Genomic DNA, 288,358 nt, shown 5'->3' with positions numbered 1-288,358 from the left:
GAGAGAAAGAACTCAATCTAGAGAAAAAATATAGCAAGCAAAGGAAGGGTTTATTGGCAGTGCAGGAATACACTCAGGAAGGTTTGAGTGGGCAACTCACTGGCAAGAATGAATGCCCTGATTAGTTACAGAATTTAGGTATTTATGGGATTTACTTCTTGGACTTTCCCATTCCTGTCCCCCCCCCCCCAACTCCTTTTATTCTAACTTCTTCCTCTTGGATATCTATCTTCATTATATTGCTATGTGGCTGATACCATATCCTGGAACTGGAGACCACCAGTCTGGGTGTGGTGCCTCCCCATCAGCTCCTTGCTGCCTCAAAAGCTGCCTGGCTCCAGGTGAGGACCCTAACAGCCTCTCCTTCTGAACTCCTCCATTTCCCATTCTTAGGTCCCTTCCACCCATCACACTCACACTGGGTACCCACAGGACTCAGCAGGCGTGAGTGGAAAGGACAAGAACCTGCAGTGCCACCCCTTCCCACCCCCATGCCTCTAGGATCCACCTGACGGAACCTGGGGTTTGCTCCTGATGCAGCCTGTCCCCCAGAGAAGGGCCTGGCACCTCCTAGCTATTTAATAAATGCTCAGTGAAGAATGCGTTCTGCTGCAGGGGCCTGGAAGAACCAAGAGCTCAGAGTGGACTTTAAGCTTTTTGTTCGTGGAGGAACCCCAAAATACGAAGACGGGAAAAGTTTCTCTAAGGCAGATGCACTTTTATGCCCAGATCTGACTGAGAACACTTCAAAGGTCCAGACTTTGAATACGTGCGCACTGGCACGGAACTGAGCTCCCCACCCTTGACCATCACAGGGCTTCAGTCTAGGGTAGTTGGTCTGGGGTTAGGGATGGGTTTGAACAGGAAAAGCTGCATAGGAGAAGAGAGCAGCGGGGGTGGAGGGGTAGTAGGGTGGACGAGGAAGTCATCCTGGTGAGAGGTGGGGAGAGAGAGCGAGGGCTCTAGCCACTAAAAAAAGGCCAACAGAAACCCTAAAATGACTGTTTTTGTTAAATAACTTGATCACCTACCCTGTGTCTTCTCTTTGTTGATTATCCCGGCGACTGTGATCATGTATAGTTGAGGGTTGCTGCTCTGGAGTCCAAAAAATTATATTCCTCTTTTAAATGTTTGGCAATGCCTTTGAGATGTTACCTACTGGGCTACTTCCAGAGTCCAGACCTCCAGAGCAGGTGGAATAGGGCGCTCTGGCCAGCTGGTAGTTAAACTAAAACACTGCAAACAGTCCCCTGAGGGTCCCTGACTCCACTCCAGCTCTCCCGGATGTCACCCTCTCCCCTTGGCCCTGCTCCCTGTGCTTGCAGGGGAATGTTGAAGAAAGTGACAAACCATTTGTACCATAAATGCACTGCCAGAGACAACTGCTAGGGATACTAATAAAGGAATCTGTGTAACAGAATGTCAGGGTAAGCTTAATATCATTACTGGAGCAAAATGAATAACTGAATAGAACGATGACAACTGTGGCTTTAACACCACAAATATAGAGCAGAAAGTCCACTATAGCTCTGTAGCATGTGTGGGCTACCTGCACGTGTGCTCTCTGATATTTTCTTCTTTTCCCTTCCCTTCCCTTCCCTTCCCTTCCCTTCCCTTCCCTTCCCTTCCCTTCTTTCCTTTCCTTTCCCTTTCTTTCTTTCTTTCTTTCTTTCTTTCTTTCTTTCTTTCTTTCTTTCTTTCTTTCTTTCTTTCTTTCTTTCTTTCTTTTACTTTCCTTCCTTCCTTCCTTCCTTCCTTCCTTCCTTCCTTCCTTCCTTCCTTCCTTACTTCCTTCCTTCCTTCCTTCCTCCCTCCCTCCCTCCCTTCCTTTCCTTCCTTCCTCCCTCCCTCCCTCCCTCCTTCCTTTCTCTCTCTCTCTCTCTCTTTCTCTCTTTCTTTCTTTCTTTCTTTCTTTCTTTCTTTCTTTCTTTCTTTCTTTCTTTCTTTCTTTCTTTTGAAAGAGAGAGGGACAGACAGACAGGAAGGGAGAGAGATGAGAAGCATCAACTCACAGTTGTGAAGCCTTAGTTCAGTGGTTCTCAAAGTGTGTGCCAGGGCACACTGGCATGCCCTAGAAGATTTCCAGGTGCGCCCTATGGTATTCCAGAGAAATATGTGCCTGTTGGGGACCAAAATACCAACAGGGTTTTTGGAGTTTAGATTTTTGGGAGACAGGTGTGGGGAATTGGCTGTAAGCTGACAGTCTGCCCAACCCCCCCGACCTCACTTGCCTGATTAGGTTGCAAAAGGCTGTTAAGCTGTGGCGCTGGATTGTTTATACTACCCCCCATGTTCCCTGGAAAGACTGGAGGCAAGTTTCTTCTATCCTTTGTTTGGTGTAAAATTAAGATGATATGTATGGTGGGGGTTTTCTGCACTCAACACAATTAAAAGTAAAAAGAGAGGAATTCTTCAATGTATTGATGAGGAAATGAAAGTTTGCCTTTTAAATATATGCCCAAACATTGAAGAAATCACTAGAATAATTAGACTTGTGTTTCTAATAAACACAAGAATGAAAAAACACATTCGCACTAAACCTGTTGAATTTACTAAATCTTACTAAGAATGTATCTATATATCATATATATAAAGATAACTTTTGTTGTTTTGGTTATTTTTTAACCCCTTTTTTATAAATTCTAAAAAGCTAACAAAAAATGTAACATAAAAATGCTTTTTAATGCCAGAATAAATTTAATTTTGTCATATTTATTTCATTTAATTACCATAAAAGCATGCTTCGACTTTGTATTTTTTCTTTAATATTTGACTTATTATAACATATTTCTTAGAAATTTGTATATAGTGCACCTACAATTATTTGTAGAATTTTAAATGCGCCCCGACATCAAAAAGTTTGAGAACCACTGCCTTAGTTTTTCATTGATTGCTTTCTCATATGTGCCTTGACCAGGGGGCTACAGCAGAGTGAGTGAACCCTTGCTCAAGCCAGTGACCTTTGGGCTCAAGCCAGTGATCCCACGCTCAAGTTGGTGAGCTTGCACTCAAGCCAGTGACTTTGGGGTTTTGAACCTGAATCCTTTGCATCCCAGTCTGATGCTCTATCTACTGCACCACTGCCATGTCAGGCTCTTCTCTTTTCTTTCTTAATTTTATTCATTAATTTATAGAGACGATGGGGGGGGCTAGTGAGAAGTATCAATGCGTGGTTGCTTCACTTTATTTTCATTTTTTTTATTTAGAAATTAAATTTAATGGGGTGACATTGATCAATAAGTATACATAAGTTTCAGGTGAACATCTCTACAGCATATGAACAGTTAATTGCGTATGTGCCCATCACCCAAAGTCAAATCATTTTTCATTACTGTGTATTGGTCCCTCTTAACTCCCCTCCCTTTGATCCCTTCCTCCTGATAACCACTTCACTTTTATCTACATATTTGTCCCTCTTTACTCCATTTTTTCCCCTCCTGCATGGCCCCTCCCCCTAGTAAACATTTCACTTTTATCTATGTCCATGAGTCTCAGGTTTATATCCCACCTATTTGTGAAATCATACCATTCTTAGCTTTTCTTGATTTACTTACTTCACTTAGTATAATCTTCTCAATGTCCATCCATATTGTTGTAAATGGCAATATGTAATCATTTCTTACGACTGAGTAGTATTACATTGTATATATGTACTACATCTTATTTATCCAATCCTTTATTAAGTGGCACTTTGGTTATTTTCATGTCTTGGCCACTGTAAATAATGCTGCAATGAACATGGGAGTGCATGTGTCTTTTTGTACCAATATTATTGAGTTTTTGGGATAGATACCCAGGAGATGGATTGCTGGGTCATATGGTAGTTTTATTCTTAGTTTTTTAGAAACCACTGTACTTTCTTCCATAATGGTTGTACTGATTTGCAATCTTACCAGCAGTGAATGAGAGTTCCTTTTTATCCACAGCCTTTTCAACATTTGTTATTAGCTCTCTTGTTGATACTAGCCAATCTAATAGGTGTGAGGTGGTATCTCACTGTAGTTTTGATTTGCATTTCTCAAATAGCTAGTGAAGATGAGCATCTTTTCATGTATCTGTTGGCCATTTTTATGTTCTCTTGGGAGAAAGGTCTGTTCAGGTCCTCTTCCCATTTTTTTTTTCTTTTTTGTGTGTGACAGAGACAGAGACAGAGAAAGGGACACATAGGGACAGACAGACAGGAAGGGAAAGAGATGAGAAGCATAATTTTTTTTTGTGGCACCTTAGTTGTTCATTGATTGCTTTCTTATATGTGCCTTGTCCAGGAAGCTAAAGCAGAGTGAGTGACCTCTTGCTCGTCAGTGACCTTTAGGCTCAAGCCAGCGACCATGAGGTCATGTCTATGATCCCATGCTCAAGTCAGTGACCCCATGCTCAACCTGGTGAGCTCAATCTCAAGCCAGATGATCCCGAGCTCAAGTCAGTGACCTTGGGGTTTTAAAACCTGTGTCTTTTACTTCCCAGTTTGATGCTCTATCCACTATGCTACCACCTGGTCAGGCTCCTCTCCCCATTTTTAAAATTGGATTGTTTGCTTATATGTTGCTCAGCTTTGTGAGTTCTTTATATATTTTGGATATTAACTCATTACCAGAGCTGTTGTTTGAAAATATTATCTCCCATTCAGTAGACTGCCTATTTGTTTTGCTGTCTGTTTCTTTCACTGTGCAGAAGCTTTTTATTTTACTATAATCCCATTCATTTATTTTCACCTTTACTTCCCTTGCCTTTGGGGTCCAATTCATAAATTGTTCTGTACAACGAAGGTCCATGGATTTAGTACTTATATTTTCTTCTATATAATCAGTTCAGGTTTTATATTTAGGTCTTTGATCTATTTTGAACTTATTTTTGTGCAGGGGGACAAACTATAGTCAGGTTTTATTGTTTTGCATGTGGCTTTCCAATTTTTCCAGCACCATTTATTGACAAGGCTTTTGTTTCTCCATCATGTTTTTTATTTTTATTTTTTATTTTTTATTTTTTAAAACTGTTTATTGATTGCCTGACCGGTGGTGTTATAGTAGATAGAGCATTGACCTGGAACACTAAGGTCACAGGTTTGAAACCCCTAGGTCTCTGGCTTGGAGTGTAGACTCATCAGTGCAGAGTTGCTGACTTCAGTGGGGGATATTCCACACCATCCGAAAGTTTGCGAGCTTCAGCCCAAAGGTCGCTATCTTTTTCTTTTTTTAAAAAAAGATTTTATTTATTCATTATAGAGAGGGGAGGGTGGGGGAGGAGCAGGAAGCATCAACTCCCATATGTGCCTTGACCAGGCAAGCCCAGGGTTTTGAACTGGCAACCTCAGCGTTTCCAGGTTGACGCTTTATCCACTGTGCCACCACAGGTCAGGCCCTTTTTTTATTTTTTTGTCTAAGATGATTTGTCCATATGTATGTGGTTTTATTTCTGGGTTCTCAATTATGTTCCATTGGTCTGTATGTCTGTTTTTCTGCCAGTATCATGCTATTTTGATTATCATGGCTCTATAGTATAAATATAATTTGAAGTCAGGTACTGTGATATCTCTGGCTTTATTCTTTTTACTCATGATTGCTTTGGCTATTCAGGGATTTTTTATGGTTCTATACAACCTGGTGATTTTTTGTTCTATTTTTTTTTAAATGACATTATAATTTTGATGGGTATTGCATTAAATTTGTTATACTGCTTTGAGTAATATGGCCATTTTAGCTATGTTGAGTTTTCCAATCCATGGACATGTAATATTTTTCTATTTTATTGTGCCTTTAAAAAATTTTTTTCCCTCCATCACCTTTTATTTGTTTCTCTTTATGCCCCCTTTCATCCCCCTACTTCCTCCCTCTCTTCCCTTCATCTCCCCCTGGTAACCACTGCACTCTTATCTATGTTCATGAGTCTCAATTTTGTGTCCCACCTATGTATGGATGGAATCACACAGTTCTTTTTTCTGATTTACTTATTTCACTCAGTATAATGTTATCAAGGTCCGTCCATGTTGTCGTAAATGATACGATGTCATCATTTCTTATGGCTAAGTAGTATTCCACAGTATATATGTACCATATCTTCTTTATCCAATCCTCTATTGAAGGGCATTTTGGTGGTTTCTGTTTCTTGGCCACCGTGAGCAATGCTGTGATGAACATGGGGCTGCACGTGTCCTTTATGTACCAATGTTTTTGAGTTTGGGGATATATATACCCAGTTTCAATAATGTTTTATAGTGTTATAGGTCCTTCACAACCTTTGTTAAGTTTATTCCTAGGTATTTCTTTTTATTCTTTTCTTGCATAAGGAATTATTTTTATTCATTTTCTGAAGTTTCATCACTGGCATATAAGGAAGCAATAGACTTTAGTATACTCAGTGGTGGGATTTAAATAATTTAACAATGAACTCTCTGCCCTAATGATCATTTTAAGTATAAAAAACAAAATATACTAAAAGATAGTTTATTATTTCATGCATTTAATACTTAAATAAGAACAATAAAAGAGGTACACAAAACTAGATTGTTATGAGAAACAGTTTTAAAGCAGTAATTAAAAAATATTAAATAATACCTGACAAAAACAATACAAGTTGTAACCCCCTGGTTGGCACTTTTTCTCTTTACATTATATGTTTGTTTACTGAAGTAACAAATGTGAGAGAATTAAAATATAGCATTTCATCAAAGGTATAGTGAGTTTTATGAAATGAATAAATATATAAATATTATCAGCATAGTACCGTCAATTTTTTTTCACCTATGGACAAAATGACCATTACTATGGGTGCTTAGAAAACACTGTTGTGCAGATGAACATTAAAAAAGAGCAAAGAATGTAGATTTGTGATTGCCACATTGGGTGGCTGCCCAGGCACCCACCTTAGAGAGAACTCTGATTACAAGTGCTAGTTTAAAAACCAGTTTGCCAAACTCAACAAAAAAATTAGGTATTGGTTCTGAGGAACCAGTGTGAACTGACTGAATCTCATCACTGAGTATACTAATTTTGTATCCTGTGACTTTACTGTATTGGTTTATTATTTTTTAAAATTAATTTTAATGGGATGACATTGATAAATCAGGGTACATATGTTCAGAGAAAACATCTCCAGGTTATTTTGACATTTGATTATGTTGCATAACCATCACCCGAAGTCAAATTGTCTACCATCACCTTTTATCTGGGTTTCTTTGTGCCCCTCCCTTCCCCCATCCCCTCCTTCTCTCCCCCCCTCCCCCCAGTTTATTGTTTCTAATAGTTTTTCCATGGAGTCTTTGGGGTTTTTTATATACAGGATCATGCCTTCTGCAAAAAGCAGTACCTTTACTTCTTCTTTCCTACTATGGATGCCTTTTACTTCTTTCTCTTGCCTGATTCTTCTGGCTGAAACTTCCAAAACTATGTTTAATAAGAATGGAAATAGTGGGCAACCTTGTTTTGTCCTGGTTTTAGAAAAAAAAACACCTTCATTTTTTCACTATTTAGTATGATATTAGCTGATAGTTTGCATATATGACCTTTATAATGTTGAGGAACTTTCCTTTTATTCCAATTCTATTGAGTGTTTTAAAGATAAAGGGATGTTGTACCATATCGAGTGCCTTTACTGCATCTGTTAAGATTATATGATTTTTATTCTTTGTTTTGTTGATGTGGTATATTATGTTGATTAATTTACACATGTTGAACTATCCCTGTGCTCCTGGAATGAATCTCATTTGATCATGATGTATTATTCTTTTAATGTGTTGTTGTATTTGATTTTCTAGTATTTTGTTTAAAAGTTTTACATCTGGCCTGACCTGTGGTGGCGTGGTGGGATAAAGCGTTGACCTGGAATGCTGAGGTCGCCTGTTCGATACCTTGGGCTTGCCTGGTCAAGGCACATATGGGAGTTGATGCTTCCTGCTCCTCCCCTTTCTCTCTCTCTCTCTCTCTCTCTCTCTCTCTCTCCTCTCTGAAAATTGAATAAATAAAATCTTTAAAAAAAGAAGTTTTACATCTGTATTCATTAGAGATATTGGTCTGTAGTTATCTTTTTTTGTGTTGTCTTTTCCAGCTTTTGGTATCAGGGTTATGTTGGCCTCATAAAATGTGTTAGGGAGTATTGTTTCTTCTTCTACTTTTTGGAGGACTTTGAAAAGGTACCAAATCTTTAAATGTTTGGTAGAATTCACTAGTGTGGCCATTTGGTACTGAACTTTTATTTTTAGGGAAGTTTTTGATAGCTTTTTTTTTTCTATTTCCTTTTTGCTCATGGATCTATTTAGGTTTTCCACTTCTTGTGACTCAGTCTAAGGAAGATTGTATAGTTCTAGGAATTTATCCATTTCCTCTAGGTTGTTGAAATTGGTAGCATAAAATCTTTTATAGTATTCTAAGATCTTTTGTATGTCTATGATATCTGTCATAATTTCTTCTCCTTCATTTTGGATTTTGTTTATATGAGTCCTTTCTCTTATTACCTAAGTGAATCTAGCCAGGAGGAGTTTTGTCAATTGAACCAAACTTTGTTGTATTAGTTTTTTCTATAGTACTTTTGTTCTCTATTTTATTTAGTTCTGTTCTAATTTTTACTCTTTCTTTTCTTCTGTTGACTTTGGTTGCCTTTCTTCTTTTTCTAATTCCTTAAGATATAATGTTAGGTTGTTTACTTGGGATCTCTCTTGTATCTTGATAAAAGCATGTAATGATATAAACTTTCCTCTTATTACTGTTTTTGTTTCACCCTAGAAATTTTGATATGTCATGTTGTTGTTGTTTGTCTGTATATATCTTTTGATCTCTGCTTTTATTTCTTCTTTGACCTAGTCATTATTTAGAAGTGTGTTTAATTTTTACATTTTTATGTGTTCCTTTACTTCCTTTTTGCAGTTGAATTCTAATTTCAAAGACTTTGGGTCAGAATATATACTTAGTATATTTTCAATCTTCCTGAATTGTTGATGTTAGTTTTTTTGCCCAACATATGGTCTATCTTTGAGAATGTTTTATGCACATTGGAGAAGAATGTATAATCTCGTGTGTTGGGTTGAAATGTCCAATAAATGTCTATTATGTCCATTTGGTCTAGTGTGTTGTTTAAGGCCAATATTTCTTTATTGATTTTCTGTTTGAATAATTTATCTAGAGCTGTCAATGGTGTGTTCAGTTCTCGAAGTTTGATTGTATTTTTGTGTTCTTCCTTTTTTTAGATCAGTTAGTAGATGTGTTATATATTTTGGTAGTCCCTGGTTCAGTGTGTTTATATTAAGAAGTGTTGTGTCTTCTTGATACAATGTCCTCTTTTTCATTATGAAATGTCCATCTTTGTCTCTGGTTATTGTTGTTGTCTGGAAGTCAGCATTATCAGATATGAGTATGGCTACACTTGCTTATTTTTTGGATATTATTTGCTTGGAGATTTGATTTACAACCTTTCAGTTTGAACCTACTTTTGTCCTTGCAGCTTAGATGAGTCTCTTGAAAGCAGTATATAGTTGGGTTTTGCTTTTTGATATACTCACCTCTTTATTGGTGAGTACAGTCCATTTACATTTAGAGTGATTATTGCTACTTGAGGATTTCCTATAGTTATTTTATGTTTTGCTTTCTGGTAGCTCTGTCTTGTTTGGTTCTCTTTTGTGTTTCTGTCAGTTATTTTTGTTTGGTGGTATTCCATATTTCTTTCTCCACCTCTCTACCCCCATTTTTCTTTTTTAAAGCTCTGTGTTTCAGTAATAACTATTTTGTGGGTGATTACCATTTGGTTATTAAGAAAAAAATGTTCAATGTACAAGAGTCCTTTGTCTTTTGAGTGTTTTTCCATCCTCCTTTGCTACTGCAGGTCTTTATCCTCTTCCCTTTTATGTTATTGTTGTCACAGATTATCCTTGTTTTTATTATGACCTTGTTGGAGCATTTACTTGTAGTTTTGATTTGTTTTGTTCTTTGTGTCTGATCGAATAACCCCCCTTGAGTATTTCCTGCAGTGGGTGTTTTCTGTTAATAAATTTTCTCAGCTACTGTGTGTCTGCAAAATTTTTTATTTCTTCTTTATATTTGAAGGATAACTTTAATAGATATAGTATTCCTGGCTTTTAATTCTTCTTTTAGTTTTTTGAATTTTTGTGTCTACTCTCTTCTGACTTGTAGAGTTTCTGCTGAGAAGTTTGATAATAACCTGATGGGCTTTCCTTCATATATTAAGTTCTTCTCTTTTTAAGCTGCCTTGGGGATTCTTTCTTATAATTGATTTTTGACAATTTTATTACAATGTGCCTTGGAGTAGGTTTTTTTGGGTTGAGGTGACTTGGCGTTCTGTTTGCTTCTTAAATTCAAGGTTTTAACTCTTTCTATAGGGTTGGGAAATTCTCATCCATTATTTGTTTAATAAGCTCATCATTCTCTTCTCCTTCTCTTATTCTGATATACCCATTATTCTTATAGTGCTCTTTCGGATGGAGTCAGACAATTTTTGTAGAGATCACTCAGTTTTTTTTAAAATTCATGAGTCTTTTTACTCTTCTCTCTGTAGCATCTTTATGTGCCTGTCTTTGATGTCACTGATTTTTTCCTCTATCTGGCTTGTCCTATTAGCTTAACTTGCTACCTCAGTTTTCAATTCATGTATTGAGTAATTCATCTCTATTTTTAAAGTTTCAATCTTCTTGGTGAGGTGTTTGTTTTGTTTTCTGAGCTCATTAAGTTGTCTATTGGTGTCTTCTTGCATGTTACTGAGTATTTTCAGAACTTCAATTTTGAATTCTTTATCATTTAACTGCAAGGTTTCCATGTCATTGAGATTTTTTTCTGGAGATTTTTCATTTTCCTTCTGAACTCGATCTCTGTCTTAGGTAGCCACTGTATTCAATTTCTTCTTCCTTGATGGCACTTGAAAATAGTGTTGTTAGGAACTCTAACCAAAAGACTATTAAAAATAAAAAATTAAAGTAAAAAGTACAATAAAAGATATAAAGATTTAATAAATTATGACAAGAAGAAAATCCACAGGAAAAAAAGATTGAAAGCAAAAAATAGAAAACAAAGCATCCACAAAAAGAATAAAATATATAAAAATGAAAGAAAATTAAATTCAAAGGAGAAAAAGAAAAAAGCATAAGATGGAAAAAAGAAAAGAAGGAAAAAAAAAGAAAATTTGGTTTGGAGAGGTTTCTTCCAGTAGGTGTCACTGTATAACAAGTTTTAGGTCTGTGAAGTTCCTGGGCTGTCCTCTGCTGAGTTGATGCTGTCACAATGATTAGGCAGGGTTGCAGTCACTTAAAGAGTGGGATGTTTTGTGAAGGCTTTACGGCTTTAGCTTTATGGTTTCAGGTTTCCAGCTTTATGGCTCTAGCAATGGTGATCTCAGGCCTCCAAGAGTTCCTCCCCACATCTCAACAGACCAGGAGACCATACATGGAGCATCTCTGTTCTTCAGGGGAGAGAGTGGCTCTGGAGAACTAGCTGTGGGATTTGTCTCTGCCACTACCCATAACATGAGGTGAGGGAGGGGGTGATCTGGGAGGCTGGGTGGAAGTCACACTTTAGTTTTCTCTGCCTCTCCTGAGTGTGAGCTGCAGGCAGACCTTGGCAACACTGGCCTTTACCCTTTGCTCTGGCAGCTTTGGTTTATCTTTCCCTCTGCCCCTTTATCTCACCACTCCTCCTGGAAGAAGGAAACCCAGTCACTTCAGGTATCCCTCTCTGTACCCCTCAGACAAAATCCAGACAGCCTGAGCTTCCCTCCTCCCCATAGTCCAGCAGAGAAAAAAAAACAAAAACAAAAACCAGTCATTCTGGGTTTGTCTTCTCTCCAGAGACCACCATGAATGCATTTATCTTCTGCACCCCTCTTTTGACCCACCCCACCTTTAATCCAGTTGGTGTGTGGATCTTTCAGGTGCCTCTGTGAGCCCAGCTGGGGTTTCTTCACTGCATTATAGTTGTTCAAGTTGTTGAAATTTCAAGGGGAGAGAGATAAGGCGTATCTCTCACGCCAACATTACTCTCATCTTTTGATAACTTTTAAAGCTTTCTGCCAGTTTTACAACCTGGGACTGTCTTTCTCAAGGATCTTGGGGCATCTCTTTGAAATGTGATCATTAAAGAAGAGAAATCCCCTATCTCTCAGTCTCTATGAGAGAGTACAAACCTAATTTCATTGGGCAACTTACTTCAAATTGTAAAACTATCTCCCATCATGAAAAAAAAAAAGAGAAAGTTTACTGTTCCTTTGAGTGAATCCTATTAACAAGCACAGATGACCTGTGATTTTTTTACTTTACCTCTTAAAAACTCTCTTTATCCTTTGCGTCATAGAAGTGGGTATCCAGAAGTGGTCTGTGCTTTCTCCCTATTGTTGGCAATAATATTAGAAAAAAAATCAATTTTTGTTTGCTCATTTTAAACAAATTTTTCTTTTAAGAGTCCCTGAATATTCTAATTATCTGCTACTAGATAAGTTGATGAAGTTTTCTTTTTCTCAATTCTCTGATTTGTAAAATGAAAGGAACCTATCTGACAGATTTGTTAAAAGAAATAAATAAAATAATGCATGTCAAACACATATTACACATTAAATCAATACTTTCTTATCACAAAAATACACTTTAAGAGCCCACTCATTGATTTTTTAAATACAGATCTTGGGTTTCAACACATGTAAACTTATCAAATGTATGGAAGAATGTGCATGCCCCTTATCTGTATCTCTGCTTCCCTAGTCATTAGTTTGTGAATATTCAGTTGTTACCCCTCTCTACCATGATGATAATATAAATGTTGCAATAGAAGCTCTAGTCTACTAAAGCAAAAGTGCTTGAGTGAAACACAACATCAGTCTTCAAAAGTTTTACATATAATGATGGTTGATGCCAAGCATGGAAACAAAAACAATATAATACAGAATTACATGAGAACTAAAATAGAAGTATAAATACAAAACAATAAAATATAAATTATCCCCTCACTACCTTTGAAATGAAAAAAAAAATAAAGGGAAGATTTCTGATTTATTATTTAGCTTAAAAATAATGAGCTTAGTCAAAACAATTCTCTGGCTCTGATGTCTGAATTTTCCATAGTAGAAAATCAAGGAAAACTGGTTTCTGATTATTTCTTCTCAGATGTTGCCTGATTCTCTTCTGCTCTCTAGTGGTAATCTGTGGAATTACTGCTGTTTTCCTGAACCTGCATTTGAGGATGAAGAATATAAAGTCATTCTGTAGGCAAAAGAATTACAGAGAAATAATTTCATGTTTTCTTAAAATATCATAAAAGTGAATATTATTATATGTTGATTCATCTAAATTTACCTTGGGTTCTAGGTTTATTTGACCAGCTACTTGCCTTGTTAAATTGGAGGGATAAAATGAAATGTAAAAAGGGATAAAAAACCCAAACATTATTGAGAATTTGTTATGTATCAGGGACTGTGTTAAAATGTTCTACAGGCATTTTTTCATTTAATCCTCACAAGAAACTGTGAGGTATGTATATGTGTGTGTGCGTGTGCATGTGCGTGTGTGTGTGTGTGTGTGTGTGTGTATGAAAGATTAAAACCTCCTGAGTTTTAGGGTGGTTAAATGCCTTGTTCAAAATCACACAGCTAGTCAGTAAAATATTTAAAATCTTGCTCAGCTGTCTAACTCAAAAGCCATTACACTTAGAAACTATACATACTTCTCTATATATGAATGTACTGTGAATAAATTTTTTCAAGTAGCAATGGATTATAGCAAAGAGCCAAAATCTTATTATTTCTTTGCCCTGTGTTATTTCCTAATTGCCAATGCATTTATGCTATATACTACCAACCTTCTTCTAGAAGTATTTAAAGGCCCTGGTTGGATGACTCAGTGGGTAGACTGTCAGCACTGCCTATGGATGTCCTGAGTTTGATTCTCAGTCAGGACACACAAGAGAAGCAAACACCTACTTCTCTCCCCCTTCCTCTCCTCCTTCTCTCCCTCTTCCTCTTTTGCAGCCAGTGGTTCGAGCATTGGCCCTGGGAACTGAGGATAGCTTGGCTGGTTTGATTGTGTCAGCCTCAGGTTTTAAAAATAGCTCAATTGATTTGAGCATTGGCTCAAGCAGGGATTGTCCAGTGGCAGTTGTACGCAGGAGTCGGTTTCACTATCTCCCCTCCTCTCACTTAAAAATAAATTAATAAAAAACAAAGTATCTAAAGAGGTACTGTCACTTCTTCACATTCCATTCATGGTTTAATCTCTGGCTTCGAATATTCCACTGAGGATGTGTCACTGAAACAGCAACACTCTATGTGGATTTCTAATGATCCTTCCACTCCCAAGAGCATTAAACCCAAAAGACCACTAACTTCTTTTTCAAAACTGTTCTTTTAACTTCCATTGCATTATTTCACACTTTTTCTTCTTCCTCCTTTTCCTATTTTCCTCCTTTTTCTCTTGCTCTTTATTTTAGCAAAAGCTTTTTGGTTTATTTTGTAAACTCAAATACTCTACTTAAATTCAGGATGAAGAAATTTTTTGGCTTCATTTTTGGTTCTGTTTATTCTCATAGATTAAAAAGTAAAAATGTTTTTTTACCCATATTACAGCCAATTATGTAATTGCCTATAAGTCATTGCATCTTTATTTTAAAGCCTTAAATTAATCTAAAACTAAATATATCATAAATATTTCTCTTGGTTTTCTACACCAAATCACAATGTCTTTATCCCTACCTGTTACCCCACATTCTGTCCAACTCTTTAAACTTGAAACCTTGGAACTAGGCTTTACTTCCACTTCCCTTCACCTCTTCTGTAACATCCCATCCATCATATATAGGTTTTTCTTTTCTCTTTCCACCAACTTTCCCTCCAACAGCGTACAGAACACTGACCTCAGTCTCCCTCACTATTGCAACAGCCCCTTAATCCTCTCACTGTTTTTTTTTTTTTACAGAGACAGAGAGTCAGAGAGAGGGACAGATAGGGACAGACAGACAGGAACAAAGAGATGAGAAGCATCAATCATCAGTTTTTCGTTGCGACACCTTAGTTGTTCATTGATTGCTTTCTCATATGTGCTTTGACTGCGGGCCTACAGCAGACCAAGTAACCCCTTGCTGAAGCCAACAACCTTGGGCTCAAGCTGGTGAGCTTTGCTCAAACCAAATGAGCCCGTGCGCAAGCTGGCGACCTCGGGGTCTCGAACCTGGGTCCTCCACATCCCAGTCCAATGCTCTATCCACTGCACCACTGCCTGGTCAGGCCCTCTCACTGATTTTATGCTAGCTTAATTCTATACCAGCCATTTTAAAAGGCTTTCTAAATAGTCAAATACTATGATTTCACTTACCTTCTCACAGTCATTATACAGCTTTTGATTTTACACAGAATAAAAACAAACTCTGCTTGGCCAATACAATTTGGTTTCTACCCATGCCTCCCTCTATTCTTCATCTTGTACAACACTTCAATCATTCTTGACTCCTTTCACTTCTTCGCACATATCACACTCCAATTTCCAACTTTGGTTAGAACCTTGGTTTCTGAATCCTTATGTCCTGACTATGGGGGAAAATATTACCATATATTTGTAGCTGTTTTAGGAATCATTCAACACCCAGCATAATTTTCCTGTTCCAAAAAGGAGTTGTCATCCAGCTACCCATATACAGCCTCAACTCTCCTGATTTGCTATATATATATATTCATATATATATTCATATGTATATAATATTCATATTAATAATTCATATATATATTCATATGTATATAATATTCATATTAATAATTCATATATATTCATATATATATAATATTCATATTAATAATTACCTTCCAGTCCTGGCTGGAAAGGTTAGTTGGTTAGAGCATCATCCTGAAGCATAGAGATTGCCAGTTCAATCCCTAGTCAGGGTACATATGGGAACAAATCTACATTCCCATCTCTCTCTCCCTTATTCTCTCTCTAAAATCAATAAAAAATAAACATTAAAAAATAATTACCTTCAAATATAATATATGATTTTCTTGGTAATTATGCTACTTTTCTCAGTCAATTTTTCTCCACTAGAATATAACCTTTTTTTTCATTTTTCTGAAGCTGGAAACAGGGAGAGACAGTCAGACAGACTCCCGCATGCGCCCGACCAGGATCCACCCAGCACGCCCACCAGGGGCGATGCTCTGCCCACCAGGGGGCGATGCTCTGCCCATCCTGGGCGTCGCCATGTTGCGACCAGAGCCACTCTAGCGCCTGAGGCAGAAGCCACAGAGCCATCCCCAGCGCCCGGGCCATCTTTGCTCCAATGGAGCCTTGGCTGCGGGAGGGGAAGAGAGAGACAGAGAGGAAAGCGCAGCGGAGGGGTGGAGAAGCAAATGGGCGCTTCTCCTGTGTGCCCTGGCCGGGAATCGAACCCGGGTCCTCTGCACGCTAGGCTGACGCTCTACCGCTGAGCCAACCGGTCAGGGCTAGAATATAAACTTTTAAAAAGCAAGGATCCTTGTCTGTTTTGTTTATGTGACTACCCATAGCAGGGGAAGCACAATAATTATTTTATGAAAAAAATGACAAAATAAATGTGCCATTTTATGAAATCGTATCAAGCCAATGAAACTGGAGTATAGACTTGTGGCATACTCATTCATAATATGTCTACGTTTACTCAAATTATTTTGTCTTCTCTGAAAATGAATTTAAATGGTCTGGCATGAGAAATAAGATTATTTGTTTTATTTGGCAAGACCTGTGAAATATAACCTGCAACAGTTATATTTATTGTTCAAGTTTCCATGCCTTCTAGGCATATGATAAAAATAGAACTTATAAAGAACATTCAGATTCATCTCAAGTTTAATCTGGACTGTTGACACAAAATTTTTGCTCATTTTTTTTTAATTTTATTTATTTATTTTTTACAGAGACAGAGAGTGAGTCAGAGAGAGGGATAGACAGGAACGGAGAGAGATGAGAAGCATCAATCATTAGTTTTTCATTGCACGTTGTAACACCTTAGTTGTTCATTGATTGCTTTCTCATATGTACCTTGACCGTGGGCCTTCAGCAGACCGAGTAACCCCTTGCTGGAGCCAGCAACCTTGGGTGCAAGCTGGTGAGCTTTTTGCTCAAACCAGATGAGCCTGCGCTCAAGCTGGCAACCTCTGGGCCTTGAACCTGAGTCCTCTGCATCCCAGTCCGATGCAATATCCACTGCGCCACCGCCTGGTCAGGCAAATTTTTGCTCATTTTCATATTACATGAGACCATTCTAAAGAGCATGGTGGGAAAAATTTTATTATATAAGATTTTCTAGAGTACACATTTCTATTCACTATTATAACCTGATTCTCAAATATACAAGCATTAAATTCATTCAATTTTCTCTTGAAAATATTAAAATACAAAGGTTTAATTTTATTACAATGTTCCTTAAAACCCAGCCCAAAATTACTGATGTCTTAGAATCTCTACTTTACTTTATAGCTGATTTTCATCAAGTTGAAAACCTACTTTTTTTAAAAAAAATTTATTCATTTTTAGAGAAGAGAGAGAGAGGGAGAGAGAGAGACAGAGAGAGAGAAGGGGAGGAGCTGGAAGCATCAACTCCCATTTGTGCCTTGACCAGGCAAGCCCAGGGTTTCGAACCGGCGACCTCAGCATTTCCAGGTAGATGCTTTATCCACTGTGCCACCACAGGTCAGGCCTGAAAACCTACTTTTAATGAACTGGTTTTCCTTCTTTTTTTTATATTTTATTTAGAAAATTAAATTTAACAAGGTGATATTAATCAATAAGAGTACATAGGTTTCAGGTAAACATTTTATAGCATTTGAACTGTTGATTATACTGTATATCCATTACCTGAAGTCAAATCATTTTCTGTCACCATATATTTGTCCCTTCTTACTCCATTACCCCACCCCCTTTCAAACATCCCTTCCCCCCCATAATAACCACTTCATTTTTATCTATGTCCATGAGTTTCAGTTTTATATATCACTTATATGTGAAATTATACAGCTCTTGACTTTTTCTGATTTACTTAGGTATTTCACTCAGTATAATGTTCTCAAGGTCCATCTAAATTGTCATAAGTGGAAATATGTCATCATTTCTTATGGTTGAGTAGTTTGCCATGGTATATATGTACCACATCTTCTTTATCCAGTTCTCTATCAAAGGATAGCTTGGTTGTTTTCATGTCTTGGCCACTGTGAATAATGCTACGATGAACATGGGGGTGTATGTGTCTTTACTTTTTTTATAAATTTTTTAAAATTTTATTTATTTATTTATTTGTTTTTTACAGAGACAGAGAGTGAGTCAGAGAGAGGGATAGACAGGAACAGACAGACAGGAACGGAAAGAGATGAGAAGCATCAATTATTAGTTTATCATTGCGCGTTGCAACACCTTAGTTGTTCGTTGATTGCTTTCTCATATGTGCCTTGACCACAGGCCTTCAGCAGACTGAGTAACTCCTTGTTGGACCCAGCGACCTTGGGTTCAAGCTGGTAGGCTTTTACTCAAGCCAGATGAGCCCGTGCTCAAGCTGGCAACCTCAGGGTCTCGAACCTGGGTCCTCTGCATCCCAGTCTGATGCTCTATCCACTGCACCACCGCCTGGTCAGGCTGTGTCTTTACTTTTTGAGTTTTTGGGGTAGATACCCAATAGAGGGATTGCTAGGTCATATGGTAGTTATATTCTTAATTATTATTATTTTTTTACAGAGACAGAGAGAGAGTCAGAGAGAGGGATAGACAGGGACAGACAGACAGGAACAGAGAGATGAGAAGCATCAATCATTAGTTTTTTGTTGTGCATTGCAACACCTTAATTGTTTATTGATTGCCTTCTAATATGTGCCTTGACCATGGGCCTTCAGCAGATTGAGTAATCCCTTGCTCGAGCCAGCGACCTTGGGCTCAAGCTGGTGAGCTTTTGCTCAAACCAGATGAGCCCTCACTCAAGCTGGCGACCTCGGGGTCTTGAACCTGGGTCTTCCGCATCCTAGTCCGACACTCTATCCACTGTGCCACTGGTCAGGCTATATTCTTAATTTTTTGAGGAACTGCCATACTTTCTTCTATAATGATTGTCCTAGTTTATGTATCCATCAGCAGTGAATGAGGGTTTATTTTTCTCCAGAGGCTTTCCAACACTTATTACTTGTCTTGTTGATACTAGCCAATCTAACAGGTGTGAGGTGGTATGTTATTGTAGTTTTGAATTACATTTCTCCAGTAGCTAGTGAAGATGAGCATTTTTTCATATATCTGTGGGCCATCTGTATGTCTTTTTGAGAAAAGCTTCGGTTAAGGTCCTCTCCTTATTTTTTCATTGGATTGTTTGCTTGTCTGTAGCTGAGCTTTGTGAGTTCTTTATATATTTTAGATGTTAACCCCTTATTAGAGCTGTTGTATGCAAATATCATCTCCCATTTGGTTGGCTGTTTTGTTGTCAGTTTCTTTGGCGGTGCAGAAGCTTTTTTAGTTTGACAGAGTCCCATTCATTTATTTCTGCCTTTACTTCCCTTGCCTGTGGGGTCAAATTCATAAAACGTTCTCTATGGACCAACGTTTAGTACCTATGCTTTCTTCCATGTAATTTATTGTTTCAGATCTTATATTTAGGTCTTTGATTCATCTTGAAATAATTTTTGTGCAGGGGGACAAATTAGTCATTTCATCTTTTACATATGGCTTTCCAATTTTCCCAGCATCATTTATTGAAGAGGCTTTCTTTTCTCCATTGTGTGTTTTTGGCTCCTTTGTCAAAGATTGTTTGTTCATACATATATGGTTTTATTTCTGAGCTCTTGATTCTGTTCCATAGGTCTGTATGTCTGTTTTTCTTTCAATACCATACTGTTTTGATTATTGTGGTTCTGTAGTATAATTTGAAGTCAGGTAGTGTGATACCTCCAGCTTCATTCTATTTTCTCAAGAGTGTTGTAGCTATTCAGGGTGTTTTTTTTTTTATGGTTGCATATAAACCTAGTGATTTTTTTGTTCTATTTCTTCAAAAATTACATTGAAACTTTGATGGGGATTGCATTAAAATTGTATATTGCTTTGGGTAATATGGCCATTTAACTATGCTGATTCTTCCAATCCATGAACATGAAACATTTTTTATTTCATTCTTTTTTTCAATTTCTTTCAATAATGCTTTGTACTTTTCAGTACATAGGTCCTTCACATTCTTTGTTAAGTTTATTCCTAGGTATTTAACTTTTTTTGTTGCAATTGTAAAAGGAATTTTTGTTTTAGTTCATTTTCCGAAGTTTCATCATTGACATGTAGAAAAGCAATAGACTTTTGTATGCTGATTTTGCACCCTGTGACTTTACTATATTGGTTTATTGTTTCTAATAGTTTTTTGGTGGAGTCTTTGGGGTTTTCTACATATAAGATCATGTCATCTGCAAAAAGTGATACTTTTACTTTTTCCCCGCCAATACAAATGCCTTTTACTTCTTTGTCTTGCCTGATTGCTCAGGCTAAAACTTCCAGAACTATGTTGAATAGGAGTGGAGAGAGTGGACAGCCTTGTCTTGTTCCTGATTTTAGAGGAAAAGCTTTTATTTATTTATTTTTTTACCATTTAGTATATTATTAGTTGATGGTTTGTCAACTAATAAAATATAGCCTTTATTATGTTGAGGTAATTTTCTCCCATACCCATTTTTTGAGTATTTTAAACATAAATGAATGTTGTATCTTTTTTTTTTTTTAATGAGAAGAGGGGACATACAGAGACAGACTCCCTCATGTGCCCCAACCAGAATCCACCTGGCAAACTTTGTCTGGGGCCAATGCTCACAACCAAGCTATTTTTAGCACCTGAGGCACAGGCTGGTTGGAGCCATTGTCAATGCCTGGAGCCAACATACTCAAATCTATTGAGCCATGTCTGTGGAGGGGAAGAGAGAGAGAAAGAAAAGGGGAAGTAGAGGAGAGAAAGCAGATGGTCTCTTTTTCTGTGTGCCTTGACTGGGAATCAAAGACAGGACTTCCACACTTTATGTAAATGTTCTACCACTGAGCCAAATGGTCCAGGCCTGTATGCTGTATTTTATCAAATGCTTTTTCTGCATCTATTGATAAGATCATATAATTTTTTACTTTTGTTCTTTGTTTTGTTGATGTGGTGTATTACATTGATTGATTCCTTTATATGTTATATTCTTTTCCTTAGCTGCCTTGAGGATTCTTTCCTTGTTATTGATTTGTGACAATTTTATTATGATGTGCCTTGGAGTAGGTATGTTTGGGTTGAGGTAACTCAGTGTTCTGTTTGCTTCTTGGATTTGAGGCTCTCTCCACAGGCTTGGGAAATTCTCGTCAATTATTTGTTTGAATAGGCTCTCCATTCCCTTTTCCCTCTATCTTCTGATATGCCCATTATTATAATATTGATCTTTCTGGTGGAGTAAGACAATTCTTGTAGGCTCTCTCATTTTTATTTATTTTTTATAATTTGTGAGTCTCTCCCCCTTCTTCCCTCTATAATATCTTCCCTCTATAATAGTTGCCTGTCTTTGATGTCAGTGATTCTCTCCTCTCCCTGTTCTGTTCTATTAGCTAACTTTGCTACCTCATAGTTTTAGTTCATGTATTGAGTTCTTCATCTCTCTTTGGTTCTTTTTTTTTAAAATTTTTATTTATTTATTCATTTTAGAGAGGAGAGGGAGAGACAGAGAAAGAGAGAGAGAGGACAGAGAGAGAGAGAAGGGGAGGAGGAGCTGGAAGCATCATCAACTCCCATATGTGCCTTGACCAGGCAAGCCCAGGGTTTCGAACCAGCGACCTCAGCATTTCCAGGTCGACGCTTTATCCACTGTGCCACCACAGGTCAGGCTCTCTTTGGTTCTTTTTTATAGTTTCAGTCTCCTTGGTGAAATATTCTTAACGTTCATTAATTTGTTTTCTGAGTTCATTAAATTGCCTATAAGTTTTCTTGTATCTCATTGAGTATTTATATGGTTCCTGTCACTTTACCTCTACCTCTATTCTAAATAACTCAACATGAAACTGGACCTACATGCAGTCATAGCTCTTGCTCTAACTGTATACATTGGCAATGGATTCTAAATCTAATTATAGCCTGGCTCTAGTACTTCCTCCTAAACCTTGCCCTGTTTTTAAACCTATACTTAGGACTATCTTTGGCACGAAAATGAACAGTAACTGTAAACATAGCCCTAAAATTGCACTTCACCCTCAACCTGATGAGAAGTGTAGCTTTCTGTTTTCATAACTCCTAAGTACATTAGAAGTCCCCTGGAAACCTCGTGTACTCTAGGTCATCCAGTAAGACCCTGTAAGAACCCAACACTTTTAAAAAGATTCATTAACAAAAGACATTTGTTTTTTCTTTCTCTCCATTGGCTTCACAGATATTGATATTTTCTAGAACCCAAGAGCATTCACTTAACTCATGCTTTGCACAGCATCTTTTCAAAAAAGGAAAGCATTTTAACAGGGAAAGCTTGTTTACAGAACCTAAAATCAATACTGTTCTAAAAAAATTACAGCATTCTTGGTTGAGGCTGATTTCCTTTAAGAATTCCTTTGGTTTCCTGCAGCGGGATACCTCCGGGAGAAAACGAGGTTGATTTGAACGCTATTCAAATTAATTCCTTGGAAGTAAGACTTTGCTGTTTTCAATACACTCATCACCGAGTGAACACTTACTGGTTAAGGAATAAGCATTAATGCCTCCAACATAACAAAAACTCATTGGTTTTAATGAGATGTTTTACGCTGGTAGTAATGTCAATGGAATAGGAATAGGTTTCTGTTGAGATTAGCCTTAGGACCAGACTTACGGGTGAGGTTCATATTATTTTAACTGATTGTTAGAAGTTGAGTAAGTTGTGGGTTTCAATCTATACCAAGGATAGAGTTCACATCATGTGTGAGGATGTGTGCAGAGTTATGATTCAGGTGAAGGTTAGAAGGCAGGTTAGAGTTACATAGTTGGTTCTGTAAGGGTGAGATTCAATTTGTGGTTCATATATCATTTCATTTAAAATTAGTTGTTCAACTGACCCTGTTTCGGTTTCTTTCTTCATTTTGTTTCAGTTTAGAACTATACTTGCAAGTTAAATGAGTTGGGAGACTAAAAAATTGATGTTTGATAGAACTTTCAGAGTAGGATTTTTTTCTTAGCGCAATATTAGTGCTCCTCTGGGGTTGAATAGTAGGGTCTACCTTTAATTATAGATGCCTAAGATGAGAGATCATTAATTCTTTATAGTCTTAATGGGTTCTGACTTTTTCGGATTCTAAGAGTTTTACTGAACCTAAAGTCCTAGGAAACTAGTGGGCTTTTAGCACCTGAAAGTGAAGGAGAATTCTAAGAGCATTTGAAACAGAGTCACATTGTATACTTAGGCCCGTGTATATGTTTAGAGGATATATTATATGACTAATAAGGGTTTGTGGTGCACAGCACTCTTAGAATCTAGAGATAAAGATGCCTCTTAAAAATTTCAGATTATGGGGATACCAAGCCTTTGTGTGTTTTATAAAGCCATAGAGTTTTTGAGATTTCAAGCACTACTGTATACACCTTAGTTTTTTTTTAAAGATTTTATTTATTCATTTTAGAGAGGAGAGAGAGAGAGAGAGAGAAGAGGGAGGAGCAGGAAGCATCAACTCCCATATGTGCCTTAACCAGGCAAGCCCAGGGTTTCGAACTGGCAACCTCAGCATTTCCAGGTCGACGCTTTATCCACTGCGCCACCACAGGTCAGGCTACACCTTAGTTTTTAACCTAGCTATACAGCTAACAGAAATATAAACACTTAATGTGGCACAAATATTGATGTTCAACTCATACAGGCCTCATTTTTTTTTTTTTGCCTATTAGTCTAGTTTAACTTTAACCCTAAATTGAACAAACTTGTATTTTCAAAATATAAGTTACCTTGCTTAATTATCATATAATTCCATCAGTGCTTGTGAGTTCTTATTTTTAAAAAAATCTACTTATCAATATGAATCAAAAAAATAAGAACAACCTGGGTGAGAAAATTCCAAATTCTTTTATCTTCCTTAATGCTTATGAAATGGGAGTAGAGGTTTAGAGGCATGTTAGAGAGACTGTATATCAATCAAGATGACAAGGCCACAAACTGTAGAAACAGAGTGCCCTGAGCTTGGAGTTAAAACACATCCCACTGAATATCTGAAAACCTTTAAATAGCTTGTGACTTGCTGGAAGTCAGTGACACCGCTTCCTTAGCCCTGACCCCAACCTCTGCTGGAATACACCATCCATGGGCCAGGAGTACAAAAAAATGCCTTTGAGAGGTCAGTGATGAGACGTGTCTTTTGAACTACTGTGTCAATCTCCATTTTTAAGATCATGTGAAGACCTGAGGCTTATTCAGGGTAACAAAATCAGCACTGGGCACTGGAAAAAATCTAGAATTTGGAGTTAACTGTGCAGATCTTGAGGCTTGCTTCCTCCAGTTATCAGCCATATAAACATCAAACTTCCATGAAGCTCATTATCTTTGTCAGAAAAAATATTATCAGGAATAACACTTGGCCCAACTTTCTCATAGAGTTGAAAAAAGATATATACTCATAATTTATAAAAATATTTTGTAAAGAACAAAATCTTGGAATAACTATTTATAAGAGCCTAATGCAGCTTGCAGGTTTGGGATGGTCTCTATGAGACAAGTGGGTCTGGGACATAGTGTTGGCCTTCTACCTTACATAGGACCTTACTTTTCTGAAAGAGACCTTAAAAATTTGTCTGAAAACTTTTTCCCCCAGGTTGTCTCCTTCTTATCATCTTTTTGCTTTCTTCTACAGCATTATTGCTTAGTTCTTTTCAAATATTTGGAAACTTTAAACCAGTAGACCTCAGATTTTCTTCTTTTTGGCCTTTCAGGCCTGGTTGGTTCAACCAGACCAGGTGGAAATGAGTGCTTTTCCTGTGGAACTTATTCCATTCAACAGGAACAATTTTTTTTTTTTGCACCAAAGCTTGGACTGTGCCTGCATTTGGGGCAAAACCCAATTGGCAAAAAAGCCAGTTGGTAAAATATTTTCTCCCAAATTTTTGGTCCCAGCCAAAACTCCAGCCTGTTTTTCAAGTTTTTTTCAGAACTCCTTTGGTGTCCCAGGGATGTTTCTTTGAGTAGATGTAGCAGCTCTTGAGATGGAACAATCAATAAATAAATAATATAGGCACCCAAAATGGAAGAAATAGACATGTATAAAACAAACAAAATAAAAGAAATGTTAATATTTAATTTTACTTGTAAGTAACTTGGGAGGAAATTAGCTTTTAAAAATTTATTTAAAAAATATTTTCTTGCCTGACCAGGTGGTGGCACACTGATAAAACATCAACCTGGGATGCTGAGGAACCAGGTAAAAACCTAAAGGTCACCAGCTTGAGCACAGACTCAACAGCTTAAGCATGGGGTTGCCAGCCTGAGTGTGGGGTCATAGACATGACCCTATGGTCTCTGGCTTGAGCCCAAAAGTTGCTGGCTTGATGCCCAATGTCACTGGTTTAAGCAAGGGGTCAATGGCTCAGCTAGAGCTCCCCAGTCAAGGCCCATATGAGAAAGCAATTAATAAATAAATAAAGTGCCACAACTATGAGTTGATGCTTCTTATTTCTTTCATCTGTTTCTGTCTCTCAAAAACATTTTTATTTAAAAAAATTTTAAGACATTATTTATTCATTTAAGTGAGATGAGAGGAAGAAAGGAAGGAGGAGAGAAGAGGGAAAGAAGCAAGAAGCATCAACTCCCAACAGATTCCAAGATGGCAGCGGAGTAGGCAGACGCACAGACTGCCACCTCCCGGGACCAAACTAGATTACAAATTAACTTAAGAACAATCATCATAAAAAATCAACTTTGTAATAAAAGAACAGGACTTAAAAACCAAGAAGCACAGAAGAAACCATACCGAGCCTGGTAGGAAGTGCGGGGATGCAGTGGGGGCTTCCCCACTCCCAGGAGTGAGGGGAGGCTGAGGGTCCAGAGGGTTTCTTATTGCAAGAAAAGAAACCCTGAGAGGCAGGGGTCCTCAGTCCCAGGACCAGAGCCCTAGCTTAGAAACCCAGAGGCTGGAGATAGCCTGACAGCATTGAATGGGGAGAAGAGTGGGATTTCTGTCTGTGAAAAATGGCTGGTGAAGAAGTTGCAGCCTTAAGAGGTGAGTGCAGAAAATATTTCTCACAGCCACTTGCCTGGGGCTCCAGGGGTAAGAAGAGCTGAGGGGCCTGACCAGGCTGTGGCGCAGTGGATAGAGCATTGGACTGGGATGCGGAAGGACCCAGGTTTGAGACCTCGAGTTCGCCAGCTTGAGTGCAAGCTCATCTGGCTTGAGCAAAATGCTCACCAGCTTGGATCCAAGGTTGTTGGCTCGAGCAAGGGGTTACTCGGTCTGCTGAAGGCCCACGGTCAAGGCACATATGAGAAAGCAATCAATGAACAACTAAGGTGTCGCAACGAAAAACTCATCTCTCCGTTCCTGTCTGTCTGTCCCTATCTATCCCTCTCTCTGACTTTCTCTTTGTCCTTGTTAAAAAAAAAAAAGAAGAGCTGAGGGAACTGGTTTTGCATGAGAAGAGTGGGGAGATCAAGGCACGGGACACAAACAGTGATGGGGAGAAGAATACCTAAGCTGAGTCATTCTCTAGTGCCGAGGCAGCCATAGCTGGGGGTAGTTGCTATCTCCATCCAGCACAAGCCTAGTATGGAGCCAGTTGAACCACCTTCAAAAATCCTTCCAGTTTCAATCAGTGCGAAAGGCCATTCAGAAAGGAGGTAGTAAAGGGGAGGGGCAGTGACTCAGGTTTCCAGGGAGACCTGAGCTACACCTCCCCCTTCTGATATGGAGAATGTGTATCACCCCTGGAAAGTAACTGGGCAGACCACATGTTTTGGTTCTCAGAGTTCACACCCATTGCATTCCTGGATAGTTTCAACTGGGACCAAAGAACAAAATATGCCCACTACCCTTGTTCTAAACACAGAAGCTTCCTGCTGGGTTCAGCAAACAAACAGCAGGAAAATTAAGACTTTTAAATGGCTCTACTAGTTAAGGAAAATTAAAATTCGAGCAACCAGCAGAGGTTGAGGGATAAAGACCTGGAGGAGAAGCCACATTCCATATACCATCCTCAGACCCACAACCATAACAAGCTTGCCAACTGCACACAGAGAAATTGGGAAAACAGAGGAATGTAATCCATATGAATCAACAAGAGAAATTTCCAGAAAAATAAATGAATGAGATGAAGTAACCAAATTACCAAAAGCAGAGTTTAAAATAATGATTGTTAGGATGCTTAAGGATCTCAGCGCTACAATGGATGGACTTAATGAGCACCTAAATAAATTGCAAGCATCAAAAAGGACACTGAAATCATATAAAAGAATCAATCAGAAATGACAATTACAATATCAGAAATGAAGACTACATTTGGACTGAATCAACAGCAGGCTGGATGAAGCAGAGGACTGAATCAGTGAATTAGAGGATAAGATAAATAAAAACAAAGAAACAGAGCAGCAAAAAGAAAAGAGGCTCAAAAAGTCTGAAGAAACTATAAGAGAACTCTGTGACAATATGAAGAGAAATAATATCCACATCATAGGGGTTCCTGAAGGAGAAGAGAAAGAACAAGGAGAAGAGGGAGAACTTGTTTGAAGAAATCATAGCTGAAAACTTTCCTAAATGATGAAGGAAAAAGTCACTCAAGTTCAAGAAGCATAGAGTCTCGGTAAAGAGAAACCCAATGAGGCTTACGTCAAGACATATAATAATTAAAATATCAAAGTTAAGAGATAAAGAAAAAATACTAAGAGAAGAAAGAGAAAAGAAGTCAATTACCTATAGAGGAGCCCCCATAAGGATGACATCTGACTTTTCAACAGAAACACTTGAGGCCAGAAGGGAATGGCAAGAAATATTCAAAGTAATGTAAAATAAGAGTCTACAACCAAGACTTCTTTATCCAGCAAGATTATAATTTAAAGTTGAAGGAGAAATAAAAAGCTTCCCCCCCCACACACACAAAAACCCTCAAGTAATTTATTACAACCAAACCAGTACTGCTGGAAATGTTAAGTGGCTTGCTGTAAAAAGAGCAAAGGAAAAAAGAAATCAAGAAAAAGAAGATTACAGATTTAAAGAATAAAATGGCAATAAACAACTACATATCAATAATAACCTTAAGTGTAAATGGTTAAATGATCCAATCAAAAGACATAGGGTAGCTGCATAAATATGAAAACAGGACTGAAGATATGCTGTACATATACTGTGTAGAAGAGATCCTCCTCAGGATAGACTGAGAGTAAAGGGATGTAAAAAAATATTTCATGCAAACAGAAAGGAAAAAAATGCTGGGGTAGCAATACTAATATCTGACAAATAAACTTTAAAACAAAGGTTATAGTAAAAGATAAAGAAGGTCACTACATAATGATAAAAGGAGCATTACAACAGGAAGATATAACTATTATAAATATATATGCACCTAATATAGGAGCATCTAAATATCTAAAACAGATTTTGAGGAACAAAAAGGGCGAGATCAACAGCAATACTATAATAGTTGGGGATTTTAATACCCAATAACATCAATGGATAAAACCTCCAGACAGAAAATTAACAAAGAAACAGAGGTCTTAAGTGACATGCTAGATCAACCGGATTTAATAGATATTTTCAGAATCTTTCACCCCAAAGCAGCAAGCAGAATATTCATTCTTTTCAAGTGCTAAAAGTACATTCTCTAGGATAGACCACGTGTTAGGACACAAAACAAGTCTTAATAAATTTAAGAAGATTGAAATCATATCAAGCACCTTTTCTGATCACACGCCATAAAACTAGAAATCACTACAATAGAAAAACTGAAAAACATCCAAACACTTGGAGACTAAATAACATGCTATTAAATAATGAATGGGTTAACAATGAAATCAAGGAAGAAATAAAAAACTTCCTTGAAACAAATGAAAATAAACATACAACTCAAAATTTATGGGACACAGCAAAAGCAGTCCTGAGAAGGAAGTTCATAGCATTATAGTCATACCTTAAGAAGCAAGAAAAAGCTCAAATTAAAAACCCTGCACCTAATAAAACTAGAGTAAAGCCCAGAGGCAATAGAAGGAAGGAAATAATAAAAATCAGAGCAGAAATAAATGACATAGAGGCAAGGAAAAAACAATACAGAAGATCATGAAACCAAGAGCTGGTTCTTTGAAAAGGTAAACAAAATTGATGAACCTTTAACAAGACTCACCAAGAAAAAAGAAAGAGGGCTCAAATAAATAAAATTAGAAATGAGAGTGGGGAAGTAACCACTGAAACAGCAGAAATTAAAAGAACTGTAAGAAAATACTATGAAGAACTGTATGCTCAAAAAATGGGACAACCTAGATGAAATAGATAAATTCCTTGAAAAATATAATCATTCAAAAATTAATCTGGAAGAATCAGAAAACCTAAACAGACCTATTACACCAAAAGAGATTGAAACAGTTATCAAAAAACTCCCAACAAACAAGAGTCCTGAGCCTGATGGCTTCATGGGTGAATTTTACCAAATATTCAAAGAAGAACTAACTCCTATCCTTCTCAAGCTATTTCAAAAAATTCAAGAGAAGGGAAAACTTCTAAACTCCTTTCATGAGGCAAACATAATCCTCATTCCAAAACCAGGCAAAGACACTACAAAGAAAGAAAAGAAAACTATAGGTCAACATCCCTGATGAACTTAGATGCTAAAATTCTCAACAAAATATTAGCAAATCGGTTCCACAATACATGAAAAAAATCATACATCATGATTAAGTGAGATTTATTCTGTGGAGGCAAGGCTGGTACAATATTCACAAATCAATCAATGTGATTCATCACATAATCAAAAGGAAGGATAAAAACCACATGATAATATCAATGGATGCAGAAAAAGCATTTGACAAAATCCAGCACCCATTTATGACCAAAATTCTTAGCAAAATGGGAATACAGGAAACATACCTCAACATGATAAAGGCCATCTATGACAAACCTACAGCCAACATCATACTCAATGGGCAAAAATTATAAACAATCCCCTTAAGATCAGGAGCAAAGCAAAGGTGCCCCCTTCCACCACTCTTATTCAACATAGTTCTGGAAGTCCTAGCTACAGCACTCAGACAAGAAGAAGAAATAAAAGGCATCCAAATTGGAAAAGAAGAAGTAAAACTTTCATTATTAGCTGATGACTTGATACTGTACATAGAAAACCCTAAAGTCTCAGTCAAAAAACTACTGGAGCCTGACCTGTGGTGGCGCAGTGGGTAAAGCGTCGACCTGGATGCTGAGGTCTCTGGTTCGAAACCCCGGGCTTGCCCAGTCAAGGCACGTATGGGAGTTGATGCTTCCTGCTCCTCCCCACCTTGTCTCTCTCTCTCTCTCCTCTCTCTAAAATAAATAAATAAATAAAATCTAAAAAAAAAAAAAAGAGTTAAAAAATTACTGGAACTGATAAATGAATTCAGCAAGGTGGCAGGATATAAAATCAATATTCAGAAATCGTGGCATGAACAATGAACTGTCAGAATGAAAAATTAAGGAAATAATCCCCTTCACTGTTGCAACAAAAAAAATAAGGTACCTAGAAGTAAATTTAACCAAGGAGGTTATATACCTGTACTTGGAAAATTATAAAACATTGATAAAAGAAATCAAGGAAGATACAAACAAGTGGAAGCATATATTGTGTTCATGGATAGGAAGAATAAATACAGTGTGTTCATAAAGTCATGGTGCATTTTTGACCGGTCACAGGAAAGCAACAAAAGAAAACAGAAATGTGAAATCTGCACCAAATAAAAGAAAAACCTTTCCAGTTTCTGTAGGATGATGTGGCAGCATGTGTGCATGTGCAGATGGTGATGTAATACCGTGTATACAGCGGAGTAGCCCATGGCCATGCCAGTCAAGATGTGGACGGTATAGAGGAAAATTCAGTGTGTTCTGTGGCTCGCTAAATTCGAATCCATGACCAACGTGCAACGAAAATATCGGTGTGTTTATAACAAAGCGCCACCACATAGGAATAACATTACTCGGTGGGATAAGCAGTTGAAGGAAACCAGCAGTTTGGTGGAGAAACCCCGTTCTGGTAGGTCATCAGTCAGTGATGAGTCTGTAGACACTATATGGGATAGCTACCTAAGGAGCCCTAAAAAATCTGTGTGTGAGCCCACTTCGAACTGCACTGAATAGGTATGAAACTAGGAGAGTTTTCCTTTTATTTGGTGCAGATTTCACATTTCTATTGTCTTTTGTTGCTTTCCTGTGACCAAAGTGCACCATGACTTTACGGACACACTCTATTATTAAAATGCTCATACTACCCAAAGCAATATATAAATTCAATGCAATTCCTATGAAAATACCTATGTCATACTTTAAAGATATAGAACAAATATTCCAAAAATTTATATGGAACCAAAAAAGAACATGAATAGCCTCAGCAATCTTGAAAAAAAAAATAAAGTGGGTGGTATCAGGTTATACTGCAAGACCATTGTACTCAAAACAGCTTGGTACTGGCATAAGAACAGGCATACAGATCAATGGAACAGAACAGAGAACTCAGAAATAAATCCACACTTTTATGGTCAATTGATATTTGACAAAGGAGGTAAGAGCATATAATGGAGTAAAGACAGTCTCTTTAACAAATGGTGCTGGGAAAATTGGACAAATACACGCCCCCCCCCCCAAAAAAAAAAAAAACTAGATCACCAACTTACACCATTCACAAAAATAAAGTCAAAATGGATAAAAGACTTGAATGTAAGTCATGAAACCATGATCATCTTAGAAGAAAACAGGCAGTAAGCTCTCCATTATCTCTCGCAGCAATATATAAATATTTGCTGATTTAACTCCACAGGCAAGTGAGATAGAAGACAGGATGAACAAATGGGACTGTATCAAACTAAAAAGCTTTTGCATAGCAAAAGACAACAAAAACAAAATAAAAAGAAAACCCACACAATGGGAGAATATATTTTCCAACACGTCCAATAAGGGGTTAATAATCAAAATCTTGTAAACCTCAACACCAGGAAAGTAAATAATCCAATCAAAAATTGGGCAAAAGAACTTAATAGACACTTCTCCAAAGAGGACATACAGATAGCCAATGGGCATATGAAAAAATGTTCAACATCACTAATCATTAGAAAAATACAAATTAAAACCACAATGAGATACCACCTCACACCTGTCAGAATGGTGCTCATTAACAAAACAATGGAGGGTGTGGAGAAAAGGGAACCCTCCTGCATTTCTGGTGGGAATGCAGACTGGTGCAGCCACTGTAGAAAACTATATGGAGACTCCTCAAAAAATTAAAAATTGAACTGCCTTTTGACCCAGCTATCCCACTTCTAGGAATATATCCTAAGAATAACAAATCACTGATTCAAAAGAAGATATGTCCCCCCATGTTTATTGCAGCATAGTTTACAATAGCCAAGAATTGGAAATAGCCCAAATGTCCATCAGTAGATGAGTGGATTAAAAAGCTGTGGTACATATGCGCAATGGAATACTACATGGCTGTGAAAGAGAAGGAAATCTTACCCTTTGTGACAACATGGATAGACCTGGAGTCGATTATGCTAAGCGAAATAAGCCAGGCAGAGAAAGAAAAATAACATATGACCTCACTCATATGAGGAATCCAGTGAATATTGTGAACCGAGTGTTGGGCGGATAAAATGTATTATGCTCACTTTGTTAAAGTTAACGCTGCCCACGTGGAGGCCGTCACCCAGGTGATATTAATGTGTGTTGAGAATCCTTGCAGCCTGGGGCTTGGTTTTGGGATTAAGCCTTTCCCACCCTTTTTGATGTGGGCTGGTACAATCCAATCATGCCTCAGAGAAATGACTTTGTATTAGAGACTTCCCTATTTTGTATATTGGATTAAGGGTTTGGATTTCTACACTATAAAATGGGGATGGAGCGGGAGCTTGCGCTCTTGGTTCCTGAGATTATCATTAGAAGAGAGAGCAAAGGAGAGCAGAGAAAGGCCACGTGGAGGAGGCCAGGAGAAGCAGCCAAGATGGTGGAGTGCTGAGTGAGATGCCAGTTTATGTAGAGTTTGTATCTGGGATAAGGAAGGAGATGGGGAACAGAGGTGAATAAGTCTGGTGAGCTAGAAACCTTTGATTCTAGGAAACTCAGATAAGTCAGTAGCTTTGTGAGCACTGAATGTGACTGGGTTTTGGAGCCCAGTGTGTATTTTTACTTGCCTGCCGGGTGCAAGCTAGGATTAAAGACTATGGCCCACCAGTTTGTGGCTCTGTTGTTTCTTTTCTTTTTTTTTTTTTTTCTGTTGTTTCTTTACCGACTGTCTGAATCCAATGCGAACCTGCAAGGGCCGGGCTGCTGTGAAGTGGCCCTGGCCGTGGCTGCTGGCTACACATTTGGCGTAGTCTGTGGCAGGATTCGATATAGATCGGCAAGGAGCCTTTGAGTGGGGGAGTAGAGGACTGGCTAGTGTTAGGGTTCCCCATGGCTGTCCTTTTGGGGATTGTAGGCTGGCTGACTTTTACAGCCATGCGTGAGGAAACGGAGAGCTCTGTGGAAGAGGCTGCCAGGAGACTGCTGTGATAGTGGCGATGGCCCTGGCTTCTGGCTTTACACCGAGGAAAGGAAAAGAGGCAGAGAAGGGGTCAAAGAGGCCAGAGGGCCTGACCAGGCAGTGGCACAGTGGATAGAGAATCGGACAGGGATGAGGAAGACCCAGGTTCGAGACCCCAAGTTCGCCAGCTTGAGTGCAGGCTCATCTGGTTCTAGCAAAAATTCACCAGCTTGGACCCAAGGTCACTGACTCAAGCAAGGGGTTACTCGGTCTGCTGAAGGCCCATGGTCAAGGCACATATGAGAAAGTAATCAATGAACAATTAAGGTGTTGCAATGTGCAACGAAAAACTAATGATTGATGCTTCTCATCTCTCCGTTCCTGTCTGTCTGTCCCTGTCTATCCCTCTCTCTGACTCTCTCTCTGTCTCTGTAAAAAAAAAAAAAGAGGCCAGAGGGAAAGCAGGAAAAGGAGATGAGAGGATGGAATCAAAGAAAGAAAAGAGATTAGTGGAAGTATATACACATAACACAGAGAGATAGAGGGCAGGATAGTAAATCATGAAGGGAAACAGGGAAAGTGGTGGGGGAAGGGGCAAAGGGGGTATCAAGGAGAACACAGTGGGGAGGGAAGGAGATATATTTGGGGGTAAACTTGTAACTATGTAAACACAACAAATTAAAATCAATAATAATAAAAAAAGAATCAGGTCAACATAACCCTAATACCAAAACCTGGCAAGGATAACACAAAAAAAGAAAACTACAGACCAATATTCCTAAATACAGATGCAAAAATCCTAAAGAAAATACTAGGAAATGGAATGCAACAACACATTAAAAAAAAATAATACATCATGATTAAGTGGGATTCATTTCTGGAGCACAAAGATGGTTCAACATACAGAAATCGATCAACATAATACACCACACCAATAGAACAAACAAAAATTATATCACCCTATCAATAGATGCAGAAAAGGCATTCGATAAGATACAACATCCTTTTATATTTAAAACACTCCAGAAAAATCTAAATAGAAAGAAAGTACTGCCTGACTTGTGGTGGCGTAGTGGATAAAGCATCGACCTGGATACGCTGAGGTCTCCAGTTTGAAACCCTGGGCTTGCCTGTCAAGGCACATATGGGAGTTGATACTTCCTGCTCCTCCCCCCTTCTCTCTCTCTCTCTCCTCTCTAAAATGAATAAATAAATATTTAAAAAAGAAAGTACTTCAATATAATAAAGGCAATATATGACAAACTATCAGCTAATACCATACTATATGATGAAAAAATGAAGGCTTTTCCCTAAAATCAAGAACAAGACAAGGCTTCCCACTCTCTCCACTCTTATTCAACATAGTTCAGGAAGTTTTAGCCAGAGCAATCAGGCAAGAGAAAGAAATAAAAGGTGTTCGTATTGGGAAAGAAGTAAAGGTATCACTTTTTGCAGATGACATGATCCTGTATATAGGAAACTTCAAAGACTCCACCAAAAACTATTAGAAACAATAAACAATACAATAAACTCACAGAATACAAAATCACTATACAAAAGTCTACTGCTTTTCTATATGCCAATAATGAAACTTTGGAAAATTAACTAAAAAGACCAATTACTTTTAAAATTGCAACAACAGAAAAGTAGAGTACCTAGGAATAAACTTAAATGAGGTGAAGGACCAAATACTGAAAACTATAAAACATTATTGAAAGAAACTAAAAAAGTCAGAATGAAATGAAAAAATATTCCATGTTTATAGATTGGAAGAATCAACATAGTTGAAATGGCCATATTACCCAAAGCAATATACAAATTTAATGCAATCCCCATCAAAATTCCAGTTATTTAAAAAAAACAATAGAACAAAAAATCACCAGGTTTGTATGGAACCATAAAAAACCCTGAATAGCCAAAGCAATCTTGAAGAAAAAATAATGAAGCCGGAGGTATCACACTACCTGACTTCAAATTATACTAGAGAGCCACAATAATCAAAACAGCATGGTATTTGAAGAAAAACAGACATAGAGAACAATGGAACAGATTTGAGAGTCCAGAAATAAAACCATACATATATGGACAAATCATCTTCAACAAAAGAGCCAAAAACACACAATGGAGAAAGAAAGCCTCTTCAATAAATGGTGCTGGGAAAATTGGAAAGCCACATGCAAAAGAATGAAACTTGACTACAGTTTGTCTCCCTGCACAAAAATTAATTCAAAATGGATCAAAGACCTAAATATAAGTCCTGAAATAATAAATTACATAGAAGAAAATATAGGTAATAAACTCATGGACCTTGGCCATAGAGAACAATTTATGAATTTGACCCAAAGGCAAGGGAAGTAAAGGCAAAAATAAATACATGGGACTATACCAAACTAAAAAGCTTCTGCACAGAGAAAGAAACTGACAATAAAGCAAGTAGGCAGCCAACTAAAGGGAGATGATATTTGCAAAACAACAGCTCTGATAAGGACTTAATATCCAAAATATATAAATAACTCACAAAGGTCAGCAACAAACAAGCAAATAATCTAATTAAAAAATGGGGAGGGGGCCTGAAGACACATTTCCCAAGAGGAAAAATAGCCAACAGACATATGGAAAAGTGTTCATCTTCACTAGCTATTCAAGAAATGCAAATCAAAACTATAATGAGATATCACCTCACACCTATCAAATTGGCTATTATCAACAAGACAGGTAATAAGTGTTGAAGAGGCTGTGGAGAAAAAGGAACAATCATTCACTACTGGTGGGAATACAAACTAGTACAACCATTATGGAAGAAAGTATTGTGGTTTCTCAAAAAACTAAGAATAGAATTACCATATGACCCAGCAATCTTTTTACTGGGTATTTATTCCCAAATCTTGAAAACATTGTTACATAAAGACACATACACCCCCATGTTTGTCACAGCATTATTCACAGTGGTCAAGACGTGAAAAGAACCAAAGTGTCTTTCAATAGAAGATTGGTTAAAGAAGATATTGTATATATATAGAACAGCATACTATTTGGTCATAAAAAATGTTGTCATATTGCCATTTACAACAACATGGATGGACCTTGAGAACAATATACTGATTGAAATAAGTAAATCAGAAAAAGTTAAAAAGTATATAATTTCACACATAGGTGGGATACAAAACTGAGACTTACGGACATAGATTAAAGTAAGTGGTTACCAGGGGGAGGGAGATGTGATAGAGAAGATTAGAGGGAAGTGAGTAAAGAGGGACAAATATATAGTGACAAAAAATAATCTGCCTTTCAGTGATGGGTGCACAACCTAATCAACAGTTCAAATGCTATAGAAATGTTTACCTGAATCCTATGTACTTTTATTAATCAATGTCATCCCTTTAAATTTTTTTTTAATTTATTTATTCATTTTAGAGAGGAGAGGAAGAGAAAGAGAGAGAGAGAGAGAGGAGAGGGGGAGGAGCTGGAAGCATCAACTCCCATATGTGCCTTGACCAGGCAAGCCCAGGGTTTGGAACTGGCAACCTCAGCATTTCCAGGTCGACGCTTTATCCACTGCGCCACCACAGACCAGGCTTTTTTTTTTAATTTTTTTTTTAAATTTATTTGTTCATTTTAGAGAGGAGAGGAAGAGAAAAAGAGAGAGAAAGAGAGAGAGAGAGAGAGAGGAGAGGGGGAGGAGCTGGAAGTATCAACTCCCACATGTGCCTTGACCAGGCAAATTGTCATCCCTTTAAATGTACTTTTCTAAAAAAATTTTTTAAAGAATTACAACTAAACTACAGAAAACCATCATTAAGAACTGCCTGGGCTTTAGCCACTTGGCTCAGTTGGTTAAGTGCGTTTGTCTGGAACAAGGTTGCGTTTTTTATCCTTGGTCAGGGCACACACGGGAAGCAACCAGTGAATGCATGACTGAGTGGAATAACAAATGATGCTTCCTTCCTCCTTTCCTTTCTCTCTTCCTCTCTCTGTCTCTCTGGAAATCAATAAAAATTAAGCCCTGGCTGGATAGCTCCAGTCATCCCAGAGCACAAAGGTTGCCAGTTTGATTTCCAGGTCAAGGCACACACAGAGCAGCTCAATGTTTCTATCTCTCTCTCTCAAAAAATATAAATAAATACAATAAAATAATAACAACAACAACAACAAAAGAACAATAAAACAAGAAAGGAGCTGGCTTTATTTTAGCTGAACAGTTTTATCGTTAAGGATATTCAGAAGAAGCCACATGAAGACTGGTAAAAAGGTCAGAGGTGCAAAATTGGCTGGTCCAACACTTATGTGTGGCAATTAAAAACTTGGAGGTATATACTGACTGTGGAATTACCCTGAGGAATGAAGGATCCCATTGCAACACAAAACACCCCAGCAAATGATTTCAGTGCCAAAAAGGGAAGTTCCCATACATTGTGGCTTTGAAAACCAGAAAATATTGTGGCTAAGTGAGCTGGAGGGCTACTGGAGTTCAGGCATTCATCTTAAAAGAACCCACAGAGCGTTACTTGGACTCCCTCACTTTGAACTCCAGCACTGCGCAGCAGCTCAAAAGGCACCAGGGATAAAAGGAAGATGTCTGGCTACAGGCGAGGACTGGAGGGGCATCTTTGTCTCAGACAGAGTGCTGACAGAAGTCATTTTACCCTTGCTAAAACATCTCCCTAAAGCCACAAGTTGGTGATATATTTGAGTTTCCACCAACCTGGTAAACACTGTGCACCCCACCATGGTGATTCCTTGAGACTCCAGCTATACCCAAATTGTAGGTCCATCCAAGCTAACTGCAAGGGCTTTCTTATATAAAGTACCTGTCTTGGCTTATGCTGTTTTCCTAAAATCTTACAAAGCAGCATCTGGCTTTCATTTGCCTTATTCTTCTTGCAATGCAGCCCCAATTTCAGCACTAGTGGCAGCAAGCCTCAGTTCTTAGCTTAGCCTGTCCCAGGTATCTCCAAGCCCAGGGTAAAAGGAAACCATCTGCAGATCACTTTGTAGCTTCTACCAGGTAGCCCAAGGCTGAGTATAGCCACCAGCTGACCTTAGCTTTTACCTCCCGAGAGGGTCCAGAACCAACACATCCAGTGGCCAGGTTCAGACCACACCAAAGCACAATCCAATAAACTCCACGAATTATACACTTAAACAGCAGACTCAGCAGGTAACAGAATGTGACTAATGCAAATCTTGCTATATAAGGTCAGTCACCCCACAACAGTTTCTTCATAGTTGTCATGGCCTTATAACCAGTGAGCTCTCAAAACACCAATAAAGGCTCAACGACAACAGGAAACCACACACAATTCACACACACACAAAATACAAATACATGGAGCACCCAGTCCAGATGACCAAGGAGACTGCAACACTGGGTCTCATAGGCTATCTACTACATAAGATCACTCTACCAAGACTGGAAGGTGTAGCAGTCTCACCAATACATAGAAACAAACACAGGGAGGTGGCCAAACATAGGAGCAAAAATCCTGCCCCAAGTGAAAGAACAGGAAAATCTCTTTAAAAGAACTAAAGTAAATAGAGGCAAACAAACTACCTGACACAGAGTTTAAAACAATGGTTTTAAACTCAAGGAACTTAGTGAGAACTTTAACAGCATGAAAAAGTATATTAAAAAAACAATCAGAAATAAAAAAATACAATAAATAAAATAAAGAATATATTCTAGGGAACTAACAGTAGATTAAATAAGCAGAGAATCAAACCAGCAATTTGAAAGGTAAGGTAGCAGAAAACAACCTATCAGAACAGCAAAAAAATAAAAAAGAATCAATGAAATGAGAATTAAGAGCCCCTGGAAAAACATCAAACATGCTAGTTAGAATTATAGAGGTAGCAGAAGGAGACAGAAAATTTCCCTAACCTGAATAAAAAAATAAACATACAAGCCCTGGAAGTGCAGGGAATTCCAAACAAAATGAACTCAGAGGCCAACACAAAGACACATCATAATTAAAATGCCAGAGGTTAAAGACAAAGATAAATTCTTAAAAGCTGAGAGAATAGCACTTAGTTACCTACAAGGAGGTCCCCATAAGATAGTTGGCTAATTTATCAACAGAATATTTTCAGGCCATAATTGATTGGCAGGTAATATTCAAAGTGATGAAAAGCAATGACTTCCCACCCAAAATTATTCTAGAGAGCAAGACTATAATTTAGAATTAGAAGATAGATAAAGAGTGTTGCAGACAAGGAAAAGCTAAAGGAGTTCATCAACACCAAACCAATATTACAAGAAATATTAAAGGGACTTCTTAAGATGAAGTAGAAGAAAAAAATGAATAAAAAATATCAATAACTACATATATGTCAACAATAACTTTAAGGTAAATGGATTAAAAATGCCAAACAAAACAATATGGTGGCTGAATGAATAATAAAACAAGATCCTTACATATGCTGTCTGTAAGAGACTCATTTCAGATCAAAAGACACAAACAGCATAAAGTAAAGGAATGAAAGAAATATTTCATGCCTGACCTGTGGTGGCTCAGTGGATGGAGTATCTACCTGGAATGCTGAGATCTCCGGTTCACAACCCTGGTCTTGCCTGGTCAAGGCACATATGGGAGTTGATGCTTTCTGCTCCTCTCCCCTTCTCTCTCTTTCTCCGCTCTCTAAAATGAATAAGTAAAATCTTAAAAAAACCAAAATCAAAACCCTGGGTTTACCCGGTAAAGGCACATATGGGAGTTGATGCTTCTTGCTCCTCTCTCTTTTCTCTCTCTCTCCTCTCTCTCTAAAAATGAATAAATAAAATCTAAAAAAAATTATTAAAAAAAATGTTTTATAGCCTGACCAAGGGGTGGCGCAGTGGATAGAGCATTGGACTGGGATGCGAAGGACCCAGATTCAAAACCCCGAGGTCACCAGCTTGAGCACAGGCTCATCTGGTTTGAGCAAGGCTCACCAGCTTGAGCCTAAGGTCACTGGCTTAAGCAAGGGGTCACTCGTTCATTGATTGATTTCTTATATGTGCCTTGGCCGGGGGGTTACAGCAGACCAAGTGACCCCTTGCTCGAGCCAGCGACCTTAGGCTCAAGCTGGTGAGCTTTGCTCAAACCAAATGAGCCTGTGCTCAAGCTGGCGACCTCAGGGTCTTGAACCTGGGTCCTCCACATCCCAGTCCGATGCTCTATCCACTGCACCACCACCTGGACAGGCTCTCTACAACTATTAAAAATACTGTTTGTATATATGGTAATAATACAAAATTTCAAAAAAAAAATTTAGGTGAGAGGAGGGGAGATAGTGAAGCAGATTCCTACATGCACCCCTACCAGGATCCACCTGGCAACCCCATCTGGGTATGATGCTTGAGTACTGAGCTAATTTTAGTGCCTGAGGCTGATGCACTTGGTAAATGAGCTATCCTCAGTGCCCAGGGCCATACTCAAACCAGTCAAGGCACTGACTGCGGGATGGGAAGAGGGCGAGAAGGGAAAGAGGGGGAGGAGAAGCAGATGGTTGCTTTTCCTGTGTGCCTTGACCAGGAATCAAACCTGAGATGTCCATACACCAGGCCATTGCTCTACTCACTGAGCCATAGGCCAGGGCCCCAAATGTTTTCTTGATCAGATGGTCTGGGAAAGCATTTAATATTACTACCAGTTTAATTTTAATTACTATCTTTTAAAGCTATTAACAGAAAAGGTGTTTTGTTTAGGCCTAGGTTTACAAAAGGTTTCTGTTATGTCTTTTAAAAATATGTGTGTTTGGCCTTGGCCGGTTGGCTCAGTAGTAGAGCATTGGCCTGGCGTGCAGGAGTCCCGGGTTCGATTCCTGGCCAGGGCACACAGGAGAAGTGCCCATCTGCTTCTCCACCCCTCCCCCTCTCCTTCCTCTGTCTCTCTTCCCCTCCTGCAGCCAAGGCTCCATTGGAGCAAAATTGGCCCGGGCACTGAGGATGGCTCTATGGCCTCTGCCTCAGGCACTGGAGTGGCTCTGGTTGCAACAGAGCGACGCCCCAGGTGGGCAGAGCATCGCCCCCTGGTGGGCATGCCAGGTGGATCCTGGTTGGGCGCATGCAGGAGACTATCTGACTGCCTCCCCGTTTCCAGCTTCAGAAAAATACAAAAAAAAAAAAATGTGTGTTTGCCAATGAAGAAAACTATTCCTAAAACTTATAAAATATGTTCATTAAAGTATCCTTCTAAAGAATGCTAATTACTCACATTTGGTTGCCACTGAAGGTTAAGGTTTCTGAAAATTAAAAATTCTAATTAGTTGCCTGACCAGGCAGTGATGCAGTGGATAGAGTGTTGGTCTGGGATGATGAGGACCCAGGTTCAAAACCCTGAGGTCACTGGCATGAGGGCTTGAGTACAGGCTCATCCAGCCTTGAGCACAGGTTCACCAACTTGAGCACAGAATTGCTGGCTTGAGACCAAAGATCACTGGGTTGAAGCCCAAGGTTGATGGCTTGAGCAAGGGGTCATTGCTTTGCTGAAGTGCCCCCCCACCCCTAGTCAAGGCACATCTGAAAAAAGCAATCAATGAACAACTAAGGCGCTACAATGAAGAATTGATGCTTCTTATCTCTTTTTTATCTTTTTTTATTTTATTTTATTTTTTTGTGGCAGAGACAGATTCAGAGAGATGGACAGATAGGGACACACAGATAGGAAGGGAGAGAGATGAGAAACATCAATTCTTCGTTGCGGTTCCCTAGTTGTTCATTGATTGATTTCTCATATGTGCCTCGACTTGGGGGGGGCTACAGCAGACCAAGTGACCCCTTGCTTGAGCCAGCAACCTTGGGTCCAAGCTGGTGAGCCTTGCTCAAACCAGATGAACCTGTGCTCAAGCTGGCAACCTTGGGGTCTCGAACCTGGGTCCTCCACATCCCAGTCCGACGCTCTATCCACTGCACCACTGCCTGGTCAGTCATCTCTCCTTTCTTGTCTGTTTGTCCCTGTCTGTCCTTTTCTTTCACTCTCTCTCTTTCTAAAAAAAAAAAAAAAAAAAAAAATTCTAATCAGTCAAAAAGAGGCAACCATCTCAATGGCAGGGTTACTGAACAGATGCAACAAAAGATCTTTTTCCAACCTTTCCAGTGTTTAAATTTGAGAGATAAAAGTGACTTTGGCTTATTCCAGTAGTCCCCTGGAATACCTCAAAGATTTGTTTTCTCTCCTAATAAAAGAGAAGTTTTGGACTTATTAGACTTATTTTATATTCTTGAAATTATATAAGAAGTTTTGCAAAAATTAACAATAAATAACTATATTCTATTTGTATACATATATTTTTATTAAAATATATATCCTAGAAATTCTATGAAAATCTCTAAGAGTCTACCAGGTTTTGAAATATTTTCATTTGTAATTCTGATTGTTATCTTTATGATGTTAAAAGAAATAAATTTTGCCTGACCAAGTGGTGGTGCAGTGGATGGAACATCAGACTGGGATGCCGAGGACCCAGGTTCAAGACCCCAAGGTTGCCAGCTTGAGTGCAGGCTCATCTGGTTTGAGCAAAAGCTCACTAGCTTGGACCCAAGGTCGCTGGCTCGAGCAAGGGGTTACTTGGTCTGCTGTAGCCCCACAGTCAAGGCACATATGAGAAAGCAATCAATGAACAACTAAGGTGTTGCAATGTGCAACGAAAAACTAATGATTGATGCTTCTCATCTCTCCATTCCTGTCTGTCTGTCCCTGTCTATTCCTCTCTCTGACTCTCTCTCTCTCTGTCTCTGTAATAAAAAAGAAAAAGAAAGAAATTTGTCAGTTGCATTATAATTATACTTTGTCAGGTATATAACTGTGTCATATTGAATTTTCTTTTTGCATTTAGAGACAGCCATTGTTTTTATTCTGATATATTTGCTAGTACATTTTCAGAAAAATCCATAGAAAGAACTTGGACTTATTTAAAATATGGGAATACATTTTCAGATCATGCCTTTAAGCCTGGTGAAGAATTAAAGAACTCTAGGGAATAAGTGACTTCATAGAACTACTAATAAATAATCAAGATAAAAATAAATTGATTGCGACTAGATGAGCTGTGAATAATTATTTTTATGATTTTGTTCAAAACATTGTTGATTTTTAATTTTTTTTGTGTGTGTGTGTTCTCTAGATATAAGGAAACTTGTTTCTTAGAGCAATTTAGTGAAGTATATCTTTATAAGCAATATTGGGGCATATCTTTTTTCTCTACTTGTTTCCTCCAGAATCTGGAAACTTCTTTTAATGAGTAAATATTATTGTAATAATATATTTATTTGCATAAATCCAATAAGAATCTATTCTCTTTATAAGACACAGAACTAGTTTCCAATTGTGGTTTTATTCACCAAGACTGACTGGAATGTCATGTCTGTAAAGGACATACCTGGACTCTGGCTGTCATCAGAAAGCTTTAAGGAATTAAAAGTAACTTTGAAGCCAATAATGAATAAATGGCCTGATATCTTGCTTATTTATGGTTCATGGCATTTTGGGGTAAGTAATGAAGATTGCTTTCCTAGGAAATGGCAAGAAAAGAAACTTGGAACATTTTGGGAGACCTCAAGAGCTTGAGGTATTCACCTAAACCTACAGGTACTGCAGGCAAAACCCTGATAGCAACTGTATGGTGTGGCTCTTTGCCTGGAAGGGCTAATTAAGGTTCAATCTACAATAGTATTCCTTATGAAATTCCAGCAATTCAGATATTGTGTGTGTGTGTGTGTGTGTGTGTGTATTTTTCCAAAGTTAGAAGCGGGGAGGCAGTCAGACAGACTCCTATATGCTCCCAACCAGGATCCATCCAGCATGCCCAGTAGGGGGCGATGCTCTGCCCATCTGGGGCATTGCTCCATTGCGATCTGAGCCATTCTAATGCCTGAGGCAGAGGCCATGGAGCCATCCTCAGTGCCCGGGCTGACTTTGTTCAAATGAAGCCTTGGCTGCGGGAAGGGAAGAGAGAGACAGAGAGGAAGGAGAGGAGAAAGGGTGAAGAAACAGATGGGCACTTCTCCTTTGTGCCTTGACCAGGAATGGAACCCGGGACTTCCACATGCCAGGCCAACGCTCTACCGCTAAGCCAACTGGCCAGGGCAAAGCAGATTTTATTTTATTATTTCATCTTTTAAAGATCTTATTCATTTTTTTAAAAGAAGAGATTGAGAGAGAGAGAGAGAGACAGAGACAGAGAGAGAGAACAGGGGGAGGAGCAAGGAGCATCAATTCCTATATGTGCCTTGACCAGGCAAGCCCAAGTTTTTGAAGCAGTGACCTCTGCATTCCAGGGGGATGCTTTATCCACTGCACTACCACAGGTCAGGCTATTTTATTTTTTTTTAGTGAAAGAGAGAGGGAGGGACAGACAGATGGGAAGGCAGAGAGATGAGAAATATCAACTCATTGTGGTACTTTAGTTGTTCATTGATTGCTTTCTTCTGTGTGCCTTGACTGGGGGGATCCAGCTGAGCCAGATACCCCTTGCTTAAGCCAGCAACTTTGGGCTTAAGCCAGTGACTTTTGGGTTTAAATCAGTGACCATGGGGTCATGTCTACGAAACCATGCTCAAGCCAGCAACTCTGTGCTTAAACTGGTGAGCCCATGTTCAAGCCAGATGAACCTGCATTCAAACCAGTGAATGTGGGGTTTCAAACCTGGGTCTTCAGCATCATTGCTCCATCCACTGTGCCATCACCAACTGGTCAGGCCAGCAAAGCAGATTTTAAAAAGCCTACATGGCCTGACCAGGCGGTGGCGCAGTGGATAGAGCGTCGGACAGGGATGCAGAGGACCCAGGTTCGAGACTCTGAGGTCACCAGCTTGAGCACAGGCTTATCTGGTTTGAGCAAAAGCTCACCAGCTTGGACCCAAGGTCGCTGGCTTGAGCAAGGGGTTACTCGGTCTGCTGAAGGCCCAGAGTCAAGGCACATATGAGAAAGCAATCAATGAGCAACTAAGGTGTTGCAACACGCAACGAAAAACTAATGATTGATGCTTCTCATCTCTCCATTTCTGTCTGTCTGTCCCTGTCTATCCCTCTCCTTGGCTCTCTCTCTCTCTGTAAAAAAACAAACAAACCTACATGATCCATTGTTATTCTTGTGTTTATGCAAATAATCAGGCCAAATTAAAACTAGGCTTAATACAGTAAATAAATTCATCTTAATTTGGCTCTTTAATAAAAATGAGAGTAATTTTAGGGGGAAATTATGTTTTGGTAGGATCTATAACAAACAGTTATAAATATAAAAAACTAGACTGGATCCTGAATTTTTCTACTTTTCCTGCATTGTACCATTCATCATAATTCTTGTCATTCTGGCTTTTGCCCCAGTAATACTAAGATTTGTAACACAGTTTGTCTCTACCAGGTTACAAGCCCTACTTGTACTAGGGAACATCAGCACTAGATACCATCACCACCTCCTCTGTGCCCTGATATCATCATCCATTTGACAAAAAGCAAGGATCTCATGGCTTTGAAAGGAAATATCACCCCTCTTCAGCAGGAAGCAACTACAGAAGAGACCCTACACCCCTTTCTCTGAAATAATTGAGCAACAAGGTCTCTAAGGGAGAATATAATAGCAATTACATGGACATGAGCAGAGCAAGGGTCAAAGGCCAGGCACCAAAGATCACCAGGGTGAAAAGCCCTGAGTGCCTAGTATTGGGAAAGGTTAAAAAGTGCAGGGGCCTTGCTCCCAAGATAACCCTTCCTCCACTAGTATATTGCTGGTTATGCAGGTTAGACTCCACTTAGCAGTGGAATTAACTAGAGGGCCATAGAATAGTGTATAAGCATTAACCCCTAAGGATAACATCTAGGCCTCAGTTGCACTCCAGGCCCAGAAAAACAGCAAAATAATTACTTCTATATAAAACCTAATCTCATAGAAATAAGATAATTAAAACTAACAGTAAGGAATGTAAGCAGATAGACAATAAGCATATTTCTAATACGTTAATTTGTACTATAGAATTGCCTGAGTGGTGTTATTTTTCAGACATGGCGGTGCCAGCTGGACTGCTTCCATAGCCCCAATATCAGGCTTTGAAAAACCATACCAAACACAGGTATCCACATCTCTAACCATGGAATACTCAGGCCCAATCCAAGTCTGTGAGGAAAATAACAAAGCCAAAATCTATTCTCCGAAGACAGCAAGCATGCCGAGGCCTAATAAAAAGTAGAATCTAGACCTGAGAAAAGACACATAGTCACATTCCTTCCCCATCCCTAACTAGTCTTGATCACCCCATAAAAGAGGCTTGTAAACTGAGGAAGTAAAGGCAGGTTTTAGAAGCACTTGTACCATGCTCCACATGGAGTGTTATGCATATATTCCTGACAATGCACACAACATCACTGGCCTTTCTGAACTCTGCTTGCTCCTTGGATGCAGCTAGTATTATATCTGTGACATCTGGATGCAATGTGCAAATGCCCTAACCACACAGATGGTGCCCTAGAAGACTTAATATGTAGGTTGTGAGGTGGAAGAGCAATGTCAGGATGGAGTGTGGGGCTGATACTGGACATGGCCTTCCCAAGACTACAGATGGCTTTATGACCAGCAGCCATAATGAGGAAGAAACACAACATTGTCCTCAGAAGTTCCCACAAGCTGTACTGAAGGGAAGGTCAGACTTCCTTATATACAAGCCAGAGTGTTCTCTGCTGTTCTTAGTAATACTCTCCCCTATTTTCTATGGTATATAATTATGAGGGAAGGAGCTGCTTAGGTGTGGTTCTTACTTGCCTGATCAACCTTCATTGGGCTTTCCCTGCAATGTGAGTAATAAATAATTATGTCTTCTGCATCTGGTCCTTCTGGTGGTCTTTTGGAATATTCAGGTACCAGATTGACATTCCTGGCTTAGATATCCTGCATTGAAAGTTTAAGAGATAAAAGTAAGAAGATCATGTGTAATTACAACAATATATTAAGGTATATACAGAAATATATGCATAAAAGAGGTAAAATATAATAACAAAAATGTGGGGGTGAGTAAAATATGCAATGATTTTATTTTATTTATTCATTTTTAGAGAGGACAGAGAGAGGGAGAGAGAGAGACAGAGAGAGAGAGAAAGGGGGAGGAGCTGGAAGTATCAACTCCCATATGTGCCTTGACTAGGCAAGCCCAGGGTTTCAAACCAGTGACCTCACCATTTCCAGGTTGACGCTTTATCCACTGCGCCACCACAGGTCAGGCAAATATGCAGTGATTTTAGAATGTGTTTGTACTTCAAGAACCATCAACTTAAATTGCTACACACATAGCTTGGTATATATGAAGCACACAGTAACCACAAACCAACAAAATCTATAAAGTATCAAAGAAACAAAAAGAAAAAAATTAAAAGGTAACTTAATTTACCTATTCTCTATAGAGAATCATCAACATACAAAAGACAGCAAGGAAATAAGAAAGGAACAGAAATAAAGTACAAAAAAATTAGAAAATAATAATAAAATGGCAATAATTACCTATCAGTAACTATTTTAAATGTAAATGGACTAAATACTTTAATTAAAGGATATGGGTGGCTGAATAAATTTTTTAAAATATAAGATCTATATATATGTTGCCTTTAAGAGGTATATTTCAGATAAAAAGACACACACAAGAGGGACAAATATATGGTAACAAAAAATGACTTGACTTTGAGTGATGGGCACACAACACATTCAACAGTTCATATGCTATAGAAATTTTGACCTAAAAACTATGTTACCTGAAATGTCTTATTGATCAATGTCACCTCATTAAATTGATTTTCTAAAAAATAAAAAAGATACATACAGACTGTAAATAAAGAAATAAAAAAATATATTATGCAAATTGAAATAAAAAACAGCTAAAATAGCAATATTTGTATTAAACAAAATACACTTTAAAACAAAGTCAGGAATTACATCAGAGTAATCACAGCATGAAAGTTATTTCTGATCCCTCTCCTTGAAATTTCAACAAATTGAACAACTATAATGCAGTGAAAGAATTCCAGCTAAGCTCGCAGATATGCCTGAATGATCCATGCATCGAATGGACTAAAGGTGGGACAGGTTGAAAAGGGGAGCAGAAATAAAACACATTTAATATGGGCTCTGGAGAGGAGACAAACCTGGAGTAAGTGGGTTTTTTCCCCCTCTATCCAACTATAGCTCAGGGTATCTGGATTTTGTCTGAGGGGGCATTAAGAGAGAAACCCAGAGTGACTGGGTCTCCTTTGGCTGGGAGGAGTAGTGAGATAGAGGGGCAGAGGGGAAAAAAACTAAACCAAAGTGGCTAGAGCAGAGGATCATGGCCAGTGTTTCCAAAGTCAGCCTAGAGCCTGCACTCAGCAGACAGAGAAAACGAAAGTTCAGCCCTGCAGGCTCCCAGATCTCACTTTCCTCACCTATCGGCAAGGAGAGTGGGAGAGTCAAAACCCACAGCTAGCTCTTCAGAGCCACTGTCTCCCCTGAAGAACAGAGGTACTCTGTGTGTGGTCCCTGGGTTTGTTGAGATGTGAAAGGAGTGCCTAAAAGCCTGAGATTGTCATTGATAGAGCCATAAAGCTGAAAGCCAAAGCCATAAAGCTGAAGCCATAAAACCCTTACAACACCCCCCACCCACAAAGGCAACTGTGGTGCCACCTACATCATTGTGACATGAACACCTCAGTGGAGAACAGCCCAGGAATTTCACAGAGCTAAAACTTGTAATACACCGACACCTACTGGAAAAACCTCTCAAAAATGAAATTTATTTTTCTTTATTTTTTTCATTTTTTTCTTTATTTTCTTCTTATTTTTCTTTTCACTTTAAATTTCACTTTCTTTAATTATTATACTTTTTATTCTTATTTTTTCTGGCTGTTTGGTATTTAATTTTTTTGGTTTATGATCTTTGTTTTCTGGGGTCTTTCTTTTTTACTTGTCATAATTTTTTAAATTTTTATATTTTTATTGTATTTTTTAACTTTAATTTTTCATTTTTTAAGTTTTTTTTTGTTAGGGTTCTTTCTTTATTTTTTTGAAGTGAGAAGCAGGGAGGCAGAGAGACAGACTCTCGCATGTACCCAACTGGGATCCACCCGGCAAGCCCGCTGAGGGCAATGCTCTGCCCATCTGGGGCATTGCTCTGTTGCAACTGGAGCCATTCTAGTGCCTGAGGCGGAGGCCACGGAGCCATCCTCAGTACCCAGGCCAACTCTGCTCCATTGGAGCCTTGGCTGGGGGAGGGGAAGAGAGATAGAGAGAAAGGAGAGTGGGAAGGGTGGAGAGGCAGATGGGCACTTCTCCTGTGTGCTCTGGCCAGGAATTAAACCCAGGACTTCACATGCCAGGCCAACTCTAATCCACTGAGCCAACTGGCAATGGTCCTGTTAGGGTTCTTAAAAATGGCACTCTCGGAAGACAAGATGGTGCTGGAGTAGGCAGACGTACCAACATCTACTTCCCAGAACCAAAGTGGATTACAAACTAATTTTAAGAACTATCATCTGGAAAAACCAACTTCGGACTAAGCTAAGAGGACTTTTCAACCAAGGAACACTGAAGAAGCCACACCGAGGCTGCTTAGTGTATCCCAAGGTTCTCTTTACCAAGCCACAGTCACAGAGCTCCAGGGAAAAGCAACCTGGTCTCATCTCTCCAGGCAGAGGAGAACAGAAACTCCATACATATCCACACATACTGCAGATGGCTTTTCCAGTCTACCTGAATCATTACCAGCTAGAAGCAGCAGTCATTGGGACTTCGACGTGAGATGCAAAGTATAGAATTGTGACAATTCCAGTGCCACACGGACTTTTCCTGGATGTGGACTTTTCCTGGACTCCTGCTCCTTGTGACAGCTCCTAAAAGACTGAATTGCGATTGGGTTGCATTTTTCAGGGATTTGGCATGGTGTTGGGGTCAACTTGGACTTGGTGAACATGTTAAGGACACTACTCTTTTATGGATTCTTGTTGTATTGGCCAAGAGTTTGCTTAAAGGCTTTAATCACCGTAAAAAAAAAAAAAAGACTAGATAAAGAAGATATGGCACATATACACCATGGTATACTATTCAGCCATAAGAAATGATGACATCGGATCACATACAACAAAATGGTGGGATCTTGATAACATTATACGGAGTGAAATAAGTAAATCAGAAAAAAACAAGAACTGCAAGATTCCATACATTGGTGGGACATAAAAACGAGACTAAGAGACATGGACAAGAGTGTGGTGGTTACAGGGGGTGGGGGGAGGGAAGGAAGGAGAGGGGAAGGGGGATGGGGAAGGGTACAAAGAAAACTAGATAGAAGGTGACAGAGGACAATCTCTCTTTGGGTGATGGGTATGCAACAGAATTGAATGACAAGATAACCTGGACATGTTTTCTTTGAATATATGTACCCTGATTTATTGATGTCACCCCATTAAAATAAAAATTTATTTATTAAAAAAAAAACAAAACAGTTTAAACATAAAAAAATGGCACTCTCAAATACCATCAAGGAAGAAGAAATCAAATACAATGACTACACAAGAGAATGTGGTTCAGAAAAAAAATTAAAAATCACCAGAAAAAAATCTCAATCACACAGAAACCTTAGAGATAAATGATAGAGAATTCAAAATTAAAGTTCTGAAAATACTCAACAAGATGCAAGAGAACACCAATAGACAACTTAATGAGCTTAAAAAACAAATTAATAAACAAAACAAATACCTCATCAAGGAGACTGAAACTTTTAAAACAGATATGAAGAACTCAATACATGAATTGAAAACTGAGGTAGCAAATTTGGTTAACATAACAAGCCAGATAAAGAAAAAAATCAGTAACATTAAAGGCTGGCAACTAGAGATGCTACAGAGAGAAGAGGAAAGAGACTCACAAATTAGAAAAACTGAGTGAGTGCTACAAGAATTGTCTAAGTCCATCAGAAAGAGCAATATAAGAATAATGGGTATATCAGCAGAAGAAGAAGAAGGAGAAGGAGAAGGAGAAGAAGGAGAAGAAGAAGAGAGAAAAAGAAATGGAGAGAATATTCAAACAAATAATTAATGAGAATTTCCCAAGCCTATGGAAAGAGTTAGGGCTTCAAATCTAAGAAGCAAACAGAACCCCAAGTTACCTAAACGCAAACAAACCTAGTCCAAGGTACACTGTAATAAAATGGTCAATAATCAATGACAAAGAAAGAATCCTCAAGGCAGCTAGAGAAACAATAACATATAAAGGAAGGCCCCTTAGGTTATAATCAGACTTCTCAGCAGAAACTCTACAAGCTAGAAGAGAGTAGATCCAAACATTCACATTACTAAAAGAGAGGAATTAAAAATCAAAAATACTATATCCATCAAAGTTATCCTTCAAATATGAAGGAGAAATTAAAAACTTTTGAAGACATACAAAAGCTGAGGAAATTTATCACCAGAAAACTCCCACTGCAGGAAATACTCAAGGGGGTTATTTGATCAGACACAAAGAACAAAACAAATCAAAACTACAAGTAAAAGCTCCAACAAGGTTACAATAAGAACAAGAATAATCTCTGAGAACAATAACGTAGAGGGAAGAAGATAAAAACCTACAGTAGCAAAGGAGGATGGAGTGCAGAATCACTCATAAGACAAAGGACTCTTGTACATACGACAAATTTTCTTTTAATAACTTAATGGTAACCACTGACAAAAAAGCCACTACTGAAATACACAGCTTAAAAAATGAAGAAACAGGTGAAAGAAGTATGGAATACCAACATGCACAAACAACTGACAGAAACAAACAAACAAACAAACAAAAAACCAAACAAGACATAGAGCTACCAGAAAACAAAACATAAAATGGCTATAGGAAATCCTCAACTGTCAATAATTACCTAAATATAAATGGATTGAACTCATCAATAAGGAGGCACAGAGTAGAAGATTGGATCAAAAATCAAAACCCAACAATAGGCTGCCTTCAAGTGAAACATCTAAGCTGCAAGGACAAAAGTGACTCAAAGTAAAGAGTTGGAAAACAATTCTCCAAGCAAATAATACCCCTAAAAGGCAGGTGTAACTATACTCATATCCGACAATGTTGACTGCAACACAACAAACGTAATCAGACACAAAGATGGACATTTCATAATGATAAAGAGGCATTGTATCAAGAAGATATAACAATTCTTAATATATATGCAGTGAACCAGGTAGCACCAAAATATATAAGACATCCACTAACTTATTTAAAACTAGGAGACAAAAACACAATCATATGAGGGGATCTTAAGACACCATACACAATTTAGATAAATCATCCAAACAGAAAGTAAAAAAAAAATTAGCCTTAAATGACAGACTGGACCAAATGAACATAATAGACATTTACAGGACATTTCATCTCAAAACATAAGATTACACATTCTTCTCAAGTGTGCATGGAACATTCTCAAGGATAGACCAAATGTTTGGCCACAAAACTAACATCAACAAATTCAAAAAGATTGAAATTAAGCCAAACATATTTTCTGATCATAAGGCTTTGAAATTAGAATTCAACTGCAACAAGGAAGTAAAGAAACCCACAAAACTGTGGATATTAAACAACGTACTTCTAAAAAAAAATGACTAAGTCAAAGAAGAAATAAAAGTGCATATACACACACACACACACACACAGACAAATAAAAATCACAACACAACACAACAAAATTTCTGGGATGCAGCAGAAGCAGTAATAAGAGGGAAGTTTATATCATTTCAGGCTTATATAAAAAATGAGAGATCCCAAGTAAACAAACCTAACATCACATTTTTAAGGAACTAGAAATGGAAGAACAAAGGCAGCCCAAAGCCAGCAGAAGAAAAAAATAGTAAAAATTAGAGCAGAACTAAACAAAATAGAGAACAAAAACATTATAGAGAAAACTAATACAAGAAAGAGCTGGTTCTTTGAAAACAATAATAAAATTGACAATTCCCTGGCTAGACTCGCTAAGGAAAAAAGAGAAAGGACTCATAAAAACAAAATCTGAAATGAAAGAGGAGAAATTACCACAGACATCATAGATATACAAAAGATCATAGTAGAATATTATGAAAAATAATATGCCATCAAATTCAACAACCTAGAGGAAATGGATAAATTCCTAGAACTATACAATCTTTCCAGACTGAGTCATAAAGAAGTGAAAAACCTAAATAAACCTATAAGCAGGGAGTAAATAGAAACAACTATCAAAAACCTCCCCCAAAACAAAAATCCAGAACCAGATGGCTACATTAGTGAATTCTACCAAACATTCAAAGAAGATTTGGTAACTATCCTTCTCAAAGTCTTCCAAAAAATAGAAGAAGCAATAATCCCCAACATATTCTATGAGGTCAACATAACCCTGATACCAAAACCTGGCAAGGATAACACAAAAAAAGGAAACTACAGACCAATATCTCTAATTAATACAGATGCAAAAATCCTAAACAAAGTACTAACAAATCAAATACAGCAACACATTAAAAAATAATACTTCACAATCAAGTAGGATTCATTCTAGGAGCGCAAGAATGGTTCAACATATGTAAATCAATCAATGTAATACACCACATTAACAAAACAAAGAACAAATATCATATGATCCTATCAATAGATGCAGAAAAGTCATTCAATAGCATACACCGTACCTTTACGTTTAAAACACTCAATAAAATCAGAATAGAAGGAACATACCTCAACATAATAAAGGCCATATATGACAAACCATCAGCTAATATCATACTAAATGGTGAAAATATGAAGGCCTTTCCTCTAAAATCAGGAACAAGATAGGGCTGTCCACTCCCTCCACTCTTACTCAACAATGTTCTGGAAGTTTCAGCCAGAGCGGTGAGGCAAGAGAAAGAAATAAAAGGCATCCAGCCTGACCTGTGGTGGCGCAGTGGATAAAGTGTCGACCTGGAAATGCTGAGGCCGCCGGTTTGAAACCCTGGGCTTGCCTCCTGGTCAAGGCACATATGGGAGTTGATGCTTCCAGCTCCTCCTCCCCTTCTCTCTCTCTCTTTCTCTCTCTCTCTCTCTCCCCCACTCTCCTCTCTAAAATGAATAAATAAAAATAATAATAATAAAAAATAAATATTAAAAAAAAAAGGCATCCATATCAGGAAAGAAGAAAAGGTATCCCTTTTTGCTGATGACATGATCTTGTATATAGAAAACTCCAAAGACTTTATCAAAATACTATTAGAAATAATAAACCAATACAGTAAAGTCACAGGATACAAAATCAATATACAAAAATCTATTGCTTTCAGCCTGACCAGGCAGTGGCACAGTGGATAGAGCATTGGACTGAAACACAGATGACCCAGGTCTAAAACCCTGAGGTCACTGGCTTGAATCCGGGCTCATCTGGCTTGAGTGCAGGCTCACCAGCTTGAGTGTGGGGTACTGGCTTGAGCATGGAATCAGAGACATGACTCTATGGTCGCTGGCATGAGCTCGAAGGTCACTGGTTTGAAGCCCAAGGTCGCTGGCTTGCGCAAGGGATTACTCGCTCTGCTGCAGTCCACTGGTCAAGGCACAAATAAGGAAGCAATCAATGAACAATAAGGAGACTAAGGAGTTGCAACAAAGAATTGTTGATTCTCATCTCTCTCATTCCTGTCTGTCCCTATATGTCCCTCTCTCTGTCTTTCTCTTTCACAGCAAAAAAAATCTATTGCTTTTATATACGGCAATAATAAAACTTTAAAAAAATTATTTTACAATTGCAACAACAAAAAAATAAAACACTTAGTAATCAATTTAACAAAAGATTTGAAGGACCTATACACCAAAAACTACAAAAAATTATTGTAAGAAATTAAAAAAGACACAATGAAATGGAAAATATTCCATGTTTATAAATTGGAAGAATCAATATAGTTAAAATGACCATATTACCCAAAGCAATATACAAATTTAATGCAATACCTATCAAAATCTCAATGTTATTTTTTTAAAGGAACAGAACAAAAAAATCACTAGGTTTGTATGCAATCATAGAAAACCCACAAAGCCGGCCCTGGCCGGTTGGCTCAGTGGTAGAGCGTCAGCCTGGCGTGCAGGAGTCCTGGGTTTGATTCCTGGCCAGGGCACACAGGAGAAGTGCCTATCTTCTTCTCCACCCCACCCCCTCTCTTTCCTCTCTGTCTCTCCCCTTCCCGCAGCCAAGGCTTCATTGGAGCAAAGTTGGCCCAGGCGCTGAGGATGGCTCTATGGCCTCTGCCTCAGGTGCTAGAATGGCTGTGGTCGCAACAGAGCAATGCCCCAGATGGGCAGAGCATTGCCCCCTGGTGGGCGTGCCAAGTGGATCCCGGTCGGGCACATGCGGGAGTCTGTCTGACTGTCTCCCCATTTCCAACTTCAGAAAAATACAAAAAAAAAAAAAAAAGAAAAAAGAAAAAAAGAAAACCCACAAAGCAAAGCAATTGTGAGGACAAAGAGTGAAGCCAGAGGTATCATACTACCTGACTTCAAATTTTACCTTAGAGCCACCATAATCAAAACAGCATGGTATTGGCAGAAAAACAGACATATAGACCAATCGAACAGAATTGAGAGCCTAGAAATAAAACCACATATATATGGACAAAATCATCTTCAACAAAGTAACCAAAAACAAACAATGAATAAAGAAAGCCTCACCTGACCAGGTGGTGGTGCAGTGGATAAAGCATCAGACTAGGATGCAGAGGACCCGGGTTCGAGACTCTGAGGTCGCCAGCTTGAGTGTGGGCTCATCTGGTTTGAGGAAAAGCCCACCAGATTGAACCCAAGGTTGCTGGCTCCAGCAAGGGGCTACTCGGTCTGCTGAAGGCCCGCGGTCAAGGCACATATGAGAAAGCAATCAATGAACAACTAAGGTGTTGCAACACGCAATGAAAAACTAATGATTGATGCTTCTCATCTCTCTCCATTCCTGTCTGTCTGTCCCTGTCTATCCCTCTCTCTGACTCACTCTCTGTCTCTGTAAAAAAAAAAAAAAAAAATAAATAAATAAATAAAATTTAAAAAAAAAGCTCCTCATTAAATGGTGCTGGGAAAATTGGAAAACTAAGTGCAAAAGAATGAAACTTGATTACAGTTTGTTCCCCTGCACAAAAATTAATTCAAAATGGATTAAAGACCTAAATATAAGATCTGAAACAATAAATCACATATTAAAAAACATCAGTACTAAAATCATGGACCTTGGCCATAGAGAACAATTTATAAATTTGACACCAAAGGCAAGGGAAGTAAAGGCAAAAATAACTGAATGAGACTATATCAAACTAAAAAGCTTCTGCACAGCAAAGGAAACTGACAACAAAACAAATAGCCAACAAAATGGAAGGAGGGGTATGATATTTGCAAACAACAGCTCTGATAAGAGGTTAATATCCAAATATATATATATATATATATATAAAGGACTCACAAAGCTCAGTAACAAACAAGGAAGCGAGCTAATTAAAAAGTGGGGAGAGGGCCCTGGCCGGCTGGCTCAGTGGTAGAGCGTCGGCCTGGTGTGTAGGAGTCCCGGGTTTGATTCCCAGACAGGGCACACAGGAGAAGCGCCCATCTGCTTCTCCACCCCTCCCCCTCTCCTTCCTCTCTGTCTCTCTCTTCCCCTCCTGCAGCCAAGGCTCCATTGGAGCAGGGTTGGCCTGGGCGCTGAGGATGGCTCTGTGGCCTCTGCCTCAGGCGCTAGAATGGCTCTGGTTGCAGCAGAGTGACACCCCGGATGGGCAGAGCATCGCCCCCTGGTGGGCATGCCAGGTAGATGCCAGTCAGGCGCATGCGGGAGTCTGTCTGACTGTCTCCTTGTTTGGAGCTTCAAGGAAAAAAAAAAAGTGGGGAGAGGACTTGAACAAACACTTCTCCCAAGAAGACCTACAAATGGCCAACAGATATATGAAAAGACGCTCATTTTCACTAGCTTTAGGAGAAATGCAAATCAGAAGTACAATGAGATTACACCTCACCCCTGTTAGAGACCTCAGAAGAAACTAATCTAGCTGACACATTGAACTTGGACTTCCAGCCTGCCGAACTGTGGGAAAATAAATTTCTGTTGTTCAAGTCACTCAGTCAGTCAGTCTGTAGTATTTGTTATGACAGCCCTAAGCAAACTAACAGAGAAGGGGCCTGGAAGACAAGGCCAACTTTGCTAAGAAAGGGGTGAGCCTGGGAAAGAAATGGAGCAAGGGGTTAGGGGTGGAGCTGGGCACTAAGAAAGGCCTAGATTTGAGGGATCCTGGGAGAAATGGTAGAGCATTGAAGAGTGGAAGTGGGTACTGTGGAGGGAGGATTAGTTTGCTGGAGGAGGAATGCAGCAAACCCCCTTTCTCCTAAAATTCCATTTTCCCCAGGGCCACACTCTCAATGTCTGTTCTATGGAAGCAGGTCTGACTCCTGTGAAGGGCTGTCCCAGCCCCTTCCCAACAACTGAAGCCTATTGTGCCCACAGATCTTGACGGGATAATTTTGGGAAGAAAAAATTCCCACCTCCAGGAAGTTCTCTGGCTACCAGGGTTCCCTGGTGCAACAGGGAGTACAAGGGTGGGTGGGCAGGTAGGGAGGCGGGGTGCGGCATCCCGCCTGGGGAGGTGATAGTATTCTGGGAGCCCGTTAGACAGGGATTTACCACGGCCTCAGCAAGCCAGTTTGCTCCCTCCTCCTCCGACCCCAGCCCAGCAGAAGCTGGGCTTGCATCCACCCCTTACCCCAGGCATTTGTGCCTTCAGTTTATTTTCCAGTTAATGAAAGGGGGCAGGGAGGGGGTGGCTGGGGAGAGGCTGAGTCACTGCTGGTTTCTGATAGGTACGTGAATTCCAAACTGCCCTCTTGATGTTCCGCTTATCTGTCAGACCTCACCCTTACTGGACTATTGCCCCTGAGACAGAGGAATTCCAAAAAGCTGAGAAGCCGCCCCAAGGAGGGGCTCCGGACATACCAGGACTTTTGGTTCAACACCCACATGCTCGAAGCCCCCCAAGGAGGAGCATTCTGGACATACTAAGACTTTTGCCTCAGTATCCCCTCAGGCTCTCCCAAACACTATATAACTCGCCCCTAGTCTGTAACTGGTGCTCTTCTCCCCCCAGGAGAAGTGCCCGGCAGGGTTCCTTTCTTCCTTTCAATAAAGCCTGTTACTCTGGTCTTTCGGACTCCCGTGGATTCTAACAGTTTCCCTGGAGACACTGAAGCTCTGAACGCATCTCCTCCAGAGGCTTGAGACTGCATACCTGTTCCTTTTCCTCGGCTACAGTCCCGGCTGTCTTTGGGTCACATCTGCCAAGCGATCCCTCTGCCAAATGTCCCCAGCACCTCTGAACCGCCTTCCCAGGAGTAACTGCTAAGGGGACTGAGCTTATGATGGTGTTTGGTGGTGTGGAAAGGAAAGGAAAACACGGCACCTCTGGAGGCCTGGCTAATCCTGCTTCTGCCATTTGCCCGCCCTGTGTCTTCAGCAAGTCACTCAACAGCTCCCTTGAATTGTAAGACGAGGTGTTGCCTGGGTTCTTTGCTCTTTATTCTGGAGTCAGGAAAAGGTGAGGGAAACAGGACTTAGATCACAGGAAACACAGAGGAAACAAGCTTCTGTGTATTTAGGCTTTGGGCTTCCCAGCTGAACAACCTTGGGCATTCGTTACCTAACATCTCCAGGAGTTTAGTTCTTGTAAGAATGAGACAGCACTCGAACATCAGATGTGCAGGCTTTATTAGAGTAGAAAGACCTGCCGGGGCACTTCCCCGGGGCACTTCTCTGAAAGAAGGGCCCCAAAAACAGACTGAGGTAAAACTTTATAGCAGGGGTCCCCAAACTTTTTACACAGGGGGCCAGTTCACTGTCACTCAGACCATTGGAGGGCCGGACTATAAAAAAAACTATGAACAAATCCCTATGCACACTGCACATATCTTATTTTAAAGTAAAAAAACAAAACGAGAACAAATACAATATTTAAAATAAAGAACAAGTAAATTTAAATCAACAAACTGACCAGTATTTCAATGGGGACTATGCTCCTCTCACTGACCACCAATGAAAGAAGTGCCCCTTCTGGAAGTGCGGTGGGGGCCGGATAAATGGCCTCAGGGGGCCGCATGCGGCCCGCGGGCCGTAGTTTGGGGACCCCTGCTTTATAGGGTTGGGGATAGCCTCGAGTAAGGGTGTGCTGGTATGTTCGGCTTTCTGGAATACTCCTCTTTGGGGTGATTGACCAGCTTCCTGGAATTCCTTTGTCCCAGGGGCGATTGTCCGGTAATTAAGGGTGGGGTCAGGCAGCCAAGCGGAACAGTAAAAGGGCAGTTGTAATTCATGTATCCATCAGTTCTGAAGAAGGAAACCCCCCTTAAAATAAGAGGCTTCAAGGATATTTTATAATTTAGGCCAAGCAGTCAGAGAGATTTTGTAAAAATGACTTTTACACTTCTGTGTGAGTTACACCAGCTCAAGATGGCCAATCACATTCTTGCTTAGGAAGGGCTGTTGTATTGTAAATAAAGAGATTTTTGTACTAGAAGGTTTTGAATGGAAGGAGGAAGGAGACTTAGACCCCCTCTCTTCCCCACACCTGTGAGGAAGAAGGTAAACAGCCAGGAATGTGGGAGGGGGAAGGGAGATGTGAGCAGCCTATTCCTCTACCCTTTCTTTCTCCTTAATGGACAATTTACAAATGTTTATGCAAGGTCGGTGGATAGAGGGATAGTCATGTGGAGAACTCAGACCCGCCCACTTTGGCTAGGACCGCCCACAGTCAAGCCCGCCAAAGGAAGCTTCCCAGGAACCATTTGGAAAGAAGAGATCGTCTGCCAGCCAGTGAAATTTTACCATGTCATAGTAGCTCCACTTCCCTAGAGGGACCCTTTAAATATCTCCCACGCGGTTTAATCCGTGCAACTTCCCTAGCCTCCATCTTTCTTTCCTTGGGGCCAGGGAACCTTGCCGGGTGAGATGTGCACTCTGTACTCAATAAAGCCGTTTATTATTCCACACTTTGCAGCTCTGGCCCATTCCTTCCTTCTCGGCGGGGAAAAATACCTTACATTTTGGTGCCGAAACCCGGGAAGGAGTTAGAAGTCCGCAAGGACCACTCCTTTCTCCTCCCCTCCAAGAAAGAATCAGGAGAAAGAACCAGGATCTCCGATCTCCAACCCACTTCGGCGCACGGTGCGGTAAGTCCCCTGCTTCCAGCATTCCTCTCAGTTCTTTCCTCCGAGACTCCCTGTCCGAAACCGTAGCTACGTCAGGGAACTCTTTTCCGTCCGAGTGAGCGTGTGCTTGTGGAGACCTCCCCAAGGACATCCACTTTCATCCGTGGCTGGACATTGAGTTTTAGGACGCTAATGCTCAGGTCTGACCACTCCGAGAACTGAGTGCAGCTGTTGGGGCACAGGAATTTCCCTCCCGAAGGAAGAAGAAACTGTTCTTCTCTGCTGTGGCCAGGCCACAGAACCCACTCAATTAGCCTCCTGAAGGGACTTTCGGTGTTAACACCCTCACCAATTTAACTATTGCCAAAAAAGCTGGGAACTGATTGGAAATCTCTTACATTCACGGCCCCTAATTAGTCGTGCACCTGTCCTTAATCTCTGTGCTGCCTGTTCCACCACGCAGGCCTTTTTTTGGCCAGAGAAACCTCATCTAAAACCTCCACTCCTAATCTTTCCTTCTCCGCAGACTCCAAACTCTCTCTCCCCTCCCTTCGCAAAAACCTGTTTCTTATTCGCCATCTACTACCTTCTCTTTCTCCTCCCCTGCTGGCCAGGGGCCCCTCCCTTCACTGTGTTCTTAAGTCCTTCCTCTGTCAGGCCTTTCTCAGCCTGGCATTGGCTCTTACGCCGGTTTTTAGGACGTCCAACCCCACCCCAATTTTCTTACAGGAAGTTCCTGCCCTGTCCTGCCTTTGGCTCCAGCATTTTTCCTGCGGGATCTGGGTGCCGGGCTCTGCACGAGCCCCCCTCCTCTTATTCCCAATCCCTCAAACCCCTATCCGGAACCTGTGAACATGGCATTTAAAGTTTTTAATGGTCCCAACTAGTAGAAACAGGCCCCCGTGCAGCAGAAGGTAACGCTCCAAACCCCGACTCTTGTGGCAACCCTGAGACCAGCAGAGCCACCAGCAGCTTGCTTTAAGTGTGGCAAGCAGGACCACTGGTCCCGGCAGGGCCCCTGCCGGTGGCTGCCCACTGAGCCCTGCCCTGACTGCAAGCAGCCCAGTCACTGGCAGAGAGATTGCCTCTTTGGGCAACAGGTTTTTTCCTCAGCGCCTCTACGTGGAGGACAAGCCGCCCAAATGGAAGGCCAGTCCAGCCAGGTGGGTGCATCACTCAAACTCCTAGGACACAGCCTGGACTCAGAGAACCCAGGGTATGCTGCAAGTGGGTAAGTCCATCTCATTTCTTGTGGACATGGGGGCTTCCTTCTCTGTTTTTGCCTTTATACTCTGGACCTCTAGTTCCCTCACAGGTTTCGGTTATGGGAATGGATGGGACCCCCTTTCTTTCCCCTTTGCCACTCCTGACATGCAGTTCTGCCTCAAGCTTGCCTCCTTATAGGACCACTGGCAGTCGGAACCACTAGACTCCATCCATCTCCAGCTCACCAAAAGGCTGGACCCTGCAAATTCCCCTATTACTCCTCTCTTTTTTTAAATCCTTACAGGACCGCATCTGCGAAGTTTCTCCAGTCACAGCCACACAGATATTCTTCTTGACACCCCTCAAAGCCACCACCTTCCGATCTCCCCCTCCCCACGACGCCCTTATTCAGCAGGAAGTAGCCAGATGAATAAACGGCGCCCCTTTTTCTATTTAACACAAAGGTCAGAACGTAAGGTCGGTGGATAGAGGGATAGTCATGTGGAGAACTCAGACCCACCCACTTTGGCTAGGACCGCCCACAATCAAGCCCGCCAAAGGAAGCTTCCCAGGAACCATTTGGAAAGAAGCAATCGTCTGCCAGCCAGTGAAATTTTACCACGTCATAGTAGCTCCACTTCCCTAGAGGGACCCTTTAAATATCTCCCACGCGGTTTAATCCGTGCAACTTCCCTAGCCTCCATCTTTCTTTCCTTGGGGCCAGGGAACCTTGCTGGGTGGGATGTGCGCTCTGTACTCAATAAAGCCGTTTATTATTCCACACTTTGCGGCTCTGGCCCGTTCCTTCCTTCTCGGCGGGGAAAAATACCTTACAGTTTATCCTCTGACATCCTGTAAGCCCCTTCCCATCCTGAAATTGTGTGATTGATGTACCTCAAGACAAAGTGTAAAACTAGTTGCCACAACCACTATCACAGTCGCCTGGCCCATGCACGTTTGCATTTGATTTGGACAGAGGGTAATGAAACAGCAGAGCCAAGAACTGGTGGACCATTACCTTTAATCCTAGCTTGCACCCAGCAGGCGAGAAATACACAGAGAGAAAACACTTCCCTTTCCATTCAGGGCTCCCAAAGCCACTGACTCATCTGAGTTTTCCTAGAATCAAAGGTTTCTACCTCACCAGCCTTATTCGCCTCTGTTTCCCATCTCCTTCTCTCTGCACACACTCTGCACAAACTGGTTTCTTCTGCACTCCTCCATCTTGGCTGCTTCTCCTTTGCAATGCTAATTTCAGGAACCCAGAGAGAGAGAGTGAGAGAGAGCCCCTGGTGTCCCTTATTTTATAGTGTAGAAATTAAAGCCTTTAAGCCAGTATACAAATAAGGAAGTCTCTAATACAAAGCCACTTATCTGAGGCATAAATGGGATTCCTCATAAGAGTGCACCACCCCACATCATGCAACAGTCAAAGGTGTGGGGAAAAGCTTAGTGTTGAGAAGATCTTAGTATTAAAAGGGTGGAAAAGGCTTAGTCTTAAAACTAAGCCTTATGCTATAAGGACCCTACCTGCTTATAGCCTGTCCCCCACACCCAATGCAAACTATAAGCAAGCAAACATATACATCATATTTGCAAACTTATTTGATCCACACAAAGAAATCATGAGACCCGTGTATGTTAACTTGTGTTCTGTAAAGGGTATATAAGATATAAGAAATCTAATCTCAGGAAGCACATGTCTTTGGAGCTATAGCCCCATGTGCTTCACTGGCTTTTATGAATAAATTCTCTCTTCCTCTTATAGTTATCTGAGTGTCAATCCTCCAAGGTTTCGCTCTCCTGCAACAGTTTCTTCATCTGTGAAATGGAGGGAAAGAGTACTGGTAGTTTCCAATTGAGGAAACAAGTAGTTATTGAGAGGTAATTCACAGTAAGAACTTGGAATAATGTGGGCACATAATAAATTAAGGATAAGTGCTGCAACTATTATTATTATTATTAAGCATTTTCTTAATAAAATCCAATGCTGTAAACAGAGATGAATCCAATTTTATGAGGCCTAAAAGCTTATACAGTACAATCGGGGTGAGATCCCTTAAAGAAATACAAAATTAAAATGAAAAACTAGGTACAAAAGCAACAATTTATTTTTAAAATGGAAAGAGGAATCATAGCAAGTTATAAATTTTAAAAAGTTAACAAATAAAATTATTAATAATCCATAAAAATAGCATAAATTATTTTTATTAATTGACATTGATAGGGTTGCAGTGGGGGCCATGACCCCCTCCTCCCTTAAGTGGACAAAGAGACATTGACAAACTAGATGCACCAGATCACCTTCGCCCCAGGCATCCGGGTGACTAAACTGGGTGTGGAAGGTCCCCTAGCTTATTTACAGTTAATCTTACATAAATCGCTGAAAGCCACATTTTTCTTTAATGACTACCAGCCCCCACCCTCATATCCCCTATTTAACCCTACCTATTAGATAACCGGGGCTGCTCTCCCTTACAAGACAGCCGGGCAGGTTTCCTTTCATTAAAGCCTGTTACACTGGTCTTTCAGACTCCGATTGATTCTATCATTTGGTGCTGAAACTCGGGACGGGGCTTCGGTTGGTTGGACAATCCCCCAGCTCTCACCCAAGCTTACTGCCAGGGAAGCGGTGGACAGTGGCAGCTTGTTCTGGGCTTACTCCCTGCTTCTGCTTGGTTCTGGGAGTGGGGGTAGATTGGCTGGCTCCGTGACCCTGCTCTGAACCCCTACCAGACCAGGATAAGGGATCTTTCTTCACCTTCACTTCTTCCTGTAGGTGTTCTTCCAAATTTTTCAACCTAAAAATCTAGGGAGGTAGACCTCGGGGTTTCTTGTCTACTTGGACTACATTTTTGGAAGCCCAGGCGCCTGGCCAAGAAACCTCCTACTCCTAGCCACCTGGACTGAATTCTTGCGGGTGACAACCTTGACAATTCTTCCCCTTTCTTTCTATGTTTGGAAGAGGAAGAAGGGGGGGACGCTCCTCCTTCCTCCCCAACTTCCATCTACCTCCCTTATCTATCATGAGGACCTACTGCGTGGCCCCAATATAAACTACTTTCGATTACAATACACTAAAAACATCTCAATAATTTTTGCCACTGGCAGGGAAGGCCTCAGAAATTCCCTATTGTAAAGCCAGGAGGCACGGCCACTACCACAGCAGCCTGGCCCATGAAGGTTCGCATGGGATTCGGATAGTCGGTAAAGAAACAGTGGAGCCAAAAACTGATGGGCCATAGTCTTTAATTCTAGCTTGCACCCGGCGGGCAAGTAAAAATACACACTGGGCTCCAAAACCCAGTCACATTCAGTGCTCACAAAGCCACTGACTTATCCGAGTTTCCTAGAATCAAAGGTTTCTAGCTCACCAGACTTATTCACCTCTGTTCCCCATCTCCTTCCTTCTCCCTGCACAAACTCTGCACTAACTGGCTTCTCACTCAACACTCCACCATCTTGGCTGACTCTCCTGGCCTCTTCCACGTGGCCTTTCTCTGCTCTCCTCTGCTCTCTCTTCTAATAATAATCTCAGGAACCAAGAGCGCAAGCTCCCGCTCTGTCCCCATTTTATAGTGTAGAAATCCAAACCCTCAATCCAATATACAAAATAGGGAAGTCTCTAATACAAAGTCACTTCTCTGAGGCATGATTGGATTGTACCGCCCCATATCAAAAAGGGTGGGAAAGGCTTAATCCCAAAACCAAGCCCCAGGCTACAACGATCCTGCCTGCCCACAGAGACAAACATTAATATCACCTGGACAATGGCCTCCACGTGGGCAGCACCACTTTAACAAAGTGAGCATAATACATTTTATCTGCCCAACACCTATGTACAGGCTTTCTTCTTTCTTTGATCTTGACCCTCCCTCTCTTCCTTTTGCTTGACCTATGTAAAGCCAGCAGGCAGGGCCAGGGCTACTATCACAGCCGCCTGGCCCATGCAGGTTCGCATTGGACTCGGACAGTCGGTAAAGAAACAGCGGAGCCAAAAGCTGGTGGGCCATAGTCTTTAATCCTAGTTTGCACTCGGCGGGCAAGTAAAAATACACACTGGGCTCCAAAACCCAATCACATTCAGTGCTCACAAAGCTACTGATTTATCCGAGTTTCCTAGAATCAAAGGTTTCTAGCTCACCAGACTTATTCTCCTCAGTTCCCCATCTCCTTCCTTATCCCAGATACAAACTCTACACAAACTGGCATCTCACTCAGCACTCCGCCATCTTGGCTGCTTTTCCTGGCCTCCTCCACGTGGCCTCCTTCCGCTGCTGGCTCTACTCTCTCTGCTCTCTCATGCTAACCTCAGGAACCAAGAGGGCAAACTCTCGTTCCATCCCCATTTTATAGTGTAGAAATCCAAACCCTTAATCCAATATACATAATAGGGAGGTCTCTAATACAAAGTCACTTCTCTGAGGCATGATAGGATTGTACCACTTTACACCAAAAAGGGTAGGAAAGGCTTAATCCCAAAACCAAGCCCCAGGCTACAAGGATTCTGCCTGCCTTTAGCCCACCCCAACACACATTAATACCACCTGGGCAACGGCCTCTTTAACAAAGTGAGCATAATACATTTTATCTGCCCAACAACCTACCAAATACTTTTAGCAAGAACCCTGTTGGTCAAATAAGTTTGTAAATATGATATATATGTTTGCTTGCTTATAGTTTTTTTTTTTTTGTTTTTTTTTTTATTTTTTACAGTGACAGAGTGAGTCAGAGAGAGGGATAGACAGGGACAGACAGACAGGAATGGAGAGAGATGAGAAGCATCAATCATTAGTTTTTCATTGCGCGTTGCAACACCTTAGTTGTTCATCGACTGCCCTCTCAAACGTGCCTTGACTGCAGGCCTTCAGCAGACCGAGTAACCCCTTGCTGGAGCCAGCGATCTTGGGCTCAAGCTGGTGGGCTTTTGCTCAAACCAGATGAGCCTGCGCTCAAGCTGGCAACCTCAGGGTCTCGAACCTGGGTCCTCTGCATCCGAGTCCGACGCTCTATCCACTGCGCCACCGCCTGGTCAGGCTCACTTATAGTTTGCATTGGGTATGGAGACAGGCTGTAAGCAGACAAGGTCATTATAGCCTAAGGCTTAGTTTTTGTTTTTTTTTGTTTGTTTGCTTTTTTGTATTTTTCTGAAGTTGGAAAAAGGGAGGCAGTCAGACAGACTCCTGCATGCGCCCGACCAGGATCCACTGGCATGCCCACCACGGGGCGATGCTCTGCCCATCTGGGGCACTGCTCTATTGCAACCAGAGCCATTCTAGCACCTGAGGCAGAGGCCATAGAGCCACCCCCAGCAACCAGGCCACCTTTGCTCCAATGGAGCCCTGGTTGTGGGAGGGGAAGAGAGAGACAGAGAGGAAGGAGAGGAGGAGGGGTGGAGAAGCAAATGGGCACTTCTCCTGTGTGCCCTGGCCGGGAATCCAACCCAGGACTCCTGCACACCAGGCCGATGCTCTACCACTGAGCCAACCGGCCAGGGCCACCTAAGGCTTAGTTTTAAGACTAAGCTTTTCCCCACACCCTTGACTGTTGCATGATAGGGGGTAGATTGTTGTCAAATTTAAAAGAAATACACTTTTTAAGTAATTGAGAAATAAGATTTCTAAACAATTAAAATTTTCTCATGTTGTAACTAATCTTAAATACTTGTTGTTGCAGAGGAAAAAGGAGCCACCTGCTGAACCTGACAAACTCAGGGAAGGCCTGCATAGCAGGCCTTACAAACTCAGAGACCTAAAGTGACCACATAGGATGGTCTGAAATGAAAACTTTCTGGCTACACGCAGGTCATGGCTGGTAGTCATGTTCTAGGCCGGTATCTACCCTGACAAGGGTCAACCTTTACCTTAACTGAGTCTGTCTCTTATCTTTTTTGCATCTATAGTAACATACCTTTGGAATGTCAGGATAATTTTCTTTTTTCTGGACCCCTCACTGCAGCAGAGCAGACACTCCAAATCCTCTCATAGTAATTGTTATAGTGTTAATTGTTTGCAGTTAACTATCCTATACCTGCTGAGATCAGCTTGGCAATGGGTGTGCACAAGGAACGCACGCACTGCAGAACTTAAGAGAAAACACATAAGGTACAGAATAGAGAAAAGATGGGTACAGGGCACTCCCAGCCTCTAGGACTGAGAGCCCAGATCTCTGCAGCCTCATCGTATTTATTTGTTTCTTTACTCATCAAGCAGATTAGCAGAGCGTGGGTTAAATTAGCAGAGCATGGGTTCAGGTGCAGAGAAGGATGATTAACTAATATTGTTCAGGTATGCAGGAAATGGCTGTAGGGATCAGCTGCTTCCTTTAAACAATCTTATCAGTGCTTGTGGGGCAATGTTCTGCCCCCGCAGGTCTTGGTGTTCCAAAGTTTGCACCAAAGATTTGTCTCAGGGCAGCATTCTAATCTCCAGCCATTTTTCTACATATACCCACCTATGTAAAAGAAGTGTCTATTAGTTTTATTTTTTTTATCTAATCCCAGAGATCTCCCTTTTCTTTCTTCTGCCTCCCTAATCTATCACTTATGCCTTGTTATGTTATGAATAAAGTAATGTGCAAAAATGTCATTCTCTGGAGTATTTTCTCAATTCAGTGAGATTCTGTTTCTCAGCAATTGTCAATGTAGCTCAGATACACTCATAAAATTTCTTGCAGGTTTGGACATTTCTTACATTATAAAGAATACCAATCACTATTAACCAGTGTGTCCTTTTTGTTGTGGCCTGTAAGGCCAGTAGCCGTGGCCATCATCACAGCTGCCTGGCCCGTGTAGGTTCACATTTAATTCAGACAGATCGTAAAGAAACAGTGGAGCCAAAAACTGGTGAGCAATTTTCCTTTATTCTAGACTCATACCAGCCAACAAGTAAAAACACACAGCAGGAAAACACTTCCCTTCCTATTCAGGGCTCCCAAAGCCACAGACTCATCCAAGTTTTCCTAGAATCAAAGGCTTCCACCTCACCATTATTATTCACCTCTGTTCCCCATCTCCTTCTCCTACACAAACTGGCTTCTCCTTCACCATTGTGCCATTTTGGCTGCCTCCTCCACATGGCTTCCCTGCCCTGCTACAACATGGGCTCCTCCTCTCTCTACCCTGGAACAATGTGGTCTCTCTCCCCTCAAAATGGCCTCCCAGCTCCTCCTTTTAAAACTTTTCGGTGGGACAACCCCCTCCTCCAGCACACATTAGCATAACCAAGCCCCTTTCCAGGCAAGAAGGACAATTAGCTGAATCACATGAGGGCAGTGGCCATCTTTAACAATAAGAGTGAGAAAAAATAAGTTATCTGCCCAACATGGCCTATTAGAGATTTTGTTATCTTTATCAAATTACCAAGAAATTGAAAACTTTTCCAGTGGAGTTATTCCTCTTCATTAAGTGGATTATTAAACAATACAAAGGCCTATTAGAATCTATCTCTTCCTCTTAATGTGATATCTCTTTGGGAATAATCTAAGTTTTATGTTACAATTCATTTTTTTTTAATGCCAGAATAATTTCTATCTAATAATTTCATATAAAAATACATGAGAGGCCCTGGCCGGTTGGCTCAGTGGTAGAGCGTCGGCCTGGCGTGCAGAAGTCCTGGGTTCGATTCCCGGCCAGGGCACACAGGAGAAGCGCCCATCTGCTTCTCCACCCCTCCCCCTCTCCTTCCTCTCTGTCTTTCTCTTCCCCTCCCGCAGCGAAGCTCCATTGGAGCGAAGATAGCCCGGGCGCTGGGGATGGCTCCTTGGCCTCTGCCCCAGGTGCTAGAGTGGCTTTGGTCGCAACAGAGCGACGCCCCGGAGGGGCAGAGCATCGCCCCCTGGTGGGCAGAGCATCGCCCCCTGGTGGGCGTGCCAGGTGGATCCCGGTTGGGCGCATGCGGGAGTCTGTCTGACTGTCTCTCCCCGTTTCCAGCTTCAGAAAAATACACACACACACACACACACACACACACACACACACACACACACACACACAAAATACACGAGAAACATTTTTTATGGTATGTTTATAATTAACTATACATTACATCATCAGACATATCTGGATAGGAGAGAATTTTCATTTTAACACAGCATCAATGAGAACCAAACTACTTGTAGTGTTACAGATTCAGTGATTAGAAGAATTTTCTATGAAATAGCTCCTTGCTCCATATATTTCAAGCACTGCTTCCAGGTCTGGGCACTAGAGGACATGTTCTGACCACCATGACCCTCTGGTTCTGGTTTCACTGTTGTGATGCTACATGAGTCAGTTTGGTGGCCACAGGAGCATTCTTGAAAGGTATTTTTATTCCAGGAAAGGTAGCATAACCATACATACAAGAGATTTTTGACCCACATTACATAACCTTTTAATCCAACTAAATATACTCTCAACTCAATTTCCACTTATTCAGATCCCTGAAATGCCTGTGGCTTCTCTACTACTTGGCATAGTAGGAGATGGGATAGAGAGAAAATCATAATGAAAGAAATGTCTTTCTTTTTCTTTTTCTTAAGTGAGAAATGGGGAAGTAGAGAGACAGACTCCTATATATGCCCTCACAAAGGATCCACCCAGCAAGCCCCCTATAGGACGATGCTCTGTCCATCTGGGGTGGTTGCTTCATTGCTTGGCAACCAAACTATTTTAGTGCCTGAGGCAAGGCCATGGAGCCATCCTCAGTACCTGAGGCCAACTTGCTCCAACCAAGCCTTGGCTGCAAGAGGGGAAGAGAAAGAAAGAGAGAAGGGAGAGGGAGAGGAAGAGGGGTGGAGAAGCAGATGGTTGCTTCTCCTTTGTACCCTGACTGGGAATCAAACCTGGGACATCCACATGCCAGGCTGGCACTCTACCACTGAGCCAACCGGCCAAGGCCACAGCATTCCTAATATATTTTTCTTACAATATGTTACTTGTTGGGAAAACAGCTGCATTAAGCTTGTTCACTTGTACTTTGCCTGATTAGTGCATGAACATGTGGCAGCCCCACATGTATATAGTTTCTGTAAGGCTATGGGTGCTTACCCTCAGTGTGGATGGCAGAGGGTGGATTGTGGATTGCCTGTCTGCCACTGTGAGGGGCCATTTTGCTGTTCGTTTGCTTGAGAAGCAGTTTTCTCCTGCCAGTTTGTTCACCTGCCGTTGCAAGACTCTATTAAATGGAAATGGCTCAGTGCTTTCTGGCCCCACAGTTCCTTTATTGTCTGCCTGAATCCAGTGTGGACTGCCTGGCCGTGGCCACCAGCATTACATCTGGCAGTGTGGGCAGGATTTGGATCAGAAAGGTATGGAGCCGCCAATACCCTTGAAGAGTAGGGTAGAGTAGAGGAGTGGCTGTTTCCTGTGGCTGTTCTGTTGAGCTGGGTGTTTTTACAGCTCTGCAAGCAGAAACCAAAAGCTCTGTGTGAGGAGCTGCCACCTGAGGTCAAAAGCTCTAGAACAGTGGTTCTCAAAGTGTGTGCCAGGGCACTCTGGTGCGCCCTAGAAGATTTCCAGGTGTGCCCTATGGTATTCCAGAGAAATATGTGCCTGTTGGGGACCAAAAACCAACAGGGTTTTTGGAGTTTAGATTTTTGGGGGACAGAGGTGAGGGAAATTGGTTGTAAGCTGACAGTGTGCGTAAGCCCCCACCTCACTTGCCTGACTAGGTTGCAAAAGGCTGTTATTAAGCTGTGGTGCTGGATTGTTTACACTATCCCCCATGTTCCCCAGAAAGACTGAAGGGTAGTTTCTTCTATCCTTTGTTAGGTGTAAAGTTAAGATAATATATATAGTGGGAGATTTTTGCACTCAACACAGTTAAGAGTAAAAAGAGAGGAATTCTTCAATGTATTGATGAGGAAATGAGAATTTGCCTTTCAAATATATGCCCAAACATTGAAGAAATCACTAGGATACATCAGGCTCATATTTCTCATAAACACAAGAATGAAAAAACACATTCGTGCTGGTACCTGTTGAATTTACTAAATCTTACTTAGAATGTATCTATCTATCTATCTATCTATCTATCTATCTATCTATCTATCTATCTAAAGATAACTTTTTTGTCGTTTTTTTATTTTTTAACACTGTCATTTATTCATTTTTTATGAATTCTAAAAAGCATAACAAAAAATGTAACATAAAAATGTTTTTTAATGTCAAAATAAATTTAATTTTGTCATATTTATTTTGTTTAATTACCATAAAAGCATGCTTGGACTTTATTTTTTTTCTTTAATATTTGACAATTGCCTGACCAGGCGGTGGCGCAGCAGATAGAGCATCGGACTGGGATGCGGAGGACCCAGGTTCGAGACCCTGATGTCGCCAGCTTGAGCATGGGCTCATCTTGTTTGAGCAAAGCTCACCACTTGGACCCAAGGTCGCTGGCTTGAGCAAGGGGTTACTCGGTCTGCTGAAGACCCACAGTCAAGGCACATATGAGAAAGCAATCAATGAACAACTAAGATGTCTCAACAAAAAACTGATGATTAATGCTTCTCATCTCTCTGTTCCTATCTGTTGGTCCCTATCTATCCCTCTCTCTGACTCTCTCTCTGTCTCAAAAAAAATTTTTCTTTTGACTTAATTATTATAACATATTTCTCAGAAATTTGTATATAGTGTGCCTACAATTATTTGTAGGATCTTAAATGCACCCTGACTTCAAAAAGTTTGAGAACCACTGCTCTAGGATGAGCTGCAGACTGAGCGCCTACAGTGGTGGGAACTGCAACAACTGCCAGAGAAGAAGGCTGACTGGGTTCATGAGCTGCAATTTGCCCTAGAAGCTAAATGTTGGTGGTGACAGTTGTTAGAAAAACAACTTTGGGTTCAAGAGTTTGAATTCCAGCTTCAGGCCAAAAGCCAGTAGCCACAAGAGTCCAAGTGGGCACTGAAGGAGCAGCATCCATGCTGGCACAGTGAATCTGAGTTGGCAGTTGTAGTCATTTCTAATTCCTCTGAGGAAGAGAACATTTGGGCTGAAACTGCCGTCCGCAGACTCAGAGCCCAGCTGGTGGTCACCCAGAAGGTAAAAACCCAGCAGCCAAGAGCACCTCAGGGGCAGGCACAACCCCCTCCATGTGTAATTGAGTACTCTCTGGTCTGGCCCTATACCCAGACAGAGTTGATGAAGTTGGGGATGAAATTCAGGCAGAAACCCACCAAGCCCCTTGCAGCTTGGTTGCTGCAGTTGTAGGACATCAGGGTGGATGGCATCATGCTATCCAGAAAAAAGATGGAGAAATTGGCTGCTGGAACAGAGATGGAGAAATTGGCTGCCATTACCATGCACTTCTCCTGAGATAGCATCTTCAGAACTGCCATGACAACCCAGGAAACCATACCCTATTAGAATGAGTGATGGCTGCCATTTGTACAGTCTGGCAGAATGCTGGAGACTTTCTGGGGGCAGTGAGTAAGTGGCAGACATATATGGAGCTTCCCCAGGTCCTCTGGGACCTAGGTATAAAGAATGTTGCTTTCAACCTGAGGTCTCATAGGCCAGATAAGGAAGAGTTTATGGCAGGGGTGTAGTGCCCCGTCAGCCCTCTTTTGGTCATTAGTGGTTATCTTGAGCCCATATGTGGGGCAGCCCATCAATGTGGTTACACAGACAGTGGCAGATTTGGGGAAGCTGGAGACAGCATGGAATCATAGGGTTGTGTGAGCTGCTACCCATGCTGCCCCACCACCCCCGACTAACAGGAGAAACAGGCCTGTAAAGGTTACCTGAACACAGATGTGGGCAGATTTTATTGCAGCTGGGGCAAATAAAGAGAAATTAGATGGCAGGTCTAATAGAGTCCTGTTAGAGCTTTGGCAACAGAGTTTCCAGCTGCTGAAAAAGTGGGGGAAGCAGGTGGGCCTGGCAGCTGCCAAGAAAATGGCTCTTGTTCAGGTTGCACAGTTGCGAGAATATTTGTTGGAGAGAGCTGAGGGAGAGGAGAATACCCAAGACCTGTTGTCCCAGTTTGAATAGGGGGAAGGCCATGGGACCTGTCTAACAGGGATGAGTGGGGGGCCAGAGGCCCCATGTGAAATTGGCAATCCACTGGTCCCCTTCTAACATGCAGCAGGTGTTGGTGTTAGACGATAATAAGTGCTTTTTTGCAGCAGCAGCTGCAGCTACGGGAACTGTTAGGGTAGGACAGAGCTTGAATATGTTTGACCCGCCAGGCCCTGTAAGCTTGCTGAGGGGTTTGGATGGGGCTTGTGGCAATGGACAGAGCCCTTGTGGAAAGGTGCTGTGGTGTGTTAATAAAGAGCTGTATAGCTACTTGCCTGTAATAGATCTTTACCTTGGTGATTTGCAGAGATGTGGACTGATTATTGAGCAATATAGTGGGCTATTGAACTGCAACCAGAGGGGTCACTGGCTCCCTTGCTGGATGGACGCACCACTTGTGGACAGTACTTATAAGAGACCCTGATGGAGGGGCTGTGGCACCTGTGAAGGGCCTCCTGCACCAGGCAGCTGCTCCCATCCAGTTGCAGAGATGGACCAAGGACACTTTACGGTTTCAATGGACATAGCCCTGGACTATACAGGCCTCCCACCTACCATGGGGTGGGAGGCTAGAGGTGGGCCTCCAGTTAACTCCCTGGGCAGAGTGCTCGGGGAGACATTGTGAAGGGCACCATTGTAATTATTGTATAACTTGTGCTGTTCCTGTAGGCTCTGTTTGTTTATGTAACATACCTCATTTCTCACACAGGGATCATCGCGGAAGATACCTGTTGTGTAGATTGTGAGGCAAGCAACCCTAAAGGGTGGAATGTTGGGAAAACAGCAGTGTTAGGCTTGCTTACTTGTACTTTGCCTGATTAGTGTGTGAGCACGTTGCAGCACCACATGTGTATATTCTATGTAAGTCTATGGGTACTTGCCCTCAGTGCGGATTGTGAAGAGCAGATTGAGGATTACCTGCCCGCCACTGTGAGGGGCCATTTTGTTGTTTATTTGCCTGAGAAGCAGTTTTCCCCTGCTGGTTTGCTCATCCACTGTTGTGAGATTCTATGAAATGGGAATGGCCCAATGCCTTCCAGCTCGGCAGTTTCTCTACCATCTGCCTAAATCCAAAGTGGACCTGCCTGACCTTGGCCACCAGCATTACACTTACTCTTGCATTTTTTATGCAGAATCACATGAACATGCTGGCTGGGTGCCACCCAGGATCTTAGAAGAACCCTGAACAAGGAGATTGAAACAGCTATCAAAAAACTCCCAACAAAGAAAAGTCCAGGGCCCGATGGCTTCACAACAGAATTCTACCAAATATTCAAAGAAGAACTAACTCCTATCCTTCTCAAACTATTTCAAAAAATTCAAGAGGAAGGAAGACTTCCAAGCTCCTTTTATGAGGCAAGCATAATTCTGATTCCAAAACCAGGCAAAGACAACACAAAGAAAGAAAATTATAGGCCAATATCTCTGATGAATATAGATGCTAAAATCTTCAACAAAATATTAGCAAACTGTATCCAACAATATATGGAAAAAATCATACACCATGATCAAGTGGGATTTATTCTGGGGAGGCAAGGCTGGTACAATATTCGTAAATCAATCAATGTGATTCATCACATAAACAAAAAGAAGGAGAAAAACCATATGATAATTTCAATAGATGCAGAAAAAGCATTTGATAAAATCCAGCACCCATTCATGATCAAAACTCTCAGCAAAGTGGGAATACAGGGAACATACCTCAACATGATAAAAGCCATCTATGAGAAACCCACAGCCAACATCATACTCAATGGGCAAAAATTAAAAGCAATCCCCTTAAGATCAGGAACAAGGCAGGGGTGCCCCCTTTCACCACTCTTATTTAACATGGTCCTGGAAGTCCTAGCCACAGCTATCAGACAAGAAGAAGAAATAAAAGGAATTCAAGTGGGAAAAGAAGAAGTAAAACTATCATTATTTGCAGATGATATGATATTGTATATAGAAAACCCTAAAGTCTCAGTCAAAAAGCTACTGGACCTGATAAATGAATTCAGCAAAGTGGCAGGATATAAAATCAATACTCAGAAATCAGAGGCATTTTTATACACCAACAATGAACAGTCAGAAAGAGAAATTAAGGAAACAATCCCCTTCACAATTACAACCAAAAAAATAAAGTACCTAGGAATAAACTTAACCAAGGAGACTAAAGACTTGTACTCAGAAAATTACAAAGCATTGATAAAAGAAATCAAGGAAGATACAAACAAGTGGAAGCATATACCGTGCTCATGGTTAGGAAGAATAAACATCATTAAAATGTCTATATTACCCAAAGCAATCTATAAATTCAATGCAATACCAAATACCAATGACATACTTCAAAGATATAGAACACATATTCCAAAAATTTATATGGAACCAAAAGAGAACACGAATAGCCTCAGCAATCTTAAAAAAGAAGAATAAAGTGGGAGGTATCACACTTCCTGATATCAAGTTATACTACAAGGCCATTGTACTCAAAACAGCCTGGTACTGGCATAAGAACAGGCATATAGATCAATGGAACAGAACAGAGAACCCAGAAATAAACCCACAGTTCTATGGACAACTGATATTTGACAAAGGAGGCAAGGAAATACAATGGAGTAAAGACAGCCTCTTTAACAAATGGTGTTGGGAAAATTGGACAGCTACCTGCAAAAAAAATGAAACTAGATCACCAGCTTACACCACTCACAAAAATAAACTCAAAATGGATAAAAGACTTAAATGTAGGCCGTGAAACCATAAGCATCTTAGAAGAAAACATAGGCAGTAAGCTCTCTGACATCTCTCGGAGCAATATATTTGATGATTTATCTCCATGGGGAAGTGAAATAAAAGACAGGATAAACAAATGGAACTATATCAAACTAAAAAGCTTTTGCACAGCTAAAGACAACAAGAACAGAATAAAAAGACAAACTACACAATGGGAGAACATATTTGACAATACGTCTGATAAGGGGTTAATAACCAAAATTTATAAAGAACTCGTAAATCTCAACACCAGGAAGACAAACAATCCAATCCAAAAATGGGCAAAAGAGATGAATAGACACTTCTCCAAAGAGGACATACAGATGGCCAACAGGCATATGTAAAAATGTTCAACATCACTAATCATTAGAGAAATGCAAATTAAAACCAAAATGAGATATCACCTCACACCAGTCAGAATGGCGCTCATCAACAAAACAACACAGAATAAGTGCTGGCGAGGATGTGGAGAAAAGGGAACCCTCCTGTACTGCTGGTGGGAATGCAGACTGGTGCAGCCTCTGTGGAAAACAGTATGGAGATTCCTCAAAAAACTGAAAATCGAACTGCCTTTTGACCCAGCTATCCCACTTTTAGGAATATACCCCAAGGACACCATAGAACGGCTCGAAAAGGAGAAATGCACCCCCATGTTTGTGGCAGCATTGTTCACAATAGTGAAGATCTGGAAACAACCCAAGTGTCCGTCAGAGGATGAGTGGATTAAAAAGCTTTGGTACATATATACTATGGAGTACTACTCAGCCATAAGAAATGATGACATCGGATCATTTACAATAACATGGATGGATCTTGATAACATTATACTGAGCGAAATAAGTAAATCAGAAAAAAAACTAAGAACTATATGAATCCATACATAGAAGGGACATAAAAATGAGACTCAGAGACATGAACAAGAATGTGATGGCAACAAGGGTGGGGAGTGGGGGGAGGGGGGATGGGGTGAAGAAGGAGAGAGGGGTTGGGGGAGGGGAGAGGCACAAAGAAAACCAGATAGAAGGTGACAGAAGACAATTTAACTTTGGGGGAGGGGTATACAGCACAATCAAATGTCAAAATAATCTAGAGATGTTTTCTTTCAACATATGTACCCTGATTTATCAATGTCACTGCATTAAATTTAATAAATAAAAAAAATTAAAAAAAAAGAAAAAAAAGAATGCTTTCTTTTTTTTTTATCTTAACAGTTTTATTGTTTTTGTCAGGTATTATTTAATATTTTTTCATTAATATTTTAAAGCTCTTTCCTTTTTTTTTTTTATAAATTTTTATTTTAATGGGGTGACATCAATAAATCAGGGTACATACATTCAAAGAAAACATTTCCAGGTTATCTTGTCATTTAGTTCTGTTGCATACCCATCACCCGAAGAGAGATCGTCCTCCGCCACCCTCCATCCAGTTCTCTCTGTACCCCTCCCCCTCCCCCTCTTCCTCCTTCCCTCCCCCCACCCCCTGTAACCACCACACTCCGTCCATGCCTCTTAGTCTCGCTTCTATGTCCCACCAATGTATGGAACCCTGCAGTTCCTGTTTTTTTCTGATTCGCCAATTTCACCCCACACAATGCTACCAAGACTCCACCATTTCATTGCAAGTGATCCGATGTCATCATTTCTCCTAGCTGAATAGTATACCCTGGTGTATATGTGCCCCATCTTCTTCATCCAGTCCTCTATTTTTTTTTACAGTGATTAAAAGCCTTTAAGCAAACTCTTGGCCAATACAGCAAGAATCCCTAAAAGAGTAGTGTCCTTAACATGTTCACCAAGTCCAAGTTGGCCCCATCACCATGCCAAATCCCTGAAAAATGCAACCCAACCACAGTTCAGTCTGTTAGGAGCTGTCACAGGGAGCAGGAGTCCAGGAAAGTTCCCCACAGGAAAAGTCCGCATGGCACTGGAATTGTTGTCACCATTCTATACTTTGCAGCTCATGTCCAAGTCCCAATGACCGCTGCTTCTAGCTGGTAATGATTCAGGTAGACTGGAAAAAGCCATTTGCAGCATGCGTGGATATGGAGCTAATGCTTTCTTAACTTTAGGGTAAGTGTCGCTGGTTCTGGACTCTAGGCTGGATATAATTTCAGAGGCTTTAGAATTTCTTTCTAAGTGTAAAGGTCTCTATAACTACATTGTTAAAAATTTGTTCCTTTTGTTAAAGCATTGCCCAGTGCTAGCTCTCTTTTAAAATACACTTGCGGCCTGATCAGGGGGTGGCACAGTAGATAGAGCATCAGCCTAGGACGCTGAGGACCCAGGTTTGAAACCTAGAGGTCTCTGGCTTAAGCATGGGATCAGAGACATGACCCCATGGTTGCTGGCTTGAGGCCAAAGGTCACTGGCTTGAAGCCCAAGGTCACTGGCTTGAGCCCAAGGTCTGTGGATTGAGCAAGAGGTCACTCGCTCTGTTGTAGCCCCCCCCCTCCCGTCAAGGCACATATGAGAAAGCAATCAATGAACAACTAAGGTGCTGCAACAAAGAATTGATGCTTCTCATCTCTCTCCCTTCCTGTCTGTCTGTCCCTCTCTCTGTCTCTCTCACTAAAACATAAACAGAAAATGAATAATAAAATATTCAATAAAATAAAATATTGGCCTGACCTGTGGTGACGCAGTGGGTAAAAGCGTCGACCTGAAACACTGAGGTTGCCAGTTCGAAACCCCAGGCTTGCCTGGTCAAGGCACATATGGGAGTTGATGCTTCCTGCTCCTCCCTCTGTTCTTTCTCTTTCCTCTCTCTGTCTCTTTCTCTCTCTGTGTCTCCTCTCTCTCTAAAAAAATGAATAAATAAACATGTAAAAAAATGTTATATGGTTTTCTAAATAAAACATTTCTAAAAAAATAAAAATAAATAAATAAAATAAAATATACTAGCATAAGACAGAGGGTGTGGAGGGAGAGGAAGAGATAATATATGGAGTCCAAATTTTAGTATAAACTCATTCATCTGTGTCAGGGTCCAGGGGCCCCTTGGGAGGGGTGATGCTGAGGGAAAAGAATGCACATGGAGCCAACACGGAGGAAAAGGCAACCAAGCTGCAGCACACTTTATTGTTCCAGGCCAGTTTTCATACAGTGCAGGAGGGTTCGTGCAGTGCCTCCTGGCACCTGCTGAGTCGGCTATAGACAAGGTAGCAGGTTATATAACAGTGAGGGCAACAGTACATGTGCTCCCACTTCCAGGTCATGTTCTCTGGCATCGCTGCTGCACAGGTGCCATGGGCTCAAGCTTGTACTGGGATCTCACATTCCACCTCCTAGAGGTTGAGGCTCCTGGCCTTTTGCCATAGGGCACTCCCTTGGCAATAGAGGAAACAACAGACTACCACTAGTCCCGCTGCTAAACCTGCTAAAATAAGCAAGGCCCATCTCCAGGACGTTCCCAGACTCACCCACCAGTGGGAGAGAGGGTCCTCTGACGGGGCTGGAGAGCTGACACTTCAGCATCCATATCCTGCAAAGCCTCTTGGATCTGCTGCTGATTTTCAGGGATATACATGCAGCAGTCCATATGCACAAGGGCACAAGTACCGCCCTGCACTGCAGTAAGCAGATATAAGGCCATGTGGTTCTGCAAGACCACCTTCTCCATCTGGGTAGTCTCATCAAGGAGGAGACTCGGGGAGTGGCAAGTGACATTCAAGGCTTAAGCTACATGTTGGGCCAACGCCTCAACCTACAATTCTACATCAATAGTGCCACCCCCCAGTACAAAGAGAGCCAGAGGGTAAACCACCAGGCAACTCTCTTCTCCCTGTGCCACCAGCAATACATGGGGTCCCAAACCTGGGGCTTCTGTGGTAATGTTGGTATCACCTTGCCATAGATAAATGGGCGACCCCAAGTACAACAGCCAGTCCAATGAGCTGGCAGGTAGGGCCAGCCATAACTGCCACAGACCCACAACCTGTCCCCTTACAGAATATCTGTAGGCTTTGTACCTCCAAGCTTTCTCTGATCCCACCAATGGTTTGCGGTGGGAGACACTGTTAAGTTGGCACACAAGTCTGTGGGCAGCCAGCCCTCGGTACAGTCAGGCACAATGTCATTACACTGCTCTATGCAAAAAGGGGCTACCTGCAAAAGCTCCACATGAATGCCTGCCACCCACCCCCAACGTTATACACAGCTTTCCCCAGCAAGGGAGATTCACTGTGGCAAGAGTTCCAGAGAAGCGTCTCAATAGTCTGCTGATGTGCATTTCACTCCAGACTCATGCAGAGGGCATTCCAGGCATGCAACTCAGTCCAGTTCTGGAGGGAGGAAGGGGCAATATGCCAGAGAAATCCTTCTGCCATCTCTGCAGGCAGCTCAGTGCAAATCCAGCAATGGGCACCTGATGCACCCACACAAAAATGTGGGCCCATGACATGAGACTGTTGCCAGCAGTCGACCTGTACGGTATGACAGAGCAGAAAGTGCAACTATCATAGGCAAGTCCTGTTCTCATAGGGAGAATGGTGGCAGGTATTGGAGGGCTTCCCAGTTGGTGATACCAGACTTATACACCTACAGTTGGGAGCAAGGGGCCCCCACTAAGAGCCACTATGTACAAGGGCACTGGTTTTATGGAATGGCGCCTCTCAGAAGGGAGAAGGAGCTGTAGCAGGCAAAGTCGCTCACACCTCCACTGGCCACTTGGTGAGCCAGGGTGTGAGGGTCAAGCCTTTCTCTAGGCCTGCTCCCTGGGGTTCCAGTAACACTACTCATGGAGACCCCTCTGCCTGTAGCTTCCATGGCCAGCTCCATTTTTCCTCCTGTCCCAGGGCCACTGTGGACGGAGCCGGTGACACTAGAGCTCTGTCCTGTACCTGTATATGCAGGTCCGTGGATCCAGAAGGGGTCACCCTAAGGTGATAAGTTGTCCCCTCCAGCGAGGCTGCTCATTCAGCAGCTGCGCTGGGATGGGAAGCTGCTGCTTCTACTGCGTTCCTGCGGGCACCAGTGCTCTCAGCTTCTCCTTCAACAGTCCATTGAAGTGTTCGATCACGCTGGCAGCTGGAGGGTGACATGGTACATGCAACTGCCAGTGCAAGTCATTGTCCTTCACCTACCTCTGGGTAGTCTTCCTAGTAAAAAGGGTCCCCTCGGTCACTAGCAACTGCTAGCAGATGGCCGTAGGCCCTGTAAAGCCTGTATGGTGTACTCCTGATCAGCCCTGGCTTCAGGTAGGCATATCCCAAACCGGTGGAATTATTTACTGCTGTGAAGACATACCGGACTCCGTGGTCTTCTGGCATGGGGCCTATGTAGTCTACCTGCCACAATTTCAGTGGCTTCTCCCCCCTAGGTATCTGTCCTGGGGTTGTAGCCAGATGCCTCCTCCATGAGTATTGCTGCGCACACCACGGGAACTACCTTATGGCCTCTTAGGCTTTGCCTGGGACACAGCTAGTCCCTAGCACTGTGCAACAAGGCCCATGTACAAGCCCCCCAGCTTCTTGTACAAGTCCACCACAATTGTGGCTGGCTCTGGGGTCTGCATGGTTACCTGTGCCAAGTCACCTGCAGTGTCATTACCAGGGCCTTGCAAGGGTCTATGCCCAGAAACATGGTAAATTATGGTTCCTTCCTGCAAGCCATGCTTCCACAGGTCCTATTATATCTTTCCTGACCACAGGGGGTGGTGGCCAATAAGCCAATCCTGAGCAGCCCAACAGGGCAACCATAGCGTCAGGCCACGGTACATAGCCCAGCTGTCTGTGCAGATGTGCTGATGTCCAGTTTCTCTCATCAGGACCAGCCATACTGCTTGTAGCTCAGCCCATTGACTGGATTGTCCTGTGCCTGTGTCAACCCAAAAGTTCTTTGTTTGAGGCAGCAAAGCAACAGCCATCCACATCAGTGGCTCAGGAGCTATCCATGTACCATGCTTCTGCTGGGGGGAGGTGGTTTTCCCTCTTGGAATGGATTCTCCTGCACTTCATCTAGGGCCAATTCTATCCCTCATTGCTCTGTTACAAACTGTATTGGTCCCAGCAAGGAGTGCAGCTCCTGCATCAGGGGGCTAGGTGAGAACTGGACCCATTGCTCAAGACATGCACCTCACTTGGTGAAGGTGGGAGTCTGTGCTGCTCCACTTGGAGGGTGTGTAGCTTAAGAATAAAGCCAGACTTTGACCAGATAGGTGATCTGCAAGGTGACTGGCTGTGGCCCAGTGATACTTTCACAAACCAGCAAGGCAGCATACGTTGCTGCCAACTGCTTCTCAATGAGGGGATACCATACAGTGGCTCCCTTCCACATCTGGGACCAAAATCCAATGGGTAACTTCTGATTACCCCGCTTTTGCCAACGACTCCAGTCAAATCCTGTCTCCTCTACTTGGACCTTCAGCAGGAATGGCATGGCTGGGTCAGTAGACCCATATGTCTGGGCTTGTGCCACTGCCTCCTTGTGGCACGGAAGACATGCTCTGCCTTGGTGGTCCAGTCCTGGGTCTCACCTTTTCAGGTCAATTGGTACAATGGCTTGGCCAACAGGGCCAAGTAGGATATGACCAGAACCCTATCAGACCTACATAAGTCTACAACTGTTTCACAGTTTCTGGTCAGGGGTATGCTTAAATTTTGTCAATCACTGCCTCAGGCATAACTTTGGTCTTACCCAACCAGACAACACCCAAAAACTTGACAGAGCGACCAGGTCCCTGGACTTTGTCCTCATTGATGGCCCACCCCCAGCCCGTCAGGGCTTCCCGAAGATCATGGGCTGCTGCTTCTTCAAGATCTGCAAGAGAATCAGATATTAGCATAATGTCATCAATGTAATGGAACAATGGTACCATTTCAGGGTGGTTCCATGTGGTCAAATCTCGGGCCACCAGGCCATGACACAGAGTAGGGCTATGCAAATATCCCTGTGGCAATTCTTGAAACCTCCATTGCCGACCTTTCCACGTGAAGGCAAACTGACTAGCAGCATTGATGTCAATAGGAAGGAAAGCATTAGTCAAGTGTACTACATAGTAGTATCGGCCCAGTTCCATTGACAACTGATCCATGAGCTCAGTAATGTTCAGGACAGCAGCATGCAGGGGCAGGGTGACTTAGTTCAGCTCTCAGTAGTCCACCGTCATACGCTAGGAACTGTCAGGCTTCCAGACAGGCCACATGGGGGAGTTGTATGGGCTCTGTGTTGACCCAATGACCCCAATTTCCTCCAGCTTCAGAATGGTCCAGCCGATTTTCTCATGTCCACATGGCAGGCAGTGCTGTTTCACTGACACAACTCGTGTCAACTGAGGGAGGTGTAGGGGGTATGGTGCGAATGCCCCCTCACCATCATCTTCACCACTCGCAACCTCAACTGGAATTCTTCCTGGGTGGTACTCACAGCCAGCCCGGCCCACACATCCACCTCCGGGAAGTATTCTGCAATAGGGGATATATAAACCTGGTATGCCCTAGGAGGTAGTCTGCTAGTCCCCATAGTTACATAGCCTTGCAAGCTTGTATCTGGCATCCCCCATAGCCCTCTATGTACACCAAGGCTCCCTTAATCAGGTCTGGGTTGCCAAAAATTAAAGTAGAGTCTTCACCTGTGTCCACCAAGGCTAGGACGTGTTGAACATTGCAGGGGGACCAATATTATAAGTGGTCAGCTCAACACGAGGCCTCTTGTCTCCTGGATTCCCTCCTTTCCTGTTTTCTTGGCCTCCTCCCTAGTCCTACAAAAAGTCAGCTAGAGCCAAAGGATGGAACTGCTGCTTTGGATGCAGCTGCTTCCATAAAAGAAGTGAAATGTCCAGAGGCTTGATTGGGTTTCTCTTTAGCTAGTCCTGCTGCCAGAAAATCATGCCACAGCTGGCACCAGTTAATTTTCAGGGGCCCACCCTCAGTCCCCTGCTTCAGGGTGGAACTCCCCTTCCCCACCCTACCCCTTGCATCACTGGCCCTCCCCTTCCGGGCTCCTGAGGGTGCATCTCACTTGCACCTGGGAGGGCTGGTCCTGGCGGCACACTTCCATGTTGTGTGAGAGCTCCAACAGCCACATGGATGGGCCGGTCTGTCTATGGGGCTAATAAAGCAGCAATTGTCCTGAAAGTCCCCTTAGGGTCACTGGCCAGAATTAAATCGTTCATGTGGGCCATTAGCAATTCTTTGTCCGGGCTGTGATAGTGGTTGGCAAACATTATCTGCCGCATGCCTATTTCTCGTAATGCCTGGACTAGGTCTAAATATGTAGTCCACTTTGTTACTTGCTCTGGCATATCACCAGTATTGTCCCAAACGGCCTTGGCTGCCACCATCAGCCAGTTTGTGAGAGTCACATTACCTGCCTGACCAGGTGGTGGCGCAGTGGATAGAGCATCGGACTGGGATGCGGAAGACCCAGGTTCGAGACCCCGAGGTCTCCAGCTTGAGTGCAGGCTCATCTGGTTTGAACAAAAGCTCACCAGCTTGAGCCCAAGGTCGCTGGCTCCAGCAAGGGGTTATTCGGTCTGCTGAAGGCCCGCGGTCAAGGCACATGTGAGAAAGCAATCAATCAATGAACAACGAAGTTTTTCATTGTTGCAATGAAAAACTGATGATTGATGCTTCTCATCTCTCTCCGTTCCTGCCTGTCTGTCCCTGTCTATCTCTCTCTCTGACTCTCTCTCTGTCCCTGTAAATAAATAAATAAATAAAATAATAATTAAAAAAAAGAGTCACATTACCTGCATTTGGGTGAGTTTGGGTGATATTTCGCAGCTTCTGCTGTGTAAAGAGGGCATGTTTGTGGTATTTGCCAGCTGTGCCATCTCTGCAGGCATCAGCTCTGTGTTCTCAGCCCTATCATTCCACAAACGCAACAGCCAAGCCGGCACTGATTCTAGGAGGTGTTCCTTACACTTCTTGGCCAAGTTGTGCAGTTCCATGGCCGTGTAAGTTGTGTAGGTGGTGTGGAGCGTGGACTACAGCAATCCCCTGGGGCCCTCACCCTGGGCCAAGGGCTCCTCTGGTTTCACATTCTAGCGGATAAGGGGGTGAACATACAAAATCATAGCCACCTTCCCCTCTGGCTCAGGGATACTTGCCCAGGACGAGGGAACCGAATTTTCTGACCTGTGCAGTATTTGCTCAGCCACTGCCAGGTGCTGTTCTAAGTTCTCCTGCCTGTGCTGTGACTGCTGCAATTGTATTGTCAGCTCAGGTGTTTTATAGTTCACCTGCTGCAGAACTGTAAGAAATAGCCACTCTACCTGCCTGCCACTTCTCGGTGGGCAGCTGGGATATTCAGCTCCAATTGCTCCAAAGCTTTCTGGACCTCCTCCGGCCAGGGAAGGACTGTGTCCCAGTCCACTGGCAGCATCTAGTGCATCAGGTATGCTGCTACCAGGTATACAAGAAGGTTAGGGGCCACATCTCCGCCCGCTTCACCCGGCGCTGCTCCTCCATAGGGGTGGGGGTCCCCCAGCACCTCTTACCTCATCCTGCCTAACCTGCTGGCTGCAACACTTGTCAGGGTCCAGGGGCCCCTTGGGAGGGGTGATGCTGAGGAAAAAGAATGCACATGGAGCCAACATGGAGGAAAGGGCAACAAAGCTGCAGCACACTTTATTGTTCCAGGCCAGTTTTCATACAGTGCAGGAGGGTTCGTGCAGTGCCTCCTGGCACCTGCTGAGTCGGCTATAGACAAGGTAGCAGGTTATATAACAGTGAGGGCAACAGTACATGTGCTCCCACTTCCGACTCATGTCCTCTGGCATAGCTGCTGCGCAAGCGCCCTGGGCTCTAGCTTGTACTCGGGTCTCATGACCTGGGGAAGTTTAGAGTAGATGGTTTATGGAATAAAAATTCCAAAAAGGGAGACCTATCACCAAAGGCAAACTTCCTTCAATTCACATTTTGCCTGGGGTATAGATATGTTGGATTCTATAGCCAAATCTGGGGTTGCAAGTGGCCTATGTGGGAAGGCAGAGTGGGAGAGAATTCCTATAGCATTGCAGCATCATTTTTAGTCATTTTTCAATTTTGAGAAATATTAAAGAGATAATATCAATAGCAATTTTTCAACAAAATCACTTGGGAAATATTTTGGATTTTATTCAGTGCTTTAAATCACATGCTGGTGACTTAGCTGAGGTTGAATTGGAAAGACAAATAATTTTTCTGATTTACCGTGGTTTGCTTCCCCAGCCATCATCTGCCCCACTTCCCAACCTGTGCTTGCAGGAATAATGACTCAGGTCCCAGTCTAGCTCAACTACACCAATATTCTACCCCTGCCTACCTTAGGTAATTTCTAGTTCCTGCTTTCCCTGAAGTAAGCATTTGATGATTTATTTGTGAGAGACTCTCAATCCACTTTGGCTTCTCTTTCCATTTAGACTAAATAGAAGTGGCAGTAAAATCGCCCAAGGAGATCCAGAAACATAGAAATGGAAAATAGAATGGAGAGCCAGTATTGTGAGGAGTGGGTAGTTGCCAGGTGACTATATCTCACAGCCTCCCTTGGTGGCTCTGAGCTTTCTTCTCCCATGTAAATGAGGCAGAAGAGGGCAAGGCCCCAGAAGATAGAACAGGGCCTGGTGCTTCTTCTTTCATTGCAGTAATTCTCTGATAAACCTCAGAAAACTCTACTTTGATAACCACAGCACCTGAGTGAGCCACACAGGAACCAGCTGTGAAGAGGCAGACTATGTATTATTGGCTGGCTGTGTGCAGTGCCTTTGACAAGAGAATGCAAATCCTGGAATATTGGATAGAAACCAGGCTATAGAACACACAGTCCAAGGTCTCCAGAAATAGGAGAAACATGGTAGAGTTTGACATATAAGGTGAGAATCCTATAGTCACATTTACTTGCAGTATGACTTTTGGCAAACTATTAAACCTCTCTCTGCTTCAATTCCCCTACATAGAATTGGGGATGGTGATGCCCACCTTATCATTGTGAGGATGGAAAATAGGCCAGTACAATTTCTAGCACAGTGTTGGACATGTGTAGGTGTTCAAGGGGGACAAGTTCACAAAAGGGACAGATATTTGATTGAAAAAGCATTCTCTAATTTTCTCCCATGTGGCAGGTCCTGAGTAGACCCAAAAGGAGGAACTAATGTATGGGAAAGGTACTCACAGTTTGAGAAGCAAACAAGACACATCTGTACACATGCCTTTAATAGTAAGCAGATGGTCTCCGGAGTAGAGAGAAGAGAGTTGGTGGCAAAAGTGTATCATCCCATCAGACAGTTCAGTGAAAATGCTGCATCTGACTCAGTCCACTAAAGGAGGAGTTTTGACTGGAGATTTACCTTAAAAACAAAACAAAAAAACACTATATGGAGGAGAAAGCATTGCTCACAAAGGTACTAGGGACTAAAAGTTTAAGAACTATTTGGGGAAACATTAATAGGTTGAAGATAAGGGACTGTATGGTTTATGTGACTAAAACTGAAAGGCAGTAAATTGTCCCTGAAGCCCACAGGTAAGTTAGGGCCAGATAGTGGATGACTTTGCATGTCTACAATGCCTGGCTTAAGTGTTCATAATGCATTAAAGATGGGGAACCCTAGCAAGTTTTTTTTTTTGAAATGAAAATAGATTTATTAATACCTGTGTAAAACAGAATATATTATAACATAGCAAGTTTTTAATGAACATTTTGGAGAGTCAGCTCCATTCTTCAAAGCGTACTCTACTCCTACCTACCTTGGGTAATTTCTAGTTCCTGCTTTCCCTGAAGTAAGCATTTGGTGGTTTATTTTGTATCATCAGAGAAACAAGGAATATGGCCATCATCGAACAGGAAAATGAAGGAGGCTGGCAGGCAGGGATAAGCACTAGTGAGTTACACCATTATAAAAACAGTTTAGGGCCAAGTGACTTGGCTGTAAATCATCACACTGTGCTCAGGTGATGTCACCTGATGCTTAGCTATATTTATAGCTTTGTTCACTATTCTCTAGGATTTTTTTCATATTTGAGGTAATATATGTCTCTTGCACAGCCAATCTTTCAATCATCTGCTCTTCTTCCAGTACCTTGGAAAGGTGATTTTCTGGAACTTACCAAATGCCTAGTTAGAGGGGAATTTCTTCCTGCTCCTCCTGTAGTTTAATTGCCCTCTGGCTCTGTACTCTATAAAATGGAGCCCAACCCCCTCTCAAAGGAAATTCTTTGTAGAATTCAGAATAGGGAACATCTCTCTCTTTTTTTTAGTTCTTTTTTTTTTTAAGATTTTTGTTTATTTTATTTTATTTTATTTTATTTTATTTTATTTTATTTTATTTTATTTTATTTTATTTTATTTTATTTTATTACAGAGACAGAGAGAGTCAGAGTGAGGGAGAGAAAGGGACAGACAGACAGGAACGGAGAGATGAGAAGCATCAATCATTAGTTTTTCGTTGCGCGTTGCGACACCTTACTTGTTCATTAATTGCTTTCTCATATGTGCCTTGACCATGGGCCTTCAGCAGACCGAGTAACCCCTTGCTTGAGCCAGCAACCTTGGGTCCAAGCTGGTGAATTTTTGCTCAAACCAGATGAGCCCATGCTCAAGCTGGCGACCTCAGGGTCTCGAACCTGGGTCTTCTGCATCCCAGTCCGATGCTCTATCCACTACGCCACTGCCTGGTCAGGCACTTTTTTTTAGTTCTAAGATGCTACTATGTGCCAGGCACTATGGTGATAGCAGTGAACAATACTGACAGTCTCTCTCCACTTGTAGAGGGCTTACCATCCAACAGGGGAAACAGACACTGAATACCAAATTACAAGGGTGATCAATGTTGCCAGTGGAAGTAGAGAGTGCTTGATGGCACTAACAGGGTGATACAACATGTTTGGAGAAATTAGAGAGGCTTCCATAAAGAAATGATACTCAGTGTGACGTCTGAGGGATGAGTATGACTTTGCCTAGGGGATGAGGTGGGGTCGGGCCCTGGGTGCAAAACAACATTGAAGGCAAGGTAATAGTGCATGTGGAGGCCCAATGCTGGGAGATATGTGGCCAGTTCCAAAAACTCACAGAGTTGGAGTATAAGGGGCAAGAGGGATAGTGGGTAACAGTGAGGCCGGGAGGCAAGATACCCCCATAACATTGCATTTTAAGCCATGGAGTAATGTGGTCAAATTTGAGAAAGACCACTTGGGGCTGTAAACAACAGAACTGAGGAATGGGCACGAGCAGATACCCAGTGGCTATTGTTGGTGGTCAAAGCAGGAGGGAATACAAAGTGGACAGTAGAGACGGAAGAATGTGGACCACTACCTTAGAAATAACAGCAACAGGAATTGGAGAGACTGATTAGGTGCAAATGGGGAGGAAAAAAGAGCAGTCAAGTACAGACTGGCAGGTCTCTGGTTTGAATAACAAGAGGGAACCTAGTGCCATTCTTTTTTTTAACCATATTTTTGAGGTATGATCAATAAACAAAAAGCTGTACATATTTAATGTACTATATATAAATTGATGAGTTTGGAGATGTATACTTCCATGAAATAAAATATCACCAGAATCTATACCATAAACATATCTATACCTCCAAGTTTTCTACTGTTCCTTTTATTATTATTTTATTTTGTGGTAAGAACACTTAACATAAGATATGCCCTTTTTGCAAATTTTTAGGTACTGTAAACAATACAGCATTGTTAACTATAGGTACTATGCTGTACAGTAGATCTCTAGGACTTATTCATTTTATATAACTGAAACTTTGTCCTTTTTTTAAATTTTAATTTTATTTATTTATTTTTTATTTTTTTGTATTTTTCTTAAGTTGGAAACGGGGAGGCAGTCAGACAGACTCCCACATGCGCCAGACTGAGATCCACCCAGCATGCCCTCCAGGGGGCGATGCTCTGTCCATCTGGGGCGTTGCCCTGTTGCAACCAGAGCCATTCTAGCGCCTGAGGCAGAGGCCATAGAGACATCCTCAGCACCTGGGCCAACTTTGCTCCAATGGAGCCTTGGCTGTGGGAGCAGAAGAGAGAGACAGAGAGGAAGGAGAGGGGGAGGGGTGCAGAAGCAGATGGGCGCTTCTCCTGTGTGCCCTGGCCGGGAATCGAACCTGGGACTCCTGCACGCCAGGCCGACGCTCTACCACTGAGCCAACCAGCCAGGGCTGAAACTTTGTCCTTTTTGACTAATACCACTGTTTTCTCTCTTTTCCCATCCTCTGGCAACCAGCATCCTACCCTCTTAAAGGAGGATCACTGAAGGAGTAGCTAGGTTTCTATCATTTTTTCCCCTTGGGGGCAACGTTGTCCTCTGGTTTTTCTCTCCTCTGGATCTGTTTGCAAAGCCACAGTTTGGGCTCTATCTGGGGAGAACTAGGGTGAGGGTGGAGGAAGATAGAGGCTCCCAGCTGGGGGCTGATAGAGGAGAGGAAACTGTCATGGCCTGATGGAAGCGAACTTGGTGCCAGGCCTTATTGCTGGCTAAGCGTTGAAGGCTGGAATACAGGCACTAGAGGGACATTAAATCAACATTCTCTACCTGTCCATTTAGGAAATGCTACCGAAAGTAATCAGGCCCTGCCTGGCAGCCACAGCTAGGCCTATTTCCTGACACAGAAACTGGAAAGCCAGGGAAGAATACTGCTGGCCTACAGAATAACTGTCACATGCAGGATGGCCTACCATATCATGTTTAGGGAGTTGGGAAATGGGTCCCTGACTCTGGACCTTGAAAGAAATCCTGACTAGAAACAGGCCTCAAGAGTTTCAAGAAGCAGTTATTAAACAGACAACATACAGAGGACACCCCTATGTGCCATGATGGAATCCCTCAGCAGACATCTTAAGGGAATTACCCTTGACTTCTTATAAGAGGCAAAAATATCACAGGGTTATGGGTGTGTCACAGATGACAGGAAACTGAGAGCCAGAGAGGGAAACTATCTTACTTAATACCAATCTTCAGATTTTGAATGAAGATCCTAATCTGAGCTCAGTCCTAGGTAACTTTTCTTGATGCCTTCAAGCTTTCAGTAACTCTTGCTATGCGCTCTTTATAAAAATATGGGGCCCTGGCCAGTGGCTCAGTGGACAGCGCATGGACACCCCAGGTTTGATTTCTGATATGGGGCCCTGGCCAGTGGCTCAGTGGACAGCGCATGGACACCCCAGGTTTGATTTCTGATCAGGGCACACAGGAGAAGTGACCATCTACTTCTCTCCTCTTCCCTCTCCCCCTTCTCTCTTTCCCTCCCATAGCCAGTGACTTGATTGGTTCAAATGTTAGCCCCAGCGCTACTGTACAGGGTTGATTGGCACATTGGACCCAAATGGGGGTTGCCGGGAAGATCCCGCTCAGGGCGCCTGCGGGAGTCTGTCTCACTATCTCCCCTCATCTCATTTTTAAAAAAATATATTTATTAAATTTAATGCAGTGACATTGATAAATCAAGGTCATTTTTTTTTTTTAAGATTTCTTATTTATTGATTTTAGAGAGAGGGAGAAAGAAACAGAGAGAGGGAGAAAGAAACAGAGAGAGGGAGTGAGATTGTAGTTGCTTCACTTTACTTGTTCATTAATTGCTCCCTGTATGTGCCTTGACTGGGCAAACCTGGGGCTTCGAACCTGCAACCTCAGCAGTTTAGGTCGATACTCTATCCACTGTGCCACCACAGGTCAGGCTCCCTTTCTTTCACTTAAAACAAAAAGCATAAAACAAAAAACAAGAAAAAAATCCACGGGCATTGCCTGATCAGTGGTGGTACAGTGGTGAAGGCATCCACCCTGAACACTGAGGTCATTGGTTCAAAACACTGAGGTCACCAGCTAAAGCACGTGTTCATTGGCTTGAATGTGGGATCACTGGCTTGAGCAAGGGATTGTCCACAGGATCCCAAAGGTCACCAGCTTAAGCCCTGAGGTTGCTAGCATGAAAAGCTCAAGGTTGCTAGCTTGAGCCCAATGATCACTGGCTTGGATGCTGACTTGGCATGAGCCTGAGGTCTGATCTCTGGTCAAGGTACATATGAGAAGCAATCAATGCACAACTAAAGTGAAAGCACCTATTGATGATTTTCTCTCCCTCTCCCCTCCCCTGCCTGTTTCCCCCTACCCCAAATGGGCATTAAAAAAAATATTTTTACCTCCCAACTCATTTGTAATGATTTGTTGGTCTTTCCCATTAGACTGTGGGCTCCTGGAAAATAAGGGTATATTCTTTATTCATCTCTGTGTCCCAAGTGCTTAGCCTAGTGCCTGGCACAGAGTAAGCTTTTAATACATGTTTGTAAGATGAATAGGTGGATGAATGGGTGAATGAACTAATTAATTAATTAACCATAACCCAAGTCCTTAGCAAGCCTCTGTTAGGGTTATAAGGGTTGGAATGACACTGTTAAGGGTTATATTTAAGTTAATGGCTCCTCTTGTGATAAGGGTCAAGTAAGCCTAATCCTTACATTCCCATTCATATAAACTTTATTCAATATCACCCTTAAACCTATCATGATGTCCAGGAACCATAATACAATTTCAGGCCATAACCTTAGCTGTCAACTTAATCTCAACTCTAACTTGAATGCAAACATTAACCATAAACTGTAACATAGTCCTGATATTAATGATGGGGCATAGTGATGAGTGGTTCTAGGTCTTTAAGAAAACACTATGGAATGCTAAAGATCAGGAGACTGTGGGCTTCAGAGTAAGATACAAAGAAACTAAAACCAAGGGCCAAAGGAAAATGAGAGATGCCCCTATTCTCTTTGGCACCTTCACCTCTGCTCACTTGATTCTCTGATTTTCTGATACCTGCAGGAAACCAGAGCTATATAATAGTCAAAGATGTTTGGACATAAGGGAGCTTTTGCTGAAAAAAGTGTTTGGAACAAGCCTGGGGTGCAGGGGTAGAGAAGTTGGAGTTTGTGACATACATGGGCAAATCCTAAGAGGCAAGAAGACGGTTCTGTTCCCACCCCTTCTCTAACTATAACTAGCTTTGTGACCTTTGACAGGTCATTTCACCACTTCGAAGGTGAATGAACTTTGTGTTGTCTGAAAGCTCAACTAGTTCTGAAGCTTGATGTTTGAGTCATTAATTCATATTACATTCTCCATTTTTTCTTAATTAAGTCCTGTCTCCTCTCTTCTACAATATATGCCACTGCCACCCCAGTGGCCCTGCCCAGGGCCCCTGAACTTTAACCGTCTTCTCTCTTTCTCTGAGCAGGTCTCTTCAACTGAGCTGCCGTTTGACGCAGAACTCTTCCAATTCCTATGAGTTCACTCAATGAAATCCTCATTAAACCTAATAAAAGATAACTTGTCCATTTAACACAAATTGTCTATCCAAGTTGGAGCTAAGAGGCAGAAATTGCTTTTGTCTGGAAGGGTTGAAAATGGACATAAAAAGTGGATTACAATTGCTTACAGGTAAGGCTGGTACACGATAACACACCCTGAGAGCCTGTCTTGGGCAAGGTCATTTTTTATAAGCCTGTGCCTTGGAGCAGTTTCAACCTATCCAAATCTTTACCTAAATATTTTGGACACTCCTCCTCAGTAGACAGTCCCATCCAGGGTCTAGCTAGCCTATAGTCATTCTGTTACAGTTGAAGCAATTCTTCCTTGGATATTGTCTGATACCCAAGCCTCATCAAGGAGCCTGATCTCCTTGGTCTACTTTTCTCTGAAGGATTGCTAAGGAGTAGTTGAAGTGCTTCAACTATAGCCGCTTTTTTGCTGCCTCTATTCCCTCCAATCAGAGTGCAGATCTGAGTGCCTCCCCATTGCCACTAAGGCTGTCTTCTGTCTCTGGTCTTATTCTTATACAGCTCAAAAACTGAACATCTTAAGGAAGACGAGAACAAGAGGAAATGGACTGGTATACAGCAGAAGAGAGCCTAATCTCTGGAAGAACTTTATGCTGCCACCTGGGCTATAAGACATAAAATTTGAGAAGGAATGAGGGAGTCCTGGCCAGGTGGTTCAGTTGGTTGGAGTGTTGTCCCCATATGCCAGGGTTGCAGAGTTGATTCTGGGTCAGGGCACACGCAGCTATCAACCATGGATGGGTGGGGCAACAGATCGACATTTCTCTCTTTCTAAAAATCAATCAATAAATATCTTTTTAAAAAAGAGAAGAAGGTCGCCGGCTCAAAACCCTGGGCTTGCCTGGTCAAGGCACATATGGGAGTTGATGCTTCCAGCTCCTCCCCCCTTCTCTCTCTCTGTCTCTCCTCTCTCTCTCTCTGTCTCTTCCTCTCCTCTCTAAAAAATAAAAAAAATAAAAAAAATAAATAAAAAATTAAAAAAAAAAGAAAAATAGAAAAAAAAGAGAAGAAAGGAGTGAGGGAAAGCCCCTTTGTTGGGAGAACTTTCAAAGTAGGGGTGCATCTCTCACTGCTCTGTACAGTTGTTGTAGCCGAGGGAGGGATATGGCAGTCTCTTGGACCTTGGGGAATCAGGGCTGCCTTTATGGTCAGAATTATTTTCCAGGCTGAAAATCAGTATCTTGGCCTTTCCTTGGTAAGCAGCAGAAACACAATTTTCTGCCCCCTCTAGGGGGAAAGAGGACAATTTATAGAATTGTTCTGCTGTTCTTAACCCTCATTTAGACAAATAATTCATTTCCATCTGTCAGGGTGGCTTCTCGGGCTGATGGTCATAAATCGCCTAACGGCTCACTCTCTGACCTCTTGACCTTTTTGTGTTTGTGTCCAAAAACTATTATTAATATTTATCTTAACTCCATAAGCAACCTTTGGCTGCTTCTCTACTTTTTTTCTGGGTGAAGTAGCATCCTTAGGGATTACTCCCTCTGCTTCTAGGTCTGCATGCTTCTGACTGGGCAGAGCCCTATATGGGGATGAAGATGAATTCTGCAAGAGAAAGATTTGAAAGTTCCCTGCTTTGGGGAGCTCCCGAACAAAGAATAATCACAGCTAGCACCTACTACTCACTGTGTATCTAGCACTGTGCTAGGAGCTGAATGGACACTGACTCACTTTATCCTCATGACCACGCTTTAAAGTAAGTACTATTATCATCACTGTTTTTAGATGAAATAACCAAGCATTAGAGTGGTTAGGTAAATAAACTGTTCAACATCACACAGAAAGCAAGGGACAAAAGTAGATTTGAATCCTTTCGGCCTGGTTTCAGAACCCATGTATTTTATTTGCAACTATGTACTCGGCTGCCTCTCTGGTGGGGAGGGAGTACCCAGGTTCTTCCCTACCCTCAGGGAATTCCAAATTGAAGGAGTATAGATCTTGTCCCCAAGGAGCTCTGTGTTTGATAAAGGAAGCAGACGTCCTCTTTTGGGGAAATATGTATTTGATGACAGGCTTTGCCTTTGGGAGCATCTGTCTGATATTTGGCACGCAGCCTCAGGATGCTCCCAGTTTGATAAGAGTTATGTGATTAGACTGTAGAGGAGTCTGTTAATCCAATTAGACAGAATTGTGAACATTTATGTGAAAGAGATGAGAATGAAGCAAATTTTGAAGGAGCTTCATTGGAGTTCTCCCCCGAAGGAGGGGAAAGTGATGCAAGATTGGCAGTAAGAACTGCCGGGGGAAGGAAGAGGGCACGGCCTGCTATGGTATGCAGACTGGCTGAGAACAATGCCTAGAAAGCAGGGGCTTGCTTAGCTCAGGGATTCTCAACCCTGGCCACTCATTAAAATTACCTGGAAAGGTCTTTAAAAATACTCATGTTTGTCCTGACCTGTGGTGGAGCAGTGGATAGAGCATCGACCTGGAATGCTGAGGTTACTGGTTTGAAACCCTGGGCTTGCCTGGTCAAGGCACATATGGGAATTAATGCTTCCTGCTCTTCCCCCTGGCCACCTTCTCTCTCTTTCTCTCTCTCTCTCTCTCTCTAATGAGTAAATAAAATCTTTAAAAAATAATAAAAAAATAAAAAATAAAAACACCAATGTTTGGGGCTTCACCCCAGAACAATTAATATTTGGGAGTGAGCCCACACCACTGGTGTTTTAAAAAGCCCCTCAGAAGATGCTAATACTCAGTATTGAGGACCACTAGTTGGAGTTGGGGGTCTTAAGCTCTAGGAACTGGGATTTTGAGCAGCTTATGTGGAGGGGATTCTGGTGAAGTGTGTTTGCTATTCTCAACTGACAGTCATTGGCAATTGAATTGAATGCCAACAGGAATCTTCAGGATCTGTGGATGTAGAAGGAAATTGTATTCAGTACAAAATAGCTCAATTGTGATCCAACACAGCTGTAAAAACAGCATGGCCGTGTGGTAGCTCCAGAGCAAGAGACCTGGGACCAGGACCCTCTTCAGTTAGACAATTCTGCCCTGTGCTAATCTGCTTTGTGCTGTGCTGGTCTGCTCCACTCTGCTCCAGCAAGACATCTTCAGTATTTCAGCTTAGCCAGGGAAACACAGTCCTCTATCTGCAATGGAAAGGGAAAACACATTTCCAAAGCCAGAAGAAAGCTGGTTTATATAGACAGAAGGTCCCACCCCGGGTCCCTGATTGGTCTGTCCTTATGCAAATGAAGACTGCAAATTCTCTCAGTTGGATTGGTCCAAAAGTCACTAATAGAGCCGCTCTAGTTGGTCAGAGCTGCACAGCTTTGACTGGATGGGGAAAGTTCTCAGTTCTATTGGTTGAAATAGGACTTCAGGAACTCTTTGTAAAGGCTGGCTCAGATGACAGAAATACAGTGCAGGCAGGTAGTTCAGTGCAGGCTTCTCCCTGAAGTGCAGTTTGTGTGAGAGGTTTCTGTGTGGAAATGGCTGCTAAGCTCTGTTTTTTAAAATTTGAGCCTAGTTGGCCAACAGAAGCCATTCTTAGTAGATGTCTTCTTTCTCAGGGTTCACATTATGAACTGAACTGTTAAGGATTTGAGACTAAAGTGAGGGAGGACAGAAAATTAAGGGACCAGAAGAGAGAGGTGAGAGATTACTGCTTTGGTTGCTAAGGATCTGAAGAAATTTGGTCCAAGTTGCCAGGGTTTGGAAGTGAGATAAGGGGCCTAGGGAAGAGTAAAAGCTTTGATAACCCAGTCCTTCCTCTTGCTGAGAGTAACCTTCAAACCTGAATACCAGGAGCTGGAAGGTAGGCAAGTAGCACTAGGCTAAAAATATTCTCTTTCCTTCTGAACTTTTCTTTAACATTTTCCTTCATCATTATCACCATGGACCTCCCTTTCGTGCACCTTCATGCAGAGTGAAGGAAAGAGAAGGCTGTCTCACTGATACTCCAAGAGCACCGCTACCTCAGAAACTTTGCACTTGCTGTTACCACCTACCTGCTACATTCTCCCTTCAGAAGCCTGAATCTCTATCCTCAATTCCTTCAGGTATCTGCCAAATGTTACTTTAGCCGAACAACCTTCCATGACTACCTATAAGAAGAGTTATTTCTTCTTCTCTCCCACTCCCTATTCATTTATTATGCTTTATTTGTCTCATAACATTTACTACAACCTGGTGTATTTTATCTTTTTCTACTGCCTCTTCATTCCCTACAGAATGAAACACTACGAGGGAAGAACTTTATTAATATATATTTTTTCCATTGTAACCGAAACATAATCAGGCATGAATCTGTTCAGTGTATGATTAATGAATATGTAAATGAAAATCATTTGTGTGTATACACATTGGTATGTGGCTCCATGTATTTGTGAGTATATTTCTATTTTTCTGGGCTAGATATGGCTCTTTATTTTTAAACTCTGTTTGCCTGTGCATATGTGTTTTTGAACATGTGAAAGACTCTCTCAGTCTGTGCATAATGGGCTTCTGAATATGAGCTTGTGCTTCTCTGCCTGTGTTTCTGTAGCCTCAAATTATGTGTGGATGTGTCTGGACCATTCATCCTTAGAAGAAATAGGAGTGGCGGCCTCACACCAGAAGAGGGCACCACCTAGCTATGCGCGACCTCACAGATGCCAAAATGGAGAAATCTTGGTGGGTAGTGTTAGAGACACGGGAGACCCAGAATCTGCGGGAAAATAAGTGGAGACCTCTCTAGACCAACGCAGTATTGCAAAGTTGTGCAATTCCTGTTATTTCTCCTCAACTCATACCCTAGGACCCAGACTTCCTGGCACCTCAGGAACCCTGCTAGCAGAAGCATCTGATTAGGGGTTGAGGGAAGAGCTGGTTGCCAAGCTGGGCCCCTACGGTGGAGACCCCTACTGAATGCTCTCCCTTCCCAGTACCTAGATCTTTCAACCCGAGAGGATCTCAAACTCCTTCCTTAGAGATCCTCCTGTGACTGCCCCCTACTTGGTCCTTCAAAGCGTGGAGTTGACTACTTTTTCTTTCTGGATGCAGAAATACGGTACCCTGGATGAAAGAAGGAGTTAATTGCACTTTTCCCCTAGCAAGGGCCAGGGGAGAACTCCAACACTTAGCCTGGCTTCGCTGTGTGCTGGGGGGGCGGGGGGGGGGGCGGGGAGTGCGTCTTGGCAGGGGTCGGATCCAGGAAGCGGATTCTACATCTGTGGGGAGAGGAATGGATCCTCCCCAAACACTCATTAGTCAATTGAAAAATCCCAGTTTAGGAAATCTAGGGGTTAGATTCTTAGTGTGGGATTAACAAAAACAAAACACAAGAAAAGGATTTTATGCTTTTTGATTCCATGAACCACCGCCTGCCCACCCACCCCCTCCTCTCCAACACACACTTACACACGCCCAAACACACAGATACACTCACACTCTTCCTTTCCTATCACGGTCCTCCACTGGGCTAGAGGCTTGTCCTTAGCCCATGCCCCGCCTCCCTAAGCCACTGCCTAGTTCAGTAGCCCGGGACCAAGACTGTGGATGTAAATGGGAGGGAGGCACGGATGGGCAAGTGTCCAGCCGTCCCTGTTTCAGCGCCCACGATTGTCACGCTCGTTACCCCCTTTGCATTTGCCCTCAATCCCTTTTTCTCTTTGCTCTCCTTCCATCTACGTTCCAGCGAAGGGTGTTAGTGTGTGCGCGCGCGTGGGGCGGGGGAGGAGGTGGAGGAAGAGGAGACGTCAGGAGGAGGGAGGGAGAGAGGGAAAGGGAAGGGTACAGAAAGGGAGAGCAGAGATGAAAGAGGCCCAGAGAGATAAAGCTTGAGACGAGAATAATAAAAGGGAGAGGGGGAGGAGAGAGAGGGAACGAGAGACAGCGAACAACCAGACTAGAAGGAAAGAAAGAAAAAGAGAGCAGAGGGAAGGGAAGTGAGTTTGTGCGCACGAGTGTGTGCGTGTGCGCGCGTGTGCAGGGGCGGGCGCGGGCGGGGGCAGCCCGGGCTCCTCCTCCCTAGCCCGCTCCTCTAGCTCCCTCGCCAACTCCCGGCCCAGCCGCGGGCGGGCGCACGGCGGGCAGACAGCATGCTGAGCCTCTTCATCTGGCTCCTCACTCTCTTCGATACTTTCTCCCAAGGTAAGGGCTCCAGCCCGCCCCGGACTCGGCTCCCACCCCAGAGCCGGGGGACCGTGTCCCCACTGAGGAAGTAATGGGGGGCTAGCGGCCTGACGCGGGTCTCCGGGGTCCCGACGCCATGAGGCGGGGACTGTGTCCCTGCGCGAAACCCTGGGGGCGCGGGCGCCGAGTAACTGGGGCTGGAGAGAATGAGTTTTCCGTTGATTTGACCAAGTTGCTTCCTCTGTCTGCGCGGGAGAACAGAGGAAAAAAAGAGACCCGAACGTTCAAAGTGTTTTCCCAAGCCTCTGCCTACCTCTCCACACTCAGAGGCCGGGAGTCCGGACGCCCGGGTCCCGCCTGAGGGGAAGGCTTGGCGGAGGGTGGGATTTCAGACTTGGGAGGGCGGTGCGCGGAAGGGTGGGAACCCAGGCTCGGGAAGGTGTTGCTAAGGGAATCCCCCTATTCCAGCCTACTCCCTCGGGGGACCAGTCGGAGCCGCGGCTCCAGATGCCTGGGGCTGCCCCTTTGGAGGAACGGACTGGAGGCTCCGGTGGGGAGTAGAGTTCCAGAGGCAGTTTTCAGGCCGGCTTGATTTGTAGGGGGACACTTTAGGAGGGGCAGTTAACACCCTACTTTGGGTCAATAAAGTGTTGATGTCGCGAGCTTATTTGGAACAGGCAGGGGAGAGGCTAGGAGATGTGGGAGAGGTTAAAGAAATGAGGTTAGTGTATCCTCATCCCGGGGGTGGGGGAGGGAAGGGGAAATAAAGAGCCCAGACTCCCGGTCAGGACCAGGCTGTCTGGGAGTGGATTCTTGCCTTGTGGGTCTGATTGTAAGGAAGATTTAATGCTGCTGAGCTAGCCCCTCCCTCTCCAAGAAAATGGAGCTGACAGAAATTGACATACAAACACCAAAAAATAGTCATAGACACTGAAACAGACTCCTCACTTACTGAAGCAGACATACCCCCAAGCATCCCCCACACTGAGACAGACATATATACACAAAGACACTGACACATCTAAGGAAGACAGATTTCTTTCCATATCGGCACATGCTTGCATATCCACGCACCCAGACACATCAGAACTCATAGACACAGTACATATATACAGGCAGGCATTTATAAGGACCCCCCCCCCCCCACACACACACACACTGAAAACCTGTAGATACCAACCATCCAGCAAACAAAGAAACTTGAACAGATATTCATATAGTCAGACACCTATGGAGATGTACAGATGTACAGACTACAACAAAATGGAGGAGGGGGTCTCTTTGGGGTGAGGAAATCTAGGAATTGGGAAGTCAGCTTAAATAGAACACCCTCAGTCGTTGTCATTGCCCTGTTCAGTTCCCTTCCTAGGTTTGTGAGTGTGTGTTTAAGGGTGGGGTGTTATGGTGGACCCCTCCTCTCCCTATGGGGCCCCTCCCAAGCTCCAAAGGCAAAGCCTGGCTGAGATGATGGGGGTGGATCTTGATTCACATTTCCCCATCATATTTCCCCCCATGATACCCATTTTCCCCCTTCCCCTCCCCCCCCCCCCCATACACTTGAGACGCGGGAAGGGCACACATTCATGGTGTGAGTTGAGTAGGAATTGGTGCTGGGGGAGAAAGGAGGCCTGGTCCTGGGGTTGGCTAGCCAAGCCAGCCACTTGGCAGAAAGTTGGGAAGATGATTTTAAGTTCTGAGTTTGTTCAGCCAGGCTGCTAAAGGGGGAGGGGGGGCGGGGGGTGCAGCTGGATCAATATTGGAGTGTGTTGGGTGGGGGCAAGCTTATTTCTCCCCCTTTCCTGCAGCCCTTACATATCAGTAAACATGGATACAAATGAGCTCAAGGAACAAAAGCTGCAGTTAGGAAACAGGAGAGACATGTGGATTTGAATCGGGTAGAAAAATGGTCAGGAAGAGAGAAGTATGTTGTGTGCCGTTCTCCCTTTGGAAAGAGGTGAGGGGTTAGCTGAGCTCCCATGTCCCTGCCTCTAACAGGGTGAAAGCAAGAACTGATGAAAGTATTTGGGGGGGGGGGGAGGATGAGTGAATACCAAAGAAAAGAAAGGAAGATAGTAGACCAGAAGGGAGAAGAAATCACTACTGAGTATTCTGGGAAGCTGAGCAAGGACTGGGGTGGAGGTAGGAATGAAAAGAGTGGAGGTCTGGGAAGATGGGGTCGCAGAAAGGCTGTAGGACCTCCTCTCTTTAGCCTCCATCTTTAGAGAGAAGGTGTTCTAGGTCAGGGACTGGGGCAGTGAGAGACAGAAAGGGGTTTGCTAAGGGACTGAGGGATGGTGGTGGGTGGGAAGTGGGGAGAAGGTGGCAGGAGACAGCAGTCGGATAAGCAGAGAGGATAAGGAAGGGGAGATTCAGCCTAGGCAGAAAAAGAACAATCACATTTTAAAGAATATCAGTGGGCTTCATCAATCTTCATTTTTCACTAAATTATTTTCTGTATCTTATCTAAATGAAAACCATTATCCTTACCCCCATTTCCATCATATGCCAGCTCCTCAGACTGATTGTGCTGAAAATTGAAATATTTAATCATATTCTGGGAGATTTTCTCGCTCCCAGTCTTAGAGAGGAGAAACTGAAAAAGAAAGATTATAGCTAATCAGAGCAATGTGGGATGACAGTCTGGCTCGAGGTGGGAGCTGCCTCCAAACTGGGGGGTGGGAGAAAAATCTGACCCTTCAGCTTCTGAGGTCCCCTGGGCATCCCTGCCACTAACCGGGAGGGGGGTGAGGAGTCAAGGCAAGAAGCCTGAGGCCCTCCTAAATTCCCAGTATTCAAATCCCTGAACACAGCTACATCCTGGCAGAGAGCATGAGTCTGGAAAGCAGAGTAGTTGGGAATTGAGTCTTCCCTCCCCACGCTACACACAGACACACACTTCAGATGTCCCTACTTCTGCCTGCTTAGCCCAGAATGGGTGTTCAGGGTGAGGAAGAGGAGGAGAGACAAGGCAGAAATCAGGATACCAAGCTCTCCTCCTTGACTTTGATTAATTCCACCTTCTACTCACTTAGACCTAAAGATAAGGCATAAACCCAGTACTCAGTGCCTGGCATTACCTCCAGCCACAATACCAGGTCAGAAGGCCCTGGAGGCCTCTAGGCCTTCCTACCCTCTGTTGGTCACTGTAGTTGCCTGGTTGGTTGTCTTGCTTTGCCTTGGTTCTTGGGTGTATAGCGGTAAGGAAGACCATCCTCTGGGTCCTAGCATTCACCCGCTTGACTTGAGAACTGTATCTAGGCTCTCTTTATATATTCAGAGACCAAGTCTTATTTCTTCATTGTCCTTTCAGTTTTTGATACAGTGCTTTGCACACAGTAATTGCCCTCAAGTATGTGATCAATTGATTTGATGAGAGTACTACAATGTTAGGAGACAGTATTAAATGGTGGTTATTAAATCACAGCTCCCTGGCTAAACCCCATGTTGGCCACTTGGTAGTTCTGTCAGCTTAAACAAGGTATATTTCTTCTCTGTGCCTCAGTCTGCTCATCTGTAAAGCGAGGATAGAAATAACATCTCCTAGGGTTTCAATGGTAATTAAATATGTTTATCCATGTAAAATGCATGTAACAGTGTCTGGCACAGAAGGAAGTGCTCAGTAAGTAATGCTTCTGCTTTGACTGATTGACCTAGATGGGTAGGCAGTTGATATGTCTGTGCCTCCTTTTCAGCCCCCCCCCCCCACCTTTTTGTGACAAGAGACAGAGAGAGGGACAGATAGGGACAGACAGACAGGAAGGGAGAGAGATGAGAAGCATTAACTCTTCGTTGTAGCACCTTAGTTGTTCATTGATTAATTTCTCATATGTGCCTTGACTGGGGGGCTGCAGCAGACCAAGTGACCCCTTGCTCAAGCTAGCAACCTTGGGTTCAAGCTGGTGAGCCTTGCTCAAACCAGATGAGCCCACACTTAAGCCGGTGACCTTGGGGTTTCGAACCTGGGTCCTCTGCGTCCCAGTACTATGCTCTGTCTACTGCGCCACCGCCTGGTCAGGTCTTTTTCATGCTTTTTTTTTTTTCTTGCTCCGGCTGCCTGGATTCATGACCCTGGGCTCAGTGCCTCTTCTTGTGTCTCTTTTGGAGAGAAATAGGTTGTGGCAGGCAGTCCCAGAAGGGGAAACCGATCAGCCTCCCTTGGTTGGAGAACTCAGAATAGGTCTAGGGAAGAGAATAGGGAGAGAGCAAAGTGGAAGAGGTTGGCGTTCTAGTGAGAGAAATCAAGGCTCTCGTGAGAAATGAGGGACACTAGCCCCAGGTGGAAGCATTTCAGAGTCTGGAAATAATACAGATCATTTGTTGAGCCCTTATATGCATTATCTAATTTATACAATGATCCTCTGAAATCAGATTTATAATTATCTCCATTTCATGGATGAGAAATTGAGGTTTAGACAGGTTAAGTATCTTGCTGTCAGTTGTGGGAACCAGCTGACCTCAAAATGTGAACCGTTCCCCCAGCCAAGCGTCTCACATGCCCGCAGGAAAGGGTGCTGGAGTAGGACCGGGTTTCTCCTGGTCCGCAGTATAATAAAAAGGAGGAGGAAAAAGGAGTGTTTCATAAAGATAAACTCATTCAAGTTTTTTTAACCAATCCTTGTAAAATTTTGTCCTTCTACATTACTTTTGGTGTTGAATGGTTTTTCTTTGATGATATGATGGTACTCATAAGTGACATTTTTTTTTACTTTAAGACTTTATGGACAAATGAAATAGTTCACAACCTGTGTTTGTTACTAATATTAAACACAGCCTTAGGTCTATGAACTACTAATTTGGGAACTGCCATGTAAGGCCAACTCCTGGAGAGGTCCAGAATCCTACCGAGGTGGAGTGCTGAGTGGGGGCCTGGGGACAATCCCAGGACAGACAGCTTCCAAGGCAGCCCAGCCCCTGGCAGACATGGAGGTTGGGTACTGGGTGGCCTGTTCCAATCTGCTGTGAGAGGCCCTGCTTTGGCCTGGGGTGGTGAGAAGTGATTCTAGGAGGTGGGCTCCACACCTAAGCATCAAAATGACTTTTTATTGAATTCCTACTGTGTGCTTTTCATATTTATTATTCCTTATTCTTTTTTAGGACCTCTTGGAGTTAATGTTGCTTCCATTTTATAGACGAGGAAACCAAAACTGAGTTTAATTAACCTGCTCAAGGCCATACGTGGGGTGTTAGATCCCAGATTGAAACTCTTTGTCTCACTACAAAGCCCATACTCTGCCAGGCAACTGCCACAGCAGAGCCGTAGCGCCTGCAGCGCCTCCCATGGAGCAGAGGTCGCTTTGCAAGGGGGAGGACTTCTTCCTTTTCCTCTTCCCCTCCAACGGCAGACGGGCGCCTCCTGGTGCCTTTCTCAGCCTTCTTTCCCAAGACTCAGCCCAGGACACCTAGCCCTCATCCCATCTCTGTGCTTTGCTTTTTAAAAATATTTTTAAAATTTTTTATTTATTAATTTTAGAGAGGAGAGGGAGAGACAGAGAGAGAGAGGAAAGACAGAGAGAGAGAGAAGGGGGGAGGAGCTTGAAGCATCAACTCCCATATGTGCTTTGACCAGGCAAGCCCAGGGTTTCGAACCGGCGACCTCAGCAATTCCAGGTCGACGCTTTATCTACTGCGCCACCACAGGTCAGGCCTCTGTGCTTTACTTTGATGATTATGTGTTTTATTCAGTAGGGGTAGAGCAGGAGAGGGAGAGGGAGGTTTATAAAATTCAGTCCCCTTTCAAGTCTTTTAACTTTGTAAAGTGCTTCCCAATTTTAGCAACTTTTTCAGATATACTGTCTTATTTAATATGCCATCCTGCGATGTGGGCAGGATAGTTATTATCTCTCCGTTTAATAGATGAGAAAACAGACCTGAAGAGGTTAAATGACTTGCTAAGGAGGTGGAAGGTTGGACTGAAGGAGAGGCTAGGAGGCAAAATCCTTAATTGCTCCAATATCAATATCTGAGGACTCTTTCCAGCTGAGGATCCAGAACAAAGAAAGCCATACCCTTCCCAGCACCCGCTTCTGCCTGGGCCTTTACCAGGACCTTCAAGCCCTTTTACTAGGTAGTCTCCTGGGGAGGCTGTGACCTGGAAGGGGATAGAGGTGTGTGGAGAAAGAGGCAGCCGTGTCCTTCATCCTGAAATGTGAAACCAAGGGGTGGTAGTCTGAGGAATCAGGAAATCAGCTCATTCCAAGTGAGGGAGAGAGTCATTCCTGTCTGTGGAAGGCCTATTTTACGTTTAGCATGTGTTAGTAGCTAATTCGATACTGACAATATCTATTAAAGGTAGGAATTATCTCTACAGTGTGTCCGTAAAGTCATGGTGCACTTTTGACCGGTCACAGGAAAGCAACAAAAGACAATAGAAATGTGAAATCTGCACCAAATAAAAGGAAAACTCTCCCAGTTTCATACCTATTCAGTGCAATTCGATGTGGGCTCACGCACAGATGTTTTAGGGCTCCTTAGGTAGCTATCCTGTATAGCCTCTACAGACTCGTCACTGACTGATGGCCTACCAGAACGGGGTTTCTCCACCAAACTGCCGGTTTCCTTCAACTGCTTATCCCACCGAGTAATGTTATTCCTATGTGGTGGCGCTTCATTATAAACGCGCCGATATTCACGTTGCATTTTGGTCACGGATTTGAATTTAGCTAGCCACAGAACACACTGAACTTTCCTCTGTATCGTCCACATCTCGACTGGCATGGCCGTGGGCTGCTCCGCTGTATACACGGTGTTACGTCATCATCTGTGCATGCGCACATGCTGTCACATCATCCTACAGAAACTGGAAGGGTTTTTATTTTATTTGGTGCAGATTTCACATTTCTGTCGTCTTTTGTTGCTTTCCTGTGACCGGTCAAAAGTGCACCATGACCTTACGGACACACTGTATTTTATAGGTGGACAAAGAGACACCCAAAGAAGTTAAGTCCAGGGTGATACAGCTAGTAAGTGACAGAGCCACGACTAGAACCCAAGCAGGGAAGTTGGAGTGGAGCAAAGGGAATGATTTCCGGAAGGAAACCCCTGAAGACTGGCATGCTCATGTCTTCTACATCACCGCTGCGTGCGAATCTGCAGATGTAGTCTCTGTGTGCAGCGTGAGTGCTCACGTGGAGGTGCATAGATTCACATAAGCCCTCACATGCATTTGCACATGTAGCTATTTCCCACCCTATAACATGTATGGACAAATACCTCAGTCTTTACCCCAGTCCTTCCAGTAATCAGAGCGCTGGTGTGCAGCCCTGCCACGTTTCTGTGGGCCATTTTATTTCCAGCTATGGCAGCCATCACTACTCCTTGTCTGGTCTTGCATGTTCTGTATCCTGTCTGACAGATTCACGCATGACAAGTTTAAGAAAGTCAGACCTGGCCCTGGCCGGTTGGTTTGGTGGTGGAGCGTCGGCCTGGCGTGCGGAAGTCCCGGGTTTGATTCCCGGCCAGGGCACGCGGGAGAGGCGCCCATCCGCTTCTGCGCCCATCCGCTTCTGCGCCCATCTGCTTCTCCGCCCCTCCCCCTCTCCTTCCTCTCTGTCTCTCTCTTCCCCTCTGGCAGAGGCTCCCTTGGAGCAAGGATGGCCCGGGCGCTGGGGATAGCTCCATGGCCTTTGCCCCAGGCGCTAGAGTGGCTCTGATTGAGGCAGAGCGATGCCCCAGATGGGCAGAGCATTGCCCTCTGGTGGGCGTGCTGGGTGGATCCTGGTCAGGCGCTTGCGGGAGTCTGTCTGACTGCCTCCCCGTTTCCAGCTTCGGAAAAATAAAGAAAAAACAAACAAACAAAAAAAACAAAAACAAAAAGAAGTCAGACCCCTTAGGTTCCCCGTTCTCTGACTCTGGTCCTTCTCCCTCCTGCAGCCCAGTTCTTCCACCTTCCTGCCCCTCATTCATGAGACTATGAACCCGATACTGAGTTCGTCAACTACCTAGGATTAAAGCTGCTCTAGCTCCCAGACATTGCTGATCACATTTTTCTTTCTTTTCCCATCCCACTTTCTCTCCCTTCGTCAGCTCTCTCCAAGCACCCAATTTCTCCCTCCTTCCACAGGCTCCCTCTTTTCCAGCAGCTTTTATTAACCTCTGTCATCTGCAGGGGCTGAAGCTTCATTCCTCTCGGCCCTTCTAGAGCCCATTTAACAAAATTGAAATAAATGGGCCTTGCAACCAGCCAACGGCCTCAGGATTAAGGGTCTTAAATCCAGGGGTGGAAATCTCTAGCACTCCCTAGCAAATTTTGTTAGTTTCCCAGGAGATAATGCTGCAACTTTCTACCTCTGATGGCCTGGCTCTGGGAAGGTGATGGGAAAATCTCCCAGAAGGCAGCGGGCCGGGTTTTGAGGCAGGGCAGGGAGAGCAGGAGCTGAGTCTCGGGTGCTCTGTGCCCACAGGACTGGCTATTTGGTGCTTTTCTTCTCTGCCCCTTATTTCCTTCTGAAGCAACAATGAAAATGTGTAGGGAGAGTAAGGACTCAGTTACTGCATTTCTGGTATTGCTAAACGAATGAAATACTGTCCCTGTCCTTAAGGGTCTCACTTCCTGATTTCGGTGCAGATTACGGAACTTTAGTAGACCTTAGTTTCCTCTTCCATAAAGAAGGCGGAGAGAATTATTTATTTTCAAATCAGCAACTGTATATTACAATATGTGAAACAAATTGGTAGGCTTTATGGGGAATTACAAAAAAAAAATGACATCGTTATGGTCCTTTCCGTCCAAGAAGCTAATTAATCTGTGTGTATGCCAAGATGGTTGGTGCCTAGAAAGCAGTGTGCAAAGTCAGAGCTGGAGAGTTCAGGAGAGGGGAGTTTGCTGAAGAGACCAGGAACGGCTCCACGGAGGAAGAAGACCCGAGAATGGACAGGATGTGGATGTGGCAGGAGGGTGGAGAGCGTTACCAGACTGGCAGAACTTCTCTTGACAAAATGTGGCTGCCTGAATGCGGAGTTCAGGGGGGCTGGTGCAGCTGAGGATTTTGTTTGAGGAGAACTAAATGAGGTGATAAAGAACACTAGATTGGGGCCAGACCTGCGAAGGCCTGAAAAACCAGTCCAGAGACTGTCCGGTAAGAAAAGAGCCAGGGATTTATGGTTTTTTAAGCCAAGAATGTGTTAAAAACCAGTCAGATCCCTAGCTTATTCTTTGCCAGTCCTCTCCCTCTTCCACTCATCTGCTGGAGCTGCCGCAGAGATTTGCAACCCCTTCAATTACAAAAAAGAGGGAAAAAAGTGATGTAGACAGACAATCAGGTGTGAGCAGAAAACCTCAGAGAAATTTCAGTTCCCCCTTGGGAAGTCTCAGATCTGTGACCCGAGGTAGGGAGGCTTTAGAATGATGAAAAAAATCTTTTTTTTTTTTTTTTCCTTTGAGAATCCTCAAGTATAGATAAAGATGCCTAGAGGCAGAGTTCAGTGGAGATTACTAAGAGGAGAGCCCTGCAGTCTGGTGTATACCTGAGGTCTTTGTCATTTGTTCCCTGGAGACTAGGCTGGGTCTGTACTGCCTAGGGTCTGCTGGGAGCCATAGGGTTTCATCAGAGGGCCCATCCCTGCGGGGTCAGGCCTGGGCTGTTTCCTCTGGTCAGTGACCGTAGATTTATGTTCACTTGGGGGCTGAGACTAGAGACTTTTAAACCTCTGCAAGGAAGCGAACTCTGGTTTTTTCAAATGGAAACCTTTGAAGAGGATTCCCTCCAGGGAGGTAAAAAACCTGTGTTCAACTAAGAAAGCGTTTTTTTAATGGCTGGGCCTGGCATTCGCTAGGTACCAGGATAAAAAGGTAAGTGAAAATTTAGTCCCTTTCCTTGAGGGCACTCTCAGTGGGGTGTGGAAGATGGATGTATAAACACATATCGGCAATGATGTAAGATAAAGGTTGTGAGAGAGGTATGTGAAAAATGCTAAAGTCTAACTGTCTGAGATAGAGGAAAAGAGAAGGAGAGGAGCGGAGGAGGGAGCCTCGCAGGGGGAGGGTCACCACAGATGTGAAGCTCAGGGCCTGCGGCTGGAGCCTCTGGACAATCCCTGATTGTGCCCCTTGCTCCGGATGGAAGGAGCTGAGGAATCTGAAGAAGTGGTTCTTCCCAAGGGTTACGATTTCCAGGAACAAAGGCAGTTTATATAAAATGTACATTCCCTAAATCTCCCAACCTCCTGTGTCCAACTGTTCCCTTCTTCCCAACCCCTCCCGTACAACGGAGCTAATTTCTAAATTAACTTTGTCCTTGTAATCATTTCAGCTGAGATGCTTTCTTTCCCTCTTTCCTGAAGTTTCCCAGGATCAGCCTTGGGGCCCTGCTTGCTCCGTTACCTGACATTGTGAAGCCTCAAAGTGTTTTTAACTGCTTCTTCCCATTATTTCCTAACTGGGAGATTATTAAAAGGCAAGAAACTGAGATGGGTAGTTGGGGGGGGGGGGAGAGAGAGAGAGAGAGAGAGAGAGAGAGAGAGAGAGAGAGAGGGAAGGAGAGCCCGAGGGAGATGAGAAGGCATATCGTCAAAGGAACAAAAAGCCAGAGTTAGGCAGGCTGCTGGGGTAAAGCCCTGAGAGAGGTGGGGTTTGTTCATCTTAATTCCCTAGTCATCTAGAAGGACTTTCCTCTGGACAACAAGACTCCTGGTTTTTAATCCCAAACCATGAGCATCTGATTCCTATTCTATGCCTTACTCCCAGCCTCCCTGGAAATCTACCAGCTTGACCTCACTATGAGTGGGGTTGAGAGGACACCCCTCTTTGCCCACACACATAATTGGGGTAGCTGCCACAGCCAGTGTTGTCAGCTCTTCAGCATCCACCCCCAAGATAGCTACTGTGTGGATGATGTTTGATCCCAGACTGATGTACCTGTCACTGATGTCACCTGGGAAATCTCCCCTTACCAGGCAGTGGGTGAAGTGAGAATTCAAACTCATTTTAATGTCAGTGTGAACCAAATATAATTAGAAAGGAAAATCTGGCTTTTTTAAAAAAACAAACAAAAACAATAACAAAACAAAACAAAATAAAAAACAAGAGAAGAATAAAAAAGGAAGAAACAAAGAAATGCATTGCAAAATCAAGGTGAAGTGGCTTCTGGATAATCTGCACCACTGCTGCTCTCCGTTTATGCAGAACATTGAGAGGGGAATCCGTAAGGCCTGTACCTGAAGAATTTAGTTTGTGCACATTGCCTTTGGGTGTTATAGCACAGTCACGTCATAAGACTGGCCTCTGTCAATATAACCCCAGAATTGGGTAACCCCTCAAGTGCAGTGGGACCTCCCTGCCAGAGGACCTGTAGGTAAACTAGCCTCTTTCCTAGTGGGAGTGTTACCTCTGCAATCATGATCAAGTCACTTAACCGGAACCTCAGTTTACTCATCTATAAAATGGAAGCTGTAATACCTACCTCAGAGAGTTTCTGTGAAGATTGAATGAAGGAATCTATATTAAGAAACAGTATCTGGAACACAGTAGATAGTCTGTAAATCATAGTTATTGTTCATATTGCACAGTGCCTGCTTTTTACAGTTCACAGTCTAAGGCAGATCTGAGGTATCTGAGGTAGGCAAACAGTAGGATGAGTGAATGAATAATAGTCCAAATACAGATAGCTGTCTGTTTCCTGTGTGAAGGGAGGTAGCCAGTGATGTGTTATCCCTGAATTTATGGTCTCTGGCATGCACTGCTGTGGCAGCTTGGAGATGGCCAGCACAGTGTAATGGAAAGCACCTTAGTGTAGAATTAGGTCTGAGTCCTGACTCTGAAGATTGAGTGGCCTCTTTGCTTTTGTGAGCCTTAGTTTCCTCATGTGTGAAATGGAGTGACAGCAGCCACTTACCTCTACGTTCTGGAAAAGCAGCCCCAGGATGTGCACAGTAAGCACCAGGATGACCATCGTTTTAGCCCTGTTACTCCAGAAGGTTTCAACCCCGTATGTTAGAACAATGATTCTCAAACTTTAGCCTACTTAAGACACCTAAGGATCTTGTTAAAGTGCCTGTTCTGAATCAGAGGTCAGATGGAGTTTCTGCATTGGTACCCAGCTCCCAGATGATGCTGATGTTGCTGGTCCTAGGACCACACTTTCAAATGTTAGAGGATGCTTTCCTCTAGGGAAATAGATCTTCAACATTTTAATGGGAGGCAAGAGAGGATAGGGTTCATTTAACTGAATTCACTTTTTCAGTCCTGGCTGGTTGGCTCAGTGGTAGAGCGTCAGCCTGGCGTGCAGGAGTCCCAGGTTCGATTCCCGGCCAGGGCACACAGGAGAAGCGCCCATCTGCTTCTCCACCCCTCCCCCTCTCTTTTCTCTCTGTTTCTCTCTTCCCCTCCCACAGCCGAGGCTCCATTGGAGCAAAGATGGCCCGGGCGCTGAGGATGGCTCTATGGCCTCTGCCTCAGGCACTAGAATGGCTCTGGATGCAACAGAGCGACGCCCCAGATGGGCAGAGCATCGCTCCCTGGTGGGCATGCCGGGTGGATCCCTGTCGGCGCATGCGGGAGTCTATCTGACTGCCTCCCTGTTTCCAGCTTCAGAAAAATGAAAAAAAAAAAAAATTAAAAAAAAATTCCTTAATTCATAACTGAATTCACTTTTCAGCAGCTTAGTTGTCTAACAGAGTCCAGGTGAGTCATTACCTCAGGAGCATCTATATGTTTATGGGACAAGAGAGGGTACAGTGTTAGCCAGTGTGCCCATCTCTGACTCCAAGATTGACCTTCCTTGCCTCCTCTCTGCTACTTCACAAGCTCTCAGCCTCCCCTAGCCCACCCCAGTAAGTGTGCACTCATGCCAATAGCTGGCAACTGCAAAGTTGAACAGCAACCAGCCGGTATGTTAGTGGAAACTCCTCCAGCCTGAACCAGTTAGTCATTTGCATTTGATTTTTTTCTTTTATGAAAAACATTTTCATAATCCAGCTTTCACTTGGGTGTACACTTGGGGGAAGACATTTTGGAGGGAGCTGGTAGCCAGATCTTTGACTTAAAAATTGGGTCATGAGCAAATTGTGTGATTTGGGAAGGAAGGTGGTTCATTGGCTTAACTAGAAGCATGATTTGGGGCGAACAGATCTGGACAGGACCACCTCTGGACAGATAAGTTTCTCACACTCAAATAGAGCTAACGGTTGTTCAGCCAATGTGGTGAGCTAACTCATTTTCTCCCTCCCTTCTCGGTCTGTGTGCAGAGCTCCAGCCTGTAGAGCAGTGGTCCCCAACCTTTTTTGGGCCACGGACTGGTTTAATGTCAGAAAATATTTTCACGGACCGGCCTTTAGGGTGGGACGGATAAATGTATCATGTGACCGAGACAAGCATCAAGAGTGAGTCTTAGATGGATGTAACAGGGAATCTGGTCATTTTTTAAAAATAAAACATCGTTCAGATTTAAATATAAATAAAATGGAAATAATGTAAGTTATTTATTCTTTCTCTGCAGACCGGTACCAAATGGCCCACGGACCGGTACCGGTCCGCGGCCCGGGGGTTGGGGACCACTGCTGTAGAAGATCCAATAGAGGAAAAAAGGCAGAGCCTCACTCAGCCTTCGGATTTCTCCTGATTTAATAGGGGAAGCTTGGTCCTTATATCTAGGGAGGCCTCTCTAGTCGGAAAAACAGGAACTCCCATTAATTATCCCGACCCTTCCCCCATTTCCTAATAAGAAAAAAAACTGTCTTGTTAGGGACTGTAACTGAGTAAGTCTCTGGTATTCTCTATGTCTGGATAAATAACGTTATCCCCAATGGGTTCATTTTCTGCTATTTTAAGGCAAAGTTCCTTATAATAGAAGCAAACCCAGAAAGGTTATAGGTACGACTGCCTCTGAGGCTCCAGGTGAGCCAGAGCAGGTTGTCTCTTTAGGGGTCAGCTTTGCTTTCCAGCAAACCACCAAGGCTGCCTTTCCAGGCCCTCGTCAGGGCCGGAAGGATAGTGTTCATAGGAACCTGGCTGAGTCACCATGCCCTTACTTGTCTAGTTTCACCTTCTTAGCCAGGAGAGCAGCTGGGGCCTGGAGGACTCTAGTGCCTTCACATCTCTAGCTAATGACGTGAGGGACCCTCCTCCCTCCGTGGGGACTAAGCAGAGGACTTGGCATCTGCTGCTTAACCAGGTACCTATAGAAAAGCGAGACACAGAGGGGAGATGACAGAAGTAGGCCTGACCACAGTCAGGACCTGTTTTGGCTTCAGAGCAGGAGTATTTTTCTTTTGGAATCACACAAGAATGCCCTCAGCCCAGCCTAGCCTAAGTAGACTCGGTGGACCCCAGGTGACATCTGTGTGGGCAGAGAAGCAGGGGAAGGGATATCTGAAATGGATGTCTGCCTTTGCAGAACTCCTGAGCTGTTGAAGGGGTGGAGCATCCCTCTGAGATGCTGGGACAGTGCAGACTCTTTAGCTCTGAACTTGAACTTGACGGAGGAGACTTGATTTCTTCTATCAGATAGCTAATTATAATAGGGAAGTTAGGTTTCCTCATCTTCCTATGGGTCTAAGCACATACCAAGAGCATCTAAATAAAGTGGGGGAGGGGCGCTGAACTCTGTTATGCTTTTTGCACAGGAGAAAATGGAAATACTGGAGCTGGTGGATCAGTTAAGGATCTTGGGAAAGGCAAGAGGGAACAGTGGAACGGGGTGGGAAGGACTGATAGGGCAGGACCCACTGAAATAGAAGGTAGAAGAGGCCACCCTCTGGGAGGACTTGGTGGAAGGAGAGTAGGCGCCAGGAAGAAGTCTGATGGGTAGGGCTCTGGGGGCTGGCGGCTCTGGTTGCTGAGAGCTTCAGTGCTGCCTTGACAAGTTGTGGCCCCAATAGCGTTCACACCCAGCCAGCTGTGGAACATACTCCCCCCCCCCCCCGCATGCATGACGGCCATGCACCTCAGGAAAGGAGTGGGGTTAAAGCAGCTTCTGCTTCCTTGGGGAGGACAGAGCAGAATGCAAGTCCTGCAAAAAGGAGGAGCTGATGTGCTGGGGGTGGAGAAGAACTTGGGCCCCCTGTCCTCCTAGAGGATACAGTGAGGTTTTTACAACTTGGCTTCAACATGGAGTCTGCCTCTGGGGCAGCTTGCGTTTGTTGAGGAGTAGCCACCCTAAGGGTAGCTGTGGCCCGGAGTCGTGGAAGCACTGCATGGTGACCTGGCCAGGGACAATCTGCAGCACACTCAGGCTGTCATCCACCAGCAGAGCCACATGTTCCAGGGCTTCAGGCTTCTCTCTGTCCCCCAGCTGGATGCTCCCTGGGCCCTCTTCCTCCTGCTGCTCATCTGTCACTTGCAGGAGTAAAATGTGCTCTGCTCCTGAAGCATTTGGTGCTTGATAATTTGTGGATTATAGCTAACTCTCGATAAAGATTCCCCTAATTGCTTGGCTCACCTCAGGTTCTATCATCAAAGCAAAGCCGTGAGCACCCCCTTCCTTTTCTTTTTATTATCTCTTAATTAATCACTCTGGCTTTCACACTTAGCAGATAATTACAGTCTCCTGGGCACAAAGCTCATTTTCATAACCTTCTGTTCCAAGCTGGCAGGGGGTGGGGGATGGGGAGGAAGTGGAGTGGCGGTCAGAATGGGAAGAGAAATGAGAAATGCTGGAGGAAGGTGGGAGTAGCCGGCCGTGGGCGCATGAGGCCAAAGGAGGAGGAGAAAGGACATCTGGGCAGCAGCAGCAAGGGAGCCACAGGGACTGTGAGCAGAGCCCCTAGTCTGCCCCGCAGGCCCGAGGAGGCTCTGCAAAGGGGCAGAGAGGCCAGCAGTGCTCCCTCTGGACGGCCACACCTGTTCCCCCAGCACTGGCGCAGCCTCAGCTGCATCTCTGGATCCCTTGGTCTATCCAGGGTGGGGTAGGGTTCAGCAGGAAATCATCCAAAGTGAAATTCATTCAACCATGTGCTGGGATATGAGGCAAGCTGGGGTGGGAAAGGCTGTGTCAGGGAAAGGGAGGGTCACCGTCCAATTAGGACCTACGGCTTGGCCTGGGCATTTTTCTGTTTTGAGCAGAACAGGACACGCACTCACTCTGGGGCTTATACCCCTGGAAATGACTAGAAAATGATCTCTTAGTAATATGATCAGATGAAGAGGAAAAGACCTAAAAGTCACACATCTGTAGGTGCTATGCCAGGTTTTTCACGAGATGCTCCTCGTCTCATCTCTGAGAGATGAGAAAAGGTATGGCTTAAGGAGGTGAGGTAAAAACGAGGAGAAAGACAGTTCCTACTGGGCCCTCTCTTTCCCACCTGCCAGACTTCTGGCTCGGCCATCACTATAGGGCTTGGGGCTTTCCTTGGGCTTCCCACCCAGAGAAGGAAAGAGAGTACACATGTTCAGGTGATGGATGTGAGAGGCTCAAGAGACAGAGAGTTTACCCAAAGAGTTAGATATAAGCTAGATTAGAATCTGAAGCTCTGGCATGGACTTCTGTGGCTGTCCCTCATTACTGTTTATCACTGTGTCTCTGTGGCCCAGGCTCATGTCAGTGCTGCAGGAGGTGATGGAGAATGGGGAACATTTATTTTTTTTCTCTTTCTATATTGAATTTCCTTTTTGTTTTTCTTTTTTTCCCCTTCTTTTCCAAGTGAGAGGAGGGGAGGTAGAGAGACAGACTCCCGCATGCGCTCTGACAGGGATCTACTTGGTAACCCCTGTCTGGGAATGCTCTGCCCATCTGGGGCCATGCTAGCAAGGATCTATTTTTAGCACCTGAGGTGGAGGCTCCTCAGAGCCATCCTTGGTGCCGTGCTGAGATTACCTTGAACCAGTCCAGCCACTGTTGCAGGAGGGAAAAGAAAAAGAGAAAGAGAAGGGGGAGGGGTGGAGAAGCAGGTGGTCACTTCTCCTGTGTGCCCTGACTGGGAATTGAACCTGGGACATCTACCTGCCAGATCGATGCTCTACCACTGAGCAAACCTGCCAGGGCCTGAATTTTCTTTCAAGGCTCGGTCTTTAGAATGAAGTAAGTTTGATTCTACTACTTATTTTTTGCCATTAAGTAGCTGTAAAACCTTGAAATTGTCATATAATCTGAGTATTAGTTTCTTTGTTGGTAAATGGGACTCTTGAAAAGACTACAAACAATATATGTAAAACAGAGTCCCTGGCATTTGACAGGTTCTAAACAAATGGTAGCTGTTATTACTACTACCACTGTTGTTCGTATCACTATATATGAAAGCACCTGACCTAACCCAGTAGAAACCACATAAAACAAGTTAAGTTTTTTAAAAAGTTGGTGAGGGAAGAAAGTACTTTAGTTTAACTTCCTTAGGAAAGGCAGGCACAGGATGTCTATCTGTCCTGCATTTTTTCTGGGGTGTGCTATTGAGCAAAGTCTTTTGCTCAGGGCACTCTGTCCCAGTGCAGTTTTTCTTTTTACAAATAAGTTGTCTGTCTTAGCCATGGCTGCTTCCAGTGCAGACCTTATTGGCTACCAGCTCCAGGCAAGGTTAATCTTCCCATTACTGACCTCCAGGCCTCTGACTGCCCACTGCACATGCTGCCTACAGCAGAGCCCGTGTGCCAAAGGGTTAAATGTATCACCTCACATGGCTTGCAACTAACTTCTGCCTCAGCTTTGGGGTTCCTGGGCATTACAATAGGAACATCTATATTCAGGAGGCAATACACAAAGAGCACTGTGATGTGAGTCTAGCTATGGATTTGAGCCCCATTTGTGCCTCAAAGGGAGTGACCTGCCTTATGTGGTGACCTGGGCCTGTTTTCTTAACATAAAGTGAGATTAGTTTTGCAACTCTTTGCCATCCTGTGGAAGTTCACAAAAGGGGCTGGTTCTTACCGAATAAGGCCTTGGATTTCTCTTGCTTCACTTGCATGCCAAGGCCAGATATACTGATTTTAGAAGGCTAGAATTGGGGATACCCCATGAGAAGCACCATTTACCCGGGAACCACATTGGAACTAAATGTTTTAGACATTTGCAGATCTTGTCTAGACTTGGAATGACAGATAGTCCACTGTGTAGGGGATGGTCCAGCCTCTCTAGGAAGGTGGGGTACCTGGACAGTGTGGGTGCATGTTTGTAAGAGTGTCTCCTGAAGAAACATGTACTAGCTTTACCCTGAACTTTAGCTTTGGCCTATGAAAAGGTTTTGCAGAGTCTTGTGGGAACATAAACATTCAGCAGATTTCTTTCCCTGAAAGCTATTTCTTCTTTCTTTTTCTGGGAAATTTCACCAGCAAAATCAAACCTCCTCCACTCTTCTCCCCTCCCTCCCATTTTCCTGAGACACCCAAGCCTGTCTCCTCTCCCAAATGAAAGAGTGAACTGCTGGGTAATGGGACTCATCTCAGAGCAAACTGGGCTGAAAGAAAGGACTGAAGCAAATGGCTCTCTCAAGAGGAAAAATTATCAGGAGGGAGGAGAGAGAAAGAAAATAGGCAAATGGCATCAGTGGTGAAAAGTGAATTCCAGACATTTAAAATTCTTTTGGTTTTAATCATCTCAGAGGCCTACCAGAGCAGAGCTGTGGGGGAGGGGTAAAAATGAAAACCAGGGGCCTGCGCTAGGAGCCAGTGCTCGGAAATCTCAGTTTGTCTGTAAAGACCTAAAGCCTTCCCTAGGTGGGCTTCTCACTCTTCTCCATCTAATGCCCAGAAGGGTTACCACCCCTGGGAGCCCTTCCTGACTTCCCTCCCCTTTATCTCATTTCACAGGCTCAGTTTACACTCAGTTTTAAAGCACTGACCTTTCAGTTTTCTACCCAAAGCCTGTAAGCAAGGATTATGTTTTTGTTAAAACAAACAAACAAACAAACAAAAAACCCCACAAAGATTATAAACAACAAACCCCTATATCTTTTATAAGTCATGCCTGGACCTTCTTGGTCAGGGTCAGGGTCAGGGTCTCAGAAGAGCTTCAAGGCCTGTTTTCTCTTTTTTTTATTTTATTTTATTTTATTTTATTTTATTTTATTTTATTTTATTTTATTTTATTTTATTTTATTTTATTTTTTTCTTAAGTGAGAAGTGGGGAGGCAGCGAGACAGACTCCTACATGAGCCCCAACCAGGAAGGTCCCTAAAGGGGGCAGTGCTCTGCTGATCTGGGGCAGTTGTCTGTTGCTCAGCAACTGAGCCATTCTAGTGCCTGAAGTGAGGCCGTAGAGCCATCCTCAGTGCCCAGGGCCAACTGGCTCCAACCTAGCCTTGGCTGCAGGAAGGGAAGAGAAAGAGAGAAGGGAGAAGGGAAGGTTGGAGAAGCAGACGGTCGCTTCTCCTGACCGGGAATCGAACCTGGGACATCCCCACACTGGGCCAATGCTCTGCCACTGAGCCAACCATCCAGGGCTCTGTTTTTCTCCTTTTTAAGTGGATTTGAAGACATGAGCTGAGCCTACAAGAGACTCTAGAGGAACTCTGGAAGGGAGCTTGGAAGGTCCTAGGTGCCTACTCTGTGCTGTATTCTATGTTGGGAACTTTAGAATGAACTCAAGGACTGGCTTGTGAAAATCCTGGGGGACATGCGCAGTCTTCATGACCCCTTATTCAGTGGGTGAACTGTCAGGAAAGGTAGCAGGAGAAGCCACTGGGCTCTGGTGTGGAGGTGGGTGGATCCTAGGCTCTTCACTTACCCTAGCCTGGGCAACAGGGTGGGTTTCATAGTGACAGAGTGAATCAGAAGATCTTAGCCTAAGGTGACATGATCAGTGGCAAGATCAGGAGGGAAGCAGAGCCCAGGGTTAGCTTGGAGAAGCAGGAGGAGGCCAGGGACAAGACATGATGATATGGCTAGGAGCCATGCTCGAAAGCTGCTTTCTTTTTCCAATCCTGGGCCCCTCCTCCTAGGCATCTTCCTTCTTTCTGAGCTCCCTCCCAAGAACTCCATCCCATCCAACTTTGAATTCTCTACTTCTCTTTCTCCATTGGAAGGCACGTCTTTTAATTCTGACAACCTGTTTTCCCACTCCCTAACCTGTTTCCTCAAACTTTGATTTTTGGGCATTGGACCTTTTTCTCACAGTGCGCCTCCCACTCTCTGTCCCCAATATTACAAACATTGAGGGTATATTAGTGCTGATCTTAGACTGCGAGTCAGGTGTCTGGGATTTTCATCTTGACTCTTCGGTTGTTTCTTCTGGGGCAAGTCATGTGTCCTTTTAAGGGCCTCATTTTATTCAACTATAAAATAAGGAAGGAAGGAGCTTACTAGATCATGCCTGCAGCCCTGGATGTGCTCTTAGCTTCTGGATAAAGCAGCAGCTGAAATACAGACTTCACTGGGTTTGAATCCAGGACCTGCTTCCTCCTACCAGCACAACCCTGTGCAAGTCCTTTCACCTTTTTATAGAAAAATAGCACCTGCTTCATAGGGTGGTGATAAAGAGCACATTAAATAATCTGTGTAGATCACTTAATCTTACCTGTGGCAAGGATCTGAGATACTTGAAGCATGCAGTATGTGTTAGCTCTTATTGTTAATGAATCCCAACATTCTATGGTAAAGGGTAACAGTAACAAAAGCCCTGGGTTTGTAGTCAGGACACCTGGGTTCAGATTCCAGCTTCCTTCCTGGCTTTCTGTGTGACCCTGTACAAGTTCATTTTGAATTGTGAATATAAGTTAATGTAAAGTCCTTGGGGGCAAGGACCTTCTCTGTCTTGGTTCTGCAATTACCCATCCACCCCTATGTACTCTGCCTAGAACAGTACCTGGTACAGACACTCAGAAAATGTGTGTTAAATGAATGACTGAGTATAAGGTATTTAATCTGTGAGCAAGGAAATTGAATGGGACAAGGACTTGCTCAAGATGGAAAAGCTTATCCTTTGTTGTGGGGGTTGTTCTATAGGATGTTCAGCAGCATCCCTGGCCTTCCTTACTCACTAGAAGCCAGTAGCACCCGCCCCCCCCCCCCTCGTAGGTGTGACAATAAAAATGTCTCTAGACAATTCCAAATATCCCCTGGAATGAAACGGCCCCAATTGAGGACCACTGAGCTAACCAGAGGAAGAGCTAGACCTAGAAATCAAGTCTTTCGACTCCTAATCAATATCATTTCTAAAATGCCACATTGTTGTCCATTTGTCCCTTTACCCAAATATTTAACCTCAGCTATATCACATAAAATTAAGAGTTTATGTTGTTGAGCAGAAAGTAAAATAGATTGTCGTCTAGCCCATTAAAAAAAAATTATTAGGTTTCCACCTAAGCCATAGCTTACCTCTTTATCCAAGTTGGGGCTAGGGAAGACACCTGAATCATCTGCTGGGGGGTGGGGGTAGGGGCAGATGGAGGCCCTTACTTCCTCTAGAAGCATCTAAAGTCTATGATAAGGATTGCTGGAAGATCTACCACAGATACAAGCAGACCCTATGGTGCCAACAACAGGATTGTTTTGGATCTTAGGTGCCTTCTGCACCCCCTCTTCTCACGTCATACCTTCACTCCCCACCCTTACCAGCAATAGCTTCTGAGACTTCTAAGATGGCCTAGGGCACCTTAGAGCAGTGGTCCCTAACCTCCGGGCCGCGGACTGGTACCGGTCTGTGGGCCATTTGGTACCGGTCCGCAAAGAAAGAATAAATAACTTACATTATTTCCGTTTTATTTATATTTAAGTCTGAACGATGTTTTATTTTTTTAAAATGACCAGATTCCCTCTGTTACATCCGTCTAAGACTCACTCTTGCCACTTGTCTCGGTCACGTGATACATTTATCCGTCCCACCCTAAAGGCCGGTCTGTGAAAATATTTTCTAACATTAAACCGGTCCGTGGCCCAAAACAGGTTGAGGATCACTGCCTTAGAGTACTATTTGAAAATCACAGATTTAATTCAATTCCTGAAACTTACCAAAATGAAAATCAAGACTCGGGAAAGTGACTCATTACCCCAAAACAGACACTATAACCGGAAGTTCCACCTTCTCCCTTAACCCTGTCCAGTCCCCCACCAACACACACACACTTCTTTTCATCTGTTTGGAAAGCTGCTGTTCACCTTTAGGACTTCCCTACCTCCCCCCACCATTCTCAACCGTGCAGATCAAACAGGGCTTCCCGGGTGTGGGATGGTGATGAGATAAGGGTCTACTAAGGAATCGAGGCCCACAGAGGAAAGTGGTGGTCCCCAAAGAATATGGGGACAGCGCTCCCGGCACTGCCAGCAAATCCCCCACCTTCCCCAAACGTGCCCTTATCCTTTGGCCTCTGCCCCCAACCCCTCCTAAGGGGCCCACTCTTGCTGTCATGGCAACCAGGGGATTAGGGCCAGTTTAGAAGCCCAAAGATGTGGGAGAGGGTGTAGAGAGGAGGCAGGTGGAAGGAGGAAATGAGAGAATAAGGCAATGATAAGGAAACAGAGCTGGGTAGGGGGAGGTGCCGGGCAGAGGAAGGTGAAGGAAAAGAAGGGATGAGAGAGAAACCTCATTTATCCTCAGAGAGAAAAGGAGGGAGGAGGGAGGAAGGAAGAAAGAGAGAGAGAAACCTCAACTTTTATTTAAAAATCAGAGCAGTTGGAGTCGTTGCCATGGCAACGGCAAAGAAAAGGAGATAGCTTGTGAAGCCATGAAAACCCAGTAGGGGTAAATGTTTAAAGCCAGAAACAAAAACCATTGAGAGATGATTAAGTAACAGGCTGCAGGTTCCAGACTCCTGCTCATTGTCAGGGGACTTGGCCTGAGATTCCAGCCTGCTCTACCTCTTCTCCACCCTTTACTCGCCCTCACTCACCACGAGGATTTCAAAGAAGTAGCTGAGGAGCACCAGCCCCTCCCTGCAATCTTTCCTTTATCAGGGACTGCCCTTCTCACTCCAGTCCCAGAATCCCCACACCAAGGCTGGAAAAGCTTTCTCTCCTGAACCCTTAGGAAAAATACAGTCTTTGTAAGGAAAACAACAAAGCTTTGGTAAGATAAACAGAAGAACTTCTGGACACTGAATTAATTTCTAGATGGGTAATTAAGTTGTGGATTTTCTTCCCTTGGATGATTTCCAGGATTAAAGATTCAGATGTTATTGACAGGCTGACCTCTGTGTTGATGGTTGCCCTCCGGATCTCTGAAATGTTAGGGTACCTGGATTCTTCCTTCAGAAGGGGAGGCACATTCTAGTCTGGGAGCTTTGCTGGGGCTGCTTAGTTGTATTTAATGCTAACTCTAATTCCTCTTTTAATGCTCCTTAGGATTTTTCCAGAAGGCTTAATCTTCCCAAGCCTCAAAATGGCCAGAAGCTAAACTGATATTTTGGAGTTAGGTATACTCTGCAGAAATTAGTTTTAAAAATGCCAAAGTATTTTTTTTATTTTTTTTTTTTTATTTTTTTTTTTAAGGGTAATTATTTATTTATTTATTTATTTTTATTTTTTACAGAGACAGAGAGAGAGTCAGAATGAGGGATAGACAGGGATAGACAGACAGGAACGGAGAGATGAGGAGCATCAATCATTAGTTTTTCGTTGCGCATTGCGACACCTTAGTTGTTCATTGATTGCTTTCTCATATGTGCCTTGACCGCAGGCCTTCAGCAGACTGAGTGACCCCTTGCTTGAACAAGCGACCTTGGGTCCAAGCTGGTGAATTTTTGTTCAAACCAGATGAGCCCACGCTCAAGCTGGTGACCTCCGGGTCTCGAACCTGGGTCTTCCGCATCCCAGTCCGACGCTCTATCCACTGCGCCACCGCCTGGTCAGGCTATTTTTTTTATTTTTAAAATGAGTTTCACTCAGTCACCTCTCTCTGACCCCAGACATCACAATAGCTGGCTGACCTCCCTTTGCCACATCTCCTTAGAGATATAATTTTTTTTTAAATTTCTTATTGAATTTATTGTGATGATACTGGTCAACAAAATTATACAGGTTTCAAGTGCACAATTCCACAACACATCATCTGCACGCTGCATTGCGTGTTCGCCACCCCACGTCCAGTCTCCGTCCGTAGCCGTCTGTCCCCCCTGTACCCTTCTCCACCTCCGGGAAATGATCTTGGAGTTCTGCCTCCCCTATCTTCAGATGGCTCCCAAGAAATTGTGAATACCAGAGAAGGCTGTGATGTTCTTTTCTTCCTCTCATCTTGGGTTGCAACTCTGAACTAAAGGCCAAAATAGTTTAAGTTGCAGGAGTCCTGTTTTATATCTGCGGTTTTCCCTTCCACTGTTATTAGCTACCTGCATTGCACCAACACTCTAAACTTGATCCTTAGACTAAGGCAGACCATCAGAGAGTAGCAAACTGAGACTGACTGGTCCCTCAAAGAATTTTACTGAGCAGGGCACTTGGCATTGTGCCAGCAGCTCGAACTGAGAAATTTTCTAAGGAGCAGCTTTATGAAATTCCTAATTCTATTTATGATAGGAATGTTGCCCAGGACATGGTTCAGCGCATCACCGTGTCCTTTTGTAATGATCCACTGGAGAAAGTTCTGACGTGGTACTTTATTTAAGATACTGGTTAGTTTTTATTTTATGGACACTAAATTGTGTTACTGATTTTCTTTTCTCTTTGCGCTGGCTGCTTGGAAGCTCAAAGCTACCTTTGTGGTTCATCTCTGATGAGATATTCAGGATCTTATAGAGTATATTTAGAATATTATCTTTACCTATCTTTACCCCAACCTCAATTTATTACTGGTGTCCTTATTCTTTTTCCCTGCTTGTCTAATCACCACCACCCCCTACCAGTGTCTAGTGCAGGGGTCCCCAAACTACGGCCCGTGGGCCGCATGGCGGCCCCCTGAGGCCATTTATCCGGCCCCCACCGCACTTCCAGCACCTCTTTCATTGGTGGTCAGTGAGAGGAGCATAGTTCCCATTGAAATACTGGTCAGTTTGTTGATTTAAATTTACTTGTTCTTTATTTTAAATATTGTATTTGTTCCCGTTTTGTTTTTTTACTTTAAAATAAGATATGTGCAGTGTGCATAGGGATTTGTTCATAGTTTTTTTTATAGTCTGGCCCTCCAAAGGTCTGAGGGACAGTGAACTGGCCCCCTGTGTAAAAAGTTTGGGGACCCCTGGTCTAGTGTCTTCTCTTAATTTACTTTTTATATCATTGACCAAACATGTCTATGTATCCTGCCTCAAGTCTTTTGTAGAACAAATACATTAATTTAGTTAGCATATATAAAACATATAACATAGTGCCTGGTGAACAGTAATAAGCAACTACTACAGGTCAACTTTAAGGAACAAGTAATATAAATTGTCTCTAATATTCTTTTCAGAGGTGCTGTAAAGATGGACTGGGGGCTGTGGGAAGCTATTTAAGTCCCCACATTAAAGCAATCTGTAACTAGTTAACTCTCAATGAACCCAGGAGAGCCCCCCACTCCAAGGATAATGTGCTGTCACTGATTGTTTTCATCTTTTTTTTGTAACTTCAGAATGTATTGTGGTAATAATGATGATAGTAATCAGATTTGCTTTGCTTATTACAGTTGACTTGGATGGTTATTTGAATAAATTTCTAATTCCCTGCTCTCACTAAGAATGACAACCGAAAAGTTCTGGCAAAGGGAATCAGCCTGCCTGAGATGAAGATTTTTCCATGGGTAATCCCCAAAGTGAGAAATCTATGTGCTAGCAATGGAGAGCTGATGGTGTTGTTCCTAGCCGGAGGAGGGAGGGAATTAAGCCCGGGAAAAATAACCGAAATAACCCGGTAAGACAAGAGGAGGGTTACAAAACGTGACCTTTGTTTGTGAGCCCTGCACAACCTGACCTTGATCAGGTTAGGTTGGCCCTGAGTTCTTGGTTCTTTTCTTGTCTATTCATTTCCAACCAACCTTTCATTTGGTCCTGAGGGAACACGAAAATGACAGTCCCTGGCAGCCTTGCTTTTGTTTAGCCCTGCACTTATTGAGCGCTTACTGTTTGCTACACAATGTTAAGAGCTGTGGATGTGGAAAGAGACGAGAGTTCTCTTTACTTCCTAAGGGCAGGATTCCAGTTCTTCCTCTTTTTTCTAAGTGAGATAAAGTGTGGAGTGGATAAACAGCCCAGGTAATGGTCCTTTTCCCTGGCATTCTGTCCCTTTTCTTCTTTACCCCCTTTCTCCTGCTGAAGCATTTCTTTTTTTATTAATTTTTATTTATTTATTTATTTTTTACAGAGACAGAGAGTGAGTCAGAGAGAGGGATAGACAGGGACAGACAGACAGGAACGGAGAGAGATGAGAAGCATCAATCATTAGTTTTTTGTTGTGCGTTGCAACACCTTAGTTGTTCATTGATTGCTCTCTCATATGTGCCTTGACCGAGGGCCTTCAGCAGACCGAGTAACCCCTTGCTGGAGCCAGCGACCTTGGTTCAAACTGGTGGGCTTTTCCTCAAACCAGATGAGCCCGCACTCAAGCTGGCGACCTCGGGGTCTCGAACCCGGGTCCTCTGCATCCCAGTCTGATGCTCTATCCACTGCGCCACCGCCTGGTCTGGCCTGCTGAAGCATTTCTCAAGGCCCTTCTTCTAACTCTTCTTCTCTCATGTCCTCAAGGTCTTTCTCTCCAGTCCTCCCTCATTTTCTCTCTTACCTCTCCCTCTCTCTCAAGGTCCTTTTCCTTTCACATTTTCAATGTTTTTCTCTTTTTTGTATTAAAATAAATTTTGAGAAAGAAAATACTTCCACATTGGACTTTATTTCTGTCTTCTATTCTTTGTTTAAAAACAAAACAAAACAAAACAAAAATCTTGCCCAATTACTTACAGGAGGAAAAAAAAGAACAGCCCTCTCAATCTCTTAGTTATTTTGTTCAGAAGACAAAAGATCCTTCAGAATTGGAGAGGAAGGGGGAAAACCAGAAGAAAAAAAAAAGAAAAAGATTCCAGTTAAAAATCTTGATCAGGGTCAAAAAACCTGACAGAAAAGCTTTGTTTGAAGGGAATGTGAAAGGGGAGGAGGAGGGAACTGGCAACTAACAATTCTCAACCTCAGAAGGCAAATATCTTGAGAACTGAAGTAAAGTTGGAGATAGCAAGCTTTCTCACTGAAGTATTAGAATAGCTTTGATTCCCTTTTTAACCCAAGAGTCTTCTTTTAAGGCCTGTAAACTATGCTGAGAAGAATTGGGGGATGGTAAGGAAAAGAAAGCAGTAAACTATCATTTTAGTTTTACCCTGGGTCAGAATTGTCAAGAGTCAGAGCCAGGATAATTACAAAGAAAGCCTAGGTCTTGAAACCTCAGGCCCCAGGATGTTGCACCAGTGGTCCTGGCCTTCATACCTTCTGAGAGAAAAAAACAAGAAGAGAGGAGGAAGCAGAGTTGAGATGCAGTGGGAGAGAAGGGAACTGTTCTAATGTGGCTGGTGATGGTGAAGCTAGTGAAATCCTGGGAGAGACCTGTGGGCAGGTGGGAGGCCACATAATGGTGCTGCCATGGAACTGGGGTGGGGAGAGAAGGGTGCTGACGTAGGAATGGAGTATGAGAAGGGACGTGTAATGTGAACGGAGATGGGAGGTGGGAGAGCAAGGTTCCAACTGGTCATAACTTTGGGAAGAAAAAGATTCAGAAATGTACCTTGATTTGAGGAATAGTGAAGCAAAGAGTAACTTGGGGCATTATTGAAGGGGTATCAAAAAGAACAACTCGAGTGAAGAAGAAAACATAAAGCTGGACACCTGGATAAGAGAATGCTGGAATGGAGAGGCAAGGACAGAGAGGGGCCAGGGACCCGTCACTCATGAGGCCTCTCTAAATGCCTACCCTCCTGAGAGGCTATCCTGCTGGGAGTGGATGAGCCAGCTTGAGAATTATTTGTGGGAAGTATTTACATCCATGGCTACTTTTGCCCAGCCCCTGGTATCCAACCATTGATTGATGTGTGAGAAGCAAATATGAACCAATTTTAATATTAACCTGGACAAAAATATAATTAGGCAGATAATTTATTTCTTCTGTTCTGGCTGCTGCAGGAAAGAATTTACATATGGTTCATTTTGATGACTTAGGAGCATCTTTTCTTTTCCTGTCCCGATGTCTCTGGCTTGAACCAAAGAAGTAGAAGCCCAGAACTTTCACCCCTGCCCCTCTAGAAGTCCCAGAGACAGACATGCCACCAGGGAGTAGATATAGGACCCTAAGCCTGTGAACAGACACAGGGCAAGGGCACAAGTTGATCAAGTAATGAACAGGTAAGCAAAGTGGGAAAGAGGGAGAAGTCAGCAAGAAAAAGGAACAGATCGAAGGGGGAAGGAGTAAAGAGCCAATGCACAGTGTGCATTGCAGGGTAGGGAGAGAAGGAAAAGAAATTACTCAGTTATCCTGAGATAATTGCAGAACAACAAGATGGATTCTGAAAGGAGTTAGTTCTTTGTATGTCCTGTATTATTATTATTTCCACAACCTAAATGAGCAAAGGAAAGGATGTGGACTATTTTGGCAGGGGCACTTTGGGAGATTGGAAAGGGAGTAAGGACAGGGGTGACAGTGGGGGTGACTGCTAGGGGTGATGTTCCTATGTAATGTTAAGGCCACATGCATGTCCCAGGCCGAGAGCTCCACATGGCTCCCTTAGAGCAAGCTGTTCACTCAGGGCACTTCACTTGGAGGCAGGAGTGGAAACTCCAGGCCTAATTGCTAGGTCTCTCTCAGCTCTTCCAGGGAGCACGGGGCAGGAAATTCCTCAAATTCCAGGCTTGTAGGATCATTGCTGAGCTTAACCACAGAGCAAGGGAGAGAGGCAGAGAGGGCTGCCTCCTCTCCATTTTTTTTCCCTTGCAGTTTTAAAGCAGCAGCAAACTAAAAGGATTTAGAGGGGCTTATGGCTAAGAGAAAGGCCCCCCCAAATAATAGTCCACTGTAAAGAAATTCCTAGGTCTGGGTATTCCAAAAAATTTGGCCGTTAATTGAGTAAAGTTGAGGTTGAAAACAGACTGTTGTGGACTGGGACAGGGGCATTTCCTAGGTTTTTTGTTTGTTTGTTTGTTTGTTTTAAGTTCTGAGGAATAATCAGGGGAAAGGAACTTGCTTTAAGAGAACCTGAGGAAGCACTGTCTTGTTGAAATAAACGTGACCAAGCAGGGAGCGCATCAGAAGGGGTCTAGGGGCTCACAGTGTTTCCTTTTGCTGTAGGGGGAAGTCGGTCAGGTCTCCCAGAGCACTGGGTGGGGAAGTGAAAGCAGATGCTATTCCCTGTGTCACCTTGCCGTTTTCTGAATAGCCCGTTTTCTCACCTTCCTGCTCCTTCAACCCAAATGACTTCTTTTACCCTTTCTTTGGCCTTAGAAATCTGGATTTGCCTTCAAGATGCTCTTTAAAAGCCTCTTCTGTTAAGGTAGTCTTTACCATTCCCCACAAAGGATAAACAATTTTTCCCTCTGGCTTTCAAAGAAAATTGTTTGAATTTCAACATACTTACCTGTTGTCTTAATCAGTGTGAGCCATTTTTTTTACCTTTGCCTCTCTCACAGGACTAACACTCTTGGAGAAGAGGGACTATGTCTTGTTCCTGTTTGTAACTTCCTGCTCTTACCTCTTCTCCCCAGTAAATAGCAGAGTTCCTGTCATGCAATAAGTCCACACACACAAAAAGATTGTTGAATGACTATTCCAGTTATTTCATATGGTTTGTCCACTTGGTGGGTCCTTGTAATGGATGTTTAATTTAAAATTTGATTCCTCTTCCAGCTAACCACACTACTCTTTATATTACCACTTAATATGTGTTCAGAAAATACAAACACTTTTTTTTTTTTTAACAGAGACAGAGAGAGAGTCAGAGAGAGAAATAGATAGGGACAAACAGACAGGAACGGAGAGAGTTGAGAAGCATCAATCATTAGTTTTTCGTTGCGACATCTTTATTGGTTGCTTTCTCATATGTGCCTTGACCGTGGGCCTTCAGCAGACTGAGTAACCCCTTGCTCAAGCCAGCGACCTTGGGTCCAAGCTGATGAGCTTTTGCTCCAACCAGATGAGCCCACGCTCAAGCTGGCAACCTCGGAGTCTTGAATCTGGGTCCTCCGTATCCCAGTCCAATGCTCTATCCACTGCGCCACCACCTGGTCAGGCTGCAAACACTTTTTAAATAGATCTTCAGTAGAACATAATTAGGTGCTGCTAAAAATTCACAATTAGCCTGACCTGTGGTGGCGCAGTGGATAAAGCATTGACCTGGAAATGCTGAGGTCGCCGGTTTGAAACCCTGGGCTTGCCTGGTCAAGGCACATATGGGAGTTAATGCTTCCAGCTCCTTCCCCCCTTCTCTCTCTCTGTTTCTCTCTCTCCCTCTCTCTCTCCTCTCTAAAAATGAATAAATAAAATTTTTTAAAAAGTTTAAAAATTCACAATCATGCTTTCCAAAGCTAAAAGGAAATGGCTTTTGCATTATCTATAGTACTGCCCTTCCTCAGTGGTGTCGATAACTGAGATGCGAATATTTTCATCATAACTGACGATGGGACTGGCTTAAGCGCAGTTGGATTTATTGGGTTGGAAGAGGAAGAAACAGTGGCTATGGTAATTCTCAGTTACCCAGAGTACATATTGTTGGTGGTCCCGCCCTCAGCAGTAACCTAAAAATGTCCAGTGTATGTTGCAGTCAAGAAAGTATCTCTACCAAAACCTCAAGAATTCACAGAAAAAAAAAATGCTGTATCCCAGACTTCATCCTAGGGCTGTGAAATTCTTTCTTGGTAGTATAAAATCTTTTCAGTTCTTTAGACTTGTGTCCCCCCTTTTGTTCTTAGAACTTTTTTTTCTGGGTGACCAGGACATGTCTTTTATTGCACTTTAATGTAGATTCTCCACCAAAAAAGAATTCAGCTAGCTGTTTGATGTCAAAATGACTCCTTGTTCCATAATTCAGTCGCCTGGTGAAAGGACCACAGTCTGTGAGGTATTATCCTCATCCTCGTTTCCTTCCTGACTACTACATGAGCTGTGTGACTTTGAACCAAGATACTTGATCTCTCTGGGCCTCAGTCATTCATCCCTAACATGAGGAAATTTGGCTCAGTAAAAGCAGAAGCTTATTGGCCCTGGCCGGTTGGCTCAGTGGTAGAGCGTCGGCCTGGGTGCAGAAGTCCCGGGTTCGATTCCCGGCCAGGGCACACAGGAGAAGCGCCCATCTACTTCTCCACCCCTCCCCCTCTCCTTCCTCTCTGTGTCTCTCTTCTCCCGCAGCCAGCCGAGGCTCCACTGGAGCAAAGATGGCCCGGGTGCTGGGGATGGCTCCTTGGCCTCTGCCCCAGGCGCTAGAGTGGCTCTGGTCGCAACAGAGCGACGCCCGGGAGGGGCAGAGCATTGCCCCCTGGTGGGCAGAGCGTAGCCCCCTGGTGGGCGTGCCGGGTGGATCCCGGTCGGGCGCATGCGGGAGTCTGTCTGACTGTCTCTCCCCGTTTCTAGCTTCAGAAAAAATACAAAAAAAAAAAAAAAAAAGCAGAAGCTTATTTTAGCTGTAGTTGGGGTTTTTGTGGGGTTTTTTGTATTTATATATAAAATTACTATGTTTTTAACCTTACTGCCTGACCTGAGGAAGGCTGAGAAGGCCCCAGAGTTTGTGTGGCTGTGGAAGCTCCGGTGGGCTTTACGAAAGGGGTTTGACTTAATCCCTTAGGTTCACTTATAAGGTCTGGTTATACTTACCATGATATATATACATGCGACTTCATATAAATATAATGCTACCTGAGTCATTGAATGCTTGAAGAGACAAGAAATAATACTGAGTAGTATGGTTATAGATGGGGCTAGTTTGGCTAGACTTCTTAGAGGGATCAATCTGGAGCAGGACTGAGATGGAGGAGAACTGGCATAGATTGCAAGGAGAGAAAGAACTCCAGTCCAAGTGTGTGGTTGGGTGTGGGTTCTTAGTAGACAACTATTGTGGGTTCTTACAAAGTGGGCCAACAGAATGAAGTTTGAGAGACTACATTCAGATTTCTGGGCTTATGAAATTAGGGAAAGACAAAATGCAGGCAAGATGCTGAAGGGGCCATTATCTAAATGAGACCAGTGGGATATGAGTGGTGTGGAAAACATTATAAATATCTGGAGAAAGGGAGTCTTAGAATTAGAACTGTTCACTCACTTAACATGTGCTAAACACTTGCTATGTTTTGGGCAGCAGTTCTGGAAGGGACCTTTGAGGTGATTTCCATGAATTAGGAAACTAAGACCAGACAGGGATGGAGCCTGACCAGTGCCACACAGCTGATTCTGACCAGCTGATTCCTGATTCCTGTTCCAGTGCTCTTTCCACTATAGCGAAGTACCACCCATATTCATTGACCTCAATTTCTCTATTAAATTTACATTTAGTGCCTGAGGGGCTCCCCTGGGTATAAAGTGACCTAACACAACACAGGATCTCTATGGTAGATGTTTCCCCCCACAGTCAAAAGTTAGGATTTGCCCAGATCTTTTGCTAGATACCCAAATCCCAGGCCTGAAATTTAAATTCCCCACAGCCTCTGGCACAGACTGCACAATAACTTAATCAGAAGGGAGTGAGAGGGTCAAAGTGTTCAGACAGGTGCTGTGCCACCAGGCTCCTCTCTTGCCCATCCACATCTGTATTCCTTTGAATAGTGTAAGGGCATGTGCAGACCTTCTGCTAAAGTGCCTAAGTCTTGTTCCCACCCTGCTTCTTAGTCTCGTTCGTGGTCTCTTATCTGCATATACCCATGCAAGTGAGAAAAAATTCTAGGATCTGGTCCGGGAGGGGCAAAGGGGAGCCAAGAACAGCCATCCTAGATGATGATAGGGTCCACAGACCTTATGAAGTTCTTTTGGAGCCATATGTAGCCCCTACTCTCGTCTCTTCAAAGGTTTGACCTGCAGCCATGAAGTGGGCCAAGCAATTGCAAAGTTCTGATCTGGAAGGCTATGCCTTTCTCTTTTGACCTTGGCAAGGGAAAATAGTGTAAATTGTACCCCTTGGCAATCATTTCATCACCCTGTGTACTTTGTGAGAGGTAGGGGGTGGCAGGAGAGAGCTGGCTCCAAATGGATGGGGCTCTGCTTTATCATCCTGTCTACGGAAACATTCATGGTCTTCTTTTTTTTTTTTTTTTTTTTTTAATTTTTAATTTATTTATTTATTCATTTTTAGAGAGGAGAGAGAGAGGGCGAGAGAGAGACAGAGAGAGAAGGGGGAGGAGCTGGAAGCATCAACTCCCATATGTGCCTTGACCAGGCAAACCCAGGGTTTCGAACCGGCGACCTCAGCATTTCCAAGTCGACGCTTTATCCACTGTGCCACCACAGGTCAGGCCTCATGGTCTTCTTATTGATGATAAGGCCTCCATAGTTTTAGATAGCTAATAGTATGCTTTCATTTCAGTTAGTTTCAATCAGCAAGCATTTATTGAGTGCCAGGCATTACATGCCCAGGAAATAGAGGTAAATACAATATGACTACCTGCCTTCCAGGAGCACATAGTTAAGAAAATTTTTATTTAAGACCAACATAGCACCCATCTCAGACATAGCAAAGAGGCTGGCTATGAGGAAAGGTTTTTTTTTTTTTGTTGTTTTTTGGTTTTTTTACAGAGACAGAGAGAGTGATAGATAGGGACAGACAGACAGGAACGGAGAGAGACAAGAAGCATCAATCATCAGTCTTTAGTTAGGACACCTTAGTTGTTCAATGATTGCCCTCTCGTATGTGCCTTGACTGCGGGCCTTCAGCAGACCGAGTAACCCCTTGCTCCAGCCAGCGACCTTGGGTCAAGCTGGTGAGCTTTTTGCTCAAACCAGATGAGCCCGCGCTCAAGCTGGTGACCTTGGGGTCTTGAACCTGGGTCTTCCGCATCCCAGTCCGACGCTGTATCCACTGAGCAACTACCTGGTCAGGTGAGGAAAGGTATTTGAAGACAGAGAACAAGGAACATAGTTGTGGAAATCCCCCAACCTGCCAGCAGTTCTCCCTTCTTTGAATAGAAGGCAGCTTGAGATATGATGGAGAGAGCACAAGAGTAAGAGGAGAGTTGGGTGTCTAATGCCAGCAGCATCAGGCAAATCACTGAATTACTCTGGTACTTGGTGTCCTAACTCTAAATTGAGGTGCCATTAAACAACTTCTTAGATTTCTTCCATCTTTAAGATGTAACCAATCTAGGAAGGCTTTCTAGAAGAGGTGCAATTTTAGTGTTTAAAAGTGGGAAGGAAGGCCCTGGCCAGTGGATCGGTGGATAGAGCATCAGCCCCGCATATGGACGTCCCATGTTTGGGTTTAAATTCCTGGTCAGGGCACACAGGAGAAGGGACCCTCTGCTTCTCTCCCCCTTTTGCTCTTCTCTCTGTCTTCCCCTCCCACAGCCAGTGGCTCAGTTGGTTTGAGCATCTGCCCGGGTGCTGATGATAGTTTGGTTGGTCCTAGTGCAGCAGTCTCAGGTGCTAAAGGTAGCTTGGTTGATTTAAGCGTCTTCCCCAGACAGGGGTTGCCAGGTGGATCCGGGTTGTGACACGTGCAGGAATCTGTCTCACTATCTTACCCCTTCTCACTTAAAAAGAAAAAAGAAAAAAATGGGAAGGAAACATTAAGTTATTGTTCTGGGGAAGGCATCTCTGTTATGTAGTGTCATCTTGAAAAAATAGAGGTGGGAAGGAGTGGAGGGAGGAAGAGAATGGAGACAAAGGGTTTAGAACAGATATTGTGAACAAGTAGTATAGGAATTGGTCAACCTGGAGCATGAATGCGGGAAGGCCTTTTGGAGCCAGTTGTGGAAGATCATATCTGAAAGCATAATGGTTTACAGTGGGGGACTTGAAACAGACCTGGCAGAGGGAATCCAGATGTTTGGATGGTTTCCCTAAGGCAGGTGTCCGCCAAGCCCCCACCCACGGCTTGGCAAGATTGCCCTGACCTCAGAATTAAAGGCAGCTTACCACCAGCTGCATTTTTAGAAGGAGGAAGGGTGGTGTGGCAAAACCAAATCAGTAATTTTTCTAAGGTTGGAACTGTTAGCTCTAAATTGAAGAAACCAAATTTAAAAAGAGGTTCCGCCCTAGCGGGATGGCTCAGTTGGTAGTTGGTTAAAGCATCATTGTGATATGTAGGGGTTGCTGGTTTGATCTCTGGTCAGGACACATACAGAAGCGGATTGATGTTTCTGTGTCTCCCTCTCCATTTCTCTCTCTGAAAACAATCAATTAAAAGAACTTAAAAAAAATAGAGGTCTTTCCTTCAGATTCCCGCAGCAACAGCTGTGGGCAGCTTAAGTGTGACTGGCAGATACCCTGTCACCAATGTGACCCTTGGTAACTCCTACATAGGGCTCATCCTTCAATCTGTGGAAAAGGCATCATCAGATTGTTTTTCTCCTTGGCCTGGATTTCACAAGCTGTTCACTGTCACTGGGTCTAATGTTTGGAACTAACTAGTGGATTTTGAACACCAGCTGGGCACTTAGATTTTTAGAAAAGTCAGAGTGCCCTCCTCTAAGTTTCCCCCATTCTCTTAAGGGATGGAATGTATACTAATTACTCAAAATATACATTGCTTTCAGTGCAGTGGAGGCACTGAGTGTGCGAGGGAAAGAGGAGAGAAGGATAAGGAACATTAGTGAGAAAAGGAGAAAGACAGAAATCGGGGAAATGGACCAAGAAACAGGAGCTGGAAAATAAAAAAGCAGAAGAGAGGGGTGGAGCAAAAGATAAAAGGAAGCCAGAAATTAAGGATTCTGAGGCAAGGAACAAACTGAGGATGCCACAGGGAGAAGGAAGGACAGGTGACCTAGAGCAGGCAGCTGAGACAGGAAGCAAAGGAGAGAGGGGGAGTGGATCACACATAGCAAAGGGCATCTTGGGAGACTGGAGGGAAAGGCCAGGGGGAAAATAGCCAGAGAAAGAAATGGGGAAGAGAAAGAATAAACATCGAGATGAGGAGGGAGAGATATAGCCAGGAAAAAGAAGAGAACAAGGTAGCAGGAGGAGAGGCCAGAATAGAGGACCAGGAGAGGGAAATAGGAGCAGAAGAGATAAGAGAGGAAGGGCGGGCAAAAATAGGCAGAAACCAAGGAGGGAGTCAGGAAGAGTCATGCCTGGCTTGTTTAATGAGCCACTCTCCTCTCCCACTCTCCAGGAGAAGTACAGCTAATTATGTCTCTACCCTCCTGGGCAGGAGGGGGTCAGTGGGTCTGAAGAAGTGCCCTCACTAAGTAAAGGGGCAGGGCGGCAGGGCCAGCGACAGGTAGGAGTCCTAAGCTGGCAGGATGGGCGAGGGGCCCCTTCCTGGGATCAAACAGGCCTCCCTCAGACTGGTGGCAGGTGGGCCTACTGCCAGCTTGTGGGGAGGTGGTGGTAGGGGACAGAGCTGTTTCACTGAGCATGCTGACACTGCCGTCCTCTTGGGGAAGTCACAGGAGAGCCGAAGGCCTTGAGAGAAGGGGGAAGGCGGGAAAGGGACACCAGGGGAGGTTTCCTCTCCCCAGCACCTCCGTGGGGCCTTTCCCTCAGCCCAGTGCTGTCTGGTACTAATGCTTCACCTTTGTGTCTCAAAGGCACAGAAAACAAACCAGGGGCAAGCGAACTTCCAGCCTCAGGCCACTCAAGCTTTCTCCCTGCTCCTGTTCTGCTGGGTAACATAGAAACTGACTTTAATATACTAATACCCGAAGAAACTATTTTTTTTTTAAACTTTAAAGAGCAAACATACATACTAACACCCTGGACTTACTTATCTGGGTCCACAACTCTCCAGGTGCCATGGAGGACAGAGGGGTGAATGGGAGGCCACCACTGTCCCATGAGTAGTTTGTAACCTAAGGGACTTGTGAGAAATGGGGGACAGTATATTTAGGGAATCTGAAGGAGTGAGACAGTTTCGTTATGCAGTAACCCTGTAGCTGGTACCTTTCTTTTTTTTTTTTTTTCTGAAGCTGGAAACAGGGAGAGACAGTCTGACAGACTCCCGCATGCGCCCGACCGGGATCCACCCGGCACGCCCACCAGGGGGCGATGCTCTGCCCATCCTGGGCGTCGCCATGTTGCGACCAGAGCCACCCTAGCGCCTGAGGCAGAGGCCACAGAGCCATCCCCAGCGCCCGGGCCATCCTTGTTCCAATGGAACCTTGGCTGCGGGAGGGGAAGAGAGAGACAGAGAGGAAGGCGTGGCGGAGGGGTGGAGAAGCAAATGGGCGCTTCTCCTGTGTGCCCCAGCCGGGAATCGAACCCGGGTCCTCCGCACGCTAGGCCGATGCTCTACCGCTGAGCCAACCGGCCAGGGCCAAAATTTATTTATTTATTCATTTTAGAGAGGAGAAGGAGAGACACAGAGAGAGAGAGACAGAGAGAGAGAGAGGAGAGACAGAGAGAGAGAAGGAGGGAGGAGCTGGAAGCATCAACTCCCATATGTGCCTTGCCCAGGCAAGCCCAGGGTTTCGAACTGGCGACCTCAGCATTTCCAGGTCGACGCTTTATCCACTGCGCCACCACAGGTCAGGCCGTAGCTGGTACTTGATCCTCACAGTGATCCTATGAGATTGTTATCTTATCATCCCCATGTTACATAAGAGGAAGCTTAGGCACAGAGAAATTAGGTAAATTGTCTAAAGTCTGACAGGTAAGATGAGAGAGGGCAGCTGGAATTGCAATCAGACAGTCTGGCCTGGAGACCATGCTGCTGACTGCCCTGTTCCAAGGTCTTTCTCTGAAATGGGGCTAATGCAACTGAGTACAAGGCTGTGGGGAGGATTAGATCAGCTGAAAGAACTTGGCACACAGTAGGTTCTCAATATGTCTGTGTCATCTTAGAGCAAGGTAAACTGCCATATGAGTAGCATAGCCAGGAAGCTGAGAGCAAGGACAAATTGCTTTTCTTTAGGGTGCCCTAGGAAGCTTGACCATCATGGAGAATTGATAGGAGTTCAGTCTTAGGAATAGGACTGGGCACTGTCAGGGAAGGAATGAAGGAATGATAATCCGTAGAGACCACTTCATAAAGGACCAACATTCTGGTCTTCCCACTGTACCCGCATACTGTTTTTACTAATGCTATTTCTTATACACCCCCCCCCCCCCAAGCACTGCCAAGTCCCTAAGGTAAGGCCTGCTCACTGTTGCCTCCGGGCTTGGAATTTGTCACTGTCACTACCTGGAATGCCCTGCCTCCACTCCCAACCCCTGACCTTCACCTCCTGCGGAAGCAGCCTCAGAACTCCTATGGGAATCATGACTTGATTTGTCTTGTCTTGGCTGCTCAGGGTCTCCTTGGCACCTGGATCCTCGTGGTATACTGCTGCAGGGTCATTTGTATTTCGTTGGTTTATTACTTGAACAAACCCTCCCTAATGTTAGGGAATGTATAGCTGTGTTGCATCCAGAATGGCTAGAGATCTGTTAATACAACTTAAATGAAATTTAGGGAGAATTTGGACTATTTATTTTCTTTTTAGCTGTTACCAAACATGGGTGCAAACCCCTTTTTGCGAGGATCTTTGGAGTATTCATCCCATTTGCCGATGATGCCCAGCCTTAAGCCAGGCACAGGAGACCGGTGAACAAGACAGGTTCCGTCCCTAGGAATGGAAAACACTGGAGGCATTTTCCTCCTTATAAGCCATGGAATGTTTTGGCATCTTAGGGGTTTGCTCAATTATTTTTTTGCTTATTTTTTCCTTCTTTTTATAAGTAACAGATATATAGTAATTTTCAGTTTACTAAACATTTTACAGTCCCTTTGTTTAATTTTCACTATAATCCCATGAAGTAGGTATTATTACCTCTATTTTATAGGTAGACAAACTGATACTGAGAGAGGATAGTTCTCTTGCTCTGGAGCTGGGTAGAGCTCAGTCAAGCCAGGTAGAGTCAGGATGCAGATCTTGCTCTTTCTCTAGGTATTAGTGCATATTGCACTTCACAGCACTGTCTGGTAAAAATTATCCACCCCAGAGGCATTGTTTCTCTTTTTGTTGGAATAAATGTCCTTTATTTCTGTGGTCATCTGCTAAAATCTTAGTTAAGTACATAATTGTGTCTGGCTCAGTATGGATGAAATATGAAAAGTTACATATGGCCCAGGCCCTGCCCTTCAAGGGCTATAATCTAAGCCAAGGCACTGAAATGGATAAGCCTGTGCAGGACATGTAGGAAGCAGAGTGAAAACAATAACCTAACATGAGTCAACAGCCAAGTATTTATAAGACTGTGCAAGGCAAGGATAAGTGTGTTTTAGGGTTGGGACAGAATGAACAACTCTTGCCAAACTGCCTGGACAGATCTCCTCAGTGCCAGACCATTCTCTTGCTGTAACAATAGGCTCTGTGTGTGTGTGTATTCTTCAGACTGCCAGTGCACAATTGGGTTGGTTATAACACAAGTAGTTATGGGAGTCCTATGTTTAGATAATGATGGGGAAAGTTTTAGCCCTTCTGTAGCAATATAGTAAAATTTACTCTCCTCCAATATACATCCAGTATCAAGTTTATCTCTTAATATCAAGCTTTTATGAGATGGAATGAACACTTGTAATATCGGGGAGTGAGAGAGAGAGAAAGATTCAGGGAGATATGAATTTTAATTCTAGGCCTGTTAAATATTTAGTCACATTCATAACATTGGGCAACTTATCCAAGCTTGCCAAACTTCAGTTACCTCTTATGCAACTGAGGAAATTATCTTTACCTTGCAGGTCTATGGGGAGAATTAAGTGGGACTGTGTGTAGAAAGCTTTCTATAACCTGATGACTTAGTGTATTTTTGTGTTTTTAGTAGGTAATGCATATGATACAAAATTCAAAAAAATCCAAAAGGGTAAACAATGAAATCTCTCTCTCTCATTGTTATCTTCTAGCCACTGTTCTCTTCTTTTTATGTATTTTAGTTTTCACAAAATCTGTGTCGTAGGCAGGACAGAGTTTAACGTCCCTATTTTTCAGGAATGTAAATTGAAGCCCGGAGAGGTTAAACAATTTACCTAAGGTCACTCAGATGAAAATGGTAAGATTAGAACCTAGATCCCCCTAATAATAACCCAGCTTATTGTATTTCACATTTCATAGTAGAAGGCATGGTCAGATTGCTGAATCTTGTGATTTTGAGGCCATAGACACTTTGAAAAATCTTATGAAAGCTATTGATCCTCCACCACCTCCTCATGCCATTCAGACTCACATATAATTTAATATGGTTTCTCTACTATTAGAAGCCCGAACTATCCCAATGCCTTCTTTATATCCTGAGCAGGAGACTTCTCTGGAGAACAATGGTGCATGCCAATTGCCCTGCAGACAGAGCCTGATCCCCAAGAAGCCCAGGGTTCTGGAATTAGAAGATCTGGATTTCAGTCCTGGCCAAGGCATGTCAGCTTTGTGACCTTGAACAAGTCCCTTAATTTTCTGAGCTTCACTTTCCTCACCTACTAAATGGACTGGTGCTCTCTGTCTCCAGAGAATTATCTATTAACATTTAAAGTCATTTTGACAACTGAAATTATAAACAAATCTAAGATATTTCTCCCTGCAAATCTTGGAGGGAGTAAGGAAACCAGAAAGTAAACTCATACTTGGAATTTTATCCAGTGGCTTGGAGAGAATGCTTATCCTACTTGGTGGAAGCTATCTAGCCATGTGTCCTCCCTGGATTTGGCTCCCAGAGTTAAGGTCCCCAATAATAATGGGTGTGAAGCTGACTCATGTAGCATTGAGCATCCCATCATCAAATCTTAGCTCTATCTGCTTGTTCTGGTCCAGAGTGAGTGATAATCCCATTATTAAGACATGTCTAATTAAGGCATCTATAAGATGGAGCCAGCAAACAGCTTGGTAGCATTGAGGCTGCTGCCTGGGAAAGCTTCCCCTTCCTTCCCCCATTCTTTAATGAATATGGGAGGTTTTATTCCCCCCAACAAAAGTGTTAATTAGATATCATTCTGAACAGGGATATTACACAAATGAATTAAACTCAATTTAATCAACAAGCCAGCTCTGTGCTTCAGTCTCCTGAATCAAAGGGAATTGAAGGCATTAATGGAAACAAATGGTAGGATGTCTTCCCTCATATAGAAAAAGCAGGAAGATTCCCTTTCTCTAGCACCACTTTGATGCCAGATACCAATGTCCTCTTGCCCATTTTGTCTTTTTATTCCTTTTTCTTTATTCCTTTTTTTTCTTCTCTGCACCAAGACCTGTCCATGATGCTTGGAGAGTTATGATTCCATTCTTGTAATAGAAACTGGCCTGAACTGCCTGGTGGGCTTGGTTACTTCCCAGTTATCCTAGTCTTGAGGCTTGGGCCAAGGTGAGGATGAAAGTATACTATCCTTAGTCAGAAGACCTCAGTTGCAATCCTTTTTGTCAGTCACCACCTTTCATTGTGAATGAGTCAGTGAATCTTTTAAAACCATTAGTTTTCGCCTGACCTGTGGTGGCGCAGTGGATTAAGCGTTGACCTGGAACGCTGAGGTCGCTGGTTCAAAACCCTGGGCTTGCCTGGTCAAGGAACATATGGGAGTTGAAGCTTCCTGCGCCTCCCTTCTCTCTCTCTCTCTCTCTCTCTCTCGCTCTCTCCTCTCTAAAATGAATAAATAAAGTCTTAAAAAAAACCCTATTTGTTTTCTTATCAGGAAATAAGGTATATAATACTTGAATCTCATGGGTATTCAGTAGGTACTCAATAAATATTTGTTGAATCTAATGGTGGGTATCAGGGAAAAGAGTCCCATTTTGAGGAGAGAGAATATAGAAGCCTGAAAAGTCTTTCAAAACCATGCAAATGAGAACAAGATAGGGCAAAACTAGGTCTTAAACATTTGGTATATGATGGGAGCTGGGAGACTGAGGTCTGCTTTGGAGACTAGAGCAGGATGGAAATGTTGAGGGCAGGAATTGTTTCTTGACATGGGAAGGACATCATTTAACACAGAGGTCTGGAAAGGATGGGGTGAAGGCTGGGTCTGTGTGGCCAAAGCAGGAATGTGAACTTGACCCAGAGCAGGGAGATGAGGTTGTTTAGGTAGGGGGCTGGTTGTGAGGGCAAGACTGACTTTCCTCAATGCCTGGCACATAATATGTACTCTAGTGAATGCATGAACTTGGATTTGATGTGATAAGTTGTTAAGGGAATTTGGGGACCATACCATTGTCTCTGGTATTAGTAGGAGTCAGAAGGATATTAAAGGCAGAATTTTAAAATTATTTTCCTTAGGAATGGGATGCAGAGGGTAGAGTGTGGAAAAGGAAGTTATTTCTAACATGTCTGAGAAGAGATATGCTTTTCTTTAACTCCAATCTGCCTTAGGAGTACGACTCCACCCCCCACAAAGCACCCTTTTACTAGGATAGGGGATCTCTGCTTTCTTTTGAGAATATCTCCACCACTATGACGCCAGTAGAAAACATGACTTGCCACTTTCTCTCTCACAGATCACTTCAGAGTTCTGGGCCAGATTGGTGAGCTTTTTGGTGTCATTACTCCCTAGTGCCTTCTTTTCCTTATTATGTAGATCATTTGATTGCTCATCCCCACCAACACCTCAATCAGGAAGTTGTTTCTGATCTTTGTCTCAAAGCTTACTGCCGCAGTCCATTTTCCATTGTTTGGCCTTTGAAAAATGGTCACTTGGCACTGTGGAGTGAACACCTTAGAGACAGAATATGAAATTTTCCTGTATTCTTCTCTTTGATTCTAGGCATCTCAGTTTGCCGTAAATTCTGCTCTTACAATTTCCATTCTATTTTTTTTCCTTTTCCTTTTTCTTTTTTTTTTTTTTTACAGGGACAGAGAGAGAGTCAGAGAGGGATAGATAGGGACAGACAGACAGGAATGCAGAGAGATGAGAAGCATCAATCATCAGTTTTTCATTGTGACACCTTAGTTGTTCTTTGATTGCCTTCTCATATGTGCCTTGAACGCGGGCCTTCAGCAGACCAAGTAACCCCTTGCTCAAGCCAGCGACCTTGGGTCCAAGCTGGTGAGCTTTTTGCTTAAGCCAGATGAGCCGGCGCTGAAGCTGGCAACCTCGGGGTCTCGAACCTGGGTCCTTCCACATCCTAGTTCGATGCTCTATCCACTGCACCACCCCCTGGTCAGACTCCATTTTATTTTATGTTCATGTACTTGGCATGCATCATAACCCTGGACCCAGTTCTCATAGAATCCTGAGCAATACCTCAAATAGAAGGGAGTGGTCAAATCTTTGTTATCTTGCACATGATAGTATTTTCCTCCCTTGTGAGTTAGTGAAAAGAGTGAATGCATGAATTAGGAATCAGGAGATGTGGGTTTAAGTCCATAGTCCCTACTTAATAGCTGTAAGACCTTAAGGAAGTCACCAAACCTTTCTGAGATTCAGCTTCCCAGGGTTGAGTTTTTGTGGTTTAAAATGAATATGAAAATGACTCGTGAATTATAAAGTTGTTCATCAAATGTAAAAGATTATTATTTTTTGCAAATTAAAAAAAATTTTATTCAGTGAGAGGAGGGGAGACAGACAGATTCCTGCATGTACCCCAACCAGGATCCACCCAGCAAACCCATTAGGGGGTGATGCTGTGCCCATCTGGGATGTTGCTCTGTTGCTCAGCAACTGAGCTCTTCTTAGTGTCTGAGGCAGAGGCCATGGAGCCATCTTTAGCACCCAGGGCCAACTTGCTCCAATTGAGCCATGGCTGCAGGAGGGGGGGGGGAGAAACAGAGAGAAAGAGAGAGAGAGAGTGCACATCAGAGAGAGAAGTGAGAAGGGGAGGGGTGGAGAATCAGATGGTGCTTCTCATGTGTGCCCTGACTGAGCATCAAATTTGGGACATCCATATGCCGTGTGACACTCTACTACTGAGCCAACTGGCCAGGGCCTATTTTTTGTAAATTCTATGTTAGTCCCATTGTCATTTACCCAGGCAGTAGGGGTTGAGGGACAGGAGTCCCTATTGATGATCCACAAATTAGGTAGCTAGAATTGACATTTTTAAATAATGCAAAGCTACTCAATTATTACTGCAAATCACACATTTGTTTCTCATTCTACCAGATATAGACAAATATTTCTTTTTTTTTTGATTAATTTTAATGGGGTGACATTGATAAATCAGGGTACATATGTTCAGAGAAAACATCTCTAGGTTATTTTGACATTTGATTATGCTGCATTCCCATCACCCAAAGTCCGATCATCTTCCGTCACCTTTAACTGGTTTTCTTTGTGCCCCTCCCCTCCCCAACCCCTCCCTCTCCTCCCCCCCACCCTGTAACCCCCACACTCTTATCCATGTCTCTGAGTCTCATTTTTATGTCCCACCTATGTATGGAATTATATAGTTCTTAGTTTTTTCTGACTTACTTATTTCGCTCAGTATAATGTTATCAAGGTCCATCCATGTTGTTGTAAATGATCCGATGTCATCATTTCTTCTGGCTGAGTAGTATTCCATAGTATATATGTACCAAAGCTTTTTAACCCACTCGTCCACTAATGGACACTTGGGCTGTTTCCAGATCTTCGCTATTGTGAACAGTACTGCCATAAACATGGGGGTTCATTTCTTATTTTCAAACAGTGCTATGGTATTCTTGGGGTATATTCCTAACAGTGGTATGTATAGCTGGGTCAAAAGGCAGTTTGATTTTTAATTTCTTAAGGAATCTCCATGCTGTTTTCCATAGTGGCTGCACCAGTCTGCATTCCCACCAGCAGTGCAGGAGGGTTCCCTTTTCTCCACATCCTCGCCAGCACTTATTCTGTGTTGTTTTGTTGATGAGAGCCATTCTTATTAGTGTGAGGTGATATCTCATTGTGGTTTTAATCACTCTAATGATTAGTGATGTTGAGCATTTTTTCATATGCCTATTGGCCATCTATATGTCCTCTTTGGAGAAGTGTCTATTTGTTTCTTTTACCCATTTTTGGATTGGATTGTTTGTCTTCCCAGTATTAAGTTTTACAAGTTCTTTATAAATTTTGGTCATTAACCCCCTATCAGATGCATTGTCAAATATATTCTCCCATTGTGTAGTTTGTCTTTTTATTCTGTTATTATTGTCTTTAGCTGTGCAGAAGCTTTTTAGTTTGATAAAGTCCCATTTGTTTATCCTGTCTTTTATTTCACTTGCCTGTGGAGACAAATCGGCAAATATATTGCTGCGGGAGATGTCAGAGAGCTTACTGACTATGTTTTCTTCTAAGATGCTTATGGTTTCACAGCTTACATTTAAGTCTTTTATCCACTTTGAGTTTATTTTTGTGAGTGGTGTAAGTTGGTGGTCTAGTTTCATTTTTTTTCAGGTAGCTGTCCAATTTTCCCAACACCATTTGTTGAAGAGGCTGTCTTTACTCCAATGTATGCTCTTACCTCCTTTGTTAAATATCAGTTGTCCATAAAGGTGTGGGTTTATTTCTGGGTTCTCAGTTCTGTTCCATTGATCTATATGCCTGTTCTTATGCCAGTACCAGGCTGTTTTGAGTACAGTGGCCTTATAATATAACTTGATATCCGGAAGTGTGATACCTCCCACTTTATTCTTCCTTTTCAAGATTGCTGAGGCTATTTGTGTTCTTTTTTGGTTCCATATAAATTTTTGGAATATGTGTTCTATATCTTTGAAGTAAGTCATTGGTATTTTAATCGGTATTGCATTGAATTTATAAATTGCTTTGGGTAATATAGACATTTTAATGATGTTTATTCTTCCTAACCATGAGCACGGTATATGCTTCCACTTGTTTGTATCTTCCCTGATTTCTTTTATCAGTGTTTTATAATTTTCCGAGTACAAGTCTTTAATCTCCCTGGTTAAATTTATTCCTAGGTACTTTATTTTTTTGATTGCAATGGTAAAGGGGATTGATTCCTTAATTTCTCTTTCTGACAGTTCATTGTTAGTGTATAAAAATGCCTCTGATTTCTGAGTATTTTTTTTTAAATTTTGTTTATTTATTTTTTAATTTTTATTTTATTTATTCATTTTAGAGAGGAGAGAGAGAGGGAGAGAGAGATAGAGAGAGACAGGGGGGAGGAGCTGGAATCATCAACTCCCATATGTGCCTTGACCAGGCAAGCCCAGGGTTTCGAACCGGCGACCTCAGCATTTCCAGGTCGACGCTTTATCCACTGCGCCACCACAGGTCAGGCTGAGTATTAATTTTATATCCTGCCACCTGCTGAATTCATTTATCAGGTCTAGTAGTTTTTGACTGCGACTTTAGGGTTTTCTATATACAATATCATATCATCTGCAAATAATGATAGTTTTACTTCCTCTTTTCCAATTCGGATGTCTTTTATTTCTTTTTCTTGTCTGATTGCTGTGGCTAGGACTTCCAGAACTATGTTGAATAAGAGTGGTGAAAGGGGGCACCCCTGCCTTGTTTCTGATCTTAAGGGGATTGCTTTTAATTTTTGCCCATTGAGTATGATGTTGGCTGTGGGTTTGTCATAGATGCCTTTATCATGTTGAGGTATGTTCCCTGTATTCCCACTTTGCTGAGAGTTTTGATCATAAGTGGGTGCTGGATTTTATCAATTGCTTTTTCTGCATCTATTGAAATTATCATGTGGTTCTTCTCCTTCCTTTTGTTTATGTGATGAATCACATTGATTGATTTGCGAATATTGTACCAGCCTTGCCTCCCAAGAATAAATTCCACTTGATCATGGTGTATGATTTTTTTCATGTATTACTGGATCCGGTTTGCTAATATTTTGTTGAGGATTTTATTTTTAAAAAATTTTTTAAAAGATTTTATTTATTCATTATAGAGAGGGGGGAGAGAGAGAGAGAGAGAGAGAGAGAGAGAGAGAGAGAAAGGGGGAGGAGCAGAAAGTATCAACTCTCATATGTCCCTTGACCAGGCAAGCCCAGGGTTTTGAACCAGCAACCTCAGTGTTTCCAGGTTGACACTTTATCCACTGTGCCACCACAGGTCAGGCTTGTTGAGGATTTTAGCATCTAAATTCATCAGGGATATTGGCCTATAATTTTCTTTCTTTGTGTCTTTGCCTGGTTTTGGAATCAGAATTATGCTTGCCTCATAAAAGGAGCTTGAAAGTCTTCACTCTTGAATTTTTTGAAATAGCTTGAGAAGGATAGGAGTTAGTTCTTCTTTGAATATTTGGTAGAATCCACTTGTGAAGCCATCAGGCCCAGGACTTTTCTTTTTGGGGATTTTTTTGATAACTGTTTCAATCTCATTTGTTGTAATTGATCTATTTAGGTTTTCTGATTCTTCCAGATTAATTTTTAGAAGATTATATGTTTCATGGAATTTGTCCATTTCATCTAGGTTGTCTATTTTTTTGGCGTACAGTTCTTCATAGTATTTTCTTACAATAGTTTGTATTTCTGTTGTGTCAGTTGTTGTTTCTCTACTCTTGTTTCTAATTTTATTTATTTGAGTCCTCTCTCTTTTTTTCTTGGTGTGTCTGGTTAAAGGTTCATCGATCTTGTTTACCTTTTCAAAGAACCAGCTCCTGGTTTCATTGATCCTCTGTATTGTTTCTTTAGCCTCTATGTCATTTATTTCTGCTCTGATCTTTATTATTTCCTTCCTTCTACTAGCTCTGGGCTTTACTTGCTGTTCTTTTTCTAGTTCTTTTAGATGTAGGGTCAAGTTGTTTATTTGAGCTTTTTCTAGCTTCTTGAGGTATGCCTGTAATGCTATAAACTTCCCTGTCAGGACTGCTTTTGCTGTGTCCTATAAATTTTGAGTTGATGTATGCTCATTATTGTTTGTTTCTAGGAATTTTTTAATTTCTTCTTTGATCTCATTGTTTACCCATTCGTTATTTAATAACATGCTATTTAGTTTCCAAGTGTTTGAGTATTTTTGAGTTTTTCTGTTGTGGTTGATTTCTAGTTTCATGCCATTGTGATCAGAGAAAGTGCTCGATATGATTTCGATCTTCTTAAATTTGTTGAGACCACTTTTGTGCCCTAACATGTGGTCTATTCTAGAGAATGTACCATGAGCACTTGAAAAGAATGTATATTCTGCTGCTCTAGGGTGAAAGGTTCTGAAGATATGTATTAAATCGAGTTGATCTAGTGTGTTTTTTAAGTCTGCTGTTTCTTTGTTAATTTTCTTTCTTGAGGATCTATCTAGTGATGTTAGTGGGGTATTAAAATCCCCTACTATTATAGTATTGCTGTTGATCTCTCTCTTTATATCCATCAAAGTCTGCTTTATATATTTAGGTGCTCCTATATTAGGTGTGTAGATATTTATAATGGTTATATCTTCCTGTTGGATTGCTCCCTTTATCATTATGTAGTGACCGTCTTTATCTCTAACTCTAGTCTTTGGGGGTTTTTTTGTTTGTTTTTTTGTATTTTTTCTGAAGTTGGAAATGGGGAGGCATTCAGACAGACTCCTGCATGCACTCGACCAGGATCCACCTGGCACGCCCACCAGGGGGCGATGCTGTGCCCATCTTGGGGTGTCGCTCTGCCGCAATCAGAGCCATTCTAGCACCTGAGGCAGAGGCCACAGAGCCATCCTCAGCGCCCGGGCAAACTTTGCTCCAGTGGAGCCCTGGCTGCAGGAGGGGAAGAGAGAGACAGAGAGGTAGGAGAGGGGGAGGGGTGGAGAAGCAGATGGGCGCCTCTCCTGTGTGCCTTGGCCGGGAATTGAACCCAGGATTCCCGCACACCAGGTCGACGCTCTACCACTGAGCCAACCGGCCAGGGCCTAGTCTTTGTTTTAAAGTCCATTTTGTCTGATATAAGTATTGCTACCCCAGCTTTTTTTTCATTTTCATTTGCGTGAAATATTTTTTTCCATTCTTTTATCTTCAGTCTATGTGCATCTTTTGTTTTAAGGTGTGTCTCTTGTAGATAGCATATGTATGGGTCCTGTTTTCTTATCCATGCAGCTACCCTATGTCATTTGATCAGATCACTTAATCCATTTACATTTAAGGTTATTATTGATATGTAATTGTTTATTGCCATTTTATTCTTTAAAACTGTATTCCTCTTTTGCTATATATTTTTTCTCCTTTGATCTGTTTACAACAGGCCCCTTAGCATTTCTTGCAGCCTTGGTTTGGTTGTAGTGAATTCCTTGAGTCTTTTTTTTTGTCTTGAAAGCTTTTTATTTCTCCTTCAATTTTAAATGATAGCCTTGCTGGATAAAGTAGTCTTGGTTGTAGGCTCTTATTCTGCATTACTTTGAATATTTCTTGCCTTTTCTTTCTGGCCTCAAGTGTTTCTGTTGAGAAGTCGGAAGTCATCCTTATGGGGGCTCCTTTGTAGGTGATAGTATTTTTTTCTATAGCAGCTTTTAATATTTTCTCTATCACTTAGCTTTGGTATTTTAAGTATTATGTGTCTTGGTGTAGATTTCTTTGGGTTTTTTAATGGAGTTCTCTGTGCTTCTTGAACATGTGAGATGTTTTCCTGCCTTAATTGAGGGAAATTTTCAGCTATGATATGCTTGAACAAAGTCTCTATCCCTTGTTCTTTCTCTTCTTCTTCAGCAACCCCTATGATGCAGATGTTATTTTTCTCCATGTTGTCACAGAGCTCTCTTAGAGTTTCCTCAGACTTTTTGAGTCTCTTTTTTTTTTTGCTCTGCTTCTGTGCCTTTATTTATCTTGTCCTCTAACTCGCTGATTCGATTCTCAGCTTCATCCATCCTGCTTTTAATTCCTTCCAGTGTGTTCTTCATTTCTGATATTGTATTTGTCATTTATTTAGATGTTCGTAATGACCATCTATTGTTGTTCTAATATCCTTGAGCATCCTAACAATCGTTATTTTAAACTCTGCATCTGGTAATTTGGTTATATCTAATTCATTCAGGTCCTTTTCTGGGGATTTCTCTTGATTTATTTGTGTTGCATTTCTCTGCCTTCTCATTTTCTCTGTGTAAAGGAAGGTTTTGGCCACTGGAGTCCACTGGGTGTGGCCTCTGCTCCCTAGGTATGATCTGTCTGCAGTCCCACCACCCCTCTGTTGGTGCTGCCTAGGGCATTTGAGTATGGGCATTGCTGGTGCCTGCCCTCTGGGGCTGTTGGTGTCGTTTCTGCCTCTCCTTCATGAGAGTGGCTGTGATCATGTGTTCAGGTGTACAAGCCTTGGTGGCCTTGGCCTTTGCCCCACCCCCATGGGTGGCGTTATGCTTGCTCTGAGGGCAGTGGCAAGCACCTTTGCTCAGCCGCGGGTCTCCGCCCATTTTTGGGCTTTCGCCTTGCCCTTGCAGCAGAAGCCCACTCGTGGGATGGCTGCAAGCCTTAGCTCCACAGGCCAGGTGGGACTGCGTGCCCATGCTCAGTAGAGGGACTCTGCCTGTTCTGGCTATTTCTTTTTTATTAAAGAAATTGAGGCATGTTAGGGAAAGTTGACATTGGATTCTCTACTCTATATTTTCTGCCTAACAAACATTTACATTGAACTATGTGTGTGTGTGTTTGTATTTTTTGTTATTTTTAGTTTTTGTGGGTTTCTGTTTATTTTTGTCATTGTCTTATTTTGCTTGTATACTTTTCTTTCACCTCTTTTGGTAAGTATTGTATCATGAAATCTGGGACTTAAAGTGGGTATTGGCCTGACCAGACGGTGGTGCAGTGGATAGAGTGTCAGACTGGGATGTGGAGGACCCAGGTTCAAGACCACAAGGTCGCCAGCTTGAGCACGGGCTCATCTGGTTTGAGCAAAGCTCAGCGGCTTGGGCCCAAGGTTGCTGGCTTGAGCAAGGGGTTACTGGGTCTGCTGAAGGCCCCTGGTCAAGGCACATATGAGAAAGCAATCAATGAACAACTAAGGTGTCACAATGAAAAACTGATGATTGATGCTTCTCATCTCTCTCCATTCCTGTCTGTCTGTCCCTATCTGTCCCTCTCTCTGACTTTCTCTCTGTCTCTGTAAAAAAAAAAAAAGTAAATAAAGTGGGTACTGATAGGAGCCAAACTTCCTGCCCCCTGGCTAGGAAGCCTATTCATGCACCCTCTCTACTTCTTAAAAAGGGATCGATTACTTACCATCCCTCAGTTATTTTTGTGTGTGTGTGTGTGTGTTTTTTAAGGAAACCTGTTTAGAACAACCCCCTTGGGCCTGGGGCTCTGGGCAGTGAGTGTCACCAGAGAAGGGTGGTCCAGGTGCTATTTTGCTGATGTACAATTGCAGCTGTATTTGTGGATACTGACAGCTAGAACTGCAGAGCTCTCTCTCTGTCTCTGGCACCTTCCATCCATCAGTGGTGGAACAAGGGTATTAGGAGGGAAACAAGAACCTCACCTTTACTCGGAGGATAGACACAGAGGAAGGAAGAAGTCAGGAGGCAAAGAATTAATATGTAAAGAGTACTCTGAACTAGATGCTCTCCTAGATATTCTACTCACTGTTGAACTCATTTAATTTAATTCTTATAGAGCCCTGTTAAATAAGAATTATTAACTCTATTTTCTAGTGAGGTTTTAAGGCCCAGTTAGGTGATGGTGAAGCTGGGATTTAAACCAAGACCTGTCATATCCCAAGGTCCTAACACCTTTTACTAGTCTACAAGCTCTCATGGCCTCAAAGAACCACTCTGATGAAGCTAACAGGCCATGTCCCTGCTAGATGGAGACCGAGGGGCTAATCACAATAATTGGATGTTTGGGTGACTTTAGCCATAGCCTATTTCATAGTAGCAGTAGTGCCAATAATTTGGAAGAAACACATCTTTGCCCCTTGTAAAGACATTGTACCACTCTCAAAGTTTCAGAAATCTACAGAGACCTGTAAAACTACACAGAGCCAAGGGGATTGATGTTTCCAGGAATATATAAATATTTATATACAAACAGAGTGTATTGTCAGCCCTCAATTCTTAACAATTTCTAAGAACCAAGGTGTGGAGAAATATTTCCCTAAAACCAACAATTCAAACTAAGGTATACTGAAGTAATCTAAAAGTGTTGTGGCTTGTTTGTTCTTTGATACAGAAGAAAGCTTGGGCCTTGACATTTCAAGACAAGACACATAGACTACATTGCAGATAGCGTTTCCTGGAGTACAGAATCAGAGTATGAAGTTTCAAAATTTTAATGTAACCATTCACTTGTTAATTATTATTCCAGACTTATTTTCTGGTTTGATTTGTTGAGATGGATACTGTGGTAAGCTTGTAGTGCTGAGCATACATATCGGCTGGAAGTGTATGGGGGCAGTGGTGGAGAGTTTAGCTATTTTAGAGAGGCATGCTGGGATGGAAAATGCTCAGCTCCTTTACAGACAAGGACATGATAGGACAGGGGTCCCCAAACTACAACCCGCGGGCCACATGCGGCCCCCTGAGGCCATTTATCTGGCCCCCGCCGCACTTCCGGAAGGGGCACCTCTTTCATTGGTGGTCAGTGAGAGGAGCACATTGACCATCTCATTAGCCAAAAGCAGGTCCATAGTTCCCATTGAAATACTGGTCAGTTTGTTGATTTAAATTTACTTGTTCTTTATTTTAAATATTGTATTTGTTCCTGTTTTTTTTTTTTTTTTTTTTACTTTAAAATAAGATATGTGCAGTATGCATAGGGATTTGTTCATAGTTTTTTTTATAGTCCGGCCCTCCAATGGTCTGAGGGACAGTGAACTGGCCCTCTGTGTAAAAAGTTTGGGGACCCCTGTGATAGGACATACTTCATGCTCAGATAACAGAAGGCAGTCTGTTACAAATAGTGTAGCAGTATTCATTTACTAGGACTGCTGTAACAAAATATAACAGACTGGGTGACTTAAACTATGGAAATTTACTTTCTCATAGTTGTGGCTGGATATCCAAGGTCCAGGTATATGCAGGGTTGGTTTCTCTGCTTGGTTTGCAAATGGCTGCCTCCTGTCTGTGTCCTCACATGGTCTTTCTTTTGTGGGCATGCCCTCGGCATCTCTTTTGTATGTCCAAATTTTCTCTTCTCATAGGGACACCAGACAAATTGGATTCGAGCCCACCCTAATGACCTCATTTTAATTTAATCCCTTTTTAAAGGCCCTATTTTAAAATATAGTCACATTTTGAAGTATCAGGGGTTAGGGCTTCAACATATAAATTTTGGGGAGAACACAATCGAGCCCATAACAACAGGCACAAAAAAAAGAGAACAGCCAGCGAGGGCTCCTGGACTTTTCCAGGCCTAGGCAGGAACTTCATGGACCAAAAGATGGTGTGAGTTCTCCCAGACAGGTCACAGGCCGTTTGAGGGAGACGGCTTCCTAGAGGAGAGAGAGCCCACTGACTGCAGAGGATGGTGTCCTCCACCGTACAGTGAGAGGATTGGGTCCAATGCCAAAAAGATGGTGTGAGTTCTCCCAGACAGGTCACAGGTCATGTGAGGGAGGCGGCTTCATAGAGGGGAGAGAGCCCACTGACTGCAGACGCTGGTGTCCTCCACCATACAGTGAGAGGATTGGGTCCAATGCCAAAAAGATGGTGTGAGTTCTCCCAGACAGGTCACAGGTCATGTGAGGGAGGCGGCTTCATAGAGGGGAGAGAGCCCACTGACTGCAGAGGCTGGTGTCCTCCACCGTACAGTGAGAGGATTGGGTCCAATGCCAAGGCCTCCTGATGGCTTTCATTTGCCCTGGTCTAAGGATTGATGTGGTGAGGGAGGGGACAATTGGGGTAGAGAGCTGTCTGGCTAGAGAAGAAACACCAAGGAAGCAGTCCCATGAAGGCAGCTAAATGACAAGGAAGACTCTGGGGGTGGTGAGGGCTGTGAAGGCCAGTGGACAGGGCAGCATGGTTTTGCTCTCCTTTGTGTCTGAAGGACCTCAGCAGGTCTGCAGGGAATTTCTGTGAGCTTTGGACATGTATAGGTCCTAAGCTAAGCACAGTCTCAGCTCTGCCTTTGAGATTTGGCTTTGCTATGATAGAGAAATCCCAGAGGATGCCATGGAGCCACTGATGCCAAGTGACCCACTGATGCCATGCACGGTAGAGTTCAGATTTGGAGTCCTTGACACCTGGGTTCAAATCCTGCTGTTGCCACTGACTAGCCTTGGGCCTTAGACAAGTTACTTAATCTTTCTAAATTTCTGTTTCTCTATTTATGAAAGGGATTAATCAATATCTGCTTCTCAGAGTATTGTGAGCCTTAAGTGAATTGGTGTCTATAAAGTGGTTAGCAGAGTGTCTGGAATACTTAATTATTTAAAGCTATCAAAACCCCTCCCTCTCCTTCCAAACCTTATTTGAGACTACTCCTCCAAGAAGCATTCTATGATTAAGTACTCAGAACTCCAGTTGCTCCTGTCCACTGAACCTGGGCTCTTGTGGCCTCACTTTTGGTTCCTGAGTAGCTGTTGGCTTGTTGTCCTCAGTGTCCTAGAAACATGGTCTCCAGAGCAAGAGCCTGTTTCCTCTTCTCCCCACATCTCTCGTAGGGCCCAGAGCAGATTCCTGTCCTCGGGGCATGGGATAAACCTGGAGGGACTACCTGATCGACTTCCTATGACTCACTTTTGTTTCCTCACCAGGAAATGGGTCCCCGGATCTATGCCAGCTAGACACCAGACAAGACCAGCATGCCAGCTGCTCAGTGGCTCTGGTTGAGTGGTGGCTTGGCTCTGTGCCCATAAACCTTACTGGGAGGCACCCTCAGGCCTGCTGCCCATCTGGTTGGCTGACAGGAGAGGAAAGGCCAGCTATTTCTTTCTTAGTAGGCAGGTGATGATTAGGTAAACGAGTCTCTGCCCTGGCGTAGCCAGAGAAAGCTGGTTAGTGGTGGTGGGAGTAGGTAGAGGACAGTAAGTATATCAACAAGAACATATGAACTGGTAGTGTTATGTTATTGAAAATAATGAAGGGTGGCACAAAAAAGACCTGCATCTTCCAGTTCCTTTAAAACTTTCCTCTTTTAAGAAATGTTTCTTGATGTATAGTAGGAGAAACTGATGTTAGCCCTCAGAGATTTTACAGCTGCAGATTAAACATAAATAGGATCTGCAGGGAGGGAAAAATCCTGTCATGTGGTTAAAAAGTTGATAGAAGCACTTCTAGGGACTTTGTTTTGTTCACGACTATAACTTCAGAATCTAGAATAGTGGTAGGTCCTCAATAAATATTGATTGGCTCCAAAAGGGTGAACTGAGATGAATGAATGCGGACATTACAGAGATGCAGAGCTATAAAGACTATGAAAAAGTGCTTCTTAATAGCCAGAACTATCCAACAAATAAAAAGGGCTGCTTCATGAAGCAGTAAGCTCCACTGCTCTGGAGGGTTCAGGGAGAGCCTGGATGATCACATGCTGAGCACATTAGATCTGGACTTCTGATTGAGAGGGAAGTTGGGTAAAGTGACCTCCATTGTCCTTTCCAGCTCTGAGGGTCTACCATTCCTTCACCACCTCTTCCCAAGATCAGTCTGCCTGGTCTTGCATTATAAACACCCAGACTTTGCTGACAGTGCCTGTATCTTGCTTGCAATAGAATTGTACATGAAGAGAAGCCCTAACTGCTCATCATTAAAAGGGAAAATCAGTTGGAAAAAGACTTCCCTTTCCTGACCTTGCAGCTTTGTCCCCATTTTATTTTTCTGACCAACAGTAAAATTGCTGGATGCATGGCATGTACTCTTTGCTTCCTTTATGGCTTCTCCTTCCCACCAGTTGGCCAGTGGAGAGAACAGTTAGCAGCATGCTGGAGAACAAGAGAACAACAGGGGCTGAGCCAGGTGTGGAAGCCTGGCAGGCCGGGGTGGCGAGGCCAGATGCGCGTGCACTCACATTGTCTATGCCTAGAACATCCCACTCCATGCCGCACACTAATTCATCAAGCTGGTTTTCCAGCAACCACTCTGACTGTTCCTGAACTTCCTGTCTTGAGGCGTTGTGCCCGAATGCAGTGTTCCCCTTGTCTCCCCATTCCTACCTGTTTCCTAATGGGTCAGTGATGTAAATACAGCTGTCCACATATTGATTTTCTATTTCTAGGCCTTTTTTCCAAGTGGTCTAGATGTCACTACCTGTGTTGGTGTGTTGGTCTCGGAGGGAGGTCCCAGAAGGCAAAGGATGCGTCTGTCTTACTCTTTAGAGGAAGCTGCGCTTGTCACCTCTGGGCGTTGTTGTTATGTTTTTTGGTTTGTTTTGATGTGTTTGATGTTTTGTTTTTTGGCAACTATGCCATCTCCTTGAGGGCTGTTGAGTTAGTTATAAAGCAGAGCTCCAAAGAGAGAAAGCAGTGTGTGTATAAGGGCTTCTCCTGCTCAGAGCCTGACACTGGGTCTCCTTTGTGGTTTTTTCCTCTGGATAATTCCTTCATTGCTGCTCGTGCCTGAAGTAGTGATGTAATCCTACATATCATTTACTCATTTATCTGTTCAATTAGCTATATTTATTTATTTTTCCCATTGATTTGGTAGAGAGAGAGAAAAGGGGGCAAGAGGTGGGGGAAGGGAATGGGAGAGGAGAGAGAGAGAGAGAGAGAGAGAGAGAGAGAGAGAGAGAGAACCATTAATTTGTTTCACTTACTTGTTCCATGTAGTTGTGTACTCATTGATTGCTTCTCGTATGTGCCCTGGACAGGTGTCAAACCTTGACCTCTGGCACCAAGTTGATGCTTTAGTCACTGACAGACCCGGCCAGGGCCTACCTACATTTATTGAAGGCATTATATAAGCTTGGCCTCTAGGAATATAGATATATGTAAGAACCAACCTCTACCCATACATCTAACAGGAAAACCGACATGAAGGCCAATAATTGCCATAAAGCAAAGAGGCCCCATAACAGAGGTAAGAGTCAGTGATCAACAGAAGAAATAGCAGGGATTTCAGAGTCGGAGAGACCAGGATTCAAATTCTAACTCCAGCTTTTACTAGTTTTTTTTTTTTAACTAGTTTTGTGATCTATCTACTTGAGCCTATGTTTAGCAGAATGATGATGTCTATTTAAGAATTCTGTGAGGGAGAATTAAACTAGGTAATATGGAGCCAAGCCAGCACCCTATAAATATTGATTCCTCTCCTCTATTGTCTGAAAGAATATAAAAATAGTTCATTTCACTTTGGGAAGTTAGACCTTCACAGTGAAGCTAGTTGTTGAGCTTGATATTATAGCACACAGAGCAGTTGTCCAAGTGGAGGTGGAGGGGAAGAACATTCTAGGAAGTTAGAAGTATTTCCTTAATGCCCAAAGCTAAGTAAAGACCTACAGAGAAAGAGGGTTAGAGAGTGTGCTGTGGAGCGGGTAACAGAAGATAAGGTGGGGAGGAGGTTAAGAGTCTGGCTATAAAGGGGTTTGGGTGGGTGTCCAGCTGAAGATTCTGATTCTTATCCACTGCAGATGCAGGAAAAAGGGGTCTCCATGCTTTCTGTCTGTCTGATTGTGGCAGCCATGATTGAATGGAGAAATACGGGGAAGAAACATGGAGAGAGTTTTTGCAACTCAGAAATAATCTTGTAAACAGTAAAGAACCTCTTTTACTCCAAAGAAAAATAAAAAATATGAGTTTAAAAAATAAAATTTGAATTTTATCGAAAACAGCAGGGACATAATGGAGGTTTTAAAACAGTAAGTGATGTGAATCAATTTTGTGTTTTAGTATAATAACTTTGGGGAGCAGTGTGGAAGTAGTAGAATAGGGGAGAGATAGCAAGTTGGGTGTGGGCTAGAGACAGACTATAAGCAATTATTCAACAAAAGTTTATTGAGTAGCTATTATGTGCCAAGCACTTGACTGAACATTGGGTTACAAAAATGAATTCAGTAGGACCCCTGAAGGAGACAGATAAATGGAGGATACAATTAGCTGGGATAAGAGTTATGTTAAAGAGAAGCACAGGTCCTGCAAAGGCCTGAGGGAAGGACAGTTAATAAAAAGGCTACCGGACAAGACCTCTCATTCACCTGCACAGCCGTGCATGCATGGCCCAATTCCCAGGGATGTCATTCACACTGACAACAACATGAGGCGGTCCTGGTATTGAAGCTGTTTAGGAGAGAGTACAGGTCAGAACTAAAGGAGTGACAATTCAGAAGAGGAGGCATTTCACTTAGAAAAGTGTTCAGGAGTGGAATTGATTATTGATTTGAGGTAAAGGTTGAGAGGGAGAAAGCGAGCTGGGTCCTGGGGAACAGTCTCTCTGGAAGGTACTGAGGTTCCAATATAAGGCAAGGGTGGGAATGGCTAAAAAGCGGAGGGATCTCTGCTGGGGGCCACACACCTTGGGCAGGCACTGGAGATTTGGGCTCATCCTTCCTCAGACTGAGACTCACTTGTCTTAAGAACCTATCGCTGAGGGAAGGGTGATTTCCCTTCAGTTGCCCTTAGGCTGTCTTTCAGATACCTTAAATTAATCCTCTCCCAGAGGAAACAGATTCCAATCTCCCCTTCATTATCTACTAATAATTGCCTGATGGTGAGCAAGTCTACCCTCTCCTTTGTGAGATGGAATAATGGGGGAAATGCTTTTTGTACACTGTAAAATCCTAGGCTGATGTAGGATTTTAGCTGTCAACATCGTGGGCAGCAGGTTGGCTTGACTGGAGTGGAAGGGAATTGTTTTGTTAAACTGGAGAGGGGGAGGAGGTTAGATAGTTGGTCTTTATCAGAACCCTCTGGGGAATGATTTAAGGACAAAGTTCAGGACCCTCATAGAAGCTCAGAGAGCTTGCTGCACTGCCCAGCACACCCAGAGCTCAAGATGTCAGGGAGGGGCATCTGGTGAGGGAAAATCGGAGACCAGAGGCAGGCCCAGGCCTGCGAGCAGACAGGTGGTAATATGAACCTTCACCGTGACAAGAGTATGTGTGTGTTGAGGGTATGGGGGGTATAGGAGGGAGTTGGTAACTGAACAAGGTTTCCAGGTGAACATACCCGTGAGGGGGTCCCAGGTAAGGGCATGAGGTGGTGACTCTTGTGTCCTTCAATCACTTCCGGTTTCATTAGGAAGCAGCTGGGATATCCAGAAGGAATCTTTAACATGGGCCCAGAGGCACTTACAGCCTTGGCTATGCCATTACCTAATTCTCTGTTACCTGAGCCTCATGTGTGATATATGTAATGTGGGAGAAGAACAAACTTTCCTCTATTCTCAGAGTTCTTCTGCTGGGTCTACTAATCAGATAGACATGAGACATATTTTCAAGAGAAAATAACCAAGTTTAATACATACATGAGAAAGTCAGAGACTGCACATGCACAAGAGGTTCAGAGATCGAGAGGGGGAATGAGGTTAGACATTCTAGGGATGAGTTACGGTGTTTTGGGGGCTTCAAAGGATCATTGCAGTGTGACAAGAAGAACAGACAGTTAGTAAATAGAAGTTTGCCCTTCCCTACAAATAGGTCAGAAGAGGTTATCACTGATAATCTCTTTTCATGGGCAAGGTCCCTAATTTAAGTTCTAGTTAGTTAAAGGGAAAGGCAGAAGTTTCTCTTGAGCCTGAGGCTTAAATCATCTTTAGCTCAAAACAATTTGCATACCACAGAAGCTCAGCTTGGGTGGCTTCTTCTGAACCCCAATAGTAATATGGACGCTAGTCTCTCCCTCACAGGGTTATTATGAGATGAGGGGAGACTCTGGAAATGACAGCACGTGATAATTTGCAAAGTGCCGTACTGCATAACAATAGTTAATGTTTACTGAGTGCTTCCTAAATGCCAGGCACTGTTCTGTCCACAGGGCTTCCTTACATCTTCACAGTCCCCTGAGGTAGGCACAGTTATTCTCTCCGCTTCTGTAGGTGAGAAAATGGATGCACAGACAGGTTACACAACAGGCTCTGGCCTGTGCTCGTAACCATTGGCTGCACTGTCTTTTGTGGTGTATTATTGTGTGTTGTGTAAAACATGGTTATAAGAAAGGTAACACAAGTACAAGATACCTTTGACCAGCTAGCATCTCATCTTCTAAGAACACTTGACGCCTGGCCTGTGGTGGCGCAGTGGATAAAGTGTGGACTTGGAACACTGAGGCCACCGGTTTGAAATCCTGGGCTTCCCTGGTCAAGGCACGTGTGGGAGTTGATACTTCCTGCTCCTCCCCTCTCCTCTCTCTCTCTCTCTCTCTCTCTCTCTCTCTCTCTCTCAAATGAATAAATAAACATCTTAAAAAAAAAAAGAAAAAGAAAACGAACACTTGACTCCAGGCCACCCTTCCCCCGTCCCTGCTCCTGTTTACCTCCACCCTTTGCTTGGCCCTCGGCACTCCTCCCTTCCCCCCACTGTGGCCTCCAGCAGCCTGGGTCAGATATGGCCTTTGTTTTTCTGCCTGGCTGCTCCCTTTCAGGGGATAAAGTGTCTGGGAACACTAATTGTTTAGGGGAGCCTGAGATTCAGCTTCGGGAAGCCAGGCTCCCCAAATAAATGCCTTTTCCCCCCCAGCTATTGTCACTTCTCTTCGTCACTTTCCTCTAGCCTGGGTATCCCGTTAGGGTTAAGTTTCAGAGGCAGTGGAGGAGGTGTCTGTTTTCCTGGGTCCCTGCTTATGGGAAGAGGAGGAAATAGAGCAGAAAATGTGCCTCCTGAAGAGGCACTGAGGAAGCCATGGAAGGGCGCTGGGAACCACAGGACTGGGTGAGGCCTCCTCACCTGCTTTCCTCCCCATCTGCGCTCCCGCCAAGACCAGCTGTGGGGCTGCCGAGAGAGGGCTCCTGGCAACCTGTGCCTGTTGGCTGGTGGTTGTTCCTGTGTGGACACCGCGCTTTCCTTCCCAGGGGAGGGAGGGTACCAACTACTAACTAGCTTAACGTGAGCAGAGAAGCATGGTGTACATCGCAGAGTCTAATGCAACTTTATGTCACTTAACAATGATCATTATTGCTAATAGCTACCACTTACATAGCATTTAGTCTGTCTGAGCACTTTACATACTTTAATTCATATAATTTTTGCAGTTATATTTTATAGATGAAGAAACTGAGGTGCAGGGGTTACTCACTTGTCCATGGTTATATTACTGTTGAGACAATATAGCACTTAGGTTAGGATTAGGCTCTCTGATATCAAAAGACTTACTGTTTAATCTTATTTTTTTTATCCTAGTGTGAAAATTACTAGTTTTATGACATTAGACAAATTAGTTTATTTCTCTCAGCTTCCACATTTCCATCTATAAAATGGAGTTAATATTATATATCATAATGGTAGGCATTGAGGATTCAGTGAGGAAATCCACATAAAATTACAAGCTTAATGTCTTGGTCATTCATTCATTCATTTAGCAGATGCGAAGTGAATGCCAACTCAGTACTGTGTTACATGATAGATATACAAAAGTGAGCAAGATGGGTATGGATCCTACCTTTTTGAAAACAAGCAATGTCTGCATGGCCTTATATATAAGTACCATATATAGGAAGCATTATGTAGAAGGCAGCTAAAGAAAGTGGCAGGGGGAGTGAATTCACCTCTGCCTGCCTCCGAAGGAAGGGGTGGTCTCTGCACTGCAGTGGGAGGGCCATTCCAGAAAAGTTTCCATCCTTTCTGGATACCAATATGGGAAGTGAACAAACTGGACTTCCCTAAAGGAAGGCAGTGGACAAGCTTCTAGAAATCATGTTTATTTATTCATTCAATGTTTATAAAGTACCAGGTACCTTTTTTTAAGTGCTGAGGAAACAGGAATGAAGAAAATCGGGTGAAAATATTCTTACCACCTTATAAGGCCCATGAGACAGAGACAATAAAATAGTGCTATGGAGAATAATAAAGCAACATAAAGGGAATCCACAATTATGCTAGAGCACTGGTGTAATTTTAAGTAGTGTGATTAGGAAAGAACTTACTCAGAAGATGATCACTGAGAAAAAAGATCTAAAGGGTCCTGGCCAGGTGGCTCAGTGGATAGAATTTCCAGTGTGCTGAGGTTGTGGGTTTGATCCCCGTCATGGCACCTATGAGAAGCAATCAGTGAATGCACAACTAAAACAACTAAATGGAACAACTAAACAAAATGAGGTGATGCTTCTCTCTGTCTCCCTTGCCCCTTCCCCTTCTCTCTCTCTCTCAAATCAATGTAAAAGCTTTTTAAAAAATGAAGATCTAAAGGTCAGAAAGCAGACATAGCAAGTGGTAGGGGGGGAAGCATTCCCAGCAGAAAGTACAGAAAATGCAAAGGTCCTGAGGCTGGAGTGAGCCTAATGTGTTTGAGGAAAATCCAATATGAAGGTAGCGCAGTGAACAGTGGACCAAGTAATAGAAATAAGGTGTGAGTGTGTGTGCATGTGCATGTGCACACAAATAATGAGGGGCTACAATATTGTAATACAGTTCCACCCCGAGGGTTAGTGCGGATTCCACAGGTTTAAGCACACAACCTCCAACATGATTGCCCTCACTTCAGACACCAGCTGCATGTTTGGAAGTCCCCAGGTCACCACACTTCTAACCAACTGGCTACAAATTCAAAGGTTCCCATCATGGCCCCATCAGATTATGTAAGTTGATAAAACAACTCTCAGAATTAGGAAAGTGCCATACTTAGTTACAGTTTTATTATGAAGGATAAAAGGGCGATGTCTGAAAGTGTCCCAGGTGTGAAGCTTTCGTGTCTTCTACCTCTGGAACCAAGCCTTCACTCTCCCGCCAATCAGGAACTTCCCCTCAGTGTTCAGAGTCTTGACTGGGGTTTCATTATTGAATCATTGGCCTTATGATTTGCTTTTCTTTACCTGGAGGTCAGCAGGTCAGGCTGATATCAGTGGACCAAAACCTCAACCCTTTAATCATGTGGGTGGTCTTTAAAGCAGGACCAGTTTCCATCTTCAGTTACTTCATTAGCATAAACTCAGGTGTGATCCCGGGGCCACCCTGAATAACAAAGGCACTCCTGTATTGGGGAAATTCCAAGGGTTTAGAACCTCTTTCCCAGGAACTTTGGACAAAGACAGAACAAGGACTTTGAAGCCACCACAAAGACTTAGATTTTTTACATTGAGTGAAATGGGAAGTTGGTAGATTTTCAGCAGAAGTGACATAATATAATTTATGGGGTTTTTGAAAAAGTAATTTCTGTTTTTAACAGAAACTGGCCATTATATTAGGAACAGACTGTGTGAGAAAATAGTGGAAGCAGAGACCTGTTGGGCAGGTACTGTAGTAATCCGGACACAAGACGATGGCATGGGCACCAGTGGTACCAGCAGAGACCGTGTGAAATGGTTATCAACATAGGAAATGTTCAAACTTATAGAGAATTTTTATGAGTTTTATTTGAGCCAAAAGTCATGATATATGCTGGGGAACAAGATTTCAAATGCTTCCAAGAATAACAGCAGTTTCTTGTATGCATTTTGAATTAAGGAGAGGATGTAAGGAAGATTACTTGAAGGTGGGCGAAAGCAGGGCAGAGACTGGATTTCAGATTAGTTCAGATTATCTGCTCTCTTGAGGGTGCCTGTGCCCTCAAGGAGTATTACTTTTGCATTTTTTAAATATTGATTTTTGAGAGAGAGAGAGAGAGAAAGAGAGAGAGAGATTCATTTATTGTTACACTTATTTATGCATTCATTGGTTGATTTTTGTATGTGCTCTGACCTGAGATTGAACCCACAACCTTGGCATACTGGGATGACCTTCTAACCAACTGAGCTACTCAGCCAGGGCACTTCTGGCATTTCAAAGGTATGTTAACCTAGGTGCACAAAGGCAATGGACAGGGATTGCTAGAAATTCTTTCACTAAAGAAATTATAGGCCTGGGATATGACTGCCCATTGTGACCTGCCCAGTTAGGAGTTTGTGATTTATTGCAGTACCCCTTTTTTGTTCACAGGTTCAGCTCTGGAATTATTTTGGAATGAGAACTAGTGGGACTTAATTCTGGATAGATGCAGGGTGAGAGAGAAAGGAGAGGAGTGGAGATGACTCTGAGGCTTTGTCTTAAAGACCTGGAGGAATGAAGTCATTTAGTGAGATGACCAGGTTTTAGGGTGGAAGATCAGGAGCTTAGTTTTGAACATATTAGTATGAAATGCCAACTTGACACCCAAGTGGAAATGTTAACTAAACAGTGTGACAGATATGACTAGAAATTGAGGAAAAGATCTGAGCTGGACACATCTGCTAGAACATCAATATAGAAGTGGTATTAAAACCATATAACTGGATTAATTTACTGAGGAAGTGAATGGAAAGAGAGAAGGAGCAAAGGACAGGATCCTGGGACCTTGGTTTATTCCAACAGGAAAACAAGGAGGAACTAGAAAGGAGACTGTGGATGGGGCAGGGGAGTAAGAGAAGGAGGGAAGTGTGGAGTCCTGCAAGCCCAGGGAGGCAGTTATCAGCTGTCACACTACTGCTGCTCTGTTTAGGAAGAGAAAGACTAAGATGTGTATCAATGTGGGTTTAGCTATTTGGAGGTCATTGGTGATCTTGATCAGAAAGTTCTGGTGTGAGTTCATGAGAGAATGGGAGAAGAATTATACAAACTATTCTTAAGTAGTCTTGCTGTAAAGGAAAGCAGAAAATGGGGCAGTAGCTGTATTTGGGATCAAGAGAGTTTTTCTTTTTTTTGTTTTAGAGGGGGGAAGGAGAGAGATTAGAAGCATCAATTTATAGTTGCATCACTTTAGTTGTTCATTGATCGCTTCTCATTCATGCCCTAATTGCGGGGGGGGGGGGGGGCAGACGCACAAGCTGAGCCAATGACCCCTTGCCCAAGCCAGTGATCTTGGGATCATGTTGATGATCTTGTGCTCAATCTGGCAAGCCTGTGTTCAAGCTGGATGAGCTCGTGCTCAAGCCGGTGACCTCAGGGTTTCAAATCTGGGACCTCAGCATCCCAGGTCGACACTCTATTTACTGCACCACCATTGGTCAGGCAAGAGATTTTTTTTAAAGGGGCAGCAATGCATCCCATTTGTATGTGGATGCTGGTGGAGAGGAAATAGTAGTTTAAGAAACTAGGGATGTTTGGCCATAAGAAGAGGAGTCTCTGGGGTCATGGAATAACTCTCCTCACATGCTTAAAGTATTGTTATATGGAAGAAAAGTAGATTCACTTCTTAAAAATTAAAAATACTTTTTTTCCATTGAGTTGAGAGAGAGAGAGAGATGAAAGGAGGTGGGAAGGGAGGGAGAGAGAGAAGCATCAACTCCTTGTTCCACTTAGTTGTTCTATTCAGTTGTGCACTCATTGTTTGCTTCTCATATGTGCCCTGACTGCCTATCCAACCTGTGATCTCAGTGTGCCAAAACAATGCTCTATCCACTGAACTTCCTGGCCAGGGCACGAATTAGATTCATTTTGTGTAATTCCAGAAAGAAGAACTAGGACCAATAGTTAGAAGCTACAAAGGGGAGGATTGTAGTAGAGCCTAAATGAAAACTCCGTGCATCCATTTATTTATTCATGATAGAAATTAATGTTGAATGCCTACTATGTGACCGGCCCCAAGGATAAAGTCATGATGAAGATTCAGTTCCTTCCGGCTGGTGGAAGAGAGCTACACAGGCAAACAATTGTAATACAGTGTGGAAAGAGCTGACAAGCGCCTCTGTGTGACTGCAGAGGGGCATGGGGTGGGGAATGGGGTTCAGGGAAAGGTCAGTCCAGGCAAGGGAGCCATAAATGTCCACTGAGGATATTCTGCCTTCTGATAACTGAGAACCTATTTGGCCTAAGTAAAGAAGGCTTAAAAGGTACTTGAACCTCAGTTATTAGGTATATTTTCTGGATGACTAGACCATATAGAAACAGCCTTAACAAAAATGATGGCTGATAGATGGGTGGTGCCTTGCCATTTGCAGAGCACATTTAATCCTCACAACAGCCCTGCCAAGATTGTTCTATTATCCATTTTATAGTTGGGTGTAAGGCCAGTAGCCACAGCCACCATCACAGCCACCTGGCTCCGTGCAGGTTCGCATTTGATTTGGACAGATGGTAATGAAACAATGGAGTCAAGAACTGGTGGGCCATTACCTTTAATCAACTAGCTCGTACCCAGAGGGTGAGAAAATGTACAGTGGAAAAACACTTCCATTCAGGGCTCCCAAAGCCACTGACTCATCCGAGTATTCCTAGAATCAAAGGCCCCAGCAGCCTTATTCACCTCTGTTTCCCATCTCCTTCTCTTTGCACAAACTCTGCACAAACTGGCTTCTCCTTCAGCACTCCGCCATCTTGGCTGCCTGTCCTCTGCAATGCTAATGGCAGGATCTGAATGGGCGAGAACCCCTGGTCTGCTTCATTTTATAGTGTAGAAAATTAAAGCCATTAAGCCAATGTACAAATAAGGAAGTCTCTGATGCAAAGCCACTTATCTGAGGCATAAATGGGATTCCTCATAAGAGTGCACCACCCCGCATCATGCAGCAGTCAAGGGTGTGGGGGAAAGCTTAGTTTTGGGAAGATCTTAGTATTAGAAGGATGTTGAAAAGATCTTGGTATTAAAAGGGTAGGAAAAGCTTAGTCTTAAAACAGCCTTAGGTTTATAAGGACCTTGCCAGCTTATAGCCTGTCTCCCACACCCAATGCAAACTATAAGCGAATAAACATATACAGTGTGTTCGTAAAGTCATGGTGCACTTTTGACCGGTCACAGGAAAGCAACAAAAGATGATAGAAATGTGAAATCTGCACCAAATAAAAGGAAAACTCTCCCAGTTTCATACCTCTTCAGTGCAGTTTAATGTGGGCTCACGCACAGATTTTTTAGGGCTCCTTAGGTAGCTCTCCCGTATAGCCTCTACAGACTCATCACTGACTGATGGCCTACCAGAATGGGGTTTCTCCACCAAACTGCTGGTTTCCTTCAACTGCTTATCCCACTGAGTAATGTTATTCCTATGTGGTGGCGCTTCGTTATAAATGCGCCGATATTCATGTTGCACTTTGGTCACGAATTCGAATTTAATGAGCCACAGAACACACTGAACTTTCCTCTGTACCGTCCACATCTCGACTGGCATGGCCGTGGGCTGCTCCACTGTATATACGATGTTACATCATCATCTGCACATGCGTACATGCTGCCACTCATCCTATAGAAACTGGGAGGGTTTTCCTTTTATTTGGTGCAGATTTCACATTTCTATCCTCTTTTGTTGCTTTCCTGTGACCAGTCAAAAGTGCACCGTGACTTTACGGACACACTGTATATCATATTTACAAACTTATTTGACTAACAGTGGGTTAACTGAGGCTCGGAGCAGTGAGCCTGGTCACATAATTTTTATAAAGATGGAGATGAGCCAGAATTAAGTCTATGAGCCCCAGTCCTATATATACACCCTTCCTAGAGCTGCTGAGCACTCAGCTACACTGATTATAAGATGCTCTGACCCATGTACAACAGTGCTTTGGGGGCAAGATTTGGGTCTTTTGTGAAATATTTTATAACCTGGGCCTCTCCCCTGATTTTTGGGAGCTTTTCTCACGTTAATCTGCTCTGCTTAAGCCAGTTTCCTGTCCTCTGCCTGGGACTTCCTCTCTTGTTCCTCCCCTCTTGCCCCAACTTGCCTTCTTTTACTTGACCTTGCTTTATATTCTCTTATTTCCAGATCTCTGGAACCAAAGAATGGCTTAAAACTGGGATTCCTTGGGCGTCGTGGCACAGGAGTCCTTGGGTTCCTCTGCTGTTGATGAAACCTGTTGAGTCAGAAAAATTAAAGAGGGTGAGATGTCCAAAAGCTGTAAAGAAGAAAGATGAAAGGAAGAAGAATAGGATAATAATAATAAAGTTACCTCTGGATTACTATCTATAAGGAAATACTAATATTATCTCCATTTGACAAATGGGGAAACTGAGGCACAGAGAAGTAAAGCACGTTGCCCCAGGCTGAGGAACAGAGCTGGCTGCTGAGTCAGTATGTTCAGTTGCTATGCTCTACTGCCTTCCATAAGAGGAAGAAGGAGCGATAAAGACTACAAAAGGGATTTAATTCATTCCACTTGATTTTTCTTTCTTTTTATTTTTTTTGAGCCTCTGGTATGCTGGAATTATGTGGGAAGATCTAATTCCTGCCCTGGGTGAACTCACAGCTACAGAATCATGGAACATCAAAGTGGGACGAGATCTCAGAGATGTCATTCAAATTAGAACACAGAAAATGAAGTAAAACACCCAGGAAAGGAAAAGGGAACACACACCTCTGTACACATACAAAAATAACATAAAACGTACAAGTCAGCAGTTTGACACAGACCCTTAATCGCAGCTGAGCAGCTGCTACAGTAAAAATGTGTGCTGGGTGCTGACACAGTGGGAGGCATTGTGTTTGCCCTACAGGTGGAGAAGGAATTGCAAGGATAGGAAACAGTATGACATTAACGAAGAGAGTGCAACGCATTTCATATCTTTGAGAAAGATTGAGCAGTCCAATTTCATAGGAGTAGAGCTTACTTTTAAGAAAGAAGTGAAAATTAAGGTAAAGGTGCTAAAGGATGTAATACAGACTGGGCTCAAAGATATCAAGAGAAGCAGTCAGTCAGATGCAGCTTGCTAGGAAAGGCTTCCTGGAAGAGGGGAACTTTGGATTGTATCGGAAAAGAAATCTTGGCCCTGGCCCAATAGCTCAGTTGGTTAGAGCATTGTCCCAAAGCTCAGAGGTTGCTGGTTTGATCCCCAGTCAGGGCACGTACAGGAAGAGATTGATGTTCCTGTCTCTCTCTCTCTCTAAAAAAATTCAATAAAATAAACATTAAAAAAATAAAAAGGAAAAACTTGGATTAGCAAGCAAGGAGGCAGAATGAATAAAATATTTGTAAGATAGGGTGGTGTAGGAGGTAGAAAAGGAAGAGAAAAGTCAACTTTTGGGTTCAGTTCAATACAACAAATGTTAGTTGAGAGTCTAGTAAGAGCCAGCCATACTTTATAAATATAAGGATAAATTAAAAATATAGCATCTGTCTGCAAGGCTGGGGGTTTTAAGGAAGGCTCCTGGGCACTAAGCTTGAACTGTGACTTGAAGGATGAAGAAGAGTGAGCCAAGTGGCAGGAGAGGGGAACACGGTGAGACAAAGTGCACGGTAGGATACAGCTTGGAGTGTGCAGGTATGTCTGACACTCGGGGCTTTCTAGACCATATAGTGCACGCTGAAGAGAGCAGAAGATGATGCTTAAGACGCGAATAGCAGTTAGGTTGGTCAGGATCTAACCTAATTTGAACTTCATCTGAAGTCACTGGGGAGCCATTGTAAGGTTTTTCACAAGTCAGTGATGTTAGATTTGTATTTTGGAAAGATTGTTCTGGCAACTGTGCAGAATGAATTTAAGAAGAGCAAGCTGGAGGCAGGGGAAACAATTAGGTTACTGCAATAGTCCAGGGAAGTGATGGTCAACCAAGGGAGTCTAGGTGGAGAGGATGAATCGAATCAGGACATTTAGGAGAGATGTTGATAAGACAGAGGAAGGTGTCTGGGGTGAGTGCCCAGTTTAATGAGAGTGGATAAGGAGCAGGGTCGTTGAGCCGAAGGATCAAGGAAATGAGGCTGAAGATGCCCGACCGCAGCTGGTTCATGAGACAGGGCCAGAGCCAGAGTCATACCTTTTATGGACTGAGCTTGTCTCAAGTGTTGGATAAGCAATGTCTTGGAAATCCCTTGGGTGAAGATGAAGGACTTAGCAGTTTTTCAGGTTTAAAGCCAAACATCAGTGTCAGAAGGTGGGCTGTGTGTGTGTGTGTGTGTGTGTGTGTGTGTGTGTGATGTGTGGTTGGAGAGAGTCTCTAGACCCAGGAATGCCTGGGTTCCAGCGACTGCTACACCCTGATGTGTACTGTACCTCAGGCCACAGCACTGCCCCACACCAGCAGGCTCCTAGCGAGAACAAAGGTTCAAGCCCAATCCTCTCTATCCCAGGGTTCTGCAAGGACTCAGGGAAATCCAGATGGAGGATGTGGAGGCTAACATAAACACAGGAGTCACTAAATTCTGAGACCCCACTCAGCACTGTAGTCCAGAATGTTCTGTGATCAGGGGTCTTTATGGTAACAGGGAACTGGGGTGGGGTTGGGAGTGGAGATGAAACCTTATTAGGAGTGCAGACAGACCAAGTTATGCTTCCGGTTTGTTTTTGACCAGCTCTGTGATTTTGGGCAACTCACTTTACTTGGACCTCAGGTTTTTCATGTGGATTAGATAATTTCATTTGGGTTTCTTCCAGTTCTAATCATTTCATGATTCTAAAGAGTGCAATCGGGGCCTGACCCGTGGTGGCACAGTGGATAAAGCGTCAACCTGGAAATGCTGAGGTCGCCGGTTCAAAACCCTGGGCTTGCCTGGTCAAGGCACATATGGGAGTTGATGCTTCCTGCTCCTCCCCCCTTCTCTCTCTCTTCTCTCTCTCTCTCTCCTTTCTAAAATGAATTAAAAAAAATAAAATAAAAAAAAAAGAGGTAAATTTAAGCCTGACCTGTGGTGGCGCAGTGGATAAAGCGTCGACCTAGAAATGCTGAGGTCGCCGGTTCGAAACCCTGGGCTTGCCTGGTCAAGGCACATATGGGAGTTGATGCTTCCCGTTCCTCCCCCCCTTCTCTGTCTCTCCTCTCTCTCTCTCTCTCTCTCTCTCTTTCTCCTCTCTAAAATGAATAAATAAAAATAAAAAAATAAAAAAAAGAAAACGAATCAAAAGGAAAAATATTAACAAAAAAATAAAAAAATAAAAAAAAAGAGTGCAATCGGATAGCTGCTATTTGACCCGTCCATGGTCTCATTATCAAATTTTTTACAAATCTTTTTTTGATTCTTGAAAACTTGAGAGCAGGAAGTTCTCTTTCATGTCTACCCTCCCTTTTTTCTGCTTTAGCGAAAACTTTATTGGAGAGAAAGATCTGCTTGTCATTATTCAAAACGAAAGCCCCCTCTTCAGCCTTTACTATTGGTTAGAGTCCTCGAGGCTCAACGATTCCGATGGTGGGCATGGGAAGGACGCTGGTGAGCTGACCGCACGGGCACACAGGCAGCCCAGTGTGATTGAAGGTTTGCTCACGTTCATGCTCAATGCCTCCATGATTCCCCTGCCTGTATGTCTGTGCTCATATTCTTCCCTCTGCCTAAAGGGCTTCCTCTTCTTCCATGGCCTTTCCTGAAGCAAGAGAGGATGTGAGAACCCTGAATCCCAGCTCCTCTTTTTAGCTTTTGTCATCTATACAATCACAGATGATAAGCTATTATTATTATTATTATTATTATCAATATCAATAGTTCATGGTCACACAACAAATACCCATTAATTACAGGGCTGACAATGAAATAATAGCAATGTGACGTCTAATATTTTTAAGTGTTTACTATGTTTATATCAATCTCATTTCATCCTCACAACTGTTAACATTACCGAGAACGAACGGATAGCCAGAACTAGACCAACACTAGAGCAGTTGTCGCTGCACCTGATTGGGGTTCTCTCCTTTTTGGAGGGCCACAGTAAATGGAAAACCCAACTCTCTTCTCCCTCCCACTTTCTCCCCTGTCTTAACTCATTCTTCTCTTTCGCTTACTCTTTCTTTGGGATGGGTGCAGAGTAACTTTTTTAAAACCTGCCCTCGGCCCTGGCCGGTTGCTCAGTGGTGGAGCGTCGACCTGGCGTGCAGAGGTCCCGGGTTCGATTCCCGGTCAGGGCACACAGGAGAGGCGCCCATCTGCTTCTCCACCCCTCCCCCTCTCCTTCCTCTCTGTCTCGCTCTTCCCCTCCCGCAGCCGAGGCTCCATTGGAGCGGGGAATGGCCCCGGGCGCTGGGGATGGCTCCTTGGCCTCTGCCCCAGGCGCTGGAGTGGCTCTGGTCGCAAAGAGCTACGCCCCGGAGGGGCAGAGCGTCGCCCCCTGGTGGGCGTGCCAGGTGGATCCCTGTCGGGCGCATGCGGGAGTCTGTCTGACTGTCTCTCCCTGTTTCTAGCTTCAGAAAAATACCAAAAAAAAAAACCAAACAAACAACAACCTGCCTTCATGATCTACAAGATTAAGCCCACACTCCTTAGAATGCACTTGGGTGGTGGCCAGGCCATAACCAGCACACCATCCTTCTCTAGGATTCCCGTAATTGCCTTTGCTCACTGTCTGGTTACCCATACTGAAAATGTTCCCCTTCCTTTAGCTTCCACATGCTCCCAACCATTAAATTCTGTTGATTCCACTTACTTCATGTATCTTATAACTGTGCCATTTCTCTTTATCCACTGTCTTAGTATTACGTCCATATAATTTTTCTCCAGCAGCAGTGCTGCAGCTCCCCTACTAAGCCCACCCTTCCCCAATGACTGGCAGGATAGTCTATCTAAATCTTCATTTATTTCCGTTAACCTCTGCTAAAATCCAAAGTCTTAATCCAGCATGTAAAACCCTATGTAATCTGGCCCGGTTTACCTCTCTTACCCTATTTCTATTCCCTTTCTCTATTTCTGGGTAATCAGAACCACTTGCAGATGCCACAGTCTGTCAAGAAGCCATATCTCTGAGCTTTTTTTTTTTTTTTTGCTCATATTTATATTTTGTCTGAAGAAACTTATCCACTTAACCCCAGCGCTCCTCTTATCTGCTTAGTGAACACCACTTTCAAATCTTAGTTTAAGTGATATCCCCCTATGAAGCCTTCCTGACTACCAACCCCAGCCCAGGCCAAATTGAACATTGCTTCCTCTGTGTGTTCATTATATTCCTTTCGTACTTTTATCATGGCTCCTATAACCCCATGTTGCAGGCTGTGTTAAAATCTGTACTCCCTTGTACATTCCTTGAGAGGAGGCATCTGGGATTCTACTTCTTGTCTCCAGCCCCAAGCACAGTGCCTGCCACACGTAGGAAAAATGCACGTTAAATTTTGAGTGGATGCGCCTGACCAGGTAGTGGTGCAGTGGATAGAGCATCGACCTGGGACACTGAGGACCCAGGTTCGAAACCCTGAGGTCACTGGCTTAAGTGCAGGCTCACTAGTTCAAGCACTAGGTTGCCAGCTTGAGCATGAAATCATAGACATGAACCCATGGTTGCTGGCTTGAGCCCAAAGGCCTTTGGCTTAAAGCCTAAGGTCGGTGGCTTGAGCAAGGGGTCATGGGTTCAGCTGGAGGTTCCTGGTCAAGGCACATAAGAGAAAGCAATCAATGAACAACTAAGGGGCCACAACTATGAGTCGATGCTTCTTATCTCTCTCCCTGTCTGTCTGTCCATCCCTGTCTGTCCATCTCTCTCTATTGCTTAAAAAAAAATAAGTAAAATAAATAATTTTTTTTTTTTAATTCAATGATAGGAGGGGAGGCAGAGAGACAGACTCCCTCATGAGCCTTGACCAGGATCCACCCGGCAAGCCCACTAGGGAGCAATGCTCTGCCTATCTGGGGCATTGAGCAACTGAGCTCTTCTTAGTGCCTGAGGCGGAGGCCACAGAGTCATCCTCAGTGCTCAGGGCCATCTTGCTCCAATCCAGCCATTGCTGTAGGAGGAGGAGGGGTGAAAGGGTGGAGAAGCAGCTGGGCACTTCTTCTGTGTGCCCTGACTGGGAATCAAACCTAGGACATCCACACATCAGGCAGATGCTCTATCACTGAGCCAACCGGCCAGGGCCAATAATTTTTTTTTGAGTGGATGAATAACGAATAGCCTTAAAGAAAGACCTGCCACACTTTGATACCAGTCTGCCTAACCTTTCTTATGTTCCACAACCAATAAAAATGTAGTACCTTATAACTGCCAGGCACATGTAGCTTGCAAGTGCATTAGGGGGGGATTATCACTTTTAATCCTCAAAACCCTGCCCTTCTATAAATACCCAGAACTCCAGCCATGCCTTACTCTTCCTCAGACACACCATATACTTCCCTGCCTCTGCCCTTATTGTTCTTTGTGCCTAGGATCTGTTTACTTTCATATTTGCTGATTCAAGGCTTAATTTTGCCCCTCGCACAGATCCCTCTCATATTTCCTGTCTCCTCTTTTCTCACCATTGGAATTAATTATTTCCCCTCTAAACACCAAAGCTGTTGATTGACCTGAGCTGAGCCTGGTGCTTAGCTTAAATTCTGTCACATAGTAGGTCCCCAATACTTGTTTGCTAATTAGACTAAAATAGAACTTTGTGCTTTCTTGCTGTTCAGGTTTCAGTTTTTCCAGTTTTTGCTGGAACCACGGGTGGAAAAATAATCAAGAAAGTGTTGGGGACTGACCAGTGGTGGCTCAGTGGATAGAGTGTCGACCCGGGACGCTGACGCCCCAGTTTCAAAACCCTGGGGTGGCTGGCTTGAGCAAGGGGTCACTGGCTTGACTGGAACTCTTCCCTGCCCCTGCCCCAGCTTGGTCAAGGCGCCTCTGAGAAGCACTCAATAAACAACTACAGTGCTGCAACTACAAGTTGATACTTCTCATCTCTCTCTCTTTTTGTCTGTCTTTTGGTCACTCTCTCTCAGAACAAATTAAAAAGTGGTTGGGCCCTGGCCGGTTAGCTCAGCGGTAGAGCGTCAGCCTAGCGTGCGGAGGACCCGGGTTCGATTCCGGCCAGGGCACACAGGAGAAGCGCCCATTTGCTTCTCCACCCCTCCGCCGCGCTTTCCTCTCTGCCTCTCTCTTCCCCTCCCGCAGCCAAGGCTCCATTGGAGCAAAGATGGCCCGGGCGCTGGGGATGGCTCTGTGGCCTCTGCCTCAGGCGCTAGAGTGGCTCTGGTCGCAACATGGCAACGCCCAGGATGGGCAGAGCATCGCCCCCTGGTGGGCAGAGCGTCGCCCCATGGTGGGCGTGCTGGGTGGATCCCGGTCGGGCGCATGCGGGAGTCTGTCTGACTGTCTCTCCCTGTTTCCAGCTTCAGAAAAATGAAAAGAAAAAAAAAAAAAAAAGATAAAAAAGTGGTTGGGATGGGTTGGAATTGAAGTGAGTGAGTGTGGAGGCAGAGGTCATACTGTTTCAACCTGACAGAAACTCTTCTGCAGAAGTTATAAACAAGATTCCCCCCCCCCCCCTCAAGCTAAGCTGTATCCAGTTTATTAAAGATACTTTGCATAAATAATCATGGTGTTACAGCCAGGACATGGACAGATAATTGTTAACAGCAACTTTCAAACTCCCTTCTTCAATGAACTACCAAAATCATAAAGCCAGTATAAAACCCAGGGAAGTCTTTTTATTATTATTATTATTTTAGTGAGGGGAGAGAGAGAGTAAGAGAAGGGGAAGGAGCAGGAAGCATCAACTCCCATATGTGTCTTGACCAGGCAAGCCTGGGATTTCAAACTGGCAACCTCAGTGTTGATGCTTTATCCACTGCGCCACCACAGGTGAGGCTATAAAGTCTTATTTGATGCTCGGAAGAGGAAAAGTTTAGAGTGAGGGTTGACATTGCACATTAAGCATGTTTTTTTTGTTGTTGTTTGTTTGTTTTTTAGCCAAAGAGAGACAGACAGACAGGAAGAGTGAGAGATGAGAAGTATCAACTCATAGTTGTGGTGGTTTAGTTGTTCATTGATTGCTTCTCATATGTGCCTTGACTGGGGGTGCGTGGCAGGGGTGGCTCTAGCCAAGCCAGCAACCACTTGCTCAAGCCAGTGACCTTGGGCTTCAAGCCAACGACCATGGAGTCATGTCTATGCTCAAGCTGGGATTTCAAACATGGTTCCTCAGCATCCCAGGTCAACACTGTCCACCATGCCACCACCTGTCAGGCTTAAGCATGTTGTTGAACAACTTTTCACAGGCTCACCTTGACTTTCAGGAAATGACGTGAAAATGACAGAATTATCAATCTGTAGATTTATAATCTAAGAAAGGAACTGCTCTTTTGAGCAATTCTATTTCAGTGGTGACACTGGAAAGTCCAGATTGCCCAACATACTGATAGCCAGTTTTTTTTTTTTGTTCCAGTCTTATTAGGTCTCTGGGCTTAAGAGAGTCAAAGTCGGCCTGACCTGTGGTGGCGCAGTGGGATAAAGCGTCGACCTGGAACACTGAGGTTGCCGGTTCGAAAGCTTGGGCTTGCCTGGTCAAGGCACACATGGGAGTTGATGCTTCCTGCTCCTCACCCTTCTCTCTCTCTCTCTCTAAAAATCAATAAATAAAATATTAAAAAAAAGAGAGAGAGTCAAAGTCTATGTTTAAAGTAGAGAGGGAAAACCTGACCAGGTGGTGGCGCAGTGGATAGGGGGTCAACCTGGGACACTGAAGACCCAGGTTCAAAACCAGAGGTCTCTAGTCTGAGTGCAGGCTCACCAGCTTTCAGTGCAGGGTTGCTGGCTTGAACCCAAAGTCGCTGGCTTGAGCAAAGGGTCACTAGCTTGGCTGGAGCCCCCAGTTCAAGGCATCTATGAGAAGCAATCAAGGAACAAGATGGTATTTCTCATCTTTCCATTCCTGTCTGTCTGTCTCTTCTCTGTCTCTGTTTCTCTCTGTCTCTCACTCACTTAAATAAAAATGGAGAGGAATAAAAGGACATAAAAACCAACTTTAGTTTTTTCATGCTACATAGCATTTGTGCCAAGGTGGCTAATGTGTGTCAACATCAAGGGATCCCTCCTCTGAGGAACTAAGAGGAAGTCTCTGAAAATTAGAAGAGAAAGATGTTTTTCTTTTTCTCATATTGATCCAGCTTTGGAGACATTTTGTAATATATATCCTTCCCCCCCAAAACAATGAAGTGTTCTGTGTCCTAACAACATAGCTTAAAAAAAAAAGTAAAAGGCCCTTGTCAGATAGCTCAGTTGGTTGGAGCATCAGCCTGAATCACAGAAGTTGCTGGTTCGAACCCAGGTCAGGGCACATACAGGAACAGATCGATGTTCCTGTCTCACTCTCTCCCTTCCTCTCTCACAATAAATTTAAAAAATAACTTAAAAGAAAAGTAAAAGAAAATTCTGCATTTTTATAAAATTTGATTGGCCTTGGCCTGACCAGGCGGTGGCGCAGTGGATAGAGCATCAGACTGGGATGCGGAGGGCCCAGGTTCAAGACCCCGAGGTTGCCAGCTTCAGCGCGGGCTCATGTGGTTTGAGCAAAGCTTATCAGCTTAGACCCAAGGTCGCTGGCTCGAGCAAGGGGTTATTCAGTCTGCTGAAGGCCCACGGTCAAGGCACATATGAGAAAGCAATCAATGAACAACTAAGGTGTTGCAACGAAAAACTAATGATTGATGCTTCTCATCTCTCTGTTCCTGTCTGTCTGTCTCTGTCTATCCCTCTCTCTAACTCTCTCTCTGTCTCAAAAAAAAAAATTAAAAATTTGATTGGCCTTGGCTGGGTAGCTCAGTTGGTTAGAATGTCATCCCCATATGCCAAAGTTGCAGGTTCGATCCAGTCCGGGCTTATACAAGAATCAACCAATGAATGAATGCACAAATAAGTGGGACAGCAATTTGATGTTTCTCTCTCTCTCTCTCTCTTTCTCTATTTCCTTTTCTCTCTCTCTTTAAAACCAATAAATAGATTTTTAAAAAATATAAAAAGAACTTCATTTAAGAAATTGTATTTCAAGCTGTATAGTTACCAGAAGTACATAGTTTTCAAAAATGCACACATATCAAGAGGTCTGACCAGGCACTGGCACAGTGGATAAAGTTGATGCTTCTCATCTCTCTTCCATCCTGTCTGCCCCTCCCTCTTACAAACATAATTAATTCATTAATTACACACGTTTCTCTTGGTATCTCCGACACCTTCAGCTTTCTGTGGCCAGTCTGTTCTGCACCTCCATTTTCTGCAGGTTAATTCCAGCATCAGCTTTCCCCTTTTTTCCTTTGGGTACTTTCCTCCTTTTTAGGGGCATTTATAGGCTTGGGCTCTGGATTTGGAGGAGCAGATTTAGGAGATAACCCTGGAAAATCTCTGTTTTTTTCTTAACCTGTTTTTTACCTTCTTTAGCCTCCGCTTCAGCCTTTCTCTTGGGCAGGATGGTAATGGCCCCAAGATTTCTTGCTAACAAGCTGCCTGTGGACGTTTATGGAAACATCATTATTACTATTATTTAATTTTTGGTTATCACAAACAGCATGCTGAGTCCTGACTAATAAGCTGATGACCAGCCTAAGTCTGTGCCGAAAACTTACCATGGCATTTTCTCAGAACAATTCTCAGAACCCACTCCCTATCACACCTTCTCAAGAATTGGAGGCATCTTACGCCCTGGTCGGTTGGCTCAGCGGTAGAGCGTCGGCCTGGTGTGCAGGAGTCCCGGGTTCGATTCCCGGCCAGGGCACACAGGAGAAGCGCTCATCTGCTTCTCCACCCCTCCCCCTCTCCTTCCTCTCTGTCTCTCTCTTCCCCTCCCGCAGCCAAGGCTCCATTGGAGCAAAGATGGCCCGGGCGCTGGGGATGGCTCCTTGGCCTCTGCCCCAGGCGCTAGAGTGGCTCTGGTTGCGGCAGAGCGACGCCTGGGAGGGGCAGAGCATCACCCCTGGTGGGCATGCCGGGTGGATCCCGGTCGGGCGCATGCGGGAGTCTGTCTGACTGCCTCCCCGTTTCCAGCTTTGGAAAAATGAAAAAAAAAATTATGAAAAAAAAAAAGAAGAATTGGAGGCATTTTACAGATCTTCTGTCCAGCAGGTGCACTTCAGATGAGGAAACCAGGGCTTTGAGAAGAGGTGCTGGCTTGGCCATGGGTCCCTGGTAGTAAATGGCAGAGATGGAGTTCAAACCCCGTTCTTCCAGTTTCCAGCAGATGTTTTTAGTTACTCTCTCTGCTAAACTCTGCCCCCACCAAATTGCCATTAGAATTCTTCATCCTTTATCTTCCTCCATTCTGTTTAATTCAACAAATACTTATTTTATCAAATATCTACTCCTGCAAATATCTACTACTGGATAACACTGAAACAATAGATAGGTTGTAATGTTTAATGGCATCCTATTTTTCACAGGACTGTGAACAAAATCCCTACCAGAACCTACAAGTCTATTCCCAGCATTTTACTTCTTCACCGCTTTCTCATAAGAAAAATGAAAAAAAAAAAAAAAAAAGATAGGGAAGGTGAAGTTACCGACCTTGACCAGTTTACTGCGTAAACTATGGGTGCAGGTGAGATGTGATGGGGTGCATACTTCAGTCAGCACCCTCACTGAAGGCTTTGTGCTTTCTTGCTGCCCCTTTTCTTGGGCCATCCACTATTCCTGTTTTCTCTTTGAAACTGGGGCTCTGAGAGGCAGAGCTGGTACTTGACTGAATCTGAGCTCTGAGAACTTTAGACCAGCTGTTCTCAACCTGTGGGTCGTGACCCTGGCGGGGGTCGCCTAAAGCCATAAAGCCATCGGAAAATACATATTTTATTTAAAAATGTATTGTATAATAAATATGTATTTTCCAATGGCTTTATGGCTTTAGGCAACCGCTGCTTTAGACTAACACCTGCCTTCCCCCTGCATGAGTGAGAAGGAAGCAGCCTAAGGTTGCCTGTTGTTGGCCCTCCCAAATAAGGTGGAAGCGAGGAAAGAGATTACACTTAGGGGCAGAGGGAGCCTCTCCTCAGTTTATGTTGTCTGACATTTGCTGTCATCAGCAGCAGCTATTCTGTAGCTCCATAGCCCCACTCTCCTTGCTCCCAGAGCCGGGGATTCCAGAGGGATGAGCTGGCAGGTCCAGGCCTGAAGAGCATGGATCTTTGCTGATAAACCAAGGAGGAATCTGCATCAGCAGTCTGGATGCCCCCAACCTCACAGGAGGCCCAGCAGTCCCCGCCCTGTGTCCTGGCTGTCCAAGAACCTTCTTTGGAATGCCAACATGCCGTTAATTTGTGTACCTTGCAAATACTTTATTGGCATTTTGTGGTGTTAAAAGTCATGTAATTATGAGCAGAATTTATATGACACCAGGGCTGTGCGGGCACCCTCCCTGCATCTCTTAGGCACTGCAGATGTTGAAGGCTGGCTTAGGAAAGAATCAGGCCTTCCCGCATTTGCCTCTGTGTGCCCCTTAGTTAATTTAATTGAAAATTAGTTGGCCTGTTCCTCCTGTCTAATTACAGGCTGTCTCTGCTGCCAATGGAGCACACAGACAGGAGCCCAACACCTCGAGGAAGATCAGGGTTGGGTCCTGGGGTGGGGGTGGCAATGATTTTGGCAGCTTTCGCTCTTCCACATCTACTACACAAGGCCTTTTTTCTTACCACTGAGCAGTCACTGATCTTTGCAGGCGAGACTCCCCGTCCCCACACTCCTTCTTCCCTGTTCCATTGCTGGTGGTTCTCCCATCCCGACAGCGTGCAGCTCAGGGCCTGTTACCTCCCTTATGCCTGAGGTCTCTACTGTCTGTCCTTCCAGCACACTGAGCGAAACCAGTCCCTGTTGGTGAACACCATTTCCTTTTTCACCTCTGGGCCTGCCAAGAGGCTAGTTAGCCCATCCAGGACACTCATTCCTTTTTTATTTTAAAAGATTTTATTATTTTAGTGAGGGGAGAGAGAGAGAGAGAGAGAGAGAGAGAGAGAGAGAGAGAGAGAAGGGAGAAGGGAGAAGGGAGAAGGGAGGAGCATGAAGCATCAGTTCCCCTGTGAGCTTTGACCGGGCAAGCCCAGGCTTTCAAACTGGTGACCTCAGCGTTCCAGGTCAGTGCTCTATCCACTGCGCCACCGCCTGGCCAGGCAGGACACTTATTCTTATCTCCTTCCTCATTGCTCCTTCCCAGCTTGCTCTGTACCCTCCTTTTCTGTGGAGTTCTGTAGCAGTGACTTAGGGTCCGTCATCCATCTAGAGTTTCTGCCCTTGTATCTCTCACCAGGTTTGTATCTCTCCCCTCTGTAACTCCTCCTCACAACGGCAGGATGAGGTGCTCTACCTGGGGAGGTACAGCAGCAGTGGCCTAGGGGTAGGAGGCTGGGTCACAGCTCTACCTGCCTTTTGCCAGGGACTCCTGAAGGGTTGATCACGAGGTGGGGTCAGGTTGGCCACCTTGCCCAGGCAGGTCTGAAGTGTTTGATTCAAGACCACAGGTAGAGGAGGAACACTCAGGACCTGCCCCGGGTGGGTACCCCTGACCTCCATCCTCAACTGCCCTATCTTGGCCCCCAGTTACATGTCACAGTTGTCACATTTGACTCCAACAATAATCCCCCTGCCACAGAGCAGAAGGAAGAATTTATTCCCCTGCTCCAGCTGGGTGTCTATGAAATATAATTTCTGAAGTGTTAATAATGCATCACGTTTAGATAGCACTTTACATCTTCCAGAGCAGCTGGCTGTGCAGGGCGCTGGCAGCCCGAGCTTACGGCTGTGGGGCTGATTACCAGGTTTCTTTCAAGATATTTTTCTCTGGAACATGCATCTGATTCCTGGTGCCTTAGTTTCTCTTTTTGAAACAGGGAGGAGTCGTTCAGCCTTGGCCTTCTGCCAGGGTGTGGAGATGCTTCCCCTTGTCACCCCTCACCCACTTCTTCCAGACCTGCATTTTTCCTTCATGGACCTCAGTGGTCTTCAACTGCTGGTCCACGGACCAGTCTGCCAGAAATTTCGTGCCAGTCTGCGAAAGAGTTAACCACCCTGATGTTGTATGAAGATTATAGACCCAGTGATCTTAGTTGAATTCCCTTATGCTCAGGGTGATTTCTGCCATAATGGTCCCTGAGATAATTCAATTTTCACCAGTCTCCAAGTGTAAAAAGGTTGCAAACCACTGATGTACCTTCTAGAAAGGCCCCAACATTTTCATTCATCAAACCCTAGGCGAGTGCCTGCTGTGTTCCAGAGCCTGGAATGCAGAGAGGCCACTGCCATTAGGGGCTCTTGGGAGTGGACAGCAGGGAAGTGTGAGTCCCCTGCTCGCAGCACTGTGGTCTGTTTTGGGTATGTGGGAATGCTGGATGCTCTCTGCCTGCTACCGGGGATTCCAAGGGCACCCAGCTAGCTCACTTCTGTGGACCTGGTGGTCTGTTCAGAGCCACTAAGCCTGTTAGGTGCCTTGACCTAAGGCCTGGAACCTTTCTTAGCCCTTCCACCATGGCCCCTGTGTCTTTCCTACATGTGAATGATAAGTGCCTCTATTTTTTTGTTCCTTTCCAGGATTTTCCACAGACCTAGAATATTCCTTCTTTATCCATGCCACTGAGCCATTTTCTACCTATCACTTCAAAGGACCGGGAAATATCTCTATTTCGCAGCCTACATCTAAAGCCACTGCTTCCAGAAAGCCCTCTAAGAGTGTTCTAAGGAAAAGAGGAGATGTACAGTGGTTATGATAGGTTACCCCAAGTTTTCCCATTGTTCCCACACAAAGAACAGCTCCCCTTGACACACTGGAGAGTCGAGATACTGGCCTTTTTGCAGCATTCAGACCCCTGAAAAAAAGTTTATGGAAGTTCTATGTATTTTTGCAAAACATTCATTTTTAAGAAAACTGAATTTCTAGTTTCTAGGAGTCCTGCTCTGTCACCAGCTGTCTTTGCATCATCTTTGGACCTCAGTGTCCTCGGCTAAAAAAAATTAGGCCATTGAAAATGTGGTCACCAGGGTCTTCTGTAACATTCTTTGATGACATTTCCTCATTTAAAAATTCCCTGGTGAATTATTAGGTAAAGAGAAGAAGCCCTTAGATAAGCAGGTAATTGCCTTCCAGCTGACTGACTTCATAGAGCAAGTTGGAGGATGTGTTTTCCTGCAGGGCGGCTCTCCTGTGCTGTGTACTGTCTTCTTAGATTGCTCCTGTCCTCAGCTGTGTCTGTGGCCTGTGGGGTCTGCCCCAGAGTGGAAGCTCCCAGAGGGCCAGGCCTGGGGCTCTGTCATTCCTACACCACCAGCTGGATGCTAACTCAGCGTTGTGGGGTTGAGGCGAGAAGAAGGCTTTCCCTTGCCGCCAATCCTTCTGACTCCTCTCACTCCTAGGAAGACAATTCCTCACAACGTTTTCCCAATGGGTTGTGCTGCCACTGCTGTTCAGCTGACACCATCGCTGACAAGTTATTAAAAATCTCTCATTATTATTCTGTACTGTCTCCCTCCTTCATCCCTGCCCTGCCCCAGGCTTCCAAGGCCCATGGCTGTCACTGAAAAATGCCTGGAGGCCCCTCACCAAGCAATGGCAGGCTTTCCACCCCTTTTCTCAAAGTGGCCCCTGCAGATGTGACAGCTGGCCAGAGGCAATAGGTCTCACCCAGAGCTGGGGGTTTTCTCACCTAAGTTTCTGGTCCTGATTTCAGCCTGTGTAGGTGCTTTGGCGCTCAAAGGTTTTTATATCAAGAAATGGTTGGAAAAAGATTTACAGTCTCCCAGGAATCTTGGCTTGGGAGACATGTCTGAGGTGTACATGTTCCAGATGACGTCTGGGACCTGATGGTTCATCCCATGGGGAAAGAATAACAGACTAACTCCATCATCCCACTTCCTGAGCTAGAGTCCAAACCCAGCTCATCCATCACATGTCACAGTAATCAGATTCAGCTGCAACGAGAACAGAACACAATCCTCGGCTCCTCTCCCAGGTACCATAGCTACAAGTCCTGAGAGATGTGGAGAGCCTTGCTCCTTGGCATTTCGAGAAAGGAGGGGCAGAGCCCAGAGGAAGAGATGCCTGCTTCAGAGCCTTGTGGCAAACAGGCAGAGTTTTCAGAGCAACTCAGCATCTTCACAGCACCCTCCCCACTGTGGGCTTCCTATGAGTACCCTATGAAGGGTTCCTGTGCCCTGTGTCTCAGCAAGGGATCCCAGGGTCACAGCTATAAGAGGAACAAGTTCAGGCTCTGCCTCCTGACATGGAAACTCTTCACTTACTCTCTGTTGCATTTTTCCGCTCAAACATGCCTCTTCAGATCTAACTTGCTCTTCCTGGTGTCTCAAGCATCAGGTTCTTTCTTGAACCTCATAGTCTTGTTCAGCCCCATTTTCTAGGACCCAGCTTCTGGGATAGAAAACGTTGGGTGTCTGGGTTAGAGACAAGAACCACCATCTTTAATTAGCCTAAGAATTCAGGGACCTCCATTCCCACTTTGATTTGGCCTCCAGGTTGAACTATTTTTTAAATTTATTTATTTATTTATTAGTGAGAGGAGGGGAAGCAGAGACAGATTCCCGCATGAGCCCCTACCAGGATCCACCCAGCAAGCCCACTAGGGGGCGATGCTCTGCCCATCTGGGGCCCTTGCTTCTTTGCAACCAGAGCCATTTTTTAGCGCCTGAGGTGGGGCCTAGGAGCCATCCTCAGCACCCGGGGCCAACTCGCTGTAATTGAGCCATGGCTGCAGGAGAGGAGGAGGAGGAAGAGGAGAGAGAGAAAGAGAGAAAGTAGAGGGTAAGGGTGGAGAAGCAGATGGGTACCTTGACCAGAAATTGAACCTGGGGCTTCCACTTGCCAGGCCAACGCTCTACCACCGAGCCAACTGGCCAGAGCCCCAGGTTGAACTATCTTTTGTTTGTCTCAACTTCTGTTTGCCCAGATGGATTGTACCCATCTATCCAGAGGTGTGGGGACAGAAAAAAAGACTGAGATTAGAGTTAGTGAAGTTAAACTGTCGTTAGGGACAGTGGCCTTAAGGATTGAGGTGAAGATCTAGTCAGAGCCAGAGCTTGAGATTGACCAGTGGCCAGTCTGGGCGTTTGGTAGGCCGGAGCGGTCAAGCTTGCAGCTAGGGTGACTGTTACAGATAGGGATTAAGGTTTGGTTTATGTGCTCATTTTTAATCAATATCTCTTGATCATTTCTACTGACCATGCACTGAGGGAATTTGAGTGAAGAAGTTTATGTTCTAGTTAGGATTTGGGGTTCTAATTGTTAGGATTAAGTTTGGGGTGGAGGTTGGTTTAGGGGTTACTGTTGAAGTAGGAATGAGGATCAGATTATGTAGAGCCCACACAGGTTAATGTGAGGCTTCTGTGTAAGTTCCTTCTTCCAAGGCTCTCCCCGTAGTTCTCTCCTCTCACTGCTCACCCAAGTTTGTCTCTGCTATCTGAGGCTTCCTGGATTTCCTGGAATCCATTTAATGACAGCAACCATCTGTCACCCCTCTTAGTAATCAGTCCCTTCCCCTTTCCTCTTCCATTCCTCCTTCCCCCTTTCCTGGCAGGAGTCCTACATTCTGCATTCCAAAGGGTGGGGCCTGATGACCCCTGTCCTCTGTCACAGCTCATTTCTGGGTCTGACTAGTCCCTCCTTCTCCATCTCTCTGTCCAGTCACTGCAGGTGAACCATACGTACCACCCCACCCTCCGTCCCTGGCACCGCTGTTCCTCCTACCCAGGCTTTCACGCTTTTATCTCTTACACAGTTGGGACCCCTCTGTCTCTAGCAGAATTCTCAGGGTTCTCTCTGGCTTCCCCTTGTTTTTCCTTATGCAGTATTTTCTCATCACTCCCTCTCTCCTTTGATCCACTTTTCAGGGTTCCATCAGAAGTCCCCTTTGGCTCTTATTTCAGTCTGCCCTTCCTCCTCCATCATCTCCCTTCAGAGAGCCTCCAGTCCCATTCCTCCAACTCATAGCCTCTTGGGCTGGATAAATTTCTTTCATCTTCCCTCATCAGTCATGTGGGGCAGAGCCCTCAAAGGATACCTGTTTCTTCTGGCCTCCCAGCTAGGAGCAGGTGATTTTGTTGGGAAAAGATACAAGCTATGGAGGAATGCTGGACTGGGGGCCTGGAGAAGGGAAGTGTCTCTTCCTTCCCTGTTTCATTCCAGGGTGAAATAGCATGATTCCAGGGTCACCCTCTGCTCTCTCCATTAGCCCCATGCCCATTGTTTAGGGGGTGGCTGAATGGAAAGCCAGGATTTCAGGAGTGGCTTGGGAAGGAAGTTCCAGAATTATCTGAGCAAAGGTCAAACTGCTCCCATCCCTACCTTCTATTTCTGATAATCTGCACGTAAACTTGAGGGCCAGGTGTCCAAAGGCATCTGTCTGTTTCCCACCATCCTCCCTGTTCCACTGCCCCCTCCTCTGCCTGTTCCTTGCTCTTGGAACCCTCATGGACTCCCGTGAGGTCCTCCTCCCACTGGACTCCATGCATCCTTCTGAGGACTGTGAGCTTGGTTGATTCTGATATCGGGGAAGACATATGCTCCTTGTTGGAATGCATGGCAACCTGTACCCCACGCAAGGAAATAATAGAGGAGAAATATTGGCTCTTCTAGGAAATGAGGTGTTAAATTTGTTGTGAGATTGTTGTCACAAGCAAGCAAAGGGAGCCGCTCCCCATCAGGGGCTGGGGTGCTAAATGAGAAATCATTAGGTTATTGAAGAAACCAGGGAGGTGAAGGTAGAAGAGACCACGTCCCTATTTCTCTGTGGTGTGGGGGAGTATAACACAAGAAGACTGAAAAGGGAAGGAAAGAATCAGAGAAGCAGAGAGAATGTGAAGGAAGAGGCCAGCTGCTTTCTCCCGAGGTTTCTTTTCTACTTTCGTATCTGTTCCCTCTTTGCCAAGGGTCCCATCAGTCATCTTTTTATGTAGCCTTTTGTGAAGCTTAAGTGAACACCTTCATCAGTGAAGTGCTCCAGGGTTCTCCTCTGGCCCTCTGAGCAGTTCTGAGACTGACACAGGACACAGAACCAATAGACAAGTGAGCTCAGTTGGGCTCCACAGATCAGCAAAATTTTTGGTGAATAGCAGAGTTGAAAAGGGTGTGTGTGTGAAACTGATAAGGGCGCAGATCAGAATAGCTGATTTGAATGGGGGGAGCAGAAAATCAATACCGTCTTTGCAACCCCTCTGGCAGAAAAGGGAATGCCAGGAGCAGACAGAGACCTAAGTGCCCAGACTTAGGTCAACCCTGAAGGACTGCCTCTGGGTCCTCCCTCCCCTATGTCAGCCGCTGTCTATTGAGACCCTCCTCTTAAAGCTGTTAATTACAGAGCCTCCACTTCCAGGCTCCCTGCGCTCCCTGCAGCAAATTACCATTCCGTGCCCCTTGCATGTGTAAAACGAACCAAGGTAGACGGATCAATTCAGCAGCTGGTTGGAGCTGCTTTTACTTTATGCAGGATTGATCCAGATGATCCTAACTTGGGGTCTTTAGAAGTGCCTTTGTGGGAAATCTTTTTAATGGAGATTAATTAGAAAAGCCTAGCGTGCCCCAGTTATAGGCAGAAGTGCCCCATCCTCTCTTTTGGTGACTACATATCAGCACTTGTATATAGACATGCAGTAACACAGGTCACTAGACACATGAATTCAAACAAGGACGCATGTACCCCACCACACACACACACACACACGCACACGCACACAACAATACTCGCACCATCAACAAGCTGCCTGATTCCTTCTTTCCTTCTGATTCTTTGAAGCCCATCCCTAACCCTTACCAGGTTGGCACATTGTGGCTTGAATCAGACATAACTTCCACTTTTGTCTTTCTGAATCTGGACTTCTTTCTTTGTCTATGTTCAGTCTCTCTCAACAGCCTAGAAATTTCTGAAGGGCAGAGACTGAGGAATGCCCTAGTATGTCTCCATGTCTTGGCTCATGCTGTTTCCTTTGGAATGCCCTTCCCCCAGTTCTTTGTCTGTCGAAATCCTTCTCATCTTCAAGGCTCAGTGCAATTTTAGTAAGTAAATGTATATTTATTGAATATCTACTGTGTGCCAAGCAAGGCTTCCCATGTCAAACCTGTATGATCATAGAAAGGGCCTGGAGCTAACAAAGACCCACAAGATATGGGTCTCAGCCCAAGGGAATACCAGACATGTGAAAAATGCAGTTTACCCATTGATCTAAGGTGCTTTCTTCTGTGTCTCTCCATCATGATACTCATTATGTTGTATTGCCTGGATACTTGGGTATGTTCACTACACTGTAAGCTTGATGATGGGAGGTCCAAGTTTGTCTTGTTCACTTTGCATCCCAGAGCCCAGGATGGTGCCTGGGATACAGTAGACACTAAAAATATTTGTTACATGAATGAGTGAGTGAATATTGAATTAAGTTAACTTTTTCTGAATGCAAATGCTTTATTTATTAATTATTAATCTAAGGGCATTGGGCAGAGAGAGAGAGAAAGAGAGAGAGAAGCATCAACTTGTTTTTCCACTTAGTTGTTCCATTTAGTTATGTACTCATTGATTGTTTCTGGTATATGCCTGCCTTAGTTGCTTACCTGGCTCATAAGCAGTGTCAGATAGTCCATCTTGCAAGTGCTGGACAATCTGCAAAATTATCTGTGATGAAGCATTCCTGGCTCTGAAAGGAGATTAAGATCTAACATCTGGATCCACTGGTCTTTTAATTTTGAGGTAAGGAGCTCTAAGGAGCTAGAGAAATACATATAATAAAGCTCATTTGAAGCCCTGGCTGGGTAGTTCAGTTGGTTAGAGCATCATCCTGATACACCAAGGTTGTGGGTTTGATCCCCAATCAGGGCACATACAAGAGTCAATGAATACACAAATAAGTGGAACAACAAATCTATGTTTCATGCTTTTTCTGTCTGTCTCTTTCTCCCTTCTTCTTTCTCTAAAATCAATCAATCAATAAATAAAATTTAAAGCTCATTCAACTGAGAAATAGAGAAGTGTCCTTAAGAGCGTCTATCTGATGTCAGAAGACCTGGGTTTCCTACTGGTGCTTTTGATTTCAGGGTAAAGGCTGTCCTAGCCCTCACTTTTCTGGATTTCTCAGAGCAAGTCTGTTTTTTCTGGAGCTGCTACTGGAAGTGCTAGGAGAGCTCTTTGGAGAAGGTCTGGGGACCGGCCTGCATTTCTTCCTGGGCGTTGAGCCTATTGAAGGGCTCAGGAGTGCCATTCTGGCTGCTCAGATTGTACTGTGAAACCGTATTCCTAACAATGGTAACTAAGAATGTTAAAGCAACCAGGGGGAGGCTTTCAGAGCCGAACTTGAACTTCTCTGCAGCTAAGCCTTGTGCACATCTGCCTGAGGGAGGAGCAGGAGAGTAAGAGGGAATAGGGTTAGGCCCCAGTACAGACATTTTGTTTGCCCTAGAAAAGCAGGGTGGCAGAGGAGTGACTTATTAATCTCCCTCCTGGAGGGCACCCTGATGCCTGGGACAAAAATTAGCTAGCCCCTTGAGAGTGCCTCTTGGAGGGAGGCAATTGGTAGTAGTTACTTGGGACAGTCTTCGAGGAGAGAGACAAGGGTCCTTGCTCTTAGTTGCCTTTGGAATTACCTTAGATACAACCTACATTTCTCTCCTCCTCCTCCCTTCCCCCAGCTAATCCTTTCAAAAATCCCTTCCATTTCTCAAGGATTTCACTCCTTTTTTTTACCTAAATGCTCCAGATCTTCAGATGAGACCTGAGGGTGGTAATCCACCCCAGACCTCCCCTTCCATCTGCCTACACAGTCCCCAGGCCTCTGCCATACTGCACACCTCCCTCCCCAACTTCCCCAGCCTTCTCCAATTTCTTTGCTCTCTGCTCTTTCTCATTTTTGTCTCCCAGATGGGTTTTTTTAAATTAATTAATTAATTTTTTTTTACAGAGACAGAGAGAGAGTCAGAGAGAAGGATAGATAGGGACAGACAGACAGGAACGGAGAGAGATGAGAAGCGTCAATCATCAGTTTTTCATTGCAACACCTTAGTTGTTCATTGATTGCTTTCTCATATGTGCTTGACCACGGGCCTTCAGCAGATGGAGTAACCCCTTGCTCGAGCCAGTGACCTTGGGTCCAAGCTCGTGAGCTTTTGTTTAAACCAGATGAGCCTGTGCTCAAGCTGGCGAACTAGGGGTCTCGAACCTGGGTCCTCTGTATCCCAGTCCGACGCTCCATCCACTGCGCCACCACCTGGTCAGGCCCAGATGGTCTTATACTTTTGCTTTTTATTTTATATTTTTTATTCTCATTTCCCACTTGTATCTGTCTTCCCAGGCTTCTCCTCCATAACTGCTCAGTAAGTGCCCCTTTTATCTCCCTTTTAGTGAAGGAGGGTTTCCAGGTACATTCCTTAGCCCCCATCTTACCCCACCACCGACACAGAATGAGCAGGTTTTGGGGTGTGCCCTGCGCCTGGAGAAGGGGGCCCTGTGGAGTCAGGAGTCTGGCTCAGATGCCACCAGGAATTTGAGACTAGCCTACCTCAAATATCTCTCTCCTTTGCAGACCCTCAGTTTTTTCAAAATAAATGGGTTGGGTTGGTGATCAAGGCCCTTTCCAGCTCTAATCTTCATATTCTTTCTAATTTAATTTTCTTCTCTATCTCTTTTATACCAGTGTCACCTTAGCTCCTTCCTCCTTCTTACCTTAAAACAGTCTCTTACAACCTCTTTCTCAGTCTTCCTGTCACCAACTTTCTCTTTGTCTACTTTGCTCTCTATTTCCTGTCTGTGACTCTCTCTTCCCATCCTTTTCTCTGTGGTATTCCAATTTTTTCTTTCCATGTTGTACCATCTTTTTTAGTGTTTTGTGTCTCAGGGTTTTTTCCTCCCACCCTGTGGACTTGGGGACTGCTGGCGTTTGAGCCGTTACCCCATTGACTGCTTTAGATTGAGGAAAGGAGGGCAGACAGGTCATCTTCTTCTCCTCCTCCTCACCCCAGGTCCTGGTGCCTTACTCCATCTCTTCCAGCTTTCTCTGGCTTTGTGATTCTCCTAGCTTCTGTTCTCTCTTTTCCTTCCCTTTCTCTGTCTTTTGTTCTCTTTCCTATTATCCTGTGCCTCCTACCCGAGCTAAAGTCCTTGCCAGCCACCTGCCTCCTCTCTCCTGCACCAACCACCCTTTTCTTGCCCACTGAAGCTATATTGAAATTCCGTTTTTCAGCAGAACCATCCACTCTCCCTGACGCCCCTGTTTCTGCTCCCTCTCGTCCTACCTCTTACATACCAACATCGCTTGGGCTCACAATGCCATTGTTCTTCCCATAAAACCTTCTCAGGGTCCCCTGCCAGAACCCGTGCAGATAGAGGTGCCAGAGGTGCCAGATCAGGTCTAGTCCAAGTGCCTTGAGCTGGCTGGGTAGGGGGGCTGGAGAGCTAACCGGGGCAGAAGGAGGGGGGGGGGGTGTTTCCAGCGACACCTGCCATTCTTTTTTAGTTTGGTAGGTCAAGGCCCTTGTGGGTAGGCCTGGGCTGGCAGGTCACTTCAGAGACCCAGGATTTTTGCCATCTATCCTCCTTTTTCCCACCATGAACCCAGGGGAATGGGATGTAAGGAACTCTGATGTGGAGTTCCATCATCTGTATCCTCTCAACCACGGTTTTAGTGTCACAAACCCATATACCTCCCTCTACACCCTGGTGGGAGAAAGTGCCAGGATTGCCTCAGATATACCAGCTCTTGCTCACAGTCTGAGAGGGATGGGGCACAGGGCCGGGTCCGTAGGCACGTCAGCAAAGTTGGACTGAGGTCCCAGGGGAACAGGAGATGTGCAGAATCTTAGAAGATCAGAGCTGAAAAGGCCCTTGGGGGCCAAGTAACTCAGTTTCCTCTCTTTAGAGTTTAAGGAAGCTAAGACCCAGAGAAATAAAGTCATGCAACTGGATGGTAGCAGAGCCAGGACCAATAAGCCCACACTTTCTGACGTAGGCTCTGAATATTCTGTCCCTGGCAGGTGGTATTAGGCCAATTCCCCCTTTCAGCATTCTGTTTCTGCCTCTTTTTATTTTTTATTGATTGATTTTGGAGAGAGAGGGGAAAAGAGAGAGAGAAAGAGAGACATTGACCTGCCATTCCACCCATCCATGCAGTTCCATGTCACCATCATCCATGGTCAGTTTCTGCATGTGTCCTGACTGTGGATTGAACCAACAACCCTGGCACATTGGGACGATGCTCCAACCAATGGACTTACCTGGCCAGGGCCATGTTTCTGCCTCTTTTGAAAACTAATCTACTGGCCAAGACCAATAAACTCGTATGCTCTGTGTAAGGTTGGTGGCCGTGATCATGCAGATTCACATTGAATTTGGGCAGATGGTAAAGGAACTGTGGAGCCAGAGGATGGTGGGCCATTCCATTTATTAGAGTCTCACAATAGCAGATGAGCAAGAAGGCAGGGCAAACTGCTTCTCTCTCTTTCCCTGGACTCACAATCAAAACAGGCCGTGGGAAAAGCCCCTTCTCTGCAGGCAATCCACAATTTACAATCTTCCAACCTGAGAGCAAGCACCGGCAGTCTTACATAGACTATACACACATAGTGCTGCCCTGTGCTCATGCACCAATCAGGCAAAGTGCAAGCGAGTAAGCCTAACACACTTATTAGCCCAACGCCCTGTCACTATGAATACTACCAGGCGCGGTGGCCAGCCTCTGCAGCTGACCTCTGTAGTCTGATCGAAGGCAAGAAAACCAGGCCATACTGTGGCCACTTGTTCCTCTTCAGCTTTCCCTACAACACTCCAGCCTTGGGGGAAGACATTAGGATGGCTTGGCCAAGCAGGGTGTGGGGAGGAAGAAGAAACAGCTTCTTCTGCCTATGAGTTCAGCTTCCTGGGCTGAGAAAGGGCCAAAAATAGGAAGATGGTAAAGCTCGATGGGTCAGTTGAGTCAGGGCATTTGAGCCCATTACTCCTCAATGAGTCCATTTTCACTTCCAATTGTGAAGTGAAGGCAAAGTCGTTTGATAACATAAATGCTGCTGGGCAGAGAAGAGTGGGGTGATAATAATCTGTGAGTGTTTGGAAACTTGTCTTTGGGAGATGAAGTCGCATCACATTTTGACGTTTTCTAATTCTGAGTTGGGCTCTGTATAAGGCAAGCGCAACAGACTGTGCCCTTCATTCCCAGGCAGCGGGGCGTCCTGGTGCTTTCCTCCTGGGAGCTCTGGTCTGAGGGTCGTAGTGAACCTGCGAACCTGCTTCCCTGTCTGCCTCCATGGCCAGGGTTTCTGTCTTTCTCTCCTATCTGTCCTCACTGTGCTCTACCCCTGCCAGCACTCCCTCCTCTCTCTCTCTCTCTCTCTCTCTCTCTCTCTCTCTCTCTCTCTCAACTTTCTCCCTTCTCTGCCTTCTGTTCTCTATCAAAAGTGCAAACCTGCCCTGGCCAGTTGCACAGTGGATAGTGCCTCCCCAGAGCACCGAGGTCACCAGTTCACTGGTTCGAGCCCAGGGTCCCAATCCCCACGTCACTGGCTTGATCCTGAGGGGTTCCAACTTGACCCCCGGGGCAGTGGTTCTAGCCCAGGTCGGGCTACTTATGAGAAGCCATCAATAGCACTACTAAAGTGGAAAAATGAGTTGATGCTTCTCCATCTCTCTCTCTCAAAAAAAAAAAATGCAAACCTAACCTCTTCTTTCCTTTTGTTTTTGCTGGCCCTCCCCAGAGAATTGCAATCCTCTTTTCCTGGTGAGAGGAGCCAATGGGATGGGAGGGGCCCTCTCTGGCTTGTAGTTTTCATAGAACAGGACAGGAAGAACTGGTGTTGGAGAGGAAAAACTTGGGGGGTAGGAAGAGCCAAGAGGTGAGAGCAAAGAGAGGAGAAAAGAAGAGTAGAGTGTGGAGAGATTTAGTTCCATCTGAAAGCTGTTGGTGTGAATCAAAGGCTTCCCTTTGAACCAGCAGCGATCTGGAGTGGAGAGCAGGGGGTTCAGTACTGCTTGTTTGATAAATCCGGGAAGACGGGGCCTGGCCTCCACCTTCCCCCTTTCCTGAAGTCTGGCTTCCTTGGCTTCTCCGGTGCTTGCCCCCCTACTCCTACTCCGTCTCTTGCTCCCGGCAGACCTGGCAGGCAGGGCTCTGGGGACATGACTGCCAGGGCACATGTACCAAGACATAGGTGCAGACAGATGACTGCCGGGGCACATGAACGCACACACACAGAACAGCGAAGGTGTGCACTTGTGTGTTACGGTACATGTGTGCTCACAAAGAGTACACGACGCATGTCTGAGAATCTGTAAGCATTCGCAGCCTCTCTATGATCGATGTAGAGGTCACTTAATAGTTCTCAGTCAGAAATGGGATTCGACCTCTCTGTCTTCACCAGACCTTTGTAGGGGAGACCGGTCCCAACTCCAGGGACACGCCCAATGAGGACATGAGACGTGTTCACATGCTGAGATTGGCACAGGTAGCCTCTCTGGCCTAACTCTGGACTCAGAGCTGTGCTGAGGATGGAAGAGGGAGCTGGAAAACAGAGCCGGAAGACAGTGTCCGCCCGGAGGGTCGGGGTTGAGGAGAGGTAGGACGGTGCTGGAGAAGTGTCCTGGGTGAGGGGGTGGTGTCTCACCTGAAGAGGGAGAGGCCCAGGGGACAGGTTTGTGCAATGGCCAGAGTCTGTGATAGGGGTCCCCAGGAGGTGATAAGAGGTGGGAACACAGCAGTAGCCAGACTGTTGTCAATGTAAGAAACTTCCCAACCTGTAAGAAGTTTTAGGAGTTTATTTGATCCAAACTGTCAACAATTGCCAGGAAGCAAAGTCTCAACAGACTAAGAAAATGGCACGTTTCCCACTTACTTTATACATTAGAATCAAAGGAGTTTCGTGAAACTGGTGATAGATTAGGGAGGCAGGGGAAGGCAGAGTGGGGAAACCGCTGGGATTGGATGAGAGGTAAAAATTTATATACCGAAACTTATTTTACAGAGGCAGGCATAAGATAGTTAAGTTAATTAACATGATAATAACAATGAGGGGGCTTGTTGGTTTCTGCTTGGTGGGACACTTGGCCTGAAGGGGGCAGGAAAGAGGATGACCCCTACATTTCAAAGGCCTACTGTCAGGTAGTTATTGTAGATGTAAAAGACAGCAGACAGGGCTGGTTAAGGTAAGCACTGATCTTTGTTAGAGGAAAGACCTCCCCCCCTCGGCCCTGACTACCCACCATGAACTGCTTTTAGTTAGAAAGATTGAATTTCAGACCATCCGGTGTGGTTACTTTAGGTCTCTGAATTTGTCAGGCCACCATGCAGGCCTTCCTGGAGTTTGTCAGATTCAACATGTGACCCCTTTTTCATCCACACCATTTTTTTTTAAGTGAAAGGAGGGGAGATAGAAAGACAGACTCCCACATGCATCCCAACTGGGATCCACGTGGCAACCTCCTTTTGAGGCCTGTACTCGAATCAGAATCAACCGAGCTGTCCTCAGTGTCTGAGGCAAATGCTCAAACCTATAGAGCCACAGGCTTTGAGAGGGGAAAAGAGAGAGAAGGGGGAGAGGGAGGGGAAGAGAAGCAGATAGTCACTTCTCATGTGTGCCCTGACTGGGATATAACTTGGGACTTCCTCATGCCAGGCCAATGCTCTGTCCACTGAAACAACTGGCCAGGGCCTTGTCCATACTGTTATGATGGCATTCCAGGGGGTAGAGACGTTCTGGCCCCTTGCTCTGCTTACTGTTTTCAATACTGACCAGCTGTGTGGTTGGAGGGAAGATGCTTATCTCTCTGAGCCTTAGATTCTTATTAGGAATAACAATGGGCCTCATTGAGCTGCTGGGTACATTATGAGAAGGTTGGCATTCTGCGCATCAGTGAAACCTCTCTGAATGTTGTGGATGGTTGTACCAGCCTTGGGAACCGCTCTCCCTTCATTTAGGGATATTTACATCACGCCTTCTCCTATGGTTGGTGGTACCATGTGGAACACGTCTTGTGTAGCTATAGGGCAGTGGCCAGCCCCAGATCTGAGGAGCGTTGTCTTCCCAGGAGTCAAACAAGGTTGAGATGGAAGTCTGGGGTGTAAAGGGGAGATTAGAAATGGTAGAAAGGTGCAGAGTTTAAGAGCACCAGAATTTCTCTGGGGTGGTGGCCAGGAGTCCAGTTTATTCAGAGGAAGCTTCTTGGGAATTCCTGAGCTGACACAATGCCAAGAGCAGGGACTAGCCGTGCAGCCTAAGCAACTGAGTTCATTTTCTCTGCCACTTACTATCTGTACCTAAGCACCCTGAGCCTGTTTCTGTTTTTTACCAAATGGAGATATGAACTGCCACTGGTAGTGGGTTTTAACGTTAGAAATTGTGTCTATGAGGCATCTGCCTTCGTGCCTGACACACAGTTGGCCTCTTAGAGTTGGGAGTTAATATTATTATTAAGGAGCATTGCTGGGATTGAAGGGACAAGAAAGGTAAATCAAAGTGCCTGTTCTCCAGAGGCTTCCAGGGGCATGGGAGCGACAGACATTTACAGGAGTACTCCAAGTGCAATCCAAGGCAGGCTGTGATACGTGCTGCGACCAGAAGCCCAAACAATGAGGAAGAAGACTAGAGGAAGGAACTATTCCGAGCTGTAAGCCAGTAGGGTGAGGTAGCGAGGATGGAGAAGGAGTTAGCCAAAAGGAAGGAGATCTGGGAGGCAGGCTGAGGGGACGCTGGCAGGAAGTCAGGGTTTGTGAAAGCACCACAGAGCTCCCCCTCAGGACCCCCTGCTCCTAATTTCTCCCCAGGATCCCTCTGTGTTCCTTTCGCCCTCCCCACCCTGTTTAGTTTCACCTGCTCATAACCCCTGGCTGAGCTCCTAGGAATCTCCAGTCCAGGTGGCAACACTTTGGGTGGAGGAGGGTACCAGGAGTCACAGCCCCATCCACCCCCGCCCCGCCCCGCCCAAGGTGATGTGTTTGAATTGAGACTATTCCCAGAGAAGGAGCAGGAGATGGGGCCCCGGCCCCCACAGAGGTCCGTGCTCTCAGCACACACCTCCCTGCCCTCTGCTCTTTGTCTTTCTTGTGTCTCCCCCTCTCAGCCACCCTCAACCTTTTTTTCCTGCCTCTAGGTCTGGGTCTCCATGACTCCACGAGTGGGGCCTTTTCTGGTGCTTGTCTCTCCGGATCTTCATTTTCTTTCCTTGCCTTTCTAGCCAAGCTCTCCTTTTCTTGCCTTTCTCCAGTCTCATTTCTCTCCTTCACTTTCCTGCTCTCCCTCTGTCCGTGTTTGCCTGGATTTCTCAGCGCCCTTCGCGCCTCCCGCTGGGTGTGTGTGTGTGTGTGTGTGTGTGTGTGTGTGTACACTCCTGCGCTGTGTGCAGCACTTTCGTCCTGCCTCTTCATAGTGGCTGCCAGGAGCTCACCACAACTGTGATGGTGTCTGAAAACAGGAAGGGAGTGGGATCAAAGGAGGTAGGAATTCTTTTACTTTAATGATTTTAGAGAGAAAGGGAGACAGACAGAGATGGGACCGCAGTCTGTTTCTGTATGTGCCCTGACCAGGGACCGAACCAGCAACGTTTGCATATCAGAACAATGCTCCAACCTACCGAGCTATCCAGGGCCAGGCAGGAGTTCTTTTAAAAACACATGCAGATTTGCCCTTGCCTTAGCCTGAAACTGTCAGCTGGGCAAGGCCATTTACTTGATGCTGTTTTCCTGTCTGTCTGTGGCCAGGCCCTTCCTGGGTCCCCTCTGACCTGGACCCGGGGTCCCTCAACCTCATCCCACAGCCAGGCATTTCTCTGCATTTCTGCTCAGTGCTGGTTTTACTTCCTGGGAGTGGGGTATGCGCAGAGGAATGGAACTGACACTCTGCCCCCAGTTCCTGTGCAGGCCCTGCTCAGCGTTAAGGATAGTGGAAGGCCAGGTATGTGACCTTGAATTTGTGTGTATCCTTGTTATGCCACTGTTACAAGGTAGTTCTTGGTGCCTTCTTGACACTCAAAGCCACACCCTGTACCTCCTCTTTGGTTGTAATGCTTCCAGGACATATCTGCCCTTCCTTTTGTGTCCTGTCAATGCCTACACCTCACTGCTCACTTTCTAGGCTTTTTCCTCAGCAGTCTCCATATTTTTTCACAACCTGCATCAGAAGCTGCATCAGAAGCTTCCGGAGTTCTGTTTCCCCAACCCGGCCCAATTCTATTCCCTTTTTCAGGGAGCCTCCTGAGACTGGCTCCAAGCCCTGCCCCAGCACTGTTCCTCCTCTCGCTGTAGGGAGAATCCTGTCCTGTCCCTCCACTCCCCTGGCCTGTCCTTGCCTCTGCTGGGGTCTGTGAGCCAGCCTCACCTGGGTCAGGGAGTGCTCTGCCTTCTTTCCTTGTTTCACAGGCAGGACTGTTTACTCAGGCATTTACTCTCTCTCCTGCGCGTCAATCAATAGACTTCCTGGCCTGTGCCTGGCAACCCGGCCCTGAGCTAGGTGATGGGGCTGGAGCTCTGAGGACACAGTCTAGCTATAAAGAGTGTCGCGTGCCCCCCCCCCCACCTCTGCAGGATAGGGAGGGTGATGGGCAATGCAGTGTAGACCTTCTATAGCTGGGGTGAGAAGTGAGTGCAAATGACTCTGAGAGCATGCGGGCCAGTCAAGGAAGACCTCACAGAGAGGTAACTATTTGAATCCCAGAGAAGGGGGAGGGAGCAGTGTCCACCCAGGGAAAGGCCTGACGAAGGGGCATGAAGGAGTGGCAGAAGCATGGAGTGTGCGGAGTAGAAAGAAGGGGACTTGGTGATGGCAGGCGTTCTCCTAATCATGAACCCAGTCAGGACAACCCGTGGGCGTCTGGACTGTGTCTCTGATGCTGTTTCGGTTGCAGGCGCTGTTTTGGGGGACCAGGAAACATTGCCTGTGACATGTGCAGGCTCAGGACCTAAGCTGCCTTTCCATTGAATTAAATTCCCTGGACTCTTCATTTCCCTTTTTCTCCAGACTGTCTTCAGGATCATTGCCTCCATTCCCCTATTTCCAGACTAAATTGCTTCAACCACGCCTAAACAAAGAGGGTATTTTACTTCAATATCCCCAGGGGGACAGACACCTTCTTTGTCATGTCGCTGTTCAGGTTTCTGGCAGTCCCTCTACTTATCTAAATGCCCAGGAAAGATAAGGATCACAGCTACCATTTTAGTGAGCACATGCAAGGGAATGCACCGGTCATGTCATTCCATTCGAGTCAACTTTTACAGCATTCTGGGAGGTAAGCTTTTGCATCTTTCAGCTTACCAGTGAGAGAAACGAGGCTCAGAAAGTAGGTGATTTGGCCAAGGTCGCATGGTTAGGAAGTGGCAGAGGCTCTAGTCTATACCATACCTGTCTGTCTTCCAAACTTGTGCTCCTAAAAGGGAGCCCTGCAGTCCTCAGTCTAGACTTGTCATTGTACAGGTGAGCAAGTGGAGGCCAGACGAGAATGACAGGCCCAAGGTCACACCACTCTTCCCTCTGGCAGGATCTCCATCTCTGACTCTGACCGCAAGGGCTTCCCACTGACTGCCTCCCTGCAGGGCCAGCTGCCTCCTTGCTTTAGTGGACAAGGAGCGAACTTCTTACTGTCCTCTGGAGACTTCACTAGGAAACCAGGGTGTCCAGGCCTCAAGAAGGAAACACTGTGAATATAAATTCCATCTGTGAGCCAAGGCTAGAGGCCACCCCACTCCCAAGCCCTTGACGTGGGCTCTGGAGGCTGTGGGAAGGAGAAACGGGAGTGTGGAGAGTTTGCAGCATGAAGCTGCACTAGAGAAATGCGCAATGATATGAATAAATTTGAATAATAATGAGGGCAATGCCTGAATTAATAATGCAGGCTGCTCATCTGACCCATCCCCTCCCCTGGAAATATGGGTGAGCCTATCCTTTGCATCTTTAGAAGACATGGGTGGACTGTCAGGTAAGCAGAGTTGGGGAGCTGCTCATGGAGAGTGGGGGAGGAGCCCTATTTTCTAACCTCCTGACGCCCTGCAGACCCAAAGAACTAGATTTACACATTTAACCAAAAGCGCTTTCCTCTGTATTTTAAACCATATGCTGGCCATCAGTCCACTCCTGGCCCAGCCCCCTCTCCCTTGGTCCCCTTTATGTGCAGCAACCAATGCAGATGTCAAGTATGCAGGGAAATTCAGAGGAAAGAGCTAGCACGGCCCTTGGCCTTGAGCACGGGTTCTCATTCTGGCGGAACAGACAGGGCAAACACCTCACCCACCAGCTGCCTTCTACCCCATGGCAAACAGAAGCATAGGCACAGACTCTCCGATAGTTTGGTATGGGAAATCCCACGGATAGAGTGGTGGTGACAGCAGGGCTGAGTGATGGGACAAGCTGTGTTTGCCTAAGGTGCTAAGGTACCAATCTAGGAGGACTTCCTAGGGGAGAGAAATGTGGATCAGATTTACAAAGCAGGGGAGACATGAAACTGGAGGAAGAAAAAGAAGAGGAGGGATGAGACTAGAGTCCTATCTCTGATAACTTAGAGGGAGATCTTGGAATGGGGAGGGACAGGTTCCATTTCCAGTCAGAGAAATTTTGGAAAGCTTAGCTTGGAAACAGTTGGATTTAGGATGTGGATCTCTGCAAAGACTTGGGAGCTGGGGAGGGAAAGAAGGGGAAGGGGTCCCTGAGTTCTGGTGAAAATCAGTTTTAGTTACAGCAGTGTGACAAATTGGAGGCATGAACAGGATGCCTCAGACCGCCCTTTGCTGTCCCCCAGCCTCCTCTCTCCTGTCCTCTTCCCCACAGCCCAGCATAGGAAGCGGAGACTGCTCCTGGAGCTATACACCCTGCCCAGGCCTGCTCACACTGGGCTGAGCAGGCTGGCGGGAGTGGGTGGGTGGGAGAGACAGGGGAGAAGAAACCGCCATCCAATTCCCTGCTCCATTTAGGCTCCACAATTAAAGGCAATTACTCTGCAATTCTCTAATCAAATGCTCTTGGCCGAGCTGCCAGCCAGGCAGCCTTGTGTAGCTCCCACATTGCAGGAGGCTGAGCGTGTGCACGGTGTCCCTTTGTGTGCACTCGTGGCCCCGGTGCACGGGATCCAGGATTAAAGACAACACAGGGTGAGCGTGCCATGAAGTAGGGTCATAGCTACTTTGTTTTGGATACACAGCCACTCAGGCCACTCACGTACACTTGTGGACACACCTGCCCCTTAGAAGCTGCCCTTATGCGCTCACTGGACACATTCATAGGGAATTGTGCCTGGCATAGTTGCATGGGTGCGTTACCTCACATCGGCTCCTATAGAACATGTCCAAGTATGGGTCCAATGGTTTGTTCATGTCTCAAGGGTTGAGGGGAACTGTGGCATCACCTGCAGCATTTGCTATGGACCTCCTGGAAGAGAAAAAGGTGCTTTACTTTGTTTCAGCCTCTTTTCTGCCCCAGCCCAGGCAGTATCCACTCAAAGGCCAAAAACATTTTAATATCGGTTTGAGTACTTATTTAGTTATTAATTCAACAAGCTTTTATTAAGCACCATTGAGCCAGTGCTGAAACAAACTGAGATAGGTTTGTTTGAGGGGAGGGGCAGGGCAGAGGAAGAATAGGACCTGGCTGGTCAGGTTCGAATCTCCAGCTCTGCCCTTACCTCATTGTGTCCTTGGGTAAGTTACTTATCTCCTTGTACCTCAGTTTCCTTAACTGTAAAATGAGAAGATTCAACTAACCCAATCTCTAAGGCCATTTCCTAACACTGTACCGCTTTCTATGATCACTGAGCACTTTGGCTCCTGGAACCATTCCCATGGGCCATGGAGGGAGAAAGGAAACAGGGGTGAGCATGTGACATCTTGTGGGGCAGGCATTGGGGCTGAAGCTGGGCAGAGACTGGAGGGTCCAGCTGCCCAGCCTTCATCTCTCCCCAGCCTGATGAAGGGTGAGAGCAGGAGCCTAGGAGTGGTAGCCTCTTGGTGGAACCCCTCTCCTCATGCAGCTCCTTACCCAGTGCCGGCTTTGGCTTTGCCAGGGACTCAGACTCGCTTCAGCCAGGAGCCAGTCGACCAGACTGTGGTGGCCGGACAGCGGGCTGTGCTCCCCTGCGTGCTGCTCAACTACTCAGGGATCGTGCAATGGACCAAGGACGGGCTGGCACTGGGCATGGGCCAGGGGCTCAAAGGTAAGTTGGGGCCACCCACTAGCCTGGCAGCTAGACTATTGTATCTTTGAACCCACCACTCCTTCGTCCCCTAAAATAGATCCCTGGACTCCGCATCCCTTTTTTGTGCTCCTCCTGAGTGTGTGGGTCAGGCCCTTTTCCTCTCCTCCTGAGCTCTGTCTCCACTGCTTTCCAAACCCTGCAGTTCTGTGTTTCTTCCTGTAGGTTGGCTCAAGAAAGGCAATGAGAAATCTGAGAGATCAAAGGAAACCCAAAGATCTTTATGTAAAAGAGATTCAGACAGACAGACAGACACCGGTAGAGCTGATGATATAGGCAGAAAGAGGTGAAGCAGGAGGTGCTGGGCGAGTCCCCTGCAGAGCAGGAGAAAGGCAGGCAACTTTATGCCAGGCTGGCTTTGCTCCAGCCTCTCTACTGCCCCCTGCCTGGGCAATGTCAGCATAGGGGCCAAAAACTCACTTTAATATTAGCCTGAACACTTATATATTCAACAAGGTTTTATTAAGCACCATGGAGCCAGTGCTGAAGCAAACATAATGAGTCAGTAAAAAATTAATGAATAAATAAATAAACAAACCAAAAAACCAACCTCCAGTATTACAAAACAAGCAAAAATTTCTTTTGGAAAGGCTGGCTGGCAGAGCAGATGAAGAGTCAAGACACCTGGTACCTACCCTGCTTCAGACACCTAACTGCTGGGTGGCCTCAGGAAAGTCACTTCACACTCTGGGTCTTGGTTTACCACTGTATAAAGTAGTGTAACAGTCACTGGCCTACCTGCGTTATAAGTGCATTTGTGAGTTTTGAACCAAATGAGAGACTATGCTTTGTGAAAAAATATTGTTCACTGCAAAGCACTGTAATGATAAAAATATAGGAGAAACTGTGTATTTTTATTCTTATTGTTGTCCAAGGGGTTGAGATTATTTGCTGTGGGAGTCATGTATTAGTATAGGTGGGAGGAAATTGTATAGAACAATCTGTATAAAGGAAAGAGATGGGTCTGGTGGATGTATTGGTGATGGAAAAGGAAGAGAGAGAGAACGAGAGATCAATAGATATGGAGTGAGAACAATCAATAGCCTCTGGACAGAGGGAGATAATGGGAGGGAGCTGAAGGTAGAGAATGGAAGAGGGGAGGGCAGGAGCACTGGAGACTGAATTGCAGAGGGCCAGAAACCCTGAGGCCCACCTGCTACAACCACAGCCTCTTCCCGGAGTAGGAATCTCTGGTTTAGGGGCTCCTTCAGGGAGCTGGCAGGACCCAGCCTCATCCATTTCTTCCTTGGACTTTCCTCTCGCCCCAGTGAGCTCATCTCTGTGCTGCAATGCTCTGTATTTCTTAGCTCCCCCTCTCTTCTTTTCCACTCTTGCTCTGCTATCGCCTTCTCGCTCTCTCTTTCTTTCCTGTTATTATAAGAGACTTTTTTCTGCAAACTGCTTTGACGATTTCATCTGCTTCTGTTCATCCCTCACTTCTGGTCTCCCCCCCTCCCCCCACGTCCCATTCCCACCTGTCCCCTCCTCCTCATGCTTTATGGCTCCCAGCCTTCCTGTGGGAGGTTATGACATCAGTGTCCGCATTTGGGACCTCATTCTTATCGATGGGGATGGGGTGCCCGGAGAAGGCAAGGGGTGGTGTGTTGACCTGGAATGAGATGTGGACCCAGATGCGGGGATGAGAAATGGGCAGAGGCTCTGCCCAGTCTGGCTTCCAGGTTGGGATGGGGCTGACACTGGGCTCCCCCTTTCTGTTCCTGCAGCCTGGCCGCGGTACCGGGTCGTGGGCTCGGCAGACGTCGGACAGTACAACCTGGAGATCACAGACGCCGAGCTCTCTGATGATGCCTCTTACGAATGTCAGGCCACGGAGGCCGCCCTGCGCTCCCGGCGGGCGAAACTCACCGTGCTCAGTAATAACCCCAACACCCCTCCCTGCCCTCGGCCCACTCCTTCTGTCTCTTTCTCTTGGCATCCTGACAGTCCCTCCTCTTCTCCAGTGATCGCTTTCATTTTTCACTTCTCCCTGTCTGATCCTAGCCTCTTGACTATACCTCCATCCCTCCATCTCCCTAGCTTTTTCTCCCCCAACTCCTTTGAACTTTTTCTGAAGCCAGGTTCCGATTGAAGAGAGCAAAATGGGGATGTGGGCAGCCGCTGGCGGGACCTGTCTGGTGTGTGCGGCCTGGCATCTTGTGCCCAGACTGCTCAGGGACTGGATCCTGCCTTCTGGATGTAAGGCTCTTCGTGCTGGAGCAGAGGGGTGTTGAGATGATCAAGACCCAGCCTGTTTTCCAGCCTCCCTGGCAGACAGGCTTGTTAGTGAGGGAACTTCTCCTGTACTCTCCTGCTCTGCTGCCTCGGAGCCCCCCAAACTGCCCCCTGTGCTCCTTTTCTTTCTCCCTCAGCCTTCTCCCTCAGTGCTCACCCCTCCTCCTCAGATTCACCTGTCAACCTCAGGCAACCGAGGAGCAGGACGGGAAGGAATGGCTGAGGGCTGGGGAGGGGGTTCTGCCGGCATTTGGACGGACCCTGGGGGAGGTAACATCTCTCAGTTGCCACCCAAGAGGCAGAGAATAGATGTTCCTCTTCGGTAACACTGGGGGCCATTTTCATAATGATATAGTACTCTCTCCTCCACACACTACAAGAATGAGGCTAGCTCTGGTGTGCCCCCTGCCTGTGCTGTGCCTCTCTTGCAGGACCTCTGTCTCCATCAGTCTGTTTTCCTCAAGCTCAGGGGCTCTCGCTCATCCTCTGCCTCTTGTGCTTCTGTCTCCGCTTGGCTCTGTCTGCCTGTGACCTGTCTCTCCCCTTTTTGTTATCAACTCTGTCCCTTTCTTTTTTCTTGTATCTATTTCAGCGGTTCTCAACCTGTGGGTTGTTCGACCCCCGCCGGGGTCGCGACCCACAGGTTGAGAAACGCTGCTCTATTTGATCTGTCCTGTTTGCCCATTTTTTCCTCCCTTAACCAAAACTTGTTGAAGTGGGGGAAGCCCCCAGGAGGGATGGGAGGAAAGAGAGACCAATGAGATGAGTGATCTTGAACACAGGGAGTTTTTTGCCCTCCCTAACTGCTTCTGTTTTGGGTGCTAGAATAAGTGTCCTGGAGAACTCCCATCCTAATGAGAAGGTGCTGGTAATCTTCCCTTCCCTTTCCTACTAAGTACAGACAGAAATAAAAAGAAATGAAGCAAGGCCAACCAAGTCCCTAGGTATTGCAGGAACAGGGCTTATAATGTTATCCAGTGGCTTGGTTCTATCAAGGATGGCTTCCTGGAAGAGGAGACTATAAATAGGAACCCTGCATGGAATAATACCTTATTAAAAAACTTGCAGGCCAATGAGGGAGAGCCACAGGAGTGGGAGAGCTGTTTGTAGGCCACGGTTGGTATTGAGGATGTGGACATTTCTAGCCTTTCTGGGTGATTTCAGCAGATGAGGGAAACAAGAAAAGGCCCCAATAATAAAAGATGAAAGGTTAGTTTGACTACTTCCTTCCCTCCCCTGTCTCTCTTGGATTCTCACACTACCTGCTACCTACAGCCTCAAGGAGGCATTAAGAAGGCAGGACATTTTTTGCATCCTTCTCTGCTTACCTGTATACACACAGCTTTTGCTCAGGGCAGCTTGGGAGCCAGCCACTGGGTGGGGCGGAGTCAAGAGTAGACTGGGTCCAGTGCCCGGTGTTAGCCCCGCCCCCCATAGCCAGCCCCTTTGACTCCCCACGTTGGCAGCTAGCGTTCTCTCCTCCAGACCCCACCCCAGGTTAGCCTTCTTCACAGAATGGCCTTTTCTTTTTCCTGCAGCAAGCTGCCTTCTGACACACAGACACAGACCTAACATAGATGTACAGACCTACAGCTCCTGCAGTATTCACAGTGATAACAACTTGAATGCAGCAATGATGAACATGGCTCCAGGGTCGGTGGGCCTAACCCACCTCCCAGTCCTGTCATTTAACTCATTTTCCTGTCTCTGAGCACATTTGCTTAACCTCCATGATCCTCAGTAACTTATCCATAAATTGGGATTCATGGTATGTTTACCATGAAAGAATTAATGAAATATACTTGGTGGTGAGTATTAAGTGACATTATATACATGCGGCACTTTGACTCATTCAATAGGTGGTAGAAATATTGTAGATCACATTAGCATTTACAGGTGCCCTCACATTCTTGCCCTAATTTCCCCTTCACAATAACAACTCCAGGGAATATATGTGAATATTCTTTTTGAAATTATACAAACAAGGAAATTTGAGGCCACTGACATGTACATATCGGTATGAAAATTTGTCACAAATCAGCAAGATTTGTTCATAAACAAAGATACACGTGAACACATGCTGTCTAACCTATGGCTGAGCAGATGCTTCAACAGCCTATTCTCCTTTGCCCCAGATTCGAAAAGAAAGGTGAGCTAATGACGAAGGTGACAAATAGGTGGTCTTTCCAAAAGGCCCAGGTTACATGGGAAGGGAGAGTTGATAGGAAGGGAAGCCTTCTCATAAGAGGGACTCCTCATGTCTGGACATGGTATCCATCACCCATAATCCCACATCCATAGAAGTGCAAGGCCTCCGCTCATCCAGGACCTTCCTCTTGGACCCTTAGAGGGTCCCAGGCAGATCGGGAGACCCTGAGTGGCAGCTCTTTATCCATGTCTTTCCACTTTTCTCTCCTTCCCACCCTATTTCCAAATCTGCACCCATCTGGCACTGGAACCAGGTGCACCAGCGAGCAAAGGGGAGAATCCAGACATTCAGTGGATGATTTGCTAGCCAGGAGTTAGAGTCACTGCTGGTTCCCATCTGAGCCGTTAAAATGAACACATTCCACACATCATCTGTGCCCTGCACATTACAGTCCATATACAGTGTCTTACCTGACCTTCATGGCAGGTACTGTTAGGTCTCTGTTAAAAAAACTAAGACTCAGTGATTTGAGGGACTCACCCAAGATCACAAGACAGGTAAATAAAGGTGCCAAGATTTAAAACCAGGGCAGCCAGATTCTAAGTTTCATGCTCCCCCCACCACCACCACCACTCTGTGTGCATGAGTTGAGCGGAACAATAAGACAGGCTACATACAAGTACTTCCTTTCTACTGGGAACTGCAGAATGGAGATCATTTCATTAACTTCGGGACAGCCTTGCCCAGCACTGGACTCCATGGGCCTCCCACGGTGCACTTTAAAGGGTTCCCTTGGAAAGCCCCCTGTGAGTCTTTTCCAATAAATAACAGAACTTTTTATTTCTGGCCCGGTGTACACTAAGTGGAGCAGAAAAATTGTAATCCAAATTTGCCTGCCTTTATCTCATCAATCACTTACTCAGTAATTCAGCTGATATCTCTGAGGATCTGCTAACCACCCAGCTCCAGGCTAGACACTAGGACTTGAAGCAGCCTCTGCCCTTGGGGAACTTGTGGTCTGGTTTACCTGAGCATTTTATTATTAATGACAAATATGAAGATTTTATTTTTTTAGATTTTATTTATTGATTTTTGGAGAGAGAGAAAGAGTGGGAGAGTGGGAAAGAGAGGGGAGAAGCGGGAAGCAGCTACTCGGAGTAGCTGCTTCCTGTATGAGCCTTGACTGGGCAAGCCCAGGGATTTGAACTGGCGACTTGAGCGTTCTAGGTCAATGCTTTATTCACTGCACCACCACAGGTCTCACCTGAGCATTTAGAAGACTGGGGATAGGACAGGGAGAGGGTCCCCGATTTCCTAGTATCACATCTGCATTTCAGTTTCTTCTTTTTTTTTTTTTCTGAAGCTGGAAACGGAGAGAGACAGTCAGACAGACTCCCGCATGCGCCCGACCGGGATCCACCCGGCACGCCCACCAGGGGCGACGCTCTGCCCCTCCGGGGCGTCGCTCTGTTGCGACCAGAGCCACTCTAGCGCCTGGGGCAGAGGCCAAGGAGCCATCTCCAGCGCCCGGGCCATCTTTGCTCCAATGGAGCCTCGCTGAGGGAGGGGAAGAGAGAGACAGAGAGGAAGGAGAGGGGGAGGGGTGGGGAAGCAGATGGGCGCTTCTCCTGTGTGCCCTGGCCGGGAATCGAACCTGGGACCTCCGCACGCCAGGCCGACGCTCTACCACTGAGCCAACCGGCCAGGGCTGCATTTCAGTTTCTTAAACACTTAGCAAGAGCCTACTTCAGCCACATTCTAGGCACTGAGACTAAATATTAGTGAGAGTCCCTGCTTTTCCAAGAATAATAATTTTGATTGGTGGGGAGGGGTATGGTGTGGATAATCATCATAAGTAACCCAAACACAAGGTAGACAGTGTGGAGAGCTCTGAGTGACTGGCCAGGACCTCTGATGTGGTTGTTGGGGGGTGAGGGGAACATGGCATGGAAGACCTTGTGCAGCAACTGGGATGCAAACAGGATGGATAACACTTCAAAGGAAGAGCAAAAGCAAAGATAAGGAGGTCTGAAAGTGCAGGACTTGGCCTGAGGAGCCCTAAACAGTAGGCTGAGGTGCTTGGAACTCCTGCCCATGGCAGTTTGGTAGCCACTGAAGGTGTTTTGGCAAGATACTAGCACAGCCTTATTAGCTGCACTACAGAGAAAATAACTTAACCAGCAGTGGTGGATGAGGTGGAGCCAATAGGGACTGGAGTCAAAGAGTTCGTTTGGGATGCTGCTATAATAGACTCACACATCTGGCGGTTCCAGGGCAGAAGAGCAATCAGGAAAGGATGGAGGAAGAAGCTTTGCAGAGGTGGCCACCTTTCTGTGTCAGGCCCCCCCCCAACCCCTAAGATAGCCTAGCCCTTTCCTAATTTGAGATCAGTCCCCTCATTTGTATGTAGCCTTGAGCAATGACAGGGGATGTGGTATCAGAATATGGTACAGGCTGTGAAGGAATAACTGGTGGACGGCAGGAGAGCTGTGGGCGCTGAGGGCCTTGGATGAAGCCACCATGGAGCACAGATGCAGTGACTTCAAGTTAGGGGGTACGGGTGGCACTGCTTCACCCAGGGATGGACATGCCGAGGGAGACATGCCCTCAGGGGTAGGCGTTTGGTCATTAGGGCAGTGTGGGCTGCACTGACTTTGTTCTGCTCTCCTCCACAGTCCCCCCGGAGGATACCAAGATTGATGGAGGTCCTGTACTTCTGCTGCAAGCAGGCACCCCCCACAACCTCACATGCCGAGCTTTTAATGCCAAGCCTGCTGCCACCATCATCTGGTTCCGGGATGGCACTCAGCAGGAGGGTGCTGTGTCCAGCACGGTGAGACCTTGGATGCTCCCCTCGCTCCTCTTGGGCTTTGTCTCGGGTCAGCTTTCCTTTCACCCATCAGCCTGACTCGGGGATGCAGGTGTGAGAAGGGGCCTTAAAGGTCATCTGGATCAACCGCCTTGTTATACAATTGGGAAAATAGAGGCCCAGAGAAGAGAAGTGAATTTTCAGGTTCATGTTGCCATTCAGTAGCTGAGCAGAGACCAAGTACCATAGTAATAACAGCTATATTGATGAAGCACCTAGTGTGTGCCAGGCATTGTGTATGCCAAAGCTCTGTGTAAACAGTTTCTCTCTCTCTCTCTCTCTCTCTTTTTTTTTTTGTATTTTTCTGAAGTGAGAAGTGGGGAGGCAGAGAGACAGACTCTCACATGCACCTAACTGGGATCCACCCGACATGCCCATCAGGGGGCGATGCTCTGCCCATCTGGGCTGTTATTCCATTGCAACCAGAGCCATTCTAGCACCTGAGACGGAGACCATGGAGCCATCCTCAGCGCCCAGGCCAATTTTGTTCTAATAGAGCTTTGGCTGTGGGCGGGGAAGAAAGAGACAGAGAGGAAGGAGAAGGGGAAGGGTAGAGAAGGAGATGGGCGCTTCTCCTGTGTGCCCTGGCCAGGAATTGAACCTGGGACTTCCATATGCCTTGCTGACGTTCTACCACTGAGCCAACTGGCCAGGGCTGGACAGTGTCTCTTAATCCTCACAGGAGTTTCGTAAATTAGGTGTTAATTCCAACTCACAATAAGGAAACTGATAGTCAGAGAGGTTGAGTGACTTGCCCCAGGTCACACAGCTGGCATACAGCAGAGCTGGGTTTTGTACCTAGGTCGGACTGTGCTCTGCCTATTGAGCATCTCGACCTCCCTCCCTCATCTTCTAGTTGGTATATTTTTCTAGTTGGCACAACTAAGAGGCTGAGGAGGCAGGGATCATTGTGTACATTTCATAGATAAGACTGTGGCAGAGAAAGACATCAGCGACTTGCCCAGGATCACCTGCCGAAGTTAACAGTAATCTCCTGTTTGGAGTTCCTTCTGTCCTTTGCTAGGTGTGGCAGGAGACACTTCTCATCGTGGGGAGAGAGATTGCTCACCTGTATGCCTCAGAGGGCTGCCCCGGAGCAAACTCGAATTAGCTCTGCCCTGCATGCCTTGGACAATTCTCTTCCCTTTCATCCTAGTTTCACCATTTCTCAAATGAGCATTTGGCCTTAGTGGTGCATAATTTACCCCCGAGAACTCTCTTATTTTTCTTCTTCAGGGCTACATATTGGAAAGTAGTTTGGCAACCAAACAAACTGATTTAATAATGGCCATTTTTTTGTCCACCCCCTGTTTTTAGAGTCATTACAGACCATGGCAGCCCTGGCTGCATTGCTCAGCTGGGTAGAGCACCATCCTGAAGTACAGAGCTTGTCATTTCGATTCCCCATCAGGGCACACACAGGAACAGATTAATGTTCTTCTCTCTCTAACATCAATAAATAAAAATTAAAACATAAAAAAGGTCATGGCTCTGACAGGCAGCTCAGGGGAGCCACTGTTATTGCACGGGGCTGGTACTGTTCAGGCCCAGGAGAGAGAGTGTATTGCTGTTGAAGTGCAGTCTTAACTTGGCTAATAGTTAAAGCTGTGCCTTTGATAGTTTGCAATAAGAAAAATAGCCCAGGATTCCTTTGATCATATTCAGGTACCTCAGATCAGATACCCTAAGCCAGTATAAGATTTTGAAGCTATGAGTTTATTCCCTGCCCTCAAGGAGTTTATGATCTAGCAGAAGAGACCCAACTTAGAAGCACTCAGGCCAGGTGCTTAAGAGGCAAGGCAGAATGTGCCTAGAGCCATGAGCAAGACAAACTGCCTACTAGGGACACAAGTTTAGTCTGGGAGAGCCCTGAGGGCAGAGGTGGCCAGGGAGGACTTTGAAGAAGAGAATTTCAGGAATCAGGCTCAGAACCATGGGCAAAACTCTAACAAAGAGTGACATTAATTAGTAATAATGTGTCAATATTGGTTATAGCACATGTATCACAATAATGCATCATGCTGGCCTGACCTGTGGTGGCGCAGTGGATAAAGCATCCACCTGGAATGCTGAGGTTGCCAGTTCGAAACCCTGGGCTTGCCTGGTCAAGGCACATATGGGAGTTGATGCTTCCTGCTCCTCTCCCCTCTCTTTTCTCTCTAAAATGAATAAAATCTTTAAAAAAAACAAACCAGAAACTTTTAAAAAATTTTTTTGTGGCAGAGACAGGGAGAGACAGAGAACGGGACAGATAGGGACAGACAGACAGGAAGGGAGAGAGATGAGAAACATCAATTTTTCGCTGCAGCTCCTTAGTTGTTCATTGATTGCTTTCTCATATGTGCCTTGACCAGGGGGCTACAGCAGATCAAGTGACCCCTTGCTCGAGCCAGCGACCCTGGGCTCAAGCTGGTGAGCTTTGCTCAAACCAGATGAGCCTGCGCTCAAGCTGGCGACCTCGAGGTCTCGAGCCAGAGTCCTCCACATCCCAGTTCCACGCTCTATCCATTGCGCCACTGCCTGGTCAGGCAAAAAACCCCAGAAACTTAACAAAATAACAAATAACGCAGCGTGTTAATAACAGGGAAACTGTAGGGTGGGAGAAGAGGACATATGGGCATTCTTTATATTTGCTTTCAGTTTTTCTATAAACTTAAAACTTTTCTGTAAAATAAAGTCTGCTAATCAGAAACCAAGCCAAACCTGGGGAGGAGTTAGGGTCTGGGGCAGGGCTGAGCTTCAGGTTAAAGTGCCCCTCTAGCACAAGCCCCGCTCTGAGCTGGGTCATCCTGGGAGCAGAGGACAGGGCTTTAAGCGTGACCATGTCTTCCACCCTTGTCCCACCCACCCCAGGAACTGCTGAAGGATGGGAAAAGGGAGACCACCATCAGCCAGCTTCTCATTAACCCCACAGACCTGGACATTGGGCGTGTCTTCACTTGCCGCAGCGTGAACGAGGCCATCCCGAGTGGCAAGGAGACTTCCATTGAGCTCGATGTGCACCGTGAGCAGGGTCCCAGGGAGCGAGCAGGCTGGCGGGTGAGGTGGGGAAGGGAGCGTGGGCACCCATGTAGAAGCACAGAAGAATTCTTCAGTGACCCCAGGACAGAGGCTCACTTTCTTCATCCTGTGAAGATTCCCTGGTTTGACAAGTCAGCACTGAGGATTGGTGAAGAGGCATGGGCAATGAGTCAAGGAGTTCCTGGGTCTAAACCACTGTTGGCTTTGGGCAGTTATTTAAACTCTCTGAGCCTCAGTGTCTAATTCTGTATACCTGCAGAATATATAATACAGACCCATGATTTCTTATTCAAAGTTCCAAACTTAAAAGTGATTTGGTGCCAAAACTTGAACGGAGGCTCTTCATAGTCTTTTATTTAACTTACTTAATCTGAATAGTCGTATGTTTCACTTCAGAGACATTAATGTATGTCACTATGGGGTGTTGCCCAGACCTGCTGGAGGTCTGGCATAGTAAACAGTCTGTGCATACTATTACCCTTCTAAAATTTCCAAATTCTGAAACACAGTTTCAAGGGTTTCAGATAAAGGATTGTGGACCTTGCTTTTTCTGGTTTGTGAGCATTAGGTGAGCTATAGTGTAAGGGTATATCTCGCATGGAGTACGCTAGCTGGTACATGCTCAATAAATGACCTCTGCCTTTGGTCGGTCGGGTGGGATCAGGTGCAGCAGTCAGCTAGTTGCCCCACCCCCATTCCCTGTAGTGAGCCAGGGGAGCCCACACTGACGCCTAGTGGCCACCATTTGCTTTTACACCTACTGACTAATTTGTCCCTATGATATCATCCCTGATCCTCACCCTAGACAGCCCCCTAGAGACTCCGTGCAGTAAAATGAAGAAGACCGTTTTATATATTGGAGTTGGTACTCTGCAAACTCAAATTCCCAAATCACTGCACAGTGGTGGTGTTGGTGTGTATGTGCTACGGAGAGAAAAAGAAACCTGAGATACAGAAAAGACCCTGATTTCCTGTCCCCTGCTTTGCAGACCCTCCGACGGTGACCTTGTCCATTGAGCCACAGACGGTGCAGGAGGGTGAGCGTGTCGTCTTTACATGCCAGGCCACGGCCAACCCTGAGATCCTGGGCTACAGGTATGAAAAGCAGGATCTGGGAGCACTCTAGGGAGGGTTCTGCAGAAGGCAGTGCCACTGGATGTGGGTGAGAAGGCTCCAATTCTTAACCCCCTGTGTTGCTTCCTCCCCCAGATGGGCCAAGGGAGGCTTCTTGATCGAAGATGCCCATGAGAGTCGCTATGAGACAAATGTTGATTATTCCTTCTTCACGGAGCCTGTGTCCTGTGAGGTTTACAACAAAGTGGGCAGTACCAACGTCAGCACTTTAGTAAATGTCCACTGTGAGTAGCTGCAAGTGCAGGGGCAGGGACAGAGGGCAGGCGTGGGGACCTGGGGGCAGAGGGCAGGAGCCTCTAAAATGCCTAAGGTGGAGTTGGGGAGGTTCCATGAGGCTGAGCAGATGGGGAATGGACATGGGGAGGTGGCAGGGGAGGAGAAAGAAGAGAAGGCCAATTGGAACTGACCCCAAGGACACTGAGATCCTAATGAGTTGCTCCCTTCTGTCTCAGTTGCTCCCCGGATTGTAGTTGACCCTAAACCAACGACTACAGACATTGGCTCTGATGTGACTCTCACCTGTGTCTGGGTTGGGAATCCCCCCCTCACCCTCACCTGGACCAAAAAGGACTCAAACATGGTAAGATGCTTGCCGCTTCTCCTCGATGCTGGGAGGAAAGAGCTTGGCCACCATTGAGGAAGGAGTCAAGGGAGGTGTAGCATTATTTTGCAAGTTGAACCTGGTATATTTTTAGGGTCTTGGGATTTGGAGGAGAAGGACATTGCTTGTGATCAGCCCCACCCCACCCTTCTTGAAAAATAGCTGGCTGGTTCAGTGGCAATGGGATGGACATGCTGACCTGTGTGTGGGAGGAGGGAAGAGGGCCTGGGGAGGTGCTGGGGTTGCAAAAGATGTGGCGAATGAATGCTACATAGGAAGGCAGGGGAGCTGGGCTGCGTCACTAGAGAGGAAAGGGTTGAATTCTACAGCACTACAGAGTCCTGCACTAAACGATTTGGGCAGGAAGAGGGATTGGGGGGTGAAATTGTCACTAGAACAGATCATCCAAAGAGGCTGCATTCTCTCTGACTTCACTTGCCCTTTGGCCCACTTGTGCAGAGATGATGTGTTTAAATGCCAGCTTGGTTAGAGTTGTGGGGGGACCAGACAGACTCAGGACCCTGTTTCCCTTCTGGGAATTCACTTGTGGCCCCTCCTCCTTTCTTTCCAATACATCCAATGCGGGGCCCACATGGACCTAGGGGCCCAGGCCTCCTGGCTCCCCACCCGAGGCTGCTTTCTCTGCCCAGGTACTGAGTAACAGCAACCAGCTGCTGTTGAAGTCGGTGACCCAGGCAGACGCTGGCACCTACACCTGCCGGGCCATCGTGCCTCGCATCGGAGTGGCTGAGCGGGAGGTGCCACTTTATGTGAATGGTGAGTGACGTAAGGGGCGCCAGGCCTGGGTGGGCCGGCACTGCAGGTTCCTGCTGACTCTGACTGCATCTTCTGCTTGCAGGGCCCCCCATTATCTCCAGTGAGGCAGTGCAGTATGCTGTTAGGGGAGACGGAGGCAAGGTGGAGTGTTTCATCGGCAGCACACCACCCCCAGACCGCATTGTAAGTGCTGGGACGGGCCTAGGGTGTGAGGACAGCAAGCCACCTGCTTCTCTGCTCTCACTCAGTCTCCTTCCGCTTTCTCTCTCTGTGGTCCTACCTGTCTCTACTTCTAATTCTCCAACTTCATCTCCGTCTGTCCCTTTCCTTACTGAAATGCCACTACATCTCTTACTTGTATGACCCTGAGCAAATTACTTAGTATTTTGAACCTCAGTATCCTCGTCCATAAAATGGGGGCAATGATCCTATCCTAACAGGATTGCCGTGACAAGCAATAGTAACAGCAGGTGTGGAAGACCCGGGGGAGCCCCTCACTGGATTCATTGTTAGTTCCCTGAGCTACCACACTTGCTCTCTCTTCTTCCTTCCCTCCTTCCCTTTCCTCGTGATCTTTTCCTCTCTCCCTCCTCTTCTCTCTTCCTCCTAGTCCTGATGCCTCAGCTCTCCTTTCTGCCCTGTCCCACATCCCACTCCCCTCCCTTCCGCCTTCCTCTCCACTAGCTCCTCGCCACTCCCCTCCCTCCTCTCTCCTCTTCCCCATACCATGAGCCATTAATTCCTTCCATGACTATTAACCATCAAACCCCTCATCACATTTAATGACCGTTTGGCTGACTCCAGGGCTGCCCAGGGACACTCATTACCACGGCTGCCTGGACAGAGAGTGGCTCGGCTTCCAGGGACTTGGCTTGCAGTGCGGGGACTGCTGATCCTGGAAAGGAGCCATTTCTCAGCTATTACCCACCCCTTAGGCTCTACTTATAAGGAGGGGACACAAAGGGGGGTGCCCTCCAGGAGGTCAGGGATGAAAGAGCCTGGGACATCCTTCTGCAATGATAATGCCTCGCCATTATGAGGGTCTGTGGCTGGGTCTCCAGAGCCAGCCAGGCAGGTTTGTGCGGGGCCAGCTGTGGGTTAGCTAAAAGTAAGATTGAAGATTGAGATATGTGGAAGAAACTTTGAGCATTGTCCAGTCTGGTTCTCTCACTTTACAGATGAGGAAGAAGAGGCCCAGAGAGGGAGAGGGAGACCACACAGGGACTTGAGGAGATGACCAGGCCTGAAGCCTAGTGTTCTCCACTCCCCCGTCCAGGACTTTTTCTATTAACATCAGGGGTTCTCAAATGTCGTTTCATTAGATCAACTGCAGCCACATCACATGGGATCATTATAAAAATAGAGATTCCTGGTCCTGGCCAGGTAGTTCAGTTGATTAGAGCATCATCCCCATACAGCCAAGTTGTTGGTTCGATTTCTGGTCAGGGCACATGCAAGAAGCAATGAATGAATGCATAAATAAGTGGAACAATAAATCAGTGCTTCTCTCTCTCTCTCTCTCTCTCTCTCTTTCTTTCTCCCTTTCTCCTTCTCTCCCTCTCTCTCTTTCTAAAATCAATCAATTTTTTTTTTATAAAGAGGAATTCCTGGACTTCTCCCTAGAAGATTCTTATTTAGGAGATAAATCCCAAGAATTGCATTTTAAAAAATGAACCTAGGAAATATCTGAATGTTTCTGGCACAGACATCTGTCATGTTTGGGAGCCACCGCTTGTCCTAGACTGGAGGTTCAATGCCAAGGTTTGAGGCAGTAGGTGTGACTTAGGTTTGTTGCAGGGTATGTTGGGCTGGGTTTAGGGCACAGGGGGTAAGAATGCTTTGAGGACGGGTCAGGTGTTCCTGCCACCTGCCCTTTTCTTACCCCTTCCTTCCCTCCCCACTACAGGCATGGGCATGGAAAGAGAACTTCCTGGAGGTAGGGACCCTAGAGCGCTATACGGTGGAGAGGACCAACTCAGGCAGCGGGGTGCTGTCCACACTCACCATCAACAACGTCATGGAGGCTGACTTTCAGACTCACTATAACTGCACTGCCTGGAACAGCTTCGGGCCGGGCACGGCCATCATCCAGCTGGAGGAGCGAGGTGACAGCAGTGCTAGCTGGTAGCCAGGGCTCAGGGCAGCCTGGGGATTCGGCTCCCTCTTCTCTCCCAGGGCCAGGTTCAGAGGGAGTCAACTCTGTCTTTGGCCTCCCCACCAGAACCCAGCCTTGTTGCTCAGCTGGGGAAATCCACTTACTTTTTTGAACATTTATTGTGCATCTGCTATATCCCAGGCCCTGCACTTGGGGCTGCAGAGACCAGAGTGAACATGGTCCCTGCCTTCAAGGAACTTTAGTTTAGTGAAGGAACTTATACGGTGGCGGTAAATGACTTCAGTTGGAGAAATGTCAAGTGATCTGTGAAAGGGAACACTACTTATCTCATTGGGTTGGTGTGAGGGTTATATGAGAGGATATTTACAAAGTACCTGGCAAATAATAAATCGCCAGAAAATTTTGGTTCCCCAGATCTTCAAAAATCCCTGATCTGACAGGCAACACACATTTCCTCCCCTCAGTCACTTCTTGTATGACAAAAAAGATATTCCTTTTACTTTTTTGGAAGCTTCTAAGTCTGAAGAGGTAAGGCAGAGCTCAGTACAAGGCTTTCCGCAGGGGAAGGGCCTTGATACAGGTCTGATCAGCCAGGAAAGCTGTAGGCAGGAGTCCCGGGTCCTTCTCAGCTCTGGGGGGCAGGAGGAACCAACATGGACTGCTGGAGTTCTGGGTGGGTAGGTACAGATGGGCCTTCTCAGTGGTGTGAGTGAGACATGTGATAATAGAAGTCGGAACACACGTGGCAGATTGGAGAATTAAGAGACAGCTGACCTCAAACAAGAGCCCACCCTAGGAAGGAGAGATGAAGCCTCATAGGAAAGTGGGCTATAAGAGAGGGACAGACAGACCACCAAGGCCAGGGTCAAGGTGATGCCCTAGCAATAGGATGAGACTACACTATCACCCCCAGTCTAATCAAGCTTAAACTCAAGCCTAAGCCCAAACACAAGGCAGACCTTCCTTTCAAACCCCACTGTGATGTAAACTAACCCCGAACACAATCCAGGGTTGCCATTGGAACTTGTGCCAGCCTGGTATTCAGCCGGCACTGACTCAGCTCCCCAGGGTGGTTCCATCCTTACCTCCTTCTTTCCTTCCTCATCTGAAGAGGTGTTACCCGTGGGCATCATCGCTGGGGCCACCATCGGTGCAGGCATCCTGCTCACCTTCTTCTTCATTGCCTTGGTGTTCTTCCTCTACCGGCGCCGCAAAGGCAGTGAGTACGGGTCCCGTGGGCCGCAGCCTTCCCTCCCTCTCCCCAGGGCCCCCAGCAGGCAGGGCCTCCAAGGGGCCAGGTGGGGGCAGTTGCACTTCCCAGCCAAGGTAGGTCTAGAAACAACCCCCTGCAGAGGCTGGCAGAGAGTGTCCAGACTGCCTCCCCCTGTCCCAGGTCGCAAGGACGTGACCCTAAGGAAACTGGACATCAAGGTGGAAACAGTGAACCGTGAGCCACTCACAATGCATTCTGACAGGGAGGATGACACCACCAGCGTCTCCACAGCAACCCGAGTCATGAAAGCCATCTACTCAGTAAGGCCCCTGCTCTTCCCTGGCCCATGCCCCTCTTACATTCCTGGGACTGGCCCCACCCCAGTTCTTTAATAACCACCATCACTTTCTCCTCCCTCACTCAGCTGACCTTGGTCCTGCCACACACGTGTATGTGCAAACATATTTATACATACTGACATGCACACACTGACACACTCGTGTGTGCACACATGCTCGCACACACTCCCAGGCTGTTTCCCTTCAGCAAAAAGTAGGTCGGTGGGATCCCCCATAGGCTTCCTTCATCTCCTCCTTTACCTGTGGGGCGTCAGAATTGGAAGCTCCTAGAATTTTTCACATGCAACTGCCTCATCGTTGGATCCCAGAGAGGGGCAGTGACATACCCAAGATCACATTGTGTGTTAGTGACCAAGTCGGTGCTAGAACCCAGGTCTCTGGCCTCTTCCCACAGCATCCCAGAGTCTTTGCTGGGAGAGGATACAGAACTCAAGCCTGCCCATGACCCCAGAGCCTTCCCATCAGTAGATGGCCGTCTGGGTGTGGGGACGGGGCTGGTGGGGGGTGTAAGAGCAGGACTTCTGTCTTACAATGCCCCACTCCTGCTGCTCTGCAGTCCTTCAAGGATGACATGGACCTGAAGCAGGACCTGCGCTGTGACACCATCGACACCCGGGAGGAGTATGAGATGAAGGTGGGAAAGGAGAAGGAGCTGGGCACAGGGGCTGGGCAGGAGTGAGGGCTGGTGGGGAGGGAAGGTTAGGTTTCTTGAAGGAGCAAAAGAGGTGGAGAGGTGTTGACTGAGAACACAAGGCAGAGCCAACAGGAGCCCCTCCTGCCCTGTCTTCTCACTGCCCCCAGGACCCCACCAATGGCTACTACAACGTGCGTGCCCACGAAGACCGACCATCTTCCAGGCCAGTGCTCTATGCTGACTACCGTGCACCCGGCCCTGCCCGCTTCGACGGCCGCCCCTCTTCCCGTCTCTCTCACTCCAGCGGCTATGCCCAGCTCAACACCTACAGCCGGGCCGCAGCCTCCGACTACGGCCCAGAGCCTACAGCCCCTGGCCCTGCTACCCCAGCTGGCACTGACACAACCAGCCAGCTCTCCTATGAGAACTATGAGAAGTTCAGTTCCCACCCCTTCCCTGGGGCAGCAGGGTATCCCACCTACCGACTGGGTTACCCTCAAGCCCCGTCCTCTGGCCTAGAACGGACCCCATTTGAGGCATACGACCCCATTGGCAAGTACGCCACAGCCACTCGATTCTCCTACACTTCCCAGCACTCAGACTACGGCCAGCGCTTCCAGCAGCGCATGCAGACTCATGTATAGGGGCCAGAGCCCGGCTGGGGCATCTCTGCGGGTCAGAGGAGAAGCTGTTCCCTGATATTCAGGGGCATTGCTGTTGCTCCTGTCCCCAACCAAACTTCCTCCTCCCACTATGGCAAGTGGAGAATAGGTCTCCTGGAAACAGCCCCTGCCCCCGGCCCACCGAGGATGGTGCTTCTGGGCCTGCCCTTCCCTCTTCTCTGGGAGGACGTGTCTTCTGACCTGCACTCACGCCTGGCCCCAGCATGGGGGTGGGGGGAGTGGAGGTTGTGGAGAGCAGTGGGGGGCACTTTTTAGCATTCCCTTTCTACCCCACCCCTCGGGTCTCCCATAAGTGGATGGGGTGGGGGGAAGGCTCATGTGGGAATGAGTAGGATTTGGCCTAGGAGACAAAGTGTAGGGGTGAGTGATTTCGGCACATATAGGTAGAAACCAGATGGCCTGGCCAGTTCTGTCATTTGTATTTATACCCTGGTGCATCTCCCCTTCCTCAGGACTGCAGAAGGGACCTCAGATTTATTTTATCTCTGTCTGTAGAACAACCCTGGCACAAAGTTCAAATTCAGCCCTCATTCAGCTGAGATTAAAATGTCAGTCATCCTGGCTGCCACTATGGCCACCTGCCTGACAGTCTGCAGAGGGATCCAGGTGTCTCCAGTAGCACTGCCTCCCCTTTCTTTCTCCTCTATGCTGGGGCTGGGCTAGGCAGATAAGCCAAGAGATCGTAGTGGAAGAAAGAAAGATCAGGCCCCATGCCCTGATTCACCAGCAAGATAGCTGTGTGTTACTTAGCGGTTTCCAGAACCCACACTGGGGCCCACCCAAACCCCCTTCACTCCCCAGCCTGCCCCTCTTCCTGGTTTGAAATTTTGAGCCTGCCTGGGAAGTTGTGGATGAGAGGGTAGGGGAGCTATAGGCTATTTTTTAATGGAAAATATTGAAAACTTTATTTGGGGGGGGGGGAATGCTGTAGGGATTTCTCCACCCAAATATCAGTCCCAAAGGAAAAGAAAGAGGGCACCTGTTTTTCTTCCTCTTTTTTTTTTTCTTTCCAGTGAGAGGAGGGAGGCAGAGACAGACTCCCACATGCACCCTGACCAGGATCCACTTGGCAAGCCACCTAGGGGGTGATGCTCTGCCCATCTGAAGCATTGCTCCATTGCTCAGCGACTGAGCCTTTCTTAGTACTTGAGGCGAGGCCATGGAGCCATCCTCAGTGCCCCGGGCCAACTTGTTGCAATTGAGCCATGGCTGCAGGAGAGGAGGAGAGAGAGGGAGAGATAGAAGCAAGAGGGGGGAGGTGGGAGAAGCAGATGGTTCTTCTCCCGTGTGCCCTGACGAATCGAACGCAGGACTTCCACACGCCGGGCTCTACCACTGAGCCAGTAGGCCAGAGCCTAGTTTCTCTTCATCAAATTACTGACAACTTCTGTTGCTCTTTCAATTGTCAATCAATTTGAATCCATTTTTAGACATTTAGGTGGTGAGACCTGTCTTGCAATTGGGCTTTGACAGGCTTAGGGCAGGGACCTGGCTCCCAGATGTCGTGTACTACCCCAGGGCCACAGTTGATTAGAGGCCACCTTTCGGGACATGGGAGATGTGCTCTTTAAATGGCTTTTCCTTATGTGTCCCCCCCCCCCCCCTTGGATCAATCCTATTCCTCCTTTTCGCAGTGCCTTAAACTTTGGTTGACTGGCCCTGTGTGGGAGGCTCTGCAGGGATTGGGTATTGTGAGCCTCAGACATGCTATCAAGTGTTGCAGCGTTTAGGGGACAGACAGTTGAGGGGTCCTGGTAAGAGGAAAGGCAGACTAGGTAAGGTGGCACAGGTGGCACTGCAGGCAGCTGTGTCCCATGCTGACGCCCACACACGTGCATGCACACATTCCCACACACATTTCACCTGGCCCTTCTCAGCCACCTCCTGCCAACCAAAGAGAACCAGTGCTCTAAGGAGAATCCCTGCCTGGCTTCCCATTCCCAAGGGGCTGGATTGCGCTCCTAACTCGCTCAGCCCTGACTATACAGGTGTAGCCTCCTGTGTAATGCCCAGAATATGCATCACCTTTTCTTATGGTCACCATTCATTAATCTTGATTGTTTTAATGAGTTACATGCTCATCAGTCATGGGCCATCACCACCCTTTCAGGTAGGTCTGTGGTATGACATTCCTTGCCACCCTCCCCTACCCCCCCCCCCCCACACACACACACACTGGTGAGAATCAGCTAAAGCCCAGGAAGAGAGGAGCTCCAAGTCTGGCCTCACGGCTGTCTGTGTCCTCCAGCAGGGACTAGACCCCCACAGACCCCTTTCCAAAACACGATTCAGGCTCCTACCAATACCCATCCCTGGAAGTTGGCACATCCCTGTGCAGTCCTTTTATGTAAGCTCAGTGAGGAAGTGTTAAGGATGTGGGTTCCTCTGCAGGCAACTTTTTGCATATTTTATTTTTACAGAAACCAGAAGCCATGGGTAATCCAGTTTAAATCTAAAAATAGTGACTTTTTTTTTTTAAATAAGATAGTGACTTTTTAAACAGGATTATTCCAAAACTCATTTTTGCTCAGAGTTTAGTCAGATTCTCTTATTTCCCCACTTTTGGTTTAAGTGTTGGGCCCATTCTGTTGAAACGATGAAGGGGAGGAAGGGTGTCCAAGGTCATTAGGTACATCAGCTGACGTTGCAGGGACCGTTAGTTTTCTGAGGCCTGATTCAGAGCTGTTTCACTGGTCTCTGGTCCTTAACGCTTTACCTGGGGCCTCCTGGGTATCAAGTGAGCACTGCTGTGCAAGGCACAGGGAGACACCAGCCACCAAGGCCATCTGTCCACTGCAGCTGGCACTCTGGTCCAATCATAATCTGAATTGGGACCTGCCTGTTAGGCCCAATGGAATCACTTTTCTGGTGAGTAGAAAGTGCCCTTGGACGTAGAGCTTCGTTGTTTGAAGCTGGGGTTGTTCAGCATGGTTCCTCAGTACTTGATGTGGTCACCTTGGTGGTCCTGACCACATTTGACTGTCTTGTTTCAGTCAGGGGTTAGGAGTCAGAAGACCTGGGACCCCATTCTGAAGTTGTCATTTACTGAGTGATCTTGGCCTAATCTCTTCATTGCCTCTGATTTTCTGACCTGTAAAATGAGGGAGAAGGATTGCACAAACCTACAATTATTCTGATCTTTATTCATTTGATGAACTGGCCAGGCCATCCCTGGCAAGGGGTTGGGAATAGTAAGCTTAGGGATGGAGGAGTTGGAAGGTTCCCTTGAAAGTAGCTTTTGCCCCTGGCTTCATTATCTTGTCAGAAGTATTGTGAATGAATTTCCATTAGGAACCCCTTGACTCCAAACAGCAACGAAAAGCACACCCTAAACCTCAGTAAAATTAATGTGGGGTTATCCTTTTACTATTGGGTAACTACTGTTCCCTTCTCAGAGTTTTGACAGTTTTGCAAGGGTGTCTATGGCCAAGGCTGGGCATAGTGACTCCTTCAAGGTGTATCCAGGTTTCAGGCAACTTCCATGGTGAGAAATGGGAGTAGCCACCTGCCGCTGGTCCTCAGGAGCATTTTCCTGGCTAAGGACTAGTTCTAAGGTGAAGCCTGCAGGCTAAGGTGTTCTGAGCCAGAGGCAATGCATGCGTATAGCTGATCCCTCTATGAAGGAGCATGTTGGAAGGGCAGATGGGTCCGGCAATTCAGACATGCAGTCTGGATCCTGAAGAGGCTCTTGTGATTCTGGGAGAGTCATTATTTCTTTGTGGAGTGCCTAGCCTGCCTCCTAAATCCTGGACCCCCTCAAAGCCTAACCACAGAGTTTGCATTAAACCAAATTCTTAAGCCAGAAAGGAAGGTGTCCAGGGATGGGAGCAGTGCTAGTTTCTCACAAATGTCTTGACTAGGGATGAAAATGATTAACTTGAGCACCCTGTCTCCAGGAACTGTGTCTTCTTATCCCAGCAGTTGCTGCTTCCCTCGTCACTTTGACGGCAGGAACACACTGCCCTGTAATCCTCTTGCCCTTGTGCCCTCTCATTAACCAGTTGGCACTCTGCCAGAAACCATTAAGTCCTGGGCTCCTTCAAATGGAATCAGGTGGTCTGTAAGTAAAGGATTTGAAGAAGGTTATGTTAAAGCCAAGACCCCAGTTGAACTGAACTGGCTCAATCACTGCCTCTTTGCTGTGTGGATAATCTGTCCCCACTGCTGCACTACCAGCCTCGGAAACCCGAGCATCTCTACCATTCTAGGGCTGTGTATGCCACGCCAGGCTACCACTCTGCCTCTACAGGCCTGCTGCATGTTGAGGGAATCACCTGAAAGGCATTAATGAAGCTCTTGACCCTTGGTGGGAGCAGTGAGAAGGTGATAATGGAACATTGAAGTGCACAGACCCAGGGATATAATTGGAAAGGTATTTATTTTTGTGAAGAAGCCAAAATTAGCATTTAAATACCCCATTATCTTCTCACTGCCCTCCCCTAACCAACAACAATTCCCCCTCCTGTCCCCCCCCCCCCCCCACCACCATTATCTCTCCTGGAGGCCAGCCTCTTGTTGAAAGGCTTCACCTTTATCAACTTGGTCCTAACATTTCATCTCTGAACTGGTGCAGAGGACACAGAGATGTGTGGCTTGGGAGATGGAGGGAAGGGCAGAAACCCATTTTCTTGCATCACTGTGAAGGAGCTCCAGGTCTTGTTCCTGGAGAAGTATTTGCTGCCCATACTGGGTGGTTTTGGTACAGCCTACCCTTAAAAATAATAACTCTTATTTGCATATAACTATCACTTACTCTTACCAGTCACCTGCCCCCTGCTCCTGGCTTTCTGATGTCTCCAACCAGTGACATTGTCAACTGTAGGTGGCTTCTTCTGTTAGCTTCTGGGGAGCTTCAGTGCTGTCCCTGGGAATACCCATAACTCTGGGGAGCGATCACTCAAGCTGCCAAATACAATCTAACTCCACACAATCTTGTTAGCAATAGTGACCGAGGAGATTTGGCCGCCTCCAATTTCACCAGAAAGAGGCCCAGGCCTCCCAATGGTCACATTTTCTACCCCAACTATTCTTGGGATTACAACCTCCATTTCTGGGTCCAATAGTAAATGGATTTATGATGATAATTAAGAGAAAAGGGGGAAATATTTTTATTAGGACAGATCATCATAGATTTTTAGCAATGTGTATTTGTGTGTCCTTCACAACTTTTCCTATTCTGCCTTTTTTCATTTTCCTTTTTTTAAAATATGTACTATATTTTTAGTCTCAAACACACTATATATTATATATATTTAATTTTTATATATATAAATATAAATACTCTAAAAAGTACTATGTTTTGTGTTATTAATGCATAAGCAACTCCAGTTACTTAAAAGCTTGCCTAATTTGGGGTGAAATGGTCCAGATTTGGGGAAAAGAGAGATTTTTGGCTTGAGATCACAGACAATGTATTTGTGTCACCCAGGCCATGGGGCAAGCACATTTTATTCATCAGTTTATAATTGTTGCAGAATCCCGAGGCCAGTTATGGCCATTCAGGGACAAGGAGTTCAAGCCTTTGTGCTTTTGGAACCCAGTGTCCAAATGTTCGATGCTAAATCTGATTGTGGGGATAAAAAGGGGGAGATTGAATCTGAGATCCAGATTCCAGAGGATTTGGGCGTAAAGGTGGGAGCAGGACTGGGTTTATCTATTAAAATGCAATGGTTTGGGTAAAAAGCAAAGTTACCAGGTCTCAACCTTCAAACTCGTAGTGAAACAAAAAGAAAACAAACAATGGTGTACACACAGAGGCCATTCTGCTGAGCAATCGCTAATTCTCCTATTTCGGTAGAGTTTACAAGGATTTCTCTTTGCTCATTTCACAGGAGTGTTTGAAAAAAGTTGTTTTCAGAAATGTTTCTGAAAGCTATAAATCATTAGAGAGATACGAGGGTATATTGTTTTTCTCATCCCGTTACCAGCCAACCAACCAACCAAACTAAAGATGTTCATGGTAGTCTTTTTCTACACACAGGACATGGGACACAGTCAGAGACAGAGACGGGGATGTGAGAGATGAAAGATACTTTAGAGGTAATGCAACCCATTTCCAAAAAGGTTGGGGATCATAACTCAGAGCCACCACTGAGGGAGGGACAGGGAGCAGCAGTTGGGGGGCTGTGTCAGGACCAAGAACCTGTAGGTAGTCCAAGGTAAGTCCAACCTGGTTAGGAAAGAGGCCCAGGTGCAGGGTGAATCTGAGGCGGTAGCCAGGTAAGTTGAACTGGCATAGGTAAAACGTGGCATGATAGCTGGGATCCAAAAGCAAATAGAATAGGGTGGGAAAAAAAAAAAAAAACCCAGAAAAAGCAAGTATGTGCAAACATGGAGGCCCAGGTGAATTCTGTTAGGCCAAGCAGAGTTAGATAGGATGCTTCCTGTGCTGTGTCCACTTGGGAAGCATTTTATTCCTCACTATATGCCCAGAGCCCAGCACAAGGCCAGCAGGCAGGTTGGGACAAGTTTGTGAGCTACATAGGACACGACATGAGGCTTCAAGGAACCAAACCCCACTCTTCTCTAGGAACACGACAGGCCAGAGGAGCTTGAACCCTTTATTAGGCCTCTTTCTACTCCAGGAGTTCAGGCCCATCCTTTGTGTCACCCTAGACTAAACATAAGTGATGACACCGATGACCCCTTTATCACTAAGCTTTGCAGTTTGTTTTTTTTTAATTAAATTTAATGGGGTGACATTGATCAGTAAGAGTACATAGGTTTCAGGTGAACATCTCTATACCATTTGAAATGTTGATTGCATTGTGTGCCCATCACCCCAAAGTCAAATCGTTTTCTGTCACCCTGTATTTATCCCTCTTTACTCCCCTCCCTCTCATCCCTTCCCTCAGGTAATCATTTCACTTTTATCTATGTCCATGAGTCTCAGTTTTATACCCCATATATGGGATATATATTTGTCCTTCTTTACTCCCTACGCCCTGGTAACTGCTACACTTTTATCTATGTCCATGAGTCTCAGTTTTATATCCCACCTATGCGGGATATATATGTGATCCCTTCCCCCTTTCCCTCTCTCTCTGGTAACCACTTAACTTTTATCTTTGCAGTTTTAAAAGCCACTCCCTTGTGAGTCAGTCTGTCTCACAACAGGAGCTCTTACCCTAGGTACAAACATGTTCCTGTCTGCACTTTCCCACTAAAGTGTGAAAATTCAAAGTCCCCGAGAAACAATAGTTTCCAAAGGATCTAATCATTCAAACTTCCTTTCACCTACCCAACATTTCAACACAAATCAAATGGAATTGTGCCTTGTTTGGAGTACACCCTTGTACTTTCTGGCCCCTCTCTTCTGTCTGAGCTCTTTCCTTTTTTTTAAATTTATTTATTGGTTTTGAGAGAGAGAGAGAGACTGATTTTTTTGTTCCACTTATTTATACAATTATTGGTTTATTCTTGTATATGCCCTGGCCAGGGATCAAATCCACAACCTGGGCATATATCAGGATGACACTCTAACAAACGAAACTACCCAGCCAGGGCTTCAAGCATTGTAATCAGCCTGGAACATCCATGTCCTTTTACCTCTCATTTCCAAATTTTACTTAACTTACTCAAAAGCCGTCTTCTCCCGGAAGCCTAGCCTGACTCCTTATTTACTCACTGGCTCTTCTTCATGGGGAGCCCCAGGGCAGGTGGGTTGTATCTTGCTGACCTTGTTTATAACTGTCTGCTTTGTCTGCATCACAGGGTTTTCTGTGTGACATATTAGCACTTTCTTCTTAAAATAAGGACACTTAAAGGTAGAGATCACGTATCATTTATTTTAGTATTCTCATCATCCAACAGTGCCTGGTATATAGTTGCTCAACATATGCTGGAGGAATGCAAGGATGGAGGGAGAGAAAAGGAAGGGAAACACACCCACAAATGCAACGCATAAAGGGAATTTATCCTAGGAGTTACATGCTTGATGAAGTGATATAACATGGTAATTAAAAGCACGGACTCTGGCCTGGCCTGTGGTGGTGCAGTGGGTAGAGTGCCAACCTGGAATGCTGAGGTTGCCAGTTCAAAACCTCATGTGGCTTGCCTGGTCAAGGCACATATGACAAGCAAGCAATGAGCAGCTAGAGTGAAGCAACTACTTCTCATCCCCACCCCTATAAAATCAATAAATAAAATCTTTAAAAAAAGAAGCACGAACTCTGAAGTCAGTCTGCCAAGAAGAGAGATATTACTAATACTTCCAGGACTCCCTCTGAATGCCGTGTCTGTTGGGCAGGGCCTACCTGACTAGTTTTGGCTAAAGTACTATAAACAGAAGTAACATGTCACTCCTACATGAAAGCATTTAATTGCAAGTGTGAGACCTTCCCACTCTTCACCATAGCAGTAGGAGCTCCTTTATTCCTGATGGTGCAGCTTCCTAATGGTGGGAGTCCCTTTCTGTCTGGGTTCCTGAGTGACTGCAAAGAAAGGACGCTCTGCCAACCCGTGACTAACCTGTAGTTTATGGAAGAAACGTATCTTTGTTTTGTTAAAATATTGAAATTTTGGAGTAGTTTGTTATTGCAACATAATGTATCCTGATTAATACAGAGCTTCACCTACATGTAAGGTTACTGTCAGTATAAGAAATGTCCAAACCTGTAAGAATTTTTATGAGTTTGAGCTAAACTAAAATTTCCAGGAAGCAAAATCTCAAACAGAAAATAGCAGTTTAACCACTTATTTTATACATTAGCATTAAATGGGAAGACCTAAGGGGGTTACTGAAGTCCACTGGTGATAGATGAGGGAGGGGGGAAATCTTTGGGATTGGATAAAAAGTAAAAGGAATAGACAAATCCGTACACAGGCAGGCTAGGATAGTTAACAGTTAATAATGAACATGATGATAATAACAATGAGGGGAGGTGTAGTCTCTGGGGTCTTCAGGGGTCTAGAAAGATCACTCTTACATTTCAAAGGTATGTTATTATAGGTGCAAAACAAGACAAAGGACAGGCTCACTTAAGGTAAACATCGACCTTTGCTAGGAAAAAAATGCCACCCTAGGACAGGACTGTCTGCCATGAACTGCTTTTGGTTAGAAAGTTTTAATTTCAGACCATCCTCTGTGGTTACTTTAGGTCTCTGAGTTTGTGCCCCGTAGGCCTTCACAGAGCTTGTCAGATTTAGTATGTGGCACTTTTTTTACCCACGTTACTTTACCTCTCCCATCTCACTTTTCTCCTCTGTGAAACGGACTAATAATAGCTCCTATCCCGTAAGTGTATGAGCTTTTGTTGTCCTGGAGAAAGGGGGGCGGTGGGCACTCCTCCCTTCTCCTTTGCCCTTGTCCTTCCAGACATCCTGAAAGGTGTCAGCAATAGCCCAGAGGTTATAAAAAGGGCATGAAATCTGGTTAAAACCCCAGCAGTGCCTCATGAAACGGTGATTTAGGGCAGGTCAGCACAGCTTTCTGAGCTTTATTTCTTTTTTTAAACTTTTTTTATTGATTGATTTTTTTAGAGAGAGGAAGGGAGGGAGGGAGAAAGGGAGAGAGAGAGAGAGACATTGATTTGTTGTTCCACTTGTTTATGCATTCACTGGTTGACTCTTGTATGTTCCTGACATGGGAATGAACTGGCAACCTTAACTTATCCAGATAATGCTCTAACACAGTTGTTTTCAACTGTTGGGCTGCGGACCAGGGCCAGTCTGCCAAAATTTTTGTGCCCGTCCTTGAAAGAGTAAATTACCCTGATGTTGTATGAAGATTATAGAGTATGAACTATCTGGCCAGGGCTGAACTACTTTTTGGTTCCTTCCCTCCCTCCCTCCCTCCCTCCCTCCCTCCCTTCCCTCCCTTCCCTCCCTTCCTCCCTCCCTTCCCTCTCTTCCCTTCTCCCTTTTCTCCCTCCCCTTTCTTTCCTCTTCTTTTTGTTTTTTTTTTTTCTTTTGTGACAGAGAGACACACAGACAGGAAGGGAGAGAGATAAGCCTCAACTGGTAGTTCAGCCCTTTAGGGGTTCATTGATTGCTTCTCTTATGGGCCATGTCTGGAGCACTACAGGTGAGCCAGTGACCTCTTGTTCAAACCAGAAACTTTGGGCTTCAAGCCAATGACCTTTGGCCTCAAGCCAGTGACCATGGGATCATGTCTATGATCCCACACTCAAGCTGGTGAGCCTGCGCTCAAGCAGGATAACTTGTGCTCAAGTTGGCAACCTCAGGGTTTCAAACCTGGGGCCTCAGTGTCCCAGGTTGACACTCTATCCACTGTGCCACCACTGGCAAGATTGAGCTACTTTTTCTTATCTGAAAGTGTGAGTGCCAGGGCAGATTAAGGTTGGTTGAGGCCCTGGGCTCAGAAGGAAATATTGAGCCTCTTACATTAGAAAAAAGTGTAAAGGTGGGGTTTTGCGAGGCCCTTCAGAAGTCGGGGCCCAGGGCATGCAGCGGTGTACCCACGTTAAATCTGACTCTGATGAGAGCTCAAGAAGATGAGATATACAAGTGCCTTTTGTTGATTGCTAAAGTCTATTAACACTTTGTATCAGCCGGCTCCCACTCCATCCCCGCTCTCAGTAGCGTCCCACACCATAGAACTGGTTGCCGCAAACATACCCCTACCTCTACACACACCCACTATATACTGGCAGCTCTAACAATGACCTGATATTAGGAGAATGTGCCATCCAGCTGGACACAAGAGAGCCCACCTTGCCAGCCCCCAGGGCTCTAAAACTGAGACCAGCTTCTTGCAAAGCAGGATTCTGGGGGAGGAGAACAATCACTTCATCGACACACACTTTCCCATTTCCTTGCTCACAGTAATTAGCTACACAGAGGCAATCTCCCGGGGAGAGCAGAGCCATCAACTCCCGGAATTGAACCGAAGAGCTTTGTCTTTTTTTCCTCTCCACATAATACTGCTCTCTTGGTGGTCGCTATGCAAACACATTCTGCAGTCATTTGCAAACTGGGAAATATTTCATATTTTGAGGCTCAGATTAACGTTTCACCTCCCCAGAGGACACTGGTTGGAACTTCTTTTTAAACAATATCATGTCAGTTCTCCTGGTCTGGCACCCCAGTTATGCTGTAGCCTAAAAGATAACGGAAAGCTGTCTTCAGAGTCCTCACTAAAGTACATGTTTAACTGTAGAGAATAGAATCTCAAAAATTGAAGGCACCTCTGGGGCCATCTGATCCAACTATGGACCAAATGTAGGAGTCCTACCTCTGCATTAGAGATAATTGGGGACCGTCAAGACCATCAGGGGATAGGAAAGCAGGGTAGCTTTTTATGGAGTCTGGACTTTGAAAACTGGGCTTTTCTCCAGTTTCTTCAGGCACCAGCTCTGTGCTTTTGGGAAAATTATTTGACTTCCCTGGGACTCAGTTTCCTCATTGAAAGAAATTACTTCTTCATTTATGCACAAAGTATTTATTGAACATTTACCATGTGTCTGCAACAATTCTGAACCTTGGAGTTAAGCAGGAAACAACACAAAGTCCCTGTTCTTAAGGCACTTACACTACAGTAGTGCTGTGGCAGGCAGACAGGCATAAAGAGAGCAAGGACAATGGGCCAGGTACAGAGGTCATCGGGGCAGAAAGCCCCTAAATGCCTAGCAATGGGCAAACTGGGAAAACAAGGACCTTGCCCCCAGGGTGACCTTTCTTCCCCTAGCATATCACTGGTCACACAGCACAGACCCCCTTGACCTTTCTTCCTTTGGCAGGTCGCTGGTCATAAGGTTAGACCCGCTTAGATGGGGGACAAGCAAGGGGGCTGGAGATTAGTCCTTCAGCATTAACCCCTAGAAGTAAGCTCCAGGCACAGAAAAGCAGCAAAAACAGATAAGCAACATCATGGCTGACATCAGGACCAGCTACACTGAGTAATGAACCCCTGCCTTGGTGCTGACCAATAGTAGAGGCCACAGCCCTGAAAAGACACACCTAGAAAGCTGATGAATATTCTATGGGAACCCTCTTCTGAGACCTCCAGAAAAATACCTCCAAAACAGAAGACCCAACATAACTCTCTCTGTGAAGCAGGCCTGTGCCTTTCTGCACCCCCTTCCCCGAAATATGTCTTCTTCCTTTCTCTCTCTCTTTCTCTCTCATTTAAATTCAGTGAGAGGAGGGGCAACAGAGACAGACACCTGCATGAGCCTCGACCAGGATCCACCGGCAAGCCCACTAGAGGGCGATGCTCTGCCCATCTGGGGCGTTGCTCTGCCGAGCTCTTAGAACCTGAGGCGGAGACCATGGAGCCATCCTCATGGTGCCCAGGGCCAACTTGCTCCAATCAAGCCATGGCTTCAAGAGGAGAAGAGAGAGAGAAGCAAGAGGTGGAGGAGTGGAAAAGCAAATGGTTGCTTCTCCTGTGTGCCCTGACCGGGAATCAAACCTGGGACTTCCACACACTGGGCCAATGCTCTACTGCAGAGCCAACCAGCCAGGGCCTTTCCTCACCTCTTTCTTTCTCCTAAGCACCAAGGGCCCTTATTTTGTCTCTGTAACTTGTTTCCTGGGCCCATTTTTTTTTAAATTATTTTTTAATTAATTAATTTATTTTTACAGGAACAGAGAGAGAGCCAGAGAGAGGGATAGATAGGGACAGACAGACAGGAATGGAGAGAGATGAGAAGCATCAATCATCAGTTTCTCGTTGTGACACCTTAGTTGTTCACTGATTGCTTTCTCATATGTGCCTTGACTGGGGGGCTACAGCAGACCGAGTGACCTCTTGCTCGAGCCAGCGACCCTGAACACAAGCTGGCGAGCTTTTTGCTCAAGCCAGATGAGCCCGCACTCAAGCTGGAGACCTCAGGGTCTCGAACCTGGGTCCTTCCGCATCCCAGTCTGATCCACTGTGCCAACCACCTGGTCAGGACTGGGCCCATTTCTTTCTTTCTTTCTTTCTTTCTTTCTTTCTTTCTTTCTTTCTTTCTTTCTTTCTTTCTTTCTTTCTTTCTTTCTTTCTTTCTTTCTTTCTTTCTTTCTTTCTTTCTTTCTTTCTTTCTTTCTTTCTTTCTTTCTTTCCTTCCTCCCTCCCTCCCTCCCTCCCTCCCTCCCTCCCTCCCTCCCTCCCTCCCTCCCTTCCTTCCTTCCTTCCTTCCTTCCTTCCTTCCTTCCTTCCTTCCTTCCTTCCTTCCTTCCTTCCTTCCTTCCTTCCTTCTTTCTTCTTTCATGTTTTTGAGAGAGGCAGGGAGAGACAAAGACAGGAACATCAAGCCTCTCCTGTATATGTCCTCACTGGGGAATCGAATCAGAAACATCTGCACTCTGGGAGGATGCTCCAACCAATTGACCAGTGCTTAATTTCTATTGATCTTTAGAGAGACAGAAAAGGAAGGGAAAGAGAGGGGGAAGGGAAGAATTTGTTGTTCTACTCAGTTGTACATTTTTTGGTTGCTTCCCATGTGTGCCCTGACTGGGGATCGAACCCACAACCTTGTTGTTTCAGGATGATGCTCTTAACTGACTGAGCTAACCGGCTAGGGTCACTGAGCCTATTACTTTTACAGCTCACTTCTTCTACCTCTGTGACTTTCCAATAAATTTTCTGTTATAGTTTGAGTGTTGCCTCTGAATTTTTTCTTAGCCAGAACTCAAGTACTGAGGTTGCTGAATCAAGGTCCAGACTGATTCCACCGGTCTAACACCTGGTGCTATTTTTGCTTCCAAAAGTTAGAGAGACAATAAACAAAGTATGCCAGATAGTGGTAGGGGCTATGGAGAAACATGGGGCAGATAAGGTAAATGGTGAGGGATGGTAGGAGAAGGGGGTGTGTTATTTTACTTGAGTGGTCAGAAAAAGACTCAAGATAAGAGAGCAGGGAAGCTTGGGGAAAATATTCTAGGCAGAGGTAACGATAACTCCAAATCCCTGAAGCAGAAGGGCTGAGGAGCTTAGAGGCTTGAAGATCAGCAAGGAGTCAGGCTGGAGGGAGTAGTGAGAGGTGGTAGGAGTTCCTGTTAAAGAGGTGGGGTGGTCCTGCTGGATAGTTGTCCTGATATGTAATAGTTGCAGGTTCGATCTCCGGTCAGGACACATACAGAAACAGATTTCTATTTCTATCTCTATCTTTCTCTCCATTCCTCTCTCTCTAAAATCAACAAATAAAATAAAATAATTAAACAGAGGACTTTAAAAAGATTTAAAAAAATAAAGAACATATCCTGTGAGAACTTGTAGGCCATTAAAAGAATGTTAAAAATAATTCTGGAATGGGAAAATATAAAAATGTCAAAAAGTCAAGCTGTATGAAATTACTGCTTTTAAAGAATGTAAAGGATCTCTATATTGAAAACTACAAAGCATTATTAAAGGACATTGAAAAAGACAAAATGAAATGGAAAAATATTCCATGTTCATTGATAAGAACAATCAACATAGTTAAAGTGGCCATATTACCCAAAGCAATATACAAACCTAATGCAATTCTAATCAAAATTCCAATGTCATTTTTTCAAAGAAATGGATCAAAAAATCACCAGGTTTGTATGGAACCATGAAAAGACCCAAATAACCTAAGCACTCCTGAGAAAAAAAGAATGAGGCCAGAGGTATTACAATACCTGACTTCAAATTATACTACAGAGTCACAATAATCAGAACAGCATGGCATTGGTAGAAATATAGACACACAGACCAATGGGACAAAATCAAGAGCCCAGAAATCAAAGCACATATATATGAACAAATCATCTTTAACAAAGGAGCCAAAAAACACACAATGAAGAAAGGAAAGCTTCTTTAATAAATTGTACTGGGAAAATTGGAAAGCTGCATGCAAAAGAATGAAACTTGACTACAGTTTGTTCCCCCGCATAAAAATCATTTAAATTTGCCTGACCAGGCTGTGGTACAGTGGATTAGAGCGTCGGACTGGGATGCAGAGAACCCAGGTTCAAGACTCCGAGGTCGCCAGCTTGAGCGCGGGCTCATCTGGTTTGAGCAAAAGCCCACCAGCTTGAACCCAAGGTTGCTGGCTCCAGCAAGGAGTTACTCAGTCTGCTGAAGGCCCGCGGTCAAGGCACATATGAGAAAGCAGTCAATGAACAACTAAGGTGTTGCAACGTGCAATGAAAAACTAATGATTGATGCTTCTCATCTCTCTCCGTTCCTGTCTGTCTGTCCGTCTATCCCTCTCTCTGACTCACTCTCTGTCTCTGTAAAAAATAAATTTAAAAAAATCAATTCAAATTTGATCAAAGACCTAATATAACATCTGAAACAATAAATTACATAGAAGAAAACATATGCGCTAAACTCATAGACTTTAGCCATAGATAACAATTTATGAATTTGACCCCAAAGGCAAGGGAAATAAAGGCAAAAATAAATAAATGGGACTATTTCAAAATAAAAAGCTTCTGCACAGCCAAAGAAATTGACAACAAAACAAATAGCCAATAAAATGGAAGACGGAAGAGGATATACTGCTCACAAAAATTAGGGGATATTTTATTGCTTTATATTTATTTTTAAATATCCCCTAATTTTTGTAAGCAGTGTATTTGCAAACAACAGCTCTGATAAGGGGTTAACACTCAAAATCTAAAAAGAATCCACAAAGCTCAGCAACAAACAAGCAAACAATCCAATAAAGAAATGAGGAGGGGCCTGATCAGGTGGTGGCACAGTGGATGGAGTGTGGGAGTGGGAGGCAAAGGACCCAAGTTCAAGGCCCTGAGGTCGCCAACTTGAGCACGGGCTCACCTGGTTTAAGCAAGGCTCACCAGCTTGAGCCCAAGGTCACTGGCTTGAGCAAGGGGTCACTCCATCTGCTGTAGCCCCCTGCCCCCTGTCAAAGCACATATGAGAAAGCAATCAATGAACAACTAAGGTGCTGCAACAAAGAATTGATGCTTCTCATCTCTCTTTCTGTCTGTCTGTCCCATCTGTTCCTCTCTCTGCCACACACAGACACACACACAGACACACACACACACAGACACACACACACACACACACACACACACAGAAATAAAAAGAAATGGGAAGAGGACCTGAACAGACACTTCCCCCAGGAAGACATACAAATGGTCAATATATATATATGTAAAGATGCTCATTTTCACTAGCTATTAGAGAAATGCAAATCAAAACTACAATGAGATACCACTTCACACCTGTTAGATTACCTATTATCAACAAGACAGGTAATAACAAGTGTTGGAGAGGCTGTGGAGAAAAAGGAACCCTCATTCACTGCTGGTTGGAATGTAAATTATTACAATCACTATGGAAGAAAGTATGGTGGTTCCTCAAAAAATTAAGAATAGAACTACTATATGACCCAGCAATTCCTCTACTGTGTATGGCAGAGACAGGGAGAGTCAGAGAGAGGGACAGATAGGCAGACAGGAAGGGAGAGAGATGAGAATCATCAATTCTTCACTGCGATTCCTTAGCTGTTCATTGATTGATTGCTCATATGTGCCTTGACCGGGGGGCTACAGCAGACCGAGTGACCCCTTGCTCAAGCCAGCGACCTTGGCTCCAAGCTGGTGAGCCTTGCTCAAAGCAGATGAGCCTGCGCTCAAGCTGGCGACCTCGGGGTCTTAAACCTGGGTCCTCTACATCCCAGTCCAACACTCTATCCACTGCGCCACCGCCTGGTCAGGCAAAAAAAAAAAAGTATGTTTTTTAAAGTGATAATAATAAGGTAACAGTCTGACCTGTGGTGGAGCAGTGGATAAAGCATCAACCTGGGAAGCTCAGGTCGCCAGTTCAAAACAACAGGCTGGGCTGGTCAAGGCACATACAATAAGCAATTACTAGTTGATGCTTCCCATTACTCCCCCCACCCTTTCTCTCTCTTACTCTCTCTCCTCTCTATAAAATAAATAAATAGAGTCATTAAAAAATAAGTTAACAATACTGCATGTTTATATCTATTAGGTTGAACCATATAGTATTTCTGATGTTCAACCATTTTTGACCTACAAAAACAGCAATTTCTTTTTTTAATTTAGAAAATTAAATTTAACAGGATGACATTGATCAACAAGTATACACAGATTTCAGATAAACATCATTACATCATTTGAATAGGCGATTTTGTTGTATAGCCATCACCCAAAGTCAAATCATTTTTTGTCACCTTATATTTGTCCCTCTTAACACCCTACTCCCAACTCCCTCTCCCCCATCCCCCCCACCTCACATCTCTCTCACCCTGGTAACCACTGCACTCTTACTTATGTCCATGAGTCTTACTTAAAGAAGAAGTCCACATCTTCTTTATCCAATTCTCTGTTGAGGGGCACTATAATTGTTTCCATGTCTTGTGAACAATGCTGCAATGAACATGGGGCTGCATGTGTCTTTACATACTAATGTTTTCGAGTTTTGGGGGTATATATCCAGTAGAGGGATTAAAGGGTCATATGGTAGTTCTATTCTTAATTTTTTGAGGAACCACCATACTTTCTTCCATAGTGATTGTAATAATTTACATTCCCACCAGCAGTAAATGAGGATTCCTTTTCTCCACAGCCTCTCCAACACTTGTTATTACCTGTCTTGTTGATAATAGGTCATCTAACAAGTGTGAAGTGGTATCTCATTGTAGTTTTGATTTGCATTTCTCTAATAGCTAGTGAAAATGAGTATCTTTACATATATATATTGACCATTTGTATGTCTTCCTGGGGGAAGTGTCTGTTCAGGTCCTCTTCCCATTTCTTTTTATTTCTTTTGTGTGCGTGCGTGTGTGTGTGTGTGTGTGTGTGTGTGTGTGTGTGTGTGACAGAGAAAGGAACAGATGGGACGGACAGACAGGAAGAGAGATGAGAAGCATCAATTCTTTGTTGCAGAACCTTAGTTGTTCATTGATTGCTCTCTCATATGTGCCTTGACAGGGGGCGGGGAGGGGGCTACAGCAGACGGAGTGACCCCCCTTGCTCAAACCAGGTGAGCCTGTGCTCAAGCTGGCGACCTCGGGGTCTCGAACTTGGGTCCTCTGCCTCCCACTCTCATGCTTCATCCACTGCACCACCACTTGGTCAGGCCTCTCCCCATTTCTTTTCTTTTTTTTTTTACAGAGGCAGAGATAGACAGGGACAGACAGACAGGAATGGAGAGAGATGAGAAGCATCAATCATCAGTTTCTCGTTGCGCGTTGCGACTTTTTTTTAGTTGTTCATTGATTGCTTTCTCACATGTGCCTTGACCACGGGCCTTCAGCAGACCGAGTAACCCCCTGCTGGAGCCAGCGACCCTGGGTCTAAGCTGGTGAGCTCTTTGCTCAAGCCAGATGAGCCCGTGCTCAAGCTGGCGACCTCGGGGTCTCGAACCTGGGTCCTTCCGCATCCCAGTCAGATGCTCTATCCACTGCGCCACCACCTGGTCAGGCCCCATTTCTTTATTGGATTGTTTGCTTGTTTGTTGCTGAGCTTTGTGGATTCTTTTTAGATTTTGAATGTTAAACAATTGGTGGGACATGGCAGCATTTCCCGCTGTGCCCAACTAGCCTGTGAGAGAATTCTCTACCTTAACCCACTAAAGTTCTATAAACTGATGGTCATTGTAACAGGAATCTGGATTTGAGGAGCTGTGAAGAAGAAAATTTTATTCAGCTCAATTATGATGCAAGTCAGCTGCGAGGTAGACCTGGGGCTAGGGATCTCTCCATCTAGAAAACTCTGCTGTACGGCTCAATCGTCTGCTCTGGGCTTTGCAGGTCTGCTCCACTCTGCTACTGTGAGATACAATATCTTTGGTACTTCAGCTCAGCCAGGGAAACATAATCTTCAGTGGAAAGGAAAGTGTGCTCCCAAAACCAGAGCAGAGCTGAATTATATAGACAGAGTTCTCCACCCCTGATTTCTGATTGCGGGTGGCTCCTAGGCTCTTAAAAAAAAATCGAACCCAGTTAGGCAACCAGGATCCTTTTTTAGTAAGCATCTTCTTTCTCAGGGTCCACAGTTCTCTGTACTCCTTCACCTCCTAACCTTCAATAAATACAGACACCATCTTCTGGCTCTTCCCCAGGAAGGAATGATAGCCCCTTAATCTCCCAATGGCCCTGAGAGCCATTACCTCCACTGCAAAGGGGGGTAGTGCCAGATTTTCAGGCATAAATCCCTAAGAGATAGAACAGGAGAGGTTCCCAGGTCCAGCAGCTTAGTTATGACCATGCTGGCACCATAATCTATGTCCTTTGTGTGTCCCAAGACTTGGAATACTCTGTGTAGTGGTCCCTCTTGAAATTATTTAGTAGCATGTCTAGCATCACAGTGACCCAGACCTGCCTCTCAAGATTTAGATATGTTTTCCTCTCTGGTTTGAAAACCAAAAGGTATGGGTTCTAGTTTAAATGGTATTTATTAGCATGTGATCCTGGACAAGTTAATAAAACTTTCTGAATATCAGTTTTCTTATCCATAAAATTAAGACAGTGATACTACTTTATTAACTAAACTTTAAAATAATACAACAAAAGTAATCCTTTACAACTGTAATTCATATTACATCACTTCTTTGCTTTGGACCTAATGGCTTGCTATTCCAGTTAAAATAAATCCACTCACTTCCTACAGGCCCTACATTACCTGGCCCTTAGCTTCTCTCCATCCTTTGTCACTTATCACTTTGGCTCACTAACCTTGCTCTCTGTGATACTTTATCATGGAGACAAATGCTAGACTCCTTTCTTCAATGAAACCACCTGAAGTTTGGGAGATGCTTTGGATAGGGAAAAAGCTAATGATGTGCCAAGCACATTCACAAATGTGATTACATGCAACATTAAAAACAGTGGGCCTTTGTAGCCCTGGCCGGTTGGCTCAGTGGTAGAGTGTTGGCCTGGTGTGTGGAAGTCCCGGATTCAATTCCCAGCCAGGGCACACAGAAGAGGCGCTCATCTGCTTCTCTACCCTCCCCCCTTCTCCTTCCTCTCTGTCTCTCTCTTCCTTTCCTCCAGCCAAAGCTCCATTGGAGCAAAGTTGGCCCAGGCACTGAGGATGGCTCCATGGCCTCCACCTCAGGTGCTAGAATGGCTCCAGTTGCAACAGAGCAATGCTCCAGATGGGCAGAGCATTGCCCCCTAGTGGGCTTGCTGGGTGGATCCTGGTCAGGTGCATGTGGGAGTCTCTCTGCCTCCCTGCTTCTTACTTCAGAAAATACAAAAAAACAAACAAACAAATAACCAAAAAAGTGGGCCTCTGAAGCTAAACCTTAAAGAAAATTCCACAATCCTCCATCCCAGCTCAGAGAAAAGTTCAGCAAATAAACCCAGCCTCAGAGCTGCCAGGGCTCCAGCTCTCTCTTTCTAATAACCTAAGGGGCTAGTAACAGTCTCTTTCACTTATTAAAACAATTTTTTTTTGCCTGACATGTGGGGACACAGTGGATAAAGCATCAACCTGGAGCACTGAGGTCGCCAGTTCGAAACCTTGGGCTTGCCCGGTCAAGTCACATATAGGAGTTGATGCTTTCTGCTCCTCTCTCCTGCTCTCTCTCTCTCTCTCTCTCTCCTCTCTAAAATAAATAAATAAAATCTTTTAAAAAAAACAACAAATTTTTTAACGCCTGACCCTTTGGTCCTGGCTACATGCCACAAAAAGAAGCTGGATCCCCCTTTGAAAGGGCAGCCCTTCAACAAAGTAGGAAAAAACAGACTTCATGACTCAAGAGTTGTCCCTTTAAATTTTTAAAAAGAATTTAATTAATTTTATTTATTTATTTTTATATTTTATTTATTGATTTTAGAGAGTGAAAAGGAGGGAGAAACATCAGTTTGTTGGTTCACCCATCCATGCATTCATTGGTTAATTCCCGTATGTGCCTGACCATGGATTGAACCTGCAACCTTAGTGTGTTGGAACAACATTCCAACCAATTGAGCCACCTAACCAGGGCTATTTTTATTTTATTGTTTTAGAGAGAGAGAGAGGCAGGGAGATACAAGTGGGGGGGGGGGAGGAAGAGCAAGAGAGAACCTTGTTGCTCCACTTATTTGTGCACTGCATACCTTGACCAGGGATCTGTCTGGCAACCTCAGGCTGAAGATGGGCAGTGGCCTCATGACTGAGCCGGCAACTCTGTGCTTAAGCCAGTGACCTCAGGCTTAAGCAAGTGACCTTGGGCTCAAGCTGGCAACCTCGGGATTATGTAGGCAACCCTGTGTTCAAGTCTGTGACTGCAGGCTCATGCTGGTGACCTTGAATTTTAAACCAGTGGCCTCAGAATTCCAGGTCAATGCTCTATCCAAAATAGCCAAGGCTATTTTTATTGATTTTAGAGAAGAGATAGAAAGGGGGAGAAAGAGAGAAACATTGACTCACTGTTCCATCCATCTACACATTCATTGATTAATTTTTATATGTGCCCTGATCAGGGATCAAACCTGCAACCTGATATGTAAGGACAATGACCTAACCAACTGAGCTACCCAGGCAAGGCTGGAATTGTCCCTTTCTTATGAGGAGACACAGACCCCCAGGGCAGGCACAAGTTCCTCTTCAATTTAAAATCTTCATTCTCTCTCTCTCAAAATAAAATAATAAAATAAAATAAATCTCCATCAAGGTAAAAGAACCTCAAGAAACATTGGGAATCTGGTAAATTGAGGAGAACCTAAACCTAGGATTGAGTTCAGGCCCATGGGCTGGTTGTACTTTACTGCTTCATGGATATGAGGTCTGTCAATTATGCTGAAGTTCCCAGAGGGCAGGAAAGAACTTCCATATTTTTTATCTGCCAAAAATCAGAGAATTTTTATGACTTGAATGGCATTTTAAAAGGCAGAGAATTAACTTGACTAGGTGGTAGTGCAGTGGATAGAGTGTCAACCTGGGATACTGAGGACCCAGGTTTAAAACCCGGAGGTTGCTGACTTGAGTGCAGGTTTACCAGTTTTAATGTGGAGTTGCTGGCTTGAGCAGGCTTGAACATGGGATATAGACATGACCCCATGGTCATCGGCTTGAGCACAAGTTTTCTGGGTTGAAGCCCAAGGTCGCTGATTTGAGGAAGGGGTCACTGGTTCAGCTGGACACCTCTCACCCACCCAATCACTGAACAACCACTATGAATTGATGTTTCTCATCTCTCTCCTGTCTCTCTGTCTCTGTCTCTCTCTCTCTGTGTCTCTCGCTTAAAAAAAAGGGCTAAGGATTAGATCACTGGGATACATGATACTGATGAGTTTTAGGGATGCCAAACTGGTAGCAACTAAGCAACCTGGATTTTCAGAAGAGTTCACTTTCAAATATTCTGCACAAATATGAAATAAATTATTTACACACATATCCCTGGCTGGATAGCTCGGTTGGTTAAAACGTTGTCCTGAAAGCAGATGTTGCTGGTTTGATCCCTGGTTAGGGCACATAAAGGAACAGATTGATATTCCTATCTTTCTTTCTCTCCCCTATCTTCCCTCTCATGCTGAAATCCATAAAAAGAAAAAAAAGAAAAAGAAAATTTTTAATGCACATGGTCTATGTACCTATAACGCTCATGGCAAATCAATGGCAGGAGCAAGGATCTAGGTTTTTTACCCTAAGGCTGTTCCACTGCAGCTGGTTCCATGTAATTGTTCCATTTAGTTGTTCACTCGTTGGTTGCTTCTCTAATGTGCCCGACCAGGGATTGAAACTTACAACCTTGGCACACTGTGACAACATTCTACCCACTGAGTCACTTGGTCAGGACTGCAGTACTGTTCTTTTCTTCACACTTGGCATTGACTCAGTACCTCTTTGACTCCTCTGGGCCTCATAATCATAGAAAACAAGACTTGATTCACCCTTATTTAAAGAACCAATTAGGAGCCTTGGCCGGGTAGCTCGGTTGGTTAGAGCATGGTTCTACTCTGCCAAGATTTTGGGTTTGTTTGATCCTGGGCCAGACACGTACAAGAAACAACTAATGAATGCATAAATAAGAGGAGCAACAAATTGCTGTTTCCCCTCTCTCCCTTCCTCTCTAAAATCAATTAATAAATAAAATTTAAAAAATAATAAAATAGTCAATCAGGAGTTACCTCCTCAGGAAAATCCTTTACCCATTATCCCTTCTTTGTTATCTCATAGCACCTCCTTTCTGCCCCCGTTCCCCCAGTGCACCTTACCAAGGTATCGAGAGTTTAAACAGGAACTGTGATGCCAACTGTAAAAGAAAAACTACCTTCTTTTCACAGTACGATGCTGTCAAGCTAATACTCAATCTCTCCTTGCATTTACAGAATAGTTCCTTAAAATCCACTGTCTCTTGCCTGAGCAGGAGTTGGTGCAGTGGATAGAGCATTGGCCTGGGATGCTGGGAACCTGGGTTAAAAACCCAGAGCTGGGCTTGAGCATGGGCTCACCAGCATGAGCACAGGGTTGTCATCTTAAGCATGGGATTATAGACATGACCCCATGGTCGTTGGTTTGAAGCCCTAGGTCACTGGCTTGAGCAAGGGGGTCACTGGCTTGGCTGAAGGCTTCCCCCTGCCCCATGAAGACACATATGAGAAAGCAATTAATAAACAACAAAGGTGCCACAACAAAGAATTGATGCTTCCATCAATTCTTTCCCTTCCAGTCTGTCTGTCCCTATCTATCTGTCTGCCTCTCTCTTTATCTCTATCTCTTGTGCATGTGCATGTGCAAAAAAAAGAAAGTCCACTGTCTCTGCTTCTTTTGCACCAGTCCCTCATTTGAGCACACTACAATCTATCTTCTGCTCCTGCAAAAACTCCCAAACAGATTTTGCTGCAGCCATCAAATCTAGTGGTCACCTTTTAGTTATTTTCTTCTGTTATACAATAGAATCACTGGGAAACAACTTTTTTTTTCATTTTCTGTTGCATGAGGTTTATTTATTTATTTATTTTTTTGTATTTTTCTGAAGCTGGAAACGGGGAGAGACAGTCAGACAGACTCCCGCATGCACCCGACCGGGATCCACCCGGCACGCCCACCAGGGGCGACGCTCTGCCCACCAGGGGGTGATGCTCTGCCCTCCGGGGCGTCGCTCTGTTGTGACCAGAGCCACTCTAGCGCCTGGGGCAGAGGCCAAGGAGCCATCCCCAGCACCTGGGCCATCTTTGCTCCAATGGAGCCTTGGCTGCGGGAGGGGAAGAGAGAGAAAGAGAGGAAGGAGGGGGGGGTGGAGAAGCAAATGGGCGCTTCTCCTATGTGCCCTGGCCGGGAATCGAACCCGGGTCCCCCGCACGCCAGGCCGACATTCTACCGCTGAGCCAACCGGCCAGAGTTTTGCATGAGGTTTTAGAACTTTTTCTATATATTTCTGCATTGCTGATTCCAAATCTGAAATCCGTTCTTTGGCGCATGCTCTAGTTTTTATGCAATTTTAATTTCTTTTTGTTACAGTTAATGGCATGCATTGGTTTTTAAATTGGAGTTAAAAGGCAACGACTCTTGGATTGAACATAACCACAAGGCAATTAATGTTTTACAAACATTACTTTTACATAATTGTAGTTGTTTTTAAATGTAAAAAATTATTATCTGATAAAAACACCCTCTTATTTTGTTTTAAGATTGAATCATGGCTTCTTTGAGTAGGCGTAAAAGTAAGAATAGTCCTGACACCTTCTGTTATATATGTGGCTGTTACACACTTCAACATCAAAGGTGCAATATTTCATCATTTGTGACATGTGCATATATTGCCTATTTTCAAGTTCCCCTTGGTTATTAAGACAAAAATTGGGCTCCTCATATTGTGTGTCATAATTGTGAGAATATGCTTTGTGACAGGACAAAAGGAAAATGCAAAGGAATGCCTTCTGGTATTCCCATGGTTTGGCATGAACCTAAGGACCACAGCAGTGACTGTTATTTGTGTCTGATCCATACAAAGGGCATCGGCTAGAAAAAACGACATATGATCACATATCCTAATATTCCTTCAGCAATACGACCTATCCCACACTCTGAGATACTCCCCATTCCAGTTTTCAATTTATTTCTTCTAAGGATGAAGAAAGTGAACATGGTGATCGAGTGTATTTTGATAAGATGCATGAGAAAATGGTTGTAGAATCTGAAGGGTCTTCTGATGCCAAGCAGTCATTAACCCCTCAACAGTTTAGCCAACCCGAATTGAATGACTTAGTAAGAGATTTGGGCCTATCAAAGAAAGCAGCTGAGTTATTAGCCTCCAGGCTTCAAGAAAAGAATGTACTTCACCGGTCAGCTAAAGTATCCCGTTTCAGGAAGCGTGAACAAATTTTTGTGGACTTTTTGTCTGAAGACAAACACTTTGTTTACTGTCATGATATCAGTAGTCTTCTCAACCAGCTAGGTGTTACCACTTACAGTTCAACAGAATGGCAGCTATTTCTTGACAGCTCTAAATGGAGTCTGAAATGTGTTCTCCTATACGACGGTAATGTTTATGCAGCGGTTCCAATTGGTTATTCAACTTATCTGTGAGAAGATTATAATGACATAGAAATTGTCATCGACTTACTGAAGTATGAGGAGCATAACTGGATCATTTGTGTGGATCTTAAAATGGTAAATTTCCTGCTAGGACAACAGAGAGGTTTCACAAAGTATCCTTGCTTTCTGTGTTTGTGGGACAGACAAGCTCGGAGAAACACTGGACACAGAAGGAGTGGCCGAAACATGAAACTCTGGAAGTAGGGATGCAAAATATTGTAAATGAACAATAGTTCATTTAGTTAATCGAGACAGGATCATTTTCCCCCCACTTCACATCAAACTTGGCTTAATGAAGCAGTTTATTCAGGCTTGGAATAGAGAAAGTGAATGCTTTCAACATATTATTTCTGCTTTTCCTGCCTTGTCTTTCGAGAAGATAAAAGCAGGTGTATTCAATGGACCTCAAATTCAAACCCTCATACATGACGAAGAATTTGCCAGGAAGATGAATAAGGAGGAGAAAGCAGCATGGCAGTCTTTTGTGGCAATTACAAAAAACTTCCTTGGCAACAAAAAAGCAGAAAACCATGAACTTCTGGTTCAGAGGATGCTGTTGGCTTTCTGTGACATTGGATGTAACATGAGCACTAAGATTTACTTCCTGAACAGTTACCTTGATAAGTTTTCCAAAAATGTTGGAGCTGTTAGTGATGAGCAGACTACTGCTGGAGCATCAAACAAGATTATCCTCAACAAGTACACAACAAATGCAAGAGGTACAAATGCTAATTTTTGCCTGGATATAATTTAAATAAGTTTTGCACAAATTTTATGATTAAAATAAGTGTTTTAATATGTTCTATTTTGAAATTGTAGACAAATTCTTATGCAATCATATTTTTTAGTGTATTAGTGTATTTACTACATTATATAAATTATTATATTTTCACAAAGATGATGCCCAAGAAGACATTCTACTTCATTATGTTAAACTAAATGTTAAAAATTGTACAATAAGATGAAAACCTAAAATCTTGAATTGCAAAGAAACTGTAGCTTACAGAGAAAAACTAATGTCAGATTTGAGATCAGCACACTCAGATTAGGTAAGAACAAGTGTTTTAGTGGATGCAACAAAAATTTTGTTCCCCGGTGATATTTTTTAAACAAAGGTTAAATCATGATTTATATATGAATATGTGTCAAAAACGGTGTTTAATTCTTTAATTAATGAGAGATCCTGCACAATGTTTTAACTGGTTAAAAGAAAAATTCAAAAACCACAGTAATAGAAGCCAACCAAGAATTCCGAAATAAATTTAGAAATAGATGCGGAACTGTTTTGTCCAGGCTTGGCCAGATAGCTCAGTTGCTTACCATCATCCCAAATTGCCAACGTTGTGGGTTCCATCCTGTCAGGGCACATACAGAAACAGAACAAGGTTTCTATCTCTTTCTTTCTATCCTTTCCCTTCTTTCTAATATCAATCAGTTTTTTTTGTTTCAAGTGTCTCACTCAATATAACACCCCCTACACCTTGCATTGTGCCCCCATGCCCCAGGCAAAGTCTTTTTAGACCCCCATTTTCCACTTTTGGGTCCCTTCCCCTTACCTTCACCACCCCCTTTCCCTCTTGCTATTGCTACCTTGTTGTCTGTGCATATGTATTATGTATATATGATTTTGATCCTGTTCCCTCTTCCCCTTCCCTCTGACAGCTGTCCCTCTGTTCTCTGTGACCCTGAATCTATTTCTGTTGTGTTCATTAGATTCCACATATAAGTGAGATTATGTGTTATTTGTCTTTCTCTGCCTGGCTTATTTCACTTAGCATAATGATCTCCAGGTCCATCCACTCTGTCACGAAAGGTAAGATTTCCTTCTTTTTTTAACATCTGCATAGTATTCCATTGTGTAACTATATCACAGCTTTTTTCTTTTCTTTTAGTGAGAGAAAGAGACAGACAGACAGGCACAGACAGACAGGAAGGGAGAGAGATGAGAAGCAATTCATGATTGTGGCACCTTAGTTGTTCATTGATTGCTTCCTCATTTTTATTCTTATTTAAACAAAATTTAAAACTATTCATTTTAGAGAGAAGAGAGAGAGAGAGAAGGGGGAGGAGCAGGAAATATCAACTCCCATATATACCTTGATGAGGCAAGCCCAGGGTTTTGAACCAGTGACCTCAGCACTCCAGGTCAATGCTTTATCCACTGTGCCACCTCAGGTCAGGTTGATTGCTTTCTCATATGTACCTTGACTGGGGGACTCCAGCTAAGCCAGTTACCCCTTGCCAAGCCAGCAACCTTGGGGTCATGTCTATAATCCCATGCTCAAGCTGGCAATCCCTCGTTCAAGCTGGTGAGTCTACGCTCAAGCCAATCTGGATGAGCCTGCGCTCAAGCTGACAACCTTGGGGTTTCGAACCTGGGTCCTCAGAGTCCCAGGCTAATACTCTATCCACTATACCACTGCCTGGTCAAGCTGTATCACAGCTTATTAATCCATTTATCCACTGATGGACAGTTGGGCTGTTTTCATGTCTTGGCTATTGTGAACAGCGCTGCAATGAGCATGGGGATGCATATCTTCTTTTGAATTAGTGTTTTAGGATCCTTAGGATATATTCCTGGAAGTGGGATAGCTGGGTCATACGGCAGTTACATTTTTTAGTTTTTGAGGAAATGCCATACTGTTTTTCAGAGTGGCTGTGCAAGTCTGCATTCCCACCAGGAGTGCAGGAGGGTTTCCTTTTCTCCACAGCTTGTTTGTTGATTTGTTAATGAAAGTCATTCTTAGCAGGTATGAGGTGATGTCTCATTATGGTTTTAATTTGCATTTCTTTGATGATTAATGACATTCAACATTTTTTCATATGCCTATTGGCTATCTGTATGTCTTCTTTGAAGAAGTGTCTATTTAGGTCCTTTGCCCATTTTTAAATTGCATTGTTTACCTTCCTGGTGTTGAGTTTTAGAAGTTCTTTATATATTATGGCCATTAACCAAATATGTTCTTCCACTGAGTGAGTTGTCTTTTTATTTTGTTAATGGTGTCTTTTGCTGTGCAAAAGCTTTTTAGTTTGATATAGTCCTATTTGTTTACGTAAGCCTTTATTTCACATGTCTGTTGAAAAGATAATGAAGAGTCTATATTGCCTAGTTTTCTTCCAAGATTTCTACTGTTTCATGACTTTCATTTATGTCTTTTATCTGTTTTGAGTTTGTTTCTGTGTATGGTGTAAGTTGATGGTGTAGTTTCATTCTTTTGTATCTACCTGTCTAATTTTCCCAACACCAGTTATTAAAGAGACTGTCTTTTTTTGTGTGTGTGTGACAGAGACAGTGAGAGAGACAGAGAGAGGAACAGATAGGGACAGACAGGAAGGGGGAGAGAGATGAGAAGCATCAGTTCTTTGTTGTGGCACCTTAGTTGTTCATTGATTGCTTTCTCATATGTGCCTTGACCAAGGGTGGGGGGACTACAGCAGAGCAAGCGACCCCTTGCTCAAGCCAGCAACCTTGAGCTCAAGTCAGAGACCTTGGGCTTCAAGCCAGTGACCTTGGGCTTTAAGCCAGCTAACTTTGGGCTCAAGCCAGTGACATGGGGTCCTGTCTATGATTTCACTCAAGCCAGTGACCTTGGAGTTTTGAATCTGGGTCCTCTGCATCCCAGTCTGATGCTCTATTGCGCCACCACCTGGTCAGGCTAAAGAGACTGTCTTTACTCCATTGTATACTCTTGCCTCCTCTGTCAAATATTAATTGACCGTAAAGGTGTGGGTTTATTTCTGTGTTCTCTGTTCTGTTCCATTGATCTGTATGCCTGTTCTTATGCCAGTAATAGGCTGTTTTGATTATAATGGCCTTGTAGTATAGCTTGATATCAGGTGTGACACCTCCTCCTTTATTCTTCATTTTCAAGATTGCTGAGGCTATTCGGGTTCTTTTTGGGTTTCAGGTATGGGGATGCAGGTGTGGACTGGGGTATGCCTGGATGGAAAAGTATAGTGGTGGTGCTGGTATGTTCTATGCAGGAATAAGTTGCTGCTTAACTGCAAAATTTGGGAGTATCTCCCAGAGCTCAGAGAAAGCTCAGAGGAAAGAGGAGCAGCCATGGGAAATGAGTGATACAAAGAGAATAACCAGGTTGTGTGGTGGGAGGAGATGGAATGAGTCTGACAAGGAGAAGGAACTCTTCCTCAATTGCAGTTATTATGAAAGATAACAAAGAAGAAAGGAGGATTCTTTGTAGATAAAGAGAGAAGAGGGTGAACAGAAGCCAAATGGAGGAGGAGGATGGAAGAGGGAGAAAAAGCAGGAGAATGACAGCCAGACAGAGACTGATCCAGGAAGAAGAGTCCTGTTCAGCTCAGTAATAATGTATACCTGCTCTGTGCCATTGTGGGACCTGTGGCTAAGGAAGTAATGGGCGGTGCCAGCCTTTGTGATGGAGAAACAGGTACAATTACAGGTTATTTCACTGTGAGATAAAAGTCAGTGTACGGGGTTCTAAGGCTAAGGGAATGGAGGTGAAGTGGGGACTGGCTAATCTCACCTGGGTGTTCAGAGAAGATGTGAAGAAAGAATGAGCAAGAGACTGAGGTATGCTATGTAGACATAGTGAGAGACAGAGTGTCAGGTAACAATCTGTTTTGAGGGACCAAAGAGTCAAGCTCTGTGCTAAAGAACATGGCTCAAGAGAGAAATGCTAATCACAAAGCTTCCTTACTGCAGCTTTCCTTGACCTCTCTGTGGAGGACAACTGTCACTCCTGCCTCAGTGGGTTGCCCTGCAGACCCTTACATATTCTGCTCTTTTCTTTGTGATACAGACCAAACTATGTCACGTCCAGTGCTGTACATTCTATTGATTCACAACATGTACTCCTGGAATAAATAACTTAATGAAGCAGCATGCCTTGTACCAAGTAATAACCTTCTGTGGAAGATAATATTTTTTTCATTTTATTGATGAAGTGGAGGCTCTTCTTCTGCTTTGGGAGGATTTAATAACAAAGTCTTAAGCCATCTGTGTTTCTCTTTAAAAAATAACATGTCTATAGGTTTGATTTATTTTTATTAGCCTCCATGCTGGTCAACATAAAATAATTATAAATTCAATATTAGAGTGAAAATCGCTACTGTTTTTAAAATTGATTTTAGTAAGAGAGGAAAGAGGGAGAAAAAGAGAAAGATAGATAGATAGAGAGAAACATCAGTTTATTGTTTCACTTATTTATGCATTTATTGGTTGATCCTTGTATGTGTCCTGAGCGGAGATGAAACTTGCAAAGTTGGCTTATCAGAAGGACACTCTGATCAACTGAGCTACCCAGCCCAAGCTCAAAATCACTACCACTTTAATTTTAAAAAAATGTATATGTGGTTCATAGGCTATATGTCTTCCACGTTTTCTCCTGGAAACATTAAAAATATCCTGTTATGGAGTACAAAAACTTTTGATCAGAAGAGGAAGATAAAGGAGAAGATAGTGTGAGTTGAGAGAGGGGCCACAAATTTGGGAGATGAGGAACAACCCCTTGGGAAACTGGAAATCCCGTTAGCTCCCAGATCAGAACCAGGGGCACTGGTTGGGGCCACTGGGGCTCTGGGCAGCTTCTTCAGGGGCGCAGCAGAGAATTCTTTTTTTTTTTTTTTTCTGAACCTGGAAACGGGGAGAGACAGTCAGACAGACTCCCGCATGCGCCCGACCGGGATCCACCCGGCAAGCCCACCAGGGGCAAGGCTCTGCCCACCAGGGTGCGATGCTCTGCCCCTCTGGGGCATCGCTCTGCCGGGACCAGCCACTCCAGCGCCTGGGGCAGAGACCAAGGAGCCATCCCCAGCGCCTGGGCCATCTTTGCTCCAATGGAGCCTTGGCTGTGGAAGGGGAAGAGAGAGACAGAGAGGAAGGAGGGGGGGATGGAGAAGCAAATGGGTGCTTCTCCTGTGTGCCCTGGCCGGGAATCGAACCCGGGTCCCCCGCACGCCAGGCCGACGCTCTACCGCTGAGCCAACCGGCCAGGGCCCGCAGCAGAGAATTCTATGTCTGGTGAGCACAGCCTCTGGAAGTCTGACTTCTGGCTTTCCCTTGGGCAGTTTGGTTTGGAGCAGACACTGGGAGGGCACTGACTCTCTATACAGCTGTCATCCTTTAAGAGAGCTAATAACCGGTCCAGAGAAGTATGCTTCAGCCAGAGCCTGCCGCAGTTCTTGCCTATCCATTATCTACCCTAACTTGCAGATGAGTAACGGGTCAGCCTGGCTCAGTACCGCCCCTCCGGATGTTCCACACCCTGCAGCTTTCAAGCCCCCCCCCCCCCCTTCTCCCCAAACAGAACCTGGAGGTTGAACAATTTATCTTTATGTAATTATCTGTCAGGTACAGCTTGTGAAACCCCAGCCATGCAAGAAAATAAATTACACACATGTGCACAGAGATACAGATGGCACATTCCTGCCCTCCGTTCCCAGCAGGTTCAGCCTGGAGAAGAAAAGCTCTGCGCAGAGGAGCCAGGACTGCTGATTCCTGCACTGTTGGGCACCCATTATCTTCTCCTAAAAGTTGTGCTCCTCTGGCTGTAGAGTGGGGAGTTCCATCTAGTCTCCAAGAAGTCATGAATGATGAGAAAGGAAGAAAAACAAGTTTTTTGGCTATTTCTAGTGAGAGGAGTTGGAAGTGGGAAAGAGGCCTTAAGGTTGCCTATAGTTTCTAAAATGGACTGTAATGCAACTACAATGCAATGCTTGAGTCTTTTCTCTGTAGTACAAAGGCAGCCACTTTTTAAAGACATAGCTGGTGGATCCAGGCACCATGCTAAGTTTCTCACACACTTTTTTTCATCGATTGTCATAACAAAAGCCCATGGAATGGATGTTTTTATCCTCACTGTAGACATGAGGACTTGAAGACAGAGAAGTTGACTTGCCCTCTGTCACACAGCTGGTTGGGGCCCAGATCTCCACCATCTTACTGTGAGGCTCCAGGAAGGAAATGTGAGGCCTAGTCCTTGACCATGAGGTGAGGGTGTGTTATCTCACTCACTGTGTGAGCTTTTCTTTCTTCCTTTTAAAATATGCATAATATGGTCATCTTCTCAAAATCCTTGTGAGAATTGAAATAGTAGCTCTTGGTTCTAGTCAGGGCTCAAGAAATGAGGTGCCCTGTCCCTCGGCCCTCTCTTCAGTACATAGGAGATTCAGTACTGGAAGCCTGGTTGGAGGACTCAAAGGAGAATTTTGGGTCAGGGATTTCCATTTTTTTTCTATGCCCAGGACCCCTTTGGCAGTCTGGTGATGCCTTTGGGAATCCTTCTCACAATGTTCCCAAGTACATAAGTTGAAATGTATCGGATTACAAGGAAAGCCAGTTTTACTGAAATAATTATTGAAAGAATTAAAAAACCCAAATCTATGACATAGTAATCTACCACCTTCTTCAACAATACATCCAATAACCAGATCTAGCAGCAGATGTAATAACTACCATAACTTCCAAGTTGTGATGAGTATAAATGATATTTCAGTGGACCTGTAGCAACAGATAGAATATGAAAGCATCTTGATTTATATTAGTGACAGAAGCACAGGTACTGCTATTGGGGTTTATAGTAGAGAAATACTGATTCATTTAGAGGTTAGTGAAAATGTATTTCCCTCTCCTCATCCAAGTCCTCAGACCCTCCCAAAATCTATACATGGATCCCAGGTTAAGTGTAGAAGTAACTGGCTAAAATATATGTTAATGTGAATTAAAAGTACAGTTTAGAGGAAGACAATTGGGGTGATGGAATATAACCTTCCTTAAGGCAGAGTAGGTTTGACAGTGCATGCATCTTCCTTTAGCTTTGGTCTACCCAGGAGGACTTTCTGGAATACATATCAAGGTGTTTGTACAAATGAGGCAACGAAGATTCAGCAGTTGAATGACCTACTTGAGAGCCCTAAGGAATAAGTAAAAGTAAGGTCAAACTCTTCAGGGTCCCTGATTCTGGTTCCAGGTGTGTTTGCTTTTTCATCTGCCCTCAGCTGTTGAGGTGAACACAGCCTCCCTCTGTTGAGCTCCTCTCCCTCAACCCCTCACACTGTGTTGTGCTACTAGCCCCCATTGCAGCTGTGTGGTTAACTGCTGCACAGCTCTAAGGAAACAAACTTTGTTTGAAAGGGTTTGTCTGGGTGGTAGCAGGGAGCTGGGTTCAGAGATATGGTGGCAGCTCCTTCAAGCTGAAGAGGATGGTTGGTTTGCCGTTCAGGTAGGACAAGAAAGAGCTGCTGGCATTTACTGGGTGTGAGGCGGTGGGGTCCAGAAGCCCTCTTGGCTTTCCTTTAGCAGGCTGGGTAAATTGGGCCGTGCAAAGCTTTTGACAATGGTGCTGCCCACTTAATGTCCCTGGGAGTTAAGGGGCAGGGAACTCCTTTCCCGCCCTAGTCTTCTGGAGTCACGCAGTTGAAAGGATGCAAGGCTGAGACTCAGGATCTGGCTATACTCCTGATTTGCTTTGAGACCTTGAGCAAGTTCCTTCACTCCTTTGAGCTCATTTTCTTAACTGTGAAAGACTAATAAGGGAGTCTTTTCTGTTCTTAGGAGGAGTTGGGGTAATGTGGGAAAACTGCTTTGTAAGCTCTAAAATGTTGTATAGGTGTTATTTTTAACAGAAAGTACACTTTGTCCAAGGTCACATTTGTATGGTTTTCTTCTAGAGCCATCTAATTTGGACTGAGCTTTAATTAAATAAGGTGACCCACAAATTCCAAGAAACTTGATCTTGTTCAGTCACTGCTCTTTTCTGACAAGCCAGACACATATATTTTTCTGCATACATTAATGAGAGGAACCAACTTTGGCGTTTTCTGCCTAAGATATTTAATTATTATTATTATTAATAATTATTATTGTTATTATTATAAAGAGAGATAGGAATGAAAAGAGAGAGTGAGAAACATCAACTTGTAGTTGCTTCACGGTAGTTGTTCACTGATTGCTTCTCAAATGTACCTTGACTGGGGGACTCAAGGAAAGCCAATGATACCTTGCTCAAGCCAGTGACCTTCGGATTCAAGCCAATGACGTTAGACCTTAAGCCAACAACTTTTGGGCTCAAGCCAGCAACCTTAGGATCATGTCAATGATCTTGCACTCAAGCCAGTGACCCTGTGCTCAAGCTTGTGCATCCATGCTCAAGCCAATGAGCCTCTGCTCAAGCTGGCGACCTTGGGGTTTTGAACTGGAGACCTCAGCATCCCAGGTGATGCTGTATCCACTGTGCCACCACTGATCAGGCTAAATTCTTAAAGGGCTTATAGCACTATAGACTTCACTGATGTCCATTATATTTCTATCTTTAAATGCTCAAAAATCCTAAATGATGAGTATTTTTTCCACTTTACAGATGAGGAAGCTGAGGCTCACTTTTACAGAGAATTAGTGGTCACAGGGGTCCAGAAGTCCATCTTCTGACTCCTTCTAGTATTTATTTTCATTAGAATAAGACAGGCTCATTGGCAGGGTCCAAGCAGCAGTGACAAAAAGACCTGGGGAGGTAATACAATATGGAAATTCTTCTTACTTGAAGGAGAACTGCTAATTAACTCTTCAGGAGTGTTTCCCTTATCCTTGGCTTATCAATCCTGTGCCCTTACTCATTCATGGTTGAGAAATGTCACATCTTTTAAAAAAGAGACTTCAGGGAGACATACCTGTAGTGATTTTTCCTGTTCTGAAAGCACCAAGACCCAGCTTCTTCTTCTTCTTCTTCTTCTTCTTCTTCTTCTTCTTCTTCTTCTTCTTCTTCTTCTTCTCCTTCCTCCTCCTCCTCCTCTTCTTCTTATTACTATTTTTCCTGAACCCTCTCTGCTGTTCTATCTGTGGGGGCATGCTGCCCTGAGGCTGTCAGAGAGGTAAACTACAGATACACAAACATTTCTGGGCTTGCCTGTTATCAGCAGGCACATGGTAATCTAGTAGGACTATCACTCAGTGCATGGTGACCTTATCTTCTGATCTGCCCCAGGCACAGATGGGTACTTTGTGTATTTAGATATTGGCTTCCAGCAGCAAAGCATCTTCATATTGCACATATGCTTCATTCTTCAGACCTTGGACTCTTCTTGGCTGTCCCAGCCCCTGACTGAAATAAGATCAGGTATCATGTTTCAGTCACTAATTTACTGTGAAACCTTGAGCAGGATTTTACATTTTATCTGAGGTACCTTTTTAAAGTCTCAAACTATCCTTTGAGATAAGTATGCCCATTTTTCAGATAAGGAAATAGAGGCATAGACAGTTTAAGTCAGTGGTTCTTAAGCTTTTAAGTTTCATTATCCCTTTACACTAAAAAGTTATGAAGGACCCAAGGAGCTTTTGTTTATGTGGGTTAAATTTATCTATATTTATTTATTGCATTAGAAATTAACATTAAACTTTAAAAAGTACTTAGTAATTTATATAAAAATAACAATAATGAATTATCATGTGTGACTATAAGTAGCGTATCTAGAGAGAAACATGGCATTGTTTTATATTTTTCCAATCTCTTTATCACTGTCCTAATTAGAAGACACACAATATAACGTCTCAAAAACTTCATTGTACACTCATGACAAAGTGAGAGTGAAAAAAGAAAACAACATATATTTTTAAATTTTTATTTTATTTTTTTTGTGTGAGAGAGAGAGAGAAAGAAAGGGGGAGAGATGAGAAGCATCAACTCATAGTTGCAGCATTTTAGTTATTCATTGATTGCTTCTCATTTGTGCCTTGTCTGGGGGGCTCCAGCCAAGCCAATGACCCCCTTGCTCAAGTCAGTGACCTCTGGATCATGTTGATGATCCTATGCTCAAGCCAGTGACTCCACGCTCAAACTGGTGAGCCTACACTCAAGCCGGATGAGCCTGTGTTCAAGTTTGTGACTTTGGGGTTCGAAGCTGGGACCTCAGTGTACCAGGTCAATACTCTATCTACTGTGCCACCACTTATCAGGCTAAAAGAAAATGATTGATTTGAGAGAGAGAGAGAAGAGAGAGAGAGAGAAGAGAGAGAGAAAGAGAGAGAGAGAAAGAGAGAGAGGAAGACAGGAAGGGAGGAGAGAGATTAGAAGCATCAACTTGCAGTTGTTTCACTTCAGTTGTTCATTGATTACTTCTCATACATGCCTTGACTGGGGGGCTCAAACCAAATCAGTGACTCCCTGCTCAAGCCAGTGACCTTTGGGCTCAAGCCAATGATCTTACACTTAAGCTGAAGAACCTGTGCTCAAGCTAAGGAGCGCATCCATGTTCAAGTTGGCGACCTCAGGGTTTGAACCGGGACCTCAGCATTCCAGGTCAATGTTCTGGTCTGCACCACCACCGGTCAGAAAATAGTATCTTAATGGTTCTTATGAAAATATTGATAGTTTCAACCTCGTGGTTTATCTGAAAGCATCTTGGGGGCACTCCCAGGGATCCCAGGACCATTATTTGAGAACCACTGGCTTAAAGAATTTGCCTTTGGATGCACAGCTAGAGTGATTGCCAGAGCTGGGTTTCCATGCCAGGCTTGTCTGATCTCCCAGTACATAGTCTAGCCACTATTCCACACTCACGGCCTCCCTTACTCTTTCTGGGCAGCAGGGGCCTCTTGTGAAATGAGAGTGGAATTTTGGATGGTCTAAGGCTCTTTTGGCTCTGATGCTTTATGATTCTGTCTGGAATGTGGCAGCTCTGGGCAGCTATGATTCCCAGGCTGCTGCACACTTAAGGGACCCATGATGTTTTAATTTCAGTGGCCTGAAACAGTTAAAGCATCTAAAGGAATGGAGAAAGATAAGTGTGTGTATGGGGGAATCTCTTCCTGTTCTCACATCCTCTTGAGAAGACAACTGTCAAGAAAAGGAGCGTCCCACCCTACCTCCAACTTGTGGCATCACCCGTTTCAGCTTCTGACATCGCCACTCTGCCCTTAGGCCAGGAGAACAGGACTGGGTGAAGGTCTCCATTCCTACTGTCTGGTTTTAGACAAAGTCCTGAGGATGGTCCCTTCCAAATTCCACTTTCCCTCCCTTCTCACATACACACTGAAAAAAACTTGAGCAGAGACATGTTTACAAAGGGAATTGTAAGTGGAAGATAGAATAGGCAGAGTCACTGAAATAGGAAAGAACCAGGAACTTAGGAAAGTTTTGTTATTTAACTATCATTTTAACCATTTTTTCCCACTAGTCTCTCCCTACTCCCATGCATCCTACATATTGACTATGCCATATTAATTTTGAATGCTTATTTCACTGGTTATTCCACTTGCCAAAAAACCTTCCCTGGGTCCCTCTTGGTAGAAATCAAGCATCATAGTCTGGCATTTAAGGCCTTTTACCACTGGCTGGTACTCTTTTTTTTTTTTTTAACCTGATTCCCTGTTGTTCCCTACGTGCATCATGTGGCTGGCTCACTGTCCCTTGTCATGACTGAAATATACTCCTTCCAGTCCTAAATTTAGGCTGTCTACTTCTAACATTTCACCTGCTTCAGGAAGCCCTCCCTGATTAATGTAGCCCAGAGGGGCTCCTCAAGTTTTAAAATGTATTTTATTCTTAGCATTTTTCAGAAACGCTCTGGCATTGTTATTGGCCCAACAGACATACTTAGCCACATCTGGACCAGAAACTCCCTGAAGGAGGGAGCAGTATCTTATTCTTGCTCACCACTCTGGTGGTGATTGGTACTTATTGGCTTGATTCCTACAGGTGCAGGACTTAGAGCTGGAGACAGACCTCTCTGAAGTTGCCAGGAGAAGCTAGAGGAGGAGGCAACAGAGGACAAATCAGGGCACCCCTGTCACAAGACTTCTGATAGGGAAGGAAGAACTGCTTCAAAGCAGGGATGGCTTATTCTACAATAAATCCCAGGGGTAGCATGGGAGAGGACAGATGGTTGACTCTGCTGTGAGACTTTGGACAGATAATCAACCTCTCTGTTTGAGCCTTTGAGTCTCAACTTCTCATCTATAGGAGGAATAATATCCTTTTCAAAGGGTACTTACTTAGGCAGAGTAGAGACACTCTATGTTGAGAGCCAACACATAATTTATGCTCAATATAGCATACATGCTTTAAAATTTATAAAATTTCCAGCCTAGGATATCTTCTGGATAAGATATTCCCATTCTGGATAACATGATTACAGTTTATGGATGAGCTATCCAGCTCTCAAGAGTGTAAGGGAGCGAGGGAGGATTCATTTGCCTCATATTCGCTACAAGGACTAGGTTTGCTGACCCTTTGCTACCATCAGGTGGCCATAAGCTTACAATGCAGTCTGGCTGGTTTGTCAGTTCCAAATAAGAATAAAACATAAATCTGGGCTGTGTAAGGAGTCTGAGGAGTAAGGAGACTCTAGGGCAGTGGTCCCCAACCACCGGGGCCACGGACCGGTACCGGTCTGTGGGCCATTTGGTATCGGTCCGCAGAGAAAGAATTAATAACTTACATTATTTCCGTTTTATTTATATTTAAGTCTGAACGATGTTTTATTTTTAAAAAAATGACCAGATTTCTTCTGTTACATCCATCTAAGACTCACTCTTGATGCTTGTCTCAGTCACATGTTACATTTATCCATCCCACCCTAAAGGCCAGTCCGTGAAAATATTTTCTGACATTAAACCGGTCCGTGGCCCAAAAAAAGTTGGGGACCACTGCTCTAGGGGATAGAAGAAAACAAAAAGAGAGTAACTTAGCATCCCAGGGAAGCATGGAACCAACTAGTCCAGCAGTCTTATAATACAGTAGAAGCACATAACTGTTAAATAAAAGGATGTCCTACTTGGGAGGCATTTTGGAGACTGCTCCCATTTCACTCCCATCACCATCTCCAATTAATATTGTCCACCATGGTTTTGTGAGATCCAGTTCCACCTATGTCTCCAGCTTCATGTTCCATTCTCGTGCTCATGTTCTGTACTCCAGAACCACTGTCTTTCTATCCCGATAATACTACAAACTCCTTCCAGTACAAGCCTTTGCACATACTAATCTCTAGAATGCCTGCCCTTCTATGTTCACCCCTCATCTGTTTAATTTTAACCAGTTCCTCAACTCTCAGACCACGCATGAATTCCTCAGGTTAAGTATTCTTTATTCTAGGTCCGTTTCCTCATAGACAATTTTTTTTCAGAGCACTTTTCTGTATTTATCTATGTGATGTTCATTAACACACTCACTCACTATGCTATATAGGCTCTAGGAGAGAGATGATGGGTCCCTTTCTCTTGTATCTCCAGCATCCAGGACACAGCCCATTACATAGCAAGAGCAGGATAGGAGAAAAAAATCTGGAGATTTGGAGAGTGTTTGAAGTTCTGAGGATATTTCAGCCAACTCTGAGGCAAGCACAAGTCTTTGATGGAACTCAGCCAAGATGCTTTGAAACCACACTCACCTATGTCAATATACCACACTATTCCCCACTCCACCTCCACCCCATTACCTACTTTTTAAGCAGGCATACTGGACCAAGAAGAGGTGTGATAGTCAGTTCAAGGGAAATGCTACCTGGTCAGCCTCAGACAAAGGGGGGCCACACTGCCAGAAAGAGGGATGCATCTTCGTTGGCTATAAGGCTTTTAGTCCCATTGCTAGCCACCTGTGATTTGTCTCTGCTGAAGCTTGTCAACTGTAAACACAAATACCACCACCATTAGGCACTTGAGGCAGGTGTGGATGAAGGACAGATGGGCTTCCTTTGGGTCTGGTAGCAATACGAGCCTCTCCTCAGCACCAAGTGACCAAGCTCCCAATTTCTATGGGTTAAGGTGGAAGTGAATGAAAGACCCATGGGTTGAAATGCAAAGTACATAGCCCAGATACTTGGGCAGGGCAGAGGGGGAGGAGGGAGGGCAGCTTATTCTTAAGGAGGCTGAACACTGTCCCATGATTCCAAACATGGGAAAAGTTCAGAGGTTAGGGGCTCTTGGCTTGAGACTCAAGTCAAGTGCATGTGGGGAGGACACAGAAGGACACCTGATAGGATATTTCTTGGGCATAGAGGTTTTTTCCTAGACAAATACTAACTCCTCTAGGTAAATGATCAAATGTTCCTTAGGGTAACTAACCCAAGCCTAGTTGGATGAGAGTATGGATTGTCAAACCATTGTCTTTTTAATTGGGATTTCATTTGAAAATGGAATGAACTTGTTACAAACTCAGAAAAGACAAAAAAAAAAAAATAAAATTATCATTTTAGAATATAGTTTTAAAACTTGCTAACCTAGAAAGTTGGCACTTTAAATCATTTTTGGAGATAATACTCTTTATTTACAGAATTAGGTAAACAAGAGGGAGATTTTTTTACCTAGAATTCAGGGTAGATGAGTTGTTCTATTTCAAGAATCTTCTGAACCTGAGCTTTTAGTATAGTTTTATTATAGTTTGAAATGTTGTGAGGTCTCAATAATTTCAATATCCCAGAGTTAACACATGCCCAATTTATTTATTTATTAAAAATATTCTATTTATTGCCTGACTGGTGGTGGTGCAGAGGATAAAAAGCATCAACCTGGGCCACTGAGGTCCCAGGTTTGAAACTTTGATGTCACAGGCTTGGGCAAGGCCTGATCATGATCCCAAGGTTGCTGGCTTGAGACCAAACATCACTGGCTTGAGGCCAAGGCTGCTGGCTTGAGCAAGGAGTCACTGTCTTGGCTTGATCACCCCCCCCCCCCCCCAAAGGCACAGATGAGAAGCAATCAATGAACAATTAAGTGTTGCAACTACAAGTTGATGCTTCTCATTTCTCTCCTTTCCTGTTTCTCTCTCAAAAAAAAATTGATTTTAGAGAGAAGATAGAGGCCCTGGCCAGTTGGCTCAGTGGATGAAGCATTAGCCCAACATGCAGACATCTCCAGGTTTGATTCCTGGTCAGGGTATACATGAGAAGTAACCATCTGTTTCTCTTCCCCTATAACAGACAGTGGCTTATTGGTCAGAGTGTTAGCCTCAGGCGCTGAGGATAGCTTGGTTGATTTGAGCATCGGCCCCAGACAGGGATTGCTGGGTAGATCCTGGTCGAGGCTAATGTGAGAGTCTGTCTCTCTGTTTCTCATCCTCTGAGAGAGAGAGAGAGAGAGAGAGAGAGAAAGAGAGAGAGAGAGAGAGAGAGAGAGAGAGGGAAAGACAGGGGCAGGGGGAGGAGAAAGTAGTTGCTTCTCCTATGTGCCTTGACCAGGCAAGCCCAGAGTTTTGAACCAGAGACCTAAGCATTCCAGGTCAACACTTTATCCACTGTACCACCACAGGTCAGGCAACACATGCCTAATTAAAAAAAAATTGAGCTTTGTAATCAATTTTTAAGAATTTTTATATATTAACTTTAGAGAGAGAGAGGGAGAAACACCGATTAGTTGTTCCATTTATGTACCTATGTGTTTACTGGTTGACTCTTGTATGTGTCGTAACCAGGGATCAAACTCACAACCTTGGCATATTGAGATGATGCTCTAACCCAGTGTTTTTCAACCAACAGTTCACCAGAAATTTTGTGCTGGCCTGCAAAAGAGTATGTAATATCAGGGTGGTTAACTCTTTCATAGGCCGGCACAAATAAGAATTAAACATCACATATACAAGAATCAAACAATGAACGCATAAATCAGTAGAACAACAAATCAGTTTTTCTTGCTTTTTCTAAAATCAATAAGTAAAAAAAAAAAAAAAAAAGAGAGAAAAGGGCTGAGATATGTGGTATGAATAGACTGCCCACACAACCAAGAAAACACTAAGAACATTGGATTTGCTTTTTGTTATATCCACATCTATTGATCCTGTTACTTACATGGGGTTACTTTCCTTTGGATATAACTGATCAGGCAGAGAAGTTTGCTTAGCAGGGTTGAACAACTGCTTCCAATGCAAACTGCTGGGTGGTGAGTGGGGCTTTTAGGCTTTGTAATGTCACTTGAGGGCAGGTGAGGGTCTGAACTGATGATTTCAGACCAGAAACTGCAACCCTGTGAAGATGCCCTTTCAATACTGTGTTCTTCACTTTTCATTTTGAAATAATTTTATTTATTTATCTTCTTTTGCCAGAGGTAGATTTTTATTTTGCTCATTCCACTACACTAGACTGTATGTACATAAGGAAATTCAGCTTGTTTCCCAAAACTGAAACAATTAAAAAAAATTTAAATTGATTTGAGAGAGAGAAAGAGGAAGAGAAAGACAAGAAGGGAGAGGGAGGAGAGAGAGATGAGAACCATCAACTGGTAGTTGTGTTACTTTAGCTGTTCATTGATTGCTTCTCATACATGCCTTGATCGGGGGAGTTCAAGGTGAGCCAGTGACCCCTTGCTCAAGCCAGCAACCTTTGGGCTCAAGCCAGTGACTATGGGGTCATTTCAATGATCCACGCTCAAGCCGGTGACCCCACACATAAGCTGTCAAGCCTGGACTCAAGCCGATGAGCCCAGTTCAAGCTGGTGACCTCGGAGTTTCAAACTGGGGACTTCAGCATTCTGAGTCGGTGCTTTATTCATTGCACCACCACTGGTCAGGCTGAAATAATTTTAAATATGCAGGAAATTTCAAAGATAATACAGAGAGGTCCCATGTACCTTTCACCCAGTCAATGGAGATTGGAATATACTGTGTACATAGGACTATGGCATTTTACTGTACATGTAGATTCCTGTAACCAGCCCTGAATCAAGGTACACAGTGATTTAATTGACATGACCTACTGGTTCCCATATTCTGCCAACTGGAGACAAGTATAGAAAACTTACATCCCTTTATGTCCCTTTACCCTCCATTTATAATGTAATTTTATTAAACATTTCCTGTATACATTGAAATTTATATTTAGACAATGTTAAATTTTTTGTTTCAATTATCAGTTTAGAAAACACAAAATGAAAAGGAAAGATTATTCTGTTTACCCAATTTACTATTATTCCACCTGGGCCATTTATATTGCTGTCTTCAAGCTCACTGTTTTTTTCCCCCTCTGTCATCTTCATCCTGTTGTTGAGCCTGTTCATTAAGATTTAACAAAAAAGCCCTAGCCTGACCTGTGGTGGCGCAGTGGATAAAACGTCGACCTGGAAATGCTGAGGTCGCCGGTTCGAAACCCTAGGCTTGCCTGGTCAAGGCACATATGGGAGTTGATGCTTCCAGCTCCTCCCCTCTTCTCTCTCTCTGTCTCTCCTCTCTCTCTCTCTCTCTCTCTCTCTCTCTCTCTCTCTCTTTCTGTCTCTCCCTCTCCTCTCTAAAATGAATAATAATAATAAAAAAGCCCTAGCTGGCTGGCTCAATACATAGTCAGCTTGGCATGTGGAAGTCCTGGGTTTGATCCCGGTTGGAAAGCAACCATCTATTTTTCTTCCCCTTCCTCTCCTCTCTCTCTTCTCCTTTTGCAGCCATGGGTGCTGAGGATAACTTGGTTGGTCCAAGCGTTGGCCTCAGGTATTGAGGATAACTCGGTTGATTTGGCATCAGCCCCAGATGGGCGTTGCTGTGTGGATCTTGGTTGGGGTGCTTGCGGAAGTCTGTCCTCTCCTTTCACTTAAAAAAAATAAACACACACACACACACACACACACACACATGTTCTTTATATCTTCAATTGTTTCACTGATGTTTCCTGTTTATTTATTTGTATCAAGTATATTCATAATTGCTTATAAAATATTTTAATGATACTTTCAAATATTTGTCAAATAATCCCAATTTCTGCATTATTTTGGTGTTGGTTTATGCTGATTGTCTTTTTTTATTTGAGATTTCCCTGGTTAGTTCCTGGAAATCATATGACATATGATTTTGATTGAGTGCTGAACAGTTTGTCTTATGAGACTCTGGATCTTATTAAAATCTGTTCTAGCAGATTCCTCTGACACCTTGACAGTTGTGTGTGTGTGGAGGGGTGTTGCCTCACTAATGCCAGGCAGTGGTGAAGCTTTAAGTTCTCCACTTAGCTTCCTTTGTCTACTCAGGCTGAGGACTCAGACTCCCCAGGTGGCTTTCTCTGACACTTTGGCAGGGAGGGAGAGGGATACCTTATTGTCTATGGATTGGGAGCTCATTACCTCTGGGTGGAGATATAAGTCCCGACTCCCCGCTATGTCTTCTCCGATACTACCCAGGTGAGGAGAAGCCTAGGGTATCCTCTTGATTTTTGCTTATAGAAGCAGGGGAGGGACCATTTTTTTTATAGTATTTGGCTGAAGTAGGTTAGTTATTGTCTAAAGTTTTCTGTCTTTCCAGATTGTCTTTTTTCTAGTCCTTTGACAAGAAAAAGCAAGCAGGTTTTTCTTAGGACTTTATCTGTGCCTACTGGCATTTCTGGGTTGCTTCTCTAGCACTCTGACAGGGATAAATAAGCAAAAGACAATAACAAAAACAAAACTAGGGAACTCACTGTCACATCGATCTTTGGGTTCCAAGCTCTTTAGTCACCTGTCTTCTTCTTCACACCTTTCAGAGTCTTCTTATGTTGGTTTCCTATAAAATGTCCAGGGTTTTTATCTGTGCTTAGTGGGAATAAAGAGAAGTGATTTTACTCCAAGTGTGTCTGCTTCATTCTGGTCTGGAACTTCTAGATGATATACCAAGATTCAGTCAGGTAATGGCAGAATGGAAACCACAGGATTTGGAGTCCAAAGACTCAGGTTGGAGTCTAGCACTCAAACTTTCTAGTGCTCATGATTGTGGTTAGGTCACTTAATCTCTATGAGCTTCCATTTACTCATCAGAAATGGAATTATAGTGATAACAGAAAATATACAGGTTCTCATGGGATTGAAATAAACTGATAAACATTCCATACAAATACTATTATTTTTAACAGGGGGAGGGGGAACAGACAGGAACAGACAGGAAGGGAGAGAGATGAGAAGCAACAACTTGTAGTTGTGGCACTTTAGTTGTTCATTGGTTGCTTCTCATATGTGCCTTGACCTGGGGGCCTTCGATAAGCTAGTGATCCCTTGCCCAAGCCAGTGACCTTGGGCTTCAAGGCAGTGACCTATGGGCTCAAGCCAGCAACCATGGGGTTATGGCTATGATCCCACACTCAAGCCAGTGACCCTGCACTCAAGCTGGCAACTCAGGGTTTCGAAGCAGGGTTCTCAGCATCCCAGGTTGTCGCTCTATCCATTGTGCCACCACCTGCTCAGGCTGTCATTATTTAAAATAAGAAAAAAAGTGAGACAGGAATGTCTGGAGAATATAAGGCAGTTCATCAAGTTGGATCTTCCAACTCTTCTATAAACTTGCAAAGATTTTGTAAATGAATTTGTACCCTCTTCTCCATCCCACCCAAGATATCTATATCAATTCCCTGGAACATGTAGATGTTACCTTATACAGCAAAAGATGTAATTAAGTTAAGGATCTAGAGAGCCTATTTGAGTGGGTCTTAAATATAATCACTTGTATTCCTATATGTATAAATATAATCACTTGTGTAATCACTTGTATCTCTTAAATATAATCACTTGTGAGAGGAGGAAGAGTTGTTTGGACAGAAAGACACACAGATGAGAAGGAGATATGAAGACAGATCTGAGAAAGATATGCCACAAGCCAAGGAACCACCGCAGCCACAAAAAGCTGAAAAAGGCAAGGAATGGATTCTCCTCTAGAGCTTCTGGAGGAAGCATGCTATTGACAACACCTTGATTTTAAACTTCTGGCTTCCAGAACTGTGAGAGAACAAATTCTTGTTGTTTTAAGCCAACAAGTTTGTGATAATTTGTTACAGCAGCTCCAGGACACTAAGAACATGTAATCCAACTCCTTTATCTAAAAGATGAGAAAATTGAGGCATGAAAAAAAAATGACGAAGGTCACGCATTGGCATGAGAAATAAAGGACTGGGATTCTGGTCCTTCCTTTCCTATTCCACTAATACACATGCTATGTATTAAAAAAAACCCAAAACATTTTTATTCATATAATTAACTTACCATACAATTCATACATTTTAAATGTACAGTTCTGTATTTTTCTGCATACTCACAGGGCTGTTTAACCATTATCACAATATAATTTGAGAATATTTTCATCTCCCTTCAAAAGAAACTTCATACCCATTAGCATTCTTTGTCTGTTGGCTCCTTATTTCAGGCATATTAATCTCATCTCCCCAACCAAAATGGACTTTTCAATCCCTTATCTTTTGTATTCTTCTCTCATTCTCTATTCTGATCTTCCCTTGTGGCTGTGGTTGACTGGTTTCTCTTCACTCATGTTAAATAGGGTAGAGCCATATCTGGTAGAGCTCTGACTTGACAGTTTCCTTTGTGCTCCCGGTTGGGTTGCTGACCTGTGGGATACAGATAAACAACTCACCATTCTCTGAACCATTGTCAAAGATACCCAGATTGAATTGTTCTCCCTTTGTTCCTAGAGAAACAGGACCCAGAAGCAGTCATGCTAAATAGCTGGGTAGTTTGAGCTCCTTTAAGTATCCAGGGGAGAAACTACTGACTCAACTACCACACTGCTGAGTAAAAGTTTCCCAGTGGCCGGATCCAGCATCTCTGTATGTCCCTGATGGTGGTATAAGGAAACCTAAAGAGAAAAAAAGAAATAGAACATGGTGTTACAGCTTTTCTCCACATTCCTGATGTTTTCTGTTTTTTTTTTTAATACATAGCATGTGTATTAGTGGAATAGGAAAGTTAGAAACTCTATTACTAACACGCCTGCTCTTTCCACTCTGGCTTTCAATTCCTTCATACCCTGAACCTTGGGTGCAGAGAGCACCTAGTTGGATCTGCTTTCTCTGTTTTACAGGGCACATCCCCATGAGTGAGAGGCCTGTGGTTTTCCACTGATAATTATGATGGGGAGATGAGTCAGTTTCATTCTGAATTTTCCCTGTTAGGAAGCCCATTGTGGCTGCACACCTAAGCCATATCTTCTACAATGATCTTTATCAGTTATAAAGATGAGTTTTGCAATTTGCCTTATTTCTCATATCCACTGGTTCAGAACTTGGATGAGGAAAAGAGACTTGTTTATATGCAGGCGGGCAAATGGGAGGTGTTATGTACTGACCATTTATTTTTTTATTTTATTTCTATTTATTTATTTTTAAACCCATCTTTTTTTTTCTTTTTTTTATTCACTTTTAGAGAGGAGAGAGAGACAGAGAGACAGAGAGACAGAGAGAGAGAGAGAAGGGGGAGGAGCTGGAAGCATCAACTCCCATATGTGCCTTGACCAGGCAAGCCCAGGGTTTCAAACCGGTGACCTCAGCATTTCCAGGTCGACGCTTTATCCACTGCGCCACCACAGGTCAGGCTGTACTGACCATTTATATCCCAAACATGAGTCTTCCATAAACTCTGAGGTCCTGAGTTGTGATGGCTGATTTTGTATGTCAACTTGATTGGATTAAGGGATACCCAGGTAGCTAGCAAACATTATTTCTGAGTGTGTCAATGAGGATATTTCCAAAAAAGATTAGCATGTGAACCAGTAGACTGAAAAAGATAGCCCTCACCACTGTGACTGGGCATCACCCCACTTGTTAAGGGCCTTAATTATATAAAAAGGTAGAAAAAGGATGAATTTGCTCTCTGTCCTGAATTGGGACATCCATCTTCTCCTGTCTTTGGATATCAGTGCTCCTGGTTCTCAGGCCTTCAGACTTGGACTGAATTATACCACTGGCTTTCTTGAATCTCTGCCTTGAAGATAGCAGATCATAAGCCCTCTCAGCTTCTATAATTGCCTGAACCAATTCCTATAAAACACACACACACACACACACACGATTGGGTCTGTTTCTCTGGAGAACCCTAATACATGAATCTTCTCACCTACAGTACGGGAGCCTCTCAGCTTTCAGTGTTTCTCATGCCCTGTTTATGGAGAGCATTTAGTTTAAATTTTTAGTATAGAAGAGAGGAAATTCAAGTTTACTGAGCTTTCCTTATGATACCATCCTTGGTGCTTTAACGTGTTATTGCATTTAAAACAAAAACCTGAGATTGTAAGCAATAATTTATTGAATTTATTGCATTCTTTCTTTCTTTCCACTAGCTACTGGGCTAAGTGCTACAGCTCTCAGGCAACTAAACCCCAAAGAGATTGAGTAGAAGGTAATGCAGAAATCTGTTCTAGAATCAGGCTTTTTTTTTTTTTTTTTTTTTAGAGACAGATTGAGAGAGAGTCAGAGAGAGGGACAGATAGGGACAGACAGACAGGAAGGGAGAAAGATGAGAAGCATCAATCGTTAGTTTTTCGCCGCGACACCCTAGTTGTTCATTGATTGCTTTCTCATATGTGCCTTGACCGTGGGCCTTCAGCAGACCAAGTAACCCCTTGCTTGAGCCAGCGAACTTGGGTCCAAGTTGGTGAGCTTTGCTCAAACCAGAAGAGCCCGCGCTCAAGCTGGTGACCTTAGGGTCTTGAACCTGGGTCCTTCCGCATCCCAGTCCAATGCTCTATCCACTGCGCCACAGCCTGGTCAGGCGAATCAGGCATTTAACTTAAAATCCCAACCAAGTGCTCTTTTTATTCCAAATGCCTTTTTTTTTAACTTAAGAGAGAGAAGCAGATAACAGACAAACAGGATGGGAGAGAGATGAGAATCATAAACTTGTAGTTGCAACACTTTAGTTGTTCACTGATTGATTTCTTCTATGTGCCTTGACCAAGGGGTTCTAGCTGAGGCAGTGATCCCTTACTCGAGCCAGTGACCTTGGACTTTAACCAGGAACCTTTGGGTTCAAGCCAATGACCATGGGGTCATGTCTATAATCCTGCGCTTCAGCTGGTGACCTCAGGGTTTTGAACCTGGGTCCTCAGCGCCCAAGGTTGATGCTCTATTCACTGTACCAACCACTTGGTCAGGCTCCAAATGCTTATCTTTCAGAAATCTCAAGTAACTCTTAATACAAACTATTATTAGAGGCCTGTAATTCCCTCTACTGATTACCTGCTCAATTAGTTCAGCCAGTGCTTACACTCAAGGGGGTTTAACTTGGCTCCCACATAGCACTTTGCACTCTCATCTTCCCTTTTCTACCACTGGAGTTCCTTCCATTCCTTCTACTTGCAATATCTCCTTTTCTATTCTGTATGCCCTCTCCTTTCCACTTAGCTGAAACATGACTTTCTGCAGTAAGTATTCACTGTTTGGAAGCTGCTACAGTCTGATCACCCCAAATCAATATTTTTCAGTCTTTTAAGTTTGTTCACTTGTCCTTTCATTAATTCATTTATGTATGCATCCATATTTATTGAACATCTATTTTCAAAAGAAATTGAATCAGGAGCTCTGGGAGAAACCATGATAAAGCAGAGTGATATTTCAGGGAGTTATGTGATGGCATATAGTGGTGTTGCCAGGCAGAAGTAGCGACAATATCATAGCCCTTGACTAGTGTAGGCACATTTTAAGAAATAAGGGAGTAAATCAAACATGTCTTGAATGCTGGGTTAAAAAATTATTGCCAAACATGTATATGTGCATATCACCTCACTTAATGTACAGGAGCCACAAGGTTCCTTTCTCAAATTGTGTTTTGGGCATACTCTTTTTGGCTTAAGAGTACTTGCTTTCTCTTCAGAGTCTCTCTCTCTCTCTCTCTCTCTCTCTCTCTTTCCACATCCTATGTTTATAGTGTCTTTCTAATGGCTCGTTCTCTTCAGCATAGAAATGTTATTAGTAGTAATAACATTTTGAACACTATGTGCTAGGCAGATACCATGTGTAATGGCTCCCCACTGATGTTCCATCCTAGTCCACAAAACCTGTGGATATATCTTACATGGTAAGAGAGACTTTGCAGATATGATTAAGTTATGACTTTCGAAGTGGAGAAATTATAGTTGATTATCTGGGTAGGCCAAATGTAATTAGAAGGAGCCTTTGAAGAGTATACAGAAGGCAATGTAACAACAGCAGAGGAAAAGAGAGAGGGAGAGGGGAAGAGAGATTTGAAGATGCTACATTGCTGGTTTTGAAGACCAGGAAGGGGCCACAATTCGAAGACTATAGGTAGCTTCTAGAAGCTAGAAAGGACAAGAAAACTACCTTCCCCTAGAATCTTCAAGAAAAATGCAGCCTTGCCAACCCATTTTAAACCTCTGATCTTTAGAACTGTAAAATAATAAATCTATGTTATTTTAAGTCACTAAGTTTATAGTAATTTGTGAGAGCAGCAATGGGAAACTAATGTACCATGCTAAGTCTCTCTTATCTTAAAAACAAACCAAAACAATAAAAAAATAAATAAAAGCCCTTGATCCTGTATTCTTTCCTTTCCATCAAAGCCAAACTTCTCAAAAATTGCCATCTCCACCTCCTCCCTCCCCATTGCTCCTAGGCTCACTTTGATTGGGTTACATTCCCATTACTCATTTAGTTTTCTCCAGGGTCAACCACAACTTCATCACCCAAAATATATAAACACTTTTCAAATTTTATCTTTCTTTTTTTTTTTTGACAGAGAGTCAGAGAGAGGGATAGATAGGGACAGATAGGAACAGAGAGAGATGAGAAGCATCAGTCATCAGTTTTTGTTGCAACACCTTAGTTGTTCATTGATTGCTTTCTCATATGTACCTTGACCATGGGCCTTCAGCAGACCGAGTAACCCCTTGCTCAAGCCAGCAACCTTGGGTCCAAGCTGGTGAGCTTTTTGCTCAAACCAGATGAGCCCGAGCTCAAGCTGGTGACCTCGGTGTCTCGAGCCTGGGTCCTCCGCATCCCAGTCCGATGCTCTATCCACTGCGCCACCACCTGGTCAGGCTCAAATTTTATCTTGACATATCAGAATAGACCAATTTTTCTTTGCTGAAACCCTTTCCAACCCTTAGCTTTGGTGGTAGCACACCCACACAGTTTCCTCCTATCTTAGCTCCTCCTTCTTAGTCCCCTTGCATCCAGTTGCCCTTTTGTACCTTTGATGTTTTTCTGAAGTCCACATTCAGTCTTTCTGTGGTCTGAAATCTTCTCTGGATTATTTCACCCATTCTCATTGTTTCAGTGACAATCTATGTGTATGCCAAATGACTCTCCAGTCTGTACCTTTACTCAGATCTCATTCCTTACTCCAGACTCATAAATGTAACTGTCCATTGTTTTGCCCAGTTGACTCTTCATCTATTTCACAAGCACCTCAAACCCTCACATTCATATCCATCCTAATTATCTTCCCATTCAAGTCAGCTTCTTCTTTACACCTTATCTCCAAAATAAAAAACTTGAGAGTCATGAGAGACTGCTCTTTATTTCTGATTCCCCGTACCTGCTCAGTTTTAATAAATGGCCAATTCCACTTCTGAAATACTCCTCACATCCATCCTCTCCTCATCCCCATAGCTTCTACCTTAATTCACTTTAATTTCTTAGTCTTTATCAAATCTTATCTGGATCACTGCAATAGTTTAACAATTGGTCTTCTTACTTCTAGTAGTTTTATTTCCTTATAATCTATCCTACTCAATGTTAACACAGTAATATACATAAGTAAATCAGACTGCTTCACTCAGAATCTATCAGTTTGGTTTCTGTTACCTTTAAGATAAAGTCCAAATGCCACCGGACAGTATACTGTATCAATTCTTCATTCATGTTGTCCTTCCATATCTAGTGGCCTATTCTTTTGTCCTATCATGCTTTCCCATGAATTTAATACTCCTTTACAAAAGACAGCTTCCATTGTCCGAGTACCTGGTAGCAAAGAGGTAAAGAGCAGAGGCCTGGACTCAGACTTTCTGGTTTGAATCTTGGCTTCATCAGTTAGTAAGTAAACTGTGATTTTGTTCAATATATTTACTTAACTTCTCCATGCCTCAGTTTCTTCATCTATAAAATGAGGTTTATCATAGTACATATTTCAAAGGGTTGTTTGTTGTGAGAATCAAATGAGGTCATACTTGTCAAATCTTTAAAATGGTGTCTAACACAGGTTCAGAGCTCAAAGGATTTGCTTCTGTTATCTCACCTCTGTGCCTGGTATACCCTCCGTATGCAATCCTACATCTCTTCCCTCCCTCTTCCCTGTTCAGTCAACTCCTACTTTTAGTCTAAGCCAGTTTTATTTTCTTTAGGACGCTGATCTCCACAACCTCCAGGCCATAAATGGGTAATTCTATTTTAGTACTTAATGCTTTCTCTCCTCAATAGGTTGTAACTCGAAAGCAGAAATTGTATATTTACTGTAGTATACCTAGAAATTTGTATACAAATATTGCCCAATATATATATTTGATGGATGGTCAGGTGAATGTGATAGTCTGGGTAAATTCATGATTTAGTTAATCCAGGAACTTGGTTCTTCAGACAAAAATGCTACTCCACTTTAAAGAAAAGACAATTCAGGGTAGGATCTTATGTTTGGAACTATACTGTTCACACAAATTAGGGGATATTTTATCGTTTCATATTCATTTTTGAAATATCCTCTAATTTTTGTGAACAGTATACTTCCTGGAAACAATACCCTCTTTTATCCTAGGGCTCTGAAGCCCAAGAGGCATTCTTGCTTCAGCCTATGGCACAACTTTTATTTTCTGCTTCATTGTGGGGTGTGGAGTGGGAGGGAAAGGGGAAGAAAAATAGTTCTAGCTCCTAGGAAATATATCTAGTGCCTGGGCAAAGAAATATGCTTACTTTGGGAAAGCTGTTCATCTTCATTCATGTTTCCATGAACTTGAGGGGCCCCAGCAGACATACATTAAAGCTCCCAAAGCCCTGCTTGTCAGTTAATAGCAGTTCGTTGAACAAGTGAATAAGTGTCACATGCAGAGGCTTTAGTGTAGTAATAGCAGAAGGCATATCTTCCCTTAAATTCCAGTCAAATAGTGGAAAGAGAGTTCCTTCTGGACAGCGTGAAACTTTTAATAAACTAGGAAAGGGATTTGGGTTTGTGAGGACTGGAGCAAAAAGTTTAGGGTTATGCCCCATCCTTGGTTATCTCACAGTTTCCTCTTTTGCAGACTTTGCAAATGCTCACAGGCCTGGTTGACCAAATAAAATTCATTTAAAAAAGTACAGATTCTAAGACAGCACTTTAGACATTTCAAAGACGTTCTATCAACATAATCTGAAATGTGAAGCTCAATAGCTCTCAGGGTATTAGAGGAAGCAGGGACAGTGGTAATTTCAGTAGGACCCGAGGCTTTCCCAAATCTCCGACTCTTCCTCAAGCCATATGACTCATTTGTTCATGCATTTAGCCAGCAAATACTGAGTGCTTTCTGTATGTGAGGCACTATGAGTACAGAGATGAGCAAAGTTGACACTGTTCCAGCCCTTTTGGGGCTTAGTCTCATGGGGGAAGGCCGACTATCAAGAGTCATTTAGGCCTGGTCTGTGGTGGCGCAGTGGATAAAGCATTGACCTGAAATGCTGAGGTCGTTGGTTCAAAACCCTAGGCTTGTCTAGTCAAGGCACATACGATAAACAACTAATGAAGTAACTACTTCTCATCCCTCTGCCTTCTTCTCTCTGTAAAAATCAATAAATAAAATCTTTTTTTTTCTTTAAAAGATGTTATTTATAACATAATATGAGAAGTGCTATGATGAGGGAGGTACTGGGAACTTTAGAAGTGATAGATCAGTCTCCTGCCTTAGGCTTAGCCGTGTTACAATTTCTTCTTCGTAGTAATATCGATAATGGTACCTAAAAGATGAGGAGGAGCGAGTTACAGAAAAAAGAAAAAGGGGGAAAAAAGAAAAGAAAAGAAAAAAGACATGTCAAAGTATGTGACAAAATGTTCTGGGAAAAGGAGACAACATTTGTTTGCAGATTAAATAAGAATCATTTGGTACCCTGGAATTGTCAGTTAGGATACCAAATGGAGAGGTACCATCAAGAGGTAGAAAGTCGGCCCTGGCCGGTTGGCTCAGCGGTAGAGCATCGGCCTGGCGTGCGGGGGACCTGGGTTCGATTCCCGGCCAGGGCGCATAGGAGAAGTGCCCATCTGCTTCTCCACCCCCCCTCCTTCCTCTCTGTCTCTCTTTTCCCCTCCCGCAGCGACGCTCCATTGGAGCAAAGATGGCCTGGGCGCAGGGGATGGCTCCTTGGTCTCTGCCCCAGGCGCTAGAGTGGCTCTGGTCGCGGCAGAGCGACGCCCCGCAGAGCATCGCCCTTGGTGGGCGTGCCAAGTGGATCCCGGTCGGGCGCATGCGGGAGTCTGTCTGACTGTCTCTCCCCATTTCCAGCTTCAGAAAAATACAAAAAAACAAAAAAAACAAACAAACAAAAAACGAGGTAGAAAGTCAGTTCTGCTACCGCAAACCATGGCCCCCCTTCTGTCTGCATAGAAAATAAGGAGAATATAGTGTGAAGTAAAAACAGAAAGGGGATTGATGGAGTCATGTGTCTGTCAGCAGTCAAGGGATCCAGTGCTGTGCATTAAGGGGTCTCCAAGAGAACCACTCATAAAAATTGGTGTTTTGGCAAGAGAGGTTGACATCTCAGTTCTTATTTAGGTATCTGCTGATAATCTTGCTGACCTGTTCTCCATAATCACTGGAGTAAGGAGAGAGGGTTGACAAGGAAAGAGCTGTCACTTCTACGATTTGGTTTAGGAAGAATGTGTGAACTTTCTGCAAGTCAAATAAAAAGTGTGGAAATCAACGGGGTTTGAGCCATTTTCCTAATTTTTCTCCCAAGAAAACAGGCAGTCAGGGGAGTCTAGTTAAATTGCAGAGGGAAGGACCTGAAGGCTCATGGAAGCAGTTAAGCTGAAGCAAATGTCTCATCAGAGGATTATGCAATGCGGAGAGCTCCAAGGACATTAACCCATGTGCCCTGAAAAGCTAACATTTGGAACCAAATGGAAGGTATCCATAACCAGTTAGTTGCAGCTTGAGAGGCAGATAACCAACAGATGACTGCAATGACATGCCAGGTTCATAGTTTTTGCTCATCTTCTACCACCCTTCCCAATCCTTTCTCCAGGTCACAACACAAGAAGTAGTTTCAATTAAGGAAAAAGAGAGTTCTTCCTATGAAAGGACAGAATGCAGTTCCCCAAAGTTACACTGCTGAAGCCTAGTTGTGCTGAGGGGTAGAGAGAACTTTAAAACTTGATGTGAGACTACACTATACTAGTGTGGACCTTGAGAAAGAAGATGCCTGTCAAGATGGGCTCCTGGTGGTTTATCTGGGCTCAAAGTAAAACAAAAACAGAAACAAGCAAGCAAACAAACAAAATAATAGTCTAGTGGCAATTTTGTCACAGGGACCACTGACATAAAGTGCAATTTAATGAGCAACAGAACTACCTGCCTCTGTACTGAACTGCTTGTCTACAAAGTTTCTGCCATCTTAGCCCTTATTAAGGAATCCTAATTCAACCAATAGGAGTTTCCCCATATAATAGGAGTTGTTCAGCTATGTTCCCATCAGTTTCTTCACCTACCAGTCAGAGTGCCTTTTGGACCAATCAAACTGCAAGGATTTGTAGTCTTTATTTGAATGAAGACAGACCAATCAAGGACCTATTTGGTTAGGGACTTCAGTCTATTTAAGTCAGCTCCCCTTTGGCTCTAAAACCACACTTTTTCCTTCCATTGAAGACTGAGGACTACATTTCCCTAATTGGAGCTGAAAGACCGTGGAAGATGTTTTGACAGAACGGAACAGAGTAAACTGGCATAAAGAGGAGTAAAGTGGACCAGTGAGGAGAAGAGTTGAGTTATCTAGTTGAAGTGGTCTGTCCCAGGGCCACTTGGCTCCAGGGCCTCCTAACTTCCAAGCTATTTTCACAGCTGTGCTATGTCACAATTGAGCTGTTTGCACTGAATAAAGTTTCCTTCTTAACTGCACCCCAAATTGGGGATTCCTTTTGGTGTTGAAATGACACCAATGACGTTTGGTTGACACCAGTTTGAACTTTTAAGAAGTGAACAGAAAGCTACAGAATCCCTCAGAGCTAGGAAGGGAGAACCATCAGAGCATGGTGGAAGACAATGGTTAAAACCACGTGAAGACTGTGTTGAACAGAGTTCAGAATGTTCATTGTTTCTATCTGTAAAAAAGCCCTTGAGGTAAGAGGCAGCCTGGTCTTGTAAATAAACAGATAGTATTTGAAGATGATTGTGTCCCAAGATGATTGTGGGAAGAGGCCAGGTGATGAAAACCTTCCTTGTACTTCATTGTGGGGACAAAGGGAACCCATATATTTTAATAATCAAATTTGCATTTTAGATGCTTTTAACAGGGGATGGGGTGGGGACTGGAGACAGAGAAACCATTTAAGCAAGAGATGATGATCTGTGAAAGGCAGTAAAGATAGAGAAAAGTGGTCAGATTGGAAGATACTTAGGAAGAGAACTGTCAGGAATTGCTGACTGAGGAAAGGGCCAAGGAAACTTCTCTTTCCAGCTGACCCCAAAAGTGCTGTCCTGTTTCCAGTTCCTGCTCTCAGTTCATTGAGTAGTGGACCCATGCCCAGGTCAGCCTTTTGGATCTCGGGCTTGGTGCTTAGGCAGGCTGCTGCCCCTGTGGGTATCAGCAACACCATCTTTACACAGTCCTCCCAGCAGCTTGAGGAGGCAGGCTGTGCCTCAAGTGTCACCCCAGTTTCACAAATGAGGAGACCCAGGTCCTGATATTTAAGTGATTTGCCTAATCCCCCCACAGCTGGTTTGTTAAAAGGACATTGCCTAAAATACAATGTAAACAACTAGGGCCCGGTGACCAGCTGTCTGGGTCTTTCTCAAGCTGGGGACGTATTTCATATCAGAGGCCCACCTGGGAACTGTGGGAAAGTGCACATGTGCTACCGGTGAGAGACCCGTGCCCAAGGGGTGGGTAAGTGCATCTATACTAAGGTGGCCAATTGTCCTCCTTTAGGGAGGACAGTCATTCTTTTGTAAGTTCTGTCTTCCCTCAAAAAGTGTCCTCCTACATGTCCTCCTTTTTGATATTGGAAGACTAATCTGTAAATGTCCATATTTAATTGATGCAAGTTGATCCATTGTGTGTGATGTGACACTAAATTAGTACTTTTTCTTACAATTATTAAAAATTAATAGGCTTGTAAGCATAATTATAATATAAAATATTACAAACGTTTTATGCATTTATCATACTATAGTGCATTATTGTTGCAATGAATAAAATGTTTCTTTTATTTACCATCTGGGGGGGTGAGCAGTGCGCAAGTGACACAAGCCCAGACAAGGAAAAGAAGGGGACTATGACTGACAGTACTGGTTTGGCTCTCAATCTGCCTAACCAGTCCACGTTTCCTACAGGAACCCATGCCATGAAGAACCCTTCCTTAGGCTTAGGTCCAATGCTTTACTGTCTGGCAGTGAGTACCTCATTTTTGCATTATCCCAGGATCAAAATGAACGAATCACCGGGCCTGTGGCACCCACTCCTCCGGAGGCCTTTCCGGGGCAGAGTAAATGGGCAAAAAGCTCATAGGCTAGCGGAGATCGGAAGAGGCGGGGTCTCCGGATGCACAGAAGGCAGTGTGGGTTTTGTAGTTCCGGGTCTGGGGCAGCTCTTTCAAGACGAAATTTGGAGACAGATAGTTCCGAGCTGGCCCAGAAAAACTCTCAGAGGGGAATTAGATGTGAGGCATCTGCATGGGTATGGCTTTTTTCTGCTATTTCTGCTTCGGGTGAAGCCTCACCCTTTTTGTCTCGCTTTCAAAGACTTTTATTTCGTCCCATACTGTAGGCTTCCCTGTGTATAAAATCCCTTGTCACCTACAGACCACACCCCTCTTTATTCTTCCGAGATGGCTCCGACTAGTTTTAAGTTCCTCTTCTCCGCTACCCATTTTCTGAATCCTTCTCCATCGTTCTTTCGCTCGTATGTACCTTTCCTCGTCGCTGCCCTAGACAGAGCCCCCCTAACATTCTGCCTCGGCTCATGAATCACGCCAAGGGCCCCAGGAAAAGGATCCCACAGCAAACGTTTGCAGACACAAGCAGTTCTCAGTCTTCCACTTCAGCAGCCTTCCAGGTCCCTCCTTTATTTCCCTTTTCTGATCATTGCCTCTTTTCTGGTCCCACTTTTATGTCGCCTCTTGGATGGGCCATCCTTAGCCATAGACAGTCACCTTTGGTCCTTTTTGTCTATGGCCTGTATACTTTGGTAATACTATAGAGGCCCCAAACCTGGCTTGAGTTATAGGGCAGAGAAGGGGAAATGAAAGAGACTGAAGTGAGAAAGAAAACTGCTATACCAGATTTCATAGACGTCAGGGAGATATATGGTGAAAGAGGAGGAAGAGAGAGCAAACCTTTTCTTTTTGTACTTTCACAAACTGGTGCTGACTGAGCAGGGTTCTGTGAACTCTGTGCTGTGGATACACTAACCCCAAACCACCCACATGCTGGGGATCCAGTCAGTGAGGACAAACAGTTAAACAACAGTGCAGAATGACATCGGACACTCTTCTGCGGATTTACTGTGTGCTCCTCTGCTCTTTCCCATCCCTCCATCCCTCAGCTCATTCCAAAGTATTTTGCCTCTTTATATCTCCTTTGTTCCATGCTCTTCTTTCTGCTCCCAAGCTCCCTCCTTTCCTGTTTTGACCCAAGCTATTTTATTATTATTATTATTTTGTATCTTGCTGTTTTGTCACTCTTGACAACCATGTTGATGGGGACTTAGAAACAGAGAATGCCCCATTCCCGACCTTCATCTTTATGTGAGAAATGTCTATTAATTGTCTCATTCCAGAACTCTGCATTCTCTCAGCATTTGTACACATTACTTGTATTAGAATCACTTGCAGATATTTTTTTTTGTTTAAAATTTTATTTATTGATTTTATGGAGAGAGAGAGGTGTGGGGTATGAGAAGTATCATCTTAATAGTTGCTTCACTTTAGTTGTTCATTGCTTGCTTGTCATATATTCCTTGACCAGGCAAGCCCAGGGTTTTGAACTGGAGACCTCAGCGGTCCAGGTCAGTGCCCTATCTGCTGCACCACCACAGGCCACGATACAGAATCACTTGCAGATCTGTAATGCTCAATGCTCCAGGATTGTGGAATGCCATGCAGCCTAAATTGACTTAATTTTTCTGCTGCCTATTTAGTGGTGTGAGGAATCTGAGGTTTGAAAAGTTAATCTTATAGATACAATAGACAAGAAGGACACATTAATATGTGGTGAGAAGTAGAATTCTGTATGAATGGTAAGATACACCATAGTATTCAAACAAACAAAGAAAAAACATGCCTTAGTGGATTAACTGGACTAGCACAGGAGATATTTTTGAATGGTTAATTGAGAAATCTTTTTTTCCCCCAGCCTACTCGAAATTATCTTATTGGCATCAATGCAGTGTGTGTGTGTGTGGGGGGGGAGGGGATTTCCAAACAAATAATCTAATAACCATGCTTAGTTTAAGAATGTTTTACAATACCTGGGGTAGGTAGATTTACCTCTAAGGTTCTTCATGGCTAATACTAGCTTTATTGACATTCCTTGAGAACGGGACACACCACAAAGAAGTGAAACTTCGCATTTCATTATGCTTAAAATAATTGCTCTCCAAGCCCCTACATGATTTGATCCCCAGCTACTTCTCTAATCTCACCTCCTACTCTCTTGGGTCACTCTGCTATAGCTACTCTGGCTTTATTGATGTTTCATGAACATACCAACTACACACTCTGTGCCTGTAATACTTTTTTTTCCCCTCAGAAATCCTATTCAGGGCTTTACCCAAATAGTCATCTCATCAGGGAGGCCTTCTCTGACCACTGTATCTAATATAGAACCTCTATGAGTCTATTCTTATGTCTACCTTAAGTTCTCTTTAGTATTATCACCACTTGAATATTATATATTTATTTCCTTATTGTCTCTTTCCCAAATTATAAAATAAACTGCATGATAGTGTAGTCCTAATCTGTTTCCTTATTTCATAGAACATGATATGTAGAATGAAAGGATTTTACAGAGCACCTATTATGTGTAAGCCACTTTGTGTATAGTATGGGCCATACAGAGATGAATAAGATATAGTTCTTAAAATAATCTACAATCTAGAAGAGCTATAGAGTGATCTATTTAAGAATATTTCATTAAATTGTAGCTAAGCAAAAATTCATAAGTCTAAAGAACTACGGTAAACTCTTGTGTTTTTGGGATGAGGAATTATTTGTTTTGCTTGACATACTTCTGAGCTGATTTCTGAGCTACTCTGTTAGGTCTGGGACCACCTTCCTCCCATGTCCTTGTGTAGGAAGGATGAGCCTGGCCAGGGAAGGAGCACATAAGAGACAGGTCTTCCTGTGGATTCTCTCATTCTTTATAGTGGCACCGGTAGTAAAAATACACCACTAAAATTTATTTTTGTCCTTTCTGCAGATTGTGAAAGGCGAGTAGAATTCACCCACTCACATGTTCACTTACATATGTGTTATGGTTTTTTTTCTATGAATTAGTTAGGTTTCTCTATTCCCTGAATCTGGCAAAAATACTTTCCAAAGGCTCAACCAGGAGACTGGTTTGAGTTGTACAGTTAAAAAACCAGGTTAGAAGATAAGCCACTTGGTCCTCGCTGGAGATTTCTTGTTCTTATGTGAGAAGGTCATTTTCTTTATGGCTGAGAATCATTCCTACCCCAGTATTCTCAATTCTAAGATCCTCTGCCAGAATCTCAGGCATTCTATTACCTGTAAGTGACTAATTCTTTGAGCTCCCAGAAGGCCCTGGTACCTATACCATTATTGCCTTTAGCCTCAGCTGTGTTCCTGAAGGCAAAATCTGATTGTTTTGCCTGGTGAGCTCTAGAACTGATCCAGAATCACTAACCCAGACACAGATGGGGAAGAGGCAGTGGCACTGCTCAAGAATTGCCATAGTCAGCAGAGCAGGCTCAGGCAATAGACGAGACATAAAAGCTGTTCCCACCATGTATCAGTAGCTGAGTGACTATTAACAGCAGGCCCTGAATTAGTTGTTTATCATGCCATGTCTCTTCTACTTTTTTGCAGCCACACTCATTAAAATTCAAGATTCTTAAATCCTGCTTTCCTTACATCTTCTACCCATTGGAATCGGGCTCTTTAGACTTAGTATTTTACTCAAATTGCTTTGATAAAATTTACATGTAATTAAATCTAATTTGCCTTAGTCAGTGGACTCTTCAGTCCCATCTTACTACAAATCTTGTAGGATTTAACAGCGTTCACTACTTTTTTCATGAGACTTTTCTTTGTTCTTGATTCTCCTCCTTTCATTCTCACCATTTCCTCTTGGGCTACTTTACATATTGCCAGTGCATCAAATATTTGTTTTTCAGGACTCTGTCCTTAATCTTCTCACTGTGTACACTATTTCTGAGCAACTTTTTTCATCATTTGCCATTTATTTATTACTGACTCTCAAATCTCCATCTTCCACCCTTATCTCTCTTCCTGCCTCCTGTTTATTCATAGCAGAGTGAATTCTTTTAGGTTACTACCTTATTTCTGATCTATATCATGTCTCTTATAAATTATTGATTTTACTCCTATTAATATCTAGTCTCCTTGCCCTTTTTTTTTTTTTTTTTACAAAATTAAATATAACAGGGTGGGTGACATTGATCAACAAGAGTACATAGATTTCAGGTAAACATCTCCACATCATTTGAACAGTTGATTATGTTGTATACCCATCACCCAAAGTCAAATAATTTTCTGTCACCTTATATTTGTTCCTCTTTATGCCATTCCCCCACCACCCTCCTGCCTCCCTCTCTCTCTCCCACATCTCCCTCCCTCTGGTAACCACTGCACTCTTATCTATGTCTATGAGCATGAGTCTCAGTTTTGTATCCCACCTATGTGTGAAGTCATACCATTTTTAACTTATTCTGATTTACTTATTTTACTCATAATGTTCTCAGAGTCCATCTATGTTGTAAGTGAGACAAAACCAGAGAAGCGAGGTCAGCCTGCTTGTCTTACATCCTGTCCTCGACTCTGGGACTCCATCTGGTTTTTTTTATTCCAGGCTTCACATTCCTTTGAGTGCATGGGAAGAGAAAGGCTCAGGAGGGAATAAATAAGTCATGAGGGCATTTATTCATTCCACAGACAAAAATTGAGCACCCTTTGGATTACATGAATTCAATTAAATAAACACCAGGGGGTCACAAAGGATCTTTGCTTGAGGTAGACGATGAGAAGACAATAACAAAGCAATGTTTGAAACATGTTACATATGTTACAAATGAACACAGGGTGCTATAGGAGTATGTACAGGGACGTTTATCCTTGCCTTTTTTTTTTACAAAATTAAATATAACAAGGTGACATTGATCAACAAGAGTACATAGATTTCAGGTAAACATCTCCACATCATTTGAACAGTTGATTATGTTGTATGGCCATAACCCAGAGTCAGATAATTTTCTGTCACCTTATATTTGTCCCTCTTTATGCCATTCCCCCACCACCCTCCTGCCTAGAAGACAAGATCAAGAAGGCTTTCCTGGAGAAGCTAACACAAATGGGTTGAAGTTATGAGAGCCTTCATTTCCAGAGGTGGAACTATAGGGTGCATGAGCCTGCTATGAGGCCTGGAGCCTCTAATGCAGAGTCCTCACCTTGAGATGCCCCACTTTCTTGTTGGATACAGTGAAGCCTAAAGCCTGGCTGTCCAGTGACCCCATTCCTGGGCCTGGTCTTCTGTTCCTACTGTGCCAGGTCTCAGGATTCTATCCAAAGCCTGTGTGGATGATGTGGATGTGTGGTGAGCAGGAGCAGCCAGACACCTGGCAAGGTGACATCCTGTCCAGTGTTGACAAGACATGGTATCTTCAAATAACTCTGAAAGTGGCAACTGAGGAGGCAGCTGGCCCGACTTGCCGAGTGAGTCACAGCAGTCTAGGAGGCCAGGGCACTGTCCTCTACTGGGGTGAGAAAGAACCAGGGCCCAGCTGGGAATGGGAGGAGATTGTTCTGAAACATAAAGGGAGGGACCAGGGAAGGGGTAGGAGTGAACAAATGCAGGATAGAGGAATTTTGGAGATGAGGCCCTGACCAGGACGGATAGAAGGAGGGGATACTGGAGACAGGAAAGAGGGGAATAAAGATCTGAACTCAAGAAGCATTAAACCAGGATGTTCCATATGCAAGAAAAATGCAACTAAAAACCTCACAGAGCCTGACCAGGTGGTGGCGCAGTGGATAGAGCGTCTGACTGGGATGCGGAAGGACCCAGGTTCGAGACCTCGAGGTCGCCAGCTTGAGCGCGGGCTCATTTGGCTTGAGCAAAGAGCTCACCAGCTTGGACCCAAGGTCGCTGGCTCCAGCAAGGGGTTACTCGGTCTGCTGAAGGCCCGCGGTCAAGGCACATGTGAGAAAGCAATCAATGAACAACTAAGAAGTCGCAATGCGCAATGAGAAACTGATGATTGATGCTTCTCATCTCTCTCCATTCCTGTCTGTCTGTCCCTGTCTATCTCTGCCTCTGTAAAAAAAAATAAATAAAAAAAAATAAAAACCTCACAGATCCAGAAATAGGTGACAAATGAAGAATCCTGGGAGGAATTATTCCTCAGGAGATGGAACTGGGGACATTAGAAGGTAGGATAACAGATAGCTGTGGTTAACTGAGTGCTTCCTGTGTGTGGGCTGAGCAGTCTGCACATAGCATGTCATCTAATCAACTCTCTTTTATTCTCACTTTTATAGATGAGAAACTGCGAGCCGCGGTTTGATGACCACTGTACTATATGTTTATAAGCCCACATGGTTCTTAAAAGCAGAAGTTAAAACTCAGATACCTACCAGGGACAAACAGATAAGGTCTGGAGTGTAAGGACACTTGTGGTCATTGTTTGAATGCTAGAATCTGCAGTGAACTGGAAAGCACTTTTCCTGTCCAAAGGAAGTATGTCCAGCTGCTTGTTGTCAAATATATATAAAGTAAGACCCTGGGTTGGCTGTAACCTACGTTTTTCAAGAAAAGTAGAAGCCTGGATTTTTATGTAAACATACCTGATATTAAATTGTTGACTCCAACTTTTACAGAATTTGGCGTGTGGCACCCCAAATACAGCTCTGCTAGCCAACAACCCGGGAGTCCCAGTTCGTGTCTTTTAGAAAAAGCTTGTCCTGAATGCCATGTTGGCAGTTTCAGGACATAGTTTCTATTGTGAATTTGAATTTATAAAGAGGGATATTTTCTCTGTAAGTTAGGTCATAAGAAACAGAAGTGTCTCAAGCTTTTACATGATGTGACTTGATTAAAAGAGGAGAAATCATAGTGTATGTGTATTATGTAGAAAAAAGACTACTTTGAGGAGAGTTATTTCGAATCAGAAGTCATTTTATTCAGACTGGAAGAAGACAGTCATGAAGATTCCCTAAAATAGGCTTTCTTACTGAAAATAGAACTACCTTATAACCCAGCAATCCCTCTACTGGGTATATACCCCCAAAACTCAGAAACATTGGTACGTAAAGACACATGCAGCCCCATGTTCATTGCAGCATTGTTCCCAGTGGGCAAGACATGGAAACAACCAAAAAGCCCTTTAATAGATGACTGGATAAAGAAGATGTAGCACATATACACTATGGAATACTACTCAGCCATAAGAAATGATGACATCGGATCATTTACAGCAAAATGGTGGGATCTTGATAACATACGAAGTGAAATAAGTAAATCAAAAAAAACCAAGAACTACATTATTCCATACATAGGTGGGACATAAAAACGAGACTAAGAGACATTGATAAGAGCATGGTGGTTATGGGGGGGGGCACAAAGAAAACTAGATAGAAGGTGACGGAAGACAATCTGACTTTGGGTGATGGGTTTGCAACATGATTGACAAGATAACCTGGACATGTTTTCTTTGAACATATGTACCCTGATTTATTGATGTCACCCTAGTAAAATTAATTAAAAAAAAAGGCTTTCTTATAGCTATTAAAGGAGACAATACATAAAAAGGGCTGAATGTTCCTGGTCAGGCATGAGCTGGAGTGATGCTGGTCTAGCTGTCTGCTATATTTTAGAGAGAGAACAGGAGTTGGAGAGGAACAGCAGACCTTCCTGATGCCAAGAAATGAGAAGGTCAAGTTAAAATCATCTGTTGGCTCCAAGAAAGTAGTCTCTGCATTCAAGGGCATTGAACATCCAGAAAAAGAGAGACTAAACTTTCGGATAGTCTTTGCTTGAGGAAATTAAGATTTGGCATCTTCTGTGATGGACTTGCTGGCTGAACCTAGAATGTAGGTGAAAATCCTGCTAGCTTCTAAATCAGTGGTTCCAAAATTGTTTCCTGACCAGCATCCTCAGCATCACCTGGAAACTTGCAAATTATTCTGGGCCTCACCCCAGAATACTGAAAGAAGTCTTGGGAGTGGAGGATAGTCATCTGTGTTTTAATAAGCCCTCAGGTAATTCTGATATTCAGTTAAAGTTAGAGAACCATTCTTCGCAGGCATGCGTAATGTTATGCAATAAATTCATCAGAATGCTAAGAGAAAATATTGGCTTGCAGTTAGCCAAGGAAGGCTTCCTCGAGCAAGGTGAATTTGAAGCAGAACGTAGAGAGGCAGTTTGGTGAATCAGTAAGTGCACTGGATCAGGAAACTGGAGATCTAGCCTCTGACTCAGTTTCCCCATGTCAAATGGGGATTTTAATGTCCGTTTTGCTTACACTATGGACTGATTACATATGTTAGAAATCTAATAACCAAGATGATGGTAGGAGGTTGAGCCTTTGAGAAGTGATTAAGTCATGAAATCGGAGCTCTTGTGAATCGAATTAGTGCTGTTAGAAAAGAGGCCTCTTGCCCTGGCCGGTTGGCTCAGTGGTAGAGCGTCGGCCTGGCATGCGGAGGTCCTGGGTTCGATTCCCGGCCAGGGCACACAGGAGAAGCGCGCATTTGATTCTCCACCCCTCCCCCTCTCCTTCCTCTCTATCTCTCTCTTCCCCTCCCGCAGCCGAGGCTCCATTGGAGCAAAGATGGCCCGGGCGCTGGGGATGGCTCCTTGGCCTCTGCCCCAGGCGCTAGAGTGGCTCTGGTCACGGCTGAGGGACGCCCCGGAGGGGCAGAACATCGCCCCCTGGTGGGCAGAGCGTCGCCCCCTGGTGGGCGTGCTGGGTGGATCCCGGTCGGGCACATGCGGGAGTCTGTCTGACTGTCTCTCCCGGTTTCTAGCTTCAGAAAAATACAAAAAAAAAAAAAAAAAAAAAAAAAAAAAGAAAAAAAAGAAAAGAGGCCTCTTGACCCCTCCACCAAGTGAAGACACGGCAGAAGCTGCTGTCTAGGAAGCAGAAAGGGGAACTATACCAAACACAGAATCTTCTGGCACTTTGGCATTGGACTTCCAGCCTCCAAACTGAATAAATTTCTATTGTTCAAGCCTCCCAGTCTATGTTACTTTGTTACAGCAGCCCAGATAGACAAAGACAGATTTTCTCAGACTCGTGGGAAACAAATCTGAAAAATGTGTGGTAACTTATAGTGCCTGAAAAATCTGTGAGCTGTTGACTACCCTTAGGTGTGCTATTCAGCTTAGCTTCCCTCAAGCAGTGTCAAATTTGTGGACATATCCCACTAGCCTTTTACTCTCTTAGGCCATGTGTGTTAAAGTCCCTTCTGAATTTTTTTTTGGAAGTGCTTCAGCATGAATTTACAGTGGCTTTGGTTTATTTTTAAGCAAGTTTGATTTATTTTGGAAATAAAGGTTTATATCTCCAAGAAATTCTGTCTTCCTTTTTCAAATACTCAGTTCCTAGTATCTCAGAAAATCCAGAAAATTCATTTTAGAAGGGACTCTCCTGCAGTGTCCAGCTACCACATGGTAGGTCAGCGATGTGAGAGGGAAGGCATGCTATGGACTGTTGCCCTGCCCCTGTGCTCAATGCTCATGGACACTCAGTGACCTTGCAGCCTCAGCCTGACAGTGACCTTCCCATTGCCCTCTTGATATGGGAACTGGCACTTCAAAGGCTTCCGGCCTCTCTTGGTGCCCTGTCTTCTCTGTAGAACTTCACCTGGCTTGTGCTTAGTCAGCCTGTTCCCCAGAGGCTTCCACTGAGCCACCCTCTCTGTGAAAGACCCTGCCTGATGTATGGAAACCTGCTCCAGCTTGTCCAGTGACTGCAGACTGGCTTTAGCCCAGACAAATGAGTGAACACTGCTACCCCAGGGGCTAAACTACCCCTGCAATGAGGTCTGCTCTCCAGTCTTAGATTAATTACCCTTTCAAGTTTCTTCTTCCTTATTCTCCTTCAGCCTTAGAGTTCTATGTGGAGTTTTCTTATACCTAATAGTTATTTCCCCATTATAATTTATAACTCAACTTCCTCTGTTTAGCTTACTTTGTGGTTTCTATTTCCTGATTGGACTCAGGCAGATACACATGCCTCCTTTTGATTGTACACAGGAATCTGAACTTTCCAAAGCTTACTTGTATTTGCTTTTGCTCCTCAGTCTGGCATAGAGTTGATCCACTCTGCTGTGTAGCAAATCTCTTCTTGCAAGAGTTTAGATTTGATGATTTTCTTTGACAAAACCATTCTTAGGAGTAGTTACCTGCCCCACTTTTAATATACCTGCTCCTCTTTGTCACTGGGGCCTCTGTTGTTTAAGGTATAAATGAGAGGTGTGCTGTTAATAGCTAAGCCAGGACCAATGTAAACTGGGACTGGCTCAGACAAACTTTCTGTTAATTATCTTCTATTTGCGTTGTGCTCAACCCTGGCTCCTCTGTGGACTTCCATCTGAGCCTAACCTCTACTCTCAGGCCACGCATATCTTCCCACTTCCATTCCCACTCCTCAGATTCTCCCTTCCCTTTGAGCTTCCTTTGTCTTCTGTGTTCATGATTATCTCTTACTTCCAGCTTGGTTCCTGCTCTGAGACCTGGGCTTTTTTTGTGTGTGTGGGCCAGAGACAGAGAGAGGGACAGATAGGGGCAGACAGACAGGAAAGGAGAGAGAGAAGAAGCATCAATTCTTTGCTGTGGCACCTTAGTTGTATATTGACTACTTTCTCATATGTGCCCTGATCAGGGGGCCACAGCAGACTGAGTGACCCCTTGCTCAAGCCAGTGACCTTGGGTTCAAGCTGGTGAGCTGTACTCAAACCACATGAGCCCACGCTCAAGCTGGCGACCTAGGGTTTTCGAACCTGGGTCCTTTGCATCCCAATCCGATGCTCCATCCAGTGTGCCACCACCTGGTCAGGCAGTCTTGGCAAGACTTGTAGCTTTCTTGATCTTATTGAACCATCTCTGTGGGGGCCCTTCCACATTTTGTCTCCCTGCATTTCACCTTGAAGGTAACCATCTTTGCTATTTTATTTTTTTTTGTAAAAATTCAGATTATCCAGTAATGAATACTTCATTTTTCCTCTTTCCTGACTCCAAAGGGTGATTTTCTGCTCATCTCCATCTTCATAAGAGATGTTCATCTTTGCCAAGACTGGCCTTTCCACCTTTCCGTCTGGGCTTTTCAAGGCTTATGCTCAATGTCTAACTATCCAGTCTCCTTACCTTTTGAACTCCATTGTTCCCAGATTGCCCATGGAGTTTTAAAAGAAAGAAAACCAAAACAGAACTCCCACAATTAAAAAAAAAAACCCAAAACGTTTTTTGACCTTGTTTTTCTTTTGAGGCACAATACTGTTTTACTTCTTTACTGAAAATTTCTCTCACATGTGATGAGTGTGTGGGGTGCTGCTTCCTCACCATGCACCCTCTCTTGCCATTTGCTTTCTGTACCTTTGACTTTACTGCAACTAGTTCCTATCTGTGTTCAGACACATCTTACCTCTCCCTTAGGCTGTGGCAGCGCCATTCTTCAGTCCATCCTACATAGCATTGCTGTATTACTCATCCTAAATACATGCCATTCCTTTCATGAATCTTCCCTGGCTTTTCGTTGCCTGACTGATAAAGGCCAGAATCCTTAGGTGTGCATTTGCAGTTGTTATGCTCCATTGATAACCTATTTTTCACTTATTATTTCATAAATGACCCACTCTTTTTATTTTCCTATCTCCATGCATGTTGGCAACTTACCCTTCAAGATCTGGCTTTGAGATTTCTGGGCAAGATGGCTATGTAGGTAAATGCAGTACACAACATCAAAATTAC

The 288,358-nt window shown here is 44.1% G+C and overlaps 1 protein-coding gene across 2 annotated transcripts; it reads left to right on the top strand.

Annotated features, from left to right (window-relative positions):
* The first annotated feature begins 99,683 nt into the window (after positions 1 to 99,683).
* On the top strand, positions 99,684 to 224,291 carry KIRREL1 (kirre like nephrin family adhesion molecule 1). 2 transcript variants are annotated; one of them, XM_066362079.1, is made up of 15 exons: positions 99,684 to 99,994; positions 201,023 to 201,172; positions 202,936 to 203,085; positions 208,268 to 208,425; positions 211,315 to 211,465; positions 212,472 to 212,577; positions 212,692 to 212,840; positions 213,069 to 213,196; positions 213,820 to 213,994; positions 214,077 to 214,177; positions 215,901 to 216,099; positions 217,222 to 217,329; positions 217,504 to 217,643; positions 218,239 to 218,316; positions 218,484 to 224,291. In XM_066362079.1, exons 1-15 carry the CDS (start codon positions 99,943 to 99,945, stop codon positions 218,958 to 218,960), a joined length of 2,322 nt encoding a protein of 773 aa, XP_066218176.1. In that variant the 5' UTR covers positions 99,684 to 99,942; the 3' UTR covers positions 218,961 to 224,291. The 2 variants fall into 2 exon arrangements, with proteins under 2 accessions (XP_066218176.1, XP_066218177.1); XM_066362080.1 differs by having other exon boundaries at positions 99,685 to 99,994; positions 213,868 to 213,994.
* Positions 224,292 to 288,358: the final 64,067 nt, after the last annotated feature.

Source organism: Saccopteryx leptura, chromosome 2 (genome assembly GCF_036850995.1).
Source record: "Saccopteryx leptura isolate mSacLep1 chromosome 2, mSacLep1_pri_phased_curated, whole genome shotgun sequence".
In the NCBI taxonomy this organism is placed as follows: domain Eukaryota; kingdom Metazoa; phylum Chordata; class Mammalia; order Chiroptera; family Emballonuridae; genus Saccopteryx; species Saccopteryx leptura.
Note: the sequence above shows the minus strand (reverse complement) of the source record. Positions and strands in the feature narration are given on the sequence as shown.

Bases quoted from the DNA above. Each gene is read 5' to 3' on its own strand.
- KIRREL1 (XM_066362079.1), top strand. From the start codon at position 99,943: ATGCTGAGCCTCTTCATCTGGCTCCTCACTCTCTTCGATACTTTCTCC. The intron at 208,426-211,314 runs GTGAGACCTTGG...CACCCACCCCAG, and splicing joins AGGGTGCTGTGTCCAGCACG to GAACTGCTGAAGGATGGGAA. The intron at 212,578-212,691 runs GTATGAAAAGCA...TTCCTCCCCCAG, and splicing joins CCTGAGATCCTGGGCTACAG to ATGGGCCAAGGGAGGCTTCT.